Source organism: the organism of the source record quoted next, unplaced genomic scaffold (assembly GCF_019419815.1).
Source record: "Pyrus x bretschneideri cultivar Hongxiangsu unplaced genomic scaffold, Pyrus_bretschneideri_v1 Contig1, whole genome shotgun sequence".
Lineage (NCBI taxonomy): Eukaryota > Viridiplantae > Streptophyta > Magnoliopsida > Rosales > Rosaceae > Pyrus > Pyrus x bretschneideri.
Window position 1 is genome coordinate 2,660,005 of NW_025999390.1, and position 262,038 is coordinate 2,922,042.

At 36.9% G+C, this 262,038-nt stretch overlaps 33 protein-coding genes, 1 long non-coding RNA gene and 3 pseudogenes across 42 annotated transcripts; 15 read left to right on the forward strand and 22 right to left on the reverse strand.

Moving 5' to 3' along the window:
- Window positions 1-9,664: 9,664 nt before the first annotated feature.
- Window positions 9,665-11,436, forward strand: LOC103955525 (transcription factor btd). Its single transcript, XM_048579082.1, has one exon. It carries the CDS (start codon window positions 10,420-10,422, stop codon window positions 11,434-11,436), a length of 1,017 nt encoding a protein of 338 aa, XP_048435039.1. The 5' UTR covers window positions 9,665-10,419.
- Window positions 11,437-13,108: 1,672 nt separating this feature from the next.
- On the reverse strand, window positions 13,109-16,495 carry LOC103955517 (probable flavin-containing monooxygenase 1). The gene is made up of 5 exons (XM_009367413.3): window positions 15,936-16,495; window positions 15,309-15,549; window positions 14,319-14,497; window positions 13,856-14,205; window positions 13,109-13,540 (listed from the first exon to the last, which is right to left on the reverse strand). The coding sequence occupies exons 1-5, from the start codon at window positions 16,416-16,418 to the stop codon at window positions 13,198-13,200; spliced, it is 1,596 nt and encodes a 531-aa protein (XP_009365688.2). The 5' UTR covers window positions 16,419-16,495; the 3' UTR covers window positions 13,109-13,197.
- A 6,572-nt stretch (window positions 16,496-23,067) lies between these two features.
- LOC103952998 (3-ketoacyl-CoA synthase 10) lies at window positions 23,068-26,425 on the reverse strand. Its single transcript, XM_009364715.3, has 3 exons — window positions 25,854-26,425; window positions 24,578-25,206; window positions 23,068-23,990 (listed from the first exon to the last, which is right to left on the reverse strand). The coding sequence occupies exons 1-3, from the start codon at window positions 26,340-26,342 to the stop codon at window positions 23,423-23,425; spliced, it is 1,686 nt and encodes a 561-aa protein (XP_009362990.2). The 5' UTR covers window positions 26,343-26,425; the 3' UTR covers window positions 23,068-23,422.
- A 1,327-nt stretch (window positions 26,426-27,752) lies between these two features.
- On the reverse strand, window positions 27,753-31,552 carry LOC103953005 (DNA cross-link repair protein SNM1). Its single transcript, XM_009364728.3, is given in 11 exon segments — window positions 27,753-27,980; window positions 28,095-28,198; window positions 28,465-28,676; window positions 28,864-28,969; window positions 29,134-29,247; window positions 29,345-29,562; window positions 29,764-29,827; window positions 29,984-30,091; window positions 30,093-30,383; window positions 30,488-30,631; window positions 30,721-31,552. Coding segments are annotated over 11 exon segments (2,181 nt in total). The 5' UTR covers window positions 31,396-31,552; the 3' UTR covers window positions 27,753-27,835.
- Window positions 31,553-31,727: 175 nt separating this feature from the next.
- Window positions 31,728-36,136, forward strand: LOC103953014 (3beta-hydroxysteroid-dehydrogenase/decarboxylase). Of its 3 annotated transcripts, none has more exons than XM_018648836.2 (12): window positions 31,728-32,070; window positions 32,168-32,257; window positions 32,446-32,579; window positions 32,674-32,844; window positions 32,964-33,089; window positions 33,558-33,637; window positions 33,768-33,966; window positions 34,295-34,400; window positions 34,551-34,722; window positions 34,845-35,001; window positions 35,164-35,230; window positions 35,717-36,136. In XM_018648836.2, the coding sequence occupies exons 1-12, from the start codon at window positions 31,839-31,841 to the stop codon at window positions 35,860-35,862; spliced, it is 1,680 nt and encodes a 559-aa protein (XP_018504352.2). In that variant the 5' UTR covers window positions 31,728-31,838; the 3' UTR covers window positions 35,863-36,136. The 3 variants fall into 3 exon arrangements, with proteins under 3 accessions (XP_018504352.2, XP_048435067.1, XP_009363014.2); XM_048579110.1 differs by having other exon boundaries at window positions 34,548-34,722; window positions 35,164-35,305; window positions 35,717-35,763; XM_009364739.3 differs by having other exon boundaries at window positions 31,729-32,070; window positions 34,548-34,722.
- Window positions 36,137-40,983: 4,847 nt separating this feature from the next.
- Window positions 40,984-45,109, reverse strand: LOC103955070 (probable flavin-containing monooxygenase 1). The gene is made up of 5 exons (XM_048586811.1): window positions 44,060-45,109; window positions 43,433-43,673; window positions 42,750-42,928; window positions 42,287-42,636; window positions 40,984-42,033 (listed from the first exon to the last, which is right to left on the reverse strand). The coding sequence occupies exons 1-5, from the start codon at window positions 44,540-44,542 to the stop codon at window positions 41,691-41,693; spliced, it is 1,596 nt and encodes a 531-aa protein (XP_048442768.1). The 5' UTR covers window positions 44,543-45,109; the 3' UTR covers window positions 40,984-41,690.
- Window positions 45,110-48,976: 3,867 nt separating this feature from the next.
- LOC125474889 lies at window positions 48,977-50,721 on the reverse strand. The gene is made up of 2 exons (XR_007256286.1): window positions 49,793-50,721; window positions 48,977-49,237 (listed from the first exon to the last, which is right to left on the reverse strand). It is a non-coding gene; the product is annotated as an uncharacterized LOC125474889 (long non-coding RNA).
- A 940-nt stretch (window positions 50,722-51,661) lies between these two features.
- LOC103955062 (DNA cross-link repair protein SNM1-like) lies at window positions 51,662-58,112 on the reverse strand. The gene is given in 10 exon segments (XM_048590375.1): window positions 51,662-52,227; window positions 52,448-52,659; window positions 54,086-54,198; window positions 54,331-54,386; window positions 54,388-54,438; window positions 54,535-54,752; window positions 54,893-55,083; window positions 55,085-55,329; window positions 55,433-55,527; window positions 57,917-58,112. Coding segments are annotated over 10 exon segments (1,485 nt in total). The 3' UTR covers window positions 51,662-52,119.
- On the forward strand, window positions 57,722-61,484 carry LOC103953032. Its single transcript, XM_009364757.3, has 10 exons — window positions 57,722-58,564; window positions 58,690-58,781; window positions 58,933-59,035; window positions 59,177-59,448; window positions 59,624-59,755; window positions 59,930-60,052; window positions 60,140-60,268; window positions 60,405-60,622; window positions 60,719-60,872; window positions 60,961-61,484. The coding sequence occupies exons 1-10, from the start codon at window positions 58,342-58,344 to the stop codon at window positions 61,177-61,179; spliced, it is 1,665 nt and encodes a 554-aa protein (XP_009363032.2). The 5' UTR covers window positions 57,722-58,341; the 3' UTR covers window positions 61,180-61,484.
- Window positions 61,167-72,224, reverse strand: LOC103953044 (endoribonuclease Dicer homolog 3a-like). 5 transcript variants are annotated; one of them, XM_048579115.1, is made up of 26 exons: window positions 71,892-72,211; window positions 71,621-71,810; window positions 71,404-71,517; window positions 70,744-70,878; window positions 70,562-70,631; window positions 70,329-70,393; window positions 70,104-70,235; window positions 69,850-70,002; window positions 69,343-69,472; window positions 68,854-68,959; window positions 68,587-68,779; window positions 68,335-68,495; window positions 67,964-68,182; window positions 67,615-67,865; window positions 66,925-67,196; window positions 66,290-66,816; window positions 66,118-66,212; window positions 65,311-65,537; window positions 65,024-65,233; window positions 64,449-64,925; window positions 63,929-64,198; window positions 63,118-63,444; window positions 62,502-62,736; window positions 61,986-62,097; window positions 61,647-61,849; window positions 61,167-61,308 (listed from the first exon to the last, which is right to left on the reverse strand). In XM_048579115.1, the coding sequence occupies exons 1-25, from the start codon at window positions 71,981-71,983 to the stop codon at window positions 61,651-61,653; spliced, it is 4,962 nt and encodes a 1,653-aa protein (XP_048435072.1). In that variant the 5' UTR covers window positions 71,984-72,211; the 3' UTR covers window positions 61,167-61,308; window positions 61,647-61,650. The 5 variants fall into 5 exon arrangements, with proteins under 5 accessions (XP_048435072.1, XP_048435075.1, XP_009363041.2 ...); XM_048579118.1 differs by lacking the exon at window positions 61,167-61,308 and having other exon boundaries at window positions 61,452-61,849; window positions 68,587-68,776; window positions 71,892-72,213; XM_009364766.3 differs by lacking the exon at window positions 61,167-61,308 and having other exon boundaries at window positions 61,452-61,849; window positions 71,892-72,210.
- A 2,131-nt stretch (window positions 72,225-74,355) lies between these two features.
- LOC103952983 (pentatricopeptide repeat-containing protein At4g33170) lies at window positions 74,356-82,525 on the reverse strand. The gene is given in 8 exon segments (XM_018649429.2): window positions 74,356-77,524; window positions 78,559-78,753; window positions 78,755-78,857; window positions 79,251-79,375; window positions 79,877-79,947; window positions 80,046-80,493; window positions 80,750-81,608; window positions 82,152-82,525. Coding segments are annotated over 7 exon segments (4,824 nt in total). The 5' UTR covers window positions 81,524-81,608; window positions 82,152-82,525; the 3' UTR covers window positions 74,356-74,416.
- A 1,022-nt stretch (window positions 82,526-83,547) lies between these two features.
- LOC103952973 lies at window positions 83,548-84,644 on the forward strand. Its single transcript, XM_009364684.3, has one exon. It carries the CDS (start codon window positions 83,989-83,991, stop codon window positions 84,400-84,402), a length of 414 nt encoding a protein of 137 aa, XP_009362959.1. The 5' UTR covers window positions 83,548-83,988; the 3' UTR covers window positions 84,403-84,644.
- Window positions 84,645-86,507: 1,863 nt separating this feature from the next.
- On the forward strand, window positions 86,508-87,141 carry LOC103955506 (copper transporter 5.1-like). The gene has a single exon (XM_048579135.1). The coding sequence runs from the start codon at window positions 86,595-86,597 to the stop codon at window positions 87,051-87,053; it is 459 nt and encodes a 152-aa protein (XP_048435092.1). The 5' UTR covers window positions 86,508-86,594; the 3' UTR covers window positions 87,054-87,141.
- A 557-nt stretch (window positions 87,142-87,698) lies between these two features.
- Window positions 87,699-90,997, reverse strand: LOC103952930 (G-protein coupled receptor 1). The gene is made up of 9 exons (XM_009364642.3): window positions 90,672-90,997; window positions 90,288-90,319; window positions 90,015-90,184; window positions 89,715-89,809; window positions 89,031-89,132; window positions 88,878-88,934; window positions 88,520-88,663; window positions 88,295-88,365; window positions 87,699-88,143 (listed from the first exon to the last, which is right to left on the reverse strand). The coding sequence occupies exons 1-9, from the start codon at window positions 90,852-90,854 to the stop codon at window positions 88,038-88,040; spliced, it is 960 nt and encodes a 319-aa protein (XP_009362917.1). The 5' UTR covers window positions 90,855-90,997; the 3' UTR covers window positions 87,699-88,037.
- Window positions 90,998-92,411: 1,414 nt separating this feature from the next.
- On the forward strand, window positions 92,412-96,191 carry LOC103952943 (disease resistance protein RGA2-like). The gene is made up of 2 exons (XM_048579130.1): window positions 92,412-95,374; window positions 95,608-96,191. The coding sequence occupies exon 1, from the start codon at window positions 92,496-92,498 to the stop codon at window positions 95,361-95,363; it is 2,868 nt and encodes a 955-aa protein (XP_048435087.1). The 5' UTR covers window positions 92,412-92,495; the 3' UTR covers window positions 95,364-95,374; window positions 95,608-96,191.
- Window positions 96,192-96,338: 147 nt separating this feature from the next.
- LOC103952952 lies at window positions 96,339-99,571 on the reverse strand (annotated as a pseudogene).
- Window positions 99,572-102,153: 2,582 nt separating this feature from the next.
- Window positions 102,154-104,254, reverse strand: LOC103952924 (annotated as a pseudogene).
- A 4,093-nt stretch (window positions 104,255-108,347) lies between these two features.
- Window positions 108,348-110,594, forward strand: LOC103952919 (dihydrolipoyllysine-residue acetyltransferase component of acetoin cleaving system). Its single transcript, XM_009364620.3, has 4 exons — window positions 108,348-109,229; window positions 109,950-110,048; window positions 110,152-110,219; window positions 110,363-110,594. Exons 1-4 carry the CDS (start codon window positions 108,585-108,587, stop codon window positions 110,475-110,477), a joined length of 927 nt encoding a protein of 308 aa, XP_009362895.1. The 5' UTR covers window positions 108,348-108,584; the 3' UTR covers window positions 110,478-110,594.
- A 2,284-nt stretch (window positions 110,595-112,878) lies between these two features.
- Window positions 112,879-116,987, forward strand: LOC103952890 (guanine nucleotide-binding protein alpha-1 subunit). 2 transcript variants are annotated; one of them, XM_009364592.3, is made up of 14 exons: window positions 112,879-113,080; window positions 113,508-113,709; window positions 113,823-113,895; window positions 114,229-114,266; window positions 114,344-114,433; window positions 114,602-114,673; window positions 114,881-114,988; window positions 115,135-115,236; window positions 115,398-115,453; window positions 115,752-115,886; window positions 116,006-116,099; window positions 116,217-116,276; window positions 116,363-116,442; window positions 116,601-116,987. In XM_009364592.3, exons 2-14 carry the CDS (start codon window positions 113,623-113,625, stop codon window positions 116,776-116,778), a joined length of 1,173 nt encoding a protein of 390 aa, XP_009362867.1. In that variant the 5' UTR covers window positions 112,879-113,080; window positions 113,508-113,622; the 3' UTR covers window positions 116,779-116,987. The 2 variants fall into 2 exon arrangements, with proteins under 2 accessions (XP_009362867.1, XP_009362860.1); XM_009364585.3 differs by having other exon boundaries at window positions 113,519-113,709.
- A 2,384-nt stretch (window positions 116,988-119,371) lies between these two features.
- Window positions 119,372-123,433, forward strand: LOC103952881 (fatty-acid-binding protein 2). Its single transcript, XM_009364571.3, is given in 12 exon segments — window positions 119,372-119,631; window positions 120,155-120,662; window positions 120,665-120,728; window positions 120,834-121,041; window positions 121,144-121,219; window positions 121,316-121,418; window positions 121,679-121,747; window positions 122,246-122,282; window positions 122,366-122,440; window positions 122,526-122,577; window positions 122,782-122,826; window positions 122,981-123,433. Coding segments are annotated over 11 exon segments (1,230 nt in total). The 5' UTR covers window positions 119,372-119,631; window positions 120,155-120,259; the 3' UTR covers window positions 123,079-123,433.
- Window positions 123,434-124,750: 1,317 nt separating this feature from the next.
- LOC103952871 (endoglucanase 16-like) lies at window positions 124,751-127,293 on the forward strand. The gene is made up of 6 exons (XM_009364564.3): window positions 124,751-125,023; window positions 125,210-125,419; window positions 125,531-125,731; window positions 125,819-125,896; window positions 125,998-126,147; window positions 126,507-127,293. The coding sequence occupies exons 1-6, from the start codon at window positions 124,805-124,807 to the stop codon at window positions 127,092-127,094; spliced, it is 1,446 nt and encodes a 481-aa protein (XP_009362839.2). The 5' UTR covers window positions 124,751-124,804; the 3' UTR covers window positions 127,095-127,293.
- A 2,930-nt stretch (window positions 127,294-130,223) lies between these two features.
- LOC103952861 lies at window positions 130,224-131,715 on the forward strand. The gene is given in 4 exon segments (XM_048579186.1): window positions 130,224-130,404; window positions 130,517-130,760; window positions 130,762-130,769; window positions 131,057-131,715. Coding segments are annotated over 4 exon segments (816 nt in total). The 5' UTR covers window positions 130,224-130,315; the 3' UTR covers window positions 131,532-131,715.
- A 2-nt stretch (window positions 131,716-131,717) lies between these two features.
- Window positions 131,718-145,678, reverse strand: LOC103952847 (myosin-15). 2 transcript variants are annotated; one of them, XM_048579174.1, is made up of 38 exons: window positions 145,240-145,677; window positions 144,988-145,134; window positions 144,161-144,306; window positions 143,902-144,064; window positions 143,525-143,583; window positions 142,868-143,024; window positions 142,459-142,608; window positions 142,220-142,356; window positions 141,706-141,852; window positions 141,509-141,610; window positions 141,035-141,092; window positions 140,847-140,948; window positions 140,360-140,397; window positions 140,144-140,270; window positions 139,887-140,060; window positions 139,139-139,270; window positions 138,599-138,708; window positions 138,217-138,277; window positions 137,953-138,130; window positions 137,633-137,838; window positions 137,232-137,351; window positions 137,048-137,146; window positions 136,363-136,584; window positions 135,831-135,970; window positions 135,553-135,664; window positions 135,321-135,368; window positions 135,137-135,232; window positions 134,798-134,968; window positions 134,403-134,546; window positions 134,026-134,202; window positions 133,401-133,526; window positions 133,125-133,195; window positions 132,931-133,030; window positions 132,789-132,845; window positions 132,647-132,703; window positions 132,452-132,532; window positions 132,284-132,366; window positions 131,718-132,164 (listed from the first exon to the last, which is right to left on the reverse strand). In XM_048579174.1, exons 1-38 carry the CDS (start codon window positions 145,357-145,359, stop codon window positions 132,041-132,043), a joined length of 4,542 nt encoding a protein of 1,513 aa, XP_048435131.1. In that variant the 5' UTR covers window positions 145,360-145,677; the 3' UTR covers window positions 131,718-132,040. The 2 variants fall into 2 exon arrangements, 1 of the variants encoding a protein (XP_048435131.1); XR_007256329.1 differs by lacking the exons at window positions 131,718-132,164; window positions 132,284-132,366 and having other exon boundaries at window positions 132,457-132,532; window positions 132,808-132,845; window positions 145,240-145,678.
- A 2,130-nt stretch (window positions 145,679-147,808) lies between these two features.
- On the reverse strand, window positions 147,809-155,009 carry LOC103952837 (LRR receptor-like serine/threonine-protein kinase ERECTA). Its single transcript, XM_009364526.3, is given in 28 exon segments — window positions 147,809-148,399; window positions 148,490-148,860; window positions 148,955-149,302; window positions 149,396-149,524; window positions 149,671-149,744; window positions 149,848-149,919; window positions 150,025-150,093; window positions 150,222-150,293; window positions 150,403-150,474; window positions 150,557-150,628; window positions 150,704-150,775; window positions 150,933-151,004; window positions 151,083-151,154; window positions 151,239-151,310; window positions 151,453-151,524; window positions 151,752-151,823; window positions 151,932-152,003; window positions 152,108-152,176; window positions 152,273-152,344; window positions 152,452-152,523; window positions 152,656-152,727; window positions 152,822-152,850; window positions 152,852-152,894; window positions 152,980-153,051; window positions 153,142-153,213; window positions 153,294-153,365; window positions 153,486-153,627; window positions 154,399-155,009. Coding segments are annotated over 28 exon segments (2,979 nt in total). The 5' UTR covers window positions 154,502-155,009; the 3' UTR covers window positions 147,809-148,021.
- Window positions 155,010-162,526: 7,517 nt separating this feature from the next.
- On the reverse strand, window positions 162,527-168,206 carry LOC103952828 (copper-transporting ATPase PAA2, chloroplastic). The gene is made up of 17 exons (XM_009364519.3): window positions 167,549-168,206; window positions 167,376-167,453; window positions 167,131-167,228; window positions 166,955-167,008; window positions 166,613-166,699; window positions 166,297-166,461; window positions 166,062-166,172; window positions 165,901-165,969; window positions 165,613-165,722; window positions 165,304-165,409; window positions 164,737-164,803; window positions 164,458-164,537; window positions 163,866-164,317; window positions 163,585-163,759; window positions 163,193-163,324; window positions 162,962-163,112; window positions 162,527-162,812 (listed from the first exon to the last, which is right to left on the reverse strand). The coding sequence occupies exons 1-17, from the start codon at window positions 168,189-168,191 to the stop codon at window positions 162,724-162,726; spliced, it is 2,667 nt and encodes an 888-aa protein (XP_009362794.2). The 5' UTR covers window positions 168,192-168,206; the 3' UTR covers window positions 162,527-162,723.
- A 915-nt stretch (window positions 168,207-169,121) lies between these two features.
- On the forward strand, window positions 169,122-170,641 carry LOC103952817 (ylmG homolog protein 2, chloroplastic). Its single transcript, XM_009364507.3, has 3 exons — window positions 169,122-169,432; window positions 169,832-170,031; window positions 170,225-170,641. The coding sequence occupies exons 1-3, from the start codon at window positions 169,154-169,156 to the stop codon at window positions 170,451-170,453; spliced, it is 708 nt and encodes a 235-aa protein (XP_009362782.2). The 5' UTR covers window positions 169,122-169,153; the 3' UTR covers window positions 170,454-170,641.
- A 1,494-nt stretch (window positions 170,642-172,135) lies between these two features.
- LOC103952806 lies at window positions 172,136-174,330 on the reverse strand. The gene is made up of 2 exons (XM_009364497.3): window positions 174,099-174,330; window positions 172,136-172,994 (listed from the first exon to the last, which is right to left on the reverse strand). Exons 1-2 carry the CDS (start codon window positions 174,172-174,174, stop codon window positions 172,369-172,371), a joined length of 702 nt encoding a protein of 233 aa, XP_009362772.1. The 5' UTR covers window positions 174,175-174,330; the 3' UTR covers window positions 172,136-172,368.
- Window positions 174,331-175,166: 836 nt separating this feature from the next.
- LOC103952797 lies at window positions 175,167-177,508 on the forward strand. Its single transcript, XM_009364488.3, has 7 exons — window positions 175,167-175,399; window positions 175,506-175,542; window positions 176,546-176,616; window positions 176,708-176,802; window positions 176,928-176,995; window positions 177,112-177,219; window positions 177,295-177,508. The coding sequence occupies exons 1-7, from the start codon at window positions 175,189-175,191 to the stop codon at window positions 177,425-177,427; spliced, it is 723 nt and encodes a 240-aa protein (XP_009362763.1). The 5' UTR covers window positions 175,167-175,188; the 3' UTR covers window positions 177,428-177,508.
- Window positions 177,509-177,660: 152 nt separating this feature from the next.
- LOC103952790 (F-box/LRR-repeat protein 15) lies at window positions 177,661-184,198 on the reverse strand. The gene is made up of 17 exons (XM_009364475.3): window positions 183,409-184,198; window positions 182,786-183,047; window positions 182,543-182,675; window positions 181,973-182,072; window positions 181,683-181,880; window positions 181,334-181,604; window positions 181,139-181,237; window positions 180,963-181,051; window positions 180,740-180,839; window positions 180,480-180,650; window positions 179,948-180,100; window positions 179,610-179,770; window positions 179,307-179,505; window positions 178,665-179,113; window positions 178,503-178,566; window positions 178,162-178,248; window positions 177,661-178,074 (listed from the first exon to the last, which is right to left on the reverse strand). Exons 1-17 carry the CDS (start codon window positions 183,807-183,809, stop codon window positions 177,994-177,996), a joined length of 3,018 nt encoding a protein of 1,005 aa, XP_009362750.1. The 5' UTR covers window positions 183,810-184,198; the 3' UTR covers window positions 177,661-177,993.
- Window positions 184,199-189,690: 5,492 nt separating this feature from the next.
- On the reverse strand, window positions 189,691-194,229 carry LOC103952784 (cytokinin dehydrogenase 7). The gene is given in 5 exon segments (XM_048579255.1): window positions 189,691-190,304; window positions 191,727-191,989; window positions 192,954-193,235; window positions 193,343-193,910; window positions 193,912-194,229. Coding segments are annotated over 5 exon segments (1,509 nt in total). The 5' UTR covers window positions 193,980-194,229; the 3' UTR covers window positions 189,691-189,976.
- A 27,434-nt stretch (window positions 194,230-221,663) lies between these two features.
- Window positions 221,664-222,879, forward strand: LOC103952765 (transcription factor MYB114-like). Its single transcript, XM_048587056.1, has 3 exons — window positions 221,664-221,916; window positions 222,011-222,140; window positions 222,251-222,879. The coding sequence occupies exons 1-3, from the start codon at window positions 221,781-221,783 to the stop codon at window positions 222,582-222,584; spliced, it is 600 nt and encodes a 199-aa protein (XP_048443013.1). The 5' UTR covers window positions 221,664-221,780; the 3' UTR covers window positions 222,585-222,879.
- A 4,764-nt stretch (window positions 222,880-227,643) lies between these two features.
- Window positions 227,644-231,064, reverse strand: LOC103952754 (cytochrome P450 72A397-like). The gene is made up of 5 exons (XM_009364432.2): window positions 230,745-231,064; window positions 230,284-230,504; window positions 229,876-230,117; window positions 229,194-229,560; window positions 227,644-229,064 (listed from the first exon to the last, which is right to left on the reverse strand). The coding sequence occupies exons 1-5, from the start codon at window positions 231,025-231,027 to the stop codon at window positions 228,639-228,641; spliced, it is 1,539 nt and encodes a 512-aa protein (XP_009362707.2). The 5' UTR covers window positions 231,028-231,064; the 3' UTR covers window positions 227,644-228,638.
- Window positions 231,065-233,799: 2,735 nt separating this feature from the next.
- Window positions 233,800-236,375, reverse strand: LOC103952747 (cytochrome P450 72A397). Its single transcript, XM_009364421.3, has 5 exons — window positions 236,055-236,375; window positions 235,435-235,655; window positions 235,038-235,282; window positions 234,538-234,904; window positions 233,800-234,365 (listed from the first exon to the last, which is right to left on the reverse strand). Exons 1-5 carry the CDS (start codon window positions 236,335-236,337, stop codon window positions 233,940-233,942), a joined length of 1,542 nt encoding a protein of 513 aa, XP_009362696.2. The 5' UTR covers window positions 236,338-236,375; the 3' UTR covers window positions 233,800-233,939.
- A 5,792-nt stretch (window positions 236,376-242,167) lies between these two features.
- LOC103952740 (trihelix transcription factor DF1) lies at window positions 242,168-244,489 on the forward strand. The gene is made up of 2 exons (XM_009364410.2): window positions 242,168-242,828; window positions 242,946-244,489. Exons 1-2 carry the CDS (start codon window positions 242,437-242,439, stop codon window positions 244,237-244,239), a joined length of 1,686 nt encoding a protein of 561 aa, XP_009362685.1. The 5' UTR covers window positions 242,168-242,436; the 3' UTR covers window positions 244,240-244,489.
- A 226-nt stretch (window positions 244,490-244,715) lies between these two features.
- On the reverse strand, window positions 244,716-245,952 carry LOC103955476 (annotated as a pseudogene).
- A 2,204-nt stretch (window positions 245,953-248,156) lies between these two features.
- On the reverse strand, window positions 248,157-250,040 carry LOC103952728 (transcription factor MYB123). Its single transcript, XM_009364400.3, has 3 exons — window positions 249,872-250,040; window positions 248,969-249,098; window positions 248,157-248,752 (listed from the first exon to the last, which is right to left on the reverse strand). Exons 1-3 carry the CDS (start codon window positions 250,002-250,004, stop codon window positions 248,179-248,181), a joined length of 837 nt encoding a protein of 278 aa, XP_009362675.1. The 5' UTR covers window positions 250,005-250,040; the 3' UTR covers window positions 248,157-248,178.
- A 3,111-nt stretch (window positions 250,041-253,151) lies between these two features.
- Window positions 253,152-254,103, reverse strand: LOC125474984 (transcription factor MYB1-like). Its single transcript, XM_048579287.1, has 3 exons — window positions 253,808-254,103; window positions 253,579-253,698; window positions 253,152-253,319 (listed from the first exon to the last, which is right to left on the reverse strand). The coding sequence occupies exons 1-3, from the start codon at window positions 253,938-253,940 to the stop codon at window positions 253,306-253,308; spliced, it is 267 nt and encodes an 88-aa protein (XP_048435244.1). The 5' UTR covers window positions 253,941-254,103; the 3' UTR covers window positions 253,152-253,305.
- Between the last annotated feature and the right edge of the window lie 7,935 nt (window positions 254,104-262,038).

The following is a 262,038-nucleotide window of genomic DNA, read 5'->3' on the forward strand; positions in this document are numbered from 1 at the left end:
GGATGCTATATTTCCCTTGAAATACTTGGTCTTGTGAGTTTTGAGTGTCCATTTCGAAAATTTTCACGGTCTCGTATGCAAAGAGACCTTTAGACAAGGCCATGGTTCATAGAGAGCTTAGATCCGCTTAGTCTCTCGTATGTTGTGCGAAAATTGAGCAACTAAGATTAGCGAATCCATGCACTGTGGAGATTTACTATTGAATTTGGCATGTACAGATGAATAATTATCAAAAGCGTGTCATAAATCAAGAAGATGTGCGTGAAAAGTTATATTACTAATTTGATATATATAAAAGAAGAGAATTACCTTTCCAAAGAAGATTAATCTATACGCCTAGCTCGCGAGTCACCACTTGATCCACATTGCTCATGTCCTTTGAAGATCGTCTGAATTCTGAAGAAGAAAAGACGCAAATTATACAAATATGATGATAGCATTTGTAATTGATACATCTATAAATGTGTAATAAGATAGAGCTCAATTACCAGGATGAGATGTTGACGTTTGGGATGTTCGCAGCGCACTGAAAGCGTCGAACATTTGTAGATGGTAAGCTCTTGCAGTGGTGTTTTGCAGAGGAAGGCAGCCGATCCAGTAGCATGGAAATGATTCCGTCAGCCATTTTTTCAGCCTCAGAAATTGATTGACAGTGGAAAAGGAAATGATGAACAAGAAATGCAGATGGTTTGTGGAATTGTCTCTCTTCTGATCCAGCTTATACGATGATTCCAATTTCCAAGTCAATCAATTTATTTATTTATTATTTTTGGTCAGCCAAGTCGGGTAAACTGAATGGAAGCTGCGCTGTCGTATTCTGCTGGTAATACTCGCAATATTCTAATACGATTTATCTGACGTCAGGTAAGATAATGAAGTGTTCGCTTCTGTCAAGGTACATCTGCTTAAGTAATAGACTAGGATTAATATTTTATAGGCAAAGTGGCAAACCGTTTATATAGAAAAAATGCAACGGAGCATTGAATATGCTAGAAAACAAAAAGTGAGGTTTGTACATTAAAATCTAATTCCTGCAAAAAAGATATAGGCATTGTAGCCATACCCTTGCATAAAACAGAAAATTTTCATTCTGTCTAGAACACGAGTGATACACTAAGTGTTATTATATAAGTGGAGGGAAGTTTATTTTTAAGTTGTTAATAACACAAGTATCACACCGTTTGCATAGTAACATATGATGTACCAAACCGTGTCTCAAGCACACTAAAAAATCACTTATATAAGACCAAGGTTAGCATTCGCAGTCTTCAAACAGTAGCTCTGGCACAGTCATGCAACTTTTCTCAAGTTCAGATGCTATATATGGCGTAACAATAGTAATACAGCTTCAAAAGAAGAAATAATATCGTTTTTTCTGTAACGAATTTACGCAAGCATCATAAAATTATTGATAAAATGCAGGCTGGAGCTATACTACCAGACAATCAGAAAACTCTAAGTTCGGTGACTAAATTTGTCGATCAGTTGCCGTCCCTTCTAAATGAGGTATCTTGTTGGCTTGGCAGAAATCGTTCCCTTCTGAAAACCGTGATTTTTGTAAGAGCTCATACAATGTCAAACACACGCTACTGGTACGCATGATGTCCCACTATTCTGAATCATCATGCAATAAATGAAACAATAGCATTTGTTGGCTTAACTATTGTTTGCATTTTTAGGTGAAGTTCAATTTAGACGCAATTGATGAGACAGATAGTATTGAAGAGACGTTAAAGCCTCGTGTGGAATGTATTGGCGGAACTAGACCTTTTCTTTCCTCAAATCTACGTCATGTTTATGGTGAATCAATTGTGATCATTGAGCTGCTTACCACACCCCAAAAACAAGCAAAGAGCCCGGGAAAACAGATCAAGAAATCCATATCCTAATGTGAACCCCTTATCTTGTAGGGAGTTCATGTCCATATCGCTGCAAGCTATTAAGCAACAGTCGTTTCAGGCTTCCGGCATTACATAATCTGCATTATCATAAGAAGTTAAGAAATATGCATCTCCTCTCTTTTTTAATTTCGGCCTGATCAGGAACCCAAGTGGCAAGCACGTTACTCGTATACTCCAGCAGATGCTATTGCTGAGAGTCTTAAGACGCTTTCGCTAAATGAGTGCTTTGAAGATTGAGCTGCCATGGCTTCTGTGAATTCATGTTGTTAGCTCCAAGAGGGCACACATTTTTTATCAGCCCAATAGCTTATAGGTTGTGATGTAAAGTTTATGCTACCTTTGGAATACATAATTGGGCCACCAACCACAAGTATCTCATGTTTTATTGGCGTCGGCTTGTTAGGAGAAACCCAAACTTTTGCAAGAGTTCTGTATGGGTTAGTAAGGAAAGACTCAAAACAATCAAATTTCAAATGACTTGTAACATATTTCTCGTATATCACATTTGTACCACTCTTTTAATACAAAAACAGTATAAATTTTGCATATAAAATGTGTGATCTCGAATTTTTGTATTTTTAACAGATTTTGGGAAAACCTATAAACCATCACCAAACCTATTTTTGTGAAATATTTTACCCCAATATAGGCTTTGTAAAATTCGTGGACACTCTAGAAATGTTCAAGCCAACGATCTCCGCTAATATTTTTAATCTAATTTTCATTTTTAGGCTTAAAAGTTCAACAAGAAATACGTTGGTGACCAAATAAGTTGTATTCGCTTACAAATGGCAAAAAATACTCATGTGGTAATAGACTGCTTTCAAATGGTTTGTGACTTTCTTCTGGTATATTCAGCAAGAATCATGATATAGAGAAGCTGCTTGCAAGATTAATATGACCAACTGTCCAACTTGAGGGCAACCCATCGTTTGATTTTAATTCTGTATGCAACTTCTGTTACCTTTTTGCATGCATGTCACCAAAATCTCATGTGCCCACATTTAATTGACTTTGAAAAACAAAAAACAAGACTTTCTAGATAGATAGATAGATCATAAAAATTCATCTCAATCCTCTTATATGAAAAGTGGCAAAGTGTTTTTGTTTGGTAACAAGTTGTCGTAAAAAACATTTTGATGATGATAAAGATGAATAATCGACGGTGGACAAGTAGATAAAATATTATCATATATAGGATTAGTTTCCTCATGAGATTTTGCTCAACCAAAGCGAAAACGAGATAAAGATAATGTTCTTGCATTCATCGTTTTATGATTATTTAGTGACTGTTCAAAATTTAGTAATTTTATCTTTTCTTTAACTCCACAGCGCAAGTGTTTATATGATCCTTAGGTCACTTGTTCAGAAAAAGCATTACTTGGCTAATAACCAATTGACACGTAATGAACTCGTCACATGAAAGAAGATCTATCCTAAAAAAAGAGCTCATATATATACGTGAGTGAATATACACATACACACACGTATGTTGGTAACTTGGTATGGTAGGTAACATGAGGATGGAGGATTGGCTTTACTTGGTTTTTATTGGCTGCAACTTGTCGTATGAAACCGTGACTACCAAAGTTAGCTCCTTTGAATTTAGATCTTTTTTTTCTTCTGAAAATGGCTAGCAGCTTCTCTATACCATTCTAGAACACACAAGAGAGAGAGGGTGAGGGTTGTAGGTGACGACGGCAGAGTAAAAATGTTATGGTCCACTGCCACCCCCACTTATAGCGGAAAGTGACCATACAATTTGCAGTTAATTGAAAATGGGAGATGAGCTGCAGCAAACTGTGTCACTCAAGAGGCTACCAACAGCAGCAGCAGCAGCAGCTACTTGCAATTGCATGCAGAGCTCCTGCCACCCTCTCGTCTCATGAGAGGTCCCTATCTAGCTTACCGAGTCCAATAAATGAACAGCTTTCTATTTAATTTACTACATTCAATACCATTCGGCCATTATTTTGTACTTCCCTATATAATTTTGTTATGGTAAAGCAAAAATAATTCCAATAAAATCTATTTTAAAAATTGGTAGCAAATAAACTCCCCGCGATTTACATGATTTTTGTTATAATTATGACTTTTATACTAACCCAGTGTTTACGAGTGCTGAACGGGGTTTCAGGACGCAATAGAGGAGATTACACAAGTTCTATTGGCTTCAATAGCGTTGACGTGGAACTATTCAGATTTTTACCACCAATTAAGTAATTTAAAGTCAATATATTATTTTGCAAAAGACTTTTAAGAGTTGTTACACCATTAGCTGCTATTATTTATTTATGTGTTATAATAAAGAATAATATTATAAAATTAAAACATAATGTTGATACATGCACAATTGAACACAATGTGATAGCATAAGAGATTACTATCACCATGAAAATTTCTCATGACAACAAATCCACAATCTCACCATGAACTCTTGAGTTTTCAATTATCCAGAATAATGATATTTTAGAGGACTAGACGATGGTTTTAAAATATTTACTAAGACATTTCATCAAATCAAATTTAAATATGTGTCTAAAATTGGTTGACGTGATGGTTGAACAAGAATACGCCTTTTCGTTTTTTTATATAGTTTTGGCAAATACCAGGACGGTAAATAAGGTTATTGATGGATGGCGCAGGCTTTTTATGGCCAGGTGGGCCGAGGCCCAATTCCTGCCGATTTCATGTTCCCTTCGTCGTTTCCCACGTGGCAGCCTCGCTCTGATTGGAGCCTTGGACCTCAACCCACGTGGCATCCACATGTGAGCTCCGTTAGTGTAGTGGAAAGCCGTTTCATTACGATCCGTCACATCATTCCCGTCAGTGCCTTCACAGGCGGTCCCACCGTTTTTTAAGCTGAGAAAATTTTCCGTAATGCGTAGTGCACCTCCGCGGTTCCACCCTTTCTTCATGGAGAAGGGATAAAAAGTAGTGAAGAAAGAAAAGAGTAAGAATTCTTAACGATTTGAGCTACGATTTAACTACAATTTTGTTTCTTGAACAAGAAATTGAAACAACATTGCTGTTTAAGAGCAATTTATGTAGAATATTATCATACGAGCATTGCTAGTATTGTTCGTCAATTATCAAGTCCACTCCTACATGTGAGTGATTTTGAGAATTACTTATTCTTATTTCGCCTATATATGCACATGTGGATGACCAAGGGCAGAACTAGTTTGTGGATGGGTTGTATAACTCACGGTCACCCAAAAATTTCATTCTCTTATATAAATTTGAGTCTCAATTTTTTAATGTAATTGCATTGAGGTCTAGGAGATTTGGGCAAAATCAAATAGTGAAACGGCTATAATAAATTAGTATTTTTATTTTTATCAACAAAAGTCGAACTTAAATTAAAATTAGATAATGTTAAGAGAATAAATTTTATAAATTAAATAATGTGATTATTAATAATTAAATTAACATATTAAAGTTCTTATTACCTATTGATGAGCATTATTTGGTTTAATTTTTTACTTACCTAATATTACCCATCAAAATTTACACTTTTAAAACTTATCAATAAACTGTAATATTGAATGATATAAATTCACAATCACAAAATTGCACGATGGTGATAGGGTCACACAAACTTTTCACTGTCTTTTAGGCCATGCCGAATTAAAACCCTAGTTCCATCACTGCACGGTGATTGTGACTGACATTTACCTTACACTGTTTCTACCCAATTACATGTACGGATAGATTTCTCTTAGAAATGATTTTAATTTGGGTCCATTGTCGGTAAGAGTTAGGTCCTTATTTAATACTACAAGGCAGTACTATTGTTTAGTCAAGTCCAGCCTGCAGCCTACAACCCTAATTCAGACTTGAGGGGTTATATATATATATTTGTTAATAGGATAACGAGAGGGCAGAGAGAAAATGGCACGACCAGCAGGTGCCTGCAAATCAAATGCCTTTGCTGCGGTGACTGCAGTAAGGGCAGACAAAAAAAAAACTGAGCTACTAGTGAGTATGAATGGATTGCACAAGTGCGAGTTCTTTTTGGTGTAAAACCTAAAAGGGTAATATAAAAACTAGAGTTGATGTTACCATTTGACTCTCAAGAGATAAGAAGTTTTATTCTCTCTCAAAAACACAGCGGTGTGAATGAAATGTGAAATGAATGGAATCCCCAGTGAGAGACTGAGAGAGAGAGAGAGAGAGAGCGGTGTGAGGCGGTTGGTTAGGGTTTTGGTGGGTGAATGTGATTCGTCAAAAGCCATTTGTTTTGTGATTTTATCTCGAAGACACCTGCACCTGCTGCTAAGCGAGGGGATTGGTGGAAGCTGCCCGCTTGTCTTTGATTTTATCAGAAAAGAGAAACTCATCAAGTAATCAAAAGCCCACATGCATCCATCCATCCACCCATTCAACTCTGATGTTATCCACAGAACACCGCAGAGGGAAAGGCCTGTTTCTCTCTCTCTCTCTCTCTCTCCCTCTTTCATACTTCTTATATATTATGCATTTTATTTTTTTATTATTCCGAATTTTTTATGCCACTCATGTCCCTGTACACTTGTAAATTATCTGATGTTGTTCTTCTAAGTTGCCTTCTGATAGTAGTTTGCTGATCTATCTTTATCATGCGTATCTTTTTTACCAGAACAATTATTGTAAATCCTTCTCATTTGTTTGTGAATTAATCATCTGCTGAAGTATTTTGCTCCAAGATGATATTTAGTTTGATTTATATTTGTTAAAAGTTAGAGGTTTTACTTATTCGAAGTTTCTATTTTGTTTAGAAAAATGGTAAACTAGCACACTTGTTGGAATTAATGATTTTTTTATTCAGTAATGTTAGTGCTTGCGTAACTTATTTATATTTATTTCTATGGAAATGGATCCTCTCTGGATCCTGATCTTTTCATCTAATTCATCAAGTCCGGATATCTGCGCTATTGAAATTTGATTCAACGGCTACAAACAAAGACCTGCTTTAAAAGTTATAATAACTTTAGCCGTTGAATCAAATTTCAATGGTTCGGATCCTCAAACTTAGTGGATCTCCGGATCCCTTCCTATTTCTATGGCAAGATTTGCTATGTTCCAATCATGAAAACACTATGTGGAGATCAATTTTAGCCTCTGTGGCATATTTTTCATTTGGAATGACCCTAGCTATAAATTTAGGTGGGTGGATAATTCTAGTTTTTCTGGGATTTTTTTTATGAAATAGTTTTGCTAGCTAGTCAGAAGCTTGTCAAATGATCTACTTGGATGATTACATTTTATTTAGAACCATATATACTACTCAAAAACTGCTTTTCGTGATGGTATACATTAGAATTTTGGTGGCCTATACATCATAAAATTCATGGTAACTAAGATAAGTATATTGAAGGAAAATAAAATTTAGCTGATTTTATAATATTTTCAGTCTTTCAATTGGTTTTCACTCAGTTTAGATGAAAACTCGCTGCCACACCCATCTGTTTACATTGTTGCTCTTTATGCATATAGTCTAGCAGACATTCTGACGTAGTCAAACAATTTAAGAGACTATTTGAACAGATATCATATGAGGATGTCTTCCCTCTCCTTGTAGATTTAACAATTATAACTTCTAGTTTAAAAACTTTCTCAGTGTATAGCATAGTGTTTAGAGCAGACATTGTCAGTGTAGGATTTTGAAAAGATCTATATCTACTATATATTGTTGATTTGTTAAATTATCTATGTCGAGAATAATTTTCATACGCATGAGATATGATATCTCAACTATGATGTATTATTGGTATCATGATATCTCAGGTGCCTATTATGATATATTACATAACTGTGATATTTGAGATGTGATTAAGTTTCTGTCAGACTTCATTTTCATCACTTTACGCATTTCTCTCTTAATTTAATCCTTAGTTCTCCTTTATTTTGTTTAATCCAATAACTAAATAAAAAAAGATATAAGGAAAAATTATTTTCCCCTCTGTCACGACTTCTGGTAAACTCTTATTTGAGATACAGCAGCCATGTCTTTGTCACTACCAATCAGAGTAAAGAATGACAGTGAAAAAGTTGATTAGAAAAGGACAGTAACAAGTGAAAAGAAAGAACTAATAATTTAAGAGAAGGTTTTGAGGGAGAGATAGAGGGAGGTATGGAGAATTTCTGTCTTTAACATGCTGTGACACGCCTTTGCAAAAGCCAAAAGGTTCAAGTTCTTTGTTTCATAAACAGATTCAAACCAAGTTGAACAACTTGTTTAAAACAGAAAATTTGGATGGTTTCCTTTCTCCACCAAAAACCAGAAATTTATAACAGGAAGGTTACAACGGTAGTGGAGATTCTTCTGTCAATCTTGAGTAGGCTTCCGCTGACGTTTTTAGAACCTGGTCCCGTTTTACTTGCAGAGAAGATACTAGAACAACATCCAATTGTTTTATGCCTAAAGTGTCCTTAATGTCTTGAGTTAATTACTAGAAAAATTACAGTACCAATGATCATCCAGTATACGGGTATTTAGATGAAATTGTATGAAACTTCGATCAAATTGGTTAAGAATGCATTATAAAAGTTAAGATGGAGAGAACTGAAACCGGATATATGCAATACTTTTTAGGGAACTTGTAAGGTGTCATTTAGAAAGTCCTTTGTTTAGCTTCTTAGCAATGACTTTCTAGTTGTTTTTTGGAGTGCAATGTTGACAATTAAAACTATAATTTCTTGAAACTTCTAATCCAAACATAGTATATACTCTACGTAATGATTTCAATTGAATTTGAGTTCTCTTTTCTCCTTTTGCTTCTTCATTTTTCTTATTTTCTGCTACGGATTATTTACTAGCACACGTTATACAACAATTGTTACGGAGGTGTCTGTCTATGGACTGTGGCTTGCATATATATTGAGTGAATTTGTGTCCTGGTGTTGCACGCATGCATGCCAACTCCATCTGTTATCATTTTCATGGACAATCGTCCAAAATATCCGAAAATCAATTTGAGAAAAATAAACATTTTCGAGTGAGTAGGCAATATATATTTTGAGCAATGTCCTAGCTGTGCACGGCAAATATCGCTGCATAACGATATGGTCGAAATTATATGGCCATCGCCTTCACATCAGAATTTGTTCTGCTAGGCTTCCATCCACTGACAATAATTTGGAATAGATTTTGATTCTATCTTAGTGTTGATTTAATGAGTATTAACAAGCTTATTATTCTCATTTCTCTAAATTTATACGATGATTCCAATGTAGGATTTGTATCTTTTTCTTATTCATTTCAAGTCACTTGAGGTAAGATTCATAAACCACTTAGCACATAATTCTATATCACTTGAGGGTAAGAATTATGACCTATTTGTTGACTATAGCAGATGACTTGATGACTTGGCAGCTCACTGATGACATGGCAAATTTGCAGTTAAAGATTGATGACATAGCAGCTGTGGTTATTACTGTTATAACTGCTCTGTCAAGGTAGTTAGAATGGTTAGGATAATCTGTTAGTATTCTCAAGCTATATATATGTTGAGATAACAATGTAAGTGTGGAAAATCATTTCAGAAAATAACGAACTCTCATTTCTCTTTCTCTCTCCAAGCTTTCGAGCCTTTCTTGCTTTCATTGTTTTCTTCATTTGTGATTTCTTTTGTACTGTTATGACTATTTAGTGGTAGAGTGTGCCTTGTATTTTTTTATAAATATTTTTGTGTCTAATTTTATTCACATTATGTCAAGAAATAAGAAAAAAGATAATGTAAGGAGACCAAATTTATAAACAAAATAATGTCACTAATAAGAAGCACGGTAATCAATATTTAAGTAACAATTCAATTATCAACATTCTTATCATTTGGTTTAAAAATTTAGCATTCCTAGCATTACTCTAAGAAAATAAATATAAACGAATATACAACTTAAGATTAAAAAATTCCTCTTAACCTACTAGCTGGATTTGCATTAGGGAATTATTGTACACAATTAAAGTTTTGAAGTGTTAATAAAAATTTCTTGCATTATGTATTACTCATTTAATATATCAATAGTGACGAGGATAAAATTCAAAAGACCTTGAAAAAAAAAAAAAAGATATCTGATTTTAACTAATGAGAAAAAGATAGAAAACGAGGATGGAACCTAACTTATCCTGAATAAAACTGTAACAAATGAGAGGTTTGCCAAATCAGAGAAAAATCCAAGAAAATTTAAAAACACTAGACTGTCCCCTGCTATTTATAACACCCAAGAGCACCTCCGGACTTCTACAGATCAACCTGTGCTTATCTGTACAGCGTGTACTTTGTTATTCAGAATTTAGGAAAACACCATGATTCTCTCAACCCACCCACCTCCTACATTTCCCACTATTTACAGCTAAAATTTGTGAGAGAGATTAGGCAGCTGAGTCGATCATCAAAACAAAAAAAACCAAACAATTAATGGAATTAGATAAAGTGATAAATGCAGTAAGCTCAAAGAGGAGCCTCATAATCTCTCTGGTGCTTACATCCGTAGCCTAGTGAAACAACTCACCTCTTCAAGAACCAAAGAGCCCATGAATCCCAACCAGGACGTCGCACTGGACTGTGATGGTATCTCAAGCCAAAACACTGCCAAATTTGGCAACCAAAAATTTGGAGAAACCCAGAAACCCCACCAGCCTCAGCAACACAAAAAACAAGTGAGGCGGAGACTCCACACCAGCAGGCCCTACCAAGAGAGGCTTTTGAACATGGCTGAGGCTAGGAGAGAGATTGTTACTGCTCTCAAGTTTCATAGGGCAGCTATGAAACAAGCCAGTGAACAACAGCAACAACAAGATCAACAACCTCAGGAGCAACAAGCACTTGAGCCACAATCCCGACCTCGCTTCAAACAAGAAGCGAGGATCGAATCGAGGAGAAACCCTCGAATTTACCCGTCAAGCACGTCAAATTATCAGGAAACTCCGCCTTTCTCATCTGATTTTTCATACCAATATCCAAACCCATGTCAATATTCAAATCCATATTCTTGGACTCATTACACAGTTGCACCTCCACTACCTTACGAAAATTTTGATTTCACACTTCCAAACCAAACCCTTGGCCTCAACCTCAACTTCCAAGATTTCAACAACATAAACACAACCCTTTACCACAACACCAACAGCCCGTCAATTTTCTCCACCTCCGGCTGGTCTCCCTCGTCATCTTCTTCCGCCACTCTCTCTGCTCCCACTACCGATTCTGAAATTCTCTCAGCTGCAGGAGCCTCTTCCTCTTTCCATATTGAAGCGGAGGATGCTCCTGCGGTGGCTGATGCTGTTGACTCCGCCGGGGTTATCGCAATCAGTCGCGGAGATGGCATGCATGCAGCAATCGACGACGAGGAGATGGCGGAGATCAGATCGATAGGGGAGCAGCACCAGATGGAGTGGAACGACACCATGAACTTGGTCACGTCAGCATGGTGGTTTAAGTTTTTGAAGGTCGTGGAGCTCGGTGGGGGCCCACAAGAGAAGGATGAGGACGATGGATACCACCATCCGTTTGATGCAGTCATGGAATTTCCAGCCTGGTTGATGCAATGATCAGAATGATCATTTTGAATGATTGCTACTCGGGCGACTATTGTCAAGATCCTGCCTTGCCTTGGTAAGAACCCAACAGATTTTTTGCAAACTCGGAAAACTGTTTTTATCTTTTCATCTCAAATTCTTTTATTTTTTATTTTCTTCTGAATTGAAAATATTGTGAGCGAGTGATTGTATGATTAAAATCTGTTCCATCTTGGATTTTTCTGAAAATTAGTAAATTGGATTTTTTTTTTTTTTTTTTTTTTTTTGTGGATCGAAGTTGCTGTCATTCGTAGAGCTAGCCATTAAAATACGTGGGAGGCGAAGAAAAAGTGTTGTTGCCACAGGTTTTGTTGTCTCTCATCAGCTTCGCTTTTTTTCATTTTTTTAGTCAGCTTGATCAATTGAGAGGTTTTTTTCCGTTCCGACCAAAAGCTTTGTCGAGAGCTGTGTAAGTTTAATTATGAAAGTACAAGTATGTTCAGGCCTTCAGTTTGAGCGAGAAATGGTGGAAATTTTTCAAGCGAGAAATGGTCGAAATTTTTCAAGGCACTTAGAATCATGGTTTAACAGTATTAAATGAGAGGAGTTAAACTCAAATTTGGTAAATAATGAGCTTGATGATAAATTTTTAGATAATATATGTTCATTATACATTTCATTATCTAACGTGTCTTTCCAACTAATTTTGATTAACTTTAATATTAAATGTTTTTTTTCCAATTTGAAAAAAATATAAACAATGGTTAAGTAAAATGACACGTGTCAGATAATGAGGTGTATGGTGAGCATACATCATAGTTTATGGTGGTAAGTAAAAATACATCCAATTTTAAACTAAACTTTATAAATCATTTGATGTGGTTGTTGATGATTGAATTATTACTTAAATGTTGATTAACATGGTTATTTCCTATTGGCGACACATTAGTTGCGAATTTAGTTTAAAATTTAGTATATCTAGCATTACCCGTAGTTTGACTAAATTAGAGATTATTTTCACTTCTTTGAATAATTGGTTGTTACTTTTACTTAGTGAAATCCATATTATTGCATGGCCGTATAATTAAAAAACGCAATTTGATAAGTTTAACTATGTTCATTTTCTTGTAGCATGGACATTGGAGAAATTGAAGGTGTTGATGGGGAGTGGTTAGCCTGAGCACGACAAGGATTGATGTGTTTTTGTTAATCAAATCTTTGGCTCTTTTTTGTTATTAATTCTTTAAATACTTTTTTTTTCTTTGCAGTCTCTTTTCATCTTTGTGTATTAAGGCTTGCAAAAAAAATATATTAGGCAGGCCATAGAGTAAAATAATGGAGTAAGAAAGGAGTATGCCTTTATCTCTTTTTTGGCTTGATATATTGGAAACTTTTACAAATCTTTCCTCAATTAAATCTTCAGTTTTTGTAAGTTTCAGGGCTATTGCATCATAATTTAGAAGATTTGATTTCCATGGGTAGCTGCTCTCTGTGAGCCAATGATTTATGAGATAATTTTTTTTTTTTGAACAATATGAGATTTGTATATAGCAATATAATGACAAAAGCATAATTTTATTATTTTATTGAACAAACAGCTAAACACAGCTTTATTATGAATAATATGAATATGAAAAAGAAATGCTTAAACCAGCATATGGGGCGCTTAAGAGACTAACTCCCCAAACATACGAATAGCTGCGTTAGTTACTTTAATAAAATTTAAAGGGAGCTGATATTGACGCTTTAAAACAAACTTTGCCCACTTTGTAGTGCAAATTGCATGTTTCGGTTTTAATCTTCTTCTTCGTAGTCTCGGCTGTTATAGGGGCTAAAAGCTTCTGAATGCCAGTTACTTTTCCGCCAAGATTTCCATCCCATCTCTTCACAAATGTCGTCGCTGTGGTTGATACTGAAAGTTGAAATGCAGTGCCTCTTGTAAAATCGGGTCGTCTTCTTCATCACTTCAATCTCTCTGCCTATCTGTTCAAGCATTTTTTGGACAGTGGGAAGCTTGAATTTGTTGTCAACCAATCTTCCTAGCCATTTGCACCTCAACTCTGCTGTGTGCAGGTTAGAAACACTCTCTATGAATCCCACAAATGCCATGTTGGGAATCAATGGATGAATCGTACCCCTGAAATAGCATGTGCAATCATTATACAATTAGTTACATATTTTATATGTGCACACTACCACTTGTGAGTAATCAGTTAAAAATATAAGGGTACCTACAACTTTGGTTTAATCTCAAAGCAGTATTTGTTCATACTACTTGACATATTATGTAAATTGTATTGTCAATCTCAACTATTAATAAAGTGGGTTTGTATTAGATTTGACAATTTGACGACATAACAATACAATCTCAATTTAAAATAAAATGGAATGTGTCATGTTAGCAGAAAAAATATATAACATGTCAAATATTTGACGAGTAATTAGGGTTCACCGATACAAGGGCATAGTGCCAGAGGAGTCAACCATGAGGCTGCGGAAAGGCTCAGGCAATATGGATTGGAGCTTTTGCTTTCCCTCATAGCCAGTTGCAAGAAGCACAACATCAGCCTGCAATTTGGTACTGTCTTCAAATTCAATTCCTCCGCTCCAAAACCACCACTTTGACGACCTTTTGAACAATATTTTGCCCTTGTCCGCCTCGGCGAAGAAATTTTCCGGTAAAATAGCCATCTGGCATGAAGCATAGTCCTCCAAAAATGGATGATCAGGCTTTAGTCCATACTTCACAAGGGGAAGCTTCCACTCCAAGTACGATTCTATGAACTTGGAAATTACCATCCTCTGGTTAAAAAACAAGAAGCAATATAGTTAGTAAACGAATAACTAGCAATACATATATAATTAAGAGTAGTACTAGGGTGTTAAATTAGTGTGTTGAGAAATATGGAATTTACCATAGGCGATGAAAGAAGGCAAAACAAGGCTCGGAATAAGCTCTGGTTTGGCCTTTCGTGGAGGAATTGAGAAGACCTTGTCGAAAAAAACAGGAAAAATGGAAGCCCCCAAATCCAGTAAGATGGAACTGTCCAATGTAGAGTCCTTATCACCATTGTGCATGCCTGCCCATCGGGTCCTTGAATTCACCACAATAAAAAAGAAAGCAAACCAAAATGTTATGTTTCAATGATTTAGAGCATTATATTTGAATGAGCTTGCTTGATTGTATGAAAACAAAAAATTACTAATTGGCTATAATTTTGTAATATTTCTCTTTCAAATGTCGATAAATATTGCAAATTTGTATCAAGCATCCAAATATTGTTACAATGATTTTATTTTATCTGAAGTAGTCATGGTGTACTATAAATTGATGCTCATTATGGGTAAGGCTAATTAAGTAGGTGCTTAAGCCTGAAAGCAAGCTACGATCGGTAAAACGGATAACGTGTGGTCAACTGAGTTTAGTACATAATCTATGTTGCTTATGTTACTTTTCACACTGACAGTTCCCACTAGGTTGACCATGAAGTGAAGAAATTATGGGGTCCAGTATCATTGTTAATTGAGTAATGCTATTCATATCATGTTTTTGTACTACATTTTCATACCACCTTAGGTGACATTTGATATGGACAACCACATCATTTGAATTAATCAAAATTTTAAATTTTGTTCATTATTTAATAAACTAATAATTAAGAAAAAGTAGTTAATTAAATGATGATTATGGTATACGATGAGTCTTTCTCCTTCATTTCCTTGGGTTTTACAAATTTTTCAAATGATGGGGCTGTCCACATCAGATGCCACCTAAGGTGGTATAGAAATGTGGTATAAAAACATGGTATGAATAGCATTACTCTTGTTAATTAGGTTTTGTAATGTTTTTGGAATTTAATAATATGATTAGGATTTCGGATCAGATTTTTCTATTTTATATATACCATGGTTTGCCTCTGCGCACTCAACTGCCACGTCAATAGCTGACTTCTTGTAGCCAATAACTGCAACTTTCTTGCCTTGCAGGAGCTCACGAGCCGCTCGTTGGTCAAGCTTAGAGTAATCCAGGGAGTGCAAGACTTTGCCTTGAAATACTTCTTGACCTTTGTTGCGCGGGAAACTTGGCATTCTTGGTATGTCTCCATATTTTCCAATGCAAACTACAATGAACTCGAATGCATACCACTGCTAGGTCCAAAATAAAGTAGGAACAATTAGCTGGTAACTAACGAATATTACCAAGGCTTAATAAGTAAAAGTTCACACGTTTATGTGTAACATATACTATCAAAAGGTGGATTATGTGTCCAGAAAAATTTCAATGAATACTACGTTAAACATGTGAGAGATGTAATCAGCAATAATATGATCAATGAATTGGATATGATCGTACAAGATTGATCACCGATAATACTAATGCTTAACTACTTAATACATATATAGAAGTTCATATTGATAGCAGATATCATCATATTTAAGAGTCATGCTTTGTTATCAAAGAATTAATCAAGGAGTATGTGTGAACATTATGACTAAAACTTGAGTAAAATCAAATCTTCAAGAAAAACAACCTGAATGATGTTTGGATTGCTGGACATCTGAACAGCGACCTCCCAAACAAGATGGCCATTCAAAAGGCCACCATACTCCCCGGAGGTCGAATTCATGGGAAATTGGGTGGTGGTTTGATGGTCATCAATACCACCAACATAACGTATTTCCACCACTTTGGACTCGAACTTGACATATTTAAATAGGTCAAAGTGTGTGGCATAGCCATGCAAGTACTCCAAAACCTCTACATGAGAAGGGAAAGATGAATTGTCTCTCTCAGCCCAAGGGTAGTCAGAAAACTCAAAATCGCAACGAGGGGTTTGAAGTTTGGTAGAATTGTAAGAACAGTGTTTCCAAACACCCCCGATGGAATCAGTGGCCTCAAAAACCACCGGACTGTGGCCTGAAAGCTGTTTAGCGGCGGCGATTCCGCTAATACCAGCCCCTATAATCCCAATTTTTGATACTGAGTGAAGGTGGTGGGTGTTGGCAGCAGCCATTTCGTAAATTTGGTATAGCTGGCTAAGTAGGACAACAATAAGGTGGCTAGAGGATAAAAGTATATATGAATACTTTGTAATCGATAGTATGCATGTGTTATGGACTTGAGAAATGAGGCCTATTTATAGAGAGTAAGGCTGACCTATCTTCAACTAACCTTGTATACTACTATCGATATTGGTATTATATTATATTATAAAATGTTGTTGGTGTAGATTCATTACTTAGTCCATTTCTATATCTGTATATTATTTTATATCTGTATCTTCAAACCCCAGCGGTTAAAATTTCATCTCTAACTTTGTCTTCAATTACGAACCAATGATTTTTTGCTTTATTAAAAAGACTACCCAGTAGTTGCATATTTGAGTTAGATTACTTGTTAAGATAGTATAGCGGCTTCCTTGAATTTGAGTTCGAATTTTCTATTTATAAATAAAAATAATTTAAAATATTGCCTTTTCAAAAAAATACTTAATACTTAAAAATGAATTTCTACCGTAATAATGTACAGCTAAAATAGTAATCATCCAAAACTAAATTTGAAAACCAATATCTTCTTACTTTCCATTGCACTCGACTTATACCACTTGATTTAATAATTATAAGCCCGGTTTCATTTCTCAATTTGTTTGTGTAAGCTGGAATAGTAATTATGCTATAAGAAATTTAGATGGCGTTTGTTAAGAGGATTGACTTGGATACAATAATTCATTATCTTAAACATATTTTGAAGGAAAAATTGATGACAATGCCAATATTTTGTCTAAGTTGAAGATACTCAAGAAGAAAAAGTTATTCTTTAATATAATTCTACTATTCTTGTGGGAATAGTAGGAATAATTTTTTACCTTCAACTTAGACATATGGAAGTTGTTTCTTCTTTGGAAAATTTCTTTAATATAGTAGTAATCATATCCAAGCTAATTCTCTCTAACAACCACTATCTTAGTGTTAGCTCAAAAGCAAATGAAAATGTGATAAGTTATTTTGTAGCATCGTTCATTTATGTTATGAGCAATATTAGGGAATATGACACATAATTAACCACGAAATGAAGAATTAGAACACACACTCTTGAGTATATAAATACTACTCTTAACTACTTGAGTTATGAGCCATTATTTGTCTTCTATTTTTTTTAGGAAAAAAAAAATCAATTCACTAATGGAGAAACCTAATTTTATATGGGATTAGTTAAGCATAATAGTGGTTTGACTTCCTTGTGTTCCCATGGATACAAGTTGACGATGCATGTGTGGGTGTATGTGATGAAATGACAATCAATTTAGGTCAATGCACGTATAGTTATATCGAGATCTGATCAGTCCACCAAATTAATTGAAATTATTTGAACTCTTCATGTATCAGTGATTTTATGCTACTAGTGCATGCACTTATGGGCTAATAACAAATTAAGAGTTCATATTGAATGATTAATTTTTTTATTAGTACTCAGTATAAGGCCGCGTTCACTAATCATCAGGAGTCTTAGTAGCGAGTACGAATAATTTTGCCGTGGCTTAGACGACATGCCAACATATGAGTACCGATATCTACCATACGGGTACAGCGTTGCCTTGGCCCCACAAATCAAAACACTCCACTGTTGTTAGGTAAAATATATCTAAGAATGGCATGAATCTTAGACTAATCAACGGTTAATAGTTACTCATACATATGTAGAAATTTGTTAGGAAACTCTAGCTTCAAATGCATTTTTTCCAAATTCTTCTCAATATGAGACATTTGTTCTTTTAAGCTTCGAGAAGCTCTCACTTCTACTCAAATTATTAATGGTGTAGAAGTACTATTTAGAACTTAGGTTTTAGGGATTAATCCTTCAAATTTTAAATTTCATGCCAAATTTTGGTGTACCTAATTAGAAGCAAATTAAAGTTTAAGCTCTAAGAGTAAACTTTTATACCTTAACTAAATAATCAACTATTTTTTGAGGAACTAGGACTCGAGAAATACAATAAAACTGATTTCACAAAACCAAGCTACTAGCCAACCCTTGGCATAATTCAAAGGAGCAGACTTGTCCTCAAACCAAATCTGATTACGGGAAAACCAATACAAAAGTACAAACCACAATGACCCAAAGTTTCTTAGTAGAACTTGAAAAGGCCACAAGAAAATTTTTGGAAAAAAATTGTAACACTAAAAGATAGACATGATAAATTGTAAAGGATCCGTTTGAGAAAGCATGAGACATTTCCAAATCGAGAGTTAACATTTTACTTTATCAGCAATATTGTTCTGAAACTTTTCAAATTTCACCATAGAGTGAAAAAAACTTTGTATTTCTATTCCCAAAAGAAAACGACGAATCCGAAATTTGTCTCACAGACTTGTCAATGGGCTAATGATTCTTTTGCAAACCTTTCATCAGAGAGACCGAGAGAAGCAATTTCCTCATGTACCGCATCGAGTTCACACAAAGAACTATTCACAACAAAATTTACAACACTAAATAATCAACTATGTTAACAAATAAAATTGAGGTTATACGATAGTTTTATCTTATAAATACAAAAATGGGCTCAACCAAATTGGTTAGAGTAATGTGCCCTCCCATCTACACCTAAGTTAAATCCTTCTCCCCATATTTAAGAGAAATTCAGTGTAAAATATTATATTGTTTGTAAAAAAGAAAACTCTTATATTAAATATAAAAAAAAAAAAAACTCACCTAATTACATGCAATAGATTATCAATCAAACAACATATAGATTTATGTCGAACATAAAACTCATCACATAACTTTTTCTTGTTCGTAAACTCAAGTCTAAACAAAAATGGCCCCTATTGTAAACCTGGACATGGAATTTTTTCGCAGAATATATAGAGTACTTTTCACTTCTTAAAGAGGGATCAGCGAGTGGTTTTATCACGACAATTCATCTTTTCGGAAGTTGAAAAGACTCACAAAAACATTTCAACCTCCCCGACAACCATTGAGTGATTCACTAGCGCAAAAATCAAATTCAGGGTCTGCCGTGTGAAATAAAGGTCTGGAATTCGTCTTTAACCTAAAGCTCTATAAAGGCATTATTTGGAATTACTTAACCAATCAATTGTGGTGTTCGGTGTTTCTCGTAGCTAAAAATCAACCAATCGCGTAAGAAAATTGGCAATCTTCTAGGCTTCTAGTACTCTGTCTTAAATTTTACATGTTTTTTCTCACTTTCCCATTTATTAAATTTCTAATATGAATTCATTTAACCTGGATTCTCAACAACCATATTTATGGTCCTGTCCAGTACATTGCAACTGTTGGGTCAAGATTCAAGAACTTGAATTTCTTCTTCTTCTTTTTGTTTTTTTTTGTTTTCTCTTAAGATAAAATATAATCCACTAGTACACAGGTATTTGACTTGAGAATATACGTAGAATTTGCATAAAAATATACGTAGAATTTGATAATTCTCACATAACATATTCTGGTTTGATGGCCCTTTGGGTTACCTGCCTCAGTCGATCGTGCAAATATTGTAATTAATTAATACTAAAGTCAGAGACACTTAAAAAAAAAACTACGTCAAAGAAACTAACGTGTTTTTATTTATAATTTTGACCTTAAACCACTTGCTAATTAAACTTCCAGGATCCCTTCCTCGGTTTAATTTTTAAAACAAGGGACCTTTGGTCTTTGTTAACAATTTCCAGATATTCAAGTCCAAGAACGTGCATAACACACGAAGTAGGATCACCAGAGGATGTCTTGGGTCAGCTACTACAATGTTCAAAATGTATTATTTGTCAGTTTGTTCCTTTTTCCAAGAAAATGAAGGAACGAGAAATTGTTTTTTATTGGACAAACAATAGTGGGTCAAATAAATGTTAAAGAGAGGGGGGCCGGTAGATATCGAAACTGCATCAGAGTACGTAGACATTATTATTATTCGGCACTGCAGCAAAGTGTCATATGCAGAAGAGAGAAGTTGTTTATTAATGTCATCATCTTTACATCAAAGAACTTGCAACTCAGTTGATTAAACGTATTCACCTTTATACTTGAGATTTTGAGTTCGAATCCTCATTGTCCCGCTTGTATATTAAAAATTTGATCTTTGCTTCATGGTTTTGGCCTTATTATAATGATTTTAGTGAAGAAAAAAAGGGATTCATTGTGTAGACTCTAGTTGGGGATCAATGATAAGTTTTTGGAGTTTAATTGCGAACTAATCAACAAAAATTGATGTCTTACTACTTAGCACCCCTACCAAAACAAGTTAACGGCTTATAACTAAGGGATTTTTTTGCTAAAAAGTATCCAACCCTAGAACCAATCGGTAAAGGAGGGAGTGACTTACCTCTTTATAAGGTCTTGCAAGGTTTTGTAGCTTTTTAGCATGAGACAATGCTTAGAATCTTTACGGCTATTAAAATCCTTTTATTTTATTTTTGTGTCTTTCCTTTAACAATTATGATAACTTTTTAACGTATGATTGCCTTGAGTTTGGTCAGTGTGGTTTATTATCAATTTCATCACCGTACTTGATTCCGTTCACAAATCAAGTCCAAATTGACAACTTTCGTCTACCACTATGGGAGGCATATTAATGTATGATTTGTTTCCTATTGGCGCACATGCAGTCTAATGTAAGATCAAGCTTGGACCGTCTAGGGTTAAATTATAGCCCAACAGACCTGTGAGCCGTACGTGAGCCTTTTCTGTAAATTGAACTCTCAACCAACGTTATGATCACAATTAATTAGGAGGACATCAGTTTATTGTATTATATAGCTGCATTACAATGATCAATTATTAAGCTTGAGTCGAGAAACCTTATGAATCACATCATCACTAAGCAGCTTGACGTCGTCAAGTTTCCGGCTCAGCATCGTCACAATTGTCCGATCGACATCTCTCAGCGCAGCTTGGCACATATTATCGAACCTTCCAAAGTGATTCACCATATTCTTCAAAGAATTAGCATCTGTTGTGATGGATGTGTGTTTATTAAGATGTCGAAGCCTCTTAAGCACGCTTTGTGCATCACTTAAGTCGTTTATCAAGCCCACTACACAATCAACTAGCACTGGTGTGTCGATGGTTTGTAGAGTCTTGAGCCGGGGAATGGTGTTGACAAATTTTCGGGTGTTGGTAACTTCATTGACAGTTAATGTTATGGCGTCACGAGCTTCCAGCCTCAGTCTCTCGCTCTCGGGGTCCTTATAGTGTGAACCTACTGCACCAACTACAAAAAGGGTGCTTAGAATCAAGGTGATGAGCCAAGTTTTAGTTGCCATGGTACCGTTTCAAGTGGTGGATTAGGGTTTCTGAAGCAAGTGTTGGAATAGTGTAGTAAAACTCCCGTTTTATACTATGATATGTGGGAGGTGTTAGGTTGAATAGGTGCTTTTCGCATAGCCTAAGCTTGTTGAGTATGGGAACTAATCACATAGTTGCAATAAGTGCGTGGCCTAAATTTATGCTAACAAAAAGTAGAGGCTCATAATTTCGTGCCAAAAACAAAGTCCATTACAGTTTATCATTTAGGACTTATTTGGTTGTTAGGATAAGTAGTAGGATCATATTAGTTTAATCCAATCCAATGTTTGGTAGTTAATTGTGAAGAGGGTCGCAGTAGAACTGTTAGCCATAATTCCATTAAGTTGATATCAACCCAATTTCATTGGAATATTTTAGGAAAAATTCACACATTTTTTTACTATCTTTCTACGTTAAAAACCCTTCTTTTTTTTTTTTGTCGAAACTTTCTATGTTAAAAACTTACCATAGTGAGATTGTGAGGTAACTTAATAGCTAGGGTTCTCATTTGTTATTTTGTTTCAAGCCTATTTTACCCTCTATATTTTATTTTATTTTGTCCATCATCTTTCTAATTTAATGTTATTTATGTGGAACAAATTAATTTTTTTAGCTTAAAATTTTTTATATTTAAATCTTATATATGGATAATGTGGATGAGCTTAATATCGAATGTGTAGGTATATTGTCCGCAAAATACTTTTTTTTTTTTGGTGGTAATGTGGATGACTTTGATACCAAATCTATTGGTAATGTCGATATATAGGTTTTGAAACCTATCGTGGAGGTGATGTAGATAAGATTTGCTCACCTCTGTAAGGTTTCAATTGACCATGTGTTAATGATTTTTGGGTTTTGTTTTGTTTAAGAGATATTTTATTCTACCTCAACAATAGGTTTATGACCGATAAATTGTTTCTTATGTATTCAAGTATTTATGGCGGCAATTGCAACCTTTCAACATTAAACCCTAACAAAGTAAATGCAACGGACATTATTAGTTACAAAAATATTTAATTTGGGTTTTCTCTAAAATACGGGCTGTTGACTGGGCCTACATCAAAAGACTCCTTTTATTATGAGGGTATGTTTACTTGCTGAGAATATAAATTGAGATAACTCATTTGTAATCAAATATCTTAAAATTAAAATCATATCAAGTAGAAAAACTAGTTAATCTTATTCTTTTTCCTTCATCTATTTCTATGTTCTCTTATTCCTTCATTCTCCAATTTTTATTAAGCAAACATAATTTTTTTAACGGTAAGGCTTCGTATGTTGAACACTTGAAGGGTATTGACAGCTTGTTAGAAAAAGTACGTTAATTAAATTGTAGAACTGACTATAATACTTAATGCATGCAAAAATAGAACTCAGAAGGAAACTTTATCACAATAATTCAAGGTTTGCATATTCTCCAAATTACTATCTGAAAATCTTTGCAGCAGTGCAAAAATAACACTGATCCACAAAGAAATGCAGAAGTACTGCAAGCCTATAAACATTCAAATACTTACAAATTAAACACTTTACAAATTAATAATCCTCACTTGCCAATATCATAATTAATTTCGGTTAAAAAAAAGGTAATTTGAAAAACAAAAACAAAAGCAAATTAAAAGAAAAGGGAAACTTATGAGAGTCACTCCAGCATTTTCACCAGATAAATACATTAATACAACCATAGGCCTCCTCTCTTTAGCATGCATCTCCAAGTTTAGCTTAGAGATTCACTGGGTATTTTTCAATGCAGTCAAGCCATGGATTCCTCGAGGACTTCCTAACGTGGCGCATCGACCGCCAAACGATGCTGTTGCATTTGAATCCAGAACCAAATGACAACTGCCAAACCCTATCTCCTCTCTTCACCTTCTCTTTTGCTTCCAAATAAGCCAACTCATACCATATGCTGCTGCTCGACGTGTTTCCAAAGCGGTGTAGCGTCATCCTAGAGGCCTCCATGTTTTCCTCACTCAGCTCGAGGTTCCTCTGCAGCTCGTCGAGCACAGTCTTGCTCGCTGCATGCACACAAAAGCGCTCGAAAGCCAGCTTGAAGTCCGGAATGTAGGGTCTCTTGCGTGACGCTAAAGATAACTCCGAAGTGCCTCCGCTGGAAAACAGGTGCCTTGAAACTAATGTGGCAAAGAAGAGGAGCTGCTCAGAGAAAGGCAGCACTAACGGCCCCAATGTGGTGATGTTGGTTTTCAAGGCATCACCACCAATTTCAATTAGGTCTTTGCTGATCTTCAGCCCCTTCAATCTTTGTTCATCTTCCTCTTGGTACACGCACCTGTTGCATCACATGTTGTGGTTAGGTCAAAACCTAAAAAGGTTAATTCACACTTCACCTATCTAATCAAATAAATTAAGGTGTATATACGTAATTTTTATTGTGGAATACCAACTTAATTATATGTTTTTAACATAGTCGAAATCAGCCAATACAATATTTACCAAATGTTGATCAAATCTTTATGATATATGAATATTATAAATTGGTACCCGATACCATACATTTCTTTCTTAGTACGTCCAAAAGCGTAGTCCTCTCCTTTTGTAATGTCATCTAATTCTTACCCAAAAATGATTAATATATTGAACCAAAATATTATCTGTCATGATTAATATATTAAACCAAAATATTATCTGTCATGGGCCAAGTTCAAGTTCAACCACACCTGTTAATGCTAGTCCATGGACCACTTTTGTGACATGCAGATCCAAATCTCTAAACCTCTATCATTTTTTAGGACGAAAGATTAATTAGTTTATGGGACTTGGGTCCCAAATTTCAAAGCTTCTATTAAAATGTATTATGACTTGTGATGCAAGTGTAAAAACAAATTAATCAGAGCAAGACAAATAAATTTGATAAACCTGAAACTCCGATCATCAGCGCCTTTATGTGTCCGAACAATATGTTCCAGCCGGTACTTGGCACGGTGATAATCGCGGCGGCGATTGGACAGCAACACAGCGGAGCATCCCATTCTAAAAAAGCAATTCGGAATGAGCATGGACCTGTCATTACCAGGGTACCAATTATACCCCACAATCTCAGTACTCACCACAACAGCATAATTATTAGGGTTGGCTTGAAGCATGTCTCTAGCCAGATCAACGGCTATGATTCCGGCACTGCACCCCATTCCACCCAAATTGTAGCTCAAAATGTTGCCTCTCATTTTGTAGTGATTTATGATCATTGCAGACAATGAGGGTGTGGGATTGAAGATGCTACAATTTACTACTAGGACTCCTACGTCCTTCGGACGGACCCTAGTCTTTTCAAAGAGCTCGTCGAGTGCCCCAAACATGACCATTGAGGCCTCAGCTCGGCCTTCTTTCATGGTTGCCGTGTTTTCCGTCGACATGATGACGGATTTTGGGATGCAGGTCTCGTCTCCTAAGCCTGATGAATCTAGAATTCTCTTTTGGAATTCTAGGCTCGCCTCGTCGAATTTGCCCGATTTTCTTGCTACCTCTATGAATTGTTCCTTAGAGACCTAATTAAGAATATCACAAAGTAACATGTACTCACAAATTACTTTCATTTGCAGTAATAAATAAATTGCGCGCATCCCCCTTAATTGCAATTCAATCATTTAATTTGAGATTACTTTCCAATTTACAAATGACCAAGGACATAAAAAAAACACCATATATCCCATGTATTTCTTTTGAAATATATAGCTACCAGCTAGAGAACACAATAGATTCATCTCAACTACAATTACAAAACACATTTTTTTTTAAATTTATTAAGGAAAAAAATAAGCTAATTATGGAAATAAAAGTTAAATATTCTGACAGGTGTAGCGAAATTTAGTATTTGCTTTAATTATTAGAGATTTAAAGTTCAAGTCTCGTGAATATGTCAAATGAAGAAAAATCAAATCCAAAAATGTTTTCCCATATCAAAAAACAAGTTAAACCAAAAAACATAAGATCAACAAAAAAAAAAACACAAATATAAGAATGTTTTAATTAATGATTATAACTTGTCACCATACATAATCAACAAAACCATGAAAGATTGGATGTTGAAATTAAGTCGTCAAAGTCATATATTATATACACATACATGGAAAACCAATGCAAATAAGTCATTGAAAAAGTTACCAATTAATCCATTAATTAAATAAAAACCTACCTTAAGATCGTCATTAGGCCGAAAACAAGCGAAATCAACGAGGTAGATGGATCGAGGGCGTGACATGAAGTAAACAGACAAAGTGAACACAAAAACACCAAAGAACCCTAGCACGGTTGCTAGATCATAACGTGCATCATCCCAAAGCTTCTTCCACAGCTCCTCCCTACTCAAACTTCCCACCTCAGCACTAAAAACCAGCACAAGCACAGGGATGGTGGCCAAGTATATGGCATGGTTGATGAGGTGGTGGTACCCCAACTTCACATATTTTAGGTTTACGGACTGTAAAAAGTCCGGCAGCCGCCTGCGCACTCTAACGGAGAACGTGAGGGAGCCAGCATTGGGGCCGGACGACTCAACCCCACGGTTGACAATCTCGGTGGACAGGAGATCTTGCTCACTGGCCATGGTGGGTGGGATTGGCATGGACTGGATTGGATTGGATTGTGAGAGAGATGAAAGGAGTGTTAATATATATATGAGCATCAAAAGTGGTGGGTGGAAAATAGTTAATGCAAACACCAACGAGAACCAACTCGAACAACAATTAGTTGAGAGCTTTTAAGAGCTTTGAATTCCTTTTTCTTTTTTTTTTCTTTTTTACAATAATGGAATGGAATTTTTGGGGTGTGCAATTCCAAGTCTTCTTCTTCTTGGGTTTCTCTATTTTGTAAAAAATTTGATAAACTCTTCTTTTTTTTTTTTTTTTTGTGAGCATGGAAAATTAATTGGTTCTGGTTATGGATGATGCGAGTGATAGGGTCACACACTTTGTTCTGTTTCTTGTGAATATGAATGAGTCCAAAGCAAAGGAAACTTAAAGAAGGTAGTTGAGGGAAGGGGCGTTTGCCCTTCAAGGCCATTAGCTGGCTTCACCAAAGGAGATGTTTTTAAGTGTTCTGGTAATCAGGCCGTGTTCTCGGTACATCGGAAAATCTTTTCAAAGGAGAGGCTTGTTATTTTATTCATCTACCATGGTCATCACCATTTAATTATATTTATCAGTGGTACAAGAAGTTAATGGAATGCTTAATTAGTGAAGTCCTCTTTACAACTGTTAATATCGATGGGAAAAATCACAGAAAATGACTCTTCATGTATCACTTGTTAATGTCGAGACTCGAGTGTAATATTAATAATAGTCAGATGCAATAACAGTTTAGTATGGAGAATTGCATCTTCAAAATGTAGTTTTAAGAGGCTTATTCGTGAAGAATTCAATTACTAGACTCGACAAAAAAAAAGAAGAAGAGGAATATGGATAAAGTTTGCTGAAGATGCTCGTTCGGTTGGATAACTCGCTTGTTCTTCCTTCAAATGGGGCAACGATTTTAATGTGTTGATCAAAATTCTTTGGTGCTGCGTCTCAATCTGTTTTTAATATTGGTAGTCAATGAGGAAAGTCGGCAGGTCATTTCATACATTAGCAAAGTTCTACCTTAAAAACACTTTGAGTGATATCATCACGTTATTATTTGATGTTATTAAGTTACGTGTTGCAATATAAATTGACAGAGAATTTATTTGAAAGTGATTGTCTCATACTATGTGATATTAATAATTTATTCATGTTATTACAGATGAATCTATTTATTAACACTATATTCCAAGTCCAAAACATATTAAACATGTCATCCATCCATGTTGTAACATTTAGATTAATAACTTGACGTGGAGGTGTGATTTCACATCAAACAATTTCTCATATATTACGTAGTATTAATATATAAACCACATTATAATACAAGTTGACCGTAACACCACGACTATGTAATTGGGGGATAATCACAACGAAGACTCCAAATTATGACTTGTCTTGAATGCTAGAACTAACATCAACCTCTCCTTATTACGCATGGGACCTTTGCACAACCAGAAGTTCCATTATTACTACCCTAATACAAATCACGTTATCCATCATTATTGAGGGTAAAATTACAAAAGTTGTAAAGTTAGTGGGAAATAAAATAAATAAAAATTTAAGATGACAACAGAGAAACCATGGCCTTGGCAGAATCTGGTCCGTGATTATTCACACTAGGTATTATTTCCACTGGAGAAACAAGCTTCACAAACTCTCTGAGTTCTGTAAAGCTGGAATGCTCGCTGTATGGCACCTCATACCTGCAGTGCAAGAGGAGAAAGCGGGAGTGCGAGAATCACTACTCTATAATGTTTGATATGGTCAAAAGTTTCATCCAAGGCAATTTAGTATTGTAGCAGAGGAGGAAATGTCACCTTATAATGGTACCCTGCTGTGATCTTCTTCCCGGGGACTTCTTCTTTCCTTTACCAAAAGTCCAACCAGTTGGAGAGAAAGCAACGATAAGGCTGAATCGACTCTGAGAGTTAAAGAACAAAGGAACTAGTTAAGCACTTCGAAACTTCAGTCTTGCCCTTGGCCTAACATGAAGTGGAATTCGAGTCCATGGAAAGGGTAGCTTAATCGAGAAATGTAAGTTCATGATACGATGCTACTTCGCAAATCTCAGAGAGTCAGAAATTTCATTATATATCTACATGAGTTACATTATTCTTTGAAAACACATTTCTCTGGATATGTCTACATACCAAGGTAACATAATAAGGAAAAGGGTAAATCCCTCACCGAGTATTGATTGGAAATATGCTTCAGTCGCTTGAAGCTTGCAAGTGTCCACATAGGGACCACATGGATATGGCTTTCCTGTTCGTTTAATGTAAACCACTGCATATCTTCTTCAGGAAAATCCAAGCATTTTAAAGTATGCAGCTTTCCTGCATTAACATAAATCTTTTTCCGGAGCACACGAGCAACCTCCAAAAAAAGTCGTTCCTTTCCTGTTGCAAAATGGAGATAAAACACATGGATGGGAAGAGAGAAATAAATGAGCTGGGGGTTAAAGAGATAACAGAAAGGAAATGCAATGACCACTTTATGGAGTAATCCAATGATATAGAGCAACACATTGGAATGGATATGTAAAAGCAAAAGGGAGATAGAAACGAGATAAGCAGTGAACTCTACCAATAGTGTAGCTGCCGATCAGAAATAGAGTTTTAGGGTTGAAAGTTTCAGCTTGAATGGCATCAATGACGAACTGTATTACAGCCTCCTGCTTTGGAAAATCATACTGCAAAACATAATGAAATGAGAGTAAACGTCACTTCGCTTCTAAAGTTGTATTATGCAGTATATACTTTCCAACAACAAAATGATGAGCAATCTATTTTCTAAGGGGATAAAGGAAAGACATGAACTTCATAACATATGCCGTATTCTATGTGTTAGGCTCACCTGTGGATTACAATAAGTGGTATCAAGGATGAGAGTATGGATAGAACATGTTTGCAAAAAAGACATGCTTGCTGCGCTGTTGCTATAGCGAAAGTCCCCTGTATGCAGAACAGCCTAGATACACATGGAATCAGGGACCGTTATCCAACAAACATAGAAAAGAAAACAAGAATACTATGGAGTGAGGTTAGAAGGTAAGTTTGGACCGCACCTTACCGTCGGGTGGTTCAAAAAGTATAATTATCGAACCAGGACAGTGGTTTGCATCCAAGCAGGTCACATTAATACCAGAAATATTCATCTTATGGTTGACGGGTACAACCTGTATACTGTCCCATGGAATGCCAATCTTCATATTTACAAGCTTAGCTGTGATGGAGGAGCAATAAATCTTTCCGTGACAGAAGGACTTCGTTAGACCTTGATAATCTGCAGTAACAAATGCAATCATATCAAATCAGATAACTTTGACCCAAAAATGTCTGCAAATAACTAGCCCTATGTAGTAGCTGCCATCATTCCAAATGGGGTACCTTTCCGGACTAACATCATTCCAAATGAGGTACGTTTCCGGACTAACAAGCAAGATTAAATACAAGTTTTAAATGGAAAAAAAAAAAGCGTTCTTACGATCCATATGAAAGTGAGTTAGAAACCAATGCGAACAATCCCGTCTAAGATATTTGAAAGCGTCCTGCAAATGGGAACAAATGAACTTGTCAAAAAATCAGCCTCAGGCTTATAAATGAAGAGGATGAAAACACCATAACTTATCCTAAAGCTGAAGAGCAATACATACTAAAAAGTGTAGTACACAGTGACGTTCACAATCACTTGCAAGGTCACTTACCACTCGAAATGGTGTTCCTGGTATGCAACACCACGAGGGAATATCCCTGAGTTTCCGATTTGTGGCATTATTGTTTTCCACACCACGTTTCTGACCAGAACGTGGCACCCGCTTTTTCTACCCTTCGCTGTTCTCTAGAGGTGGTGCAAACTTGCTTCCTAGCAGTTCCAAATCCCGGGAAGTAATCTGTGATCAATTTGTTTGCAGCTGTTTTACTAACATCATTAACTGGTGCTTCTGAAGTATCATTGGGCATATCGACTCCATTGGCTCTCCTTTTTCTTGGTTGTGCTTCAGTTGAACTACTAGTAGTAGTAGTGGCACCTTCTCTAAGTTGAGCAAGGGCATGCACAATCTTCTTCCGCGGACCAAGTGCAGTAATGCCTATGCTAACCAAATCCTTCACAGCAAATAAAAACCAACAAGAAAGAGTAATTCAATCAAAATCCAAATCAAGTAACCAAAAGGGTGAGTTAATAGGCAGACATATCCTACGTTCTATACCTCTTCTGTGAGCCATTGTAGAGTGTCCCAATCAATCTCTTCTCGAACAAAAGCATCCTTGTACTTCTCTAATCCCAGGCTGCGCAGCCACTCAAGAACTTGCCTGGAATTTTGATGCCCCCTTTCCTCATCAGGACACGGAGCCTGCTCCAAGAAAAACACCCCACACTACCACAATCAGCATTCACAATCAATAGCCAAAATCTTCAAAAAGATTAATACTTTATACTTACGTCTTGAGCTTGAACTTCCTCTTCGTCAAGACACTCATTGCTATGGACCTGCCTCTCTTCGTCGCTCAAATCCGAAATGTCAGCCCCACACAGAGGACACAGCACCAAACCCCCATTTTCGTCCTCCACAATTCCAAACCCTTCCTCCATTCCATTGACGCCAACACTCTCTCCTCCTCCTGCTCGATCGCACAGCTTCAGCAGCACATCGAGCTCCTCAAAATCCTGGCTTTCGCCATCACCCGAACCGAAATCCCAATCGGGTCGAGGCTTGATTAACCTAGATTCGATTGAATTGCACAGATATCCCCCTTTTGATTTCAACCCCTTTTCGTTTTCCTTTTCCTCGTCAACGCACGCAGAAGAAGAAGCGAGACCGCCACCGTCGAGGGTCCCGCAATCGAAGCTTGTGGGTATCGAATCCAAGCTGCAGTCCTCGAAAATCGAGGATTTGAAACCCTGGGTCTGCTCCAAAGTCGAGTCTTTGCTGCCGAAACAATTGGGGGGAATGTTCTCCTTGCCGCGATAGATGGGTTTGGAGCGCTTCTGCTTTTTGGAAGGCTTGGGAGCTGTGGCTGTTTGGGTGAGTGGGATCTGAAAGTCATCGTCGTCGGCGGCGGCGGCAATCATTGAGTTGAATCTGGTGGAAGAGAAAGGCTGGGACTTTGAGGACATATTTTGCTCCTCTTCTCCGTTGAGTATTCTGTGCCGATCACTACTCTCACTCCGTCGAGAGAATGAGTGGTTCTCTGTAATCTGCCAGTGAATGTAATGTGGAAGCAGAAAAGCTGTAGAGGAATTTACTTTTGGGGGGAGCAATTTGAAATTTGTTTGGAGCAACGGAAATGGCAGGGAAAAGCAAGTAAATTTGGGTCAAAAGCTATTATTGGGCCCAGCAGAAAAGCCCAATTTAATTTTTGAGCTAAGCCCAAACCAAAGCCCAAGCTTCTGTTGGGCAGATTGGCGGGTCTAACCGTCAGCTAGATTCCTCTGGTTTTCCATCTCACTCCCACCGTAAATTTCTGTCCACCTTCTTTGCTGACTATCTCACACAGTGACACTTCCACTCTCCCATCCTCGTTGCCTTCACCTCCACCGATCGCCGCCATCTTCCTGCCATGTCAGGCGACGAAAAATGGTGCGTGGTCACCGGAGGCCGAGGCTTCGCGGCGCGCCACTTGGTCCAGATGCTGATCCGATACGATGTGTTCCGGGTCAGAATCGCCGACCTCGGCTCCACCGTTGATCTAGAACCTTCCGAAGAAAACGGCATTCTAGCCGAAGCCCTGAGCACCGGTCGCGCCCAGTACGTGTCCCTCGACCTCCGCAGCAAGAGCCAAGTTCTTCAAGGTCAGCTTTGTTTCTCTCTCAGTCTTGAGTTTGCATCAATGGCGGCTGATTTGGTGTGCGTGATTTGATTTTCTGCGTTATGCATTCAATCTTGTAGCGTTACAAGGCGCGGAGGTTGTGTTCCACATGGCGGCTCCAAATTCGTCCATCAACAATTACAAGCTCCACCACTCGGTCAATGTAGAAGGTATACAATCCGAATTGTGCTTTTTTTGCTTCTTGTTTTTGATAAGTTCAGTTTTTAGTTTAGTAAATAATTTCGTAGTTCGGGTTTAATCAATGGATATGATTGATGCTTGATCCTTGGGGTTCTTTTGGGGTTTTATGCAAAGTTTTATTTTTTTTCTTTTGAAACTATGCTTTGATTTTGTTCAGGAACTCAGAATGTGATTGATGCTTGTACTGAGTTCAAAGTAAAGAGACTAATCTATACTAGCTCCCCGAGTGTTGTTTTCGATGGGATTCATGGGATTATTGACGGGGATGAGTCTTTGCCATATCCACCTAAGGTACTAGTATTTCCTAATGTATTTACAGTGATGCAAGAATGTGTGTGGATGCAATTTTAATTACGGAATTGTTGCACGTTGTAACTTATTTCAGCACAATGATTTCTATTCTGCAACGAAAGCCCAAGGAGAAGAATTGGTCATCAAGGCAAATGGTGTTAAGGGGCTTCTCACCTGTTGCATTCGCCCTAGCAGCATTTTTGGACCTGGTGATAGGTTGCTGGTTCCGTCATTGGTTGTTGCCGCCAGGGCAGGGATATCCAAGGTAAGGAAGTTGGTGGTCCCAGTTACTTTAGTCTTGCATCTCCCTTACGCCATTATCAGCTAAGTCCTTTCACGATATATGATGCTCATTGTTTTCTCCTCTTTATTTCAATTGAACAGTTCATCATTGGTGATGGCAACAACATTTATGATTTCACATATGTTGAAAATGTGGCGCACGCGCATATATGTGCAGAGCGAGCTCTTGCATCAGAAGGGACAGTTGCAGATAAAGCTGCAGGGCAGGTACCAATATATTATTAAGTTTTTTGACACCTGAGATAAATACAAGATAGGGTGGGTGGTGTTAAGTATAAATGTATAATAGACGATGAAATAAAGAGAGGATTGAATTATTCAACTGCCATGATTTATTTAGTACCACAAGAAAGATTTATTGGATACTGGTTTGATACATGTTCTGAAGTTCACGGGAGAAGTAAGCTTTCTGGGGAAATAAACTTTCAAAGTTGCATTGAATAATCTGACAGTACATGTAATATAAACTGATATTAAGAGAAGAAAAACAAATATAAAAGCATCTTTTATACTGAGTCATTCCTTCACGTTTTGATACCTTAGATTTGCTCTAAAACATGGGATAGTCATGCTTTTGAAACTTACTTTGCATGTCTGATTGATGTCAAGCTAAACTATATGGAGACAGATTGCGGCATTTCTAGCTAAAAGCCTAAAATAGTACTGCTTTTGCAGGCATATTTTATAACCAATATGGAACCTATCAAGTTTTGGGAGTTTGTTTCACTTATTGTAGAAGGTCTTGGCTATGAAAGGTAATTCCTTTTCGTAATCCTTTCATTTTAAGGAGACCTTAAATGTAATCACTGTACTCCTCAATGCCTAATATAGTGATTGTTCAATGTCCATTCTCTTTTGTTTTCCCTGAATGAATGTCGTTTGCAGGCCAAGAATAAAAATCCCTGCCTTTGTTGTGATGCCAATTGCACATATGGTGGAGTTGACATATAAGCTTTTAGGCCCATATGGGATGAAGCTTCCACAGTTGACGCCTTCGAGAATTAGACTCCTCTCTTGCACCCGATCTTTTAAGTGTTCGAAAGCACAGGATCGAATCGGCTACACACCCATCGTATCACTTCAGGTTCAGTATTTTTTCATAAAAAGAGTGATAAGTCCTTTGTTTAATAACTTAATACAAGAGAGTTGCACTTAGCACTCCAGTTGGCAGAGCATACAACATTTATATTTTTCTCTTTCACACCTTCGCCGCCTTGAACATTTGAACCTGTGATTAGGATGTTGTTTGTGCTATATACGAATACAGAATGTGTAGTTAAACTTATATCTCTTATTGGTGAGCACTTAGGAATTAAAAAGGTCTAAGCACTCTTATCGTGTCATTGTACATTTTGTGTTCAAATTCTAGATAAGGTGCTTTCTTGTGACACAGTGCTATTTACTTTCTTCAGGATGGTCTGAAGAGGACAATTGATGCATACCCACATTTGAGGGCTGAACATCGACCGAAAAGAGAAGGACCATCTAAAGCGTCAATATATCTTGGAAGTGGAAGGGGTACGAATCCTCAGTTTCTACTCATCTTACTTTGATGTTTCTTATATGTTAACTAAAATCAGGCATAATGACATCCTTATGATTGACTCAGTATGTGCGAAATAACAGTATATGTGCACTTATGTATTGCACTTGTGGTTTTGACAGTAGCTGACACATTACTCTGGAAGGATAAAAAACAGACGTTGAAGGCGTTAATTGTTTTGATTGCAATCTACTACAACTTCATTGTACCTGAATCTACAATTATTACTATGCTTTCAAAGGTTCTCCTGGTAGCTTCAGTATTTGTGTTCACTCATGCCGGTTTACCTAAAAAGATGTATGGCCTATGCCCTTCTTGTATTCATATTCATTAGCTTCTCTGTTTGAAAACTGCTGTTTTCCTCAGCTTTCATTATTAAGTGAAACTGACTACTAACTACAAACAAAATTTCGCTCCAGATTAGGATACAAAATTGAGAAGCTTCAGTCATCACATTTCCGCTTATCAGAAGAGACGTCGCAACAAATTGCCAAGTCTCTGGCTTCATCATGGAATGCATCTGTTAAAACTTTGAAATCTCTTGCCAAGGGATATGACGGGATATTGTTCCTTAAGGTATTTCTCTGCCGTTCCCATCTTCTTTTGTGCTTCCAGCTGTATATTATTTTCACGGAAGAGGTGCAGAATGCACATGCTAGTAAGTTATAGAATTGCATCTCGCTTCCTTTGTTCTCTTATTTTCTGACGTTTACTTTATATTTACTGGTGATGTTGTAGGTTGTTCTCACCCTATTGGTTCTTAGCTTCCTTGGAGCGTTTTCACTTCAGAACTTATATGTTATAGGTATCTCTCCTCCATTTCACTCACTCACAGAATTCAAGGCATCGGGAGTTCATTTGAACTTTGAATAATATTAAGGTCTGACATTCTGAAAGTCTGTCCAATTTTATATAGAAAATCATTAAAATTCATGCACAAAATGGTAGGAACTTTGGGAGTCTGAAAAATTGGTTTGGGTAATTAATGAACAAACCAATGTTTAGGACATTTAATTTATAGTATTTAAATTTCTTCCAATTTCCTGTTTTTGGAAGAAACTGTCGGTACTAGTCTCAGCCTCTCAGCTTCATATGGTGTAAATTTTAAAGAACCCATCATTTTATATCCTTGCACCCTATATTTCAGCCGCGTACGGACTTGATTGGATTGGTGACGGGGTACTCTTGTATTCCATTGGACCGGCATTACTCATTCTTTTAGCAGTTGCATCAATAAGTTCGATTTTGCCCCACCTTGACCCTTAGTTTCTTTGTTCTCTTATTGTTCCAGGAGTTCCCGCTGCCTTCATAGTTTTCTACGTGTACGAGAAGGAGGAGCAAAAAATTGATGACATGGTCCTAGAAGCTCTCTCTCGTGGACGCAAATTGAAATCTGATGTTGTCAAAAAGTTCTGTACATCCAAGAAGATTGAGTGACCGACTGCTGATAGCTACCTGCCACTGCTTGCCTGAGAATTGATATAGAATTGCGGTGTTTGATACGATTGTTGTGCCCTGTATTATCTTCTTTTTCTTCAACCGGAACATCCCTAAAAATATAAGAAACGAAGAAAGGTCCCATTTGATTTATTTTTTGTAATTAGATTGTATGATTTTGTATATTACTCTAGTTTCTCGCTATTTTTGACTAATTTTTAAACTTTTAACTCTACCCGAAGTTATATTTAGTTTCTTGTTCATTGTTCTCTTATTTATTTGGTTGCATGTTACATCTCTGAACTTAATTTCATATTAGAGTTTAGTTAATAAAAAATTATAGTGACAACTTTTTGGTGACCCAAAGCCAAAGGTGTCATTTAGTTCATGGAAAATGATTGACGTCAGAAACGACAGCTATTGACTTTTCAATAAACTGTCCACATTGTGTTTTTTCAATTGTGGTACCATTTGGCCATTGCGATGCATTGTGCTTAAGTTTTTATATACAATTTTGTGATATCCCCCACCAAGTTCGAATATCGAAATTTAGGTAAGGGATTTAAACTCAGGTGCGAGAGATGGATATATTATCCAGATGTCTAGTGTCAAAAGCAAGTTATTTAGGTAAAAGATTTAAACTCAGGTGCAAATAGGCGAATATATTATTTTGATTGAGTGACTAAACTTATATATTTGCACATCAAGAAAGTTAAACACTAACATGGTATGAAAATTGTTATTAACGCTTGGCAATCGTCCTGCCCTTTGCAACCATCTTGCCCTTTTTTCTAATAAACAAAGGTAAAGAGATGGAGGAGTTTGTACGATAACTCGTTTGAAGTGCTAATAATTAGAGACTAATTTTGTACAGAGACACAAGACTTGATGATCATATATTGTCTTAATTGGCTTGATCTTGCTATCAACATATGTTAGTGGTCTCGTCACAATTAAGAGGTTCATTGTACCGATGGACTACTTGCTTTGGTTAATTGATTGAGACTACAACATTATTAAAGCCTAGTGCAAATTAAAATGAGTATCGATCCATCGGGTGTCCCCATGAATAATAAACAACATTTGCATTTAAGAAAAAAAAATTGGTGCATCTTGTTACAAGAGAATTTATCTTTTCTTTGATATTTACTATGTAGAAATGACAAAAATAAAGACATTTTAAACGAATCAAGCACTGTTGTGGGGATTTATTTTTTCGCATGACAATGTGGAATTCAAAGAATTTATGTGCAAGACTAACGTGTCTCGTACGTATTTGTGGCCCCAAGGCATGAAACTATCAATCAAATATCAAATTTCTCATATTATACTGCTACCGTGACATCTCAGATACAGAAAATCACTAATTTCTTGCCTACTATGGGATTTCTCACTACTTATTTTGATTCCTCCTTGCTTGTGAAGCATGTTGGGAATTCTGTGGTGATTCTCTTGTTGTATGTAGATGATATAATCATCACAGGCAATGATACTGCAGCTATTATAGATGTCATCCAGTCTTTAGCTCAGGAATTTGATATTAAAGATTTGGGCCCTTACATTATTTTTTAGGGATTCAAATCACTCACAGTGCCATTGGTCTATTTCTATCACAATCCAAATATGTTACAGATTTGCTAAACAAGACTGAAATGGCTCTCTCCAAATCATGTCATGCTTCCTGTCTACCTTATAATAGGTTACTTAAGGATGATGGCAAACCCTTTCATAATCCAGCATTGTATAGACGTGTGGTGGGTGCTTTGCAATACCTTACTTTTACAAGACCTGATATTGCTTTTTCAGTACAATAGGTATGTCAGTTTATGCATTGTCCCATGGAATCCCATTTTATAGTTCTGAAGAGAATTCTCAGATATTTGAAAGGCATAATGGACTATGGTATTCAATTCAGCAAATGAGGTTTAGATTTACATGCATTCAGTGATGCTGACTGGGCTGGGGATCCGAATGACAGAAGGTCTACAACAGGTTTGGTGGTTTACTTGGGTTTTAATCCCATATCTTGGACCTCCAAGAAACAAAACACAGTCTCCAAATCTTCAACTGAAGTTGAATATCAAGCTCGATCTTCCACAGCTGCAGAGGTTGACTGGATAAAGCAACTTTTACAATTTCTCGGAGTTGATTTGCCATGTCCCACTACTTTATTCTGTGACAATCTCTCAACCATAGCTTTAGCTTACAATTCAGTTATGCACCAAAGGACAAAGCACATTGAAGTTGATATTCACTTTGTCCGAGAGAGGGTTGCCAAGAAGTTACTCCAAGTCTATTTTGTTTCCTCGAATGAACAATTTGCTGATATCCTTACCAAGTGTTTGTCTACTCCTTTGTTTCAGACACTATTCCAATCTCAGGTTGAGCAATCCTCATCCTGCGATTGAGAGGGGATGATAACAGTGTATCAAGCTTAACAGTTTGTCATCTTGTGATTGTAATTGTGACAAGTGTAAGCATCTTGTAATCCTTGTAATAGCTTAAGGAGTAAGCAACCTTGTTAGGTATATATACCCTTGATAACTGCCAATGTAATTAGTTAAGAAAAACTGTTAATGAAAAACTCTCTCTCTCTCTCTCTCTCTCACTTCGAACACTCTTTCTTCTCCTGCAAGGATACAATTCTCCACCATTGCTGTTACATTTCCAGCCTAGTGAAACAACTCACCTCTTCAAGAACCAAAGAGCCCATAATCTCTATCTCTCTCTTTCTTCGAACACTCTTTCTTCTTCTGCAAGGATACAATTCTCCACCATTGCTGTTACATTTCCAGCCTAGTGAAACCACTCACCTCTTCAAGAACCAAAGAGCCCATGAATCCCAACCAGAACATCGCACTGGACTATGATGGTATCTCAAGCCAAAACACTGCCAACAACACAAAAAACAAGTGAGGCGGAGACTCCACACCAGCAGGCCCTACCAAGAGAGGCTTTAGAACATGGTTGAGGCTAGGAGAGAGATTGTTACTGCTCTCAAGTTTCATATAGCAGCTATGAAACAAACCAGTGAACAACAGCAATAACAAGACCAACAACCTAAGGAGCAACAAGCACATGAGCCACAATCCCGACCTCGCTTCGAACAAGAAGCGATGATCAAATCGAGGAGAAACCCTCGAATTTACCCTTCAAGCACGTCTCCCTCGTCATCTTCTTCCCCCACTCTCTCTGCTGCCACTACGGACCCTGAAATTTTCTCAGCTGCAGGAGCCTCTTCCTCTTTCCATATTGAAGCGGAGGATGCTCCTGCGGTGGCTGATGCTGTTGACTCTGCCGGGTTATCACAATCAGTGGCGGAGATGGCAGAGATAAGATGGATTGGGGAGCAGCACCAGATGGAGTGGAACGACACCATGAACTTGGTCACGTCAGCATGGTGGTTTAAGTTTTTGAAGGTCGTGGAACTCGGTGGGGGCCCACAAGTGAAGGATGAGGACGATGATGATGGTTACAACTTACCACCATCCGTTTGATGAAGTCATGTAATATTTGAATGAGAGAAATAAACTTAGAATTTAAGTAATAATCAGAATTTATAAATTGACATACACCAATTCCTTTTTGGATTCAAAAACATATAAATTTAGAATTTTCGCATGGAAAAAAACTTGGGATTTGGGACCTCCAATTCCCAAGTTTAAATTTCATGTAAATATGTATCATTTCCCAATTTATATGATTTAGAGTTTAAAAATAACAAATTCTGTATTCTATTCTATTGTTTTTTTAGATTTACCAAACAAGAAATTCACAAATTCTAGAAAATAAAATCTCGTTATTTCAATTTTTGTCATTTTAAAATTCCTTAGTAATCTTAAATTTCTTCATTCAAACATAGTATCATGGAATTTCCAGCCTGGTTGAATGCAAATGAGAGCTGTTTTCAGAATGATCATTTGAATGATTGCTACTCAGACGACTATTTTCAAGATCCTGCCTTGCCTTGGTAAGAACCCAACAGATTTTTGCAGACTCGGAAAGCTGTTTTTATCTTTTCATCTCCAATTCTTTTATTTTTTATTTTCTTCTGAATTGAAAACATTGTGAGTGAGTGATTGTATGATTAGAATCTATTCCGTTTTGGATTTTTCTGAAATTAGTAAATTGGATTTTTTTTTTTTTTTTTTTTTGGGATCGAAGCTGCTGTCATTTGTAGAGCTAGCCATTAAAATACGTGGGAGCCGAAGAGAAAGTGCTGTTGCCACAGGTTTTGTTGTCTCTCATCAGCTTTGCTTTTTTCATTTTTCTAGTCGGCTTGATCAATTGAGAGGTTTTTTTCCCTTCTGACCAAAAACTTTGCTGACAGCTGTGTGAGTTTAATTATGAAAGTACGAGGATGTTAAGGCCTTCAATTTGAGCGGGAAATTGTCGAAAATTTTCAAGTCATTTAGTACTATTGTCAAAATGTATTAAATGAGAGGAGTTAGACTCAAATTTTGTAACTAATCATCTTGGAAATAATTTATATTTTAAGGGTACAAAATTATCAAACTTGTGAACCTTAGCCCAATGGAATTTTTGTTTAAGTCTACATGCCCCTGTCAACTGGTCATAGGCTTTTTCTGGCTGCATTAGTTTGACGGGTAATACTAGAGAAACTAAAGTTTGAGAAAATATTTATTATCACCATCATAACTATGATGTATATTCACCATACATCATACACCTCATTAGCTAACGTGTCTTTCCAACTAACTTTGATTAACTTTAATATTAAATGTTCATTTTCCAATTTGAAAAAAAAAAAAAACTATGGTCAAGTGAAATGACACGTGTCAGATGATGAGGTGTATGATGAGCATACACCATAGTTTATGGTGGTGAGTAAAAATGCATCCAATTTTAAACTAAACTTTGTAAACCATTTGATGTGGTTGTTGATGATTTAATTTATTACTTAAGTGTTGATTAACGTATGCTTATTTTCTATTAGCGACACATTAGTTTGCAAATTTACTTTAAAATTTTATTGTATCTAGCATTACCTAGTTTGACTAAATTAGAGAAATTATTTTCACTTCTTTAAATAATTGGTTGTTACTTTTATTTAGTGAAATCCATATTAATGCATGGCCGTACAATTAAAAATCGCAATTTGATAAGTTTAACTAATGTTCATTTCCTTACAGCATGCACATTGGAGAAATTGAAGGTGCTGATGGGGAGTGGTTAGCCTGAGCATGACAAGGATTGATGTGTTTTTGTTAATCAAATGTTTGGCTCTTTTTTTGTTTATTAATTCTTTAAATACTTTTTTTTTCTTTTTAGTTTCCTTTTCATCTTTGAGTATTAAGGCTTGCAAAAAAATATATTAGGCAGGCCATAGAGTAAAATAATGGAGTAAGAGAGGAGTATGCCTTATCTCTTTTATCGGCTTGATATATTGGAAACTTTTACAAATCTTTCCTCAATTAAATCTTCAGTATTTGTAAGTTTTAGGGCTATTGCATCATATGAAAAGATATTTAAAAGATTTGATTTCCATGGGCTGCTCTCTGTGAACCAATGATTTATGAGATTTTTTTTTTGTTTTTTTTTTTTAACAATATGAGATTTGTATATAGCAATATAATAACAAAAACTTAATTTTATTATTTTATTGAACAAACAGCTAAACACAGCTTTATTATGAATAATATGATTATGAAAAAGAAATGCTTAAACCAGCATATGGGGCGCTTAAGAGCCTAAGTCCCCGAACATACGAATAGCTACGTTAATTACTTAATAAAATTTAAAAGGGAGCTGATATTGACGCTAAACAAACTTCGCCCACTTTGTAGTGCAAATTGCATGTTTCGGTTTTAATCTTCTTCTTGGTAGTCTCGGCTGTTATAGGGGCTAAAAGCTTCTGAAAGCCAGTTACTTTTCCGCCAAGACTTCCATCCCATCTCTTCACAAATTTCGTCGCTGTGGTTGATACTGAAAGTTGAAATGCAGTGCCTCTTGTAAAATCGGGTCGTCTTCTTCATCACTTCAATCTCTCTGCCTATCTGTTCAAGCATTTTTTGGACAGTGGGAAGCTTGAATTTGTTGTCAACCAATCTGCCTAGCCATTTGCACCTCAACTCTGCTGTCTGCAGGTTAGAAACACTCTCTATGAATCCCACAAATGCCATGTTGGGAATCAATGGATGAATCGTACCCCTGAAATAGCATGTGCAATCATTATACAATTAGTTACATTTTTTATATGTACACACTACCACTTGTGAGTAATCAGTTAAAAATATAAGGGTACCTACAACTTTGGTTTAATCTCAAAGCAGTATTTGTTCATACTGCTTGACAGATTTGACGACATAACAATACAATCTCAATTTAAAATAAAATGGAGCGTGTCATGTTAGCAGAAAAAATATATAACATGTCAAATATTTGACGAGTAATTAGGGTTCACCTATACAAGGGCGTAGTGCCAGAGGAGTCAACCATGAGGCTGCGGAAAGGCTCAGGCAATATAGATTGGAGCTTTTGCTTTCCCTCATAGCCAGTTGCAAGAAGCACAACATCAGCCTGCAATTTGGTATTGTCTTCAAATTCAATTCCTCCGCTCCAAAACCACCACTTTGATGACCTTTTGAACAATATTTTGCCCTTGTCCGCCTCGGCAAAGAAATTTTCCGGTAAAATAGCCATCTGGCATGAAGCATAGTCCTCCAAAAATGGATGATCAGGCTTTAGTCCATACTTCACAAGGGGAAGCTTCCACTCTAAGTACGATTCTATGAACTTGGAAATCATAATCCTCTGGTTAAAAAGCAAGTAGCAATATAGTTAGTAAACGAATAACTAGCAATACATATATAATTAAGAATAGTAATAGGGTGTTAAATTAGTGTGTTAAGAAACATGGAATTTACCATAGGCGACGAAAGAAGGCAAAACAAGGCTCGGAATAAGCTCTGGTTTGGCCTTTCGTGGAGGAATTGAGAAGACCTTGTCGAAAAAAACAGGAAAAAGGGAAGCCCCCAAATCCAGTAAGATGGAACTGTCCAATGTGGAGTCCTTATCACCATTGTGCATGCCTGCCCATCGGGTCCTTGAATTCACCACAATAAAAAAGAGAGCAAACCAAAATGTCATATTTCAATGATTTAGAGCATTATATTGAATAAGCCTGCTTGATTGTATGAAACAAAAATTACCAATTAGCTCTCATTTTGTAATATTTCTCTTTTAAATGTCGATAGATATCATAAATTTGTAACACACATCCACATTAATATTGTTACAACGATTTTATTTTATCTGAAGTGGTCATGGTGTAATATAAATTGATGCTCGTTATGGGTAAGGCTAATTAAATAGGTGCTTAAGCTACGATCGGTAAAACGGATAACGTGTGGTCAACTGAGTTTAGTACATAATCTATGTTGCTTATGTTACTTTTCACACGGACAGTTCCCACTAGGCTGACCATATCTGTCTGCTGAAGTGAAGAAATTATGGGGTCCGGCATCATTGTTAATTAGGTTTTGTAATGTTTGTGGAATTTAATAATATGATTATGATTTCGGATCAGATTTTTCTATTTTATATATACCTTGGTTTGCCTCTGCGCACTCAATTGCCACGTCAATAGCTGACTTCTTGTAGCCAATAACTGCAACCTTCTTGCCTTTGAGGAGCTCACGAGCTGCTCGTTGGTCAAGCTTAGAGTAATCCAGGGAGTGCAAGACTTTGCCTTGAAATACTTCTTGACCTTTGTTGCGCGGGAAACTCGGCATTCTTGGTATGTCTCCATATTTTCCAATGCAAACTACGAGGAACTCGAATGCATACCACTGCTAGGTCCAAAATAAAGTAGGAACAATTAGCTAGTAACTAACGAATATTACCAAGGCTTAATAACTAAAAGTTCACATGTTTATATGTAACATTTACTATCATAAGGTGGATTATGTGTACAGAAATTTTCAATGAATACTACATTAAACATGTGAGAGATGTAAATCAGCAATGATATGATCAATGAATTGGATATGATCGTACAAGACTAATCATCGATAATACTAATGCTTAACTACTTAATACATATATAGAAGTTCATATTGATAGCAGATATCATCATATTTAAGAGTCATGCTTTGTTATCAGAGAATTAATCAAGGATTATGCGTGAACATTATGACTAAAACTTAAGTAAAATCAAATCTTCAGGAAAAACAACCTGAATGATGTTTGGATTGTTGGACATCTGAACAGCGACCTCCCAAACAGGATGGCCACTCAAAAGGCTACCATACTCCCCGGAGATCGAATTCATGGGAAATTGGGTGGTGGTTTGATGGTCATCAATACCACCAACATAACGTATTTCCACCACTTTGGACTCAAACTTGACATATTTCAGTAGGTCAAAGTGTGTGGCATAGCCATGCAAGTACTCCAAAACCTCTACATGAGAAGGGAAAGATGAATTGTCTCTCTCAGCCCAAGGGTAGTCAGAAAACTCGAAATTGCAACGAGGGGATTGGAGTTTGGTAGAATTGTAAGAACAATGTTTCCAAACACCCCCGATGGAATCAGTGGCCTCAAAGACCACCGGACTGTGACCTGAAAGCTGTTTAGCGGCGGCGATTCCGCTAATACCAGCCCCTATAATCCCAATTTTTGATACTGAGTGAAGGTGGTGGGTGTTGGCAGCAGCCATTTCGTAAATTTGGTATAGCTGGCTAAGTAGGACAACAATAGGGTGGCTAGAGGAAAAAGGTATATACGAATACTTTGTAATCGATACTATGCATGTGTTATGGACTTGAGAAATGAGGCCTATTTATAAAGATTAAGGCTGACCTTTTCTTCAACTAACCTTGTATACTACTGTCGGTATTGGTATTATATTATATTATAAAATGTTGTTGGTGTAAATTCATTACTCAGTCCATTTCAATATCTGTATATTATTTTATATCTGTATCTTCAAACCCCAGCGGTTAAAATTTCATCTCTAGCTTTGTCTTCAATTATGAACCAATGATTTTTGCTTTATTAAAAGACAACCCAGTAGTTGCAAATTTGAGTTAGATTGGTTGTTAAGATAGTGTAGCCGTTCTCTTGCATTTGAGTTCAAATTTTCTATTCATAAATAAAAATAATTTAAAATATCGCTTTTAAAAAAAAAAAAAATAAAAAAAAAAAAATCAATACTTAAGAACGAATTTCTACTGTAATAATGCACAGCTAAAATAGTAATCTTGCAAAATTAAACTTTGAAACCAATATCTTCTTAATTTCCATTGCACTCGACTTATACCACATGATTTAATAATTATAAGCCCGGTTTCATTTCTCAATTTTTTTGTGTAAGCTGGAATAGTAATTATGCTATAAGAAATTTAGATGGCATTTGTTAAGAGGATTGACTTGGATATGATAATTCATTATCTTAAACATATTTTGAAGGAAAAATTGATGACAATGCCAATATTTTGTCTAAGTTGAACATACTCAAGAAGAAAAAGTTATTCTTTAATATAATTCTACTATTCTTGTGGGAAATAGTAGGAATAATTTTTTTACCTTCAACTTAGACATATGGAAGTTGTTTCTTGTTTCGAAAATTCCTTTAATATAGTAAGTAATCATATCCAAACTAATTCTCTCTAACAACCACTACCTTAGCTCAAAAGGAAATGAAAATTTGATAAGTTATTTTGTTGTATCGTTCATTTATGTTATGAGCAATATTAGGGAATATGACACACAACCACAAAATGAAGAATTAGAACACATACTCTTGAGTATATAAATACTACTCATAACCACTTGAGTTACAAGTCATTATTTGTCATTTCTTTTTTTTTTTTAAGGAAAAAAAATCAATTCACTAATGGAGAAACGTAATTTTATATGGGATTAGTTAAGCATAACAGTGGTTTGACTTCCTTGTGTTCCCATGGATACAAGTTGACGATGCATGTGTGGGTGTTTGTGATGAAATGACAATCAATTTAGGTCAATGCACGTATAGTTATTAAATCGAGATCTGATCAGTCCACCAAATTAAATGAAATTATTTGAACTCTCCGTGTATCAATGATTTTATGCTACAAGTGCATGCACTTATTGGCTAATAACAAATTAAGAGTTCATATTGAACGATTAGTTTTTTTATTAGTACTCAGTATAAGGCCGCGTTCACAAATCATCAGGAGTAGTAGCTAGTATGAATAATTTTGCCGCGGCTTAGACCACATGCCAATATTTGAGTATGCCATACGGGTAGAGCGTTGCCTTGGCCCCACAGATCAACACTCCACTGTTGTTAGGTAAAGTATATCTAAGAATGGCATGGATCTTAGACTAATCAACGGTTAACAGACTCATGCATATGTAGAAGGTTGTTAGGAACACTGACCACTCGCTTTAAGTGCATTTGTTCTCTTAAGCTTCGACAAGCTCTCACTTCTGCTCAATTTTTTTTTAGCTTTATACTTATTAAGGCTGTAGAATTACTATTTAGAGCTTAGGTTTAGAGATTAATCCTTCAAATTTTAAATTCCATGTCAAATTTTGGTGTACTTAATTAGAAGTAGAAATTTAAGCTCAAAGAGTAAACTTTTATACCTTAACTAAATCATCAACTATTTTTTGAGGAACTAGGACTCGAGAAATACAAAAAAGCTGAATTCACAAAACCAAGCTACTAGCCAACCCTTGGTATAATTCAAAGGAGCCGATGACTTGTCCTCATACCAAATCTGATTACGGAAAAATCAAATGCTCCATACAAAAGTACAAACCACAATAACCCAAAGTCTCTTAGTAGAACTTGAAAAGGCTAGAAGAAAATTTTTGGAAAAAAAATTGTAACACCGAAAGACAGACATGATAAGCAATTTCATTAGAGAGAGCGGGAGAAGCAATTTCCTCATGTACCACATCGAGAACACACAAAGAACTATTCACAACAAAATTTACATCACTAAATAATCAACTATGTTAACAAATAAAATTGAGGTTATATGATAGTTTTATCTTATAAATACAAAAATGGGCTCAACCAAATTGGTTAAAGTAATGTACTCTCCCATCTACACCTAAGTTAAATCCTTCTTCCCATACTTAAGAAAAATTCAGTGTAAAATATTATATTGTTTGTAAAAAAAATAAAAACTCTTATATTAAATATAAAAAATAAAATAAAAAATCACCTAATTACATGCCATAGATTATCAATCAAACAACATACAGATTTATGTCGAACATAAAACTCATCACATAACTTTTTCTTGTTCGTAAACTCAAGTCTAAACAAAAATGGCCCCTAGCTCTCATAAACCGTGGCATGGAATTTTTTTCGCAAAATATAGAGTACTTTTCACTTCTTAAAGAGGGACCAGCGAGTGGTTTGGCCACGACAGTCCATCTTTTCGGAAGCCGAAAAAACTCACATAGACATTTAAGCCTCCCCGGCAAATGATTCACCAGCGTTAAAAATCGAACTCAGGACCTGCCGTGTGAAATAAAGGTCTGGAATTCGTCTCTAACTAAGCTCTATAAGGCATTATTTGGAATTACTTGACAAATCAATTGTCGTGTTCGGTGTTTCTCGTAGCTAAAAATCAACCAATCGCGTAAGAAAATTGGCGATCTTCTACTTCTAGGCTTCTAGTACTCTGTCTTAAATTTTATATGTTTTTACTCACTTTCCCATTTATTAAATTTCTAATATGAATTCATTTAACCTGGATTCTCAACAACCATATATATGGTTCTGTCTAGTACAATGCGACTGTGCGGTCAAGATTCAAGAACTTGACATTTTTTTTTTTCTTAAGATAAAATATAACCCACTAGTAAACAGGTATTTGACTTGAGAATATACGTAGAATTTGCATAAAAATATACGTAAAATTTGATAATTCTCACATAACATATTCTGGTTTGATGGCCCTTTGGGTTACCTGACTGAGTTGATCATGCAAATATTGTAATTAATTAATACTAAAGTCAGAGAAGCTTAAAATAAAAAAAATAAAAAAACTACGTCAAAGAAACTAACGTGTTTTTATTTGTAATTTTGACCTTAAACCACTTGCTAATTAAACTTCCAGGATCCCTTCCTTGGTTTAACTTTCAAAACAAGGGACCTTTGGTCTTTGTTAACAATTTCCAGATATTCAAGTCCAAGAATGTGCATGAAACACGACGAGTAGGATCACCAGAGGATGCCTTGGGTCAGCTACTACAATGTTCAAAAGGTATTATTTATCAGTTTGTTACTTTTTTCCAAGAAAATGAAGAAGCGAGAAATTTTTTTTATTGGACAAACAATAGTGGGTCAAATAAATGTTAGAGAGAGGAGGCCGGTAGGGATCAAACATGCATGAGAGTGCGTAGACATTATTGTTATCCGGCACTGCGGTAAAGTGTCATATGCAAAAGAGAGAAGTTGTTTATCAATGTCATCATCTTTGCATAAAGAAACTTGTAGCTTAATTGGTTAAACGTATTCTCTTTTACACTTGAGATTTTGAGTCGAATCCTCATTTTCCCAATGTCGGTTATATATTAAAAATTGGATCTTTGCTTCATGGTTTTAGCCTTAGTATAATGATTTTAGTGAAGAAAAAAAGGGATTCATTGTGTAGGCTCTAGTTGGGGATCAATGATAAGTTTTGGGGGTTTAATTGCGAACTAATCAACAAAAATTGATGTATTACTACCTAGCACCCCTACCAAAACAGGTCAACGGCTTATAACTAAGGGATTTTTTTGCTAAAAAGTGTCCAACCCTAGAACCAATCGGTAAAGGAGGAAGTGACTTACCTCTTTATAAGCTCTTGCAAGGTTCTGTTGTTTTTTAGCGTGAGACAATTCTTAGAATCTTTACGGCTATTAAAATCCCCTTATTTCTTTTGTGTCTTTCTTTTTAACAATTATGATAACTTTTTAACGTATGAATGCCTTGAGTTTGGTCAGTGTGGCTTTATTATTATCAATTTCATCACCGTACTTGATTCCGTTCACAAATCTAGTCCAAATTGACAACTTTCGTCTACCACTATGGGAGGCATTAATGCATGATTTGTTTCCTATTGGTGCGCATGCACTCTAATGTAAGATCAAGCTTGGACCGGTCTAGGGTTAAATTATAGCCCAACAGATCTGTGAGCCGTACGTGAGCCTTTTTTGTAAATTGAACTCTCAACCAACGTTATGATCACGGACATCGGTTGATTGAATTACACAGCTGCATTACAATGATCAATTATTAAGCTTGAGTTGAGAAACCTTATGAATCACATCATCACTAGGCAGCTTGACCTCGTCAAGTTTCTGGCTCAGCATCGTCACAATGGTCCGATCGACATCCCTCAGCGCAGCTTGGCACATATCGAACCTTCCAAAGTGATTCACCATATTCTTCAAAGAATTAGCATCTCAACTATATACTAGATGCTAAAAACACCATATACCCCATGTATTTCTTTTGAAATATATAGCTACCAGCTAGAGAGCATGATAGATTCATCTCAACTACAATTACAAAACACATTTTTTGTAAAATTTATTAAGGAAAAACTAAGCTAATTTATGGAAGTAAAAGTTATATTATGACAGGTGTAGCGAAATTTAGTATTTGCTTTAATTATTAGAGATTTAAAGTTCAAGTCTCGTGAATATGTCAAATGAAGAAAATTCAAATCCAAAAATGCTTTTCCATATCAAAAAATAAGTTAAACCAAAAAACATAAGATCAACAAAAAAAAACACAAATATAAGAATGTTTTAATGATTATAACTTGTCACCATACATAATCAACAAAACCATGAAAGATTAGATGTTGAAATTAAGTTGTCAAAGTCATATATTATATACACACACATGGAAAACCAATGCAAATAAGTCATTGAAAAAGTGACTAATTAATCCATTAATTAAATAAAAACCTACCTTAAGATCGTCATTAGGCCGAAATCAACGAGGTAGATGGATCGAGGGCGTGACATGAAGTAAACAGACAAAGTGAACACAAAAACACCAAAGAATCCTAGCACAGTTGCTAGGTCATAACGTGCATCATCCCAAAGCTTCTTCCACAGCTCCTCCCTACTCAAACTTCCCACCTCAGCACTAAAAACCAGCACAAGCACAGGGATGGTGGCCAATTATATGGCATGGTTGATGAGGTGGTGGTACCCCAACTTCACATACTTTAGGTTTACGGACTGTAAAAGGTCCAGCAGCCGCCTGCGCACTCTCATGGAGAACGTGAGGGAACCAGCATTGGGGCCGGACGACTCAACCCCACGGTTGACAATTTCGGTGGACAAGAGATCTTGCTCACTGGCCATGGTGGGTGGGATTGGCATGGACTGGATTGGATTGGATTGTGAGAGAGATGAAAGGAGTGTTAATATATATGAGCATCAAAAGTGGTGGGTGGAAATTAGTTAATGCAAACACCAACTAGAACCAACTCGAACAACCCTTAGTTGAGAGCTTTTAAGAGCTTTGAATTCCCTTTTTTTATTTTATTTTTTTACAATAATGGAATGGAATTTTTGGGGTGTGCAATTCCAAGTCTTCTTCTTCTTCTTGGTTTTCTCTATTTTGTAAAAATTTTGATTAACATTTTTTTTTTTTTTGTGAACATGGAAAATTAATTGGTTCTGGTTATGGATAATGCGAGTGATAGTGTCACACACTTTGTTGTGTTTCTGGTGAATATTAATGAGTCAAAAGCAAAGGAAACTTAAAGAAGGTTGTTGAGGGAAGAGGGCATTTGCCCTTCAAGGCCATTAGCTGGCTTCCCCAAAGGAAAAGTTTTTAAGTGTAGCGGTAACCAAGCCGTGTTCTCGGTACACTGAAAAATCTTTCAAAAGAAGAGGCTTGTTATTTTGTTCATCTACCATGGTCATCACCATTTAATTATATTTTTCTGTGGTACAAGAAGTTAGTGGAATGCTTAATTAGTGAAGTCCTCTTTACAACTGTTAATATCGGTGGGAAAAATCACAGAAAACGACCCTTCATGTATCACTTGTTAATGTGGAGTGTAATATTAATAATAGTCAGATGCAATAACAGTTTAGTCTGGAGAATTGCATGTGAAGGTGTAGTTTTAAGAGGCTTAATCGTGAAGAATTCAATTACCAGACTCGACAAAAAAAGAGGAACATGGAGAAGTTTGCTGAAGATGCTAATTCGGTGATAACTCACTTGTTCTTCCTTCAAATGGGGCAACGATATTATTGTGTTGATCAAAATTCTTTGGTGCTGCGTCTCAATCTCTATTTAAGATTGGTAGTCAATGAGGAAAGTCAGCTGGTCATTTCATACATTAGCAAAGTTCTACCTTAAAATCACTTTGACTGATATCATCACGTTATTATTTGGTGTTATTAAAATCACTTTGACTGATATCATCGCGTTATTATTTGGTGTTATTAAGTTACGTGTTGCAATATAAATTGACGGAGAATTTATATTTATGAGAAGTATTCGAATGTAATTGTCACTAGTATGTGATATTAGTAATTTATTCATGTTACAACATTTGAATCTATTTACTAATACTATACCCCAAGTCCAAAACTTATTAAACCTGTTATCCATCCATGTTATAACATTTAGATTAATAACTTGACATGGGAGGTGTGATTTCACGTCAAACAATTTCTCATATTTTACGTAGTATTAATAAATAAAACAAATTATAATACAAGTTGACTGTAACACCTCGACTATGTAGTTGTGCGACAATCACAACTAAGGCTCCGAATTATGACTTGTCTTGAATACTAGAACTAACACCAACTGTTGGAAGTTTCCCTGCTGTCAACCTTTCTTTATTACGCATGGGACCTTTGCACAACCAGAAGTTCCATTATTACAACCCTAATACAAATCACATCACCCATATTATTGAGGGTAAAATTACAAAATTTGTAAAGTTAGTGGGAAACAAAATAAATAAAAATTTAAGATGACAACGGAGAAACCATGGCATTGGCAGAATCTGGTCCGTGATTATTCACACTATGTATTATTTCCACTGGAGAAACAAGCTTCACAAACGTGTTTCAAAAAAAAAAAAAAATTAAAAACAAGCTTCACAAACTCTTTGAGTTCTGTAAAGCTGGAATGCTCGCTGTATGGCACCTCGTACCTGCAGTGCAAGAGGAGAAAGCGGGAGTCGAGAATCACTACTCTATAATGTTTGATATAGTCAAAAGTTTCATCTAAGGCAATGTAGTATTGTAGCAGAGAAGGAAATATCAGCTTATAATGGTACCCTGCTGTGATCTTCTTCCCGAGGACTTCTTCTTTCCTTTACCAAAAGTCCAACCAGTTGGAGAGAAAGCAACGATAAGGCTGAATCGACTCTGAGAGTTAAAGAACAAAAGAACTAGTTTAGCACTTCGAAACTTCAGACTTGCCCTTGACCTAATATGAAGTGGAATTCGAGTTCATGGAAAGGGTAGCTTAATCGAGAAATGTAAGTTCATGATATGATGCCAAGTACATTTATTCTTCGAAAACACATTTCTCTGGATATGTCTACATACCAAAGTAACATATTAAGGAAAAGGGTAAATCCCTCACGGAATATTGATTGGAAATATGCTTCAGTCGCTTGAAGCTTGCAAGTGTCCACATAGGGACCACATGGATATGGCTTTCCTGTTCGTTTAATGTAAACCACTGCATATCTTCTTCAGGAAAATCCAAGCATTTTAAAGTATGCAGCTTTCCTGCATTAACAAAAATCTTTTTCCGGAGCACACGAGCAACCTCCAAAAAAAGTCGTTCCTTTCCTGTTGCAAAATGGAGATTAAACACATGGATGGGGAGAGAGAAATAAATGAGCTGGGGGTTAAAGAGATAACAGAAAGGAAATACAATGACCACTTTATGGAGTAATCTAATGATATATCATTAGAGCAACACATTGGAATGGATACGTAAAAGAAAAAGGAAGGGTGATTGATGAGTCCATATTATACCATATATTTTATCCTATTTTTAGTTATAGTTTATTGGTTATTTTGGTAAAATTTTGATACTTTATTATATATTTTCAATGTAGGACATTTGACTCCCTCTGGAGCAAAAAATGATCAAACGGATGAATTTTGGAGTGATTCCAATTGGAGGATGTTCGTGACCCTTTCAAGATGATGTTGTTAAAGTTTCAGATTTTTCTACCAAGGCGTTTGACTGTGGCGATGAAATAAATTAAGACCCATCGCACAGTTTTCCCAGATTTACGTTTCTGAACATTTTGGGTATTTTGAAGGTTAAAATGACATATTTTGAGGAAGATTCCTTCTGAGGACTTGTTAGGGATGTCTCAAGCTTTAAAAAGAGACTTTTGGGACCAAATCAGAGTTGATTTGGTCAGTCAAAAGTCTGATTTCAAAAGTCTGATTTTCTGAGAAGTCCGAATTTCAGTTCAAATAGAAAACCTTTTATTTTCTAGTTATCTTATTTTATTATGTTTCCTAGTTTTTAGAATACCTTTTCTAGGTAGGATTTTATTTTGTAGTAGTATAAATAAGGCTATTTAGCCTTTAGAGAAAGGGAGAGGCATCAATTTGGAGAACTTAGTTAGACTTTGACGATTTGTATTTCAAGGTGTTTTCTATCATTTTTCTATTTCAATAAAATTCCTTTTGTTTTATAGTTGTTCGTAACTAATTTCCATTTACTAAGGCGGAGCCATGAGCCTTAGCATGAATATGTAATTTTATTAATTTGCTTATGAATGGATGCATGCTTGCTTTGAATTATTAATCACCGTGATTGAACTATCTAATTGTCTTAGTGATTCGCGACCATTAGGATTTTTAGATAAGTAATTTGACACAATTTCTGTTGGAACATCACCCTGAAATTGAAGAGGGCGGAACCCTAGACATTTACAATTTGGTAAAATTGCATAGGATTGTTAAGGGGACGGTGGAATTCTAGGCTTTTACAATTTGGTTTTCAAAATGTTTTCCTTTGTTTTCTTTACTTTGCTAATTTCTTTAACCTTTTTAATTAAATTCGTTTTTATTGTTTTTAAATTCAAAATCAATCTTTTCCAATCTTTGTTTTCAAATAATTAATTAAGATTTGGTATTTATATAAATTATACTACGATAACCTTGTACTCTTGCAATTGTTTTTAAGTGTTTTTTTTTTGTGGATGGTAAAAATCCTATCATAGATAGAAATGAGATAAGCCGTGAACTCTACCAATAGTGTAGCTGCCGATCAGAAATAGAGTTTTAGGGTTGAAAGTTTCAGCTTGAATGGCATCAATGACGAACTGTATTACAGCCTCCTGCTTTGGAAAATCATATTGCAAAACATAATGAAATGAGAGTAAACGTCACTTCGCTTCTAAATTTGTATTATGCAGTATATACTTTCCAACAACAAAGGAAAGACATGAACTTCATAACATATGCCGTATTCTATGTGTCAGGCTCACCTGTGGATTACAATAAGTGGTATCAAGGATGAGAGTATGGATAGAACATGTTTGCAAAAAAAAACATGCTTGCTACGCTGTCGCTATAGCGAAAGTCCCCTGTATGCAGAACAGCCTAGATACACATGGAACCGGGACCATTATCCAACAAACATAGAAAAGAAAACAAGAATACTAGGGAGTGAGGTTAGAAGGTCAGTTTGGACCACACCTTACTGTCGGATGGTTCGAAAAGTATAATTATCGAACCAGGACAGTGGTTTGCATCCAAGCAGGTCACGTTAATACCAGCAATATTCATCTTTTGGTTGACGGGTACAACCTGTATGCTGTCCCATGGAATGCCAATCTTCATATTTACAAGCTTGGCTATGATGGAGGAGCAATAAATCTTTCCGTGACAGAAGGACTTTGTTAGACCTTGGTAATCTGCAGTAACAAATGCAATCATATCAAACCAGATAACCTTGACCCACAAATGTCTGCAAATAACTAGCCTTTTGTAGTAGCTGCCATCACTCCAAATGGGGTAAAACACCATAACTTGTGCTAAAGCTGAAGAACAATACATACTAAAAAGTGTAGTACACAGTGACATTCACAATCCCCTGCAAGGCCACTTACCACTTGAAATGGCGTTCCTGGTATGCAACACCACGAGGGAATATCCCTGAGTTTCCGATTTGTAGCATTATTGTTCGCCACACCACGTTTCTGACCAGAACCTGACACCCGTTTTTCTACCCTTCGCTGTTCTCTGTTTCCTAGCAATTCCAAATCCCGGGAAGTAATCAGTGATCAATTTGTTTGCAGCTGTTCTACTAACATCATTAACTGGTGCTTCCAAAGCATCATTGGGCATATCGACTCCATTGGCTCTCCTTTTTCTTGGCTGTGCTTCAGTTGAACTACTAGTAGTAGTAGTGGTACCTTCTTGAAGTTGAGCAAGGGCATGCACAATCTTCTTCCGCGGACCAAAGGCAGTAATGCCTATGCTGAACAAATCCTTCACATCAAATAAAAACCAACAAGAAAGAGAAATTCAATCAAAATCCAAAGCAAGTAACCAAAAGGGTGAGTTAATTGGCAAACATACCCATGTTCTATACCTCTTCTGTGAGCCATTGTAGAGTGTCCCAATCAATCTCTTCTCCAACAAAAACATCCTCGTACTTCTGTAATCCCAGGCTGACATTCTGAAAGTCTGTCCAATATTATATAGAAAATCATTAAAATTCATGCACAAAATAGAAGGAACTTTGGGAGTCCGAAAAATTGGTTTGGATAATTAATGAACAAACCGATGTTTAGGACATTTAATTTATAGTATTTAAATTTCTTCCAATTTCCTGTTTTTGGGAGAAACTGTTGGTACTAGTCTCAGGCTCTCAGCTTGATATGGTGTAAATTTTAAAGAACCCATCATTTGATATTCTTACACCCTATATTTCAGCCGTGTACGGACTTGATTGGATTGGTCACGGGGTACTCTCATATTCCATCGGACCGGCATTACTCATTCTTTTAATAGTTGCATCAATAAGTTCGATTTTGCCCCACCTTGACCCTTAGTTTCTTTGTTCTCTTATTGTTCCAGGAGTTCCCTCTGCCTTTATAGTTTTCTAAGTGTACGAGAAGGAGGAGCAAAAAATTGATGACATGGTCCTAGAAGCTCTCTCTCGTGGATGCAAATTGAAATCTGATGTTGTCAAAAAGTTCTGTACATCCAAGAAGATTGAGTGACTGACTGCTGATAGTTACCTGACACTGCTTGCCTGAGAATCGATATAGAATTGCAGTGTTTGATACGATTGTTGTGTCATGTATTCACTTTTCTTTCTTCAACCCCGAACATCCCTAAAAATATAAGAAACGAAGAAAGGTCCCATTTGATTTATTTTTTGTAATTACATTGTATGATTTTGTGTATTGCTCTAGTTTCTCGCTATTTTTGACACGTCTTGTAATTTTTAAACTTTTAACTTTACCCGACGTTATATTTAGTTTCTCGTTCATTGTTATCTTATTGATTATATAATATCACTTTCTGAACTTAAATGCTAAGGTTAATAGAGCACGAGCCCACGGAGGTTGATTTTGGCTATTATGTTTGTGGAACTCGTAAGTTAGGATCAGCTTTCAAGCGTAAACGACTAATTCTAACACTCATTTTATTTTTGTTTTATAAGAACACGGTCATCCATGATTATAAATAATTTATAGTCAAAATTATAATGACGTGGCTAATTGTTTAGCTTAGAGGTTGCCATCACGGAGTCAAGTCAACCGTGAGATTATTTATTCGGTTGCATGTTACATCTCTAAACATAATTTCATATTAGAGTTTAGTTAATAAACAATTAAAGTGTCAATTTTTTGGTAACCCAAAGCCGAAGGTGTCATTCAATTCATGGAAAATGATTGACATAAAAAACGACAGCTATTGAGTTTTCAATAAAATGTCCACATTGTTTTTTTTTTTTTTTTTTTTTTTTTTTCAATTGTGGTACCATTTGGCAATTGCTATGCCTTGTGCTTAAGTTCTGATATACAATTTTGTGGTATCCCCCACCACGTTCCTAATATCAAAATTTAGGTAAGAGATTCAAACTCAAGTGCGAAAAGACGGATATATTATCCAAATGCCTAGTGTCAAAAGTAAGTCATTCAGTAAGAGATTCAAACTCACGTGCAAATAGGCGAACTTATTGTCTTGATTGAGTGACTTAACTTATATTTGCACATCAAGAAAGTTAATACTAACACAGTAATAATTAGAGACTAGTTTTGTATAGAGACACAAGACTTGATAATCATATATCGTCTTAGTTGGCATGATCTCGTTGTCAACACGTGTCACTGGTATCGTCACAATTAAGAGGGTCATTGTACCGTTGGACTACTTGCTTTGGTTAATTGATTGAGACTACGACATTATTAAAGCCTAGTGCAAATTAAAATGAGTATCGATCCATCTGGTGTCCCCATGAATAATGAACAACATTTACATTTAAGAAAAAAAAATTGGTGCATCTCGTTACAAGAGAATTTATCTTTTCTTTGATAATTCATGTCACAAATAAAAACTTCGACATAAATTTACTACGTATAGATGACAAAATAAGAACACTTTAAGCGAATCAAGCACTATTGTGGGGATTTATTTTTCCATGTGACAGTGTGGAACGTGAAGAATTCATGTGCAAAACTAACGTTTCTTCCACGTATTTGTAGTCTCAAGATACAAAATTATCAATCAAACATTAAATTTCTTAAATTATACTGTTACTGTGACATTTCAGATTCGGAAAAACCCAAAACCCATACTAAAACAAAATCACAGGCCCAATCGAGGAAACATAAAGCGTTTGACCAAAGCATGTCTGGCACTTTGAATTCACTTGCATTGCAACTCCCGTTTCTCTTCACCTTTTTGTTAAAAAAGGCAAATAAAGTAATTAAAATCTAAAAATCTCACACAAACAGCACGTAATTCAAAATCTCTCTGCTTTCGCTCGCTCTGTCTCTAAAGAATCCATCTTTTTAGATTCATTCAGTCATTCCATTTGTTTCGTTTTCGAAAGCGAATTTACTTGTGCAGTCTCCAAACCAAAATTCACTCTTTGTCTGCAGCCTCTCTGAATCTCTGTCTCTCTTCCTCTCACTGCCTGCCACTTTCTTTGCTTTATCTTCTTCCCTTTCCAATAAGATTCTTATTCCTCCATCTCTGCAAACTTTTCCTCTTGTTTTTCTTCCATTTCTGCTTCTGGGTCGCATCATTTCTTCCATTTCTCAATTGGGTTTGATCAATCTTCACTTCATTAAGAAACCCTTTTCTTTTCCCGCGCGCCAATCAAATTCTTGTTCGTTGTCCTTTTCTTTAATTACCCTTTTCAGATTTTTCAGAGTTTTCTCTGATTTCATGGAACGCTGGTGTTAATTTCACCGTGTGTAATTTATTTTGTAATTTTTTATCGGAAAGTCGAATGGAGACTTGGTGGGTAATGGTGAATTTGTAATGGGGGGCGGTGGCGGTGGCGGTGGGAGAGTGGAAGTGGTGAAGAGCCACGGTTGCTCTCGGCTGTCTGTTGGGTTACCATCTCAATCGCCTTCCTCTAAAGCTCTGCAACCATTTGAGCCTGCATCTCCGGCCGCATCCCCTATTGGGTCGGAGGCGGTGGCTCGATCAGGCGGCGGACCCTTCGCCGGCCTTGTTATCTGCGTTACTGGTCTATCCAAGGGTAAAGAAGACAAAGTTTTAACTTCTGCCTGCTAATTTTCTCTGTGATGAAAGTGATTTTATATAATATATAATATATTTCTTCTTAATTTGTAGCTGTTCATATTTGTCATGTTGTTTTGGCAGAAGCAAGGAAACAAGTCAAGGAAGCGACTGAGAGATTAGGCGGCCAGTACAGCCCTCAGTTGCATCCTCAATGTACTCATTTGGTGGTCCAAATATCCTTGATATTCGAAATAATAGTACTTTGTTATGTTTTGTTTTTGGTATATTAGTATATTGGGGAGGACTTTATCAATGTTTTGATACATTTGGTGTTATTGTTTATGTAAATTGCAAGGCTTGAGTGCAATCTTTAACTAGTTTTACAGCTTCGGCGGACACAAGTTTGAGCATGCTTTGAAGCATGGATCAAAAAATGGTCTGTCTATTGTTACCATTGGATGGTTTGTAGATAGTGTAAGGAAGAATGGTAAGAGAGACCATCTTATATACATGCTACCTTCATTTCTTAAGTTTTACATTGGTTTGCCGAGAAACGCTCCATTGGTATTGGACCTATTGGTACATATTACTTGATTAATCTAAATCAAGTTGCTTTTGTCTGCTTCAGTGAGGCTGAGTGAATCACTTTACAGTATCAAGAGTTTTGGAGAGAATGGAATGCGTTTGGATGAGTTGAATAGGCTCGTTGGGTTTAGTGGCACCGAAAATTCTTGTCTACCTATTGGTGTTCGTGGAGCCAAGCAATTGGACATGAATGACGAACCACTTGTATCTGTTCGTGGAAGGGAGGCTATCAGAAGTACTGACTCTAGTCACTCTACTTTGTCCGGTCACTCCATTTATGTCGACTTAGACATTTCATCTGAACTGAGGAATAAGGTAAAGTTATTTCTAGGAAATAGTTGCTTGTTTTTTCAAAAGACAAGTTTGTTATCCTTGTTTTACTTTTAAAAGAAAGATTTACTAGTGACATGTATTTTCCAATGCCAGATAAAATAGATAGGGTAAACCTGTCTTTCTGTTTGTAACGTTTATCATTGTGTCTGTTTGGTAGGTTACCGAAGCTGCTAGTAGAGAGGGTGCCACATTTGTAGATCAATGGTTTGTTGGTTGCAAAGCCAGTCATGTAGTGTGTGAAGGGTCTTCAAGCCGTCAATATCTTGGCCACTCTAGCAATATTGTTACAGTGAGTCCTGCAATGGCATTCTCTGGTTTACTTGAATCAGCAAGCGCGTATACGACAATAACTTTTCATATTGGTTGTCCTTGTATCGTAGACAGCTGATGAAATCACTTGCAATGTTTGAGATTACGGAGTGCTCTGTGTATTTATTGTTATTTGGTGTTTGATGTATCGCAGCCACTGTGGGTTTTGAAAACAGCCAAAGAGAAGTACGTACAACGGCTTGTGCACATGTCTGCAGATTTGGCCAGGCAAGTTGGTACGATGCTTGAAGAGTTGCAGAATGGCATTGCAGATGGGGTATCTTTCTACATGATGGATGAGTAGTCATATAATTTTGGTATCTATAAGTTCGTATTTTAACAATATTTTTTATTTATCTAACAGGGAACTGATGAGGGAAAAGTCCCCGAAGATGTTCAAGCTTATAGAAATAAAGCAAGCCATGAAAAGAGACTACAGATTGTGAATTCTGCTAAAACTGGGGTTAGAAATCGTCGTGGTCTTCGTATGCAGGTAATGATTAATTTTGTTTGATTCTCTGTGGTGCTTGATCAATCTATGGTTCTTCTTTAGTGCCTCATAAGTAGTACATTTGTTGCGAGAAGCTTTTCATGGTAAACCATCTTATTTATGTGCTTGGTTCTCGCAGACTTGCCAAACTCCAATGCGACCAATAACCCCCAGCAGCCTTTTGGATTCAATCTGCTGGTCAATTTCTGAACCAACATCAACGGCTTCAATCTACACCGAGAGTGTAAGTGTTGAAGATGGTAGTGAACATCATACATCTGTATTCTTCGATGCAAAAGGTGATGGCAAGGATTCAGAAGCGTCGTTTGCAAACTTAACCAGACCGCTCAAGGAAAGGTTATTGAACTCTCTTCCTTCCTGCTCGCAAAAACGAAAAATGATTGCCAAATGTTATATCATCTCACACCTCTCTTTTTATGTATTTATCTGCAGTGAGAAATCTGAATTGATATTCAAAAACCATTTTCTTACTATCCTGTTCCCTGTCGATCGATTTGCTGAGATGGGGCCATCTTCTAGAACATATTTCAGCGACAACGGGTTTACATGCTTGCAAGTGTTGGATCATATCTATAAATTTTATCAGGTACAAAATAAGACATTCCCCTCTCAGAATCCTCTGTCATTGGCTTAATGAAGGGAGGGTCGTTTAGTCTCGTGTACTTATATTGCAGGAGAACATGTCAGCCCATGAAATTGAGGCTGCAATCCACACCGACTCAAGGCATGCTGATCGGCTCCGATCAGTGTACTCCAGTAAAGAAACAGCAGAACGCGGGTATGCAATTTTCAGGCGGATTGAGTTTCTAGGCAGTCGTAGAAGTTTTGAAATGTTGAAGCGCGTCAACGGAGACAACAACAGCAATGTGTATGAGCTGTTAATTAGAGCCTAAAGATCATCTTCTTCACCTCACTTGTTCCAAGTCGAGGGAGCATGTTTTTGATATGGCAAACTCTTGAAGGAGCTCGAACTCAAGGGCTTAGAACTCCAAGGCCATGATTTCGAAACTTCCACCATCTCGCTACAAATTTTCCACTTGTTAATAGGATTTTAGGAGTTTATAGCTACTTCAAATGTATAAAATTTGTGTGCATAACGATTTTGGGTGAGTAAATTCCTCAACATTTTTAACTTTACCGAAGAAAACATATGAATTGATACATATTTATCCCAAAATACCAAGTGTCATTACCTTGATTGCCTTTACTTTATGAAAAGAGTCTGATACACAACGTATCGTTGCTACACTTCCTATCATTTTGTATAGTCGAAAGGTAACTGGGATGGTGGATTCGAAAATTACCAAACCCTTCAATTTCTATGATTATGAAACTAGCCAGCAGAAGATAGATTTGTTACCTCATCACCCGCCAATTATTACTCTTCCCTGCCGTTGAAGCTCGTAAAACAAGACGACGGCAGCAGAATCTTCTGAACTCCCCTTATCGGGTCTAGCATCTCCTGAGCAGTCAATGATGCCGGTGTTGGGTATGTGCAAGGTTACTTGTGCGACAAAACTGTTGAAGTACTTGGTTGAGCTTTCACCAAATGTGAGTGGAGTTCTACGGGAAGAAAGACGGTTGTGAGGCCAAAAGTTAATAATTCAAACACAATTTTGTAGTGGCCAAGTTCTCTAGAATCTTGAATCAACAAAACACAATTTGTTAGTAGATTTGAAGGATTTGGTTATGGACTAACCTTGACTGAGTTCCGGTTATTTGAAAATCCGGCTTTGGCCACTGCAGGTTCTTGCACAGCTGAAAAAGAGCAGATCGAGGTCCTCCTTTCTTCATGTTGATTGCTTCAATGACTGCATAAAAGAACCCGCAGCCACAGCACGATTAAATGATAGTATTGCTTGATAATAACATAGTATAAGCTTCCTATCTGAATCTCTAAAGAAATGAAGCCACTTAAAGCAATTTCCGGTGATCTTGTCAGAGAGCACGAAGCAGATTAACAAAAACAAATTCTTTTTGCATTCCAGTGATTTACCATTTCATTTGTGAAAAACAGTTTTGAACATTAATCATACAATTTGGAACGCATTTCACCTGTTTGAATGGAAACAGGAAGAGGTTATCAAGCGTCTAGACTCTAGTCGTAGCCCATAGGGAGTACAAGCGAGGTTCACAAGGAGAGTAAAAGTAGGTAGAGTGTATAAGCACACAACCATGCAACTAGAGAAAATGAGAACGATAAAATGGTGCAAACCTGGGGCGGCATTGTTGGGGCTAGAGGTTTTCCCGTCAATTACTGAAGGAGAAACTCCAGTTGTCTGTGCAGCTAGAGGAATTTCAGTTATCTTTTGCCTTTTATAGACCACTAACGCTGAAGAATCTTTGACAGTTACTTGGTCACCGACCTTATGGTTGATGTCAAGGGAAGTTGAATCACCTACTTGGTCAGCATCAAGTTTCCTCTTCTTGGAAAATGAAAAACCTTTCTCCTGTTCCATAACAAAACAGTACAGCTTTAACAACATTTAGTGATGGAAACTTAACAACCAGAGAGATGCAGCAGACTACTCGTTAACAACAATTTGGGACCTCAGATCTGAACCAAGGCTCGTGAACAAAAATTCTGGACCCCAAACAGTAGCTCCGGCCCCAGAATTTCAAACCTAGAACTCATGAACCCCTGGTTTTGACCCTAGAACCCAGAAATCCCAACACCCGGAGCCTCAGCTTGAAATGTGAGCCCAAATTTCCAAAATTGAGATCAAGTTACAACAAAGAATCAATTTCATTTTTTTTCTTGATCCCCTTTTCATTTTCATGACCACGACCAAATAAAAACGGACAGACAGACATTTAGAGAACCAACAAACCTCAAGTTTCTTAAGTAAACGACGAGCTGCTTCTCCTTTTGCACATTTTTTAGTCCGATCGCACCCCTCTCCAGTCAACAGAACATCTTTCAGCTGTACAGTAAGCTCGGCATGAAACATCTCACCCTTATTGGTACACTTCTCTTTTCTATGGTACCCAAGCGAGTCGCATAGTTCAATCAGCTCGCGTAGTGGAGGCAGCACAAGTTTGTCAGGAGTCACAACTGGAGATAATAATGGTTCAAATATTCTCCACACTTCATCAAGGTTAAGTTTGGTATCAATTAGAATTGCCCCTGCAATACTTTCCACCATGTCTCCGAGAGCCTGCAGAGATACTATTCAGATCACAAAAACAATATATAGTAACAACAATCATATTAACAATGGTAACAAAGTGATGATAATAATAGGAATTTTAGTCCTGATATTTGGTGGAGGGTGGAAGCTTCTCCTTGTAGGGCTACCAATAATATTAAAAAAGTATCAAGCTAAGGAGAAGCTTAACAGCAAAGAACCTATAACTGCATGTAGTTTAAAACTCTAAAGCAACGATAGTTTTTAGTCGTGGCAAATTTACTTCAAGAGGAATCATGGCTAAAAGCCTAAAATACATGGGAAGCAGACAAAAGGACCCCTCTTGAACTGAAATTTTAAATTAGAATGCTGAAAGAACCAAATAAAGACAAAAGGATTGCAGCCTAAAACAAGCAGGACAATCAGTCTTTTAGAAAAACCTGAAAACAAAAGCTCAAGCTAATCTTTCAACACTATTGAAGAGAAAAACAGTTAACATAGAGCGAGATCTTACCTTAGGGCCCCTTGTGCCTTGAAGTGTGGTACCACTGTCGGGTTCTGAAAGAGACTTCACATAATCTGTTATCTGACTTAGAAGTAACATAGAGGCATGTTGTAGATGCTGCTGGAGATCACGTCTAACAGCAACTTGCGCAAAACTTTCATTATTAACAGAAGCTGAACGCAAGTCAGTTAACTCGCCTGGATCAATGTCTGTGTGGGTATGATAGAGATGCCTTGTGATAAGCAGGTCCAACACAGAGTCACCTAGAAATTCTAGTCGCTGTTGAAAATCAAGAAGTTAAGAAAAGTAAATATATGGAATTTTCACTGTTTGTTCTATACTTGGTAATTTATTACTTCTAGGTAAAATGAATAATCTATCAAAGATTCATTTTCATGGTAGATTAATTGGTCAATTTCTGCTTCCAAGCTCACAACAATTTTCCTTCTTATTGTTGTTGGAATAGAAAAAAAAAGGTGAAAAGGTAAAGAGTCAACCAAGGCAACTCTGCATAGAACTCTCAGCATACCTCATAACAGTAGCCATCTCCTGATTCTTGATCAGATGCATGTGTTATGGCCTCGAGTAAGAGACCCTTGGTAGAAAATTCGTAGTGAAGCTTTGACTCCATGATTGCAATCTCATTAGCTTTCAGGGTGTATGAATGAAGAGACGACATAGTAATTGCATCAGCAACCAAGGAAGGCTCAAGTTCTACATCAATATCGAGCCACTTCATCATATGAATTGCAGCAGGCAATCCACCAGCAACATAGTATGCTCCTATAAGGGCTTCAACACAATCAGAGATTGTTTTGGAACACATCCATCTATGGCCCTTATCACAGCTCTTTCCAACCACAACTTTAGGGTCTTCAGTTTGGAATTTTCCATTTACGGGTACTTCTAAAGTCTCCACTCCACAATTACAAGGAATGGGTCGTAGAGAAATCTGCCCTGGAGAAACCCAACGACATGGGTCAAACGCACAATCACGGATGTATCCCTATTAAAAAAATGCAAAGCCATTACTACATGAGCTTGAACATCAGTACCCGAGTGAATACATATAAGCATAGATAGCATGTAGTACAAGGGAAATACCTGTAACTTGCGATTTATGCCCAATCTATGTAGGTTTGAGTTACAAATAGCCAGGGTGCGGCAACTAGTTAATTGTCCTTCATGCTTTTTGGGATATTTGAGAAAGAGGTGGCAGCTCACAGTATATTTTAAAACTGAATCACCGAGCAATTCCAAGCGCTCCATAGAAAATTCATCATTGCATCTTAGTGTTGTAAGTGCTTCTAGAATCTGATCACAAAAACACATTCAGATTACTCTATTAGAAAGATAAATGGGCAAGTCACGGAGTCTAAAAGGAGACGTACCAATAAGCTTGATATCCGAAAGCTGCTAGAATGATAATTAATCTCTTCTCTGAGTTGACTGGCTAGCATCAAGGACTCCAAGCGATGAATCAACGATGGTAGTAAATAACATGACTTTAGAACGTCTCCCGGGATACCAATAGCGACTAGAAGCTCAGGTGGCATGTGAGCATACATAATCTGCTTTCCAATAACAACGCCAGATTGCAATTTCTTACCACCACCACCTGCCCAGTTGAGAGAAAATATAGCAACCAAACATAAAAATGAGATTGTATTGCTAACATAGCTTCAACAGCACGTAACTAACACTGCAACGAGTCAATTACTCACACCCACAGCCTTTTGTCACCTCCATTTACTCTTCAACAACATGCATCAGATAGATTTATTAATATAATTGTAAAAGGACCACATGCTCAATAAGTCAAACATTCAATCCCACCACCCACATGACCACAACTTTCAAACAATATACTTCCTAATAAATTAATAAAATCAAGTACCAGTACTTGCAAGAAACCACGAAAGCAGCTGTCTGACTTGAAGTTTTAATAACTGGAGGGAGTTGAAGATGCAAAACTGAGATAGTATTTTCACTCAAGTACATAATACATATATGCACTGTTAGGCCAATTTTCTCCTTCAATCAATGTTATAACATGGGGAGAAACAAATACAATAGAAGGGTCATGAACAACAGTTTCATGAAAAAATTTGAAGATATAATTGAAAATTACAGAATGGATGCTTAACAAAAAAGAATAAGCCATATTGCTAAAGGATCAAGCATGCAAATCAACAAACCTTCACCATTAAAGTTCACAAGAAGGTTGTGCGGATTATGACTTTGTTTCAGTTGCAACAGAGGTTGACCAGGATAACGGAGCACAATCCCGTATCTAAACAGAAATAGCATCATTAAGAAAACTCTACAGTAATATCACTGAAACATCACACAAGGTATAAAATAACTTACTTTTTGTTGAAGTACTCAGAAAATGAAGTATATTGTGATGATACATTGTCTTTCTTTACATCAAAAGGACTCTCAGCAGAAGTGTTACTCATAACCTCATCAACAGAGTAGATTCTTCCAGTATGGATAGCCACCACCACCGTATCTTTGAGATTTTTTACATCAACAGAGCAATTAGCAAACTGAACTATCCCTGCACTGTTGCACTCAGTCTCAGATGAGACGGTTCTTGGAACTGAGTTCCCTGTGTCAACGTTACACTGGCTGCTCAAAGACAAGCTTCTCTTTAAGAAATCTACCACAGAAACACAAGAATTGATCCCTGCCCAATTTATTCTCCAAGATTCATCTTTTGAATCATTCGATGTCTCAACTGGAAGAAGCAAATATAAGCAATATGGGGTCCACAGTTTTCTTGTTTCTTTCTCCAGTGAAAGTTCTCTCTGTTTTCTAGCTGATTTGGTTCCATACAATTTCCCAAACAATCCATTAAAGAAAAATTCCTGAAAGCACTTTGCTTTTTCCATCTGTTATGAAAATACTAGTTCCAGTAAGTACTACCCCAACAAGATACTAGTTCCAGTGAGTACTACAAAGAAAAAACATAAATTTGAGTTCAAATGCTTAAGATGTACCTGTTCCCCGTCTAAATGAACCTCCCCACAGAAAGAAACAGAAGCCTTGACTGTTTTCGAAATCAGGTAAAGGTCCAATTTGAGATTCCCCACATCATCAGCAAGCTTCGACTCAATGAGAAGAACAAATCCAGAATACAACTCACTGGCAATGTTACAGGAGAAGTCAAACTTATATCCCTGAAAAATGACAGCATCAAGTTTCTCCCCCCAAGTTCCAGATAGCATACGAATGCAAGTTGTACCATGTAGTTCCTTCCTTTTAGTAGTTCCTTTAAAGACCAAATACAATTATTTATATTAAAAAGATGAAAACAAAAAAAGAAACCAGGAACCGAAACTGCATCAGCACATAGCCACATGGAATATGGGGTGCCAAAACAAAAATCAAGATGCAGTAAGACAGAGATGATAAAGCTGGTTTAGAAAGTGAATGCAGATTTGATAACCAAAACGTTTTGGCAGCCCTGTTTACATCATTCAGCAGTTAAATTTCAAAGCAAATGACACCAAGCATTAGGCCAAGGAACAGTTGTTAACTTTTAGCCACAATCGAAAACAAATAGAAAGTGATTATTCATAAATATAAATCAAAGAATGACTGACTCATAAAAAGCAACTTAAGTTCATTGTGCATCAGCAAACACTCAGACACTGATTTTCTCAAATATTATGTACAGAACAATGTACCTGCACCAGAAGCTTGCTCTTTTCTTTTCACATCAGGCACATCAACGACTGGGAGAAGATGGTCATTCAGGGCACCCATTTGATGTAGCTGCTGACACGCTTCCAAGCAGACAAGCTGCTTTGCTAAAGAAGATTTCTTGCATACAGGGCCAACTAACGTTTGGAAAGCCGCATTTGGAGGCAACGTGATCTTACACTCATAAGACTCTCCAAGATACGAGATATGAAAGGTTGGCTTTGCAGTGAAGTACCTAAGTCACACGGTAATCAAATAAGGGTTCAATAAGAATTAAATTTTTTTTAACCAGTAAATTCAAGAAACTGTAGTGAATAGTTTATAGATGCATACTTATCCCTAGGCAGCGTTTCACAATATTTATGTACAAGACTGACACTAGAATCTGCAGTGACTGATGCTCCAGTGGAGTCCACAGTATATACATTTGTTTCCTCCAAAGGACATGCTTTCAAACTGCATGCTTCAGGATCTCTTTTGATAGCTGTATCTGTCATCAAAAACTCACTCCTGACAATCTCATATAGTTGATCCCTTTGTTTCTTGTTTCCCCTGTACTTTATGAATATTCAGAAAACAAGTACACTTGATAAACACACAATAAGGACACCTATAGAGAAAATCTTCTACTCACTGAACAAGCACACTATATATATCCACTACCCATATGCTGATAAAGTGAAACAATAAAGACATGACCTCACCTCTCCAGCATTGTGATGAACTGAGAGTTATCTTGCCGAGCCCGTCCCCTCGACTGGACATAACTGCGCACTGTCTTTGGCAGGTCAAAACGTACCACACAGGAGCAGCTCGGAACATGAATTCCCTCCTCAACTACATCGGTAGCAAATAATAAATTGACCTGTCCAGAAGGGGTCAACTGAGTATCAGGTTTCCAATGTCAAAACTTCTCATTAATCAGTTCCTTTCCTACAATATAAAAGATCATATACCTCCCCAGAGCAGAACAACTCCAATGTCTCCTTTTGTATTTTCGGCGCCAGAGAGTCAACTGATGTGGTGCTTCCAGTCAAATAGGAAACCGTAAAATGAGACAAAGAAGTAACCTTCTTCATGAATCTTTCAATCACTTTGGCCGTGATGATTCTATCAACAAATATGAGGCACCGAACTTCCCTAGATCTTCTGCAATAAAAAATTATAGATGATAAGCAACTTCACAATGATATGAAAAATTTGACCAACAAAGTTAGTCTTACCCAAAAGAATGAAAAATTTGAACAAGTTCATTTAATTTTGGAGATACGTAGCCCACATCTACTGCCTTCAAATGGTCAAACCCGAAATCCAAGAAATTTTCAGAACCTGACGAGAGAAGGAAATAATAGCTCATTTTACTAAAACAGAATTGAAAGTTATAGGAATCATCAAAACTGTAGGGCGACAAAAAGTATGTCAGCAAAATAAGGCATTATTCATCAATTCTCAAGCATCTCAACGATAAAACACTATCAGAAATGAGCAAAGTGTAAAGTCCTTATTAATTTGAACAGATAACAAAGGGTCAGAAAAGATAAAGAGAGACGGAGAGAAAGACATGATATAAATATATATATATATAGAGAGAGAGAGAGAGAGAGAGAGATTTCACTACATTATTAACAGCCGATTTTTAATACATAAAGTTAGACCTGAGTGGCATAGAAGTTGATAAAAGAGTTATGAAAGATAGCTAAAGAATTGCATACCATGCAGAAACGATTCCCTAATTATACCAAACACTTCCTCAAGAAAATGTCTGCACTGCAAAGAGCCCTCTCTATAAAGTTCACACTCCTTCGCGCATTTTGGAGCATTCTCTAAACAGATCTTAACAGCCTACAAGAGAATAAGGTTATATATTCTCATAATTAGAACCAGAAGGAAAGACCATAAAGAAACTAGAATTAGAGAAGACCTAAGTGACCTTTCTCCTGCATTACCATCTTAAGATATATCTGAGACTCTCAGTACATGGCTATGTAAGAGTGCTTATAATCAGAGTCATAAAAAGCACCGAGCCTCAATAATGTGTCACAGGCTCACAGCATGTGTATCAGAAGTAACTATTTGGCATGACCTGAAGCTCATTAAGGCTCACCATCATGCAGTTAGACCTGCTTGAATTTGTATAAAAGTCTGAGGGTGACTACCAATTGGTTGTTTATTTCCTAGAAAAACCACCTTTCATCCATGCATTATACTTACAGTCATACCTCGTAAGTACATATGAGACCAAGCTCGTCAAGGCAATACAAGATCTTTGTGTAGTCATTAGACATTCGTTTCTGCAATGTCTTAATTTTATCATCCATGTCACTCAGATTACTTTCTACTGATACCTGCAACTTTGATAATGAAGCATCAACCTGTACATGGAAGTTTTTTTAGTATTCACACAAGTTTGACACGCGAAAGTAAGGTAACAATGAACAATAAATTTGTTAACATACATGTACAGCAGAAATACCTTGGACCAGGAGGCTTCCATCTTTTCTTTCAAATCCGAACTCAGAAACCATGCTTGGCCATAAAATCGACAAGTTTCTTTTGCAGAAGGGACACATACTTCCATCTCTGTTATGTCCTCAATAGTATAAATCTGTGTAAGCAAATTTAATGATATTAAAGCATCACCATCAGTAACTGATATATGTATATTGTATAGTAATCTAAATGGAATATTTCTGTATACCTGAGAATCTAAAATGCTTTCAAGTTCTGATAACTGGCCCTCACAATCCTTTGTGGATGAGACACCTAACACACAATGTTGTATATAAATAAGCACATATAAGATTTATAATAACAGCAGGTTTGGACTCAACAATGAACATGAAAAAAAAGCGATCCTCTAGACATAAAAAAAACACAGCAACGGGTTGAAAGAAGAGAGAGCACAAATAATAAACAATAGCTATAGATGACCTTTTTTTATAACAGGTGATGCCGTCAAGCCAAAAATCTTTGGCTTATTACCAGACTTGTGATAAAATTCCTTCACCACAACAAACCATTTGTCAAGATGACCCTTGACTATAAAATATATAAAGAAGACGAAATGCATAACAAAAATGAATTGGAAAAAATTCCACAGAAATGAAATTAACCTTCATTATCTTTGTATAAGGATGGTTTCCAGTAGCCCGATGGCACTCATCAATAATCATCAAGCATACTGCTTCAAAACTCAAGAATGCCTTTCTTAAGGCATCCAAAAAAATCTTGGGGGTCATAACAAGCACCTGGAGGATAATATATAAAACAAATATGCATTAATTTAATAGCCTCTGAAAAAAAAAATTTGAGAAAACTATTTTATTAAAAGGAATCTAACATGACTATCACATGTTGTGCATGTTGTGCATGAATGCAAATATTTTTTATCAACATGAACGCAAATCTTTCAAGAATTCTAGTTTACATAGTGTAAACAATGTAATAATTTCATGTTATTAATTAGAAAGATAAGAACACTCAAATCCTTGGAAAGAAGAGTAAACTGATACAGATTGCGATAGTTTTCAATATTACTCAACAATCAACATGAACCAAAAGCAAACTTAGATCATTACCCTTTTTTACTTCTTGTTCTGTGTTATGGGTTTATTTATTTAATCAGTTTTTTCCCATTGTCTTGTAATTGCCAATTGGTGGCTTTGTTTCATCCGGTTTTGTTCTCTTGAAACTCTTTAGCTCAATGTGTGATATATTGCAGTGAATCCATAAAAAAGACGAAAACTTTTGACCAAAAAAAGAAGAAAACTTACATCATGCTCATTCATTTTCTTTTCCCAGCGCTCCATGGTCCACGAATCAACTCCCAACGCTCCATAATACTCTCCTACGTTATAATTTGTGCTTTCTTTAATAACCTTAAATTGCTGCAATCACAAGAACACATAATCCCAATAAGCTACCAGACCACCAATGAGCCACGTTGCATAAAAAGCACAAATTTACAGGAACAAAATTAGGAAATAGTACCTGGTGAACAAGATGAACAGTTGGAGCCAAAAAGATAATCAATTTTTTGGCACCACCACTTAAATTATTAGTTTGGCAGCCTTCGTAGTCTCTGATGAGCATCACAGCTATCATTGTCTTCCCGGAACCGGTCTCCAGCACCGCTATCGTGTTCCTCCGCCTCGCGACCTCATACACCTCCGACTGATACCTAAAAATTCACGCCGGAGAAATTTACATTGTTAAAAACAAGCCTTTGAATTTAGAGAGAGAAAGGATTAGAGAGAGAGACCGTCTGGGACTGAAGTTCTTGGAAGATTGCGGTGACTGATCATCATCAGCGGCATGACCGAGTGGGTTGGAATTGGATTCTTCTACTTCCATTCCGTGAAAAGCTCCGTCCTTTGATTCTGACTCGGATTCCGGCCGGGAATGCAATGCCGGACGAAGAGGGGGAGAAGGTGAAGAACACGGAACTAGTGAGCCCAAGCAATTTGGTACTCTCTCTTTAAGTGCTTCTTCAGAGTAACGTACAGGGGAGAGCTGACACTCTCTGTACCGTCTCTCGCAGGTCTGTGTGGGTTTTGCTAAAATCCACCAACGGTAACGTAGCGGGAGACGACCTCGTATTAGACGGTGTCGTCTTGTGAGTTAGTGGAGCCCGGCGCTTTAATTGACAGGACAAGTCACACAGGAAATTGTTATGACGGTGACCGCTTCCAATGCGGGCCCTCCACAGGATTCGGTGCGAAAATCGGGGACAAAAAACTTAAAAAGGATTTTTAGTTGTTGGGTCACGAGCTTCTTATTTTAGACTATCTTCAATGGTTGGGCTAAAAGTCAAATTTTTTAGCCCGAAAAATTTAGCTTTTAGTCCAGAAACAGTTTTTTTGCTCCAACTGTTCTAGTCTAAAATTTTAACCCGGGATTATTAAAGAATGAACTTAGGTTTTTTTTTGTTAAATTAAATTTTTTAAAAATAAATAAATATGTAGACTATCGTAAATTAATTTTATGAACATTTTAATCTAAAAAAATTTAAATTCCGATAAATATTCGGTGGAGTCCATTCCGATTTCTGGGCTAAATTTTGGGGGGAATTTGGCATTGGTTTAGCATTTAGCATTTAACATTTAGCCCAAAATTTTCCCTTGGGTTGGAGTGGGTTTGGGGGGAAATTTTGGGGGGTAATTTGGCTTTTAGCCCACCATTGGAGTTGGTCTTATCGGGACTAGGATTCTCTTTTTTTTTTTTTTTTTTCATTTCCTTTCTTTTTCTATTTGAACAATTACAGTTAAATCACGTTAACATTTTATATTATTATTATTATTTTATAAAAAGAGAAAGACAAACTAGAGAATGTGAGAGGAGAGGATAGAAGGGGATGAAAAGAGATGGAGAGAGAATCCTAATCCATTTTAACGACCTAAACTGATTATTTTTCAGTTACATTAAATATTTGAGGTGTTTAATTGAGTTTAAAAAAATTGACACTTTATGTTCATAAAAACATAAATTAACGGTCTAATGATATTCTTATTCACTTGTAAATTAACGTTAACATCTTATATTAATTTTTTTATATATAGAAAAAGAAAACAAACTAGAGAATGTGAGAGGATGGGATGGAAGGGGATGAAAAAAGGAAGGGAGAGAATCCTAATCCATTTTAACCGCCTAAACTGATTATTTTTCAGTTAAATTAAATATTTGAGACATTTAATTGAGTTTCTAAAAAATTGACACATTATGTTCATAAAAACATAAATTGACGGTCTAGTGATATTCTTATTTACTTGTAAATGAGAGGTCTAGGTTCAATTCTCACTAAGATCAAATTTAAACAACATTATTGCTAGCCCATTGTAGAGCTTAACCCACTATCTCACTCCTTATAATAAATAATATCGTTTGATAAAAAATAAAAATAAAATCACAGAAATTTCATCGTGACAATAAAATAGACAACTGGTTTTGAAAATGAATTGATTTTTTGTAAGGATAATCTATAAATAAGGACTTAAAAAAATAGACAATTCTAATACGTGGGTTTTGTCACATCCCGGCCCAGGACGGATCACTTCCCGGGCCCGCTCCACCACCGTAGCACGATATTATCCGCTTTGGACTTACCATTCCCTCACGGTTTTGTTTTTGGGAACTCACGAGCAACTTCCCAGTGGGTCACCATTCATGGGATTGCTCTAACCCCCTTCTCGCTTAACTTCGGAGTTCCGATGGAACCCGAAGCCAGTGAGCTCCCAAAAGGCCTCGTGCTAGGTAGAGATGGGAATATACATTTAAGGATCACTCCCCTGAGCGATGTGGGATGTTACAATCCACCCCCCTTAGGGGCCTGACGTCCTCGTCGGCACACCACGGCCAGGGTTAGGCTCTGATACCAATTTGTCACATCCCGGCCCGAGGCGGAACCACTTCCCGGGCCCGCTCCACCACCGTAGCACGATATTGTCCGCTCTGGGCTTACCATTCCCTCACGGTTTTGTTTTTGGAAACTCACGAGCAACTTCCCAGTGGGTCACCCATCATGGGATTGCTCTAGCCCCCTTCTCGCTTAACTTCGGAGTTCCTACGAAACCCGAAGCCAGTGAGCTCCCAAAAGGCCTCGTCCTAGGTAGAGATGGGAATATACATTTAAGGATCACTCGCATGTGGGATGTTAGGTTTCATACGCAATTTGCTTGAAGTGAAGGTAGTCGTACGGAATTTGATAAAACCTTAAAATGTAATGTTTGTAAAGTACTTAGAGAAAACTTGTAATTAATTGATAAACAAACGAATTATGAATTTATACTGTTACCAGTAATCACCACAAGAACAAGTTCCATCCTTGAACCGATGGAAGCGATTTGCATCTCTCAAAACAATCTCTCTCTGATAAACCTTTGATATGTATTTCACTGCATTATGGCAATCTCCACAAACTCTCAGGTTTTTTATCACCCGAATGGCGGCCGACGGAGGAGTGCTTATGAGTCCGTAAGCTATTGCTAGCTTCTCACTGTGGTAGTACAGAGACCGCTCTTTCTCCTCTTCTTCCACATCCACCAGTGCAAACTCCGTATCCGGGACGTACCCTTCTTCCCCAATTCGCTTTATCATGTCCTCCACCTTGTCGTGTATGAGATCTGCTTGTGGATGGGATTTATCGTCTACCACGAACAAATGTACCTTGTTCTTCACGTCTATCCAGCTGAAACCGGGTTCTTTCTTTACATTCTGTTTCTGCATCATTGCTCTGGCATCATTTACCACATCCCATTGGTTGGCAGCCGCGTAGATGTTGGATAAAAGCACGTAGGCGGAGGAGTCAGATGGCTCCACAGCCAGGAGCTGTGTTGCCACTCGTCTTCCAGTTTCAGTGTCCCCTTTAACTCTACAAGCACCTAGCAGGGCTCTGTACATTGAGGCGGAAGCTTCAAAGGGCATTGTTGCTATCAGTTTCTCAGCCTCTTGGACTCGACCTGCGCGGCCAAGGGCATCAACTAGGCAAGAGTAGTGTTCAATCTCAGGTTCAACGCCGTAATCTTTCTCCATTGTAGAAAAGTACTCATAAGCTTGGGAAACTAAACCAGAATGGCTGCAAGCAGAAAGGACTCCAATGAAGGTTACTCTATCAGGCTCGATGTTCTTCGTTTTCATGACTTTGAAAAGGCTTAGTGCTTCTTCAGCATTTCCGTGCTGAGCTAAACCGACCAACATGGCATTCCACAGGGCGACATTCCTAACATCCATCCTCCTGAATAAACGATAAGCATCTTCTATGTTGCCACACTTGGCATACATGTCAACAAGTGATGTTGCGACGAAGGGGTCTGAGGAAAAATCCAACTTTATCACATCAGCGTGTATCTGTTTCCCTTGTTCTAATGCTGCCAGACAAGAGCTGGCTTTGACAAGCGTGGCAAAGGTATATTCATCAGGCTCCACTCCTGACTGCCTCATCTGATGGTATACAGAAAGAGAGCGCCCTTCATCTCCATTTTCTACACATCCTGAGATCATAGTTGTCCATGCAACACCATCGGGTGCAGGGATGTAATTGAACACTGTGTGTGCATTTCCCATGTCTCCACATTTGATATACATATCTAGAATTCCGCTGTTAACACATAAATCTGAAACAAACCCTGTTTTTATGGCATGAGCATGAATTTGCTTTCCCGGTCCCAAAGCCACCAGGCTACTAGCAGCCTTAGCCGCAGTTGTTAAAGATATCTCATCTGGCCTGTGTCCACCTTCGTGCATCATCCTCATAAGGTCCAATGCATTGTGACAGTCATTACTGATTATGTATCCGAACATCATTGCATTCCAAGAAGCCAGATTGAATTTAAGTTTGTTTCCAAGAAGGACCTCTGCGTCCTCCATGTTTCCACTTCGAGAATAAACATCAATAAGAGCTGTCGAAACAAAACTGTCAGCAACAATACCGGATTTTATAGCATGAACATGAATCTGCTTACTGGCTGACAACCCTTCTTCAAGTGAGGAGCAAGCCCTTAAAACACTTGCAATAGTAAATTGATCGGGTCTCAAACCATCATGTAATAAGCCTATAAATAAGTTTACCGCTTCCTCTCCTAAACCACTTTGCGCACAACATGATATCATCGAGTTCCAGGAAATTAAGTCCACTTCTTTCATGCGATTGAACACTTTTCTCGAAGAATAAACAGAACGAGCCTTTGAATACATGTTGATAAGGCTATTTGCAACAGAAACAACGGAATCAAAACGTGATTTCAAAGCAACGCCATGAATCTGTTTCCCCAACTCCAAGTCATTTACACCTGCAACCGCAGACAGAATAACAACTAATGTTACGCTGTCAAGCACTACTTTTGATCTTACAATATTTCTAAAACACTCTACAGCAGCCCAATTTTCACCAGCTTTAACATACTCGGACAATGTCTTGTTCCACGAATATATGTCCAATGATTCCGACTTAGTATCATACAAAAACAATTTCATTGCATATGCTTGAACCTGCTCCATGTGCCTCTTGCCTTCCAAAGAATCAATTTGGTCAATCCCACTGAGAACAGAACGCACGCTAACATAGTCGGGACGCAATCCACTGCGATGAAACGCAGAGAAGAAAGAAAGTCCTTCCTCAAGACCCATTTCCACATATGCCTTAAGCATTGTATTCCACAACACCACATCCCTTTCCATCATCCCATCAAACAACACGCGGGCAGCCTTAATTCGTCCGAGTTTAGAATATATATTCACAAGAGCACCAGAAACAAACTCATCCCACTCCAATCCAATCTTAACAGCATACCCATGAACCGCCTCCGAAGCCCAAACATGCCCTGAGAGCAAACACAGCTTCAGAACCGGCGCCAAAGTGAGCCGACTGGTAAAAACAACAGATTCACGAAGACGCCGGAAAAGGCCAAGACCCTCCTGAACATTGTCAGAATCAGAGCCCGCAGCCTGCGCATAGGCCGCTAGAATGGAGTTCCAAGTGACAAGGTCTCGGCCGGGCATTTTATCGAACACGCGGCGTGCGGTTAACAGACACCGGCATTTGGTATACATGGTGATGAGGTTGTTGGTCAAGAAATGACCCGGGTCGTCGCCGGAGGCTATAATCAGCGCGTGAACGCGCTTCCCAAGCGGCAAGTCTGCGGCGGCAATGGCAGCGCGGAGGACGGAGAACCATTGAGAGGAGGAAGAAGAAGACGGGGAGATGGGAGAGGAGTGAGAGAGGGGAGTGGAAAGAGAAGAGAAGGCGAAGAGAGAGAAAAGAGATTGTGGGTGTGGAGAATTGGTGAGGAGGGAAATGGATTTGGGACGGAGGTGGGGTTGCAATTGCATTATCGTTACTTGGTTGCATTGTCTGGTTTTCCCTCCGAAACTCAAGATTCTGGTATTTGTACTTCGGAAGACCTAATTGAGTTTCAAGTGTCTAAACTATTTATTTCACGAATATATGCACAAATAAAAAGGGAAGGGAAAATAAGACAAACATATCCCATCACCTACTTAGAGATTTCGAAATCAATTGCATTATCGTTACTCGACTGTTATATCCACTTTAATGTCTTAATTTAAAGGAAAGGGAAAATAAGACAAAAGAGTGAGAATAGCAACACTCAAAATAAAACTCAAAACACTTTAAACCATAATTTGCATACGGCTTATTGTCGGTTTACTTGCGAGTATCAGTTAATTTCATTGGAGGTATGGTTGTGTCACAGCTTAAAACTTTAGTGCTTGGTTGTTTTTTGTTTTTTTGATACATCGATATTTTTACACTAAAGAGAAGAAGTTCAACCAAATCACACAATGAACAGCTAATTTGGTGTCGAATTCGTTATTCACGAAATTCGAATCTAAATTCTCATTTCCAAGTGAAAAGGAATAAAAAATGCCTTAATAAGGATGTGAAGATTTCGCTTGTCAAGAGGCACATAGCTGATGAAGCCGGTCGAACTCTGGTAAGCCGGGAAAGGAACCGGAAAAGGGAAATTAAAAAACCGCTCCAGGTCGCTGGGGAAACATGTTTCATTCTGAATGGCACAGGGTATAACTGGCAAGGTGAATTGTTCTATCATGTAATTCAATTCTATCAGTTACATCTGAGGATCAAAAAGGAATTTAACAAAGAAATAAAATTTTAAGATACAAAAAACGCAAAAGAGGCAGGGCATCTGCTAGTGTAGGATCATTTTGGCTACAGAAAACGCAATCCCTCGATCAACTGCTCCAACTTCTTTTTTTTTTCTTTTCGTTTTGTCGGAATTTTTCCTTCTAAATTTCCCATCCTTCTCTTTGTTGTTTTTTTTTTTTCGTTTTTCAGACTTGGACTAAACTTGTTTTCTTCCCATGTATAGATACAAGAATCGCTATGACGACTACGGCTTCACGGACTGTGCTGTGCTAAAAATATACTCTACCTCACAAGTCATCTTCGTGGCTCAGTATAACAGAATTCGGAGCAGCCCTGGCTGTGGTTCAGTGTAGTCAATGCCTTCTTTGAGTAGGTATCGCTGTACAGCTATTGGGAGCCTTGCCGGTGTGCCAGAGCCCCTGGTGTGGTGGCCAGTTCCCACACATATACAAACCAGAATACCAGGCTCTCCTGCTCTGGTAACGTTCCTCAACACGCTCAGCTCAGTGCTCCAGGACATGAAGGGCTTCACTTACATGCAGCCCGTGCAGGTCTATCATCCTCTCTTGTGACCTCCCATTGCCCTGCATCTCTGGAGAAACTGGGTTCCTGTGTTTTCAGAAAACGGTATGCAACAGGAAAAGAAAAAAAAAAGGCAACCAATTAACTTACCAAAAAACAAGAAATACACATGAAAACTAAGGTCGTTGACGGTGAATGAGGAAAAAGGTCAACAGGGTTAACTCGTTATCAACTCATGCTCAGTACGAGTAAGTAGCACTCTACTCGTCGAGACCCTTGTTCAAGTTGTCTCATACAAACACAGAACATCAATGCTTAGAGCCATTCTCAGATCAAAATAACTCCAAATTCAGGCTGGTGGTAAAATGTCACACACGGTATTCATATATTCCCTAAAATTTCCATCTTATCCAAACGACAAAATTAATACTCAGGGCATCCTCTGCCCACACGAACCACAAACAGTGGGGGATAACAAACCTCTGACGATATATAGACTCTTGAGCTTTTTCATGAGCTTCCTTCATATGCATGTTGTGCAGCTGTCCTTTAACGCTCAGCTCCTTTGCTAGAGTCTTGTTTCCAACAAGGTATGCTTGCCGTGCCTGTTTATTAATAGGAACAATCAGGGTAAATTTGGTTCACAGCAACTTTAGGTGAAAAACTAGTAGCAGGGATTGGAGTGAACCCACAATTCTTATGTGGCTCAACATTCATGCATGGTAGAAAGGAAAAACATGAAACTGCAGTGCCATGCCGGCATGACAGTATCATGTAGGAAAAACACTCCTACAAATACCTATTGGTTATATACACATTTGTTTCAAACCCATGGAAGGTGCACACCCCCCATGTGCTGCTGTGGTTTGTTTCTTGGCCACATATTTTGATTTTCAATGTTGACATCGAACTTAGCCAAACAGCATTGCTGGTCAACTCAATAGAGTCAATCACGATAGAAAATTAAATCTACCGAGATGTCCATATGTGGCACCAACACAATTTTTAGCATTTAAGGCTTCACTGTTAACGTAAAGTGAGAAGGATGTGGCAGAAAGGGACTCACGTTTACAGAAACAGACCATTTAAGAACATCGAGTACAAACCTGCTCAAAGTATGCATTACGTAGGAGTGCATGGTCCCGAGCTTCATCCCGCAGATCAGAATACATATTTGCTGTCATCTCAACAATGTTAAAAACATATAGATCGGGAAGGATGTCCATGACTAAATAGACATAAACAGAAGTAATTTGGTTGACCAAGGGACATTACCAACTGCATCTCCAGTTTCAAGCCAAACAGGCGCAGTCCGAGGTGAACCACGATTCTGTGACCTGTCGCTGTACATGCCTCTTCCATGCCCAGTACTGTAAGTGCTATTCAAAAGCTGGGAACGTCTGCTTGAGCCAATAGCAGCATCGGCAGAACCATTTCTCTCATACTTCCATCCAGAATCCTGGGTCGCCAATTTCCTGACAGCTGAAGCAAGATCAATCGCACCTCTAGTAGGAATTGATGAGCTAGACTTGAACAAAAGCATGTTGTCCTTGTCAGAAGATCGATAAGGATTGCCACTTTGGAAATCATCATCTCCGGCATATTTTGAATGACCATGCTGACCATCTGTTGGTGTAAGTGCAGGGAAGTCCATTGAGCTAAGATCGGGAACTGACAAGGTCTTTGAGTTCAGATTCTCATTAAAACCACCATCAACTTGAAGCTAGAATTCAAAACAAAAATATCGCATCAAACACTTCAACTCACACACAATGAAAAGGATATATAGTATCTACAGAATTAGCATGAACAGTTTCAGAAACATGTTTTCTTTGACTTGATTTTTTGAAAAACACAATATTTAACTTTAAAGAGAACTATTAACTGACAACAATCCAATGTAACAGAAGGCATGCAAGCTGCATTGATTTGAGGGCCAAAAGCTTATTCTTCAATTCAAATAACAGACGCAAGCATACCTCCAACTGAGTTAGCATCTCAACAGTCAGGTTCAAGTCACAACCATTGGCAAAGTAAACTCCAGCAAGGCTCTGAGCAGAAAAGCCGGGGAACTGTGAAGCCAAAAACTCAGCAGGGTTAATATCCGCACCTTCCACAATTGCATGCTCACCCAACATATCATTCATGAACCCGTGTCTAGACATGCCATCATATGGATACTCCTCCTGACCATTGCTGACAAACTGATTGCTGTTCAGAATCTGCTTATCCCAAGGCTTAGGTGACATATGAAGGAAACTGGCCGATGAAAGATCCTCCCCCCCAAAGGGAGGTGCAGAAGCTCTCAACTTTTCCGAAAAGCTATTGCCATTAATATGTGACTCGTTTAATAAGTATCCACTGCCCATAGAGGCAGGAAACCGTGTTGCTTCAACATCTTCGTGTAAGGACAAACCCGCTAAAGAGAGGTTCCCAAGGACTTGCGACTCATCTTCTCCCATGACCTTAAAGTCAGGGGTAATATCATCAGGGAGCTGGTGGCGCCAATATTGGTGGGCCTCGTCATCGGAATTATTTGATGTGGAAGATTCTGTTCGATCTAGTACTGCTTTTCCAAATGTTCCAGAAGAAGAAAACTTTGTTGTGGCCTGAGCTGCGCTGGTGCTTCCAGATGACGGAGATCTGAGGGAAGAGGGAACAAACTCTGCCGCATTGGGATTCAACGCAGTTGCCTTGTTTGCAGTGCTTAGTTTGGTGTCGTTGGTAAAGGATCCTTTCTTGGACAAGCTCATTATTTACGGAAATGGAAATAACTAGAAGTCTACAACAGCTTTGAATAAAAACACAACTTGATTTACATTAAGCTTCAACCAAACCCTGCAAAACCGTCCATCGAGTGTTAAAATTAGTCCATTGACCCAAAATTTCCCCTTCCTGAAAACCAACTCGCAATTCAGCGAGTCCGTCAGTCTGCGAAAAGTTAAATCATACATACATCACCATTTTCTAATATACAACAAACCTAAATTATTGTTCAGAGAAACATGCTTAAACCCCTAAATTCAATTTGTTTAAAAAATCAAACAAAAAAGTTCAATTTTCAGAGCCACAATATAACACAAAAAATACAATCTCAGACATTAATTGTATCCAAAGCTCAATTAATTAAAACCTGATTTGGACAGTACTACCATATTCCACCGCAAAATCTAGACAAAAATCAAGATTAAAAGATAAACAATAAATCATGACTACTTTTTACTCAAGCAACCAAATTCAATCGATCACAACAAATTCAACGCCATTAAATATAAAAAATATATATAAATAAAATAAAAATTAGAGAAACGAAAACAATAAAGCTGCAAAATTGAACACAAGAAGCTCAAGATCCGATTGAATGAAGTAGCAAGAGTATACCTTTTCGTACCAAATCGAAGGGATCCATCGGCTAAAGATTACACCAACTAAAAAAAAGAGGAGAGAGAAAGTTCGAGAGAGAGAGAGAGAATCGAAGATTTGGGGGTTTTGTACGGAGAGCTTGGAGAGCTGTGTCTCCAGTATTATCTTCAAGCTTTCAAGGCTACCTCTCTCTCTCTCTCTGGTTTTCTCTCTCTACTTTCTCTCTCCTCTGTGTTTTTGTTTGAAACCCTCTGCGGGCTAGAAAGAGAAAAGGAAAAAAAAAGGGCTAATTCGAAACACCACTTCCACCACCACAGAAATTTGTACAGGACAACCCAAACCCTTCGCCACTCGATTTGACCTCTCTCTCTCCACTTTCTCTCTCTATCTCTGTCCAAATTGTACGCATTATTGCTTTTATTTTAATATTTATTTGACGTAATTCGGAATCGGATTTTAGTATTTTTTATTTTTATTTTCTTTATTGTTAGTGTCAATTTTGAAAAATGGTTAGGACTTTTTTTCAAAAGACTTGGTAATTCGTATTTGGTTATTAGGTTCGTGTTGACACGATATAAGAGATTAACTCAACATAATTATTTTTTTTTACAAAAAATAGATCAATTGGTGATTTAGTAGTACAGTGTAAAATAAAGATTGAAATTTTTTCCTAAACATTGAGTCACAATGTGATGATTAACCTGATTGATTATTAATTACGTTATTTATTTCAAATCCAACGTTGCACAATTTTAACACGTTACATGATAAAGAAATGATGAAACTAAGTTCTATTTTAGCATGTTATATTTGAGTTGACTAAAAACTAATTGATGCGATTATGATTTGAGCATAATTATAGTCAACCAAAACCCATTTATTTTTGTCATTTTCTAATCGAGTTATCGTGGTGAGTACTAAATAGTCATCTCAAGAGTACAGCTTATAATTTTTTATCAAAATACCAATTATTAATTCTCTAAGTACTTGAATTTAAATTCATGTTGGCAAATCTTATTTTATGCTTTAATATATAATTTTATTTGTTGGAATGGTCTTTAAACTAAATAATCAAAGAACTAAATAAACAGTAATTAATTACAAAACTAGCTAGTCAAGATACAAAACTAGCTAGTCAACAATTGTCTTAAGACTAAGATTTTTTGTATGTCTTAGGTATCATATAAGTGAATTACAACCTATATCGATAATTCTAATATGTTTTTTTAATTATAATGTTTCGATAAGTGTTGAGTTAAAAAATACTAGCGGATAGATACATTTATATTTGGGGTTTTATTAGAAAAGATCTTTGAAATTGACCCACTAAATTAAAATATGATTTAAAATTTAAAATCGATGAACATAGTTCTTGAATATAGGTGGCCATCCTTCTCAAGTAATTACCCCAAAACTAAGCAGTAACAAATTGACGAAACATACCCGAAAGGCCCGAAACTGAACCCGAAATCCAAATCCAGCAAGAAAATTACCGCGCCCCGAAACACGCAAACTGATTCGGGAATTGGGAATCCAAAAATCAGGAATCCAAATCCGAGAAGTGTTCGGTTTCGGAGTTCAAATCCGAAAGTGTTCTGTTTCGGCTCCGAAACAGTTCACTATAAATGCAGAGCCAATCAAGCCACTCTGCAAATTCTCACAGTAAAATTTTCAAGTCTCTGAGATAATCTCGCCGTAACGTAAAAAATCGCGTCAGAAAATTTTCAAACTTTCAAATTTCGCATTGATTAATTACAGAATTAAAACGTTAAAATTGTTTGATTGCTGCTTGTTCAAATTCCCAATCCCTCCGACTCCCTTTTTTTTTTTTTTTTTTCTATCGAGAGCTTTTGTTATGGAGTCGGCGGAGGCGAAGCGGATATCGGAGCCGGAGGAGGAGTTGGTGGTGAAGTGCTACTGCTGCGGTTTGACGGAGGAGTGCACGCCGGCGTACGTGGCGACCGTTAAGGAGAGGCACCAGGGTCGGTGGATTTGCGGGCTCTGCGCTGAGGCGATCAAGGACGAGAACTCGAGGTCGTCAAGGAAGATCAGCACGGAGGAGGCGATGAAGCGGCACGTCAGCTTCTACGAGGAGTTCCGGATGTCGAGTCCTCCGGCCAAGCCGACGGAAGATCTTATATCCGCGATGAAGCAACTGTTGCGGCGGACTAAGGATTCGCCGAGGAGGGAGAGGCTGGGTGACTGCCGGCCGGGGATGGTGAGGTCAAAGAGCTGCTTTGCGACAGTGGGGAAGGCGCAGGGAGATTGATTCCTTAGAAGCAAGATTAATGGAGTTTAGGAGTTGACTGAGAAACTAATAATAAGGATTAGGGATGAGATTAGTGGGATTGGGTTAACTGATACAGTAAGATCTTTTTTTCACTTGATTAATTAGATTTAAGTGGTTTTTGTTTGATTAATGTTTGTGGATTAGGTCTGATAATTGACAGAAATTGAGATTAAGGACGGAGAGTTCCAAGTTTTCCATTCATATTCGTTAACATTATCAAATTTACATGTACAACTTCTTTCTCCAAGTTCCTTTACATATATGCTATTTTTTTCACATTTTATATTTAGAGTTTGTTCAGAATTGCTTTTAAAATGACTGAATGAGTTTTTGATGTAAATATTTGTGGAACAAAATTCTTAGCAAAAATACAAATGAACCCTAAGAAAACACTTAAATGCTTTTGGAAACAAGAAAAAAACATTTTATTTAAAAACGTCTTCAATAATTTCAAAAGCACTTCCGATCGAGCTCTTATTATTGTTTGTTTTTGGTAATTAAACTAGAATCACAAGATACAAGAGGGCGCCTTGGAGTGTAAGTTTTGTGCAAAGTGAGTATTTTGGTCGGTTTTGTTACGTGGTGATTTAAGGCTCTCGAGTCTATAGTTTGTATACAATTATGTACTTATTTCTGGCGTTTTCATTCAATTACTTTCCTATATCCAACGTTTGATTATAGGAATGTGTTATTCACACATTCTTTTTTTACTTCTCACACATCCTCTTAATTTGCGACCGTCAAATCAAAAGAGTTAAAAAAGATTAAATGATATAAATTAATAAAGAGTATGTAAGAAGTAAAAAAGAAAAAAAATGTGCGGATAGAACGTTGCTTGATTATAATAAGCCTTGTGATGATAACGATATACAAACTGATGGTCATCGGGTATGAGTTAAGGATGGTCATCTGATACCGGGTGGATTGGTGGTTGTACTCATGTAGGCTTGGATCATTATTTTCCATAATAATATACAATTTTAAGACTAAAATAAATCCTAATGACGCTCTTAGCGGGCCCCTAACCTTGATTTGTTGGAAGAGATCATCATTGAAGTTCAAGGATAATGATGGAGTGCTGTCCTTGTCCACGGCTTGCTTAAGGTATTGTTTTTCATGATGGAATATTTGGGTAGTGGATATTCCTTGAAAATAATTGCATCGAACCAACCAAACTCGCATGTGCAAATCATAAAATCCTACCACACAATCGTATTGATTTCGTCAAAAGATAAAGTTGAATTACGCTATTATTGTTAGTTCATTATAAAGTTTAGCACGTATCAGGTATATAAATATGATTGTTTTCTCTTATTTGTTAGAGAAAAAGGGGATGAAATGAAACTACTTTGCTAAGAGGATTCTCAAATCATGTTCGTTTATCATATATCGTGTGATCAATTTTTATCAAGTACTACTCATATTTAATTTAAAATAAAAATATTTAAAATAATTTCTGATCCTCTGAATCCTTAAAAAGAAGATCCGGAAAGAATCCTTACAAGGAAGATCCGAATAGCATCCTCGTCATTCACTACTTTGGGCCTTTGTTTGGGGTGTTCAGATTAGATGGCACTTTTGGTCCGTAAAGTGTACTGTCTGCAGTACAGTCTTGAGCATCTTCGACCCTTGTACTGCATTTTGGGTTTTTTTCTTACGACAAAATTGCCATCAAGCCCAAATCCATATTTTAATTAATTAATTAACTATTTCCAACCAAAATATTGCAATAAATAAAAAATAAAAAATGAAAAAGCAACAACAACCGGTCAAAATCATCCTCGCTGGGGGTCCGTTTTAACCCATGCTTAGCGGGGCCCCATATTTTCCAAATTTCAAATCAGCCCCTACTGTTAATCACAATGAATCGAGACATTAATCATCCCGCAAAATTAGGAAAGAACGTCCAGATACCCGCAGAGATAAAACCGTAAATAATAACAACTCCGAGGGTGCATCCCAACGCACATCTCGTACCAAACAATATAGTTGTACTACACTCCAAACGGATCGAAATTTCCATCCAATAATTTTCGTTTTTCTAAATTTCTTACCCATACGTCTTCCGCAAGTTTTCTTCTCCAAAATCCACCCCCCTCCCCCCCCCCCCCAACCCAAAAAATCCGCTGCTCCGACTTTCTCTCTCTCTCTCTCTCTAGAAATCGGAGAAGATGATGCACATGACCTTCTACTGGAGCCGGCAGGTTACGCTCCTCTTCGACTCGTGGAAAACCGACACGTGGACGAGCTACTCGCTCACGCTGCTCGCCTGCCTCCTCGTACCGGCCTTCTACCAGTACCTCGAGAACCTGCGGGTGCGGATCAAGCGCGCAGCCTCCTCGTCTTCCCCGAAATCGGAGTCCGACGCGCCGATCCGGACCCCGCTGCTCGCCGCCAAGCTGGGCGGCGCCGGAGGAAGGTTCTCGGCGGGGCGGCTGGCGGAGAGCGTGCTTTTCGGAGTCAACTCGGCGATCGGGTACATGATTATGCTGGCGATCATGTCGTTTAACGGCGGAGTGTTCGTGGCCATCGTTGTGGGGCTGGCGATTGGTTACTTGGCGTTTCGGAGTGGGGACGATGAGGTGGCGGGTGCGGTGGTGGAGACTGATAATCCGTGTGCGTGTGCTTAGAATTTTCTTGTATTATTGTGGTTGTTTGTAATATATGCGTTGCTTTGTATTTAATGGTAAGTCGGCAGATCTGCTTTCATTTTGTTCATCTTTTGCTTTTCAAATTTGAATTTTCCGAATCTGCTGTGCTGATGATGATGATGCCGTTGTTCGGCGGGGCTGTGGTTTTGGCGCCGGGTTTTGGTCAGTTTTCCGGAGTTTATAGGACGTTTTCAGGAGAGATTTTTCCAAGTAGCCAGTTTTCAAACAGATACTCCACGGGTCACAAGACAAGCAAATACTCCATGTGTTATAATACAAGCCAAGAAAGGATATGCCTTTCATGTCCGTCCATATGTCATAATACAAGCGAAGGTCAATCTTGAGTCTTCCTTGGATCAATTGAGAATGCCGCATGTTGGCTCGAATACAAAGTTCCAACCTCATCATCTACAGATCTCTTGTCGAGACTTGTTCTTTGCATCTTCCTTGGTTGCTGATGGCTGCGGCGACGGTCCTTGCAGCACAGTGAGTAGTTAGGGTTACTAGGGTTTGATCTTCTATTTTGGGTTTAAATCCTTGGCTTGGGTCCCTTTGTTTTGTTGCTTGACCGGTCATACAAAATTACCAGAAAAAAAAAACACCCGAGTACATAACAATAAAAGGTTTGGGAACAACATCATGACATTCCTAATAAGCGATCAAATCAGGACTTCTCTCTACACGTAAAATGTACAAACTTGACAAATCCACCTTTGCATAATCACAACTTCTACACCAAACTATCTCTAACCAACCCATCTACCACAACAATTTCAATCAGTCTCAATATGGAACAAGTAGAATTTGAACATGTTAGTCACATCGGAATTACCGTGGAGAGGAGGAGCGCAATCGACTCTGCACTGATGTACTTCGTTGTGTTCCTCTTCCGTTCATTCCATCCTCGGTTAAGTTAATGGGATAATGTTGAAAAAATGGGCAAGTCAAAATATGTCCAACTGGCTAGTGCTCATCTTCAATTGTCAGCGCCACTAGTTCACTCTCTTGCTGTTGGTTCCTAAACTTTGAACTGTTGGGAAACCATCTTTTAAGCCTGTCTGGCCAGAACCTAATGGTTTACAAACACAATCATTCACTTAAGTAAGAATAATGCATCCTAAACCCGATCTCTAAACCTCAACAATAGTGATCACAATAAAATCCGATCTTAAGTATTGAGAGATTGATATTGGAAAAAACACAAAGCAACTGTGACTTACAAATCCAATCTTTCATATATTGCCCGTCGTACTGAGGAGTTCAAGCCATAGGCTATGGAGTTGAACAGGCCCTGTAACAAGTATAAAAGTAATAAATTTCATCAGGATAATAAAAAAACTAATAAACTAGAACCCATTTAGATATGAACAATGTTCTTCGAAACGTGAATTGACCATTGTACCAAAAAAAAGAAACTAACTTGCCATAGAAAATTAGTAAGTTACCATGAGTGAAGCTGTCCCAACATCAAGAACAGAGAGCCAAAATATTTTATGACTTGGTTCAATAAAGTCATGAATGCGGTTGATTGTGCTAAAGGCCCATGATCCTATCAGGATGAGCGGATAGTACCCCCACCGGTTCAAAGCCTGTTGAATCAAAGCAATGGAATACAATTAAGATGAACAGTTGAAGGTACTTTTTTAAAGAGAAACTATTGAATGTACAGTTAAACAATCTAACGTACATGTAACATGAGACCACTAAAACATCATAAATATAAAACTTCCACATTTCTGTGCCTATATATATACGAACTCAGTCTGAGTCTGACCCTAGGAAACCAGTTGCAGCACAAAATACCTTCATTTCTGCTCTAGAATCTGATTGGTAAGTCCGATCTGACATGCCAGCTGCCATCTATAATTTCCAAACCAGAATAATGATCTCAACAAGTGTAAAAGTGAGTGGAAATTATTTGTTCGCAAAAAAATAAATGCTAGTGAGAATACATACACGTCTCGCATTCTTCAGCATGCTTATCACTTGAAAATATGTAAAACCATTGTAAAGAATTGCACCCCAAAGTGGCATATAAAATGTTACAAGGTGAAGCGCCTGTAAAAATGGGTGGAAAAATTAGAGCACAGAGAAGAAAACTTAATTACATCAGGAAGCTACAGTCAGAACTCCAAATGAGCGAATTGTGTAATAATGACTTGAGGTAGTTCTAAATTCTAATACAAATGACGCTTAGATTTGTAAAGATAAAACTTGTTTAGAATCTACAACACATATATCAAGAATTAATGAAATACAGCTATCAAAATTTAGAACTACGACATATTAAAACATTGATAAATCTTCATGATCAACTTAGTCTCAGTGTAGATATTGCTGTTCATGCAGTTATACCATGAGTAGGGCATAGATTTTACTCCATTAACATTTTTACATTTTTAATCTAAAGTTATGGTATCTTGCCAACAAATCGATAAATACAGCATCGATGACAGCAGCTTCCACATTCCAAATGTTCTCCCAGACATCATAAAAAATTCTTCACTTCCCCTCTATTTTTCATAAAGCACGGTGCACTACAATAATAAGCACACGACCAACTTTTTTACAAAAGAAATCTAGAAATTCCTATGGCCTAGGAAAGTAAAACATTTCAACTAATAGGTACCATGTCCTTACCTTTCCAGCACGCCCTGATTGTGACCAACACCATGTACCTAGGTGGCTATGGTTATTCCCAATAGAGCGCACAACTGTCACAACTAATGAAGTCCCTGTGAAGAGGAGAAAAAGAAGCAAATGAATTCTAATGAGCCTCACAAATTATACATAACGAAAACCAAATTTATCAGATAGAAAATAACTCCTTTTTCTAAAACCATTATTCTATCTCTCATCGGAGGAACAGAAGAAGAAGCTAACTCAACATCACTAAAAGAAAAACGAGAGATCTTTTGGCAACAGGTAAAAAGGTCATACCCCAAACATACAAATGAAACATTGCCTCCATATCTTCAACATCAGTTTTGTGTCTAACAACTGTGCGGTGCAGTGTAAAAGCGATCGTGGTAGTCCATAAGAAAGATGCTACATAGAAGAAATGAGTACTGTAGCCGTGCAAGTAACAGAAAAATCCTCTGGATGGATCCCTGCGCACGAAAGCAACTTACTTTATAATCGCTTAGAACCCCAATCAGATAAAATTGTTGCATTATCCAAATGCACTTGTCTGGGAGGGAAAAGTGAGCTTACCCAACCATGCTGAAGAAGCTACAAAGCATATCCTGCATTCCAAAATAACAATAGCAATAAAATTTCCAACTTTTTTTTTTTACTTCCATTTTCTTCAAAATTTAAGTCAAACACTGAAGAAGAACAAAGCCCTAAACCCTAATTTATCTTGAATCCTTCAAGGTCAATCCACTATACAAAGCCAAGAGCTTCAAATTTTTCTAGCGATTTTAAACTAAAAATTAAATCCAAAATTTTATAGATTTTTGTTCAATTTCCGAGTTTTTACAAGTTTGCAGAAATAGAACACACCCCCCCGCCCCTGGAAATCGAGCAATTAGATCTAAAGACGCAATCAATTCTTATCACTTTTCAGCAAAATTTAGAGAGAGATAGAGGAAGTACGGAGAGCGCGAGGTAGAAGACGAGCTTGAAGGAGAACTTGCGGAGCTCTTTGAAGAGGACGTAGCAGAGGACGATGAACCCCGACCCGGCGAACGAGAGGCTCGCCGCTCCGGCGTTAACTGCTGTCAAGACTTCGCGATCGTACGCTGTCAGACCTCCGGCGACTTGCCCCGTCGCCGCCATTTGATCGCGCCAATAGTCTCAAATACACGGTCGGCCTCAGAGAAACTTCAAAACGCTCCGTATTGTGTTTTGAGTTGACGGCAGTGCTCGCTTCTTCGGTCTGCTGCATTAATTCCACGTGACAGACGAAGGAAATGACTTGTTTTTTACGTGTTTAATTACAAATTTAGACTCGTATTGATTTGTATCCAAAATGATTCCCGTTGGCAAATCTGTCAATTTTAATTGTATCCTGTTCATGTTTGTGGCCTATTTAAGGGTGTTTTTAGAACGACCAAAAGTATTATAGCAAAATAAAAATATTTTATAATATTTTTTGATAGAAAAAGTTATAGGTGGACAACATTTTTCAAATGCTTTTAGATAAGCACTGGATGCGGTTCTATCGGAAACGCCTTTAACAAAAACGTGGTCCGACTCAAAAGCTTATGCATAATTATTTTTAATAATTTTGTTTGAATTGGTTTTAGAAAGATTAAAGCACTTCCCAATTGCTTTTGACAGAAAACTAAAAGCACTTACAAATTATATAATTGCTTCCAGAAAAATTGCCTATTAGATACTTCTTCATGAAAAAAGATGCTTCTTAGGGAATCACTTGAATGTTTAATAAACAATTTAACGAGTTTTTTTTTTCTTAAATACTTAAAGTATACTTATGAACAAAAGTATTTCTTACAATAAAATATATTCAGACGAACCTGATATTTCATCATTTTAGACTTCTGAAAAGGAATATATACCCCCAAACTTCATCTCAACTGGTCGTTAACCAATTCTTCAATTTAGTTCTCAAAGTATATTCTTGGCTTCTCAAGGAAACCCATGATAATTTCTAACTAATATTATAGTGAATACTAATAAATATTGAAGTTAGGGTCCCACCTGGAGATGGACAGTTTTCAAGGAAGGAATTGTTTGGGGCAGTTGTTAAAATTCCCGATTAGGTTTCTGTCTACTCTCAATCAAATGTTTCATTTCTTTAACCAACCAGATAGATCATTAATGCACATGATATCATTATTTTAATTATAGTTTGTAAAAAAAAAAAGTTTTTTTTTTTTTTTTTTTTTATAACGAACCATAATTTGACATATGCGCATACATTTTTCAAAGAGTGACTTCATTGCGTATTTATGTTAGTTTGTGATTTGCATGTCATGAAGAATGACACTCATACATGAAAGAAGCCAAACAATATTTATTATGACAACAAGTGTTTAAACTTTTCGTTTTGTGTTTTTAACGAATCATTTTTAGTATATGCCAATTAATAATTTGTAAGTCATAAAAAATGACTCATTACATATAATAAAGCCAAACAATATGCATTAGTGTAGAAACTTTATATTTTGTAGTCTTATGGAGTCACACATATATGTCAAACTTGTATAATAATTGAACGCCTTGTCTTTCTTAAATGGTAAGGCTTGATTTTTTTCCCTTTTACACGTAATTACTTTACTTGATTTGATTGACTTGGAATCATCGTATAATTAAGCTTCCTTTACTTTACTTGATTAACTTGGAATCATCATGTATATTTAAGTTGGATAGAAGAGAGCCAATGCCGCAAACCATCCTGCATTTCTTGTTCATCATTTCTTCTTCCTCCGTCAACCAAATTCTGAGGCTGAAAAAATGGCAGACGGCATCATTTCCATGCTACTGGATCGGCTGGCTTCAATAGCGTATGAGTACGTTGACGAGGAGGTGAAACTTGTTTTGAATGCCAAGAAAGATGTTGAAGAATTTGCTGGCAATCTCAATGCTATTCAAGCCGTTCTCGAAGATGCGGAGCAAAGGCAAGTGAAGGAGGCCAGCGTGAGGACCTGGTTGGATCAGCTCAAAGACATATCCTTCGAGATGGTGGACGTGCTGGACGAGTGGAACACTGACATGCTAAGACAGGAGGTTGAGAAGCAAGAACGAGAAGGTGAAAATGCTGTTGCTAACAAGCAGAAGAAGAAAAAGGTACCTCTCTATGTTTCCCGTAGTTGCTTTTGTTTTCGCAAAGCCAGAGAGGTAACTTTTCGCCATGACATTGCAAGTAAGATAAAAGATTTGAATGGTAGGCTAAGTGCGATTGATGAGCAAAGAAAAAGGTATAAGTTTAAACACATAGAAAGAGTCATTCAAGAAATACCTGATCGACGGAAGACTTCGTCTTTTGTCGTCGATTCAGACGTATTTGGTCGAGCAAAGGAAAAAGACATTCTGATCACAAAGTTGTTGAGTGATTGGAAGGGGCTCCTTATCATCCCTATTCTAGGGATGGGAGGAATGGGGAAGACAACTTTGGCCCAACTAGTTTATAATGATGTCACAGTTAAAACCTATTTTGAAAAGAGAGTGTGGGTTTGTGTCTCAGACCCCTTTGATGAGGTTAAGATTGCCAAATCCATAAGTGGTGATGAAGACTCAAGGTCAAATGAGTTGGATCATGTCCTGCAATCCATGTTAAGATCCATCGAGGGCAAAAGGTTTCTCCTTGTCCTAGATGATGTGTGGAGCAACGACAGTGAAAAGTGGGAACGCTTAAGGGCACCACTAATCCAAAGTGGTGATCATGGCAGTAGAATTTTGGTGACCACGAGAAAGCATGAGGTTGTTGATATGATGAGAGCAACAAGTGACATGATTAATTTGGGAGAGCTAAGTGAAGAATATTGTTTGTCAATCTTCAATCACATGGCATTTTCTGATAGAGGAGTAGATGAGTCTAAGGCGTTCGAAGATATTAGTAAAAAAATTGTAGGAAAATGTAAAGGTTTGCCTCTTGCTGCAAAAGCTTTAGGCAGTCTCATGCACAACAAGAGAACAAGGAGGGAATGGCTAAATGTTTTAAATAGTAAGATATGGGATCAAGAAGAGGTGGAGCAAAAAGTTTTCAAACCGCTACTACTAAGTTATTATGATTTGGCCCCGTCAATTAAATGTTGCCTTTTATATTGTGCTAGTTTTCCTAAAGATTATGAGTTTCAGAGAGATGAATTGATTGATCTATGGATGGCACACGATTATCTTAATTCAAAAGAGAATAAAGATAGAGAAGTTGGTGAAGCATTTTTTGATAACTTAGTAGCACGGTCTTTTTTTCAAGATTTGGTGAAAGATAGTGTTAGTGGAAAAATTAGAAGTTGCAAGATGCATGATATTGTTCACGACTTTGTGCAATCTCTCACCAAGAATGAATGTTTGATTATCGATGTTGAGGGTGTTGGCGATGAAATAGAGGTTATGAGTAAAAAGGCTCGCCATTTAACCTTAAGATTGAAATATGATGAGCCACTCCCACCTTCTAATGCATATTTCAAAAATCTGCATACAATCACAATTCTTCCTCCATCCTTTCCTGAAACCATGACCGTAGACTCCAATTTTATTTTGCAATTGAAATGTCTTAGGACATTAAATTTGAGTTACGTTGGCATAAGTGAAGTCCCAGATGAAATTGGTGAATTGATACATTTGAGGTATATTGATTTGTCATGGAATGATGGTTTGAAAACATTGCCGGACAGTATCTGTGAGTTGTACAATTTGTATACCTTGCGCCTTTGTTGCTGTGAGCAATTTGAAAAACTACCTGATAACATGGGAAGGTTGATTAGCTTAAAGCATCTTTATGTTGATGGTTGTGTTTCGCTGGAGTACATGCCAAAAGGGATTCGTAGATTAAAGAAATTGAAAAGAATTGATGAGTGTGTTGTGGTTTGTGGTGAGGATGAGAACAAAGCAGCATTACAATTGGGAGATCTGAAAGTCTTGAACCTTGAGGGCAGTCTCAACATAAGTTTGCAGGGGAATGTGAAAGATGAGAATGAGCTCGAGAAAGCACAGTTGTGGCACATGAACCAACTCTTTCATCTGCGAATTACTTGTCTGGATGTCCAATACAAGCAGCAAGCAAGAAGCACTGTTGAAATACTGAATGTCTTACGACCGCACGAAAATCTGGAATCTTTAGACATTTCTCATCATTCGGGCACCACCTGCCCCAATTGGATGATGTCTTTGCAAAACTTAAGAATCATCCGTCTAAATGAGTGGTATAATTGTGAGTTTTTGCCTCCTCTTGGGAAATTGCCATACCTTGAAGAACTATCTCTGTGGAGTATGCAAAAGGTGAAAAGGATTGGTGGTGAGTTTTTGGGAATAGTCGACCAAGATTACGCAACGTCATTGAAATCATCATCATCATCATCATCATCCTCATTTTTCCCAAAGTTGAAACAACTCATAATTTACGACATGAATGCCTTGGAAGAGTGGGAAGTAGGCGTGGAAGGGTGGAACAAAGAGGATTCTGAAACTTCAATCATGCCATGCCTTTCCTCCGTAGCAATTGTGGATTGTCGACGCCTCAAAACACTGCCAGACTTCCTCTGCAAAACACCGGTGCAAGAGCTTATCATTCGGGGTTGTCCGAATCTTTCAGAGCGTTGTGAACAAGGCAGTGGAGAGGAGTGGCCCAAGATTTCTCACATCCCAAACATCAAAATCTGATCATAAATCTGGTAACTAAGCTCTACTTATCTTATTTACGCATTTATTTATGTATCAATAACAAATGCTATTATCATATTTGTTTAATTTGCTTATTTTTATTCTTCATAGGATATAAGAGGTGACTCGCGATCTAGGCATATATATTTAATTTCTTTGGAAAGGTATTTCTCTTCTTTTATATATATAAAAAATAACTAATGGTTATTTGTCATTCACAACCAAAGTTTCCTTGCAAATGCAGCAATTGGCGTCCTCTCCGAGCTTCTTCAACCCTTGGTCCGTGATCGTGATCACCGGAAGATTGGCCACTACCTGTTTGCTCGCAGGCGGGGCCCTCGGAGCCGCCCACACGTCATCCAAAATCCCCGGCCGCAAAACGCTGTCGAGGTTGTCAATGAGCGACTGAAGTAGATTTACCGAGCTTTCCGAGTTCTCTTCGTTTCCGGGACCCGACTCATAAGGGCGCGGCCTCCTCGTCTTCCCTGAAATCCGCCGAGTCAACGCGGCGATCGGGAACATGATTATGCTGGCAAACAAGTCGTTTAACGGCATTGGTTGGCGTTTCGGAGTTGTGGCGTTGGATACTGATAGTCCGTGTGCGTGTGCTTAGAGATTTATCGGGTGGATTTAGTAATTTTATAGAAAGGATTCTATAGGCTGCAGCTTGCTTTTGCCAATTTGCATTTGCTTTCTATAAAAATCTTGTATTATTGATGCTGTTTGTAATTTACACGTTGCTTGAGTTCTAAGCAGAAGGAATACTTCGTCTACGATTTGGATGTTAAGTGCAAAAATTCGCCATCTTCAATCTTCACGAATTTGTACCTATAAAACAATTAAACATCTTTGATCAATGACCAAAGACGCGCCCACAGAGTGTTGGGTTTGGCCAATAGCTCTAGATACCTAAGTCAAGTTTATTTTAAAAGGAGGAGGGTTTAGGAATAATTGCGTAGCAAAAGCTTCTAGAAATTGGTAAAAATGAGATCAATTTTCACCTTTTCTTGGATTCATTGATAATGACACAGTTTGGCTCAGGTACGAAGCGCCAACCCCATCCTCTTTGTCGACGCTTGTTCTTGGGACAACATTGTGAAATTCCTAATCAAAGACCAATCAAGACTTTTCTCTACAGGTAAAATTGTACAGCTTGACAAATCCATCTTTGCATAATCACAGCTTCTGCACGAAATTCTACTCTAACCAAACCATCTACGGATAAATCTACCAGAACAATTTCAACCAGTCCTAATGTGGAACAAGTAGCATTTGAAGATGTTAGTCAGATCGGAATTGCCATGGAGAGGAGGAGCGCAATCAACTCTGTACTGACGTACCTAGCTGTGCTCCTCTTCCGTTTCTTCATTCCATCCTCAGTTAAGTTAATGAGATAATGTTGAAAAAATGGGCAAGTCAAAATACGTCCAACTTGCTGGTGCGATCTTCAATTTTCAGCGCCACTAGTTCACTCCTTTGCTGTTGGTTCCTAAACTTTGAACTGCTGGGGAACCATATTTTAAGCCTGTTTGGCCAAAACCTAATGGTTTCCGAACACAACCATTCAGTTAAGAACAATGCATCCTAAACCCGATATCTAAAAGACTAAAACTCAACAACAGTGATCACAATAAAATCCGATCTTAACCATCGAGAGATTGATATTGGAAAAAAACACAAAACAAACGTGACTTACGAATCCAATCTTTCATATATTGCCTGTCGCACTGAGGAGTTCAAGCCGTAGGGAGTTGAACAGGTCCTATAACAAGTATAAAAGTAATAAAATTTCATCAGGATAATTAAAAAAAAAACCAGTAAACTAGACCACAATTATGCATGAACAATGTTCTTTGGAACACAAAATGCCCATTATACCAGAAAAAGGTACTAACTTGCCATAGAAAATTAGCAAGTTACCGTGAGTCCAGCTGTCCCAACATCAAGAACTGAGAGCCAAAACATTTTATGACCTTGTTCAATATAGTCATGAATGCCGTTGATTGTGCCAAAAGCCCATGATCCTATCAGGATGAGTGGATAGTACCCCCACCAGTTCAAAGCCTGTTGAATGAAAGCAATGGAAAACAATTAACATGAACTGCTATTGAATGTACATTTAAATGGTCTATAACAAAGTCTGAGTCTGACCCTAGGAAACCAGTTGCAGCACAATACACCTTCATTTCTGCTCTTGAATCTGATTGGTAAACCGAATCTGACATGCCAGCCGCCCTCTATAATTTCCAAACCAGAATAATGATCTCAACAAGTGTAAAAGTGAGTGGAATTATTTGTCCGAAAAAACAAATGACAGCACCAATACATACATGTCTTGCATTCTTCAGCACGCTTATCACTTGAAAATATGTAAAACCATTGTACAGAACTGCACCCCAAAGTGGCATGTGAAATGTTATGAGGTTGAGCGCCTGTAAAAATGGGCGGAAAAATCAGAGCACAGTGAAGAAAACTTAATTACATCAGACAGCTATAGTCAGAACTCTAAATGACCGAATTGTGCAATGCTGACTTGACGTAGTTCTAGTACAAATGATGCTTTGATTTGTACAGATAAAACTTGTTTAGAATCTACAACACAGTGTAGATATTGTTATTCATGCAGTTATACCATGAGTAGGGCATAGATTTTACTCCATTATCATTGGTTATACATTTTTAATCTAAAGTTATGGTATCTTGCCAACAAATCGATAAATATAGTATCGATGACAGCAGCTTCCAAATTCCCCTCTGTAAAAATCCTCCCACATATCATATAAAAAATCCTCACTTCCCCTCTATTTTTTTTTTTTTTATAAGCACGACGCACTGCAATAATAAGCACACAACCAACTTTTTGCAAAAGAATTCTAGAAATTCCCATGGTCTAGGAAACTAAAACATTGCAACTAATAGGTACTATGTCCTTACCTTTCCAGTACGCCCTGATTGTGACCAACACCATGTACCTAGGTGGCCATGGTTATTCCCAATAGAGCACACAACTGTCACAACTAATGAAGTCCCAGTGAAGAGGAGAAAAAGAAGCAAATGAACTCTAATGAGCTTCGAAAATTATACATAATGAAAACAGAATATAGCATTTAGAAATAACTCCTTTCTCTAAAACCCTTATTCTATCTCTCACTGGAGGAACAGAAGAAGAAGCTAACTCAACATCACTGAAAGTAAAACGAGAGATCTTTTGCAACAGGTAAAATGGTCATACCCCAAACATACAAATGAAACATTGCCTCCATATCTTCAACATCAGTTTTGTGTCTAACAACTGTGCGGTGGAGTGTAAAAGCGAACGTGTTGGTCCATAAGAAAGACGCTATACGGAAGAAATGAGTACCGTAGCCGTGCGAGTAACAGAAAAATCCTCCGGATGGATCCCTGCGCATGAAAGCAACTTACTTTATAACCGCTTAGAACCCGGATCAGATAAAAAATTTATATTATCCAAATGCACTTCTCTGGGAGGGAAAAATGAGCTTACCCAACCATGCTGAAGAAGCTACAAAGCATATCCTGCATTCCAAAATAACAATAACAATAAAGTTTCCATTTCTTTAAACTTCCAGTTTATTCAAAATTTGAGTTAAACACTGAAGAACAACAAAGCCCTAAACCCCTAAAATTTATCTTGAATCCTTCAAGCTCAAGTCACCAAGGTAAATCCATTATATAAAGCTAAGAGCTTCCCATTTTTCTAGCAATTTAAAGAAATTAAATCCATTTATAGACTTTGTTCAATTTCCGAGTTTTTACAAGTTTCCAGTAATAGGACACACCACGTCACCGGCAATCGAGCAATCAGATCTAACAAACGCAATCAATTCTTATCATTTTCAGCAAAGTTTAGAGAGAGAGAGAGGACGTACGGAGAGCGCGAGATAGAAGACGCGCTTGAAGGAGAACTTGCGGAGCTCTTTGAAGAGGACGATGAACCCCGACCCGACGAACGAGAGGCTCGCCGCACCGGCGTTAACTGCCGTCAAGACTTCGCGATCGTAGGCCGTCAGACCTCCAGCGACTTGCCCCGTCGCCGCCATTTTGTTCTCTCACTCTCTCGATCGCGCCGATAAAGTCTCAAATAACTCGCCCTCATACTCTCGGTACACAGGAACTTCAAAACGCTCCGTTTTTGTACTTTGAGTCGTGACGGCGGTGGTCGCTATTTGCGTCTGCCGCTTTAATTTCGTGGAAGGATACGAGTTATTTATTACATGTTTAATTACAAATTTAGACTATTGATTTGTGATTCATGATGCCAAATGTGTCAATTTCTATTTTCTTGAGACCATTTTTGGTGTTTTAACTTTCAACTATTTATGTTTTTGGTGATTATATCGTGTTCATGTTTACGTCTTATTTAACAATGTTTTTAGAATAGCTAAAAGCTTTACCGTCAAACAAAAATATTTTATGATATCGTCATATAAAAAAAGTTCCAGGTGAAAAGCACTTTTCAATGCTTTTAAAAGTGCCGACGTGCTTCTACCACAAACGCTTATAACAAAAGTGTGGTGCGGGTTAAAAAACTCCATGCATAACCACTTCTAATGACATTGCGTGATATTTAGGGATGACAATTCTAATCGTTAAACCCGATAATTATAGATAATCGTCCGAATGGATTGGATTTGGGTATGAAAATTCGGATATATTTTGGACATGGGAAAAAACCGTGAATAATATTCGGTTATGGTTTTGGATATGGTTATAGGGATCCCCAATCCGTATCCGTCCTCGAATCCAAACCGAATTATATATAATATAATTATATACTTATAATATAATTATTGGATATAATTATATATAATATAATGGTTTTGGATATAGTATTTATATATTCGGTTATGGTTTTGGATCTAATTATTCATTTAATCCATTACCTTGAGAATACAAAAGTTGCATTTTGTGGGCAAGTTAAAAAGTTTTGATATGAATCAAAATCTATGAGAATCCAAACCAATAGTACTTATGGGAGATATCAAAGATCAGCCAACATTATCAAAGTTTAGCTTTAATTTTTATGTTCAACAAGATCCATTCATTAAATTATTTTATACATCAAATATTTAATGGTAAAATTAATATTTACTAAATTATCATGCATCAATTGAAAGAATATATTTTTTGTATTGACGAAGATGGGTATAATTGTTAACCGATGGGGAATCCGTTACCCAATAGGTGTGGTTATGGATAATACCCGATGATTAATTGGCAGTTATAAATATGGTTAATTTTCATGATTGTGGGGATGGATATAGCATTTTCGGCCCCAAGTTGAACCGTTACCATCCCTAGCGAGACTGTTTCCAAAAAAATCGCCTATTAGATGCTCTTCTCCATGAAAAAAAAAATCTAGTAAATACTTCTTAAGGAGTCACTTGACTTTTGAATAAACATTTTAACTATTTTTTCCTAAAATACTTATAGTAAAAACGTTTATAAGCATAAGTGTTTCCTACAAAAAAAAAAATGTATCCAAACGAGCCCGAAATTTCACCATTTTAGACTTATGAAAGGGAATATATACCATGTGAAACTTTGTTCAAAGTAGTGTTTAAAATTTCTTCGATACGGTCGATATTTCTATGGAAATTATCCAAAAAATCAGAGAACGATATGGAAATGCGAAGTGAAGTCTAAATTTTACCTCATAGTGTTTAGACTAAAATTGATAGATATCATCGACATTTCTAACACATATGTTAAATATCGAAGAAGCTTTTTAGTCCAAACCAATGTTTGACAATCTCTAAAGTTTTATTTTAAATTTCCATCATCTCCATCGAAAACAATCGATATCAATATCGATATTCGATATATCTGTCGATATTTTCACAAATTTGCATATCGATATTTTCATTGGTACAAATATTTTAAACACTGGTTCAAAGAAATGTCACCTCAAGTGCTTTTATCTCACATCAAGTAGCAGTTAATCAATTCTTCAATTTTTTTTAGTACATCGATATTTTTATACTAAAGGAATCGCTCATGCATTAAGAGAGATTTTTCAGTGTGACCGGCATACAAGATGATACACCACATGTCACTATACAAATGATCTGATATGTGTGTTAAAAAGTTAATAACTTAAAAAATAAAATTTCTCACAATTTATATAAAAACACGTAATATACCCCGTGTTTCTTTTACAATAAAAAATTTCTCCTACGTTAAAGATGGATAGTTTTCAAACTTTCAAGCCAGGAATTGTTGGGGCAGTTGTTGAAATTCCTGATGTTACTGTGAGGACGTAATCAGAGAGGGGCAGTTGTTGAAATTCCTGATGTTCCTGATGTTCCTGATGTTACTGCGTTATTCGTTTGTATAATATTGGTGTTGGAACTTCTGAGTCTACCTTGATTAGGTTTCTGTCTATTCTCAATCAAGTGTTTCATTTCTTTAATCCAACCACATGGATCATTAATAGACATGATATCATTATTTTAATAACAGTTTGGGAAAGAAAAAAAAAACTTTTTTTTTGTTATTACGAATCACAGTTTGACACGTGTGCATAAATTTTTTCTTATTTTTAACAAGTAACTTCAGTACGTATTTATGTTAGTTTTTAATTTGCATGTTATGAAAAATAACATTCATTACATGAAAGAAGCCGATATTTATTTTGACACGAGTGCTTAAAACTTTTTGCTTTGTGTTTCGTTTTGTGTTCTTAACGAGTCTATAAACTTTAGGTTTTGTACGAGTCACTCATATATGTCAAGTTGTAATTTTCTTACTATTAAAAAGCCAAACAGTGTTCATTACAAAGTATAATATATTTGAATTCCTTTCTTTTTCTCTTAATCAGTACAAATTGTTTTTCGTATTAATTATTTCCAACTTTCGTTGCCCTAATTTTTTGCCTCACTTGTTATCATGCTTTTGATGCTACTATTACTGTCCTCCTCATTTGGTGCTACATAAACAAATGGCCTAACTACTAACCCTTCATCGAGTCCTGAAGACCTTCTAAGATCACAACCACATCACTCATCCTAGGCCTTCGCTTTGGATTGTGGCTCAAGCAACTGTAAGCCAATGCAGCCGCCTTTCGAGCCCCTCGGATCGAATACTGTCCCTCCATCATCGGGTCTATAATCCCGTCGAGCTTTCTCGGATCCTTCAAGCGAGGTTTTGCCCACTCCACAAGTTTCTGTTCACGACTGGGGCAGGTATTATCTATGCATCGTTTACCTGTCAATAGCTCTAGCAGAACAACTCCAAAACTATAGACGTCACTCTTGGTCGTCAAGCAACCTGTGTTCAATTAAGTACGTACTAAACTTGATTAGTTTGACTTATGAGAGTCTAAACAACTAATTAAGTACTAAACGTGATTGGCTTGCCTGTCATTATGTATTCAGGGGCTGCATACCCCTGTGTCCCTATTATACGTGTAGTTATATGTGTGTCTTTTCCTTCTGGACCGTTCTTTGCTAACCCGAAATCCGAAAGTTTAGCTGTATAATCCTGGAAGGGTAAAAAATTGATTCAAAAATTCAATCTTACAACTTTTCAGTTTTTGAATGAGCCTCCTGAATGTTTGCGTCCAATTATTTATGATGATCAAGTCACGTTCGATTGTTGCTTAGTTGTATTGGACTTTTTGCGACCTATGTAGCACGGAAAAAGAAGTGAAAAAATCACATAACTTCAGCAAGATGTACAAGGGAGCTCCGAAAGAAGAACATACAGAGTCCAGCAGAATATTCGAAGTCTTAAAATCTCGGAATATGACAGGCTTGTGATCTGCTTCATGGAGGAACGCTAAGCCCTTCGCTGCCCCAACGGCGATTTTCATTCTTTTCGACCACGACAGAGGAGTAGAATAACCTGCATTTTTGGAGTACTTGTTAAACAAACTTTTTGCAGCTGATTAATTAACACAAATTTATCCGGAAAAAATAGAAAAACAACTCACTTCTGAAGAGTTGATTTTCTAAGCTTCCTCCTGCCATGTATTCATAAACTAGGAGCCTGTGCTCGTCTTCACAACAATATCCAATCAGCTTCACAAGATTTGGATGCCTCAGCTGCCCAAGAAATACAATTTCTGCCTACAAACAAAGAGAGAGAAAAAAAAATGCAATGCCATTTATACGAAGAAGGCCATTATGGCCATTTGAAATTCAAATGTTAACGTTAAGTGTAGTAATTTTCACATTCTCAGTTTCTCCTTTGTCAACACTCTCCCCTCTTTATTTTTTCCGTTATTTGCCTTCATTTTATTCAATCATAAATTAAGAAAAAAGAAAGAAGGGCAGTAGGAGAAATGAGAATGCAAAAATCATTTTTGACGCGCAATATATACACATGTACACATGTAAGAAACGAACCAGCCATTCTTTGTGGCCTTGCAAACCATCCAAGTCCAACAGCTTGACAGCCACAGGCTGAGCCTTCAATCCAGGCCTAACTTTGTCACCAACAAACCCTTTGAACACGGGTCCAAACCCACCTTCCCCGATTAGACTACTCCATGAAAAATTTCTCGTGACAACTCCAAGCTCCGCGAGCGAAAACACGTGAAGGTTGAGGCTGATGAGGGGGTTGGAGAGATCGTCTGCAAAGAGAGCCGAGCTCAGATCATTGCTTATATCGGAGATGGAGAGTCTCTGCTGCAGGGATGGGGTTTGCTTTAGAACTGGCTGCTGCAGGCGGCTCTCTGGATCTGTAGTGCTCTTGTAACAGCCTGGGATGATGCATTTCCATGTGAGGATTTTCTTTTCAGTCATATCTTGAGAAAAAAAAAACTTGGAAATTAATTAATTTGTTGTAATGATGAGGAAGTTGTTATGTATATATGAATGTGAAGGCTGCTTATATATATACATATACATATATTCTACCAAGCCATCTGCACATCTTCGTATTTTGTTGGGGACGGCTATAATCACTTGCCTACCTCATTGACTTGTACACCACTAACTTCTTTTAGAAAATTATGAACCAACCGCACAAACTACAGCAGCACCAAATAAGTTACAGTTTAAAAATCTCATTTTTTTCAATAATAAAATCGCCATAAGTAGTTGGACGTGTTGAGAGTATCAATCCCAGATCGAAAAAAGCAGAGATTTTACATGTGATTATAAAGTTGAACTAGTATCTATATTGATGAAACCTCAATTTTTTTCAGCTCTAATCTAAAACCTGTATATGGGGTTATATTTGTTTATCAATTTCATTATCATGTCCAGTGGGGTAGGTGTGAGTAATTGGCTGTGCTGAATTATATATTTTGGTTAATAAGGTGTTAGCAGGTCAAGATCAGCTTCAGCCAGCTGGAGTGCAAATATACCAAATGTGTATTTCGTCAATGTACTTTGTAGAACTAAAACATGTCTTTTGGGCGGACTGAAAACTAATGTGCACGACGAACGATATAAAACAAACCAAAAACTGTATACGTACAGATAAGCATTGACATGGAGGAACTGAAAAATGGCCAAGTATCTTCACTCAAAAAAAAAAAAAAAAAAAAAGGAGGTAAATTGTCTGCTCCTGTTTGGTGCACTTTCCGTCCTTTTTTATTTGTGCAATCACAATTAAACCACATCAACATTTTATATTTCTATTGATTTTTGTCTTATTATTTCTATAAAAAAAAATCAATATAAAATATTGACGTTGTTTAACCGTAACCGCACAAAATAGAAGAGGATTGAAAAGACACCCAAACATGAGGGCAGACAACCTTCATGCATGTCGAGATTGCTGAATTAATTCAAGGATTAATAATCTGATGCATGTCAACTATAAGTCTACTAAAATGAAAGGTAAATTATACAAAACTACATCAATTATGAGTCGAACCACAATCTCATATCTTATATTTTAAAAATTACAATGTCATACCTCATATTACGAATTTATTAAATATCACACATTATCGTACGAATTTATTACAATATTAAATCTCCGTCAATTTTTTTTTTAAAGCGACATCTCTACTCCCTAACCAACTGGACTAAGAAATTAATTAAAAATTAAAAATAAAATCATTTAAATATTTTTATAAAAAAAATGTAGGATCCACCCCTTACAATTAAATATAAAATCACCCTTCTTTCCCAATCTACCCGACGACATCGTTCTTGCCCATCTCCGGGCACCCCAACCTCACCCATCTCCTCTGCAACTCCAAATCGCCCTTCACCACCATCCCCATAATTTCCACCCGCCTCACCACCACCACCCTAAACCCAGATAAATTTTCTGTCCATTTTCATAAAAAAGAAAATAAATAAACCAGATAAATTTTATGAAAACCCAAATTCGTCAAATCCAATTCGAAATCTCACTATCCTTCCCACCGTTAGCCAATAGCCCACCTCAAATTGCCAAGGTTTTGACTAAAAAACTCATGCCCATAACTACAATTAGATCGACATAGGGAAAGTAGCGGGCATCGATGATTGTGAGGTCGAGGTCGCCGTGCAGGTAGGTCACTCGCTCTGACGTCTTTTCGATCATTTCGTCGGCGATCAATGTACAAAACCCTAATTTTGTATACGAGATTTACTGGGTGGGTGTGAATAGTGAGAAAAGGCTGGGTTTATGGGGTTTGGCGTTGCTTGTAGGCAGAGGAGATGGTAGTTGCAGAAAAAACTCGTGGTGTCTGGGAGAGAGGTGGGAGTTGCAGAGGAGATGGGTGAGGATGGGGCGCGAAGAGATGGGGCGAGGTTTTGGGTAGAATGAGGACGAAGGGTGATTTTATTTTTAATTGTAAGGGTTGGGTCACATCTTTTTTTTTTATATAAATATTTAAATGATTTTATTTTTTAATTAATTTTTTAATCTAATTGGGCTAGGAGCGAGATCAACTTCAAGTTATGTCAGCATTTAGCAGATAAAGTAATAAAAAAACTGATGAAGGTCCTAACATTGCAATAAATTCGTAAAATGAGGTATAACGTAGTAATTTTTAAAACATGATGTATAAAATTACGGTTCGATCCATAGTTAAAGATAATTTTGTGTAATTTATCTTAAAATGAATAAATTTCTCTCATCGCAACGAAGTTTATTTTATAAAAAAAGGGCTAATAAAATTAGCATATGCCTCGCAACTGATCTCATGGAGTCATAGTGGAACCATGGATGCTCATTGATGAAGCAGGTAAAAACTGGAAAGCTACCAGATTTCATGGTCAAAGGGGTGGAAAGGGGGTGAACAAATCAATCTACCAGATGTAACTTGTATATAAATTCGTGGGAATTTTACCAAACTCCTCGCGTGCATGCTTTTTGAAATGATAGTTTATGAGCATCTAAGCACCAGCATTGACGATTTTTGGTGTACCTGGTCGTATTCTAATTTTAATTTTACATATCTTAATAAACACATAAAGAATTAAAAGAAAAAAGTAAATTCTACATATAATATTCAGGTATTGTCTGTTTTTTATGATTTCTCTTATTTCAAGTAATTAAGCATGTATCCTCAATGCATTTTCATGAACTATATTAGTGAATTAGTGCGATTTACACATTAAAAAAGTTATCATATATATACTATTCTTTATTTAAATCATTAAAGAGGGATTTCAACCATTAATTGCCACTTCATGTGATTTAAAAAATATTATTCAAGTAGATGGTCTCTCTAATCCATGCATTTTGTATATCAGTTTAGGTCCACAAAAATTAAATTAACCACTTGTATTATGACTTTTAATGTACCGAGCATATTCTAACACACTAAAAAGTCTCTCATAATCTACCGCCAACCACATAATACTATAAAATTATGGATTTCACAGCAAACAAACAATAATAAGCCCCTTAATTAATGATTAAATGATTTATAACTTAACATTTGGACTGCAACTTCGTATGAGTTATACCTGGATTAAACCCAAAGCAGTGCAAGGGAATTGGACCGAAAATAATAAGCCACAAATTATTAAACCAGTTGCAAGAATCATCATAGTTATGATCTAAAGAAACGATTTTCTTACACTTTTACAAAAAAAATGCTAGAATCATACCTGCATAATTCAATTCACGCAAGATTCACTGTGAGTCACATAAGATTTTATTGTCAGGAAACTAATCACGCGCAAAATGCTCATAATAAGTTGACTATCAAGAATCGCTCTCCACAAAGTTAAACGATTTGAGTCGTGGTAGCTACACATAACTGAAATCTTTGTATAGAAAAACAACTAATGTATAAGTTCCTTGCGTGCAATATCGGTTTAGGTTTTCTCTTTGATTTGGTCAAAACTATCCCTTGATTCCTCTATTCCTTTTTCCATCACTAAATTCGAATTCAAACTTGCAGTAGGTGTACAGAACCCATATTGTTTCGAGACTCAGAATTAAGTCATCAGTGGGTTGTTGCCATATGTAAACCACATATGGCTCTTAGTTCGTCACACATTAAATCATCAAACAGCCAGAGTTGAGCAACGACAAAATATGCATGAACGAGTGGTAATAATGCACGTACCTATCAATTTGGATTTAAACAACCACACTATCAGTCAACTCTCTTAAGTTCATATAATGAAATGTTTTATGTATACTATTTAAGCGATGAAACACTTAATAAGATACAATAAATTGAAGCTCAATCGCCTCCTACATAAACCTAGGGATTGGACAAAGACATAGTCTAGGTCATATATATTGTAAAATGCTATCGCTGCTAAGATCAACCACATGTGAGCGTCTGTATGCTTTCAAAGATTCACGTGTACGTATCTATAGTCTGGTTAAATGCAACAAAATATCGTGTATAATTGTCCTTTGATGTGAATTTGATGAAGTTGCCATTTTGGTGTGAATTAATCATGTGGGCCAGCCAAGATTCACTACTGATATATAACACAAATTTAAAAATCCCTAACTAATTAAGACGCAACAAAATTTGGTGAAAGTTGGCTGACGAGAGAGTATATGTGCATCACCATCACCCACAAAAGGGAACCAACTAAACCAACCCCCCCAAAGCACCACCCCACATATAATTTCCACACCCACACACACACACTATCTTCACGGTAAAGTTGTTTTATTCTCTCACCAATAAATTTCCAAAATTAGCGCAAAAGGTCGTATTCTGGAATAAATTAGTAATAAGCTATGATTTATATATACCTATTACCACCCAAACAAGTGAACAACCTCAAAAACAGAAAGAACTAATCTCTCTCTCTCTCATGATCAACAACTCCTAAAATGTTACCCTTCTTTCTCAGCCCCGTCTCCTTATACGCCATCTACGTCCGCCGTTGCTTTGCCGGCTCCGGCCTCTCCCAGCAAACCCTACAACTCAACAATGATCAAACCACACTCCACTTCTGGGGTCCCAACCCTAAACTTTCTAACCAAACCCAAAACCCCAAAAAACCTTCACTTGTTCTAATCCACGGCTTTGGCCCCGCCGCCATGTGGCAGTGGCGGAACCAAGTCCAGTTCTTCTCCCCCCACTTCAACATCTACGTCCCCAACCTTGTCTTCTTCGGGAATTCCACCACCGCATCCCCAGAGCGAACCGAGGTCTTTCAGGCATCCTCGGTCGCCAAGATGATGGAGAAGGTCGGGGTGGAGAGGTTTAGTGTGATGGGGACGAGCTACGGCGGCTTTGTGGCGTACCACTTGGCGAGGATGTGGCCGGAGAGAGTGGAGAAGGTGGTGATTGCCAGCTCTGGGGTTAACATGAGGAGAGGAGATCACGAGGCGCTTTTGAAGAGGGCAAAGTTGGAAAAGATTGAAGATCTCATGTTGCCTTCCACGGCGGCTCAGCTCAACAAGTTACTCAACCTCGCCATGGCCCGGAGGCTCGACATCATCCCCGACTTTTTCTTAAGCGACATAATACAGGTAATTAGAAATGAATAATGTTATTTAGACACACAAAACAGACATGATACACAATGCTCTAATCAATACGGGCACGTTTACATTAATTTTGTGTGACTTAATAGCATTTTTGTACAAAAACACTTAATAATACATTCTCTAATACATATGGATCCACATCAATATTACGTGTCTAAATAGTATTACTAGTTTAATTATGCATTTAATTAAAATTTATATACAGTAATTAGTCACCGTTACACCTCTTTTTCTTGGTATTATAGTTGTCTGAGTATGGACAAATAAATTTTGTTGGATGTGTCATGTGGACTATACGTATAGATACGTGTTTTTCTTCAATCTTGGTAAGTTAGGTGGGATTTGAATAGATGGGACCTATGACAAATGCTTAATTAGTAGTTAATGACAATTTTAGTCTTGCTTTTAGCTAGGGGTATTAATTAAGTAATCAATTATTGTATGCGTAACTGCATATCACATCCAACAAACTTTTGTTACAAATATATTCAATTAAGAGAGAAAATGTTAGTGTGAGTGCTGTGTGCGATGAAGTTCTGATCGTTGATGTATATGAGTTTCATGGTAAGATATTTGCATGCATTTATGATTAAACAACATTCATGCATAAATAATATAGCGAGAATGATATGTCTTTACTATTATAAATTACTCACGTTTTCAGTAAAAACATGTAATAAACTTGAATAGTGTTGAATGTAGAAATTGTACTCAGATAAGAGAAAAGAAAAGATGGAGCTTCTAAAGGGACTCACTCTTGGACGAGAAGACACACCAAACATATCTCCCCTTCCCAACAAGGTCATATTACATATCGATTAATGAGTGCGTAATTTGATATTCATTAATTTAAGCGGTTTGGAAAATCAATTTTACTTAATTAATATTGCAATTTGGTTTCTAGGAGGTGTTGATAGTATGGGGAGAGAAAGACCAGATCTTTCCTTTGGAGATGGCTACTGAACTCAAGGAGTATGTGTCACCAAGTTCAACATTTTTATCATTAAAATTTTAATGTATCTATAAATAATTAACCAGTTTAATTGGTAGCTCTGGTGAGTAATTAACATTAGGGTTCCTGATTAATTATCTAACTTTTTTTCTGAACAATGCAGGCTTCTTGGACCGAAAACGAAATTGGAAGTGATAAAGAACACATCGCATGTACCCCAAGTTGAAAATCCCGCTCAATTTAACAACATTGTAAAAAGTTACTTGTGCGACTCTTGAATTTCTTTTTTTTTTTTTTTTTTTGACCTGGAGGATTTGAAACTGTTATATTATTTAACTGGAGAAGTACAATACTCCATATCACTTGAAATACAAATATAAACATGTTTGCCTTAACACACATTCATAGTTTAATTAAAAACTGTAAAGATTTTTCAGCTTTTTTTATTTTTATTTTTATTTTTGAAAATTAAAAACTTGTTTGGTGATTATTTCAATTTTTACCAAACAAGTTTTTAGTTTTCAATTTACAAAAGGAAAACAAAAAACTAAAAAGGAAATTATTATTAAATGACCTTAGACGTCAAGTACAGTAAAACTTCTATAAAGTTATAAAATTAAGACTAGACCAATTTTATAACTTACTTAACAAAGGTGTAGTTGAAAAATGATTATTTTTTGTTTATTAATTCCTAATAAATGTTATATTTTCTATATATGATTTTTTGAACGCAAAATATTTTATTTCTTGCACATATATACTATCTTTACTCGAACTCCTAGCTCCTTGATACCCAAGGGCTACTGTACCCAGTAAGAGCGGTCGAGCAAACGGCAACTCCTCAGCTAGTTAGGCCCAATGGACTTGTGGGCTTGTACCCAACCCCACTATGGGTCAATACTCTTTGTCACTCAGTGAGCCCAATTTCATTTTTGATGCATGTTCAGCAAGATGTACCAGACTAATTATATTTCAACGGAGTTCGATACGTAATTATTTTAAATTTCCGTCGTACAAAAATGAGTTCTTATTATCGATTAACTATTAACCTAGTAGTATTTCTCTTCTCGATATTTGATGGATTCCGAATTTCACTTGCCCTGTGGACAAAAATAATAAACAAAGATGTTGAACGCAATAAGTTGTATCACCTGTATTCCATGCATGCATGATGGATGTTGGATAGGCTGGCATATAATATGCTAAAAAAGCAAATAATTGTAACAAATCTTTTTAGGGACGACAAGGATGGGAGTAGCAAGTAGCAATCGCAGTAAGCAGTGAAGCATTCCCATATGAATCCATGACCCACCATTTGGTGGCAGCCGGCAAGTCTTGTCCCTAACTCCAAACCAAACTCCTAAAATATACACAATTTATTTAGGGAGTTTTAACGAAAAATCTATGGTATTGTTCACTTTAATGAAAAATCATATTTTTACACTACAAAGTCAATCTTGGTACTATTTACTTTACCTTTATTTTGTCTTTATCATTAAAACTCAACGTTTTCAAGCATTTTTTCATTAGTTTTTCTTTTTATTTATTTATTTATTGGCTAAATTGTATCAAGGATCCTTAAACTATACTATCCCTTTTAATTTTGATCCCTGAAGTTTGCTAATAGTTGCTCTTTTTCTTGAGTTATGCCCTGTGTTGTACTCTTGGTCATTTTCCATAACCCTTATCAACTGTTTTCCTGAAGTTTGCTAATAGTTGCTCTTTTTCTTGAGTTATGCCCCGTGTTGTACTTGTGGTCATTTTCCATAACCCTTATCAACTTTTTTTTTTTTGTTAATTTAAGGGGTGAAGTGGGTATTTTAATTAATGAACAAAAAATCAATTAAAATTAAGATTGTTTGGTCAATTCTTAAAGAGTTTCGATTATAAGCACAAAGTTCTATGAATATGTCACGAATTATTTTAATATGAAGTTCTTATTTTACAACTTTTAAGTTGACGGAGTTCAAGAAAATGATTACTAGTGCAATAAATGACATAATTAAAGACGGGAGAAACTATTAGTAGAGTTCGGAGACGAAAACTAAGATTGTGGTATAATCAGGGACATTTACTTACAATTTAGCCTTATTTTTTATTTGTTTAATGGCGTTATGTTTCAAAAGAAAAAAAATATTTTATTTCATGAATCAGACGATGCTAAGCTAAATAATAAGTTAATCATAAGTCATAACTAAATATCGTTTTCAACCCAAATTACGCATTTATTATCTGAAACTTAAAAGAATAATACGGAACTGTATTATTGGTAAGTAGACGTTTGATTAATCTAATACAAATTAGTAGCTCAGTCAACAGACCGTCTATTCCCCCAAGAATATAATATAGTTTTTCTAAAAATTCCCCAAAAATTAGAATATCCTTTTTCTAATGAAAAATTAAATCCTATAAATAATAAAACCCAAAATTTAATTTTTAATTGGGGCCAGCCTTTTCAAACTTTGACTGAGAAGCGCGTGAGGAGAGAGGAGAGAGGAGAGAAGAGAGAAGAGAGAAGAAAGAAGCATCAACCGAGAAGAAAAACAGAGCTCTGCAGCTTTCGGCGCTCTTTCTTTTTTCTTTCTATTTTGTTTTCAGATTTGGCCAACACTTCCATAACCCATTTCGCTTCCTCGTAACACTGTTCGTACAATTATATACAAATCCCACAGCATTCATTCCTTTCAAATGTTAGCCAATTTTCTGCGCTGTTTTTATTATAATTTTAATTTAAATACACACCCAGGGACACCATTTATTGTCCACGTTTAACACAAAAGTACTTATACAAAAAGCGATTGCTATTCAGCTCAATCTGTTGCTGCTGCTTCATTGCAAAACTCCACAGCCCAGTAACGAAAGGTCGTTTCTTTTTCTTCGGGTAAGCTTACTTAAAGCTTCGTACTTTATGTGTTGTATTGTTCTTCTGCTGCCTTTTGCTTTGTGGGATTTTTTTGTTTTTGGAAAACAGATCTCTGCTCTTGATCTTGCCGGACTGGATTGAGATGTTAGTTTGATTGAAAATAATTTTGCGTTGTTTTTGGATTTAGTTTTCTTTGATGGGTTGCTTTCGAAATCTTTGATTTTTGTGAAATGTGAATATTTTAGTTGGTGGGTGATTTGTTTGGTGTCCAGCTAAACTCTTAGGAAAACGGTAAAATATTTGTCAATTGAAAGGCAGATCAAATGCAAATCTGCAGTTAATATTTGCAAACTAATTATCTAGTTTGCCTAACTTGGCTGATGGGTTGTTCTTAATTTCGTATTGACGGTGGCATTGTATCTTAATTGCCATGTTTTGTTTTGAGGTTTCTGCCAGTCTTATATAGCTCCCACCACCAGCCGCACCCCCCCGATATGAACTTTTCAGAAGGGATTTGAAGTTACGTTCAACACGTCGTGCAGAAGACTCGTGCACCGTCTATGCTGTCTATTTTGATCGAAAATATGGGATTACTCTGCAGCAGAAACAAGCATTACAACGAAGAGGACAACGAAGAGAATGCTCAGGTGGATTATGCATGATTGAATACAATCTTTGTAATGCTATTAACCAAGAGTTGCTGGAGCAACTTTGCGTTTACGATTAGGCTCTAATTTATTGTCAATGCATGTATTTACAGACTGCAGAAATTGAAAGGCGAATTGAACAAGAAACAAAGGCCGAAAAGCACATTCAGAAACTTCTCCTACTTGGTACATATAATTTAATGATTTATTGTTACCTTTTTATGATATCCATGCTCAACAATTACGCACTCGCACTTACTAGTTTGAGCTTTGTACGGTTGCAATCTTTCATTTTTATGACCGAGAGTAGCATATGGATGTGTTGTACTGTTTGTGAGGCGATGATTTCCAATTTCAGGGAAGTAACAATTATAACTTTGATATGTATTCTGTCTGATGTTAAAAGAGTTTGCACCTGGTGCATCTATACCTTGGTCAATTCAAGAATTTCAGCTTTAATTTTCTCATTAACCATGGTTATCACTTCTACAACTAATGTGGTCAACCTATTTTTTTAAGGTGCTGGGGAGTCAGGGAAGTCCACAATTTTTAAGCAGGTAAGATATTGTATACGCTTCTCTATTTAAGTACAATGTAAATATTTATACTTCTGTTACACATGGTCTATTTGCAGATAAAGCTTTTGTTTCAAACTGGATTTGATGAGTCAGAGCTCAAGAGCTACATTTCAGTCATCCACGCCAACGTATATCAGACCATAAAAGTACGCAATACTTGAAAGGGTGTGTTGGTTATTTCCCTTTCTGCATTATACAAGGAGTATTAGAGTCCACTCTTCATAGAAGAAATTATATCTTATGGACTTGTATTCAGAGAAAAAGAATCTGAATGTAATGCTTCTATATAACGTATGCATGATATGGTTGAATAGGTACTGTATGATGGGTCAAAGGAGCTTGCGCAGAATGACAGAGAAACGTTTGAAATATCCAGTGAAAATAAGGTTGGAGCTCATCTTTTGATTGTCTATTACATCGTCTTCTCTTGTCTTGTTTTTTAATTTAGCAAACAATACTTGATGGAATTTGGTTTAACTGTTTATGACATTTGATTTATACATGAAATTAATGCATGAGGTTCGGTTATTTAAAATTTTGGCTTGTTCAGTCCTTTGCGTGACTGTTTTCTTAAAATTTGGATTTGTTATTAGGAAATTGGAGAGAAACTATCAACAATTGGCAGCAGATTGGATTATCCACGTCTCACTAAAGAGCTTGCACAGGATATAGAGACTCTTTGGAAAGATGCAGCAATTCAGGTAGCTGTTACTTCATGCAACGGATTGACATATACCACTTGTTTGACATCGATCCTAGTGTTTGAAATCCAGAAGATATTTTTTTACTTCTGCTTCGACCTTTTGTCCAATGCTCTAAGTGAAGAACCCCTACTCTACAATTGTAGGAAACATGTGCTCGTGGTAATGAACTCCAAGTTCCTGACTGTGCCCACTATTTCATGGAAAATCTTCAAAGATTAGCTGACCCAGATTACGTTCCAACCAAGGTACCTAAAGTTCACAATTGTAACTCATTGTTTTAATTTAATAAAGCACCAGAATATTTTATATGTATTTGATTTGTAGCTTGAGGATGCCAAGAACTTCTTGCATTAATGTGGAAATGTTACAAATGTATAGCTCTAAAGTAGCATTTTTTGTTTTTCAGGAGGATGTTCTTCATGCGAGAGTTCGTACAACTGGTGTCGTAGAGATCCAGTTCAGGTAATTATTCTGTTTTTTAACTTTTTAAAGACTTGTCACGGCTTCTTGTTGGAACTATGACATTTTATTTATAGCTGTACTGGTGCCAATGATCGGTTCTAAATCAGCTGATTCTTGAACTTGTAGAAATTCAACCTAGGGGCGCCCTTACAATTTAATCGAGTTCACGATTTTCTAATGACGTGTGCGCATTTTAGAATGATGCATTTATTTTCAATAAAATTTCTATGTTGTGCAACTCATTTATAGAGTGGTTGAAAATTTCGAACAAACAACTCATTAATGACTATGATTGCAGTCCTGTTGGAGAAAATAAGAGAAGTGGGGAAGTATATAGACTCTTTGACGTTGGGGGCCAGAGAAATGAGAGAAGGAAATGGATCCATCTATTTGAAGGCGTTACAGCCGTAATATTTTGTGCTGCTCTTAGCGAGTAAGATCATCATTACTTTCAGTTACCCCTCATCATTTGCACGCAGTGTGGTAGCGATGATTTTCTTCAAAGAGACCTCTGCCGAGCTGAAGTATTCTCGATTGTCAATTGTGTTTCAGGTATGATCAAACACTCTTTGAGGATGAAAGCAAGAATCGAATGATGGAGACAAAGGAACTTTTTGAGTGGGTTTTGAAGCAACCGTGTTTTGAGGTTTTATTTTCTTCTATTTTCTTGTGCCCGTATGTCACATGTGCGGCTGTGCAGATTTCTTCTAACTCAGTTGGCTCTTTAACATTTTATCTTCTCTTCTTTTATATTTTGGTGCAGAAAACGTCGTTCATGCTGTTTTTAAACAAGTTTGATATATTCGAGAACAAAGTTCTAAATGTAAGAATTAGTAAATCAGTGTACAGTTATTCATCATTGACAACAAACTAACATCCGGTAAGGGCTGTTGAATTTTACTTGTGTAGGCGCCGCTTAACGCCTGCGAGTGGTTCAAAGATTACCAGCCGGTTTCAACAGGAAAGCAAGAGATTGAACATGCATATGAGTAAGCATATACATCTTTATTGTGGTCCTTTGCTTTGGACGGAAGGAAAAATACTAAAACGTATAGTACACGTAGTTAGCTTTAACAACCCTCCGAAAACTCTGGCAAACTGTCCATTATAAACGAGAAACCTAAACATCGTAAATGTTTGCATTCAGGTATGTGAAGAAGAAATTTGAGGAATTGTACTTCCAGAGCACGGCCCCTGATCGCGTAGACCGGGTGTTTAAGATCTACAAAACCACTGCCCTTGATCAGAAGCTCGTGAAGAAGACTTTCAAGCTCGTGGACGAGACGTTGAGACGTAGAAATCTCTTCGAGGCCGGTTTATTGTGACCGGGGAGGGGACACACCAGATTTCATGGCCAAACCACAAGATTGTATTTTGAAGGACATCACATCATGAGCACACGCATCAGATTCCTTGATTTTAGCTTTTACATGTCAATTAAAATCCTGTTCCACTTAACGAGTGTCAAAAACAGATGTTATAACGTATAAAAATAATTGTTGCAAGTGATTTATAGCTGAGTTGGTTAAGAGAATGCTGGAGGTCCCGATTTGCTTCTTCCCTCCCTCGTAACGCTTGTATCGAAAAAAGAAAACACGTCTTTAGCCCTCCCATGTAGTTTTGAAGATCAATATCATTGATTCTCATTTTTTTACTAACAGGAGATTAGCAGATGCCACTGCCTAATTAGTTGGTTAATGACCTAATTAGGAGGTCCATTTCATTTCATTTACTAATAAAGTAAAACAAAACAAAATTGGTTGTGTCATATCATATGTTGTACTTATCAAATATCATATGATTCTTCGAGACTAGTAGTTGTAGGCCGCTTGTAGCACACTGCTGGCAGATTCCGACCAAATACTTCCAACTCGTATTTTGGTCAAAGACTCAACAGAAAAAGACCCCACCAAGAAAGCATGGCAAGTATTTTTCTTACCAAAACTGCATTTTGTGCTTAAATACAACAAAAACAAAATTTATGTTACGAAAACATCACTGCGCTCAATTTATCACTAGAGACTATATAGAATTAATAGTTTGCTATCTGAGAAACAAAACAATGTCGACGAAACATTAGCTTCAAATGCATGATGAGAATTTGAAACAACACATGCCCTTGTATTTATGAAAATTCAAACATGAACAACTTGAGTTTACTACTCGTTGCATGCTCATGTATTAGGGTTTTATTACTTTGCCATCCATGCACATTAATTGTTTTTCGAAAAAGGAACAAAGTTTTGAAAATATTTTCTGTGACACACATGAGAAATTTTTCGTGCCTGGAATATGGACGGAACACCACATATCATTATATAATTAAATTTCTTATTAAGTGTTACTCTAATTGTATAACAATAATACTGTTTCACTTGTATTTCGATCACACTAAAAAAATTCTCAACATCCACAAGTCCAATCCAAAACTGTAGTCAAAGAATATTTTATTTTTCATAATTCCCCAAGTTCTCTGTATTTGTTCCAATTTATTGGAAAAGAATCCTTGTCGAATCCTCTTTGTGGGGATCCGGAGATCAATCAATCACATCTGTTTATCGTATATCGTGTGGTTAGAAAATATTTAAAATTTAAAGTTGAATATAAATAGTATCTAACGAAAATTAACTGCACGATATACAATGACTTGATTGATTGATATCCTGAATCCTCACAAAAAGAATCCATCGATGGTCATTTTCCCTATTTATTGGGAGGTAGTTATTTAATTGTTGAGAGGAAAAGGGGTACGTCAGCCGACCCTGCCTGCCGACTGGGATTTGAACACGCGTGTGCGAGAAGAATACAGAAGATCGAAGACAACTTTGGCACCAACTCCCCAAGGACATAAGCGTCATTTCGCTAGCCGAAAATTTACTTGCCGTCCAACAGAAAAATGCTCCAATTTGTCCTGGAAAATAGTTTTACTGAATTTTTTTTTTTTAACTTAGTATTATGGTGTAGTAGTATTCAATTTTTTGTCAGGCAATTTTTTTAAAATTTTTTTTGACTTAGTACTATGGTTTTAGTTTGATTCTTGTGCAATGACGAATTTGAACCACATTATTGCTAGCCTATTGTCAGACCAAGCTTATCAAGTCCCTCCCTTAATATAGATAATATAGTTTATTTAAAAAAAAATAAAAATCAAACAACGTAATTAAAAATGGTATATGGAAAGTGAAAATGAGTGAAGAAATCTCTTCTTTATTTTATTTTGAAACTTGAATTTTTATTTGTTCACTAAAAAACGATGAAAGGAGTACAAATTTTATCCAAATATAAAAGAGATGTCACATAATATTACGATCTAGTGATATTCATCTTTACTTATAAGTGAGAGGTCTAAAGGCCAAGTTGTACCAAATTATTGATAGCCCATTATGATGTTGAACCTACCCCCTCCACCTTAGTATAAATAATATCGATTGTTCAAAAAAAAAAAAAAAAAAAAAAGATTTTTACACAAGATTCTTGGATAGAGACTTATGTATCACGTTATTAGTTTATCTATTTGAGGACACCAAATATGGCGAAGACTCTACATTCGGTTTTACACGAGCCTATTTAGGCAAATACAAAGACAAACTTAGATCATATAACAACTAGCTAATTAGATGTTTAGGCACTCTCATAAGAGAGTGGTTCCTGCCGTGTATGCCTACAATCAAGTCCCATATGTAGTATAAAACTCCCAATGCACACAACAAAGCTGCACTATTGGTGTTTTTTTTTTCATTAAATGGTCGAGAACGGCATGACATGTATCTCCTTACCTAAGAATTTCTTATTTTCTACTCTCATTCATAAATGTACAAACGATTACACCATACGTAACAACATGTGATTTGTCTGGAATGCCTGAAATGCCCGAAGGACCTAAACTCCTAGAATATAAAGTTGAGAATCCAATTTTGATTTGGCTGAAACTGTTTTCTCTTTTTCTGTTTTCCCGTTTTTGACCCGGGAAAACTTTTCATCGACCGTGACTTGTTCCCATTTCGCACCCAAAGCATATTCCTTTCTCTCCCCACTTTCTTTCGGAATTTAAAAATACACACACTATACACAAAAATCACGCAGAAAAACCCCAACTTTTTGAATGCAGAAGAAGCACCGAAGATCAAACGGAACCCAATTGATATTTCGCCCCGGAAGCTCGATTGTTGCAATCCCAGGTTCTTAATCTTGTGATTTTCCTTTTCTTTTTTCTGGGTGCTTTTTATTTTCTGTCTGGCTCTTGAGAAAAATGAGGAAAAGCAAACGCAGAAAGCATGAAGGCCAAAAGCGAATGCCAGAGAAAAGTGTTTTTCCCAAACCCATTTGCATGCATTTCCTCGCTTTCCCATTTCCCTTTTCCAATTTTCTGTGATTCTTTCCAAGAACAACTAATATGAAATTGCTGTCATTAATATGTCATAATTTATCAAATTGTTTTGATTGAATGTTGACACTAATGGTTAGGAATTTGGGACTTAAATTATGAATTGTACCCGTTAATATCGAATTATGTGCTTTATATCAATGGAATTGATTGAAAATGTTTATATAAATTGACAATGTTTATGAACGTTTATTGTTAATATTGTTACGTATGAATGCTTTCTTTTTCAATGGAATTGCTGTTACATTTATTGTTAATATTGTTACGTATGAATGTTTTCTTTTTCATATTCTGAACTGCCGTTTGAATTTCTGCAGGTGTATAACATGTCGTATCCGTCTTGATTTATATCTTAAACCCAACTTTTGTGTTGAGGAAGTTTTAAGTGCCAATTAGGTTAGGATTTTAGGACATAACAAAGCATGAGGATTAAGCGGTTTGGGTTCATGGATTTCGATGAAGGGTCTCCATACAATTCACATTTTAGTTCATTTGCGGATAATTCATTGCAACGGTGTAGATACTTTCATGTTCCCGGAAGCTTAGCTCTTGAAGGAGCATTTAACCACATCTCAAAACTTGCTGGTTCTTTACTATTCTTCTTCTCTAGTGGACCCAATACAAATGCTACTAGAGATATAGAGGGTAATTTGCATGATTCTGAACCTGGAAGCTCCACGTCTTATCCACAAGTTAAACATTTTACTTCTGGTCGACATAATCTTAGAGGATTTCACTTTGGATTTGCATCAAGAGGAGAATCTGCTAATGCAGTGATTTTTGGAAAGATTTCGGCTTTTGTAATGCAATTCCTACACAGAGAAGCTGAAAGCTACATTCACATCCCTTGCTCTCGTTAGCTGCTGGACTTGTACCTCCTTTTGGCAGCTTGTAAGTCTTTAAACCCTTCACGAGGGAGTGGATTAAAGTGTAAAATTTCCCGCTCGGTTCTGTTTTGGTGTTGATTACATACCTTTTCTTTGTTATTACCACCAGATCTTCAAATGTACTAGCTGTTCCATTGGATACTACGGATGTCTTGGATCAAAGGCCTTGTGAGGTTGGGCATCACAGATGTGCAGGATTACCAATTCCCGACTTGAACTGGAGAAGACATGCAGTGGAACCTATTACTGGCACTGAGTTTCCTATGATTTTGGACGACGTTTTAACAGGGGAGAGTAATTCCAGTTTAAGTTCAGAGGTTGGTGTTTGTACGTTTGTTCTTTAGTGCAAGGCAGCCATGTTTATGTTCAGATCTTCTCAGTTACATATGATTTAATAGTGACATTGTGTACTGTTGCAGGTCCTTGTGGGAACTGGATCCAAAACAATGACAATAATCAAAATAAAATCTCTGAAGGTCTATGCATTTGGGTTCTGTAAGTTATTAGTATTTATATATTACTTCCGATCTGCATTACTCTTTGCATCCAGTACCTTACTCTCTTATTTATTTGTCAATTCTTCCTATGTAGATATCCATCCTCACTCTGTTTGCAAGAAATTGGGGCCAAAATATGCTTCCATTTCAGTAGATGAACTAAACAAGTGCCATGATTTCTATGAAGATCTTCTCAGGTATTGACAAATATCATGATCCATGCTACACGGTGTAGTTTTCACTATTTTTCATTTACATTTTTTTCTGGTAAATGAAGATCGATCTAATCCGTAGATGCTAAATACTTTATGTTTCTTTTTGCAACTTCTTTCCAAGCTGAGTTAGCATATGAGTCATCATATTGTTACTGTTAAATTAATTTTTATGGCTCTGCTGCTAAGTTTCATGGATTTGGTTAACTTGCTGCTACTTATTGCATTTTCCATTTTGCCTGCAGGGCGGATATTGATATGACAGTTAGGCTTGTGGTTAATTGCAATGGGATGAAAATCAATACTGTGAGAGAGTAAGTTATATCTTTGTTTCAGCATACCCTTCGATATTTAATTGGGTTTTGTATGTCCCTATTTTAATTGAGATAAGAGACATTCTTGAGGCTTTTGCATTATGATTACTGTTCTCAAACATTCATAATTCCTGTTTCGGATATCATCACTATTAGGATACCATCTCGGTTAGCTCCATATTTCATAGTGGCTTGATAGGTTCACATTCAAATGGGTGGTGTGAATGTGAGTTGAGTGAACTTGACGCTTAACCAGCTGTTGTTGTGAGGCATTACATGTATAAGCTAGAAGTTTTACAAGTTACGCACTCATTCACTATCTAAGGCCCAAAAACTGATTCTGCAAGTTAATTTGACACGTTACGTGAGTTTAGCTTCTGCTTAGCCTTGTTCCTTCCTCGCTAGGTGTCCTAGTGTATATATGTTACAACAATGTTGAAAATTGGAATTAAGTGTTGATCATTCTCATTTATGTGCTTTTGATTACACTGGATGCAGTGCCTTTGAGAAATCCCTTCGAGCTCGATTGGTGAAGGTAAATCATCTCCCTTTCTAGAATCTCCCTTTTTTGTGTTTCTGATCTGGTATTTGCTAATTCTTGTCCTTTGGTTCCTTTAGGCGAACCCAGAGACTGACTATCATTGCATAAGAACATTTGGTTCAAACTTCACACAAGATATTCCTTTGCCAGTGGTAATACTATATTACATTATTACTCTTGCATTCCTTTTTTATACCAATTGTTCACTGAATTACATTAACATTCTCGATATTTCAGGGAACGACAATTGATTTCCAACGCACAGCTGATGGAAACTTAATTACTAAAAGTGAGTGGTGGTTGCTTAACCAAATGTCAAATTGAGCACAAAGTATACACACTTGACAAGACCCGAGAACTGTCCCATGTGTCCTTCCACATTCCTAGAACTGTTCCACCCGTCCTCTCACATCTCTTGTTTACATGCTTTTAATGCTTTAATTTTCCAGTTAAAATTTGTTGATTGATTAGCATTTTGTATGAAATTTTCCAGTTGAAGGTAATCAGATTGGAGCAGTCCACAGCAAGGATCTGTGCAGTAAGTGAATTTTCCTTCTGAACCATCTGTTTTATTTTGATACTCTCCTTGGTACATTTTTATTTCTCATCATGTCTCAATGAATATGGTGAAGAGAATCCAGTCATATACTTTTGCGGGAATAGATTTCTAATGCCCAAAATCGTACTCTCAGGAGCCTTCTTTGACATGTACCTGGGTGATGTCCCGGTGTCAGAGCAAACAAAAGAAGAGATTGGCAGAAACGTCGCCAATATTATTCAAAGTTGCTGAAATGTGGCTCCGTTGTCTAACTTTTTAAAGGGCAAGTGGTTGCCAATCCGGTGAAACTGCTTACTGCTCAACCATATTTTTTGTTCACACGCACTGAAGCTCAGCAGTGCCAGATGCTGAAGACGTTGATTCGACTGGAAGGCCTCACAAAAGCAATCAGAGCCTGCTGCAAAAGTTTAAAGGCTTGGCTGGGGTCTCGCCGGCTTCTAGAATAGCGATTATTTTCTTACGGAATGTGCCATTTTTTGTAGCTTAGCAGATGTTAGATGCGATTATTTTCGAATTGTAGCTACTGAAAGTATCCCATGAGAATAGTTTGGTTTCTTCTTGATGATATATTCATATTTTTACTACATGCTTCTCGGTTTTCCATTTGACTTCTTATTTCCTTCATCCCTGCTCTAGTTGGTGGAAAGGGGGTCTTGTTCGGGTTTACGGTTTTATGCCGGTATCACTGGTTGATCAACATGCATAATGATACAAAAGTAATAATATAATTATACAGTAACTCAGACTCGAGTATTTTCAAGTAACTAGGTAATGAAGATTTGAACTTAAGATCACTGTACAAAACAAGTTGAGTGAACCATAAACTTTGCCGTCCATCATGTTACATGTGCCTCTCATGGGCTAAATTCTCCATAAATCATAATTTTGGTCAAATTTGAAAGGCTGCTGCCGTCACATCAAATATGGAAGCACTAAACATGTGTTTTACACCTTTTAACGAGGAGTTGAATTCATCATCCTCAACTCTTCGTGTTGAAAACTCAAAATGCAAGGAATTAGAGAGATACCACAAAGCTATTAGGCAATTGGCCTTCCCTAAAACAATTGAAGATTTGGTAAAATCATAATTTAAATTCAGTTTTCATACAATTATATTCCTTTGAAATTTTTGTAAGTTGGGTCCATCAGTTAAAACATATCTTCACTCCTATGTCAAAGTTCAAACTCCCCTAAACTTGATTCCTAGAATCCTATATAAGCTTACGATAAGGAGAAGTAAATCTCCAAAACTTAAGAAAACCTCAAGGAGAGGGAAGAAAAATAAGAAGAAAATGAGTGGAATTACACCAAAACTAGAGTCTTATACACACTTTTTTTTTTTACCTTCTACACACCTCTTGTCAATTTTTGTTTTTTTGATACTCTTCAATTCATTCGATCAGACGACTGGAAATTGAGAAGAGCGTAAGGAGCGGTGTGGATAGCACCACCATATAAAAGATGGATGCTAATTTTACTATTTTGAGCCCTCTAATGCTAGCAAATAAAAAAAACCAACCAAACCAATTAAACATCTACCATATATTCAAGTATGGTAAAACCTTAAGTAAAAAATGTTTAATTCCAGCCCCACAATTTTCCTCTTCCACCCAAAATCCCACAACAACACACAAAATTAGCTTCTCTTCCCTAAACCTCTAACCTGACTCAACTCCTCTCAACTTTCCCGCCATCACAAACCAAAACTGATTAACCAGAGCCAGTTAAACACCACCTCACAAAATTACCTATTTTTCCAAAACAAATTAACCACCAAACAGCAAAACACAACCATTCACTTTGTTCTTCTTCCCCCTCCTTATTTATTTGGTTATTAAAGTAGACAGCATTTGTGGGCTTCTTCATCCCATCCCTTTTTTTTTCAGCTTTCTCAATTGTAAAATTGGGTTTTCTCAAAAGTGTTTTGGGATCTGAGTTTTCGAAAATTTGTAAGGAAATGTTTGGTGGAAGAAGAGGCGTCGCCGCCACCGTTGTGGCATGCCTTGCTCTCCTCCAAGGACTTGTTCTTAGCGTTCATGGCACTGGTATTAATTACAAGGACGCTCTCACCAAGTCCATTATTTTCCTTGAGGCTCAAAGATCAGGGAAACTCCCTCCCAATCATAGACCTGCATGGAGAGGCGACTCCGCCCTCGACGATGGAAAAGAAGCAAATGTTCGTCTCTCTCCCCCTCTCTTTCTATGATTGAAGATTAACGTTTGTATCTAACCATCACATGTGACGTGACATGAATGCATCTCATGTCACATTAACGTGAGCGAGTCATGTACGACGGTCAAATACAATATTTTCTCGACTTTTTTTAAATTTTTGTATTTTGAACTTTTGTTTTTAACGCAGGTCGACCTTGCCGGAGGATACTATGATGCCGGAGACAACGTCAAGTACGGTCTTCCCATGGCATTCACCGTCACAACTCTGTCGTGGGCTGCCATGTTTTACAGGCAACAGCTCGAAGCTACTGGAGAATTGGAAAATGTTCTTGCCGGCATCAAATGGGGCACTGATTATTTTCTAAAAGCCACTCGAAAAAACAGATTATACGTTCAGGTATAGAAATTCATTAAGTTGTATTCATTACTTTTAAAACCATACAGTAATTAGTGGTGATGCATCATGCATGTATAATTAAATTGCTAATTATTTATCAAATTCTTAAAGGTTGGAGACCCAAATCAAGACCATCAATGTTGGACTAGACCAGAAGATATGCAGACACCAAGAACAGTGTTGAAGATTGATGATAGCACACCGGGAACTGAAATTGCAGCTGAAACTTCAGCCGCCATGGCTGCCTCTTCAATTGTGTTCAGAAAAACAGATCGTGCCTATGCTCGTAGTCTACTCAACAAGGCCAAACGTGTATGTATAATTTTTTAGGCGTAACATATGCACAAATAGAACCGGTTTACATATATCAATTTCTTGTAACATTATTGTTCTCTGTAGCTCTTTCAAATGGCTAAGGCGCATAAGGGAACTTACGATGGAGAGTGCCCTTTCTACTGCTCTTACTCTGGCTATAATGTAATTTTCTTCAACTCTCTCCCCCTGAAATCCAATTTTAGTTTAACTTGTGCACTGTATTTTCTCGTACTAATACAAAATTGAAGTGTTGGAAAATGTAGGATGAGCTGTTGTGGGCAGCAACATGGTTGTACATTGCCACAAAGAGGCATGTGTATCTCAAGTACATTCAGGAAGAAGCCATCAGCGCCACCGTGTCTGAGTTCAGCTGGGACCTTAAATACGCGGGAGCACAAGTCCTCCTGGCCAAGGTACTTATTTATAAATAAATTTATACCATCTTAATGGATCATTCACTGTCGCATGGAAAGTTCTTGTGTCCGGATGAATTGTCTGACCCTTTCCAAATTAAATCAAATGCAACGGTTCCACTACTTTTTGAATGCATGAGTTGGATAGTCTACTTGATTCGTTTGTCGGACTGTCCACCTCTCCTTTGTGAATATATAAGTTAGACAGTCAACCTGATCCGATTGTCCAACTATCCACTAGGTCTTACTGTCTAAACAAGATTTCTTCGCAACACATTACACATTGCATTATCATGATCGTAAAAGTAACAATACTGGCTAATACAACTAACTTGAATTTATTTTGTGTATTATTGCAGCTGTTCTTTGAAGGTGAAAAATCTCTAGTGAACTACAAAAACGGTGCTGACAGTTACATTTGCTCAAACATCCCCGACAGTCCTTACAACCAAGTCACAATGACACCGGGCGGCATGATCCATTTGAGAGACGGAGCCAACACCCAATACGTCACCGGAACCGCCCACTTATTCGCCGTCTACAGCGATATCCTCGCCCAGCACAACCAAAAAGTCAACTGCGGAGGCAAAGAGTTCGACTCTGGCGCCCTGGTCGCTTTTGCCAAGAAGCAAATGGACTACTTGTTGGGTGAGAACCCAAAAGGAAGATCCTACATGGTCGGGTTTGGACCCAACGCGCCCCAACAGCCCCACCACAGAGGAGCTTCGGTACCGAAGGAGGAAAACGGCATCGTTAACTGCGCCATGAGCTTCGTGAACTGGTTCAAGAAGGACGTGCCAAACCCTAATGAGTTGACTGGTGCCATCGTCGGGGGGCCCGATAGGTTTGATAACTTCGAGGACAAACGTTGGGCGTCGTCGTATACCGAGCCATGCACTTACGTGAACTCGCTCGCGGTCGGACCGCTGGCGAAGCTTGCGGCCTAAGAAAAGAACCATGCACGGCCTATGATATGTGTTGCCCTAAACCCTAATCCCAATCTAGTGCTATATATTTTTACGAAAGGAAGAGATTTTGGGATTTAAATGTAAACTTTTGGAAACCCAAAACGTACCGCCTTTTGTTGAGAGAAAGCTGTAAAAAGAGGGGTGGAAAATGGTTATATAAAATAGTTATTAAACTGTTTTTTTTTTGTTCTCGTCCTTCGGAAACTCTCAACTAATGGTTGTTATATTTTCCTTTATTTTATTTATATGTGACAAAGGAAATTTAAGCTATCCAAACTGTATGGTAATTAGAGGATAGAACTTAAAAGATAAAAGAGAAAAACACATTAACTTAATCAACTGACCTAATAAGTTATTAATTTAATGTTTCTTTCAGAAAGGATAATCAAAATAGTGTAGAACAAGTTAGTGTAACAATCGAGTCTCCATAACAACAACCTCATCTCACAGCTGTGAAGCAATATGACATGCTCAATTGGGTTAAAACAGTAAAACTGGACTTGTTTTTTGTCTCTCTTTCTTCTCTTTGATCTTTAATTGATATAAGTTCTTAATTCTACATAAGATACATTGTTATTGTGTAACTATCAAAGAGACGGACTAAATGCCCACTTTTAACAATACAGATATTATCTCAAACTTAGTAATTACCACATGAGCTATTCGTCACGTGTGGTGTTTTATCATAAAAGACTTAAGTGTTAGTTGAAGTTGAGTTAAAATATTTAAACTCTTATCTCAAAAATAGATCGATATAAAATATTTCAATAAATTAATTAATTAATCTCCTTGATTCCCATGGACCTCAACAAAAAGTAACTATATATACAAATTAATTAAACCTTGCTTTTCCATCATTGTCTGCAAACATCGCCAAGATGCCACAACAAGGAACATCATCATTTCAACCGATGCCTTTCTCGACAAGAAAAGGTAAAATTTAAATCCGTTTAAATTTTTAATCATTGGATTATCTCCCTAACACGTTCTGACCAACCATCTAATTGGCTTAATTAGGTAGAAAGATGCTTGGAAGATAAATCACAAAATCAGACATCCAAGTCCGTACGAGTACGAATTAATTCATCGAAAATTAAAGATTAAGGAAATAGAATGAAATAAAGTAAAAATATTTTTCATTTTTATCAAACGATAAATTTTATCAAATTATATGTTAGATTAGAGTTTGAACTTATGTCTGTCATATAAAAGTTCAACATCTGACTATAATAAAGACCCACTTTCTAAGTAAAAATGTTTACCCTTAGGATTAATAGTAATGGAGTAATGTTATTCATACCATGTTTTTATATCACATTAGGTGATATTGATGTGGACAGCCACATCATTTGAAAAATTTGCAAAACCCAAGAAAATGAAGGAGAAAGACTCCTCGTGTACCACAATCATCATTTAATTAATTAATTTTTCTTAATTATTAGTTTATTAAATAATGAACTAAATTTAAAAATCTGATTAATTCAAATGATATAGCTGTCTACATCAAATGTCATTTAAAATGGTATGAAAATATAGTACAAAAACATGGTATGAATAACCTGAGTAATGCTATTCACAAAAATTAGTTAAAATTTATTTTCCAATAAATTAGTTAAAATTTATTTTCCACATCTTCGATCGGTGCACTCTTGTTTTCGTGGGCTCAAATCTTAGTTAAAATTTATTGGTCGAGAAGATTTGAGTCCACAAAAATTAGTTAAAATTCATTTTCCAATATATAATAGCATGAGTAGTACTATTTATATCATGTTTGTGTATCATATTTTCATGCATTTGATGTGGACAGCCACATCATTTGAATTAATTAGATTTTTTAATTTAGTTCATTATTTAATAAGCTAATAATTAAGAAAAATTAGTTAATTAAATGATGATTGTGGTATACGATGAGTCTTTCTCCTTCATTTCCTTAAGTTTTGTAAATTTTTCAAATGATGTGACTTCCACATCAGATACTGGTATGAAAATGTGATACAAAAATATGATATCAATATCATTACTGTATTACTGTAGGATTAATTAACTTTGTCAAAGTGGGTGGACAAAGCAAAATCTTATCCGAATTCGTTTTCGAAAGTGGGTTTGGAGTAGATGGTGGGCGGGTCCCACTCCGTTTTGGATAAGCCTCACCAGTCACGACTCACGAGGAGGGGAATTAGAAGGAGGAGGACCAATTGCTTTCCACGTTGCCACGTCAGTCACCGACATAAACCTCAATCAAAGTAAATAAAGTCTCTCCCTCCCGAGGGCCGACCACATACGACGTGTAAGCTTCTAGAGGCTCCGCGTGGCGCGGCAAGCAGAAACTATGGGCGGTTTAGGGCAGGTATTTATCGAATGCGCCCCGAGTCGCTGATGCCCACAGGGAAACGGACTTTCCTTTTCGATCCGGTGCACTCTTGTTTTCGTGGGCTCAAATCTTCTCAACCAATAAAAATCCTTTTTAGCTTTTATTTATTGGAAAATAAATTTTAAGTAATTTAAAAAAAAAAAAAATTCTCCAACCGCTCAGAGGCCGATTTAAACCTTTTTTTTTTTTTTTTTTTAGTGTTACTCGATTGGATTTAAGGGCTCAAACTTTTTTTTTTAAGGTTGAAGATGAACAAAATAATCAAATTCATACAAAAATTAATCGAGTTTATTACTGATGGAATTATTTTGTATTGAACTTTCTCATTTACTAATGTCATTAATTTGCACACTAAATAATGTTATGATACCAAACATATTCATATTATGTTATTATACAGAAATTTAATCAATCAAGACATTATAATAGTGATTAAAATCTCGATTCATCTTTGATTTATTAAATCGAAAATCAGAAAAACCAAAAAAAAGGATTGAGAAAGTGTAAATAATAAGGAAGTGAGATGGAAACATTGGAAGTAGAATAGGATGTGAAGCAGAGGATGACGGCTCATTGAAAAATATTGAAAGGTAGATCTTGGTTGGCAAAGGGATTGAGGATAAGGCCTAAAGTCTTTGCTGGCCATGGCTGTGCACTGCCATCATTTTTTAAACTAATTATAATATAAATTAATAATAATTAATTAGGTGCATTATCCTCTCCTAATCAAATAATCAAGCACTAATTAATCCAAGGCATATCCATCCTGTTAATCTCATCCGCCTTAAAGCTATATATACAAAATATTAATGCACAGACAACAAAGTATATGAAAAGACAAACACCATGTGTCTCCTTCTCCGGCAAATCTAACGCGCTCTCGAAGATCCGCCTTCGCTCATCGATCCTATTTCTCCGGTGAAGTCCCAAATCCCATTTATCCGTTGAAATCGCAAATCCTTTTTTTTCCCTGATTTGGGAGATTTAGATTGTGTTTGTGATATAGATTAATGTCGATCGCATTGAATAGCGCCGCCGCCAGGATCGGCATTGCGCCGTCGTCTGGGTTCGCGCTTGGTGGGTTGATCTTCGATTCACCGGAAAACGGCCGGAGAGTTGCCGCCGGTGAGGTTACGGTTTGTTCTTCGAGTTCGTCGTCGATTGGGAAGAACAGCGACGATGGATCGGAAGGCAACGACGGCGGCGAAAATGACGAGGCTCAGAGCTCGTATAAAGGTCCGTTGGATGTGATGAACGAGCTGGAGGAAGTTTTAGCCCGTGAGGTTAGCGGTTAAACCCTTTTCTCATTTTTTTTACTGCAATTTTTACTTTTGTAAATTGGGGTTCCTCGGAATGTTAGGAATCAGGATAGAAATTTTTGGTATTGGCCCAATTGGGTTTTTACCGCTTTTCCTGATATTCTAATCTATTCTAATTTATTAAAAAAAAAAAAAAAAAAACTATAAACTTTTAAGCGGCGGAAATTGCCTAACCAACTAGCTTAACTCACGTCTATGGCAATCGAGTTTTTCTAATGTGATTTGATTGATGAAATTATGAATAAATGCAGGAGAGGGATCTCGAAATACTACAACTACAAATCCAAGTCCTTTACGAGTCTAGCAGAAGCTTCATCTTCTTCCAACATTCAGGAGCTTGCAAAACCAGACAATGCCTACACCCGAAAACGCAGGAACCTTCTTGCTTCCAATCAGATGTGGGAGAAGAACCGAACCTCCTTCCCGCTGAGAAGCAACGGCGGCGGAATTTCAAAGAGACCGATTCCGTCCAGTCGAAGCGCATTGGCTTTGGCTGTCAAGTTAGGCAGCTGCTCGGAAAGCAGTACTAGTAGCGCAAGCGAGGATTCCAATTCGAGCTCAAATCCAACGTCGCCGCGGCCGCCTCTCCCACCGGGTTACGCCTGTCCATTAGGAAGTTATGCAGCTTGGAGATCGTATTCATTGGCTGATCTGCAAGAATGTACCACTGCTACTACTGTAAATAGTTCGCGTTTCTCGGCGGCCACCACTAAACCGAACGTGTAGAAACCTAACTTGAATCTTGCCGGTGTTCTTGCCCGCATCGAAGGAGTTTGCCATGATGTCGAGAGGTATGGTTTTTTTCTTGTCTAATTTTTAATTGAAAGTTTAAGGGTAGAACAATTTGAAGTATCTGATGTTATTTGTACATACGTTTAATGAGTAAAAGGACCATATATTACGAGTTCCATCTCCACCAATCTTCAACACTTGTATAATAATTAATTATCAACAACTGCGTTATATAATTTACAAAACATGGACGCCACCCCGCGTCCAAAAGAAACAAATTAATTGGAGAGAAATGTAGTATAATTACAATTAGATGACCAGTCCCTAAACCTGCAACTGACTGGAGGCAAAATAATTCATCAAGTCAGATGAACCCTAAAACCCCCAAAAGTTAATTAACAAATTCGAGCAATGTAACGAGTCATCCCTCTTAATATTTAGATGACTGCTGCTCATTTTTCGAACTTCATAAAAGACGTTTCCCCTTGAGGTTAGCACACCATCTACTTCTGGGGCTGCACAAGAAACTGTACGCAAGTATAACCAGACAAGAAAGATGGAAGTTCGATTTCAGAAGGATCGATTAGAGGAATCGCCTTATCAATATCTTCGGTGGAGAAAGGAATGCTGCAATCAGAAAGTGAATTAAATAGGGTAAGGTTTGCTATTCTGTTTTTATCATACAAGGAGCGATATCTTGGTGAGCGTGCAATTAAGACCAGATAATTGGACGAGAAGCAGATTACCTCAGATCGTCATCCAACAAGAACGAATTGGAGGTTAGATTCTGGTTGTCCTTGTTCAAATTCTCCCTCATTTGAGCAACCACCTGCAAGCAATGACGTTCAGAAAACAATTGGGACTCTAATCACAGAGTTTATGGCACAACAACAAAACTAAATACGCAAACATGCCTCGTTGGACACACTCTGTGTGCCGTATTTGTCGTCCCAGTACATAGTACTTATTCGGTAGATTTGTCTGACAGTCAATGCCTGGACATTGATCACAATGCCAATGAATTCGTTAGAGTTCAAATATACTTTTTGCGAAGCCAGTGACAGGAAAAAGAGAAAATTTAGACAAATAAACAAGCAAGAGGATCATACCGGACAAAGATCCTGCCTAATTTCATCCAGAGACTTTTTCCTCTTCTGATGTATTACCTATACCAATCGCACGCAGAAATGGTTCATAACTTCTCATAAATTATACATGTTAAAAAATCAAAGAAATAGCTTTAGCTTATACCAGAAAACCAACAGCTTGCCTGATATAATTTAGCTCCTGCCAGGAGGTCCCAGCATACTGCATTGCACAAAGAGTCAGACCAACAAACCTATAAAGTTCGTTTAAACAGAAAACACTTGCAGCATGGTAGTTATATACTTGCCTCCTCCCCGGTGTTGACAATCCATTTCTCCAGTTCAGCAAGACCTGATTTTACATATTCACCATTTGAAAATGTGCAACATTCGCGTCGAAGCAGTAGACTGCTCAGGGAAAGAAAAGGTCGGGTCAATACATAAACCATTGCAAATGTCATTTTATTAGCAATGAAAAACTGGAATAGCAATAAACTCTTGCCTGTTGAAAAGTGACATATTGATGAAAGAGAAGACCTGTGTGATTAGCTTGCGAATAAAAAATGAGGGTACCTAAGCAGAGTAGTGTTTAGGTCAGAAATGAATAAGAAAAAGTCGACAAAGGGGATCTATGGAATAAATATTAACCTTCAATTTAGCAAACAATTACATGATCTCAGATATGAAGCTTTGACATCAACTAACGGAAATTGGTGATTTAGATCGAAAGAAAGCAATGTAGATCTAAAGAAACAAATCAGAAAAATGTCCCACATACATGATTTCCACGTAACCGACTCATAAGGGTATCCAAGAATTTGATTATGTTGTCCCACTGACTTCCTGGTAATTGCTGAGGAGCGTTACCAGGTGATATAGATGACTTTCGCGCAGCTTTGGGTGCCTAAAAAATTGCCATGAATATTCGTAACATTTTAGGTCAAAATAGTATGCAGATCAACCAAACACAAATAAAACAAAACCGAATAGCCAAAAGATAGCAGTCAGACATGAAAATCAAATATTAGGCTTCAGAAGGGCAGCAAGTACCAACTGACGTATGGGTTCGTGCTTAGATAATTGCTAATGGCAGGTCAATACTTGTGATTGATTCAAAGCAAAAGAGTTAAATGATTTTCACTATCCCCAATGGTGTATCACAACTTAAAACGAAGGAAAATGCAAATTCATCCATTTCTCCGTTGTCTCATTGCTTTAAATTAACTAAACTATAGCAAGTAACCACTAAATGAATACACAAACATGAACAAAATTTCTGGACCAACTACCATTTTTCCAAATGCTAACAATAGTATAATAAAAGTCATCCTATGTCAGAGAGTGAAATTGCACCCATACTTTGACTTAGAATACTTGAGCAGATCAGACTCAATCAGATTCACCTGAATGCATGAGCCCAAGAGCGGAGCCAATTCCTTCTTCAAATTGTCGCGCATCAAGCCAAAGATCTTTTCTACACAAGCAGTTAGCTGCTGTTTGAACAATACAGCTGGATATCTTGCTTCAAGATGTGACATACCATCTTCATAGCCAATATATTTGAAAGGAGATGTCAGTCCCTGAAAATGAAAGTGGGGGGATGACATTTAATAAACTACAACTGAAATATTGAAAGTAAAGCAAACTGACATAATAAACTCATCATGAGTGTGGAACTCAGTAAAGTTCAAAGGAGATCTAAAGAGTATTTTTTGGTCGAACAATTACGTATACAAAGAATATATATTCAACAAGCCCGTCATTTGATTATATAACTTACTTGTGCAATCCTGATAGCTAAAACAGAAGACCCAGAACGTTGAGTTGCTGGGAAACTATTTGGTCGTAAATTCCTCTGCAAAAGGCATAGAAGCGCTGAGGCATTGGACAGCCAATAGGGCAATGTTATGTTCTCATCCCCAACCTGAAACAATGGCCATACAGAATTTTTTCAAATATTCTAAAACATTATGCAAGTAGTTTATTTCACATTTGATCGAGAATAGCTTTTACATAATATATGTATCTCTCCACATAATTTATTTCAGGTACAGTAACACATCAGTTCAAACCTTAAGCAGAAACAAAATCATAAGCCAGTAAAACATCAGTTCGAGCCTTAAGCAGAAACAAAATCATAAGCCCAAAGAAAATTGACTGAAGCAAGTAAATTACCTTCAGAACATCATTTATTCCCTCAATTATATGGTCAAAAATAACTGTACGCTCAGACTCAAAGGCATGCCACTGAAGAAGGCATTTGTATATGATACAAGCAGCCAATGGTTTGCTGTCTTTGAACCCTAAATCTTCTTTAACACATCTTGATAGGAATTCATAGTTCTCCTGTACATATCAAAGCGACATGCTTAAACTTATAAGCCCAACTACCTAGAATGGAAATGACAGAAACTTTATGGCACTGTGAAGATAACCGCAGTTACAGTCCATAAGAAGATTCAGTGGATACCAAAATTTAAAGCTAAGGGTCAAATAAACAATAAGGGACAAAACCTGGTGCTGGTGCCTCTCAACCGCTAACTTTGATCGGCGTGATTCTGGCAAGCCATGTGAAAAAGGTGCAATCATTTTTGTAGGTGTGGGTGACTCCTGCATTAGATGGTATGACACATGAAGAAGTGTTACTGTGACGGTTAGATGAAAAATAAATCAGAGTGAGAGGGAGATCATGTCTTACGAATATCGACTTCTGGTCAGTGATGGGAACAAGCACACCAGAGTTTTTCTGTTTACATTAAAAAAAATACCATAACTTGAGAATACAGTCCAGACCCACAAATCTATGTTATAAGATTTTATGAAGCAACAAAATTTGACACCAGTAAAATCAGAATGCATACAAAGAGGTTTTCAACCGACTTTTTAGATCAAACCCTTTAATTGTACGTCGCTTGTACGTAATCATTTACCTCTGGAACCGACTTTTCAACACCATGCCGAGTGCTCTTTGCAGGCACACTAAGGGCCTTTAGTCGCATGATAAGATTTTCCTCCTCTAATACTAAGAGTTTCTCCTCAAGGCTGTAATTTAGATACAACATAATAATTAAGTATCAATGAATTGTAGCGTAATTGATCTGAAGAAAACATATTTGGGGTGATAAACAAATCTAAAACTGATGTCCAAAACTACTTAACAACACTGAAAGAAACACTCAAAAGATAATTATGAATTTCGGAAAAACACCTCTTTACATTCTGCTGGAGCTGGTTGCACTTCTCTTCAAATTCCTGCAACTTCTGAATGGTGTCTGTATTGTCGCTTCGAGCCTTGAGAAGTTCAGTTTCTAGAGCTGAATTCTTCTTATCCAAGGCATCCAAAGAGCTCTGGAAACAACAAATAAGAAAATTTTCAAAGGACACCGCAAATGTCTTAACCATCCCCAAATGTTGGGAGGGATAGGGTAGAGAAAAAGAAAAAACACTCTCAAAAAGAAAGACATGCCAAGAAAAAGAGAGAATAGACTTCAGTAAACGTTAAATACCTGTTTAGGTCAAGAAAAGCAAGTAAGTTTAAAATGATTAAAAAATAGTGAAAAAAATGAGTTTGTAACTTTGTATTTATCAAATTTTTGAGAATTCAACTAATTATATACCATGACTCTAGATTTCCTGCCTGAGAGATATATAATTTCTGAGTACATAAGATGTAGCTTACAAAATCCCACAAAGTAAAACCGACCTAAGAACATAAATTTAATAAACATCAGAAGACTCACTTTTAAAAATGCACTTTCCCTTCTCAATTCAGCCATTCCAATGATTTCTCTTTCCAAAGATGATTTTTCTTTCACTGATAACTCCAATTGATTTTGAAGCACTGCATTCTTGTTGCACTCATTAATTGTAGCCAACTTTGATGCATCTAACTCAAGACTCAAGGATTCCAACACTTTTTGAAGTTTTGAAATTTCTATTGACTTAGCTTCCTCATTCGATATCTGCATTCAGTTCAGCTTGCAGTAAGCAAAGGAACTTCTATGCACCCATACAACAGTTTGTCAAGTTGCTCAACCAAAAGAAATAAGGTTAAGTTGAAACTAAAAATTTACACAAAAGCACCTAAGCACCTTTATAATGATTTTCTGAGGAGATGTGACGAGCATATAAAGCAAATTACAAGTATCAAGTGATATATTGGAATCAATAATTGGGAACTCACGATATATATAGTTCTTTTATCAAGAGAATTTGGCAAGTGCTGAAGCTATTTTATGGAGGTAAGGTCAAAACCTTCATTTAGTCCATGAGCCATAATATTGCCAATTAGCTACAAACTCTATTGACATACATTTGGCACAAGCAGAGTAATAACAGAAGTGCCCCAAAAGCAGGTTACCTAGTACTTTAATGGATGAATCCACAAACCAACCAACACAAATTTTAACACAGCCAAATAAATACCCGTAATCTTTTCTCAAGTTGTAACCGCCATGTGAGGTCCTCTAACTGCTTCTCGAGTTTACCCTTAGCTAAACGCAAGGCACCGGTCTCATTGGCCTCCTGCAAAATGAAAATAATTAAATAAACATATAAAGAAATTCTCATGCATATTGTTTCGTCAGGAGCAGCAGTATAACTGACTCACTTGTTTAAGCCTTCGAAGCAATCTCCTTGCTAACTTTTGCCTCCAAAGACATTGTATTGCTACAACAGAAGCTTGGTGATGTTGGAATGCCGAGCGAACCTTGCACGTCCTCCACCGAGCCTAACAAGTACATACTTTATGTCAAAACAGAAAGCGAAGTGGCAGTGACATATCAAGTAGACAACCAGACAGATAATCATTACAAAGAAAAATACATTTATGCATGAATAGAATCCAACTTCATAATGAAGAACATATTGCTATTCCTAAAAATATTCCACCCGCATATAAAAAATTTCCAAAACACCCTAAATTTCTAAACAAAAGAATCATATCACAACACTCTACATGCTTGCCCACCGCAAATTATTACACAGGAAAAGTCCATGAATTAAGTTTACCTGAATCAAGGTGGCAGCTTTATGTTTCTTTCCATGCAAACATCTTTGGCGAATTGAAAAACCACGAATATTGGACTGTATGACAGTAGCAGCTGAATATAATTCCATATAAGCACACTTTAATAGCCATCTTTGGACATGTTTCTGTATTAAAATAGCAGCTGCTGCCTCCCGTTTTAAAGTATACAGCGCTCGAGCAAGGCATCCTTCAACCATAATAAACATCAAACATCAACAAAAAAAAAAATACAATGGATCTGAAGAAAATGTTGGTGATAAGAATTTGCATTTCTGATGGAAGTCTGGCAGAAACATCTGACCTCTGCAAAAAGCTTGGATTGCAAATGCAGCAGCCCGTTTGGAGACAAAATCTTTGCGAGCAACAAACGTTCGCAATTGACGTTGAATGCACTTTGCAGCATTGTCCAAAACCCCAGCCCGTCGGAAGTCCAGAACACCAATTTGACCAGCCCTAAGAAATACTTTGGTCCTACCCAACTTCAAGGAAAGAACAACCTTAGTCAAATTCTCTATGAGCAATAATATCATGTGAATACCATCCTACTGGATCATAGGATTCGTACCTGAAAATTCTCTAGCTTTAACATTTTCAAAATTTTCTCAGATAGAGATTTTTCATCATAGCTGCATAAGCATAGAGAAGCAAAGAGGTTAAATGATATTAGAACAAGGGAAAGGAGAAAAAGGAATTGCTTCAGAGACTTAAAAGAAAAATATTTGAAAAATAAAACAGAATTAGAAAGTTAGGATCAAAAGAAAACAGAGAACAGCATCTTTTGCTAACCATTACAAAATACTAGGCAGATTAAAGTTTGCAACACTAGTTTGCAGCAGAATAAAATGTAAAGTAAATATTTAAAAACATTAAATGTGATAAAGGCAACCAGAACATCTTCAATATTTATTAGGCAGTCTTCAAGATTAAGCACTATGAATGAAGCTCACCTTCCATCAATGAATTCAGAAGCTAATAATCCAAATCGATCTATAAACTCTGCATAAGTTCTACGTGTGGGATAACCTGCCAGACTTATCCGAACAGCCTCTAGAACACCCTAAGCGGAATAAGAGAATCATTAGCGTAAAAAATATCACATTCGATAAGAAACACTACGCAATGCGAATGCGGGTGAGAGCAGAAACCAAACAAGTACATGAGGTGGAGTGGCTGGGTTAAGATGTGTGTTATGTTGCACCAATATTGATAATACAAATAACTTTTCAAAAACTAAGATACAGATATGACAAAGATATGAAGATAACAAAATCCATATAGTATGAATTGTTTCTTTCTTTTATTATTTATTTTTTTGTTAGCATATAAACTCTTTAAATTTCAAATATCATTCAAATACTCTCTTAAATTCAAAGTTTTTTTAATTTAGCCTTAAACCTAAATGAAAAAAGTAGGCAATCCTTTTTTTTTTTCTGTGTATGACAACAGATCCAACATAAAAGAAACATAAAAATTTTGATCGCACTTACCCCACAGCGTAACTGATGTAAGATGCTCAGATTCTCAAACTTTTGTGGTTGATTCAATGAGTTCGGCTTAACACAACGTATGTAATGAGGCTCTGTTGAATTGAGGGTTTCCATCAGTGCTTGAAGTTGTTGCTACAATAACCAAAACAGAGGAAAGGGGCAAAGTATCAGCTTAATAACCATCTAACAAGTAATTAAAAGCAAAATTTTCAGGAGGGAGGTACATCACACAAATAGGCTAATCTTAGAAGGCAGTAATAATTCCCAATACAGGTCAAAGTAAATGATCAGTTGAATACAAGCAGAAATGATAACCACATCATGAAGTATTATCTGAACAATATCAACAAGTAGGATGTTGTTGGACGCATGTGTCTGAGAAAAAGAAAGGTAGAGATTCAACCTAATGCTATTTACACAAAATCTAAGACCATATCAGAAAAGAGAAAACAATGACATCCTCAAACTGACATTCATTTGTGGAAAGATAAGTTGAAGCCCAAAATCCTGCACTGACAGCAAACAACATACAATTTTTTTTTCTTCACTGAACCGTCTACTGGATTGGTTAATGATCTCGTGCAAGTTTCTTGAACAAAGTTTATCATTGCATAAAACAGAGATAAGAGAAAAATCTCCAGCTGGAGCCTCTCCTATTAATATCTTTTCGTGTATCAGCTTCTGTAGTCTTTTAAGCAGTTGCAACCAAACAACATCACATCACAGAAAGGATAGAGATGGAATGTACCTTAAATCTAGTGGCCACAGAAGAAAATTTATAGGATGATCTTGAAGATTCCTCATGTAGTGAACCGAAAAGACCAGCAACAAAAGGGTGTTTGGATGAAGACAACAGATTGCAATGTTCTACGACAACATAATCACGATTCTTATCCAAAAAGGTATCAGTGTGATAAGTAACCTGAACAAGAAGTGAATAGACTATATTATAAATGATTCAATATCAAGATGCTGCACACAAATATGTAGTGACATATAACATGCCTTTCCAGCATAATGGGACATGGTAAAATCTGTTTCCGAAAATTTTGCCTTTTCCAACCTTGGGTGGGCCCGGAAAATTTGAAACAACCTAGTTGAAAAACTTTGGTGTGTCGATTTTGGGAACATGCTGCAAAAATAAGAAAATCAGGATAAGAATAAAATTCCAGAAAATACTACGTAGTAACACGCACCAAATTATAGTGAACTTAATTGTACCAAGCTTCATCCAAGAGAGCAATTATCCCAACAGGTTTCTGCAAACCAATGAGTGAGAACATAAGGTCCACGCGTTACAGCCTCTCAAGGCACATAAAAATAGAACACTATGGAAAATAACAGCAGGCAAAATGTTATTAGAAAAAAAAAAATGAAGAAATACAGTTATTTTCAACTTTTGTCATACTATAGAACCACCAAAACTCAGACCACAAACGCCCGTCATGCATTTTTCCTCAAAGCAGGGTGGTAGCTTCAATCATATATTAGTTCAGAAAATATGTAGAACTTCCCGACCATGGTCATTCCTTAGCACGTAAATACGACTAGAAATTAGGTCCACTCCTTGCACACATGCTACTACGACATCAATCCAGAATACTGATTATCCTTTTAAAATCATATACTAAAAGGGAGCGAAGAAGAAGATGGCTTTGCAGCTTTCCATACAAATTTGTCCAAAAAAAAGGGGAGACAGGGGCAAAACCTTCTCAATCAAATCTAGAACATCTTGGTTGTCTATGAATTCAATGTAGCTCCAATCAATTTCCTCTTTGCTATACTCCTCCTGCTCCATCTTGAACACATGCTGGAACAAGTGGGAACGAAGTTCGAATACAGTGACTAATTATTGCATAAAATCGTATATTAATTTCAAAAAATATTAACGCTCACCTCATTAAAGTGTTGCTGCAGCTTCTCATTTGCAAAGTTAATGCAAAATTGCTCAAAACTGTGGAAAAGAATAACTTAACCAGAGGAATAATGTACAAACGCAAGGATACTCTAATAATAATAAGACTAGAGTTTGACTTTTGACAAGACAGAAATAAAACAATAATGGTAACAACAATGATATAGGACGAAAGAGTAAAACGTGAGTAAAGAGACTATGACTATCACCAACTAACAGATCAGTTGGGATGTCAAAAGTCCAATCACCTTATGAATTACAGTGACAAACAAGATGTAAAAACACACATGATCCCAAATAATTTATAATAGATTTATTGACCCTCTGGACAATTCAAGCAAATTCAGAGCAACATGACCATTTACTATTCAAACTTTCAACGGCACTTAGTATTCCGACGCCAAATTTAAGACTCATAATATTTTAATGGAAATAGATATGGGTAAAGATTTTACCTGTTGTCCTTAAAGCATTCAAAACCATAAATGTCCAGGACTCCTATTTGCAATTGGGAAGTCACATCTTGGCCAACAGATGTATTAATCTTATCAACAAGCCTGTGAAAATATCCGAACCCAAATAAGGTAGAGAAGATCTTCCCAGACGAGTGAAGAAAATGAAGTTCCTAAAGGGGCTGTTGATGAAATCATACCAGTTAAACAACCGCGAATAAACAGTCTTTGCCAATGCATCTCTACTAGAAATAGCACCACTACAGTCGAGAGCTTTAACAATAATTCCTTCACGAGTTTGGATTGTACGAGTAGACAGTGTTGCTAATAAGAGGTCCACATCACACCTGATTGTACAAGTTTGGATTGTATCAAGCAACTCTAAGTTAAATTATTGAATGCAAATTATATTCATGATAAAGTTTGGGCAGGAACTTTCTTTAGCATGTTCCTATCACAAAATGCAATAGAATGATTCAGTTACAAGAGGTATTCCAGAGAAATATCTCCTGACTCATAATATGAACAGATTGCATTAAATATTCCATGAAGATACCCCCTCAGTAAATTACAAAGAAAATCTCTGAATTGAATGTTCACTCATAAAGTATTAAAGAAACCAACAGGATATTAAAATTAACCCTTCAGTTTGTTGAAAGTTAGTTGGGGAAAGTAAAAGTTCAAGTTCAAGTTCAAGCTACATAAATCACCTACATGAAAAGATTAGCAGCCATCTGCATATGAAAGTTCGATTTCTGATCCTTTAGAACTGAAGAGTCGTGCTCTTTCCCTGGAGAAAATTCAATGTTCCCCAAATGCAGAATTGCAGCTAAGGTGCGGAATATTGCTTCCTAAAAAGGTAGAAAAATGAATCTCAGAAACATCCAAGAGCGGAAGTGAGGAAAAAAAAGTATTCATCTTAAAGCGCCATCCACTTGGATTAAGTTTTAAACCTGATCTTCACGGCCAATACCAACAATGTCCATTGCTGTTCTTGTCTTCGTATACTCTTCCGCACTGCTCACTCCAGCAAGTTCATACGTCTTGCTTTGATTTAAGTAATGGAAGTGGCTTGGGTGGCCTAACTTGTACTTCTCTGCATCCTAGACACATAGAGACATCCAAATAACAATATCCAAAAGCTTCAATAGAGTACATAATACTGATGATCATATGTGAACCACGAGGATGCATAGAAATGGTGAAAGAACACATGTACACGCACACACAACTTGAAACATCGTAAGATGCATGAGAAAAACACATGCACTCAGTGATACACAGCTAAATGACTGCAGATGCTTAGATATTTAAAATGGAAACCGTGTGATAAATCCATCCAATCACAGACACAAAAAGTACCTTTCCAGATGCGCACAACTGGTAAAAACAGTGGTAATTCCTTTCAGGATCTGTAATCTGAACAACACGGGATCTTTCCAGTAGATAAGTTCTAATTGCAGCTCCAGATATTCTACCGCTTGCATCAAACTGGATCTCAACAAACTTGCCGAAACGACTGCCTCAGAGAAGCATGAAAATGGAAGGAATATCAATTTTTAGTTCCAAAACTAAAATGAAAATTGGCATGATATCAGAGCAACTTGCCAGAAAAAAATATACAAAGTAGTTAATGATATACTACTAAACTGATTAACAATTACAATAATATAACCCTAATTATTGTTTGATACAATAAATAAGTTCATTAATGAATACTATTACCTATTAGAAAGGGCAGAAAAAGTTCAGTAATGATATTCTATAACCTCTACTACATCCTCCAGCAATAATTACCCTCAAAGCGTTTATTTTGTACTAAGAGCCAAGACCTAGTTCATTTCATTATGCCATGATCTTCCTGCATTGCCCTTCATTCTCAACTAACCATCATAACATTTACCCCAGTCTTTTATCATCAAGAAAGCATACATTAAACTCAACAAAAAGTGTGAGAATTTCAAATTTATACATATCAAATTAGTAATATTTCAAGAGAAGAATAAACAGATAGCACACCTTGAATTGTCATTCCTAACAGTCCTTGCATTACCAAATGCCTCCAAAAGGGGATTCGACTGAACCATGCACAAAAAAGAATCAGTGACACATTAAAGCAACAAGATAAAAAATTCAAAAACAAATTCTAACAAAAATATAGAACACTGAGTTGACCAATATTCTCAGTAAAAATGAAGAAGATCAAATCCTTTTCTCAAGCGTTGGACAACGACGAAAATCAAACTGGTCCCAGAAAAAAAAAAATTTTACCTCAACCATAACTTCTTCGCTGCCAAAATTTAATGGCAAAAATGAAAAAACCTTATCTATAACAGTGTGAATTTATGCCTACTCTTATACAGAGTTAGTATTGTTTGAACAGAGGTAGATCTTACCTCAAGAACTTGTTGTTCAACAGTTCTCTCATCACCAGCACCAGCAGCTCGGCCTCCTACATAAGTAAGATACTGCATAATCAGTTTCGTCGTTTCCGTCTTTCCAGCTCCACTTTCACCACTGACCAGTATTGATTGGCTTCGTCCATCATTCATCATTGCTCTGGATTACAAAATCAAGAAAAGCTAACTTGAGTCATTCAATCGAATAGCAATAAAGAACCAAGGTCAAGACTCAATAATCATAAAGTTGGCATACCTATAAGATGCATCAGCCACGGCAAAAACATGGGGGCTTAGCTCACCAAATGGGGCTCCCTTATACTGCTCCATCATATGGACATTGTATAGATGGGGAAGCTTTGTGAATGGGTTAACCACAATCAAAATGCTCCCTGTATATGTCTACCATTGAGAAAAGAAAACAATTACTTCAATTCCAAAAGTAGGTGCCATAAACCAATTTTAGTAGTATGAAAATATAGAAGGAAAAGTTTTTGTATATCCCATATGGAAACATAAACATTCAATATACCGCATTTTCAGCAATTTATGATATTATCCATTTATCCTTATCTCATCTGGAAATGAAGGAGTCAAACATGGCAAGTGAATAACCAAATCCATTATAACACTCAATATGAGCACTTTCCTATACATTTAACAGCAGACACTTTCAGTCATCCCAACTCAACAGTTGAAACCAAGGATTTATTTGTGTTATACTTAACATTTCTAGAATAAGCCAATTCGCGTCAACCATCGATTGCTAAGCCTCATCTAGGGGGTAATGGAAAACCAGTAGCACGCCAAGTGGAAGCCATCAATGAGACAACCAATAGTCAATTTGAAAAATTCTGAATCATTTAAACCGATCAACAGAGTAACAAGTCATCATCAGTCCTTGATGACATAACAAAATGTGGCACATGACTTCCATAAAATTCGGAACTCCGCCAAGTGGGAAGCCCAGAAATCTTAAGTTAGTCCACAATTAACACCAGTCGATACGCAAATCAAGAAAGCCCTTTAATGAAACAGCCGTAACACTCCAAATATACCAATTGCACACGAAAATGGACTCACATATATATCATTGAGAGCGTATCTCCTCTGAAGATTATACAGCACACCCGGCTCGTTCAAATACGTAAGCTTAGTCATGTCGTCCACTCCGCCATGCTCGTCCTCATCTGCATCCCTCGGAAACAGCTTCTCCGGCGACGCCAAAACCTACACACCCAAAACCCCCACAGTCAACACAAAAAATCACCTAAATTTCAAACACACTAGTCAGTAATTTACACACAAAAACCGAGGGCTAATGTTTCAGTTCACCTTCTTTCCCGAAGTGGTGACGACCTGGAGCTGCTTCCCCTTCCAGTCGGCGACTTCAGCCGGGGCCCAGGCCAAATCCCGGTCCTCGACCCATACCTTAGAGCCCCGGCGGAGGCTCATCTCGGCGGACGTCCAGCGGAAACCGAGACCTTGAGCTAGTGACGGGAAGCCAGAAACCCTAGAATTCGGTAGAGAAGACGACAAGTGGCGGAAGAGCCGAAGTCGACAGAAACAGAGAAGGACAACGTAGAGAAAGTGAGAGTGGAGAGAGAGAGTTTTGGGTGAAAATTTTGGGTTCCCGCCCTAACAGCTACAGAGCAGGAGTCCGAAATGGTGAAACCGAATGTTTATATAGCGTACTCGACACGTCACCCTCCAGTGACTCTGGACGCAGCAGGTACAAGTTGGCAAATTTTAATGGCGGTTTTATTTGTTTTTTGTTTTGCGCAGCTTCTCCCGTGAGAGACGTTACGAAATTTCCGTTTTTTAAAGAGGTTTTTTGAAATAGGTCCAAAGTAACTAAAAATTGGACCTATTTTAAAAGTTAAAAGTCATTAAAAATTGGACCTATTTCAAAAGATAGTCTATAAAATTGGACCTATTTTAAATTTTCCCTTTTTTTAAATTACTTTTTGCGAATCTTTCAATTTCATTTCCGAGAAAAATCCTTTTTTAACGTACAGATCCGTCTACTGATTTTATTTCTTTTTTTTAAACAAGCAATGATGTGTAGGAGGATCGAACTCGAAATTTCAAGATAATTTTCTTGATCAATTGAGTTATAAGATGTTTAATTTTTTGTCTACTGTTTTGACTTGTTAAAGACGTTATAATTTTTTTCTAAAACAAAGCTAAACTACAACGGAGCTGAATAAAACTACTTTATTATATTCTTGTGGGCATATTACAATAAAACAAAGAAGACTGAATTAAGATAAAAAAATTCAATACCATTTGTCAGCATATTTACTAACACTACAATGTAGTAGCATTCTTCTTACTTTTAAGTTTGAAATCTCAAGTCCAGCTCATTTAAACGATGAGTTCGATGCCTAAATAATTATGGATGTCTTGTGAAGCTTAACTTGAATCTTGAAACCAACTTGGTTTGCAAATTAGGGGTTTGACATGTTACATGGATTTCAAAATCCAATTGAGGGGGGAATTTTGAAACCCTTATCCCCTCTTAGGATTTAAATTCCCTTGCCTATGAAAGCATTTATTGAAATTTTTATTTTTGATGTTTTCTTTATAAGGAGGGTATTATTGGAAAATAAAACAAACTTTGATTTATTTCCTTGTTACCGTTGTCCCCAATAATTTCAAACAATGGAATAAAATCATTCCTCTGCATGGAAGCCCACTTTTTTATTTTATTTTCATAAAAGCAATTTACTAAAAATTTAACAAATATGATTATTTGTGGGCCGACATTTTCCAAGGCCCGTGTAGAATCACATGTCGATGGCGGGCCTCAGGTGGCCCAAAATCTTGTTAAAAAGATAAATTAGTATTAGGATAGATCTTTTCCTTGTTTTGGTTAACCAAATAATTAAGTATGATGGGATTCAACTAATGAACTTTCAAGATCCTAAATCCAAGAGAATTTCTTTTGCTTGGACGCCTCAAGTTCATTACAATTTCTGAGATCCTAAATGTAGGGTACGAGGCCCAATTAGGGTTGCAGGTCCACGATTCAGAGTTCGAGGCTCACATTCATGGTAGATTCTTGTGTACTGACACCCATGTAGAGCATCTGACTCAAAGGGGTAGGAGATGTGGCATTCGATGGGACTATAGATTAGATACCAAGGACTCCATCTTCTTTATGAGGTGGGCTAGATTGTTCATGAGGTTCGAGCGTTCGGATCCAAGAATTTCTCCATACTAAAAAATCTTGGATCTCAAGTTTTAAGACCAAATAATCCTTCTTGATAACATGTTACCCCAAAAATAATGCCCACAAAACAATGATGCATAATGTTCACAACTTTATAGGCAAAATTGCAGCACAAGTCCCCGTTGTTTATCCGAGATTTCACTTTCATCCTTCCGTTAGTTTTTCCCCACCCACAATTCAAATATTAAAAAATAATTTGCACCATCAATAATGGTAAGAGGCAAACCTGCTCGGAGTTTTCAACTTCTCAGACTGACACTGTCCTCTCAAGGACTGCATTATTGCTCGGCAGTCGGCAGGCATATAATGCACCTCCGCAGGACCACCCGCTAATTTTACCCTGGTAAATCTGACCTTGTGTGACCCCCACTCCGGCCCCTTATGCTGATGGGCCCCGGTCGGGCAAGTCTAAGTCAAGGTTACTACAATAACAACCCTACAGTTATTATACTTACGTAGGCTCAAGTTGACTAAAGCAGTATCCGATCATATTTTCCGAAACATGGGTATTCCCCTCCCTCGAATTAGAACGGAAAATTGACCTCAACGATCATCTTGCAAACCATATCAAACTTTTGATCATTTATCTAAAGTTTCTTAATTAGAATATTGGTTGAATAAGAAGGTAAAACAAAGTTTCTTAATTAGAATATCGCTTGAATAAGAAGGTAAAACGAAGAAGCTACTTAACTTTATAAAGCCATTAATAAAAGGTTGTTCATATTTTGCCCATCTTTTCACCTACAAACAAGCTGAAAGCCAAATCTTTGTACATAGTTTTCAATCCCCTGAGCCTCCTTACTTTCCCACTACTCTTTCTCAGATGTTTCATGACATGTAACATCATCTAATAAGTCTTCCTCTCTTAAAATGCTTCATTTTTCACTCGCTGTTCTGAGAAATTACCTCTCCAAACTTGAGAAACAGCTGGGCATCTGAGGTGCTCATGGATGGACAATTTAGCATGTGCGGCGTTTTGAGATTCGCGTACTCGTCCACGTAGCACGGCACTTTGGCAGACGGGTGTTGTGTCGATGGTGGGTTGGCGGAGGCTGGTTGTTTTGGTGGTGCAGGGGAAAGCACGAGACTCCCCAACACACGAGTTACTTCATGCATTGTTGGCCGGTCTGTTGGCTGCCGCTTTGTGCACAGAAGGGCAAGCTGGAAAACCTTCTTCACTGCTCCGAGGTCTGTGCATGTGGCCGTGATCTCAGAATCTACGGTTTCCATGACAGCATTGTTTGCCGTCTTGGATAATATCTGAGTCAAATTATATGAAGCATTATGTGAGAAAATTTGTTCAATTTGAATGCATTGTGAGAATACAAGAAAAGAAATAATGTGTCCTACCAAATGATGGAGATTTGATTCATTGTCTACGGCTTTCCTTCCTGTCAGCAGCTCCAGCAGAACAATTCCGTAACTATACACATCGGACTTCTCAGTGAGGCGTGACGTTCGCGCATACTCAGGATCTATATAGCCAATTGTGCCCATTATGCAAGTAGACGTATGGGTCTTTGAGGGGCATAAGTTCTTGGCAATGCCGAAATCAGTTAAATGAGCTTCAAAATCCTTGTCCAATAGAATGTTGGACGACTTGACATCCCGGTGTATGATTCTGGGGCTGCAATCATGATGCAGGTAGGCAAGCCCTTGGGCTGCTCCAAGGGCAATCTGGAGACGAGTTGTCCAGTCGAGCTTTTTCTTCTTGGAAGGGCCTGAATGTAAAAAAAATTCAGTAGATAAGGAATTAAAATTAGGTACTTTGTAACACCAACAGGCTAGCGACATTCAAGAAACGGGTGAACCTACCATGAAGGAGATCCCAGAGACTGCCTTTTTCCATGTAATCGTAAAAGAGAAGGTTTCCGGAGGAAGACAAGGAGTACCCCTGGAGGGTCACCAGATTTCGATGCTTGATGCTTCCAACCGTCGAAAGTTCAGTCTCAAACTCCTTCACGCACTGAGGATAGTGCGAGTAAAGTTTCTTGATAGCCACTGGCTTACAATTTTTCAGAACACATTTGTACACTGTACTCGATGCACCATAACCAATTATATACTTCTCACTCAAGTTTTCGGTCATCCTCATGATGTCCTCATATACATGAAGTGCCATATTCATGTTAAGTATCACCAGCTTCGGAGTTGAGTAATTAACTGCCTATTTCACAAGCAAATGGAATTGATTAGCTTAAGTTTCTACTACTGTAAGTGTTGGAGTACAGAATAATTATCTTACGGGGAAATTACCTGGTTTGTCAAATGAACAGTCAGGAAAAGGAGTTGGATTATATGGCCTGCATGCAGCAACAAGAATCATGAGAAGAATCACAAGGGCACCAAGAGCGATTCCCAGGATAGCAGCTTTAGATAGTGTCACTGCAAAAGAAGGGAGATATGAGAAAAAGTTAAAATTCTTCGTACTAAAGTAAATAACAGATTATGTAGTCGGTCACGTCAAATTTTGGTCCCAACTGTATCAGTTATCTTTGAAGCTCAGCATGCCACTTGATATCGATATTTACCTCGCTCTGTTGGACGAGACTCATGACATCGAGAATTGAGCCAATAGCCACAAAGATCAGGGTTTCCAATAAAACTGAAAACAAGAGGTTACATCAGCCAAAGATGGGGAAAAAATTAAGCTAAATGGAGTAGCTAATTGTTTATGAAATTTCGGAAATATAGTCAGAATCTCTAACCTGTCTGGTGAAAACCTTGAGAAGTTCTTGCTCGTGGGAATATCGCCTGCCAAGTTGTTGTAAGATACATTTCTGCAAGGATTCAGCGATATTTAGTGTTTGAAAATAAAAGCTGCACAACCCTGCCATCAGATTGAACACATAAAATAGAAATTTGAATGCTTAGAATTGACTCACAATACAGAAAGGCTGAAGCAGTTTATCAGCGACACCACATCCCCGGATATATTGTTGTGGTCTAATCTCCTGTTATATTGTCATTAACAACGCAAAGAAAATCAATATGCAAACTAGTGACGTATTCAGTAACATTCTACTCTTCTTTCAATGACTATACTGGTGAATATTATAGAGATCGGTATGTGGAAACTTACAATAAATTCATATTCTGCAGCTGACTGAGCTCTTGAGGAATTAATCCCGTGAGCTGATTACTTGAGAGGTCTCTGCAAAAGCAAACGCATTGAGTTTATGTAAGAAAAAGCAGAAAGAATAGAACAGATTATCGATTCAATTCATTAAAAATAAGTATCTAACGAATAAACAAATACATACATTTCCATAACACTCCTTAAATTACCAAACTCCCCTGGAATAAATCCCGTCAAGTGGTTTCGACTCAAATTCCTACCACATAATATCATCAGGTGTCAGAGAATAAAAAGAAACGAAAAACCATTGCAAACGAAAATCAAGCAGTTGAACTCACAGCTTTAAAAGATGTTCCAAATCCCCAAGTGATGAAGGAATGGTTCCACTTAGTTTGTTATTTGAAATATCCCTGTGCGAAATTAACCACATAAGTTATTAAAAGAAAGGAACACGGGAAGAAAATACTAGGACATTTGATACTTACAAAGTATCCAAGTTACCAATCCGAGACAGCTCAATAGGAATTGGGCCACGAAGATAGTTGGAGGATAGATTTCTGAAAATGATAAATAATTTTTTTCTCATCAGAGCAACGGGACAGAAACCTTAATTCATAATACCTGACTTCATGACATGAACATGAAAGATAAATGTAAAACAAAAACAGGAGCATGTTTTAACCATAAACCAACGTTTATATTGATGGAACTTACAGATAAGTCATACTCTCGAGCCTCTGAAGAGCAGGCGGAATGGTTCCATTCAACTTGTTCCCATGCACATTGCTGATATCAGAATAATTAGGGATGAGCAACTTAAGCCAGTTGATAAAGCAAACTAATAACTGAGGTTTATATGCTTACAGGCTGTTCAGATTTGTACACGAACTAAGATTATCAGGAATGGGCCCTTGAAGATAGTTGTTCGCAACGTTTCTGCAAGGATGTTGATCAGTAACTCAAAATTTAAGGCATGCAGACACCGTTCTCACTTAAAAGAAACATGGCAAGAGAACCTACAGGTCATACAAATCCGTAAGCTTCCCAAGTTCAGGTGGAATATATCCCGTAAGATGGTTATCATTCAATTCCCTGCATACGCAAAACAAATGGGACCATACATTGAATCAAAAAATCATATGTGCAAATAACTACGAAAGAGATGCATGAACAGTCCATATCTGTAGCTATGAAAGAAATACATTCAAGAGGTAAAGTAAGAAAGTTCACATACAAATAATGCAGCCTTGTCATCTGTCCGAGCTCTGGGGGAATGGATCCATTAAGCTTGTTACCATGCAAATACCTATACAGAATATTTAGGAGTCAGAACTTGCATGCAAGCAACATGTACTTTCTTCAATAAGGTGTTAAGTAGTAACCAAATAACTTAACGCCCGATAAATACACAAATGTATTGATAGAAAATTTTTCATAATTTGTGGCTCATTAGATGGAGGTTTACGATCTGAAATTTGTTAAGTCATACGTCTACATACTTTGTAACGATTTCATAATTACACACATACTTACAATTTCTCTGTATAAGTCAAATTCCCCAGGATAGGAGGGATCGATCCACTTAATGCATTGCTGCTCAAATCCCTGGAATGGAGACAATGAAGATACAAGCCACAAAATGTAAAATAAATTGAAGCATAGGGGACTTGTTAAAACTCCACAAGCTTCAGATGTATACAGTTAAGCACTTACAATACAGCGAGAGCCTGCATCAGGCCAATCACAGATGGGATAGGCCCAGAAAGTTGATTACCTTGTAATGATCTTGCAAGCACAAAGAGACCAACATTTGATAAACTAATAAAATTGAAAATTTTTATGACATATCTTTGATTTGAGGAATCTCAAAGAAAATTCCAAGCACTTACAAGGTGGCTACTTGCAGGAACCCAATATTAAATGGAATCTCTCCAGTTAGCTGGTTGTAGGATAGATCCCTGCCAATCAAAAGGGACGAAACATATTTGAATAACCAAACTACGGCAAAGTAGAAATATTTCTTCATCAGTGAGAATTTGAGACAAGATACGTACAAAACCTGGAAAGCAGTGCAGTTCCCTATATTTTGAGGAATGCTACCGGTCAAACTGTTGTTTCGCACATCACTAAAGAATAGTAGGGAAAGAGCATTAGACTGTTAAACTATCTTCTGTACTACAAAATATAACATTCTTTAAGGCTTGAGGAAGAAGGGGTTTAGATATGAACTTACAAATACCATAACCCAGTCAACTGGCACATATCTGGAGAAAGAGTTCCGACTAAATTGTTCCCTCGCAAGCCACTGCAATGGTAAAGGCAATAATAATTACGTTGGCAGTAAAGCAGAAATAACATCACCAAACGAATTTGGAAAGGCTACACAATGAAGAATGAAAACAAAAATTTAGCATCAGCAATTGATCAGTCTACTCACAGATACTGTAGAACTTCATTCCAGTATATAAGCCTTGGTATTTCCCCAGTGAGATTATTCTGTGCTAGGTCTCTGGAATGAGCAATTCAGAACATAAGAAATTCAGTCACATGTAGAAAACAATTATACATATGATGAAATATAAGATGGGGAATAAAGTAATTACAAAATCTTCAGATTCGGAATCTGGGACAACTGTCGAAGGAAGTGGACCGATCAATTGATTATTTTTCAAAATCCTGCAAGTCCAACGAAGCAGTAAGAACAATATAAAATATATTCAAGCAATGTTTATGCATAAAAGTGAGCTTCTTGGGAACTTACAGATTTTCCAGCTGTTTCAACTTGGATATCGAAAATGGTATGTCCCCAAATATCTCGTTGAAGGACAAGTCACTAAGAACACCATTAACGAAACAGTCAATCAACTCGGCATTAAAAATGACGAATTCTAAAATAAATTCTGGTAAAATTCGAATAAAGTACATGTTTTGCAGAGCCGAACAGTCACCAATCTCATCTGGGATCTGGCCGGATAGGCGGTTTCCCCTCAAATCGCTGATCAAACAACCAAATAATAATCAATCTCTACCTAAAATCCCACCAAAAAACCAAGTGGATTTTGAAAGAAAGTTTACATAGACTGGAGGTTTTCGAGATCTCCTATTACAGATGAGATTTCCCCTCCAAGATTCAAACCTGATAGATTACTGCACACAAACATTATTATAATCAAACAAAAAGAACACATGTTTAAGATAATATTAAAGAAATTAAATTAATTAAGTCAACCCCAATAGGGTAGGAAAAAAGGGGATAGTGTTTCTTACAGTGCAATGACATTGAGAGAGTTATCACATGTGACGCCTCTCCAAACACAATAATCTAAAGAGGGTTGGTCTGTCCATTCATAGAGAACATTGTCCACATCCCTAAATGCCTTCTTTATCTCCAGCAGTGTTCTTCCTTGATCTTAAATATTGCCAAAAATCAAAATCTCAGGCTCCAAAATGGTATATAAATATATAAAGTGATAAACCCCATAAATTAATTTCACAGACAAACCCTGCTAATCCCAGTTTTTTTATTATTTTCACACATAATTAAAACCCAGATAAAATTTCAGAAATTAGGGAAGAACAGATGGTTGTTATCCAATGCTTGGCTACTTAGAAAGAAGGAACGACGGTAATGGAAAACTGCTTTGGTAGAAAGTTGAAGACTTTGGTGCATTTTCTGGCTGCCCAAACAGAGAAAAGCCTAAACTCAACCAGAAAAAATTTCACTTGTTTTGGGAAAGAGATGGTTATCCTCTGTTTGGCTGCACAGAAAGAGGGAAGCGTAGTAGAACATAAGTGCTTGTTTGAAAGCTCAAAAGCTTTCGTGCATTTTCTGGGTGGCCAAACAGAGTAAAAGCCTAAAACATTCTGCAACAAGTTTCGTTGGGGAAAACAGATGGGTTAACCCTTGTTTGGCTACAGAGAAAGACGGAAGAGTAGAGACGAAAGTGCTTGGTGGAAAGCTAAAAACTTTCAAGCATTTTATGGGTATCCAAACAGAGCAAAAGCCCAAAACAATGTCTGCAACTCAACCCGGAGAAAATTTCACACTAACTTGCGGGCAAAACAAATGGGCTATCCCCTGTTTGGCTGCAGAGAGAGGGGACAGCAGAACATAATTCGTGCTTAAAATCTCAAAACTTTCTTGCATTTTCTTGGTACCCAAACAAAGTCTGTAGCTCACCGTTCTGTGAATCCCCATTGCCGAAGCTCATACACCCAAGTAGAAGAACCAGAAGCACAAACTCCACCCGAACTGCCACGACGGCAGTCACATCAAACCCCATTTCACAAATTGCCCGCCAAACTTCAGTCCCAAAAGAACAAACGCAGATAATCCGTACACCCCCAAAAGCCAAAAGAATCCCTCCTCTTCCCTCTTCCTCCTTCTCTCCTTGGACCCGGCTACATTGAACCACCTTTACAAAAACAGAGCTTCGGAGGCTGAGGATATTTTGGGCGATCAAAAATTCTCCAACCCTTAAGCTTTGGTATTTTTTTTTCCCTTTCCCTTTTCCTGAAAGTCTATTGATTTGAAAAGAAATATTCAGACGTAGAGAGAGAGAGCTTCTTCAAACCAAAAATCTAAAGCCTGCCATTGTTCAATCACATCGCTATGGCAGTAGGCCTGTAAATACAACTGTATCGACTGGAGAGAGTGTGTAGAGAGAGAGTGAGAGGAGCTAGAGAGAGGAAGGAGAATTATTTTCATGGATAAAGTTAAGAAACCACATGCCAGAGGTCTCAGTCTCCCTCTGTTTTCTGCAAAATCACTGCTCTCTCACCTCTCTCTCTCTCTCTCTCTCTCTCTCTCTGTTTGTATAATTTTTCGGATTTCTCTCCTTTTCGCTCTGTCTCAGTGTCCACCATGAATTAGTGGTCGCCTTCAGTGGGCCTAAGTTTTATTTCTATTATTTTTCAAAAATTTTGTTATTGCAAAATGGCCCCTAAGTATTTTGTATTTGTTGGTTTGGTATCATGTTTGGGGACAATTACCAATTACATCCTGTAGATTCTGTTCTGACGGAAAAATAGCAAAATAAAGGAGTATATGTAGAGCTATAATTTCATATGTCACAAGTTGGGGTCCTGATGGGTACAAATGCTCAAGCTACCTTGTGTTTATGGTTTGTGAAATGTAATCACACCTCTTGTTTCTAAAATTCACACCTTCGATTCTGAGTGATTGAATTCAATTAATCAAATTGTTATTAGTAAATAAAAGGCATAAAAAATGAGAAATTAAGAGTGTGAAAATCACCGCTCTTTCATTCTATCATTTTGTTATATTCGTTCATATTGTCCACCTGATTGCACATCAATGCACTTTGTTGCACTAGTTAATGATCAATCCATTTGATTCTACTCATGCTCTTGCTGTGATTAACGACCAGTCTAGGAACATGTCTGTTATTGGTATGACTGCAAAGGACGTAGTGCAATTAGCGGTTGTATTTCAATTTAAATAGTTCATGTACGTGCCTAAAAATTGTAATGGGGTTGCATATAGATTAGCTCTTTGCCGTGTCAATTGGCAACAACGTAGTTTGGTTCGAGAATCCACTTAACATTATTCAAGATCTCATCATCCAAGATTTGATGCAACTCTCGTTTGAGGTGTTTTGAAGTTAAGAAAAAAAAAACACCAGTTAAAAAGTTAGATGTTTTGAAGTGTTTTTTACATTGACCATTAAATTGGATTAAATAATTATCATGGTTTTGGAATGTCATAAGAAATGGTAATTACATAAATATCATGTAGGGAAAGACAGTTGTGTGTTGGTGAAAGGGAATTCAATTTATGGTCCATGCTCTTTGGAATAAAGTTCAAAGTGGTATTTGTTGAAAATAGATAAGGAACAAAGAAACAGTAATTAAAAGAGACATTTGAAGATTTATTTCACTTTTGTGTGTTTGTGGAAGGGACCTTGAAGTTGCAAGCCAAAAAACAAGCACCAACTAACATTAAGTAGTTTTGTCTTGCTCAACGTTAAATCATGTTCACATTTCATAGGCAGTGTAGTCACCCAAATTTCATTTAACCATCTGTAGCATTGCCTGATGAACTATGGATCTAGTTTTGTTTTTTCCTCGACTTTTAAGGTGTGCAAATGTCCCTTGATTTGTTTGTTTTGTTAATTATTCTGTCAATTTAGTGATTGTTTTTATCCAATTCATACAATAAAAGCTTTTGAATTTGATTTTTGTGGCTATGTTTCAATTCCACTTGAAATTTGCACAAGTTGAAGACTAAGGGGTTCAAAACCTAATTAAAAGTTTGTCGGACAAAGTGAAACAAGGTCCAAAGTTCAAACTGAAGTTTTTATTTATAATCAATATTGGAACCATTCACTACATATTGTACGTCACTTTGCTAAATTTCCAACATCAGCTTTTTTATTCTTCGACCTCAAGTGTCCCAAATGAAATTGAACTCGTTACGATGTTGTTTAACATTAACAAACAAGATTAGAATAGGATTGGAATCATAAATACGTGTAATGATTTGTACACCACACATGACTTTTGTACAATTAAGGTTCAAATTAAATACTTAACACAGACCCTAGAACTTTAATCATAATTAGAGAATCCGTGAATTTAAGATCAAATGCCATTAAAAATATGGACCTCCCAACCTTTATTCATATTGGCATTTTATCACCTGGCAGGGGACCACATGAAACCAGAATTATGTTCCATATCGTAAAAAATTGAATTATGAGTTTTAGCATTATAAATAGAAACTCATCCTTGCAATAGTAAATGAGTAAATTGAATAAAGCGACAAATGGGAAGTGGAATAATAGAATATTACGAATTTACACATGCTAATTATAATATAATAGCTGCTGAAAGTGGGGGATTCCGGCAAATACCAAAAATAACAAGGTAACAACTGTTTGGGTAAAAAAAAAATAGGGAGATTAATAATAGCTTTCATATTTAGATGTTCTCATTCGACTTAATCGGTTCTTCTTCCCGTAACGATCTGAATCAACTATTTTTTACATCATTCTTTAAATAACATCTCTCAAAAATTAAATATGGATCATTTAATCACATACCAATTGTTCAAAAAACAGCGAACCATATCAAGGCATTCTTTAAATAACATCTTTAAAAAATAAATATGAATAATTTTATCATCCAACAATTATCTAATAAATATGGCGTATTTAGTTGATTTTTATAAATTGTCTATTAAAATAGAAATTATTGTTGGCACTCTAAATTTTTTATATTTAGAAAAAGAAATACTAAATAAGATAAAATAAAATTTTTAGAATGTCAATATTAATTTTATTTAAATTACTTATAAATTAGACGATTTTAATCATCAAGATAAATAAAATCCAAAAAATTAAAACGATAAAGTCTTTTTCTTTATCAGAAAACCGAGAAAGTCTAAACTTGAAAATTGCCAATGTCCACTAAAACCATATACACATATATGTATACATACGAAAAATTTTAACATGTATTGTACCAACTTATCTTCCGACCGCGGAATCATACAGAAATTTCTTCGGACAACAAAACTGGAAAGAATGCCAAGCCCATTTCGGCCTCTGATTTTTACTCCCTCCTAATCCTAAAAGTGAAAAGAAAAGTTACTCGCTTTTGTCCTTTTACCTCGGGAAGGCAAATTGTAACCGTCCTCTCATCTCTTAACTCGCCGTCTGACACACCGCCATGATTTCGAACATGGGTCCCGCCCGTTGGCAAAAGCCTGGGCCGACTGACGACAGCCTTTTGACGGCCTCCGTTAATCGGACGTCAAACGCTGTCGCTTTCACTCGTCTGTCCTTTCAGTGTTGTAGTATTACAGGTGTAATTAAAAAGTAATTTTGCGGTTAACAACGATTTAGGCGTTTCGCTAATCCACGAATGTTTCCCGGATTAGAGTATGTTCCTTTTAAAGCAGCATAACCCATCATTAACCAAAGAAAGATAAGGAATCAGCGAACCAATAAGAGCCTGCCACGCGGGATGAGAATCTGAGTACAATCTGACCAATAACACATGCATAGGGCAGGGCAATTTTGACCTCCAAGTCATAGTGAAATGATTTCTGCTGTAAATACATCAACGATGACTACGCACGGCTAATCCAAATGAGTCATGATGTTCGTCGGATTATTTTGTGAGGATTTTGAGAATTTGTAAATCGTGCTCGTTCATTGTATAATTATAAATAATTTTGTTTAAAAATAAAAATAATTTAATAAAAACTGATTGCATGATGTACGATAAATAGATATGATTCACGAATTCCTATCATCCTTACCAAAAGGAATCGGGAGAGGATCCTATTGGAATCCAAAGTATCTGGCTATCCTAAGTTGAAGTCCTTAATTTAATCACTTAAGTGATTTTTTAATGGTTGCATTTGTTTGTTAAACTTATTTAAAGTATGTACGATGGTTAATGAATGATTGTATTAAATATATGAATGTATTGTAGCTGATCAAGGATGTTTGATGAAATTGTTAATGCAATGTGTAATTTCTTATTGGTGGGTATCCCTGGTGGTCAGCATGTGCTTTCTAGCCACCGGTCGAGCGGCGGCACTTTTGTTGCTGGGAAAACACGACGGCGGAATTGTGTGGTATAGAGCCACGAAGGATGAGAATGGTGGTTGGGTCCTGAGCTAGATTTTTGTAAAACTGCGCGGAGGGTGCACTTTGTTTGGAAATGGACGGGAGGAGCAACGGCATGAGGAGTATGGATCTGGGAAGAAAATAAGGATTAGCTTTTCTTTTAATGAAATTACATAAATATCTTCAATTAACCGGTCTATCTGTTACTAATACGTTCCATTAATCATTTTTTTAAATATTAATTTTAACGGGTGAGTTGGGTCCAAAATGCTACCTCCAGGTGGGGCCACGACTCATGAACAGAGTGGACGACCGATTGTACCCAAATCTTCACTTCTTGAAGATGCTCTAAAACAAATGTAAGAAGTCATTAAAATCACAAGTGAAAATTTCTAATGGAGATTTTCTTGGAAAAAAGGTTGATTGGACATGCAAGATGCCAAATATTTTTCGAAAGAAACTGAACGGACCCATCAGGTTTCCAAATTCCACTACTAAATAATGAGTTTATAGTACTTGTCATAAAAAAAAGGATGAGCATATCGTACATTTGATTACAATCTTTATGTTTTCATAAATAAGGATTGCATGATAATATTTTTAAATTACCAATAATAGTTCTTTCGTCAAAAATTTCATCTAAAAAAATTTTGATTGCGCCTCAACAATATCAATTGTACTTAAACTGTTACATAGTTATAAACTCATAGTCGGTGATACAATCATAGTTACTATCGTTATTACATAACTGTGCATGAGATTTTCACCTTATACGGCCAAAAATAATTATAGGATTGTATCAGTATTCTTTTACGAATCTTGATATTTGTAGGATGGATAATTATCAGCCGAAGTTTAAATTAGACCAATTGAATTTAGTCTGTTATAATTATTTTAATTCGAAATTAAATAATAAAAAAACTTTTGAATTGATCTCATCCTTTCTTCAATTCAACAATCTAAGAAATAATTTCTAACGTATTTTGAAAATTTATATAAACCAGTGAAATTATTAATTAGATTTATTTATAAGAGGAGTGATTGATTCTCAAATGTTCTTAAAAGGGAAGAGATTTGGGATTTGGATAAAAAATCATTGATAAAAAATCATGTAGCCACAATTTTTTCATTTTTTATATTTTTCACGTAAAACGATGGTATTTTACTTGTAAAAATATAAAAAATATTCGCATGATTTTTTATCAACGGTCTGTATTTGTTAATCCTTAAGATTTCAGAAAGGAAATTCGACGAGAATCCAAATCTAGAGATTTGTAATGATAGGGAATACAGAACAAAGCAAAAAATTAATAAAATAAAGAGGAAGAAAATAGGAAGAGTTGGAAATGTTGGCCCCCAAATCACATGCAAGGCGTTTCAGCATGAAGAGGCCTTCTCAACGGTTGCTCTCAATCACGTGCCGCATTAAATGTTGTGTATTAAAGCTTAGTGGGCCACATGGTCTCAAGAAAAAAAGCAAATATTAAAGGTTGATGGGCCCGACCCGATTTTGTTCTCAAGGTTTCACCACCCGACCCACAAATAATAATTATAATATTATTTCAGAATTAAATCTCTCCAATTTGCAAAGTGATAATCTATTGGAACAAGACACACACAAAACACGAATTTATTGTTTTCCCCCCATAAAAATCTCTCCAATTTCCAAGTTGTTTCGTAAGGACGCTCAAACTGAGTTAATCCTATATGCATTAAGACCATTTCCAACCTTAAGTTAAAACTTAAATTTTTTAACCTATAAATAGTTTTTCTCACTCAACTCTTATGGATTAAATTTTTAACCCGAAATTATTAGAAAAATGAATTTAAAATATTTTTTTTTCTTCAAATAACTTAAAAAAATAGAATTATGTAGACTCTCCTAACTTAATTTTATGAACATTTTAATTTAAAAATATTTAGATTCCGATAAATATTTAAAATCACTAAACCGACACCATGAAACTCATGGAACACTATGGAAAAAATGAAACACATAATTTTTTTTTTATAATTACTTTAGTCATTAAATTTAAATTTGGATTGTTAGATCTTTTTTTTTTTACCATTGGATCTGATATTAGATTTTAACTGGTGGATTTAATGAAGTTATAAATATAAAATTAAAAAAAAATACATATATGGTGGGTTAACCCCACTAACTTAGGGGGAAATGAGTTTTGGGTTAAAATTTTTATTTATCTCCAGAGTTGGAGTAAGTTGAAGTAAATTTAGAACTTAAAATTTGAGTTTTAGTCCAAGAGTTAGAGTAGATATAAGTGAGCTTAAAGTTGGAGTACTTTTTACGTAAAAAACAAAAAAACAAAAAATTGGAGTACGTTCTTGTTCATAGTTTTCCGTTTGGGAGGTAGATTGTCTGTCCTCCTGTTTGGATGTTATTCTCATTCCCTCCTATTTTGTGCGGTTACGGCTAGGTTACGTCAACATTTTATATTGATTTTTTTTATAAAGATAATAAGACAAAAAGCAATAGGAATATAAAATGTTGAATTGACTTAGCTGTGACTTGTACAAATAAAAGAGGATGAGAAGGCATCCAAACAGGATGGCAGCCTTGTTCGGTTTTAGACAAAAGTACGAGTCGGGTACGCGTCCTGTCTGCCTGGCTAGCCATGCAAGCTTTTGCATCAACTTAATAATTGACTGAACGTTTGGCTGGTTGGAACATGGCAACTGGGACACAAGGACATAAGAATACACCGCATTATTTTCCCAAAACGAAAATAAAAATATTACACTACGTCGAGAAAAAAAACAAAATTGAAAAGTAATTGACTTTTTACATGTAAAAAGTCGATAAAAATTACTTTGGCAAATCTTCGTTGTGAAATACAGACGATAATGATAGCTTGTTAATATGACTTCAGAAAATTCAAATGAAATCCAATGAGAAAAAGAATAAGCTTGGTCAAGACACCGTCCTATAAAGGCAAAAGCTACGAGTTCGAGCCCTGTGAATCGATGGACAACCCGTTATTGGTGAAGCTAAAGTTTGTGGGTATATAACTGCATCGTATATAGTACCAACTAGCGTCTTTTTTTGGTACTACAACCTGGATGTCTTTTTCCTGATATGTAAATCCTAAAAAATACCTCCAGGATCCACCAAAACTTCACCATCTTTGAAATGCAAACAATCCCTCAACAGCCAAAAAATATTTTGAACTCAAAGGTTCTGCGAAGGAGTGCTCATGAGTTCAGTCCGAGAAGTTCATCTCCCGTATTGAAACAACATGAGTGTATTTGGCATAAGGATATACCGATACGAAGAGCCCCTAAAGACGTATATTACGTTTGCCGGATGGTGCCACCATCGCCTGAAATTTCTCCGCTGCTAAATCAAACGACATGATTCTTGTATGCACCGGTGCTGAACTCTCTGTATATTCAAACTCTAACCATTGCAAGAACCCACAACAAGCCCTCTATGAAACTGGTTCAGAGTAGGAGGTTGAAGCTGCCGGTTTTGATGCCGTCGACTGTGTGGCTGAGGTGGTTTTTGACAAAATAAGAACTGCATATTAAAGCTCGCCGCGACTTGGATGCACACAGATATTGCGGTGGAGATTTCTCCGAAAGCTGAGACAGTTTCGACAACCATATCGTATTGAGCGGTTCACTTAGTTGTGGGGATAAATACTACTAGTTCGTAATGCTAAGTTAGATTTTCCTGTTTGAATGTCGACATGTTTTCTAGATTCTGGCGGGCTTTATTGATACTGTATAGGAAATATTATCAATTACATAGATTCGGGTACGACACAATAAAGAAGCAATAGCTTTCCTGTTTAGTTGAGCCGACCATCAATAGGAAAATGAATTACACGAACCAGATTATTCAACTTGAAGTCTTGGACAGACCGGCATCTGCAGCGCTAGCTTAGCTAACTCTTTTTACTCCCGTTGGATTTATGGAGCTGTAGAAGCAATGAATTGGAAACTACAAATATTGAGCTCAAGGCCATCATCCCGCCTGTAACAAGCATTAAGAAGGATATATCAATTTCTATGCAAAAATAGTCGTACGCAATGGCATGTTTTGCGAGAAGTTTCAACGTTGCTGTATGGTCCAGTTCCATTCAAGCAAATATTTATAGGAATGAGAGAGATGATGTTACTCACCGGAGAGTGATGGTGTCATGGCAAAATCATATTGAGGAAGCAGTACTCCGGCAGCAATGGGGATGGCAAATAAGTTATATGCGATTGCCCAAGATAAATTTTGATACACTTTTGCCATTGTTGCCTGTGACAGTTCCAGGGCGTCTACAACCTGCGGGCAACAGCTTCCGTGGTTTAAGTATAAAAATGTAGAGAAGCTAGTAAGCCTTGTTTATGAGACTGTAAAATTACTTGAGATAATTTGTTTCCGAGAAGTATAATAGATGCAGCATTTGAAGCGGCATTTTCTTGCCCCTCAATCTGAAAAGCAATCCCAACATCCGCAAGTGCCAAAGATGGTGCGTCATTTATGCCATCGCCAACCTTCAGAAATTTAGATGTGTCAGTTTGAGCATCAACTCCAGAAGGCCTAGTTAGAGCTATTCGACATTTTACCAAAACCGCCATCGTGGAAACAAAAAGAAGTTCCATAAAATAATGGTTTCTCATTATAAATTGGTATAAGTGTGTGAGGCCACTACTCTATGTAGCTCCCAGCAACAGAGATTTACCACCGTTTTATGATAGCTTTGGCATAGCACAAAACATGTAAGAGAATTAGATTAGTGATCAAGGATGGTTACCATTGCAACGTGATGTCCTGCATCTTTAAGACTAGAAATAGCTCCAGATTTTCCCTGTGGAGTCAATGAGGACTTGACAAATTCATTTTCTATTCCAACAGCTTTCGCTATAGTTGCAACTGCCTCTTCCCTGTCTCCGGAAAAGAGGACAGTTCTGATACCCTTTTGCTGGAGTCTTGCAGTCAGAGAAACAAAATGTCAGCACATAAGGCAGAAAATAACTTGCTAACAATAAAGTAGAAAGATGATGCAGGCTATCAGATTGTAGGTCAATATATTACCTATTTACAGTATACTCAGCATCATGACGCAGGCTATCAGATATTGCGATAGCACCGATGATGCCTTCTCCTTCACGACCAACATATACAATCGTTTTTGAATAACTTGAAGGTGTTATGCCTTCTGATGATTGGCGCACTGTATGTTCTAGATTCGAAAGATCAGACACATTGGCTTTTGCCTGGAACCGTTGATGGACCCATTCCAAGCTACCAACTGCAACCAATCGGCCATCTACTTCTGCTAAAGTTCCAAAACCTGGTTCTGTTAATTGCCTTCTTGTGACTGGTATACTCATGTTCAATGATTTTGCTTTATTTAAGATAGCCCTTGCAATTGGATGTGATGCTGTATTCTCCACTGCAGCAGCAATTTGAAGAATTTCGGACTCTTCATACATGGAAGATGCAATACCAGAAACAGCAGGTTTTCCTTCTGTAAGAGTTCCTGTCTGAAGGTTGAGGTTTGGAGTGAGATTTCAGATTCACATATAAGCTCTCTACAGTGCAATGCATAACTTATTCACCATATCCATGGAACGTGAGTGCCAGTTTCTGTGTACGAGCATGATGTTCAGAAATGTAAATCTACCTTATCTAAAGCAATATAATCTACGCTGGCTAAGCGTTCAAGCACATCTGCTCCTCTCACAAGGAGTCCCTGCCTTGCTCCTGCTCATTTTTTCATGCAGTAAAAGTAAAATCAGAACTTTCCAGAACTACATTAATGTCATAACGAGTCATAATTGTAAGCATGTTTGAAAGGGCCAGCAGCTAACTGCAGCTCTCTTTTGACTAAACTGTCACATTCAAAAGTGTGTGTTATATGAGGAATAATATGCAACATCAAAGAAAATTTTAGGTGGTGTACCGAGTGAAGTCCCAACTAGGATTGCTGTAGGTGTGGCAAGACCCAGTGCACAAGGGCAAGAAACAACCTGCAAAAGAAACATGCATGCTTGTTTGAAAAACATAAAGGATAGGTTTTCCATATGAGATATATTCTCCACCAACAGGAAATATGTCTAGTAATTGGCAGATAGTTCAGAGAGAAATGAAATGGTACTGGGGTTGCTTAATCCAAATAAGGGATAGCCTTCGTATTTTAAGAGTAATGCTACCAGCACCAAAATAAATCCCAAATTCTACATGCAACCTGAAGTCACAGTATTTCATATTTGGTCACGCCTGACTTGGGTCTGATGTCAACTTCCACATATATGGTGACTAAAATATGGGAAAACAATAGTGCCTCTATTAGTGGTTTTATAAATTAATCGGTAATTATCTTGTTGGCATGATTACACAATTTTACCTACAACCTAAGATACAAATAAACCAACTGCCTAAATCATTTTTTTTTTTAACAACAGTGATTGACAATCATAAAACAACACCTCCAAAGGAAGTCAATTGATTCATGGAACGTCATACTAACCAAGACATCAACAGCAAGTTTCAAGCTCAACAGCAATGGATCTCCATCTGGCCCAGCAATATCGTTGAGCAAAACATCTGGAAAAATTTGTGTTCCAAAGTAGTACCTGGACACAAATTCAAAGCATAAGTATGCATGACTGGAAAGAACCATTTGGTACTCATGCATGACAATGTTTTCACTAGTCAAAAGAAAGCACGATGGTTCTTCAATATACATGAAGTTAAATAATCTTTTCAAAAAATAGCTCAGGCCCAACAGTTGTAACATGTGTGAGAGAGAGAAAGAGAGAGAGTGACTACCACCTACCAAAAAGCAAATGTTGTAGCTGATAGAGTCATTATACTGTATACAAAAGGTCCGGCTATTGAATCAGCAAGCCTTTGTATGGGCGCTTCATGTCCTTGAGCATCCTCAACCTGACAAGTATGACATCATTAATCGACTAACAAGTAAGGGTGCCAAAGTTAATTATAATACACAGACAACATCAAACACAGAAAATTTCCTTGCATTATTAACCTTTCCTCAATGTGGAAAAGTGTCTATCCTCAAATCATCTGTAACAAATTGTCCGTGTGAAAGTAAGTTACTTACCATGCGAACGATCTTGGATATCATTGAATTGGAACCAGTTGAAGATGCTTCAACCCGCAGAGGACCATCCTGAAATATGTAAACAAATGCCCTCATGCTTTAGGCATGCAAGGGACAATCTAATGGAATTACACATCACTCTCAAGCTAAAATAAACATACCCAGTTTATTGTTCCAGCTGAGACAGTAAGGTCTTTTTCCTTGAATACAGGAAGTGATTCTCCTGTGAGCATGGATTCGTCGACAACACTTCTTCCAGCCACAACTCTTCCCTGTTGAAGCAGTTTAGTTTCAGAAAACACTTAATCACAAGTTTACATGAACATTCAAATTAGACAAGTAATTGAACATTTGTTTTTTCAGTGATGGTCTCTGCAGACAATCCAAAATGCTTACATCCACAGGTATGGTTTCTCCTGGCAAAACCAACACAGAGTCTCCAACTAGAATATCATCAGTTGGGACTTCAACGCAAATTGCATCAGAGAAAAGTACACTGTTGCTGGAGGAATCATTTTCCGAGGAACCAATTACGAGTCTTGCTTGTGTGTTTATCAGCGACTGTCAAGCACATTCAAATCAAACTTGTGTTGGTATACTATCCACTATAAAATAGTGAAGTATAAATGAAGAAAAGCCACATCATGCATATATCATGACTAAAATGTATCAAATTTTATTTTTTCTCTACACGAGCTAGATTCTAACTTACCAAGAGTTCATTCATATCACTAGATGCCATGATCCTTGCCCTCTCCTCAAGAGAACGTCCTAGGAGCACAAAACCAAGAAGCATGACCTGCATACTAAAAGAGAAGAGCTTTATGTGAGAATCTCATCAACCAAAGATCTTTAGTATCTATATAATTATGTCACTGTAAAATGCAGGTTCTCAAGCAAATCTAGGCATAAGAAAGCCAAGAGAAATGCAAAATGGGATACCAAAAGGCTCAAGCTTGATACGGGATATCAACTACTTCTCATAGGATCGTGCAAAAAGCAGAAAATTTCATAAATGCTAAACAATACAAAGGTTGAAAGCAAAACCAGTCACCGGCTCATCGAAGAACGCCGCATCCCATTGAAGCCCAGGGTTGAGAAGAGAGACCTACATGAACGAAGCATTTAAATTTCAAAACTTTAACACCAAAACAAATTGGAACCAACTTGCATTGAAGTGAAAAACGAAGAATCAATGCTAGTTACTAAAACAAAAAAAGAGGGACTGACCGCACTAATTGTAAAAGCAGCAAGGGATCCGAATCCCACAAGAGAATTCATATTTGGTGATCCTTTCTTTAAGGCTCTCAGACCATCAAAAAGCAAGTCTGCCCGAAATTAGTTTCAAAAAGTTATCAGCAAATGCATGAAAAGTGAAAATTTGTTAGTTTCTACAGCAGAAAGCACTTCTACTTAGAAGATTGCAATCCAAATTTACTGAAAAATGCAAGTAAATTGCAGGAAGATCAACGAACCTCGGCCAGGTCCCAACAAAGCTCCGGTAGCTAAACCCGCCTTCACATACGAATTATGCAGCAGCTCCCAAAACGATCCTATTCCAATTGAAACCAAAATCCATTGTCGAAATCGAAATGCACCAAGTTAAACAAAGTTGGAAAGAGAGCATTTTTGGTTGTTAGTAATTTACCATGAGCAGCATGAATTCCAAGAGAATGCAAAATGTGAGAAGCATGCGATCCGCAGCACAATGCCACTAAAGTCCAAGCTAAAATCACTCTGTTCCTGCTCTTCACCAGCATCTCCTCCTTCTTATTCACCGTCTCCTTCCACTTCCTCACGCTCTCCGACACTCCCATCCCGGAAGCCCTCCTCTTGGAAGCGAATCCGCACTCCGTCAGCCTCCCCGCCAGGCTCTCCGCCGCGACATCGGCGGCGACCTCCGGCCTCAGCTTGATCGCCGCCGTCTCGGTCAGCAAGTTGACCGCCACCGAGTCGACTCGGTCGTCGGCGGAGAGAATAGATTTGACTCGCGAGACGCAGCCGCCGCACATCATCCCGGAGACATCGAGCAGCACCGATGCCTCGGCGGGTGGATCATTCTGGACTTGCTGAAGCGGCGCCGCGGCGTCGGCGGAGGTCTGGAGGGAGCTGCGGAGGGTGAAATTAGGGATTGATTGTGGGCGGAGGAGGTGGTTGGAACGGCGGCGTTGGGGGAGGTGGTGGGGCTTGAAGTTGAAGGCGAAGCGGTCAACACTGGAGGAGTTGGTGGTGTATCTGAAGAGGAGCTTGGGGTCAGAGGAGGGAGAGAGCCTCAGCATACTGTTTATCATTGCGCAGATTCTAGAGAGAGAAAGCTTAGTTCAGAGAGAGAGAGAGATCTGATAGAGAGAGAAGAGAATAACGTCAGTGGTGGAAGATGATGAAGGGGAAAGGTAGAGGTGGTCGTTGAAAATGAGTAAAATAAATGGCGCTGGAATTAAATTTAGTTTGCCACGTCGGATTCTTGCCCAACTCGTTGTCGGCTAGCAGCTCACCTCGTGTAAAATGAGCTCGGATACAAAATATTAAAAAAGAGAGTAATCATTGTAGATTAGTTTTTCTCGACCTCCTTAAGTAATATTTAAGTAATAATTCAACAAATAATTCATAAACTTTGGTCTAAATAAATGGTATTTGTAGTATTACTTTCTTTTTTTCAAACTATATGATCTGACAGTTGATAATTGAATGTTATTTTTAAATCACTAAAAACATGTTCAATCACTATGACCGACTCTCATCTTTATTCAACTAGTAGGTCTCACAATCTGGATAGTTAATTGTCACATTGATTTATAAAAGATATTCTAAATTTGGTTTACCTAACTTTTCTTTATTATTGTCATTTAAAACTATGATTTAGTGATATTCTCCTTCACTTGTAAATGAGAGGTTTTAAGTTCGATTCTGGTAAAAAAAAAATTTGAACCACATTATTGTTAGGAGTCTTAGCTTACTCTCTTTCGGTTGGTATAGATAATATTGTTTGTTCAAAAAAAAAAAAACTTTTCTTTATTACTATATTATTGTTAAGTGGGATTTCCATGTATTTCTTTAACACAATAATTAATTATTGAAATATGATTAAATTAATGAACAGCAAAATACCAAAGAAAAACGAGTGGAGAGGAAACGTCGTCGTTGGAAGTACACAACGCCAGGGAAATACAACACCAATTATCCAAAAATAGTCTCCCCTGATCCTACGCTTTATCTGGTTCAGCTTCTGCTTCCTCACCACCACCGAACGAAAATGGCTCCCAGCGAGTCGGCCTCCGCCACCGAAACCCCAAAACCTCTGGCACCAAGCTTTGGAATGCTACTTTCTTCCACCAACTTCGCACCATTTCTCAGAGCATCACCGTCGTCGTCATCCTCCAAGAAGCCCCATTTTGTTCTTCCCGACATTCAAGCTTCGATTGCATCCGCCGCCGATAAGTGCTCCCAATTGCTTCACTCTCTGGTTACTCAAAACCCGCTTCTCAGCAAGCTAATCTCTTTGCGCTGCGAATTTCAAAGTATCTGCCACCAGGTATTTCTATTTCCATCTGCATTATTTCTTTCATGATTATTTTCGATATTAATGCAACTATGCAATTGTAAACAATGCTTCCATTTTCTTCTTTGAGCTTTCCGATTCGTTAATATCGTCACACTTTAGAGAAAAACACTTCGGCTCTGATACCTTAGAGAAAAACACTTCAAACTCGATAATTTTGAGAAAAAACACTTCAATTCCGATACTTATAAAAATAAAAAAAAAACACTTCAAGCCCGATACTTTGAGAAAACACTTCAAGCCCGATACTTTAGAGAAAACCACCTCAAGCCCGATACTTCATTGTCGGTTAGAACATGACAAGTGGTTATGATTGAACTCTTTGAAGTGTGTTTTTATTGAATTATTGTTGTTGTTGTTGTTGTTGTTCAGATTGGGTGCAGGAAGAACAAGCAGGTGAAGGCTTTATCAGCTCACAATTTTGCGGCGGTTTTGCCGGGAGATTCAGTGGCGGGGCTTGTGGTGGCAAACGGCATCTCCAACTTCTTGAACTTGTACAACACTCTCTTGGTTGTTAGGCTTGTCCTCACCTGGTTCCCCAACTCCCCTCCTGCCATTGTTGGCCCCCTCAGGTATTGTAATGATTTGATTTGGTTGTCATTGCTTGATATGTTACGTTGTCACACTATGAATTAGGATCTAGGACTGCACAGTTCTGTATATTCTACTTGATCAATGCTCGTAATTTATAGTTTGACAGCATAACATGACCGATTGTTGGGTAAGAGAACGTCAAATTGATTATGATGTGGATTTGATGTGCAGCACAATATGTGATCCGTACTTGAACATATTTCGGGGGTTAATCCCCCCACTTGGAGGCTCATTGGATCTCTCTCCCATTCTGGCATTCTTGGTTTTGAATGCCTTTACAAGCACAGCTGCTGCATTACCTGCAGAGCTTCCAGCATCACCGTCGTCAGTAGCTTCCAAGAACTCACGGCTTCTCCTACCGGAATCGCTAATCTCTCTATATGTCAAAAGAAATGGATGACGAGGCTTCAGGGCCACAACAGCACAAAGAGCTCGGGCGGTGTCAATTAGGTTTACACACTATTATTCTCTTGTAATATCGAGTACCGAACATTAATCTTACGGCCTTTTTTCTTGGTTTTGTACTTGGCTGAAATTGCACAAATTTTTTGCCTAGCATAAAGATAGTGGTGCTATTGATGCTTTTCATTTGTTGCTGTCTAATTTGAAAATGTAAAAGCATTTAGCATTCGACCCCAAGCCAACAAGGTTGCTGCTTTGCGAGGGGTGGAGAGGGAACGTCTATCGTACACAGCCTTACCCTTACTTTGCAAAGAAGTTTCCACGACTCAAAGTCAAACTTGTGACCTTTTAGTCACAAATACACAACCTTTCCTTAGCAACCAATGAATGAATATGCAAGTTTGTATATTTGCCCATTTCTTGATGGATTTGAAGTGGACATTGTTGAAGTTTAGTTTTCACTTTTCAGGTCCAAAGAATGATTCCCAAAACCAATTTTCATGGATAAATATCGTGGGGCATTGAACTAGAGGAGGAAACCTACCTGTAACGGGGACGCCAATATGGTGCTATCCTCGACCGACTAAGCGTTGTCATGTGAAAGTAGCACTACAATGTCATTGTTCTTATCTAACTTCCTGCCTAGAAAAACGTTCGAACTAAGAAGTCATATAGGCAGCTCCAACCCCTCTTTGTTGGGTTTAGACTTTAGACCTAAGTTGATTTTGGTAGTTTTGTCGCTACCCAAATCTTTTCCTTGATAAATTGATCAAATTTTAGTGATATTTTCAACTAGGCCGACGACTTTAACATTTGTCTTTTAGCGTATTGCGCTCATGTGAGTGCGAAAAAATTATAAAATATTCAATTTAGAGTAGAGATGGTTAGCGTCAGATTTGCTATTCTACTCATACGGTAAGAGTCTTTGAAAATTCATGGGAAGCATGAGGAATCTGATTCCATTCAGCCACAACCAGTACAAATCATCTCTAAATTTTTGTTATTGGAGAATAATCTTTCCCACTCAGCCTTGCACTAGAGCCTTCGTGTTTAAGCTGATAACTTCTCCTCTTTCAAAGAGCATCCACAGGGGACTTTTCACCTTTTTAAGCTTCATAAGAGATCTAAGTTAGAGAACAGAAGGTGGTTTCTCCCGACTCTCCTAAGTTGGTATCATAAAATGGAACTTGGAGCGACGTGGAGGACGAGCAGGTTTTCATCGTACGAGAAGCTGGTGGCGATAGGGTTGGGCCTTCTAGCCGTGCTTTCTCCTCTCTACATCGACCGCAGAACTACAGATGATTCAGAGCTTGATTCGGAGGAGCCTATCAGCTTCGCTTCTTGGCTGCCTCTGCTGCTCTTGGTGTTGATCTTGGCCATCGCTTTGTCGCTTTTCTTAGATAGAAGCTTTTCCAGGTTTGATCCTTATTGGATTCACAAAGTTGGTGGTTCTTCGAGCGGCATAACAATAATTCTCATGGTTCTGGCTTTGGTTTTGAAGTGTAAATCTTCCATTAGGAACTGGGACGCTTGAGCTCAGATCTTTTGCAGTAATTGCTCGTTTCGCTGTGTAATTTGCTCTACGTTATGCAGAACAGAGTTCATGTATTTGTGTATATAAATAAGAGTTAGCAGCTTCTTCTCTGCATTATCTTTCCAGTCATACCAAATTACAAAAAATTTGAACCAAATAGATTGTTCATCAATCATCATTCATCAGTAATATAGAATAAATGCTTCTTGGCAGCCATTAGCCAATAATGTACTATTTTACAACTGAAGAAAATGAATGGCATTGATCGCACCGTTCAACTCTACATACAACGAATGCCAGAAACAAAACCCAAATTACAACAGACCAAAGGGGTTCCCAGAAATAATTGGAAAACAAATCCAGTATCTTAAAAACATGATCACAATCCAAAGGCATACCACATTGCAATCAGAGCCGTGGCAAAAAATGGCCACAGATGACTGCTTCTGGACCAATCATTGGCACCACTGGCCGGGTGATTAGATTCGCTGCAGTCGTCATTAGCACCACTAAAGCATCCGGGCCTTGTTATTTTAGCCTCACCTCCCTCCGTTACAAAGCTGCTGTTAGTTTTTCCACCGCTGAACAGCACACACCAGAAATATGGACCTTCGCCATCACTGCCACTCGCAGCAGCTCCCACTTCAGTGTGGTTCTTATTGTATAGAATGTCCAAGCCCTTGCTGTTTTCAATCAAGATTGTTGAAAATGCTTCGTCAGCGTGGACATATTTGGACTGGCAGCCAATTAAACGACCGGTGATTGGAGTGAGGGTTGAGGGTTGAACACCACAGTTGGGAGCAAATGTTTCGGCAAATGCAGAATCAGCAGGCTTCTTGGCATCAGTTCCTCCTACAGCATCGCAGTCACCTTCATACGCTTTTATGTACTGCAGGGCAATGCACGCCAAACCCTGGTTGCTGTAGAGGGATGATACTTTGTGTGCAGTTCTGTTGCTGTTAATTATATCGACTAGCTTATCCGCCGGGTTGTTAGTAACTTTGACTGCAATTTTCATTCATTAAGTCGGAGTTTATAAGTTTTTGTGAGCCTCAAGCACAATAATACCGACACAATGAATAACGAAACAAAAAGGAGAGATGTTTTGATCCTGACAAGAATACACTATTTGAGAGCATGTAACTGATAAGTCAAGCAGAAACCAAAAAAGCGAAAATCTGAACCCAATGAAGCGAAAAACAGAACACCATGAAGTGAAAAACTGAACCCCATGAAGCAAAAAACCGAACCCTAATGATGCGAAAACTGCCCCTATGCAGTGTAAAAAAGGAACCCAATGAAGCAAAACAACTGAACCTAATGAGAAGTGGGAAGCGAAAAACTAAACCATGGAGATTCTAAAATGTATCAAATTCGTATATGCACAGCATCAAATTAGGGGGAAAATGAATCACCTTAGTATTAAATACGTCCAATGCCAAATTTAGAAATCGAATTCTGGCAATGTTATTAGTGGCATTGCATCCCAATTCAGAACCCTCTGAAATCTAATCTGATGTTTTGGTCCCCATAAAACAAATCTTCAACCGAAGAGAATATTCAAATCTAATCAAAATTACAAGAAGCGGGATTCGAACTTGGATACAGAGTGGGGAGCAAACAGCTCTAGCCAACTTGGCTACGCCTGCATTCAACCGTCCCCTTAAACATAAAAATCCAAGATCTAAAATTCTAATATTGCTATGAAAAGAAGCAAGATTGTAAATTGAAAAGACTTGCCACCAACTAGATCGACCGGCTTAAAACCTAAGCTCTGGTCTTTAACAACGAAGATCTAAATCCAAAATAAACTCCAACCCATAAATTCACAGACTTTCATGCAGATACATAGATGAAAAGTGCATCCACATTGGGAAAGTACATCAAAGACAAGACATTCAAAGTTCAAACTAAAGAAACAGAAACCCAACAACCTTAAAGCAGCAGATCCAACAATTAGCACCCGCATAGAAATACATGTTCCAAATCTGAGACAGACATCACAAATTTTACAACATTTTCTACTTACATTGTTTTCTTCCTGTAAAAAACATGCATAAAGATGGAAACTTGGAATATATTTGCATTGAAGATTTGCAGGACACTTACTTTGGGTACCAGCTGAAGCAGAGACGACAAGAACAGAAACTACAAGAAAGAGAAAGAAAGTGCTGTTTGCCGCCATTGTTGCTGAGACTCAGGGGAGAGAGAGAGAGAGAGAGAGGGAGAGAGAGAGTTAAGGGCAGGAGAGGATGAGTGAGTGAGTGAGTAAGGTGTCGGCCTCACTTGGGTTGGAGCTTTTACTAGAACTGGACAGCTATTATTTGCAGGACCCTTCTTTTCTTCATGTTTTTAAAGAAAAAAAATTTCAAAAAAGAAGAAAACTTGTGTTTGTGGGTTGTGGTTGTTGTGGGGTCCTTGTGAGAATGGTATGGACCACCAACCGGGTCACCGGGTTGAACCCGTATTTGGGTATTGGATCTGTTGGTGTTCCTTCAAAGTTGAGCCATTTCTCACAACCACATTGCCAATCATTGTCAGTTTGGTAGACAACTGCTTTGCGCCATTTTGTTACGTGGGATGTCCAAACAACGCCTTAATTGAATTTAATTATCACCAATTATTGGTAGTTAATATAGTTTATGAATATGGGATATGAAGAGCATAATGGCATTTAATTATAATGGGTGAGTAGTTAGTTTAATATTGTATAGTAAGCATTCACATTGAGTTCAAACATTATTCCAAATATTGAATTACGAATTGTAACATGAAACTTAGACACTTTTTCTTTTAAAAAAATCGGACTATCTAGGGATTTCGATATGACAGTTTATTTTTTTGATGTCCGGAAAGATCCATAAAAATATTTCAACCTCTTCTAATTATCATTATGTAATTTACAAAAGTAAAAAATTGAACTCAAAATGTATTTTGTAAAATACGGATCTAAAATTTGTCATCAATCCTTACCCACTAGCGACCATGAAACTCACACTAGTTACGTCAGGTAAGCACATTGCCGCACACGACGCACGATACGCTTCAATTCATCAGAACTTACAATTACAATAATGCCCTTCAACATAACCCTATAGAAATTGTTAAACAGAGAATTTTCAAGGGCAAGTATGGCAATTCAGCATAGTCGAACGGATAAGACTCGCAGGTTTCTTCACAGTTGAGCTGTGTCTTGAGCATGGCCACGCTGAGCAGCACCGCGCACGTTAGCACCAACCCCTTCAGCTCCTCAATTGTCCCTCTCTCACAGCTCGTAAAGGTCGCCGCAGCATCAAAGAAGTCGCGGCGAGTGAGGTGCGCATTGCCACCCTCGAATTGGCGGGAGAGCAGACGATTGGTCTCCATCTCTCTCTCTCTCGCCCTCTCTAATCTGCTCCTTGTCCCTAACCGTACGGCTCATAAATCTTTATTCCCTGTTTGGCAGCAAAGAAAAGTAAACACTCTCTTTGATCAAAATTTAACTCAAACCACGTTGTATTATTGGGTTTAATGCAGCTGCTGTTGCCGGCGGATTCGACAAGTATGTGAAAAGGTAATTACAATTTTTACTTTATTTAATCAGTGTTTAGCTATTAGTACATTATCTTTCGGATACATCATACAAGCTTTAAGGTTTAGCTTTGGGAGGGGGCTAAAAGCGCTTTTGGCAAGCGCTTCTGATTGCATTTAATAGAAGGCATATTTGTCTGTTTGTTCCCTCAACTTGTATGGAGCTTTCAATTTTTTTTCTGAATTTTAATTGTAGCCGATTACCCTCTTGAACTTTTATAATTAGCTAATTTTCCTCTTGAACTTTAGTTTTAGTTGATTAACTCCTTGAACTTTTATAAATAGCCAATTTCGCTTATGACGTTCGATTTTAAAAAATTTCATCTAATTTTCCATCTATCTTGATCACGAAAACATCACATTACACCTGTATGAAGGCAAAAAGGATGGAAACTTGGATGGATGAAAAATTGAATGAAAGTTTTTAAAATCAAACGGCAATAGGGGAATTGGCAATTTATAAAATTTGAAAGGGTAATCAGCTAAAATTATAGTTCAAGGGAGAAACTAGCTAATTATAAAAGTTCAAGAGGGTAATCCGTTAAAATTAAAGTTAAGGGAGGAAATTGGCTGCTCTATACAAATTTAGGGGGCAAATCAACAAATATCTCTTAATAGAAAAACTTCCAAGAAAGTACTTGAGTTTTTAACAAAATTTGAACGTGTTTGTCATAAAAACAGTTTTGCGTCTTATGAGCAGAAGTGTTTTTAAAGAATCAAATTCCAAACGATCCTATGGAGGACAGGACCATTTGGGAATGCATTATGTACAAAGCACTTGTGGTCATAAGTGATTTTGCTAGAAGCGTTTTTGTTAGGATTACATCATTTTATTCTATTCAATCCAAGTGCTTCGAGCTCCAGAAACAATTTTATGACCTAAAAGTACTTTTTAAGTTTTTTTTTTTTCTGCTAGACGCAGTTATTATAAAGCGCTTTTAACCCATGCAAGTAGCACTGATCATACCTAAATATGATAAACTCAGGAAGAAGCTCGACCCTCTCGAGGCTTATGTGTCGCCAGTCATACTCACCCAATTACAAATCAAGGACTTGGGTAATTTCCTTTGCCTTTGTTTTCCTTCTTCATTCATTTCTCTAATGTCATTTTCGACGATTTATCGAGGCTTATATGTCAACAACTGCAGAGAAATCTCTGGAAGGTGATCAACCCCAGTTTGCTACTTGCCGGTCTCTGCTGCGTTCAGGCCCTGCAGCGTCCCTTCGCATAAATATTCGAGCTGTAAGTTGAGGATTCCTTGAATACCATCAGTCTTCATGCTTTTTTTTTTTCCATTTGCTTTATGTTATTGCAGTTTTTATGTGATAAACTCCTAAGAGCTTTGGAAATGTTTTCGGGAACTATAGGTGGCGCAGTATGCTTCAGATGATGGTAATGGGAAGGCTGCTTCGAGCGATGTTGATCAATGTCTCAGGTACCATTGCTTTCTTGACGAAACTATGCTTCTTCTGAACTGGGTACAGGAGCAGTCACAAGCTTATGACCGATGTCAACTAACTTTTAAGACGGAAATTGTTTCAATTTTTGAAGGGCCTTGGAGGAACTGGATTCCTTGCTTTTGCACGCAACAAGGAACGAACGAGCTCCGGTCAGTTCGATGAAGGCACAGATTGATACTGCCCTTAATGCGTTGGACAGGTGAATCTTTACCTCCCATCTTGTTTCACTTACAATGTCAGTCTCCGATTTTCTGAAAACCCGTCTTCTTTGCAGCCTCCTCAAAACTGTACCTTCGGAAGTGCTAGACAAGGGGAAGGTAGCGGCCGATTCTTACCGGAACTCATTAGAGAACGCAGATCTTGATATTTCGGACCCGGACCTGAAGCAGTTGGAATCGATATTGTAAATACAGGAGCTATGAAAATCTCCCAACACATACACGGATGGTTTGTATACTTTGTATGGTGATACATTGTTTTTCCTTTCACGGTTCGATGCATTCCTTGTACAACAAGACCTGAAACCAAATCCTTACCGGCAGACGATCCAGGTGTGACAATACACATCTTTGAAATTCCGGTTCAAAAATAGCGAATCCTTGTGGAAATTTCGGGAAGCCGAAAATGGAACTACGAAAAATTAATCAAGAATCGCAATTTATTGTATACACAAAGGCAGTACCAAATTCAGAACCCTATACACACGGTACTCAATCGTTTAGAATTCCACTCGTCCCGAAAAAATCGAATAAGAAAGGTGAACAATAGGTCAACATAAAAGCAAACATTACTTATTGTATGGGTTACGTAAGAAGCCTATGTCTGCTACCTATACTAATACCTAAATCAAATACAAGCACAATCGATGACACCATTTACATACAAGTTCCGGGATCGATGACCACATCTGTTTGCCGGACTACAAGCCGAATCCAATAAGCCCCCGGAAGAAAAGATGCATTTCTTGCTATAATCAAGACTGTTGCAGGCTGCTGAAGATGCGCTTCAAATTAGGGCATGCAGCACGTAATTTCCCCATGCTCATCGTGCTTATCTGTCAATCATCATAAAAGACAGTATTATAAGAGGTAGGTTTTCTTACAACGATATGGTGGCGAAGGAGAGAGAAGATTGTACTGACCTTGGGACAAAAACGAACATCAAGAGTCTCCAGCATGCTACATTTAGATATGGCAGCTTCCACTGCTGCTTCATCAATGTTGCAGGACTAATACAAAATCCCAGCAAGAAAATGAACTTAGGGAGCAGCAAACAAAATAAAACTAATTTTATAGGAAAAAAAGAAGAAAAAAGAAAAAAAAAAGAAAAGATATAAATTTAAGTCTAACCGTACCTCTCTTAAAAAAAATTCCCCAGTTACACTGCCTTTTCAACAATTTGTTTATGGTTGAACATGAATTTTATGTGGTAATGAATATTTTTTTAAGGTGATAATCCGTATTATAACCACAAAATGCATACCTGAAGAAAGAGACTAGTCAATTTCGGACAGTCAAGCTTCAAAACTTCCAAAGAAGTACAATTGCTGAAAGAAAAAACAGAAACGTTAGTAACAAGACAAAACATCATGAAAATCAAGAACCAAACATACAAAGAGATTTTCAAACTAAACAAACAAATTACCTCAAATTAAGGAAGCAGAGGTTGAAACAAGCGACATCAACGTCCTTTAAATTTGCAGAAAGAGAAAGGTTTAATGATGACATGTGGAAACAACGTGCTGCTTGTGGAATGACAACTTTCCTAATATTTGGACAGCCTACACAGTTGAGGTTCTGCAGTAACCGGTTTGGCTGCTCAATTGGAACCTGCACATTCTCAGGTAAAAACATGCCAGATAGGACAGCAGGTTGCCCGGCACTGCTACCCCAATTCAGGTCATGCATGTTCACACAGCCATTCAAGCTCACATGAGTTAAGTGCGTGCAAAAAGAAAGAAGCTCCTCGATAGCAGACTGACAGAGGGTTCCGTAAGACAAATCCAGTTCTTGGAGAGCTGGAAGAGCCCCTTCCTTGTACAGAGGCTCCAAGGATGAGTCAGATAAGTACTTGCAAGCTTGTAACTTTAACACCTGGGAGACGATAAGATCCAAAAAATCATGTCAAAAAATCTGCCCAAGATTCTTCTAATTTAAGTTCAAATTAAAAACAAATCAACAAATTATGAGTAGGAGGACCAACATGCTATGTAAAATATGATATGGTAGGAGGACCAACACGCTAAATTTAACAACAAATCAACAAAGTATGAGTTGTACAAATCACCTTAAGTTTCATACAAGACTCGAAAACTGGCTTCAAGTTCATCAAGAAAGTGTAGGACAAATCAAGCGCAATTAAATTTGGAAGGCAGCGCAAAGAGTAGAGTCCATCAGAACCAACAGAGGGGCATGACATTAGAATTAAAGACTCAATCAGCGGGCATGAAGCAGCAGTTGCAGACAAGCAATCATCCCTAAGTTGACTGCATGTGCAAATTAATAGAGATTTGAGTTTAATTGAGCCTGAAACACTAAGAGCAGAGCGGGCAGGCGGGTAGGTAAAGTATTAATAAGTAATGAAAATAACCTGCAAAAGGAAGCGTCTAGAGACGTTAATAATGGACAATTGATGGATACTTCAGCTAACACGCCACATCCCTTCAGCTCAAGCAGCACCATATTCGGCGCTTCGATACTGAGCACATTCAATTTGGGACATATTCCCAAATTTAGTGACCTAAGACCAACCTGAAGAAAGGAATGAGAAAAGGATTCAGTTTTCTATTGACTGCTTAATGTCAGAATTAAAATGCAGTGAAAAAAGTGTGATAAGCTCATGACCTTATATAAGGGCAACATAATGCATATTGTAAAACTCATGAATTTTCATAAAAATCTATTTACTTTACAATCATTATATCTTACTGGACAAAATGCTGCTCTTTCAAGATGATCACAACCATCTAAAGAAACTTGTTCAAGATAGGGGCAAGTCAGTTCGAGAGAAGTAATTGCCCGGCAACCAACAAGTGAGAGGCTGACTATAGAAGTGCTGCAGAATCGAACTGCGGTTAAGCTCTGGGTGAAGTAAAACATTATGTCAGCAAAAGGAAATATACATACCAAGAGACAGCTGATAACTCAACTGACCAAACAAGTAATTAAGGACGATTCAACCCTCCCTGAGTAACAGACTAACAGTCCAAGTATCAGGGGGAACAAATAACATTCAAAGAGTTTTTCACAATCCCCTACATGATTCAGGGGAATAACCAACAGGTCATGCATTTGTTGACAACATGGTTTAAACTCACAAGTTTATTGCATCAATATACAGTCTTACATAAGAACACATCAAGCAATTTCAAACTGCAAAATTTTATATCATCCCATAAGCCAGCGTAATCATTTCTCAACAGTATTAACTCAGGTAATAAGAAGAGATAAATTGCCAAACCTCACAGTTTTCGAGAACTAATGTTTTGAGCAAAGGACACCCACCACCATCGCTGAAAACATCACATATAGAATTTGTTAAAGATTCACAATCTGTAAGGTCCACTTCTTGCAAACTTTGGCATTGCAGTGCCAGCGTGGTTAAGCTCTCTTGCTTTTGCAGAGCTAGTTTCTGCAAATTCCAAAGACAACTCATTCAGATTTCATGTGTCTAATAAAATGAACGCTAAAAGAATATTAATGGTTCTTCAAAAGACTTACCTGAAGTGAATTTGAAGTGATGTTGATACGATGGAGCACAGGACAGTTAGAGACCATTATTGATGACAGCATGATGCATCGTAGATTCAAATCAGCAAACCTGCAGGATAAATATGCAAGATTAAAAAATTTCTAAACAAGTAAGAGAAATTCTCCTCCCCAATTGGGAAGCTTTCCAGGTTTTTTCCACAAGGGAGGAAGGACTGGAAGAACATGAACTTACTTGCGACAATGTACTAGTCTAATATGCTGCAAGCGTGGAAGATCCAAGTTGACAGCAGTAAGTAGACTGCAATTGTCAAGCTCCAAAACCTACAATGAGTAATAATCAGATTAATATGTTTAAGGCATTCAGCGAGACAGCACAAAAAATACCAATACTTGAGACCGGATTTATACCTCAAGCATGTAACTATGAGATATCGCAACCATTGAAGCCGAAGTAATGCCCTCACAACTGTGAAGCTTAAGAACCGTCAACATTGGCAGTCTTACAGACTTCAAAAGGAAAACAATGCACAGAAGCATGTCAAATAAAACTAAATGCAAATATTGCTAATAAAAAAAGGGCAGCGGAAACCACTACAAACTAACCTCAAGGGATATATTTGGACAGTATGACGCATTGAGAACATGGAGATTAGCACAAGTAAGAGCAATCTCACGTAGAGTTTCATCACTAACACATGAACAATTTGACATATCTAAAGACTCTAATTGAGGGCATGAAGTTGCCGCTGAACGAATTGCAGCATCTGAAAGCTTGTGGCAAGAGCCTATATCAACATCATGCAAAAGAGGGCTATTAAGAACAGCCTGCGCCATGTTACTGCGCTTCAATGACAGAGTTTCGAGTTGCGGACACCTGCAGAAAATCAGATTTAGCACAAAATGTAACCAAGCAGACAGTATGTAACAATTCAATTATAACTAAAAAAATCACCTGATGGATATGCGCATAACACGACATTTTGTTAATTGAAGATGACAGAGTCTATCATGGTTTATAGGTATCTCCTGGATACCATTCCCGAGAGTAGCATCATTGATGATCAAACTTTTCAACATTTGACAGTCTGCCAAGGAATGGAAAAAGATGTCCCCTAGTTGCCCTTTACCTAGGATTAAAACCTCAAGATTCCTGAGAAACAAAAAAAAAAAAAAAGTTACGTGAACTGGAAACTATATAAAAGAATCAATAGAAGAGCATAAATATTTAGAAAAGCAATTTACCTCAATGAAGAGATAGCTTTCATGACAAGCAAGTGCATAGCAGGGGTACCAGAAATATTCAATTCTGTGGCATTGGGATACCGCCAACATATGTCCTCAACTGTAATTGCATATAAAATAGTAATAAGCCCACAATTTTATATGATATTAAAATTCACACACGTTAGAATTTACAAATGGAAACTAAAATTATATAAACTCAACAAACACATTAACCATGTCGCATAAACTATGAGTACTAACCACCCAACTTTTAATCTAATAAATGAATACTTCCCAAATGCATTATCCATATCATATGCTATGCCATAACACAAGCAGTAAAATTACATACAGAAAAAGAGGGTGACCCCAAGCCAACAAGGCTCCCTGCTTTGCAAGGGCATACAAAGAACCAACCAAAACATGGAAAACCACTACACATTTTAGAGGGGGAGAAGACAACATTCGGCCCAAAACACATCAGTGACCAGTGGTACAAATTCTCTACTTACTTGGCAGTTAGCACAATAAATCTTCAGTTTTTGTACTTAATAGCAGTGAACCACAAAAAAAAACAGTAGAACTCACATTGATCCACAGATATACTTCGATTCTCAAAATTCAGACACCTCCAGAAATCTTCATGAGCACTAGCAGATCGCCACTGCCTGCAGACTATTGCAGCTCGGCAAAGATGAATGTGGTCCAAGAAAGAGAAGACCTGACAATAAGGAGAATATGATATTAACAATAGTAATTATAATAACATAGTTAGGACCAAAAGTGATAATAGCCCTTCATTATATGCACTATACGCAAGGCTATGCTTACCATATGTAATAGGTCATCTGTAAGATCCATTCGAACTTCTAAATCTTCTGTTTTTGAGGTGCCACTATTATCCCCTTCATCATCCTTACCACTTCCAGAATCAAAGGGGCCTTCCTCACCACCATTATTAGTAGTAGTATCTTGAAAGAATGTCTCACTCTTAAATGGAACAAAAGAGCTCTGATTTATTCTGTAGTCTCTGTCTGCAGATGAACTGGAATTTCCCGCACCTGAAGACATTGCCATTGCATAATGGAAATCACTGCAAGAAAAAACGTCGTGGACAATCATGAGTATCTTCATTCCCAGCTGACAATCAGATTATACTGAAACCAAATAAAAGATAACCATATACCACATACTCATTAGGTTAAAGTAAATTATTCCCAGCTGACAATCAAATTATACTGGAACCAAATATTCTAAAACATATAAACCTCTAAACTATTAGTAATGAAACTAATCAGTTAATCTTACATCCCCAATTATTCACCCAGTAGCTATTAAAGGTCAATATTTTTGTAACCCCATAGAAAATTACCTAAAATCTACCAATCAATCAACATTGAGAGCAAAACCCACAAAAATTAGAGAGAGAAAGAGAGTTACAGTGAGAAACTCACTGATTAAAGGATTGAACTTTGGCTCGCTTATGGTGCGAATCGTGATCACCACCATCGTCTGCAGCCGAGCTACTCTCGCCTTCGGAAAGCCGAGGGTTCCTAATTGAGGCCCTCAACGACGCAAGAGCGCCAACACACAGAGACTCGTCCCACTGAGCACCACCACCGCGCATTGCCTGAACCATCCCTTCAAACAATCTCAGATGGTCGTCACGGCCGCGCTCATTCCCCACCAGCCCCAAACTCTGAGCATTGCCGTCAATTTCGTCGCCATTCCCAACGGCGACCTCCGAATTGCCGTCATTTCCGAAATCCCCCTCGTTCATGATCGCCTTCGCCTCGCTATCGTCCTCTTCGGGTTCGTCTCCTTGGGTGAAGCATAGGCAGCACCAAATCTTCATGCACTCGAAGAGCAAACCCCTCGGGACCTCAGCAAACCCTAGGTCGCGATCCGACGCATCTCCATCCCCCTTCCGACTCCTCCCCAAAAATTAAAACCCTAATTGTCGCAGAAACGGCTTTTGAAACCCTAGAAATTGAGGACCGTCGATTCGAATTTTTTTTATTTGGATTTTCAATACGAATTACAACACGAATTGATCGATATCGACATTAATATACAGACTTGAATTGGGAAATTGAGAGGGAGAGAGGGAATTTCAGCGGATCTGACCGGGGATCCTCCTGAAAGTGCTTATTTGCGGTGACCTGCTTTTTTAGTGTACCCTCGAAAGTGCTTTTGAAAATAATCTCTCTGTTTATTTTTCTACTTGGAAATGAAACTGCAAGTCTTGCAATAAGAGAGTCTTCCTTACAAAAAAAAAAAAAAAACAGAAAAAGAAAAAGAAAAACAGAAGTATTTATAGTGTCAACATGACGACGTCGTTCCCCTTTGTCTTTATTTTTGTAACTTTCTTATTTGCTTTTCTCTTTCCTTTTCTGCTATTAGTTGTTTGGGCCGGCTAGTAATTTTTTACAAAATGACTTTTGAAAACCTGTTTTGTAAAACGGAAACAACAAATATGATTTAAATTTTGTTGGGAATGTGTTTGACAATTGATTCCGATAATGATTTTAGAGAATTAAAACATTGAAAACGCATTTTGTACCCAATGTCAAAAAATAAAAATAAAAATTTGTATTTTGTAGTAATGGTAGATGTGGTGGTAAGGATGATGGTTGAGATGAGAATGGTGTTAGTAGCAATGGTGGTTGAAGTAGTGGTAATAGCGGTGACAATAAAGATGTTACTGTGTGAGCAGTGGTGGGATATAAGTGATGGCAATGGTCGTGTAGAGGGTAATGGTGAAGGGTGCGATGGTGGTGATGGTCATTGTGATGGTGGCAGAGAATGGTTGTGTTAGCATTGCTTATGAGAGATGGTTGTGAAAATAGTGGTTGAGATGTGGGGATGATGGTGGCGAAGATGGTGAAGGTAATGGATGGAGAATGTGGTAATGGTGGTGGTGCCAATGGTGCTACGAGATGGTGGTGACCGCCACGGTGTGATGGTGAAGGTGGTGATGGTAATGGATAATGTGGTGGTGGTGGTGGTGGTGGGGGTGAAGGTGATGGGTGAGGTACATCTGGTGTTGGTCATAGTGAGACGGTGGAGATAATGTCGATACCGACGATGGTGAGATGGTGAAGGTGGTGGTGGGCATGGTAGCGAGGGTGATAACGGTCAAGGATATGGTGGTGGGAGGTAGTGTTGTAAAAAACGATGGTCATGTTGGTGACATTGGTGATGGTAATGATGACATACGTGATTTTATTTTTATCAGAACTGTAACTTAATTTGTTTTATAATGTATCTTTTATTTTTTTTATTATTTTGAATGTTTTTGAAATACATATAAAATATAAAAGTAGGCTAAATATTGTTTTTTGCATTTTTTGTTTTTTGAGTTTATTTTCACAAAACAGTCTGTTGAACCCATTTTTAATCCATCAAAAAAACATTATTTTGCAAAACATTAACAAATGTACCCTAATACGCTCATTGATGTGTTTATTTTTTTATTGTCAATTTCTTTATATATTTTCTTTTGTCATTCCATGCTTCTTACATTTCAAAAAGACTTAGAGAAATATTATCCGAACCCAATTGACGTATCTCTACATCAAACTTAAAATTCTTTTAAACTTCAACTTTGCTGTTAGGTAAATAAAAAGAAAATAAAAATTAGAACTTGTTGGATGGCTTCGGCCATCAACACCTCTCCATATTTTCGGTGAACCCAATCGAAGTTCCAGCAACCATTGATGCTCTCCTTTCTCTTAATCCTTTGTCTCTTGTTTCTTTATGCGAACTTAAATCCAATCAATCGGAAAAGAGAAGCCGGTACGAAGTGGAGTTATATAGTGAAAGATAACAGAACAAATTATTTAATCTCAACTCTGTAACTTGGAGTTATACATATAAACCATGAAATTCAAACAAGGAAAACTCAATACAACAAGACTCCAACAACGGTTATATGACTATGTCCTTATTGGACAGGAATTGCCGAATTGGTTTCCAATAGGAACTATAAGAGGTCACATTGATGACTGATTGGAGTTATAGATGGTTTTGGGTTTTCAAACAGAAATTTAGAGCGGAGTCATGTTGCAGCAACCGCTGATAGCGTATGATGATTCTTATTCTTTTAAGGTGTAACAGTTGTGAACTACCTTAAGGAAATTTTTTGACAACGTTTGGTTGGGTTCACTGAAAAGAATGGAGGAGTGCAAATGTGTGGCAAGATTTGGGTTAGAGATTGGGTGTAGAGATAAAAACACAAATTATTATTTTATTATATTTATTTATTTTAAGGTCAGGTTTGAGAGTTTGAAGGATAACATTATTTAATTAAGTGTAGAAATAAAATAAATGGGTCCAAATAAAAATTCCCAATTGTTAATGTTTATGTGATAAGGTGGGGTTTATGCTCTATTTAAATCATTGTTCTTTAAGAAAAAGGAAAATATTTGGAAATCTATATTGTGTCCTGATTTTCCCACCTAAAAGAAAAATCATAGAAGGGATATTTGTTTGGTCAAAATAATTGGTAGCATTTAATGAGTAAGAATATCTAATTAAAAAGAAGAATATGTCAACACAATGCCTTGAATTTGTCTGATTTCGTACAATGAAAAATGAGAAAAATAAATACTATATAGGCTAAATTTTAGATTACTATTCCAAGTAAATTCTCATGTCGAACTTAATTGATTATATCAACTAATTTTTAGTTTAGTGATTCTTAATTTCTGGTATCTTACGTTCAATTCAGGCTCTCTATTTATTTGAAAAAAATAATCTCAAACAATTTTGCAACAAATATATATTATAACTGTGTACAATTGCTCACACAGATTTAATAAAAATTGGTGGAGTCAGAAGCAACCATCAAAATACAGGAAGAGTGTTTTGTGGGGGTAATTGGACAACACGTGGCACGACTGTTCTTCAAAGCTAGATTAATTTCAACTTTGATAATTAAAGAATGATGAAGCATTACCCATATGTGATATTAAACATAGTGATAAACTTGCAAATTGGGGAACACGTAGGCCCCAATGGACATAATAAATTGTGGCAAAAAGATGTTAAGAAATCCGCCATGTCTTTAACCCTAAATCTTAAACACAACCTAAAGCTTGTCCTGCCCATCAAAATGGTAGACAACATTGGACTTGCCCACAAAAGGTTCACATTTTCAAATATCAAAATTTACTTGAATCTTCTAAAGCCCAAGCCTTCACTAGCTTAAAATTACAAAACAGGCCTCACACAAAAAGCCCAAATATTTGATGATGGGCTTGATCCATTTCTTTAATTTGCTTCAAAATGGAAGTATTAGTTGTGGCTAATTGAAATTAGGATGTTAAATACATGGGATAGTGTCACGTGCTTAAAGGTAATCTAGGTTCAAGCGTCAAGGATTTGTCCTTGACATTTGCTACACGTAGCAAGGAAGAGAGACAAGGTAGCGAATAAATGCACAGTGCTGCCCCTTCATATTTTCTCAATTACATTAGATCTACAACAGTGGTGGTGGTGCGTGACGAACAGTCATCGGCCGCTGCACTCGCTGACGCCGGAGACGGCAGGGGGTGGAGAGGTCATTGGGTCGGATGCATTGAGGGGCAGGGGGGCCAGCTGACCCCCCCAACTTCGGTGAACGTCCATAGATACCTTGGTTGCTGACCCGCCAAACTTTGGTAAATGTTCATGGATACCTTGGATGCTGCCCTTTTGAAGATTAGAGTTGGCTTCATACACCCTCCTACATCATCATTTTTGGACAAACATATTAATGGGATGCAATGATATCAAATATTATTAGTGTGTTCAAGATAAGTGTGCTTTTTTGTTAAGCATTCATATAGGAGCAGTCTTGGAATATGTTAGTTACCCTCGCAATTGAAGCATTAACAGGTGTGCAATATGTCTTTCCAAATAACTTTAGGTTTACCAAGACTCAATGAAATGACGATATGCATGTTATTTCTGGTAAAAAAAAAAATGTGTCCGCGCAGCGTACTATTTTTACTTATCCCCCTAATATTATTTCCTAGATCCACCACTAACTCCAGATATGATTTTTTTTATTTTTTTAATCCTGATTCGGTTGAGACATATATGCTTTAACAATACTCACATTCGAACATGCTAGAGCATAGATTAGCATTGGGAATGGTTAGATTCCCTTCCATCGTAACAAAATAAAAGTAAACAGCCGAATATTTAGCTCATCGATCCGTGGCTTTAGTTTCCACAGCATTCTCTCGATACTTCTCAACTTTCCATGCTTAATTTTCAAATATTTGCAGCCTTTTGCATGGTTCAAACCTTCAACGTAACATGTTGTATATATTATTGATTTTAATGCATGGTCTGAGCTTTGATACAAAACACACACTACTTTCACCCGCGGTAAATACTAAAAGTAAAACACGTGATTGCATTTACATGGCACGTTTACAAAGAACGTATACGATGCTTTTTTGCATGGGAATTTAATTAACCAAGGCAGTTCTTTTTCTAATCATGAGTTTAAATATTTTGCATTTATTTTATGTGTAGTTTTTATGTGACATTTGTTATTGATTGATTCGTGTTAAATTTATGAAAGTTGAGTTAAGAAGAGTTAAATTTATAAATACATGTTAATTAATAATAGAGATCACAGAGAGACTACAGATAAAATGAATCACAAAAAGACTACAGATAAAATGAATTCGAAAGATTTGAATTCTCTAAGAACATATTCGATTGTAGCTTACAAGAAATCATGATCTTATAATTGCCTTCTAAAGCCTGATACGGGGCGCACAGTACCACAACTTTTCTCTACTTTTCATGAGAAAAAGGAAAAAAAAAAAAAAAAAGGAAAAAAAAAAAAAAAAAGAAAAGAAAATTAAAGGGAGAAGAAGGAAAGGTAGAAGATAAGTAAGATTTGATTTTCATTGAAACCAAAACAAACCAAAGCGAAGCTCGAGGTTTGGTAAATAAGATCCAAATCGATTGGGAGAAAAAGTGGAAGCTTTTTAATTTTTTTGCATGGTGTGTTTTGATCTTTTTTGCATGAAAAGAGAATCTGATGCCCTAACTACACGCCTAATTAGCAACACTTTTTTTTCCATCTCTTTTTTGTTGAAACGAAGACTAGTGGCACTTTGGACAAGTTGAAGTCAAATCATCTCGAACTGAACATCAAAACCAGTTAAGGTTATCCTAGATAAGACATAATTAATTTTGAATTAAATCGAGTGGTTTAAAATAATTAAACAAGTTCAGCTTGTACATCAGGGCTTAAGGTTTAAAACTTCAAAAAGGACAAAGGCAAATTTAAAGCAAAAGAAGAAGAAGAAAAAAAAAAAATACATATCATTTAGAGATTCTTAGTTATTTTTTATTTTACTTAAGTAATGAGAGAGATAAATACAATAAATGGTTATAAGTTAGAATCTCACATGATCATGATGTTTGTGAGAAATATCGCAAAACTTCAGGCATAATAATCACACGCATGACTTCAATGTCATGGATAATTGAGTTAACCAAAGTGATGATCATGACCACATTTCAATATATTACCGGTTCTAAAATAGAATCTCAGATTATCACGGCATTCGTGATAACACACATACGTCAATGTCATAAATAATTGATTTAACCACACTAATGATTGTGTGATATATAAATGCTCACCAAGAAGATGTGTATATCTGACTATTAGACAGATTATCTGCTTAACGTGGCATGTAACGTCAGTGTCATGGATAATTGAGTAAACCAAAGTGATGATCATGGCCACATTTCAATAAATGAGCATGATGGTCATGTATACTTCCACATTTTCATCATCAACTAAGAAACAAATAGAAAGATGATAAAAAAACTTTGCTCAAAACTAAACCTTTACATTAATTTGCTCCAACAGCTTCTTTGTCGAATGTCGATTGATAACAACGGTACTGACCCACCAGAAGCAATGAAGCAAAAAATTTAACGAAAAAAGAAAAATAGATGACAACAAAATTACATTGGACTGAACCATCAACAGAGACTATTTATTCAACTAATGCTAGGGTTGAGAACCCTCGAGAAAATTTTTTGTCCAGGAGCAAGGATGGCCATCGGATCGAAGCACATCTTCCGCTCTACAAATCTCGACCATCGATCATTTCCGAAATGTCGCTTCCAATCCTCCGAGGATATGTAGTGAGGCAAATACAACTTGAAATCGAACCCTTTCTTGGTGCAGTACTGTATAATTTCTTGGTTCTGAGCCACCAGATTCTCAGAGGAGGGGCCTTTTGGGTATGGTGGAGTGAAACGTAGCAATGCCACTATGTAGAAGATTTCGCTTTCTGGTAGCACCACGGACGTACGAGTATCCCACCTGATCACGCATAATTAAATGTTAATTAATAATTAATCAAATCTAATCTAGTTGCATAATTAGTTTATGAGATCTACCAAACCACAGGGTTTTTTCTTAATTTAAAAATCGGAGCTGGAGCCAGACAAAATTATGGTGTTCATCAATATATATTCTCATTTGAGAAATATCAAATTTCCTTGTCGTTTCTGAAATGGCAACGGATTTCTGGAATATAAAATCCTCATTTTACATAAAAAGTACAAAAAGGAATAAAAAGCATATGACCAACATGCCCCTCGAAGGGCCATCCAACACTTCCTGTCAGGTTAAAAGAAAAGAAAAGAAAACAAATGAAAATAGGTTGACAACATTGAGTTTTAATCAAAATAACAAAAATGTGTTGTAAGTAAATAATATCAAAAATGATTTTTTTACAAAAAAATATTATTTTCGTTAAAAATAAACAATGCCACAAATGTTTCGTTAAAACTTTCTTAAAAAAACCCTAAATTTACTGCACTACCCTTTAAATCCAACCTATGACTTAATTTTAAGCAATAGAAAATTAAAAGGAGAAAATTAAATTAGTATTTTTCGTTTTTACTTTGGGTGGGACCCACTATATCTTTGTCCTGCAAGTACTCTCCTACGTTTGCTTATACGCTAACCCAACCCAAACAGCTCAACCAAACCACCTAACCCTGACGTATGTGGTAACCTCGAACACAAGACAGTTTGGCTTGTGTACGGTCGGATGCAGAGCTAGAATAGTACAACCATCATCAATCCTTCTGATTGGGGTCCCACTTGATGACCTTACAAGTAGAAAATATTTGACCTGCCATCGGAATCTTAACCATCCGATTTAAAATGTTTCACCGAGTTAGTCAGCGTATCTGATTCGGAAAACTATGTTCATGATGTCAAAATTAGGCATAAAATGTCACCTTATTTAGTGTACCCAAATAAAGTATGAATCTTCCTAAAAAACCAAAAAAAGGAAAAAAGTATTATGTTATGGCGGCGCTGATGTCATATAATTTTAATTGACATATACCAAAATCAATGCAATTATCGACATGAAAAAAGAAGAATGTATGACTGCTGATGTTAACACAACTTAAAAAACTATGTGGTCTTGAATTTCCGTTAAGAATTAAAGTAACAAATGAAGACGATATCCAAGAGGTTGGAAGTCAACAAAGAAAACTCCGTCGTATCAAAATAATGAAGAAATTTTTTTAGGGGATAATCTCATTGATTGAATGTTCAAACACTCTAACAATGTAACTCAACACGCATACGACAAAATAACCCATTATGAAATCGACCCAATTAGTGTGATTAGGCTGCTGTATTGGATATTTTCTCTACCAAAAAAGCAACGATCTCAATTAAGTAGGAGTGGGGAGTGGGGACGTTGAGGAAGGGAAAACATACTTGCTTCGCCGGAGAGGGTAGACAAGCATGGGCCCACCGATCCCATCCTTGAGGATCTTCTTGAACACAGTTCGATCGAAATCAGCAATATCTGATTTCGACACGAACATGTTCAACCAAGGGTGAGGAGCGTCCCAGATTCCATTGGCCTTGGCGTGTTCCTCTGCGCGCTTCACACGCAATAGAAACTCGACGTAGCTGATGTCCACCTGGAACTTCAACTGCTCAACGAATCCGAGGCCTCCAAGCAATCTCTTCACGCCCTACAAAATAATTCAGCAAATAACGTCAAACAACGAGGGTAACTGCGTCATTCCGCACCACACGAGAGACACACATGCATGATTTACAGATTCCAGAAAATGATGGCTTTTTGGCCATTTGCGGAACTGCAGGGACCATGCCGTCAGCCAAATCTCAATCATGGACGCCTACTGGCGCATATATTTACCATTTTATCCTCCCGAGAGTGTCATTTAAGTAATTAAGACGCAACATTAAGGGGCGTTTTTCATGAGCACCATGTCATACAATCCAACGGAAGATAGTAAGATACACTACTGTCGTATTGTCACTCTTAAGTCGAACCACACGACGAACGAATCAAAACTTTCTAGAAAAAATGAATAATAATTTTATTTTCTCAAATTTAGAAATTAAAAAAAATATGATTTTGTAAATGGCCTTGTGAATCGGATCTCGAATTTAGCTTCAACTTACTACGTTTCTGATTCAAACTGTCTTTTTCTAAATCCAGTAAGAATATGGTTTTTGATAAATAAAATAAAAATAAGTGCTGATGGCAAAGGCAAATAAGCCGTCCTTGCAACGCCAAGCTTCGTACACGTGTTTCACCTAAAAAAAAAAAAAAAAAAGAGCTTCGTGCACGTGTGAGACTGGAGTACACAGAGGGGGCGGGGCTGTTTTGACTTTTTCACTGTCCCGGTGGGACGGTTTTGCGCGGGACATCCCACTTAACCCGCTCGAGGTCAAAATTTTCGCGGCTGCGGGGCCCACTTAGCAACTTCTTAGGTCAAAACTCAGTCACCACCGCATGGGCCCTATGGATAAACTGTACTTTGTGGGACCCCCAGAACCAGCCCCATGACGCAAACTTTAATTAAAGTTATTATACACCTATCTGATGAAATCGTACGGCCAGAAATTGCGGGTGCAAAGTTATTATCCTACAGCAAGAAGCATGAGATAATTGTTGTTTGTAGTTACCGTATCGACAGTTGAGGGGTGGTCAGTTTTGCGGTAATGACGAGCGAGTTCGAGACAGTAGAGGATTGGCCCGGCGGTTCGAGGGAGATGGGCCGCGTCGAATGTCTCCTGAGGATCTAGCGGCACCGAGGGACGCCCGTCCGCCGGGTTATCGCTGTTGATGAATGCGAAGCCTTCCACGTAGTCGAACGAGTCGCCGCCGTCGTCCTGCCGAGTTACCAGCAACTCGGCGTCCCGGGTGAAGTCGTCAAACTCGGTGTACACCAGCCTTATCCATCTCACCTAATCACATAATTAATTAACCTTAATTACTTTACGTAAATGTTAATGCAGCCATTTTTAAAACTAATTTGGGAAAAATAAAAAATAAAAAATCTGAAAATACTGACCATGTCCGGGGCTGGTTGGAGAAGAACCCTAGCTTTGGTGATGATACCGAACTGACCGAGTCCGCCGAGAGCGCCGAAAAACAGCTCCGAGTTTTCCGTTTCGGAGCAGTTAAAAATTTCGCCTTTCCCTGTAACGACTTCTAACTCCGTTACGTTCGACGTTTGCGGACCGTAACGGAAAGCCTGACCGCTGACGCCCGCGTTGGATAACGTCCCGCCCACCGTCAAGCTCAAGTAATCCGTCCACGACCGCGGCGCCATCCCGTACTCGAAAACGCACCGCTTCAGCACGTCTTCCCATAATGCCCCTCCCGACACGTCAGCGTAGAAGGAGCCATCCCTGGCCCTCACAACCCGGAAATGCTCCCCCAACGACCGCATGTCCAAGACGAGGCCTCGATCCGCCATAGCCTGGCCGTTGATCGAGTGGCCGTTGCCGCGCGCCGCCACCGTTAGATTCGACGACCTCGTCGCCGCCTTCACCACCCTTGCCACATCTTCTACACCCGCCGGCCGAAGAAAGGCTAGCGGCGAGATGGAATTCATTCCGCCAAAGTCTCTGGCTGCATCCAGCGCCGCAGTCGGCGACGCTGCCCTGGAGGTCCAGTGCCTTGGAGAGGCTTGAGACTGCCGCCATCGGGCCTGGATTCGGAGTCGTTTTCGTGGACGAAGCACTCCACGTAAGCTATCATCTTTGCCGGAAAAATAACAGAAACAGAATTTCTGAGGCGCTTAAGCTTCGATTCCGCTCTCTCTCTAGAGTTCGAACTTTCTCTTTCTAGAAAGCTTGGTTTGTCCTGTGTCAGACTGTAGAGAGAGAGAGAGAGAGAGAGAGAGAGAGAGAGAGAGAGAGTAGTAGAGTAGTAGTACTCTTTTGCTTGCTTTGCTCTCTGTGGTGGTTACGGTTTGAAGTTTACGCTTAAATAGCGGCTGATTCGCGTGTCACTCCCCCTGAGAAATTAAAAATTCATTTTTTAACTTAATTATTCTTTTTAAAAAAAATTTAATTATTTAAATATTTGATTTTTTTTAGGTGTTTCAGCGTTTGAGAATTCAATGGAACCTATTTTTTATTTTTGCACTCAACTTAAAAATGTCTTTAATGGAATTTCAACTTTACCATTAAAAAAAAAAAGAATTTTAAAAATAAAATTGTTATTAGTATTTTAAAAATCTCATTCTATACTTCTATTTTCTTTCTAATTATAAAAAATTTGGAGTGCAAAATGAGATTTTTGGAGCGCCAATAATAATTCTCTTAAAAAATTAGAATTTGTAGGATGGCTTAGCTACCATCGGGAAAACATAGTGCAAAGGAGGTTTTCACCAGTGCACCTTTCCATTTTTTAGGGCGAATGCAATCGAAGCTCCCGTGAAAATTGATGATCTCCTTTCTCTCTTTCTTGTTTCCCCATATGAACTTGGATCCAATCAATCGAAAATGGGAAAGGCTAATTTGAAGTGGGGTTAATGATAACATATTGGGGAGCCATGTTCGGCGTCTAATAGAGCATGATAATTCATATCCTTCTCGAGGGTATGAAAATGAGAAGGAGAGATATATAAGAAAAAGAATTGACGAACAAACTCATTGGTAAATTTTGCCAACATTTGGTTGTATTTGGTTTGCGGGAAATAATGAGAGATGGGATTAGGGTTATTGGGTAGGGATAAAAACACCAATACCTATTTTATTTATTTATTTAAAGACAAATCCAAGAGTTGAATGGAGAAAATTGTTTAGTTAGGTGTAAAAATAAAATAAATTGGTCCAAATAATTTTATTAAAAAAATTAATTAATTGAAAAATTATTGAAATCAGGAGGTATAGGTCCACTTTCCTGTTTAATTTGTACATCCTCTGTCTGCCACTTTCCGCATAATATATAAAAGAATTTAGTTATTGGAATTTTGTCAATTTCGAATTTTTGTTTTGTTCCGAGCTGGTAGCGCATGATTACTCGGTTAAGTGGTTATTAGTGGAAATCCTCTTTCGTATGCCTTGTTTCATTTTCTATTATTATTGTCATGTTTTGTTTTGTTGTACAACTTGAGGATGTAAGTTTTATCTAATTTATTTATTTTTTTCCTTTTAAAAGAAAATCAGCTCGTAATTTTGTCACACCAATTTACTTTTTTAGGAGATTAATAAGACTCACAAACATATTTCAGTCCCTCTGATCTTCATCGTGTGATTCATTAGCATAAAAAATTGAACCTAAAATGTGCGGTGTGGAATACAGAATTGACATTCATCCATGTCCACATACAGTATTGATATTCATCCATGACCACTGAGTTGTTATTTATCCAATTAATTGTTGATTAGATTGACATTTTATGACACATCATCGTACTAGAATTTTGATGGATAAGTTGAGGGGATTGTTTGCTTTTGTTTGTCTCTTTGATTATAATGTAGGGAACTTTAACGAAAAGTTTCAAGTACTGATTATTTTAACGAAAAATCATATTTTTACACTAAAAAGTCAATCTTGGTACTATTCACTTTACCTTTTATTTTGTCCTTATCGTTAAAACTCAAAGTTTTTAAGTCATTTTCATTAGTTTTCTTTATAATGCATGCTTAGGCTGGTAATTTTTTGTACATACATGCCTTTGATTTTAGGAAATTGTTAAGAAGATTATATTTTTAAATCATATTTTGTAAATTATATGATGTGGACGTTGGTGGTTTGATTATTTTTTTAATGGATCAAACAAAAAATCTAATTATCAACTATTACTTCATACGATTTTAAGATGCTCGTTTGAAATACTTTAGAGCAGTTCCACCAAGGAACCTTTAGGCCAACACCCAGCCAATCCACTCCAACTGAGCATTTAGGCTGGCTCCCAGCTCAAACTGGTCTCTAGACCGGCTCAGAATGTGTTGAGCCCTTGCCCGGCCTATTTGCTTTACAAAAAAATAAAAAAACAAAATAGGAATTTGGTAAGAGAAATTCTGCGCTACCTACAAAAAATCGGGTTGTAAAATTTAATGAGAGGGTTGTTGTTATTTAATGATGCATGCATGTCACATGCAAGTTTTAATTATTCGTCTATTTTGGCCAGCATTGTAACTTTAGTTTTACACGATTAAACTGAAATGTGTAAAACCCTAAACCTAAATTTAATATTCTCAGGTCCTTTTGCCTCTTGAGTTTTAAAATACTTTAGGTTTTAACCGTAGAAAACAAGCATAGCGACGATCTTTAATACGTACAAACTTCCTATTTTCTTTGTCTCATAAACTATACGCATATCTGACATCCAATGATCAAAATAAAATATGGGTTTCTATTCCTCTTTTCTTTTTTCGTAAGCATATGTAAAAGTTGTAATTTTACCAGTTAACAGAAATGAAAAAAAAAACTAAGGAATCAGGAAACTTTGGAATATGTGAAGTAAGGAAACGGAATCGAACTAACTAGTCCTACCGAGTTGATTCCTAATTTCATGTTACTGGATTACAAATCTTGAGGAACCACAACATAGTGGATCAATGATTGGGTAGGAATTTTAGACCCGTATTCCATACGACACGTTATGTGTTTGATTTCTAGCACTAGTAAATCATAAAATAGTGCCCAGAAGGAGGTTGAAATGCCTCTGTGAATCTTCTCAACCTCAAAAGAGTGGACTGTAATGACGAAACTACCAGCTGATCCCATTTTAAAAAGAGATTACAAATCTTGAGGGGGAACTGACATTGTTTCAAGTCCATATGCGCTAGAAGGCACAAGGTTACTTAGGAAATAACTATAGAAGCACATAACTCAAGAATCAGAAAGCTTATAATGGTTCAAATTCTTATTCTTTGTAAATAAATATATATTGATTTTTATAATAACATGATTGATGCTCTATGTATGAGATTTTATTCCGTAGTTTTTTCAGTTTATATTATTAGCAGTGGAAAAGAATTTATCTATATAAGGTTACATTAAAATAATGCCAACTTTCGCTTATTTATATAAATTAATTCACATCTTAAGACTCTGTTACTATGCGAAAGGATTAGCAGATGGACTTGGTGCTGTATTTGGGGGACACTAGGCAGATAGTACAAGGGACGTTTGATGAGTTCAAGTTCATGAGCCAATATAATATTAACCTACTTAAGCATTTGCGTTTTCATACTCTATATTTAATCGCTTAAATATTTTATTTTTCATTCAATTGTTGACATTGATATATTTATATACATACATGTATATTCCCATAGTCAACAAAAGTAGCACGCCTTCCTTAATGCTTGTACACTACCACAGCTTTCGCTATAAACTAACTAACTATTATATGACGAAAGATTTTATTAGGTGAGTTTCATTTGTTGGTTTAATAATAATATAAACAAAAGTAAGACATCGACCTAAACGAACAAGTGGAGTTGAAATGGTATTTCAATGACTAAGTAATTGCAATAGAATAAATGTTTTGTTTTATTTTATTGGAATAATAGAAGAAAAATTTAGGTTTTCATAAGCTGAGCTACATGTAAACTTGTTTGTCAGATATTCAGAGAGACGGGTAATTGGTTCACCTCTAATCATACCGATATTGTCTCAACTTAATCACTTATTAATAGGTGTTGAGTTTTATCATAAAAAACTTCGGTGTTATTAGGAGTGAAACCATACACTTAAATATTGTATTTTATTTGCTTAATTCTCCGATGTGGGACTTATATTCAACATGCCCCCTCACATGGGAACACTACATAGTAGACCACAAGTGCAACCAATCTCACATCAGACATTAAGCAGGGAAGCATGGTGTACCTTATCTCGATAACTCAGGCACGACACAAATCTTGACCCAGAGTCAAACCCACCCTGATACTATATATGTTAGATTTTAGAGAGACAGGTCATTGACCCACTTCTAACACACTGATATTATCTCAACTTAACCACCTATAGGAGTTAGGTTTTATCACAAAAAGCCTTAGAATTATTAGAATGAAACCATACACTTATATATTGTATTTTATTTTCTCACTTCCTCATGTAGGATTTATTTTCAACATTGCCAGGGTCCAACTTTCACGTGGCTTCATGTAATTAGCTTACAAAGTTTAAATTTAATATAGTGATTAACAAACATCCCAACCAACTAACAATAATATTTATATTCTACTTTTATTAGAGGATATTTAAAGTTCACATTATTTATTTCTGTGAACTCGATATTTGGTTGTGACAAACTCTCATTCTCTGTAAAATAATCCAAATTTAACCTTTTTTTCGTAAAACAAAAGCACCATTCCAATATTCTGATAAGCACCAATTGAACTCGGTTTTTGAAAGAAAAAAGAAGCTGAATTTGAAACAAAATGCCTCATGCATATGTTGTGACCAGGCATTTTGTAAGACTTCAAAGTAGATGTTAAATAATTAAAAAAATGTTCATTAAGTCAACAACTTATGTTATATCTCAAATATTCTATACTTTGCATAATTAAAATTGTTCATTAAGTCAACAACTTATGTTAGAGATTCATAAAGCTAACATATCTCAAATTTATAGTTGAAATCTTGGAATATTATTCAATTATTTATAATTCATTAGTTCTAATCTTCTTTTTTTCTCGAGTAATGTTAGGTGGACTATATTTGTAAACTAAATAATGTGTCACCAATAAAAAATAAGTATGTTAAGCAACACATAAGTCAAGGTTAATGCTAAGGAGACCAAATGTGTAGACTAATTGTAAACTAAATGACATGAAATTTGATGATTAAATTATTACTTAATTGTTTGTTAGCGTGCTTCTTTATTATTAGTGACACATCATTTAGTTCGTAAATTAAATTTTTTTTTTTTTAACAAACGATATTATCTACAATAAAAGGGGTGGGGGAGTGGGCTTAGCTTTACAATGGGCTAGCAATAATGTGGTTCATATTCATCTTTGGCGAGAATCAAACCTAAGACCTCTAACTTAAAAATGAAGAGGAATACCACTAAACCATAATACTAAGTGACAGTTTGTAAATTAATCTAGCTTCCTAGTAATACTGCTTAAGTAATAATCCAATCATTAATTTTCATGTTATTTATTTCACAAAAGTTAGTCTACAAATTTAGTTTCTTAGCATTACCATTTATTCTTTCTTTTTAATTTTGCATTAGAAGCAACACTTGTAACAAAATTAGAGGCCCGAAGGAATGGAGTCGTTGCGATGGTTGGGCATTCGCAGTTAGTACATTGTACCTGTAATAACGGATTATAAACTTTGTTTTGGTCCAGGGTTTTTGTCAATACATAACGGATGATATGTTTATGCTGCACACATTCAAAGTCAAAACCTTACCAAAAGTCAACTTAATTAATAAATAGTGAAGTATTAGCAGACTGATTAGTGTGTGATAATGAAAGTTGAGCTAAAAATGCAGTGGACTTAGAGGCAAATTAAATTCATATAATTAAACGAAACTCGCTAAAACATGCAGTATTAGTGGAGTAATCCCATAAAGGTCAAATATTAATTTTCTGAATGAAATGATTATTTTTACAAATTAATAATATTCCAAATGTCAAACTGGGTTGTACTTTGCTACTAAACTATATAGTGATCACGTTGATCATTCGTTTTGCACAAGTCACCGGATTGACATCGTTTTATGAGTTAGTTAATTCCATATCTTGTTGTGTTGTCAAACCCTTGTTTAACGATTTATTTTTCTATATATATGTGTGTGTGTGTGTGTGTATATATATATTAGGAGTCAATCACCCAAATTTGTCATTGTATTTTATTTGGCATAATCTAGTCAGAAGATTTTACTAGCTCAGCCTGCACATAATTGACAATTGTTTATTCGAGTTCTACAAGCTCCCAAATCTGATGATACTTCCATTTATATTGTCAACCATTTGTTATCATATTTTAGAAACGTCATATTACACCAAGAGAAAGATAGAAAAAAATTAAGAGGTAAGATAAAAAAGGACAGGGAGATCTTTTATCAAAGATGAAAAGTAATTTTAACATATGCCTTAATAAAAGTGAGTAATTTTAGCTCGGGTATTGTGTTTAATTGAGATTTAATTGAAATTCAAGATGAAGAGAGACAGAGGAGAGAAAGAAGAAAAATATTGGAGTAAAAAGTTGTTGTGCTACAAAGAGGAGAACTGTTGAGATAAGATGAGCATGGACTGGAGTAAGCTGGCCAAATAACGCTAAACATCACCTGCAAAACATTGTTTTTATTGAACTTGTTATAGGGTCAAGACAAATTAACAAGGGGGACTACAGTGAGTTGTTGAGGTCAAGAACACTCAATGACCCCACTGTAGCTCGCTACTGATTGTTTTTAATCATAAAAAGAGTACTAATATGATAATATATATAATTGTTTTTGCCTATTTAGCAACTATCAAAATGAATGATAAAGTTTAGGGGTGGTTCGGTATGGGATACCGAACCGAAAACTATATACCAAATACCGAACTGAAAAAGTTCGGGATGAGATTTTAGCAACCGAAACCGATCCGAAATTTTGCCTTTCCCGAATTTCGGTATTCCCGAATATTTTTCGGTTTTTCGGTACGGTTCGGGACGCAGCCAACACCAACCATCTCCAGTGGCTTCTTCACAAGCCTCCTCCTGAGAGATCTTAATACCATTCTCCTCCGCCACCTCCACCAATCTCAGAAAGCAACGACCACGGTGACGACTCCGAATCCACCTAGCTCCCAACCCTGCACCCACTCCTCTCCACAATCACATCTTCTCATGCCATTTCTGCACAAATCCTTTAGAACCCACATGCAAAAATCCAATCTTTTTCTTCGAGCACGGCGGCGACTCTGAGTCCACCTCGCTCCCAACCCCACACGGCCACACCCACTCCTCTTCACAATCACATGTTCTTATGCCATTTCTGCACAAATCCTTCAGAACCCACATGCAAAAATCCAATCTTTTTCTCTCGAGCTTCAGTGATCATCAAATGGAATTATTTGTTGTGGGTTATGTCGTGCATGCGCAGCGCTGAGGATTCATAACCCAGAGACGAGAGAGCTTCAGAGAGGATAGAGAGAGAAATGGGTCGAGGCCAGAGACGAGAGAGCTTCTTCCTATCTCTGCTTCCCAACACGAAGACTGCTTCTCTCTCTCTCTGCCTCAAGAATCAAGATTCAAAACCAAAACAAAAGCTTTGTGCTTTTATCCCAAACCGACAAGGCATCACCATCACATGCCTTTCCCATATTATTTTATTTTTGTTCCTTTGCTAGTGGAACCGAAAGGCTCTGCTTTTTATTTTATTTTTTCATTGTTCTTTGCAGATGTAGCGCTGGAAAGTAGGAACCAAAAACAAAAGAATATTTCGGGACTTCGGGAATACCGAAGAAAAGAAATCTGGAAACCAATTCCATACCGAATATTTCGGTATTTTTCGGTATGGGATTACCAAAGTTCGGGATGGTTTTGGTTTGGGATTTTTCGGTTTGGGTTTGGGATTTTTTCGGTTTGGTTTGGGATTTTCGGGAATTTTTTCCAGCCCTAATAAAGTTACCTTGATCGCGCACGAAGTATGCGACTGATCTTAGCATTTCCATTATACCAATCAACAACCTTGCAAGCACCATCCAAACGTGAGTCTGTCAAACCATTTTGCAAAATTTAGTTTCAATCTCCAAAACACCATTGAATTTGAAACAAGAAGATAAAAGGATATAGTGCCTAGCTTTGCAGAGGCAAATTGATAGGATCAATATTGGGGGTCCATATGATGCTGGAAATCCCTAGCATCTCTCCTTTTATGTCACCCTATGATATTCTCAAGTTTGGCCCTTACAAAGTAGACAAAATTTTATGACTCTAAACGCCCAAAGTACACCATTTCATTTCGCCCCACACTTCAAATCCTTTTTGCGATATAAAAACGGCCACAATTTGCATTCGGGTAATGTTAGGGAAACTAAATTTGGAGACGAAGTTTTGAAAACTAGAGGACATGGAAGTTGATGATTGGTTGATTATTTAAACGTTGATAAACGTGTTTATTCCTATTGATGATATATCATTTAATTTGCAAATTTAGTTTTCGTAGCATTACTTTTTTGCATTCCTGCCCATAAGGCAAAACGAAAATGAGAATCCGAGGCATTATAATTAAACTTTTCTAACAATGTAGTAACCATAGAAGGGGTATGTTGCCATGCAATTCCAGTCCGAATTCTGATGTGCAGTTTTATTAGTTTGCAATTCCAGTCCGAATTCTGATGTGCAGTTTTATTAGTTTAAACTTATGTCTCAAAATTAAGTTTCTCTCTTTCGGTTTTATTTTTTTATATTTTTAGAAACACGTGTCCACACTAACTTCAGTTGAGTTTTTCTCTTTCGGTTGTATCCTTTTATCTTCAACATATATTATTGATTTTTTTCCAAAAGAAAGTAGGAAAGAGGATTGTTGTATACAGCTTAAAGAAAAAGGTTATGCGATTATTTAAGTGAAGAACGTACCCTAGCTAATTATTATGGATGTTTATGTGTTGGTTTGTCGTTTATTGCTCCACTTTTTTCTTTAAAAAAACTACGGGCGATCATTGTTAAACCCTCGTTTCCAGTTTGATATCTAAACATTGACCAAAAAAAAATTTCGATAACTAAAATTCAAGACTGAAAGTTGTTAAACATAAAGGAAAAGACCTTATAGGCTTACAGTGAGTGTCAACTATTACAAGTAACTCCAAGAAAAATATATTATTACAAAATAGTACGTTAGTTGGTAAATCTTTTGATTGATAATTAATCTAACCCTACTCGATGTGAGAACGAAATAAAGGGGGTTTTCGATCGAACCAACGTTTTTGTCCTCGCGTTTAATTTGAATCTTAAAGAAAAAAAGAGGACCAAGTTTTTTTTTGTTCTCATTTGCTATATATGATTAAAGTGCCGACCATTATATATAGCAACTCATTGTCTTTTTGGACGGTTCATTTTGTGTCAATTATGATTGTAATTGAGTTGTATGCAACCATGCAAATGGCGGGGACAACTTAACATCCTTTTGGTTTCTAATCTTTAGCTTATATGTGTTTAGACGAGGGATTTTTAGAAATAATCGAGATATATCTTGGGTTTCATATCAAAATTCTCGACGATAAGAGGGACATGCAGTAGCGAAGGTAGGTTTTATATCTATCATGGTGAGTCACAAGCTTAAAAGTACATGATTTCGCTCTTAGTATATAGCTATACTCTATATGTTCTAGACCAACAGAGGAAAAGAAGAACCCTAGACATCCTCCGGTGCATAAACAGCTCTGCCACTTAATTAATTATACAACTTATTAATTTTAATCTTTAGCGTTATACTCATATATGTTTTGATATACTATTGAGATATAACTAAGTTAAACAAAATATGTACAACGAGAGGATATGAATCATCAATTAAAGTCGACTTTGGGATTTAAACAAATTATATTATATGATCTTTGACTACCGTGGTCCAAGATCTCACGGATGATAGTAATTGTAGAAAAAGGTATGTAGGCTAAAGATTATATTTGTTATTGATACATGAATGTGGAAAAATAGAAGAGAATGCAAATGGAAGAGAATGCTTATGGAAGAGAATGCTTATTTTTTCATTATCTTTCTCTACAAGATTACAAGGATATATATACATGATACAAATGTGTAGGTAGGACAAGGTAGCCGTCCTAGTGTGTAGGTAGGACAAGGTAGGACGGCTGTAGAGGACAAGGTAGCCGTCCTAGTGTGTAGGTAGGACAAGGTAGGACGGCTGTAGGACGGCTAGTGTGTAGGTAGGACAAGGTAGGACGGCTGTAGGACGGCTTGACGGCTGTAGGACGGCTTATTCTTCCAATAATAATATTATATACAATTACACAAGGACTCCAACCATATTCCTTATTTGTCTAACACTCCCCCTCAAGTTGGAGAGTGGATGTCAAGAACTCCCAACTTGCGTAACATACCCGAAAACTTTTCTTTCCCAAGAGGTTTGGTAAACAAGTCTGCCAACTGTTGTGCCGTACCCACATGCTTGGTCTCTATTGTGCCATCTACAATCTTATCTCGTATAAAGTGACAATCCATCTCAATGTGACGAGTTCGTTCATGAAAAACAGGATTGGCAGCTATATGTAACGCTGCTTGATTATCACAAAATAAAATGGAAGGACCATCCAAAGGAATGTTCAAATCCTTCAACAAAAAACGAAGCCAAACTATCTCGCAACAAGCACCTGCCATGGCCCTATATTCCGCCTCTGCTGAAGAGAGCGAAACGGTTTTCTGTCGTTTCGTCCGCCAAGAAATCAAAGAACCGCCCAAGAATACACAATACCCAGTAGTCGAACGGCGAGTGATAGGGCAACCTGCCCAATCAGAATCACAAAACGCAGTTAACTTGGTCTGGTTGTCAGAACGAAATAATAAACCTTGACCTGGAGTAGCCTTCAAATAACGAACAATACGAAGCGCAGCATCCATATGAGATATCCTTGGCTCGTGCATAAAACGGCTTAGAACATGCACAGAATAGGTGATATCCGGCCGAGTGATAGTGAGATATATTAACCAACCTACTAATCGTCGATACTTTTCAGGATCCTTGAGAAGTTCTCCTTTATCAGATAATTTTGTGTCATCCATAGGAAAAGCAATGGGTCGTGCTCCCAAAAAACCATAGTCCTTGAGAATCTCTAATGCATACTTGCGTTGAGAAATATAAATCCCTTGTTTGGAACGAGAAACCTCAATACCCAAAAAATATTTTAAATCACCAAGGTCTTTTATCCGAAAATGATCACGGAGAAAAGACTTCAGAGAATTAATGGCACTAGCATCATTGCCTGTAATCACAATATCATCCACATAAATGAGCAAAGCTGTGAAAGAAATACCAGACTTTTTAGTGAACAATGAATAGTCAGCTTTGGATTGTTGAAAACCGGCAGAAATGATGGCATTAGTGAATTTGGCAAACCATTGGCGAGAAGCCTGCTTAAGACCATAAAGTGACTTGTGAAGGCGACACACAAGATTCTCCCCCTGTCGCCGAAGACCAGGAGGAGGAGACATATAGATTTCTTCATGTAAGTCACCATGTAAGAAAGCATTATTAACATCAAGCTGATGAAGAGACCAAGACTGACTAGCAGCAAGAGCAAGAAGACAACGCACCGTAATCATCTTAGCAGTAGGAGAAAAAGTGTCATGATAATCAATACCTTCAGCCTGAGTGAAGCCTTTAGCAATCAAACGAGCTTTGTAGCGGCCAATAGAGCCGTTAGAATTGTGCTTGAGTTTGTACACCCACTTACAACTAATGGGAATTTTGCCAGGGGGCAAGGAAGTTAAAGTCCAAGTACCATTAGCATGTAAAGCTTGAAGCTCCTCAGTCATAGCACGTTGCCAATTGGGGTCAATGGCAGCCTCGGCAAAGGAGGAAGGCTCCACAGTCCGACTTGTGTAGAACCGGGTTGCGAAGTCGAAGATGGGTGGGATGGCAGAATCACCTGCGAGCAAACGTAGTCTTTTAAATAGGATGGAGGTTTATGGGCACGGGAAGAGGTGCGGGGAAGGGGAGGATTGGTAGGTAGTGGGGGGGGTAGGGATGTCCGTGGGTAAAAGGGTGAAAGGTAAGGAAGTAGCGGGGGGAGGGGGGGAAGGAGGGGATGCCGAGAGGGCAGGGGCATGGGGAGGAACGGGTAATGGGGCAGCAAGGGAATCTGTGGGAGGCGTGGAAGGGGAGGAAGGTGGAGGAGGGTGAGGCGTCGGGGCAGGAAGGGGTAAGTTATATGTAAAGTCCAGAGGGGGTGGGATAGGTAGGGTAGGCGAAGAGGATGGGATAGGAGGGTGAGAAACGGCATAAGGGAAAGTAGTTTCGTGAAAGATGACGTCTCGACTAGTGAAAATGCGGTGATTGTCGAGATCGTAAAGGGTATAGGCCTTTTGTCCATGAGGATAACCGAGAAAAATGCAACGATGAGCCCGAGGGGAAAATTTGGTGGTGGGAGTGACAGAGGTGGCATATGCCAGACAACCAAAGACGCGGAAGTGGTCATAAGATGGGGTTTTCGAAAAGAGAACCTCAAATGGGGATTTATGATGGAGAAGACGGGTAGGGAGACGATTGATGAGATAAGTAGCGGTAAGAACACATTCCCCCCAAAACTTGATAGGAAGATGGGATTGAAAACGAAGGGCGCGAGCGGTTTCAAGAAGATGACGATGTTTTCTTTCAACAACGCCATTTTGTTGGGGGGTATAAACACAAGAAGTTTGTAAAAGCACCCCATGATTAGAGAAAAAACTACGAAGAGATAAAAATTCACCACCATTGTCAGTACGAATGCATTGGATGGTAGTGCGGAATTGGGTAGTGACATAAGCAAAAAAATCCTTAATTAATTGTTGAGTGTCGGATTTATGTTTCATGAGGAAGACCCACGTAAAGCGAGAAAAATCATCCACAATGGTTAAGAAATAATTAGCACCAGAAAGAGAAGATTGACGATTCGGGCCCCAAATATCACAATGAATTAAAGCAAAAGGGAAAGTTGATGAAATTGAACTCAAAGGAAAAGGTTGACGAGTTTGTTTTGCCAATGGACAAACATCACAAATATGACTAGAATCAAAAGTGCAATTAAGAGAGCTAGATGCTAAAGCTTGCAAACGAGTGGAGGAGGGGTGACCAAGACGCCTATGCCAGAGGGAGGAGGGGATGGTAATGATGTTGCAGAGAGGTTGACGGGTGGGGAGAGAAGAGGTAAGGGCCACAAGGTAATACAGATCGCCACGTCGCTTACCCACACCAATCATCGCCTTCGAAACCAAGTCCTTGGGCAAAATCAGTAGTGAGCACGGCATTGGCCTGAGGAGGGGTGGTGGTGTCACGTAGAGCAGCTAGAACACGGGAGTGCTGCTCGGCAGAGAGGTCAGGCATGGCAAGCTGCAAGTCATGCAAAGTGGGCTGGGTCCTGTGCACTTGGTGGGTCGCTGGAGTAGAAGAGGAGGCGGGGGCCTGGGTGCCTTGCACGTGATGGGCCTGGGTGAAATTATGGGGCCGGGAAGTAGAAAACCGTGGCTGCTGGGGAGGACTGGAAGGTGCATGGCTGCGGGAAGAACTGGAAGCAGTGGCACGGCGCGGTGGTCGCCACGGTTGGCCATGGAGGGGATGGCCAACGGGATAGCCATGAAGTTTATGGCAGGTGTCTCGGGTATGATAATCAAAATTGCAGTAGGTGCAGTGGAGGGGAGGACGAGCAGAGGAGGGACGGGACAGGCCACGAACAGCTATGGGAACGGCAGAGAAAGCTGCCGAAAAAAAAATTAGGGCTAGGGTTATAAACCTGCTCTGTATACCATGTAGAAAAAGGTATGTAGGCTAAAAATTATATTTGTTATTGATACATGAATGTGGAAAAATGGAAGAGAATGCAAATGGAAGAGAATGCTTATTTTTTCATTATCTTTCTCTACAAGATTACAAGGATATATATACATGATACAAATGTGTAGGTAGGACAAGGTAGCCATCCTAGTGTGTAGGTAGGACAAGGTAGGACGGCTGTAGGACGGCTTATTCTTCCAATAATAATATTATATACAATTACACAAGGACTCCAACCATATTCCTTATTTGTCTAACAGTAATAACTAGTAAAACAAAGGTTATACTCTTTCTTACGAAGTTGGAAACACTTGGACTTGGTCATTCTAAAACTAGCTTACTTGTTACCTAGGAACGGTCATAAACTGCCAGAGTTGCAATCTTAATCCTCGATTTTTCTTTCGTGTTATCTTAACTCTAAAACTTGTCTATTTCTTGCTTAAATCATGTACCAGATTTGCCATGGATTCTGGGCATCTTCCACTTAAATATTTATACTCTCCTATATAGCCAGAAATTGATGTGTTTGGTACTAGTTGCTATATGCCACCAATAAGACTAATTAAGTTCTTACTTGCATGATTAAGACTCATTAATCAAAGGCGGTAGTATTTTATTTCATTTCAAACCTTATTTGAAATCTGAGTTTCTTTCTCTGATGTAGACTCTTGTTCAAAGAAAGGGTTTAAACTGGAGTGTTAAACTTACCTATCAAACTAACATACTGTTCAATATGTAATTAACCGCATATATATATATATATATATATATATATATATGAGAAATTAGGTTCTCGTCCTTCCTTTTACTATTCCATTGATTAAAATTCTATTCTTTTTCAATTTTTGATCAAGGTCCTTGGTTATTAATAACATTATTAATTATTTCAATAATAAAATATTTTCTTATTTCTAAATATATTCATTTAATGTTAAAAATGTTACAATTAGTATATTTATATTTATGACTAAATTTTTTATCATATATTTTTAGTTTTAGTTTGTACCCGTTTTTAATTTGTAATTCTTTTTTAATTTGTACCAATTTTCTTTTCAGTTTTAATTTGTACCCATATATTAATTTCTTTTTGTGCCCATATTTTTTAAAGTTTATTTGTATTTGTACCCATATATTTTTTTTATTTGTACTTTTTATTTTTGCTAAATGTACCCATGCTAATTATATGTACCTATCCATGTAAAACTTTTTATTTTGTTATGTGTAAAATGTACCTTTTTTTTATATAATCTATTCAATTTTTTTTAATCCATTTTTAAACTTAATGGGTACATTCTGTTTTCTTTGATTTTAAAATGTACCCATGCCAAGTTTAATCGAAGAAATTTACTAATGTTATTAAGCCTAATATCTTTTTTTTTTTTTTTTTTTGGTGATTTTGAAGAATGTACCCATGTTTGGATACAATAAATTTTTTGGTTAATTTTGATGAATGTACCCATGTTTATATATATATAAACACACGCAATAGTATATTTATATTTGTATACCACAAATTATGGTTTTTCATTTAAAATCTCATTTATATAAACAATTAAAATTTCTAATTTTTAATTTAAAAAATATAGTAACGTACATAGAAATAAATTATCACATTGATTTCAGGGACCTCGATCAAAAATTAAAAACCAACAAGGTTTTAATCAAAGAATATTCATAAATAAGGACCGCATTCAAAGTCTCCCATATATATATCTAATAATATATATACTCTGTCCAACACGTATACACCAAATCAAGTTTAAGGGTGCGTATTTGATATGTATTTGAAACCAATGAATGATTAATATTGCGAAGTCAATTTGCTTTGTGGTGCATGAGATTTGATCTTGTGATAGTTGAGGTTGGATATTACGTGTGTTAGTCTGCTCTCATAACGTGAAGGAAGTTGATTTCAACCCACAAATCAATTGACAATATGAATTGTAACTCGTGCAATGTCTTAATTCCACGATATAAGATTCACTCTCATAATTTCAAACATCAAGCACCAGTCAGCTACTAATTATAAGCTAGATCAATATAGCTTTACGGATATTATCTTGTCCAATCTTTTTGCGTAATCCAAATCTGGAAAATGGCAACACATGAGATAGATTCGGTAATGAAAAGTTGAAAACATAATGAAGTTAGTTTCGAGGCATTGTTAAACAATTATTCATAATCCAAGTCCTTCTTGGGGAATATATATTCTGCATAAATCTTAGAAATTTGGATGAATCAAGATACTCTGACCAATTTTTAACGACAGATTTCTTAAGATATCCTTTTGGAAGGGTCATTATATGATATATAAACCACTAGCTACTTGATATTTTTGAAAGTCGATAAAATTATATGATTTTGAACGTCTGCAGCAGATCTTGCAGTTGAAAAATGCATGGCAGCTGAGAATCTCTATACGATGTCAAACTTTTTCACGAAGCTGAGGAAGCAAAAATAGGTCTTGCTTCCAGAAGCAATACGATTTTCTTTACAGCTGATGATGCATGTTTACAAGTTGACCATTACTATTATTATCATATCTTGTAATCTTGGTCCGATTGCAACTTGGTGCCTAACCGTACTGTTTTCTTATTTCAAATTCTTAGGGCTAAAGGCTGCTCGAGTATCATTGAGCCTGTTGAGTTCCGGCACATGCCGAAAGTGATTGTTCGATGAACAGAAGGAGAGAGCTGTAGCTAGGTTTTATTGTTCTAGAAAACTTGTTTAATTTGTCAAAATAGTTTGGAACATGTCACACCAATATTACTTAATAAACAAGTAAACATGTTGCATGAGATTTGATATATATTCTGATGCAAACGTTGAGTTTTGCGGAAAAATTCTTTTGTAGAACCAATTTTTGTAATCAAAACTAACTTTTGGTTTCAACCGAAAGATATGATTGGGGTCTATCGAAAATGAAGGCATCTCGAGCAACCTTGTAAACTCAGAAACCCTAGAATTGCCAAGTTGTTGCGTCCAATATATTTGTTTGAAGAAAATTTGGAAAGGGTTCCTTTTCAAATTTGTTAAACCAAGTTAATTGGACCAATTGTTAAAGATGGATCTCCTAGGATATTTTTTTCCCACTATCTGATGATTTTAAAGTCAATTAACATCTGATTTCGAATATTGCAGTGATCTCGCAGTTGAATATATGGCAGCTGCGAAAAGAAAACAGAGCTAATAAGGAGCAAAAACAGATTTTGCTTGCATAAGCAAATGGATTTTCTTTGTAGTTGATGATGCTTACAAGTTATTGTCTTCTTCTTTTGGATAGTAACTAGATGGCGGGATCTTTGACAATCAAAGGCTAGCTGTTTAGCTAGAGCAATACGAAAGTGATTGGTAGATAAAAAAAAGGCTGCTGTGACTTTTTTAAATGAATAACTGCTATAATCTACGGATATGTGCGTTTCAAACTTTCTTTGCGAGCGGGTGGCACATTTCCCTGAACAACTTGCTGCCGACTTAATAGACAATCGCATTGCAATATTAAGCATTGACCAAGATTGCAATATTTTTGAAGAAATAGGAACTGCAAATCACAAACTAACACATATTCTAAGTGACTGATAAAAAACAACAAAAAAAAGGTTAAAGAATGATACGTGACAAACTGTGATTTTGTTTGTGAGGCGACTACGTCGTCCAAGTTATGTTAATCGCCTATTGGTTTGTGTCCAAATTATTTGGGCAGTTACGGCCCAACGAATCCAATTTTGTGAGAGAAAATTGATACCAACTTTGGCCCAGCAATCAACTTAACGCTCAATTAACGTTCTGGTCCAGAAGAAGAAGGGCTAGTTTCCTCCCTCCAAAATCCAAAAATCAAGAATGTTCTCCCTCCAAATTCTCAAATCTTGCAGATCACTCCAAAGCCACCCCCCGTTCATATCCTCATTGCTTTCTTCAGGTACTCTCTCTCAATGTTCACATTCACTTAATTACTGCCTCAATTCACTTTCCAATGATTCATTTGCAACGTGACTTGCAATCGTAATGTAGTTCACTATTTTATATAAGTTTGTTTGACATTTTTAATCTGCATGTGCTTTGCGAGTTCACCCACTCACCTAATTTGTATTTTTTGCGTCTAATTAGATTACTGCTTTTACTGCAAATGTATCCATCAGTTGTTTTATATTGACTTTGTAACTGGATTTCATATTCGATCTCTAAGAGACAAAGACGTGAGAGTAACGGTAATTGTATTTGTAGTATAGCTAATTTAAACTTAATGGTATTTTTTCGCACATGTTGCACGACACTAATTCATTCCCTTAGGCTAGTGAAACTGAATTGGTGGCATTCCGTTGTTGCACCAGTTGTTTTCGACTTGTCACGTACTTGATCGAGAATGCTGTTGAACTCGAAAAAATTGTTCTCCACCAAGATGTGTTGGGGGTTTAAAAATGCTTCACTACTTGGAGAGGTTTATCTCACAAAGAAAAAATGTAACGCAGCGGAATTGATAGGCAAGAGAAAGAAAGAATTCTCAAAGTATTACACAAGGTTTTTATTCACTCACAAACTTAGTACAAAAGGAAACACTCAAACACTCATAGAAGCTTTGTTGCTTCTTCTTACTTCTTACTTGACACTCTCACTTCTTGCTACTTGCTCTCTCTTGGTTGTTACAAATGGTGTGGATGCCTTCTCCTTTTATAGGCATGGATGGAACCTTGGAGAAGCATGAAAACATTATGCTAGAGATATCTAGATAATTCCACTACCTTCCTAAGCTAGAATTACCTACACTAATCTTGTATGTTGGTGGAATCCTCACCATTCTTCTAGACTCTTCTACCAACTTGAACTTTGCTAGAATTCTCTAGCATGTGCATGGATCTTTCTTTGTGTATGGGCCGGATCAATTATCTTTGGGCCAAGACAAGATTACAATTCAACATCCCCCCTTAATCTTGTCTTGTGACGCCAATTGAAATTCTTAGTCTGACAAAGTCTTCTTGTTTAAGTGGCTTGGTGAATATGTCGGCAACTTGGTCTTGAGACTTCACGTATTCCACTTGCACATCTTTTCTTGCAATGCACTCTCTTAAGAAATGATAACGGGTATCTATATGCTTGCTCCTGTCATGGAATACTGGATTCTTTGCTAGAGCTATTGCAGACTTGTTGTCGACATAGATCTTTGTTGGCTCTTCTTGTCGCATTCTTAATTCTTTCAGCAAGTTTCTCAGCCAGATTGCATGGCAGACACATGAAGTAGCAGCTACATATTCAGCTTCGCAAGTAGAGAGAGTGACAATCGGTTGCTTCTTCGACATCCATGTGAATGCAGTGTCTCCCATGAAGAACACAAATCCAGTAGTGCTTTTTCTATCATCGGAATCTCCTGCCCAATCACTGTCGCTATATCCAGCAAGTTTGTAGTTATCAGAACTTGAATAAAACAAGCCAAAGTTAACAGTACCTTTGAGGTATCGAAGAATTCTTTTGGCCGTTTTCAAATGTGTAGTTGTGGGATTCTCCATGTGGCGACTGATTAATCCGACAGCATAGAGAATATTTGGTCTTGTGCAAGTCAAGTAGCGCAAGCTTCCAACTAGACTTTTGAAAAATGTTGGATCTACGCTTTCTCCTTTGTCATACTTGGTTAGTTTGACTCCGCACTCCATTGGCGTGCTCACGGGCTTGCAGTCGTCCATTTTGAACTTTTTCAGTATCTCCTTTGTGTAGCTTTCTTGGGAGATGAAAATTCCTTCTTCGTTCTGCTTGACTTCAATGCCTAGGTAATATGCCATCAACCCGATGTCGGTCATCTCAAATTCTTTGGTCATCACTCTCTTGAACTCTTCAAACATGCTTGGATTACTCCCGGTGAAGATTAAATCATCCACATATAAGCACACAATCAAAATATCTCCATCTTTGACTTTGACGTAGAGAGCATGTTCATGAGGGCACTTGATGAAGTTGTTTTCCTGAAAGTACTTGTCGATGCGACTATTCCATGCTCGTGGTGCTTGTTTTAACCCATAGAGGGCTTTCTTCAGCTTCAGAACTTTGTCTTCATGCCCTTTGATCTCATAGCCTGACGGTTGCTGAATGTAGACTTCTTCTTCAAGGACTCCATTTAGGAAGGCGGACTTCACATCCATTTGTTGAATCTTCCAACTGTTTTGAGCTGCCAAAGAAATTAGTAATCGTATAGTTTCCAACCGAGCAACAGGTGCGAATACCTCATCATAGTCGATTCCGGCTTTTTGACTATAGCCTTTCGCCACTAGTCTTGCCTTGTATCTTTCGACCTCTCCATTGGCATTTTTCTTTGTCTTGTACACCCACTTGACTCCGATGGCTTTGTGTCATTTCGGAAGAACAGTGAGTTCCCATGTATCATTCTTCTGGATTGCTTCAATTTCTTCATCCATTGCTTTCCTCCACTTAGTATCTTGCACTGCTTCTTGGAAGTCGACTGGTTCACAATCAGCAAAGAGACAGAAAAATGTAGGATTATCAAGTCTTTCAGCTACCTCATAAAGATCTCGTATACTTCTTGTGCGTCGTACTTCTCTTTCATTTAGACTCCCACTTGACAATGCTGATGCTGATGAATTACCATGATTGGTTGATGTTGGTGAAGCAGGTGGAGTAGTGGATTCTTGTTGAACCTCTCTTGCTTGCTCCATCATCCATTGTTCATTATCTTCTTCAAATTGAGGAAAGAGGTGAAGATCACCTGCATGCGGGCCAAAATCCCATTCTCTTTCTTCATCGAACATCACGTCTCGACTGATCACCGTCTTCCCATTGTTTGGATTATACAGCTTATAGCCTTTTGAATTGGTGTCATAGCCGATGAAGATGAACTTCTCACTTTTGTCGTCGAGCTTGGTTCTCCTCTCGTCTGGTACGTGTACATGGGCTATGCTTCCAAAAACTCTTAGATGAGAAATACCTGGTTTTCTTCCACTCCATGCTTCTTGCGGAGTTTTTCCCCACACACTCCTTGTTGGAGACCGATTGGATAGGTAGACAGCACATGCTACAGCTTCTGCCCACAATTCCTTAGGCAATTTCTTGCTTTTGAGCATGCTTCGAGCCATGTCGAGGATGGTTCGATTTTTTCTTTCCGCCACTCCATTTTGTTGAGGGGATCTTGGAACTGTCAAAGGTCGACGAATTCCATTTGCTTCACAAAACTCTTGAAATTCCTTCAAAGTGAATTCTCCTCCTCGATCAGATCTCATGGCTTTGATCTTGCAACCACTCTTCTTTTCTACAGCGGCTTTGAACTTCTTGAATGCTCCAAAGACTTCTGATTTATGCTTCAAGAAATACACCCAGGTTTTTCTTGAAAAATCATCAATGAAGAGAAGGAAATAATTATTTTTACCCAAAGAGCTTGGTTTTATTAGACCGCACACATCGGTGTGAATGAGCTCGAGTGGCTTCTGGGCTCTTGTGGTCGACTCCTTTGGAAAGCTTTTCCTGAACTGTTTCTCAAGTAAACATCCTTCACAAACTTGATCAGGGTGGCTGATGCACGGTAAGCCTCGCACCATCTCCTTCTTGGATAATAACTCCAATCCCCCAAAGTTAAGATGCCCAAAACGAAGATGCCAAAGCCAAGATATGTCTTTGTAACATATCTTGAGACACTTTGCAACATCGTTTTGAATGTTCATGGGAAACATCCTATTCTTTGACATTTTCGCCTTGGCAATTAATCTTCCTTTGTCATCTCTAAGAAAAAGGATATAATTTTTCGTATGAAAATCATAACCTTTTTCTAAGAGTTGACCCAAACTCAAAATGTTGCTTTTCATATTGGGCACGTAGTAGACATTTGAAATTAATTGGTGACCGCCATTTTCCAAGGGAATAAGGATGTTACCTTTTCCTTTTACGGGTATTTTGGATTCATCTCCAAAAGAAACGTTGCCACTCACTGATTCATTGAGCTCTACGAAGATGCTTCTTCTTCCGCACATGTGGTTGCTAGCGCCGGTGTCAAGGTACCATGTATAGTCTTGGTCTCCATCATTGTTCTTGCATGCTAGTAGCATAATACCATTCTCTTCTTTCTCTTCTTTCACATAATTGACCTTCTCATCAAGTCTGCTGTTTGGAGCTCTACATTCCCAAGCATAATGCCCAAACTTTTGACAATTATAGCATTGAACTTGAGATTTTTCATACCTTGAGTTTGAGCGTCCTCTTCCACGACCTTTTGTTGAGCTTTCTCCTCTTTCGTAGTTGCTATGGTTGTTTAAGTTCCAACCACATCCACGCCCATGTCCACGTCCGCGACCTCGACCACGACTTCTTCCGTATTGGCTTCTCTCGTTGTTGAAGCTTTCTTCTTTCTTCTTTGGCTGGATATGTGTCTTGAGGAGCTACTCATCATTCCCTTGCCTCTTCCTATGTTTCTCTTCATATGCTTGTAGCGAACCCATTAATTGCTCTATACTAATTTCTTCCAAGTTTTTAGTTTCTTCAATCGTCACGACAATGTGCTCGAACTTGGGGTCCAACGAGCGTAGTATCTTCTCCATAATTCTAACATCTTCTAACTTTTCTCCGTTTCTTTTTAATTGATTGGAAATGGCTAAGACTCTTGAGAAATAATCAGAGATTGATTCAGACCCTTTCATTTGTAGAGATTCGAACTCACCTCTTAATACTTGAAGACGAACCTTTTTCACTTGTTCGGCTCCTTTGTAAGAGGTTTGAAGCTTCTCCCATGCTTGCTTGGTAGATGTTGCACTCGAGACCTTCTCAAAGCCATTGTCATCTAATGCTTGGTAGATGAGGTAGAGAGCCTTCTTGTCTCTCTTTCTTGAATCTTTCAAACTCTCCTTCTGGGGTTGAGACAGAGTAGCTTCATCTTCTGGCTCAGTGTAGCCTTTCTCCACGATTTCCCAGACATCGTGTGCACCCAAAAGGGCCTTCATTTTGATACTCCAATTGTCGAAGTTGTTGCTGTCGAGCACTGGAACTTGGAAGGCTGCCATAGCATTGCTTGCCATAGCTCTGGTACCACTTTGTTGGGGGTTTAAAAATGCTTCACTACTTGGAGAGGTTTATCTCACAAAGAAAAAATGTAACGCAGCGGAATTGATAGGCAAGAGAAAGAAAGAATTCTCAAAGTATTACACAAGGTTTTTATTCACTCACAAACTTAGTACAAAAGGAAACACTCAAACACTCTTAGAAGCTTTGTTGCTTCTTCTTACTTCTTACTTGACACTCTCACTTCTTGCTACTTGCTCTCTCTTGGTTGTTACAAATGGTGTGGATGCCTTCTCCTTTTATAGGCATGGATGGAACCTTGGAGAAGCATGAAAACATTATGCTAGAGATATCTAGATAATTCCACTACCTTCCTAAGCTAGAATTACCTACACTAATCTTGTATGTTGGTGGAATCCTCACCATTCTTCTAGACTCTTCTACCAACTTGAACTTTGCTAGAATTCTCTAGCATGTGCATGGATCTTTCTTTGTGTATGGGCCGGATCAATTATCTTTGGGCCAAGACAAGATTACAATTCAACAAGATGTACATTTCTGGGACGTTCCCGCACAGAAGAGTATGGAAGAAAAGAAGAGGGAAGATGAGGAAAGAAATCGTGCTACCCAGCAGCTCAAAGCAAAAGTGCCTTCAAGAATTCAATTTGTATACCTTCTCTAAGCAAATTGCTGCTGGTTTGGCTTTCTTGTGCTAAAGGCTTGACAATCAAGGTTGAGATAGCTAGTCAGTTTGTTGAAAACTTGTCTAATTGTCTAACCATCACAGTAGTGACTTGTTCAAAAGAAGACTATTGTATTTTACAATACGACATTCTAAACAGTTATAATCTATTTTGAGGGGGGTTTCGAGCTTAAGTGTGACAGGATAGACACGCTGTCTTGACCGACAACTTGCCAACAACTTTAATCTACAACAATTACTGTTTGTCCCGTCTCAATATCGAGTCTATTCAATTTTAAAGCCTTTTAAATTCTAATATTTCAAATTTCTTAATGAAATTGGGGTCCTTGTGCCAAGAACATGGCCATATAATTGAGAGTTTGCTTTTTCACATGCCCTAAATGATGGCAATTTGTATGGCGCGGGTTTCAACTCTTGGTTTTAGATGTTTGTAAATTCTAGATAAATTAATGGAGCTCTGGTAATTCCCATAAGAACATTGGGTGAAACATCTGGTAATTGCCAATTACTGCGCCACATGCTGATGGGTCAACAGGCTCAATGATGGATTATGACTAACTGTTAAGGATATCATTGCTGCAATTTGCAATGTAATAACATTCTTCTACTAATCATGATTATCAACTCAAAACAACTCAATTAGCATTGATCTTCGAAGTTTGAATTGCTTTTTCTATTTTCATTTCATCGGTGGTGGTTGGTGTTAGAAAGTGATAATCCAATCTAAAAAGTTTGAGGTATTTCTATTTCAACGTTTCAGAGTCAGTTCAAACCGACCACTGCTACTCCACAACTTTTTATTTTGAGTTTCAGAGACACCCTTTTTTATTTGCATTTTGAGGATTTGATTCAAGTGTCCTAACTCAAGACGTCAGAATTTTCAATACTGTTGAACTTAATTATTTGTGCAATGCAATGGATATGGGTTTTTGTACAAAACCCGTAATGCAAGTATTACTAAAACCATTTAATACGAGAAAAATTTAACTTCATTAGGTTTTCGATATGGGATCATAATTCAACATTCTACTACGTTTTAGAGTATAATTCTTTAATTTTATTCAATTGTATGATTTAATTTATAGAGTTATCTTATGAAACAATTCCAGCAGCTATACAATTATTTATTATGTAAACTCCATTCATTAGGATCCAACCGACTATGCTCTTCCAAAACATGTAAATCCACTACTTCTGTTAATTCTAAATAAAGAATGAATAAAAACAGTGCTGCAAATGCTCACTTTTTACCTAATCCTCAATCAAAACCACTATAAACATGTCATCTGTATTCAAATGTGTGTATGGAACTCTCTGCAGGGAGAAAAAAGAGTTGAACCTTTTTGAACTGGGAGAACCAAGGTTTCATTAAAATATTACTGAATTTGCAGACCCAACATAACCAATCCTAAAGTTCATGGTTAATTCCTAACAGTAGAGGCCATTGCAGGAAATCATGCGTCCACATGGCTTTTAAATTTTTGGAGACAGTTTTGTCAGTAAGTTTTGAGTGTCAACACCATTACGTGGATTACTTATTCGCTCATATTATAATATGTGCATGATTTTTTGAAGAAAATTGAGATTTCACCATAAAACTAATTGGTTATGAGGAGTAGCCCAACCTCTTATAATAAGTCCATGCAAAGTCCCTCCTCCCATCAATGTGAAACTCATTCTCAACATGACCCCTCACGTGTGGCGAATTTTCGAGCTTAACACGTGGACAACACAACGGGATGACATAGAGCACATGTGGCCGTTTGGCTTCACACATTAAACAACCTGCTCTGATACCATGAAGAAAGTTGAGGTTTCACTATAAAACCAATTGGCAATATGAGAAGTAGTTCAATCTCTTATAAGCCCATGCAAGGTCCCTCCTCCTATTAATGTGAGACTCATTCTCAATATTTTTAACACTAAAATATAAATTAAGCGACAATCTGTTTCATAACATGAAAATTAAATTTCTCTTTCAGTAAATGTTTAAAAACATGAGAGATTATTATTATAAAAGTTACAACTGAGGATGTATGCTCTCTCTCCATCTAACTTGACATGTCATAAAACGAGTGAGATGGAGAAAAGGCCATATCACTGGTTATGAATACCCTATGAATTTATGCCATATATATATATATATATATATATATATATGTCCTGGAGTCGACTCCCAATCTATACGAGCATGGCAGGTTTTAAGTGGGTTTCCGATGAGTGAGATAGAAAAAGAATATATCACGGATTATATGTAATATTTCATTTCATCTTAAACAGTTAGCTCTTGCCAAGTCGGCTGAAGTTCCAAATGATACCCTATGATTGCTGGAATTGGCCCCAATCTATACGTGCATGGCAGTTTATTCCAAGTGGGTTCCCTGACTTCATCAGCCATCCAAGAATATATAGAGTCCAAAAAAATGAATACCACGTCATATATGTAAAAAAAATTAAAGGTCATGCACAAAAAATCTCTAGTCTAAATACAGTTACATCTTTTTTCAAGTTGGCTGAAGTTCCGAAAGGATACCCTATGATTTCATGCAACATGATGCGCTGGAGTTGGCCCCAATCTATGTGTGCATGGCAGGGTTCCAAGTGGGTTCTCTGACTCCTTCAGTCATCAAAGAAGATGGGGTAGCTGGGGTCTGTGGTTTAGTTGTAGAAGATAGAGTTCATGGCCCCTTTTTTTTTTTGCAGGTTTTTATAAAATGTTCTTTTATGTTTCAAAATATTTTATATTACTAAATTTATAGCTGTTAAATAAAAAAATCCTTTTATTTTTCGAATAGTATTACGTGGGTTAGCGAGTATTACAACTACTTAAATAAATTTTTTAATGTGTTAAGAACACGGTATAGTACATCAATTGTCATAATACAATTTTTTTTAAGTTTCCAACAAATTGTATTATTATACTTAGTGTACTGGACCGTGTTCTCTATATATTGAAAAATCTCTCCACCACTTAAGGGTGGTGAGTAAAAATACACCTCATGACAAAAATTTATCACCATGATGAATTAGGCAAACAAAGTAGATAAAATTATATATATATTCATCTACAACAATTACCATTATCTATTGGTTTTGTCATCTTCCTCCAAAAAAAATATTTACTATAGAAAGAGATGTTCGACCCCATTTGCCTACTCATAGTATGGTAGATAACATTGTTTACTTTAAGATGGTAAGCAAAATTTACAAACTTAATTATCTATACCATTAAAATTAACTTTTGCCTATATAATTCTTCAAAATAAATTTGCTTACTCAAATACCTTACCCTTAGCTAACTGTCAAAAATCTCGCGGTATATACTTAAAAATCAAATTTTTTTTAAATTTTTTTTTTTTTTTATGCCCTAGAATGTAGACAAACAAAAACAGAATAAAAAGGCATGATTAGGCACAGAATTTGGTGCCATGAAAAACATATTTGGGCCATGTGGGTTGGAACTTGTAAGGACATGACATATGGGACATCATACTATTTCTGAGAAAAATAAAAGAATCCAACCAATCACTGCAAGGGTATGAGTCCTCCCACTTTAGGGTTTGTACTTTATTATTCTCTTCTCTGATTATAACCTAATTTTTTATCATGCATTTGACTGTTTGTTTTGATCACTAAATTGACTCGCTTGTTGTCCTGATTAAGTTTGAAACCCTAATTCCCCTTTCAATACTGTCATCATTCCTTTGTCGTGGCCCACTTGGATCACATGCATAGTGTTTGTATATTGCAGTGCCTCACTCAGTGACAGTTGCCTCCAACCATGTCATCGTATTATCTTAACTATGCTAAAACCCTATGCATCTTCTTAATCATGCATGATTGTACAATTTGGGCCGTTTGATCAGAAAAATTCTTATTTATTTTAATTGTCATGGGTACGAGAAGATTGTCACTGTAGCAACATTACAAATTAATGAAAGAAAACTAAACATTTAGCATCAATAAGAAGTTTTGGAATACGTTATAATAATATTCGTATTGTATATATGTTTCTTCTAACATAAAATAAAATTTGTGTATGATTTTCTGATTATGACAACTATTAGATTAAATCAAAATACAGGAATCTCTATGATGATGCGGTTGGCTCTCACACACAAATTTTCTCCTTCAATCATTTATCCACGTCGACATCGTGGGAAAGATATGTACTGTCTTACTACAGTCCTACTCTCGAGTCTCCACAAGTATAAATACAAGGGTAGCTGGTGTTGAAATCTTCCAAGGAAAGGTAGCTAAGAAAAAGAGGAAAAACCAACCTAAATATACCTCCAAAAACTCAGTATATACTTTCACCTCTCTTAATTTGTAGGCCTCAAATCATCTCACATAAGTGTGTCAATGGTTCCAGTTAGCAGTCGAAGTTCTAAGAAAGAAGTAAACAGAGGCTCCTGGACGGCAGAGGAGGACCAAAAACTTGCTCAAGTTATAGAAATCCACGGTCCGAGGCGTTGGAAGTCCATTGCAACTAAAGCAGGTTTTCGCATATTTAACGCCCATTTGATAACCATTTCATGTTTAATTTTTCTTATAGGCGTAGAAGGCTTAAAATGTCATTTTCTTTTTTTCAGGTCTTAAGCGATGTGGGAAGAGCTGCAGGTTACGATGGATGAACTATCTTAGACCTAATATTAAGAGAGGCAATATTTCAGACCAAGAAGAAGACTTAATTCTTAGGCTTCATAAGCTTCTGGGAAACAGGTAAGAGTGCGGCGCATTGCCCTGACTAGCGGACTTAACTTACATTTACAATGTTCTTGTGTTTGTTAAACATTTAGTTACAGTTTTACTTGGCTTGCTTATGAATATAGGTGGTCGTTGATTGCCGGAAGACTACCTGGTCGAACAGATAACGAGATCAAGAACTACTGGAACTCTCATTTGAGCAAAAAGATGAAGCAAAACAGAGCAGTTTCAAAGACAGTGCAAGGGTCCACAGAGCAAAAGAATATCAAAGCAATGGACGTGAATGCTTTAACAATTGAAAGACAAGACGCCTTCAAACATGAGGAGAACTTCAACTTCGGTTTCAATGGCGACGAATTCTTCAACTGCTCGAGCAGCGAACAAGGGCCTCTGAATTTGGAGTGGATGAATACATTCCTTGAAATGGATGAGAGTTGGTTTACTTTGCATGAAATTTAAGCAATGTTTTTATTTTTATTTATTATTTTATTTGAGAATTGTTATTAGTACTCCAAAAATCTCATTCTACACTCCAAATTTTCTATATTTGGAAACAAAAATACACTTGTGAGGAGTGTAGAATGAGATTTTTGGAGTGCCAGTAATACTTTCCTTTTATTTTTTGTGTTCATGATAGTTGTTAGGGATGCATTTGTGAGGCCCTTTTTGCTAATTTTAGGAAAATCCCACTTCATGTTTGATCCTTTTGTATGTATTTTCAATTGAGGTTTATTTTCCTTGAATTAACAAATCATGTTTCGGTGTTACAATCCTTTATATATTATGCAGATATTTTAGCATTTTTTCGTCTGTGTGAGTGATTGAATCTAAGAAATCTTTTAGAGCAGAAAGTTGTGACAATCCGTTCCAAATTTTACGTTTTTATTTTATTTTAAAAGCGTGAATTTACGAAATTGCCCTAGAGGTAAGGACTTTGACTTCCGTTGACCATCGACTTGAGAGATGTGGGACTTATTCTTTTAGCATATCCTCGTAGTACTCATTGGTACGAACGTATAGGCGAAAGCCGTTTGCGAGTCCGGATTATAACGGTATAGTTACGGACGTTCGAAATTGGTTATTCAAGGTTTAGTGTTTATTTAAATTAAATCCCCACTTTGTGGGGGAAGCCCAATCAGAAATGGAGGGAGGAAAGAAAAGAAAAAAAAAAAAGAAGAAAGGAAGTGGTTCCCGTCCACCCGCACCCACCGCGGGTCCATTTTCCAAGGCCGATTCTGGCCAACTCCAGTGGAGTTTTTCGATGCCACCACCACCATCTTGAAGCTCTCATTCCCCTCTACAAAACCCACCCAAGAACCACCTTGATTAACCATGGTATGGGGCGGTTTGAGGCCACGAAAGTTGACGAAAATCAATGGTGCTCCGGCCACCCTTTTCGATTTTCCGGCAAATCGGCAAAGCGATGGCCGATGCCACCACTTGGGCTTTGTAGCCCATCATCCCAGGAGCAAAACCCAACCAACCTTGACCCCGTTGGACCACCGTAGACGATGAATCGACGTTGAGAAGTTTTAGGCACTCGCCGGCTTTGTAGGAAAATTGACCATCTTCCGTCCACTTTTGGACTTCGTGACAGGTATGAAAGTTGCTCCACTCACTGAGATATTCATTTCTGTGAAGTTTGAGAATTTTTGGAAATAGTTGGATTTTCCGGCGAGTCGGGACGGCCGACCGCCACCCACGGCGGTGGGTGCGGCGGCGTGTGGCCAGTAGGGCCGCCAATGCTATTTTTAGGCTATGTCAAATGTCTTGAATTCAATTTTGTCATTTGAATGACGTAGGTTGATAGTTGGAACCTAAATTCGTTACGATACGTTACTTGATAAAAATGTAAATCGATGATCCGACCGTTGGATCGTCACCAAAATTGGATACATTATAATACGTAATATTTAAAGATCATAGGAATTTATGGATCGGGAATCCGACTTACGGATCTTCCTGAATTGGATTTGTAAGTTAGTAAAATAAATGTTCACGGCCACTTGTTTTAGGCAATTGGCGGAGATCTGACCGTTGGATCGTAATGAAATTTTAATATGTTATTCTAGAAACATATTGTGGATCGTTGGGAGTTGCGGATTAGAAATCTGATATGCGGATCTTCCGGGTCAAGTTATACAGGGTTGTAAACGATCGATGGTTGACTTGTGGTCAATGGGTCTCAAACTATTTTAGAATGTCATTGAGGTTGTGTTTTATGTGAATTACTTATTCTTCGGATAAGAGTTCTGAGATGTGATTTGATAATTGGTCACAGGGACCAATCATTCAGGACGTCTCGATGTGTGTGCTAGAGAATCATAGCGTGGACTCCAGGTGAGTGGATCTTTTCCTTTTTATCGTACATATTGTTGAGAGTTCTATCGACACTTTTAAATTGATTAGGTATATTACCTTCGTATAATTATTGTGAATGCTTGAAGTACCTATATGAACTACGAATGGCTTGATCCCCGTCTAGGGTACGTAGGCAGTCTAACAAGACGTTAGATGCAGCCATAAAATATTTGAGACAAAATCTTTACTTGGGAAATTGAGTAATGCGAAGGAAATTGGTAAAGGCAAGTTTTAGTTTTATGAATTAGTTTGTTAAATTAGTGTTAATTGGGTTGTCATGGATAATTATCCCTGAAAATAATTAGTTTGGGAGTAGGGTGTTATTGATTGTACACTTCTCACTGTATTGTTTATAATTGAAAATGCTACGACATGGTTGAGTATTAGATTGCATCATGGTATATCCATATGTATATTACTTGCATATAATTATTGGGAATGCTTTCAAGTGCAAAGGTGAACTCAAGACACCCAGGTAAGTTTAGGTGAGTTTATGGTATTAGTTGAATCGATAGAGTTATAGCATGACTACAGTTATGTGTTAGGCAACTTCGATACTGTCGTACTGGTTGCCATGAGTTCCACATGTTATATTGAGATGCATTGAGAGCTCATAAACCTGCACCCCGGTGTTAGTGCTCCCGCCCGTGCCCAGGGCACAGTCCTTCACGTGATGTTCACCTCCCGCACCTTACGCTCACCTTGGATTCAAGGTAGGTGCACAGTCCTGTCGTATAGACCACTTTAGGTGGTTCCGACTCGTAGGTGACCCGCGATTATTCGCCCAGTCTTCACGTGATCGTAGCACTTGAGCGTATTTATTTACACCCAGTCCTGTCGTACAGACCACTTTAGGTGGTTCCGACTCGTGTGCAGGTATACTTATTGAGCTATTGGCTAGCTAGGATTGATGAGATATGGATAAGTCGTACAGGTCACTATAGGTGACTCCGACTTATATGCTAGCCAGGATTAATGAGATATGGATAAGTCGTACAGGTCACTATAGGTGACTCCGACTTATATGCTAGCCATGATTGATGAGATATGGATAAGTTGTACATGTCATTTTAGATGACTCTGACTGATATATCACTTTGTATTGATTTAGTTCATTTGGCCTACTTATTAATGTATGGTGGAGTTGATGGCAAACCGTGGTTTTGGTCATTTCTGAGTATGGTTTGGATATATGTATATATGTTGTACTGCCTTATGGAAAACGATACGGGTTTTACATTTAGGGGCATTACTTTTAGAGAGGTAATTCAAAGGAATATTTGTGAAAAACATGTTCATTTAAGCAACATCAATAGCATGCAATTAACAATTAAAGGCGGAATCATGCTTGTATGCACTTAAAAACAAAACATTTACCCATGAAATTCAAAGCCTGTAGATAGGTGGAACCAAGACTCAACTCAAACAAAGTGAGTTGAGAAATCAATACCTTTGTAGATTCCTCTTTGCATAAGCAAAGGCTAATCACCCAAAGAGAGGGCCTTCATTCCTTGCATCTTAGATCCATGGATTTGGATGGATGAAAAGGTTTCTCCAAGTTCCCAAAATTAAGAACCTCTAATGATTCATCACCAAGGCATAATGAAGAAGAAATGAGTGACCTTGGAGGAGTTTGATTGCTAGATGATCCCTCCAAGGTGGCCGAAATTCTTGAGAGAAATGAGAGCTTGTGTTCTCATCCTTTCCCCAAAAATAACCCTTAGTAAATTTTAGGCTATAAAGTCCTTTATATAGTCCCTTCAAATAAGGACCAAAAGCCCTATTCTTTTACACATGGCCGGCCTATAGGTTTATTGGGCTTTCAAGCCCTTTGTTTATTCAAGTTGTCATACAACTTGAGTTAATGGGCTTGACATTCAAATCCCATTGGGCCTTGCGGCCCAAAACTAACCCGAGGTCTTTAACGAACTTATTCGTTTGATTAATTAACATATTAATTAATCCTAGCCTTAGATAAATAATTAAACCATTTAATTATTCTTACTCATCTCCGTTGTTTCTTCAAACTCTACCTTACTCGGTGAACGATCCATTAGGTTCCTTTTAGCGAGGCAGTGGGCGATTAAAACTCTTTCTAATCGATTGTGAATTGAAACTTACTTTCAATTCTCCCGTTAGTGATAATACACTTTTAGGGCTTCCACAAACCATGGTTGACGCCTAGCAGCATGTCATGGTTACCCAAGCTAATCAGAAGAGGTAGAGAACCTATTCAGTTTTAGGATTACAAATGCAATACGGTCTTTCTCTAATACAATACTCTTGACCACATTGTTTGGTTTGATAGTTTATTCATGTCTACTATCCAATGTGAGTCTTGTGCTTATATGATTACCTTGAATGTGATTTGGAACACATTCCCAAATCTCATTCATACTTTGGCCAAAGATTCAAAATCATATCATAGAGTATTCTCCCTCAAACAGTTTGAAGGTTAAAGATCCCTTGTTGCGCATTCACTTGCCTCCATGGCTAAGTGGCTTAACCCCAACGATGCCATGGACACCCTCATGATGGAGTGACTTTGACATAATCAAAGATTAAGGACCTAACCACAAGACAACTGTGATGCCTCAGGTCAAAAGACTAATTTGCATTATCCCAACCATGAGTTCTCATGTGACATGAATATGAGAACTCTTCGTTGATCGTGTTCAGTGAACTCATTCTCTATTGAGCACCTACGTACTTGTCTTGATGTCACACACACCAATAACTCGAGACTAGTCACTCTCCCTGAGAGAAGACATAGCACGTACTGATCTTAACGGACTGTCAATGCCCAATTGACAATCCTATGATCAGGAACGTTTAGGATGTGTCAACGAAAGAATGGTCTCATGAATCTAACTTCTTTAGATCGCATTCTTCCAATCACATATTCCTTGGACTTATCGTTTAAACATATAACATTTATATGAGACGGCTCAAACAATAATGTTTGCCCTTAATATTAAACTAGATTAGTTTAACATGTGAAATGTCCATAAAGTATCATCATATGATTGGTTTTAGGGCACATTTCCAACAGTAATAACTTTGGGAAGCTTGGTTTTATTACTTACTCACACCTTCTGTTTGGTGCCCTCCAGGTTTTAGCTGCTGAGTTTGCATCGACAAGAATCTGTGGCGAATCTTAGTATTGATGGATATTTCTAAGGGTATGATTCTTACCCACACTACTGTACCTTACTTATGCTCTGACATCGCGTGTGAAATGAGTTCGCTCCCACTCGTAGCGCACTCTGATACTTAGACACTTCTAGATTCAAATGTATTCACTTTTTATACACTATCACATTTTATGGCTTCGTCACCTTCCAGGTGTCGGCCAGCACAGCTCGATTCAGAGTTCAAGTGGACTTTCTGGGTTGGGGTGTGTCAAAAGTGGTTGATTTATCGAGTTTGGTCAGATTTATTCTTTTAATTTTATTGGGTTGCAAAACCAAAACTCAAGATAGGTTTTTGGAAAAAGTGAAATAACTTTCACTGTTTCAAACATCTTGAAAGGTAATAAGATGAGTAAAAGCTGCATAAAATGTCGGCTACATCTTCCTTGCAGAAATTCTTGGATCACTCATATGGTCAAGACACACAAGAGCCAAAGGTTACACTCTTCTTGTGTTAGTCTTGAATGCACGGGTGACATGACATGAGCTGCTCTACAAAGGATCTTTCATCACACTGAGACTTGCTATAACTTCATATCATAGACCTTATTCACATTATTTAATTGATCAATCCGGTAAAAGAGAAGTGACTTTCGTGCTTTTAATTTCTTTCATACACTTCTTCTAGAGACTTAAAATTTAAAAAATCAAAAGGGAATTAAAGGATAAAAACAATGAAATGAGTGCAGAGTAAGAAAATAAGGTTACAATCACGATAACTAACATAATTTTAAACTTAATTTGAAACTAGTTTTATTATAAGAAATCGCAGCGATTTTGAATATTTTACAATCATTTTTGCATACGATATTAAATATTAAATATTTTACAATCGGCACTCAGTTAAATATTTTAACCATCTACACTCGATATTAAATATTTTACAATCTTTTGTGCACTCAAATTACTTGAAGATTCAACGTTTAGTCGAATCTACTTATTGGGCAACAATTTCAGCATCTTATATCCTGTGCAGTATGATTGGGGCTCCATGTTTTGGCTTTACGGAAATCGAGATAACAGGAGCATGAGTGTAAGAAGGTGAGAGCTCAAGTGAAAAATGCTGAAGAATCATCGCCAGAGCTACCTTTCCTTCTAACATAGCAAAAGTTTGCCCTAGACATAATCTAGGCCCCCACCCAAATGAGAAAAATGCAGTTTGATCCTTGGATGCCTTCACAACTCCTTCGGAAAATCTTTCTGGGTTGAACTCCTCAACATCTTCACCCCAATATTTTGGATCGTGATGTAGAAAAAGAATCGGAAACACGAAATCAACCCCAGCTGGGATGGAAAGGCCTCCTACATTTGTTTTCTGGTGGGTGTGCCTAAATAGAAGAACTAGAGATGGATATAGCCTCAAAACTTCGGTCAATATCATCGACACCTGCAAAAAAAATTAAAATATGAGTAACGAAGTAAGACATTTATTGAGCACATTGTGAATCGCCTTTGTAAGAGATATGAGTTGCAAATAATTAGTAAATGTAGCATTACTCGTGCAGAGAAAACTTACGATTTTGAGGTGTTTTATGCCATCTAAATCAGGTGTTTTCTTTCCAAACACACGGAGGACTTCTTCTCTTGCCTTTTCTTGCCAGTTTGGATGCATGCATAATAGAATCATCGTCCAAGTCAACAAGGTGGCTATGCTTTCTTGGCCAGCAAAGTAGAATGATTTGCATTCCTCTATGACATCATCAATTGTCATGCTATTTTCCTCTTGTGCTTTGCATTGTAACAGTAAACCCAACAAATCATTATTTGCACCCACTTCACCATTTTCCATGGCTTGCTCTTTCTTCCTGATTGTAGCTCTTAATATTGCTTTGATTTCATTGTCCACCTTATACCTCAACCTGTTCTTTTTGGTGGGTATGAATCTGCACAGAGAACAGAAAACTAGCTGCTTTATAACAAAATCCACATCCGCTCTTCTTTACTAAACACAAAAATAAAGCGAAAGAAAAATAAAACACTACTAAAAATACCATCCATAAACCCCAAACCATGTTTGATGTTTGACATAAAAACTTAAAATTGCTTTGAGGTTGTACAAGTATTTTCTAGAGAAGCATTTGTACGTCCTTATTCAGAAAGCACCTTCAAGTGTCTTTTTTGAGAAAGCACTTGACCTCTTGATAAAAATTTCTGCATATTTATAATAAAAACATTACTAGCAAAAATGTCAATCAAACCTGAAACCTGGGAAATAGAAACCATAATAGGCTTCACGCATTAAAGCGGCTTGCTTTTTCTGAAGCTCAAATAGCTTCCCATCTTCAAAGCTGCTTCCAAAGGCCGTTAGAGCTATAACTTCACTAATCAATTTTTGAAATTCTGGTGCCACATCTACTTCCCTTGATCCTTCAACACCAATTAATTTTTCCCATCGATCGATCATGTCAGAACAACCGGTTACAAATGAAGCCTCCATACCCTGTCACAGTTTCTATAACAATCAGAATGTAGAAATAAAATTTCACATATGACTTTATAAGGGCAGTTTCTTAACATTTTTAGCTTTCATTTTTCAAAAACAAAAAACTTAACTTTAATAAAAATTAAAAAAATGAAAAACAACATAATTATGCTTTAGATTTTACCATTAATTTCTCAAGGTGGAAAGCAGGATTGACGATCCTTCTGCGTTTGGTCCATTGCTCTCCTTCCAAGGTTGCGACGCCCAATTGCAGAAGTTTCACAAGTGGATTCAGTGGTGGCATTATGAAATGCCCATTTTTGTTTATTAATATATCCTTGATTAGCTCTGGGTCTGTTACTATCAGCCTTGGCCTTGTTTCCATCCACCCCAAACTCACTTTTCCTAAACCAATTAAAATATATGGGATCACACAGTATGTATAAAGTTTGTTTGGAAAGTGAGTTTCACGAAACACTTTCCAAGTTTTTTTTTTTTTTAACAAACGATAGTATCTATAATAATGAGGGGTGAGGGAGTGAGCTAAGCCTTACAATGAGTTTGCCTTAATAATGTAATTTAACTGCATCTTTAGTTACAAGAAAAAAAAACTTACGATCATAAGCATAAATTTTTACGAATTACCATATTTTTGAATCATTTGATGAAAATATGGGAGGACACGTGGAGCAATCTGGTGGTTGAGTGACATGGGTTTGGACCATGCTTCTCTGCTGGACGTGCTCATCTCTTTCATGTCATCACGGAAAAGCTTGTAAGATCTGCCTCTGATGCCTTGCTTTCTCAACTGATTCTCTAAGCTTCTGGGTCTTACCCAATAGACATGAACAACTCTCAGAACCAAATACAGAATTACAGAAACCAAAGAAAATACCAACATTTTGATCAATAAGAAGTAACCTTCCATCTTTGTTTTCCCGCTATTGCTAGCTGGTTGAAGGAACTGAAACCAACTTGTGATGAATTTATAGGTCCAGCACAAGTGGTACTAAAAAATTTATAGGTCCAGCACAACTTGTGATGAATTTATTGGCTGAATTGCATTGATAATCCCTTGACGTTAGATTACATATTAATTATAGTCCCTTAATGTGACACACCCCGACCGAAATCAAGGCGTGCTGCCCATCACCTGAGTCTAACCTGAAAGCAGCTCAGGATCGACAAAAGAGTCTAGCAAACAAGTATGCCACTGATCGGGTGTGTCATAATGTGTCCTTAATTCAAATTAATTAATATGTATATCGAATGCCTCCCATTAGAGATTTGAGTTTATTAACATACACATTTGAATTTATTTTTTGACCCAAAAAAGTCTTTTTATTTTATTAAATTTACTTGACATTCTTTAAATTGGAAAACTCAATTAATGTATCTAAATCTATGTACCGATATGTATTATATTAAATTAATGTACCTAAATGTTTGTATTGAAATATATGCACCAAAATGTATTAATTGAATTAATGTACCTAAATGTATGTACTGAAATGGATATAATATAATATATTAAATAAATTAATGTACCTAAATAAAGAAGACAAAATAGATCGAAATATAAATAATAAATTAAAATTAGAAGAAAAAAAAAAGTGAAATAATTAAAACATCAATATATAATTAATAAATAAGGTGATTAATGTATCAAGGGACTAAAATTAGATTTTGATCTTACTTATGTTTTTAGTCTACAACTCATCTTTGCTAAGGATTAGAATGAAGATTCATATTTTTTATTCATTAATACAAATTTTAAACATAAAATTTAAATTATAATAAATGCTTTAAACCAATAAAAAGCACTATTAATCAATAATCACTTTTAATAAATGTTTAAATCAATAAAAATTAATATAAAGCATTTAACAATTAATTAAAAATGATTAGAAGCTAGGATCAAATTTGACAGCAATCCTCCTTAATTGCTGCCAATCCATATCATGTCCCATAAGAATTGACATTTCGGTTGGAAAACACTTATTTTGTCTTTTTTTTTTACAGTTATTGCTGATATGAATTTTTTGAAATATAACAAAACAAAACTACAAAGACCAGAATGCAAAACTAGGTAAACGAAAGTGAAAATTCAAACAAGCAGCAAGACTATTGTTGCAATTTGGCCCCCTCAGATATTGCCATATTGGTACAGAAAGTCAGAATAATCCACTTGGTTTTTCTTTTGAGAATTGTTATTAGCACTTTAAAAATCTCAATCTACACTCCTCATAAGTGTATTTTTCTTTCTAATTACAGAAAGTTTAGAATGTCAAATGAGATTTTTGGAATACTAATAACAATTTCCTTTCTTTTTTATTATTTTTTACCCACCTTGTACGGATATATAATATATATGCATGTATTTAGTATTAAACTGACCGACAGCAACAATAATTATGTAACAACAAAAAAATAACTTTGTTATTAACGTAAACAATTATATCCTCCCATCTTGCTTTGTAAATATAACATATATATGAAGTCAACTTAAATGTTTCTTTCAGACGAAAAAAGAAAACTATATTGTTTCACAATTTGAATCATAGCATCATGTAAAATAACATAATGTCAAGCTCACTTTAGAAACTAGTCTTATTATAAGTATAAAGATGTGACAACTTAACCGTAGTAGCTGCTTTATAAAATGTTGAGATATTGAGTCACCTTAAATCGCTTATGTCAGGCACGGACCCATGCACACGATAATTTGGGTTATAATATGAGATTTTTATTTTATTATTTTTAAAATTAGCAAACATAGCCTTTTAAGTTATAAGAATATCTTCACCAGTTAATGGAAGGCAATGACAATTGGAGAGTGAGGGTAACGAAATTGCTTCTCACCACTTACTCTAAACAATAATTGTCTTTGTGCAAGTTCACCCATTTGGAAGGAGAAAGAGTAAGGGCAAGGGCAATGGCGATTACTATTCACGAACATATTGTTTTAATGTTTTCTTCATCTTAACGCCACGTATCATTATTGTCATAGATTTTTGAATTTTGTAAGATTTTTAAAGTGTGAACGTTGTGAGTTTTTGAATATTTTAAACTTGTTTTGGTAATTTCTATGAACTTTTTTCAATTTTTAGAGTTGGATATTCCTAACCGTTGAATTGGACAATTTTTCGAAATCAAAGGCTCACAAAGGGCTACGTGGGCGGGGGAAGTGGCAGGTGCTCTAACGTGGGGAGTTGCAAACGGTTTGGGGAAGTAGCAGCTGCTTTGACGTGGAGAGTGGCAAATAGCTGCTGGGCTTCATGTTGTTTTGTGGTGGGGGGGGCTGTCTGCTGGGCTTCAACTCGGGCGCAAGCCCTTGCAATTGTAGAAGGGGCAACTGCAAAATTGGCAATTGCCTCTCATTTTGTGGATTGCTGGAGGAGTTTTTTTGAGGTGAAGGGTAACTTAACCCAATTGCCCTTGCATTTGGTTGCTGGTGTAGATGCTTTAAGAGCTCAGTCATGTGTAATAGCCCAGCCAAACAATAGAAAAGAGCTTGTCTCACCCTAACCAATTCTAAATCTTAAATCTGTATGTACTAGATGCATTTTGAGGGTAAGGTTCATTTTGTCCCTTCCCGACTAGGTATATTTATTTTCTTTATCAATAAAATTCACTACTATTGTCAAGGGTTTTTTTTTCATTGTACCTAAGGTAAATTTAGCCCAGATGACTTTGAAACTTTGAACCAATCCCTGCATGCTGCCATTGTTATTTAGGTAAAACTATATTGAAGCATGTGAAAAATCACATTTACATGAAGGATCCAACCTTGTAATTTACGTAAGGAAGTCTTATTTATAGGGAACCAGTTTCAGCATCTTAAATTCTGTGAAGTGTAACTGTGGCTCCATGTTGTGGCTGAAGGGTAATGCCCATAACAGGAGCATGAGTGTAAGAAGGTGAGAGCTCAAAAGAAAAATGCTGAAGAATCATAGCTAGAGCCATCTTTGCTTCTATCACAGCAAAAGTTTGCCCTATGCATATTCTAGGGCCCCAACCAAATGGGTAGAATACAACTTGATCCTTTGGTTCCTTTACAACTCCTTCAGCAAATCTCTCGGGGTTGAACTCCTCAACGTCTTCACCCCAACATTTTTTATCATGGTGAAGAAACATAGTCAGCAGCACAAATTCAACCCCAGCTGGGATGGAAATGCCTCCAACATTGGTTTTGATTTGGGTGTGCCTGTATAGAGCAGACACAGGTGAATATAACCTTAGAACTTCCTTTAGTATCATCGACACCTACATACACACAAAAAACCCGATTAACGAATTAGGGTTTAAATTGATATTCACATTCATTAATCACATTGTTAACCACATGTGTTATATTAAAGATGAAGACTTATTTTCTACATTATAGTAACTAGTAAGTAGTTGTGGTATATGTAACATTAAGCAGGAAACGACTTACAATCTTAAGGTGATTTAGAGCATCTAAATCAGGTGTGTTCTTTCCACACACACGTAGGACTTCTTCTCTTGCTTTTTCTTGCCAGTCTGGATGCATAGATAAGACAATCATAGCCCAAGTCAGCCAGTTGGCTGTGGTTTCTTGGCCAGCAAAGTAGAATAGCTTGCACTCCTCTATGACATCCTCAATTGTCATGCTTGTTTGCTCTTGTTCTTTGCATTGTAATAGTAAGCCCAGCAAATCATTTGCACCCTCTTCACCATTTTCCATGGCTGCTTGCTCTTTCTTGCTGATCATACCCCTTAATATTGCTTTGATTTCGTTATCCAAGTTGTACCTCATCCTGTTCTTTTTAGTGGGTATGAATCTGTGCCGAGAGAGAACTAACTAGGTTAACAATGTTCATGAAATTTGAAGACATGCTCTAACAAAGCAAGAACGGAATGCTGCTAACCTAAATAGTCATGTGCAAATAAAAACTACATAATAAAGTATTGTACCTTTTGCCTGGAAAATAGAAATCATAGTAGGCTTCAAGCACTAGAACAGCTTGCTTTTTTTGAAGCTCAAATATTTTCTTCCCCTCTTCGTAGTTGCTTCCAAAGGCTGTTCTAGCTATAACATCACCAGCAAGGTTTTGAAATTCAGGAGCTACATCTAGTTCACATCTTCCTTCATGTCCAACTAAACTTTCCCACCGATTGATCAGACCAAAACAACAGGTTACAAATGCAGGTACCATTCCCTGTATTTTATTTATTTATTTATTTTTATCCAGCAACCAGAAAGTATAAGTTAATCGATTAAGTAGCATAGGTCTCTGACGACTATAATTTGCAGCGAAAGAGGAAGGACTCTTTGTATATAAGTAGCCAATCAGTGATGTAAGATTTTGACCTTTAATTTCTCAAGGTGGAAAGCAGGTTTGATGAGCCTTCTGCGTTTGGCCCATTGCTCTCCTTCCAAGGTTGAGATGCCCATTTGTAGAAGATTGACAAGTGGGTTCAGTGGTGGCTTTGTAATCTGCCCATTCTTTTCGGCTAATATCAACTTGATCAGCTCTGGGTCAGCTATAATCAGCCTTGGCCTTGTTTCAATCCACCCCAAACTCACTTTTCCTAAAGCAAAATTGAAATGTCATTGAACATTGCATAAGTAGAATTTAGAGAAAAATACTTGTAATTTACATGTAATGACTAGTCACTTCTTTTGCAACGAATAACAGTTTGGCACGTGTAAGGACTTTTGTTTTTGTGATTTTTGATGGGTTACATTAAGTTAGAATTTGATTTGCATATAAATAGAAATGACTTTTCACATGTAAGAATCGTAGCAAAATTCAAATCTAAAAATGAGTTACTATTGACTCTACAGAAAGTCACTAAATACGTTCCTCTCTTACAAAAAAATAAAATAAATGAGGAGTGCAAAATGACTCGTTCCATAGTTTAAATTAGAATCGTGCATGAAAATCTCAAATTGGTATGGGCAAAATATGCACATATTATTGTTTATACCATAATTCTGCACCATTTGATGAAAAAATGGGAAGATACGTGGAGCAATCTGGTGGTTGAGGGACATGGGTTTGGCGCATGCTTCCTTGCTGGACATGCTGATCTCTTTCATGTCATCCTGGAAAAGCCTGTAAGTTTTGCCTCTGATCCCTTGCTTTCTCAACTGCTTCTCCAAGCTCTTGGGTCTAAACCAATAGACATGAACAACTCTCAGAACAGAAACGAGAATTACAGAAACCAAAGAAATTACCAACGTTTTGATAAAAATAAGATAATCTTCCATCTTTTTAGTTTTTGTATTGCTAATTGCTGCTGTGAAAGTAAAGCTAGTTGAAGGAACTGAGACAAAGTAGTGAAGAATTTATAGGTCCATCCAGGCATGCAAGTTTGTGTGGTGCTCGAGAACTCACAGGCCCACGTTTTTCTGTACAAAAAGTCAGAAATACGCATGCAGGTATTCGTTTTCAACATTGATGCGCCCACCATTTTATGGAATCATCAATCATGGACAATATTTGTATTAGAGTCGATTTTCTCTTTTTTCTTGACGACCAAGTTTCAACGAATAACAAAAGTTCTTTCGTTTTCAATAGGTGACCCACGTCAGAAAATTAAAGCCGACTTCGAAGACAAGTATTTGAGACACAAGGTTGGGGAATTATATTTCTTTTCGGTCAAGTATGCTTGGCACCCAAGTTGTGTTAACCCTATTTATATGAGTTCTTTGTAATAGTTTAGGTCATTGATGAATTAATGAAATTGAGTTAGATTTCTCTTCTTTTCCTTTTTTTCGGTATTCTTGCAGAACCAACGGATTTATGGATGCTCACATTTTGGCATTCTCCTTGTGATAATCAACAAGATCGAGGAAGGTTGTGCTCGCTTTGATCTAAATATAGTTTCACCCGCTACGTGCTGCATAACTCCCCTTTTTCAATTAATTTGGATGCATACCCATTAATGCAATTAAAGCTTCGACTTTCTGCCTAGTGGCATTACATAATCTTTGTTGCTTCAAGCTTTGACCTGCCCCTTTAAACTTCTTGATATAAGCAGTATTGAGGAAATGAAAATTTAAACACACAATTTTTCAAATGTAAAGAATAAAAGTTCTTAATTACTACGCTGCAAGTACTCTCTTAAACCTATATTTTAACTTGAAATAAAGATGAAGATAGAAGAATGATGAACGACCATGCAATGTGCTTTTTTTTATATAGTTGATTTTTAAACACATGTTTTAGTCTCTTGTATACTCTTCTTTATTCTTAGTTATTGAATTAAATAAATTAAATAAAAAATAACGAACATGATGAAACATGAGTGTGTAACATAAGAGAAGTAGGATGTATTTTATTTTTGGGTTTTTATCACAAATAGTCCCTGAAATTGACCCTCACCATCAAGATAGTATCTGAACTAAAAAATCAATCAATGTAGTCCCTGAAAATAGGTATTACAAATCAATGTGATCATTCCTTCACAATTTTGTTAAATACTCCGTTAAGTGATGATACGACACATAAATACGCCCCACAAGATTTATGAGTTTTATCACAAATGGTCCCTGAAATTGAAAATCAATTAATGTAGTTTTTGAAAATAGGTATCGCAAATCAATAAGATCCTTCCGCCACAATTCTGTAAAAAAAATTTGTTATGTCCTGAAGTGGGTTTAATAATGTTGGGGGACTCTTAGGTCGAGGCGGACTTGGGCTTTGAGAACGTCCAATTGTCTCCTTTAGTGCAAATTCGCAACAAGTCCCGGGATAGCACGAAAAAGATAGCTTGTCTTAGGAAATACCCTAGTAACATCAACAGCTCGAAGATAGCGTGAAAGATCAAGATAATGACTTACTCAAGTGAAGCGTGGTGTGGAAGCTAGAAGATTATCAGGTTACATGAAAGAGAAGGGATTTGCATGGTTGCATGGCATTCTTTCCGGGATAATCTGGACTTTTCTAGGGTGATAGTAAGGTTTTTAATGACTGGGATGTTTAATGCAAAGCTATGGAAATTACTAAGGTTTCATGGATGGTGATGCTTGGGCCTTGGTGTATGCTTTTAGGCTAAATGGAACTTTCTGGGCTTCTTCCTGGGTGATTCTCTCTCACTACGTTTTCTCTATGTCTTTCACTTTGTTAATTTGAATCCCCTTCTAATGGCTTATCTCTCTCCTTATGTAAGTGAAGGTTTCTTCTCTAGGTTTCAAGGGAATATCCCTTTGTGGTTTGGTCTTCCCCTTATTTCTCGCTAGTTATCGTATTATTCCCCTTTTGGTGTAAACTAGTAGCAGTGTTGAGACCTGCATATTGCTTATTCTCGAGGCACGACTTTCTCATAACGCTAAATCTGGTAGCGCGCTTCATGGCTTTTGCACGTTGGCTGTCTGTGCAGGCTAGGAAGGGAAAGTCAGTATTAAATGCTTGACTTGTTGGGTTTATGTAACATCCCACATCGACCAAGGAAGAGGGGGGGTGATGTGTTTTATATGTACATGTCAACCTCCATATAGCATGAGGCCTTTTGGGGACTTATTGGCTTTGGATTCCATCAAAACTCCGAAGTTAAGCGAGTTTGGGCGAGAGTAATCCTAGGATGGGTGACCCACTGGGAAGTTCTCGTGTGAGTTACTAGAAACAAAACCGTGAGAGTGTGGCCCAAAACGAACAATATCATGCTATGGCGAAGCCAGTCTGGGATATGACAGAATGGTATCAGAGTCACTCTGTCGTGTGGTGTAAGTATGCCGTCGAGGATGTTGAGGGTGGATTATAACATCCCACATCGACCAACGGAGAGGGGATGATAGGTTTTATATGTACATGTCCATCTCTATATAGCATGAGGCCTTTTAGGGACTCACTAGCTTTGGATTCCATCGGAACTCCGAAGCTTAGCGAGTTTGGGTGAAAGCAATCCTAGGATGGGTAACCCACTGGGAAGTTCTCATGTGAGTTCCCAAAAACAAAACCGTGAGGGTGTGGCCCAAAGTGAACAATATCGTGCTACAGCAATGCCGATTTGGGATGTGACAGTTGCATTTAATGCAATAATCTAGTTTAATCCTAACTAAAGGGGTTGGCTTGTTAGGAAAATGGATAAACTAGGCTAGTTTTCTCTCAATGATGCCTGCATGAAATACAAAAGGTATGGGCTTGGATCTTTAGGCTCCCAAGCAGCCCAAAGTCTTCCATGATCTCAATTCCACGTAGGCCCAATAACCTTCCGTAACCATCCACACCACAATCCACTTGGCAAGCCCTGAATATGTGACTTGGGCTTAGCATGATTTGTGGCTAAGGAAGCATGTCGTGATGAATGAACATGAGCATGGTGTGTCATGTCATGTTTGTAAATATATTCCTCGTCGATGATGTGTCTTGGCGTATGTTTGGGCTTGAATGTAGGCTTTGCATGACAATTGGGCATTGAGACTTGGTTGTGTTTGTGTGTGACATTTTTGGGCCCCAATAAATAATTAATTTAAAAAGTTGTCTAAGTACCTTTTTGTACAATGGATTTTTTTTTTCTTATAGTAAGGCCTCATCCGAAGAGAGATCCCTTTCATAAATTCTTAAAGGCACAAGGCTTAACCAATACCTAAAAGGGGCTGTGGAAATAGTTTGCAAATTGCAACCATGGATGCACCTCGGTTATAACCTCATTATCTCAAGCTCTCCAAGATTAAGGTTGTGAGGATGTTGATCGCCTAAATATTAACGACAATGTTCCATAAGTTGTTGCCAATGGGCCAAGCCGTCATCAAAGGTGATCTCGATCCAAGTTAAATTCGGTGAAGGGTGTCGAAGTGTGTAGAGATGAGTGTATTGAGATTTTTTTTAGAGAATAGAAAGCGAATGAGGTAGAGAAATGTGGACTGGCATTTGAGGTGATTGCAGGACAGGGTTTTTGGGTTGACAATTTTTTTATTAACTATTAAGTTATTAAGCCTATTTATAATTTTTTTAAAATTTAATTAGACTTGTGTGACCCATTTATGTGTCACATCAGCATATAACAAAATTTTTGACATAATTATAACAGAATGACTACATCGATTTGAGACACTTACTTGAGGGACTACATTGATTAATTTTTAATTTCAAGGACCATTTTGATGTTGTGAGTCAATTTCAAGGACCATTTTGATGTCGTGGATCAATTTCAAAGATCATTTGTGATATAAATAAAAAATAAAAAAAAACTTTTATTTTTTATTCTTTCTATTTTGTGAAATTTTGAAAATTATGAACAGAACTAAACCCACACTCATCCAAGTGGGTTTTATTTTGGTGAACAAGTTGGAACAAAATTACAAAATTGGGGGAAACCCAAGGAGCAACTTGAAGAGGAGTCTGGCAGAGCCCATACCCGACTGACTTTTTCTGTCGAGCACCTAAATTTAGAACCCAACTCAGCTATAGACCAAAATAGATGAGTAATTTAAAGGTTTGTGGTTACTTCCGAATGCCTATAACAACTCTATCGTTGAATGAGTTTTGTATAACACAGCTCGTTTGAGAACGATTATATAGGTAAGCCAAAATCACTTCCACAGTATTTAGTAAAAAATTATGCTTCACATGGCAATAATTAATTGAAAGTGATACCAAATCACTAATGAATAAAAAACCACCTTTAAAATAAGGAGAAAGATTTTCCTGATACATATGTACTAACTTCATGACATCTCGTGCGTTAATCATAATTTTATATATAATTAACACGACATTATATAACTAACGTAAAAATAATAAAATAACAGTATAATCGTGTCATAAAATATGCTCTCTCAACGATAACGGACTATTTAACGTCTAGATTTTGGCATTCGTCTTTTGACACTGAAATGGGTGAGAGAGAGTCGTATGGTGGCGTATACCAATAATGCTATGCAATTGTCAAACTGAAGCTAACTTTGAATACTGGCCGTTGGATGGGATTCTACATCACCACCTGTCATTAGAATTAAAGATTGTTAGACTGTCGATAAGAAGGCCAAAATGTACTCTCCTCTTCATGTGCACATACATCGTATGCTTCCAAAAAGGGTGTTAGTGTCACTTCCTCTCTCATGTCGAACGATTTGGACGCGTGTCACAGTGTGTATGCGACTATGTCACCCATCAAGAAGAGATAAGGAGCAAATTCCCTCAAAAGACCAAACCTAGATATTAAATAGGAACTAGGTACAAGTTGTAATGGTGTTCTCAATTTGTTTTGTTCAAATGTGGCGGTAAATATTGACCTAATTGTCTTATGGAGTTACAAAATATATGTCTCTTAGTTCATTGAAAATCGATTTTACGAGATAGAAGCTTATGATCTCTTTTTTTTATGTCCTGTAGGTTGTAGTAATGATTTTTTTGACATTATGATCCTTATCACAACGATACTATCTTACAGAGGCAAAGATGAAGGTTCTAATTATTAAAGTAATTCATTATATGCAATGTTAAATTAACTTTAAAAGAGTCATAAAGTGTGTCACAATCGAACTCACTTGATTCAAATTTGATGATAAAGATTGACCTAATGGTTGATTAGGTCACAATTAACTTTCTACGTATAGTAAGTGAGTGTCAGAAAAAAAATTTAAAAGTCACGAGACGTGCCACAACATATACTAATTTGATTCAAATTTGACAATAAAGATTGATCAAACATCTAATTGTGTGACAAAGAACTTCTCACCCAGAGTGAACGAGTGTCAAATAGAGTTTAAAAAGTAACGAGACGTGTCAGAATACAAATAACTTAATTTAAACTCGACCACAATGATGAGTGCAATGTGTACTCTTGTCAAAAAGAACATTTTGTGTATAACAAACGCGTGTCGAAATAAAATAAATCGGAAATTTTTTTTATCACATTGTTAAATACACATTAACAATAGCTATTGTGCTCTAACAACCCAAAAGAACATTGTTAACTTAACTTCCAAAAACAATATTTAAGAATGAAAAGTGCTAGTGAGATCTTATTTAATATGACGGTTGATGATTGAAATTTTTTTTTAATGATTTAAACAAAAAATTCGATTATAAACAAATTTATCATTAGACCCAAAAAAAAAAAAAAAAAAAAAAAAAAACTATTATATCATGTTGTATTTAAATATATGGTCTGACAAGATGAATTCTGGGAGCTCCAAAATCTTATCCTTTCCTACTCTCACTGTCTGAAAGTTTCAGTCTGTTATGCGTATGAACATTGAACCTTTCAGAGGATCTTTCTGTTAAGATTTCTTTCCCAATAAGAACAAGAACAAAAAAACAACCCTACTCTCCCCTGCTTCAAATATTTCAAATTACATTGCTTTCAAATTTCAAATTTTCAGTAAAACATTTCTTTCTTTTTTCGATTTGAAAAAAAAGATATGCAGTCGAATTTTGGAGCCGCAGAGATTGGAAATCAGCACTTCATGGATTCTAATTCATCAGTTTTACCAGTCTTCAATCCTCAGAAGCAAAACCAGGACTTTTTGCATCAACAATTTCATCAGCAGCAGCCGCAGCCATTTCATCATCTCAGTCAATTAGCTCATCCGATTCCGATTACCCACGACTTGTTTCAACGACAGAATCAGCTCCAATTCCAAGCATTGCTGCAGCAGCAGCAGCAGGCACAGCAGGAAGAAGGCAGGCTGCCATGGCAGCCGAGCCCTCCAAGTTTCAAGCTTGGTCTCAGTGAAAGCAGTGGACCACATAACTTAGGATTCAAAAATTGGAAAACCCAAGAATATTACGGGATTAGAAGAGAATCAATGTGGTAATTTTGATCGATAGTGCAGAAATTTACGTGCTTTTCTTGTACTTGTTCTGTGTTTTCTCTGTCTTTCATGCTGCCTTTGTTTTTACCTTCCACGTGTTTGTGCTAATGCCGCAGTTGGAAGCCTCTTGACGCGGTAGTCGCCGACACAACAAACAAAAGGCAGAGGCAGGAAGAAGGGGAGAGTTGCAGAGACTTGGAGGGAAAACAGAGGCTTTATGGTGAGCTTGAAGCAATCTATAGCCTAGCAAAGATGGGGGAGGCTAATCAGAATCAAACCGGCTCTGGCTCTGCGCTCACCGGGGAAAACTGCTCGAAAAATGTGGAATTTCCTGTGGTTTTTGTTGATCCTAATGGCCTTAATGCTGCTCCAGCTGATAATGTTAGGGTGGATAATGTGTCGGAAGCGTCCATTGGAGAGGAGCTTTCAGTGGGGAAGATTCAGAAGAGGAAGAGAAAGAGGAAAATGAAGGAGCAATTAAGTTCAATGACTAGGTTTTTCGAGAACTTGGTGAAGCAGGTTGTGGATCACCAAGAGAATCTTCATAAAAAGTATTTGGAAGTGATTGAAAAAATGGGGAAAGAGAGAAGGGAGAGAGAAGAGGCATGGAGATATCAAGCGGAGGAGAACCATAAGAGAGAAACCATGGCCAAACTCCATGAGCAGGCTCTAGCTTCAAGCAGAGAAGCTCTCATTGTTTCATACATTGAGGAAATCACTGGCCAAAGAGTCAACCTTCCTCCTAGGCAAACCCCACTGTTGTTGCAGCCTGATAATGTAAGCGAACCCCAAACCGCAGAGGAATTGACACCCCCCCAAGCTGTTCGCACAAATAGCAGATGGCCTCAAAGTGAAGTCGAGGCATTGATTCTAGTGCGAGGTACTGTAGAATCGAAATTTGTGGAACTGGGGTCAAAAGGGCATGTCTGGGAAGAGGTGAGTGCTTTAATGGCTTCAATGGGCTATCAGAAGAGTGCCAGAAGGTGCAAGCAAAAGTGGGAGAACATCAACAAGTACTTTAGGAAAACCAAACACACTGCGAAAAAGCGTCCTCTTCAGTCGAAAACTTGTTCTTATTTTAATCAGTTGGGTCAGCTGTACTCAAAAACCCCGACCACCGTCCCTTCATCTTCATCTTCGGTTAGCATGGATGTTAGCATTCAAGGGCAAGGTTATTCAGAGCTTTTAGAAGCCTTTGTAGCAGGGAGAGAGACAGAAGTTACACATAATCTGTCTAATGGGAATTTTGAAATCTCCGAAATGGGGTTCAGTAGGTTGGATTTCAATGGCATTAGTAATGGTAAAGTAGAAAATGTGCAAGGAGACCATGGGAAGGAGAAGGAAAACGACGAGGATGGCGAGAACATGGACGAAGGGGAAGACACGGATGGTGATGATTCTGAAGAATAAGGTAGAGCATTGCCATCGGACAGAACAAGGAAGGTACGCCAGTTAATCATGGCGTGTAGTTCTTTGGTTAACCTAGCAATTTTGATGTGTTTGGCTATTAGCTTGAGTTTCAAGCTTTTTTAAGTAGTTTTTGTTGCTGACAAAGTTTGAGGTTGAATTAATTCTCCTTTTTAGATTAACATATATATTCATGTTGGAAAATGTTGGTTATGTCTACTATCTCATCGAATTAGTAATTCGTATTCATGTATATGTTGCTTTTTTTCACTTTAATTAGGTCATAGATGCAATGAAAATGACAAGTAACCACAACGATCTCTCAGTTAATCTAAACCGGTAACACTAAAAACAGTGTCCCATTTAGGGCAAATTCCGACAGACCTATCCTGTACGCCTTCTCCCGGGAAAAGGACGTGTAGTTTCGAAACTAGACCAAGAAAGCCTGGCAAATTTTGCCCTTTGCACCATCACAAATGGTAGTTGCCATACATGGGAAATATTGGATGAAGGATGCACGATAAGCAAACATATGAGGCCATTTTAGTTCATATTGACATTCAAAGGAAAAGAATCAAGAACCCAAATAAACTTCAGGGCTGACAAAAAGTCGTAAGCTTCCCAATCATTTAGCATCTCCTCCAAATGCGAAGGAGCTTCGGTGGTTGGGGTTGACATTAATGACCCGTTTCTGCAGCTATTCGTGCAATCAACAATCATCGTATTCAGTTCACAAAGCTTTGAGAAGTCGGTATGGAGAAACTCAGATACGCTAAGTTGCCCTGTGTTGAGATCCATTATGAAGATCCACCGCATATCACTGTCATTAGTGTTTGGTATAAGAATCCGTCTCTGGAATCTGATACTGCTTCTGTATTCTTTGCTTCAATTCCATCGCTCGGTTGTCTGAGTTCTTTGGTAAAATGAGAGTCGGTTTCTAATGATGATGCAGCCTCTTCAGCGAAGTCTTCGATGGTTTTCCTGTCAGTTCCAGTAGTTCTTGATCTCATTGTCTGTTCGACCTGGAAGCCTTCCGGCTATCCATGATCATCTACATAAAACACCCATAACTAGGACATATTACTTAACGAAGCTTACAAGGTTTAAGTACTAGTAGTAAGTACCTGTTGCCTAAGAGTTTGTGGACCCTGATAATCAGGTCTTCTTCGTCTTCTGTAATGTTGCCTCTCTTGATATCCGGCTTCTGATAATTCAATCGCCTAAGCCTACAACGGTTCCCATATCTGTTCAGACCTGCACCGAATAACGCGTATTTTATAAACATTCATGCATTGTAACTAAGAAGCTCGTACGTAGAATCGAAACCAACTCACCTGTTTCGCTCGATAGTTTCCCCCATCTCCCTGACATACTCGAGCAGAATTTGGTCTTCAACATCAGTCCAAGGTCCTCTTCTCAGTCCATCCTTCTCACAACTGGAGCTTCTTCCCATCTCTCACTCGCTTGATTCTCTCACTCTGTTTCTTTCAGAATTGCAGTTATCGCGCCATTGTCTTCGGAAGTGAATGATTGTATATACAAGGTACGTGCAAAACCTTTCATACATTTAATACAAATATCAGGCTTCTTTCTGTGATCTCCATCTTCAATTTTTAGTTGTTTGATCATATTTAACTTCAGAAAAATCATATGGTATATCAGGAAAAAAGGGATCCAAGATCAGTTTTACATATTCTTTTTTAACAGAATGGTGATGGAAAATGGGTGAAACAAAAAATCTGTAATACAAAATTGTACGACTTGCTGACGAATTGTTGGTTAACACGTATGAATAAGGGTTTTTTTTTTTTTTTTTTTTTTTTTTTAATGAGTTATTTGCATTAACTTTGTAGAGTGACTTCCACTCCCCTCTTAAATTTGTCCCTTGATTTTCTTTTGATCCGTTACATTCAACAGTAAAGAAAAAGGGAGTGCACGAGGTCAATGGGGAAATGTAGGGATCACACTCATTTAGCATATGTGTTAGACTATAATGTGCAAGTAAAGATAAATGATTTTATAACGGTAAAAAAACCCGTGTTCAAATACAAAATTATTGGTATTTCCGAACTTAACTGGGGATTAGTTCTACCTTTCAGAGTGTGAGATATCTCAGGTTTTAGCAAAAAATAAAATAATACAAAACTATTGATTTGGTCGTAGTTGATCCGGCGTCATCAGTTGAACTCATGTGTTACCTAGGTTCTGACAGGTATGGATTATGCTTAACTAATCTCTAATTAATAGTCATGGAGCTTTGTTGTATTATTAATTACCTTACTTAGTTGTCACTTTGGCACCCGCAATGCCACTCTCTGAAGCTACAAAACAAAATGAATTTTAATGAAAAAGTCCCGGTATTGTTTACTTTAACGAAAAATCATATTTTTATATTAAAAAGTTAATCATGGTACTATTCACTTTCCCTTTTATTTTGTTCTTATCGTTAAAATTTAAAATTTTCAACTTCTTTTTATTATCTTTCCTCAAAACAAATTAAGGCTGACTTGATTTTGATTCTCCGGCCCTCAATGGGGACCGGAACCAAAATACTTTTTTTAACTGAAGGCCTGGAACCAAAACAAATTATTTAAGTCTCACTCTGTCAAACGGTGAAAGAAATGGCTAGAAAACAATGAAAGTTGGTAGGGTTTGTGGCTGAGAAGATAAAAGGGATTTATTTCCGACTTGCAAACGAGCGACCACAATTTAGTGTTCTTCGATCCAAGTCCACCAGGACCACCGCAGCACAGTTGTTTCTCATGTTCGCGTTGCATTTGTTTCAGAAAACCGAGGTTTGGTTTATTAATTTATTAGATAATCGATACCTCATTGTTTTGGTATTAGGTTAGTTATAATAATCTTTTTTATTTTTATTTTTTATGACAATGCGATGTTCAAACAAGGATTTCATTAAAAACAAGAACGATTTGATGATTATATTCATAAAACACAATTAGCTAGACTGAAGAGAGTCCTGTGGACATTACATAGTTAAAAATATATCGTCAACTTATTGACATTGAGCATACTCTTCTGATGATAAACTTTGAAATCTAGAAGTTTTAAAAAAAGTTTTCAATGGAATTTAACAACTTCCGAAAGAAATGATGAGAAGTTTTGTATCAATGAATTTCCTTCGATTTATTATATATATTTGACTACTTAGTTACATTAAGAGTTTTTTTTAACTATCTAGTTGAATTGTTTCTATCACATTTTTGTTATGGACAGCGAAATTCTATGTTGATTTCCATCGATTAGTTCACACGTTATCAACATAGAAGAATAGTTATTTTGAAATCATGATTAAATAATGTAAACTAATTGAAATAATTACTCTAAATCAATAAATTTATCAAAGTATTATATGGTGGACAATAACGTTCAAAATCAACTGATACTATATATATTTAATTTGTTCTAACTAAAAGAGTAATGCTAGAGAGACTGATTTTGTAGACAAAGTTTTGAAACTAAAGGACATGGAAGTTGATGACTGGTTTATCACTTAAACGTTTATCAATGTGCTTATTTCTATTAGTGATACATAATTTATTTTGTAAATTTAGTCTCCAAATTTAATCTACTTAGCAATACTCTAACTAAAATGGCCATGGAAAGTTGTTGAGCAGACAAGAAAAGCATAATTAAGAAGGTTTAATTTTAAGCCTATAGTTAGGCGGCATGGTCCAGTGCTCTATAATTGGAATCTCGCTGTTCATTTATTTCCACAAGACAATCTATACTTCTACGCATCCGTTGCGGTGCAAGTACCTTTTTAATCACGCACTCTCTGTTCGGCTTACTGATTGTTTATATTATTCAATATCTGAGATAAAGTTCAAGACAACCCAATTAAGTGCATGAGATTTCGGAAGAGCCTATATATATATATATATATATATATAGGGTAATGCTAATTAAAGAGATCATCTATAGTCAACACTGACGGTTGAAAAAGTCATCTCTCATCCAATCCTTGAGCATTTCCTCTGAGAACAAAAGAGGTGCAAGCGATGTCGATGACGGGCATCTGTTCTTCGAGCCACCATTGTTAGTGTTGTCTTCCAACTGCTGACATATTTTCCAGAAGTCTGAATCATCTGGAATATCATTATTTTCAGACACTAAAAGTTCCCCCACATCAAAATCCAACATGCTATCTTCTGAAATGGTAGTAGTAGTGTCTTCTAACAACCCATGATTAATCTGATGATCAGGCAGTTGGTCCGGCATGACCAGAACCTTGTTGCACCTTGATGCCTTCGTACGGATAACTGCAAAGCTGTCGGACTTCACCATGGCCCGTGGTTTTGTTTTATTAACAGATGGGTTGGTCTTCTCTGAGTTGTCTCTCCTCTTCTTCTTCTTCTTCTTATTGTTCTCATCCACCTTATTTCCTAATAGCCTTGGTGTTTCAGCACCATTCACTTTTTTTCGCAAGTATGTGTTCCAATAGTTCTTTATTTCATTGTCTGTTCGTCCTGGAATTCTTCCTGCTATTAGTGACCATCTGCACATCCGCATACAAATATAAAGCCAAATTAAGACGAGGCAAATAATTTGTTCTTTGTAGCCATTCCTACTTGCAGAAAAATTAAAATTTGACATCCGCTGTTTGTGTGATTGTATTGATTTACTCTCCCATATGTGTTAAAATGTGACTTGCGAATAACGAAGATTATCTACCTATGATTATAATATGTTAGGGTTAGAAATAAGTGAGAACCTGTTGCCCAGTAGCTTGTGGAGCCTAATGATGAGATCCTCTTCCTCCTGAGTAATGTTACCCCTTTTGATATCAGGTCTAAGATAATTGAGCCACCTCAGTCGGCAGCTCTTTCCACATCTCCTGAGACCTACATCAAATTCATCCACAATAAACATTTTTAATTTGTGCAATTCATGATTTTTACCGTATGGGGTCAAGATGTAAAAATTGCGATTTTTTTAAAATGAAAATAACAATGAAAAGTTAAACAGTAGTACATTCATTCATAATTCAAAGTAAAAATAGTTGTTCACGGCGCTTCTTTATATTCTGAAAACATTGCATTATAGTTTCATTGTCACTACAAGAAAATTTCCTCTTGTATCCGTAGACCCCCCGAACTAGCTTATGCAAATTTCCCTTTGTAATATAGTTCAATAATTTCACAATATCAATTAAAGCACACATAAGGACCAAAGTTTAATTACCTTAATTAGTTAAGCAGAATCTGCTATGTAAGAAACAGAAGTCACAATTAAACACTACGAATTATCAACTGCAAAGGTGTTTGATTTTGTCGTTATTATTATTATTATTTCTCAAACCTGACCCAAAACAGAGTCGTTTGGCCAGGTTGTTTATAAAAAAAAACAAAAACAAAAACAAAAACAAAAAAAAACCTGTGCGCTAGGCAGCTGCCGAGTTTCATTCAGCATTTCGTCGAACACCCTTGTGCACGAACTGCTAAAAACTCAGACAGGGTCATCGGAGGTGCTCCCCTCCCCAGCCAGCTTTCCGGCCTCCACGGGGTCAACTGACCCCTTTGGATCGGTCACTGCTAGTCATATATTTATATCATCGTTTTTCTCCAAGAAAAATTACCAAACTAATTAAACTATATTTCATATATATGCTACTCACCAGCTTCCTTTGGAATCCTTCTCCATTTTCCTTCACCATGGGTTTTGATGTAACCTGTGAGAATTTGATCTTCCAGAGCAGTCCATGCTCCTTTCTTCAGTCCCTCCTTAGAGCAACAAGGACTTCTTCCCATTTTTAAATTTTGGAAAATGGCAATCTTATCTCTCGTTTTCTCTCTCTATATATGCAGTAGCTGTCTTTCTCTTCCCTCCTGGTCCCAAGGAAAGTTGGCTGTCTTATATGGGGACCTTGATGCCTATTGGGAAGTGACAGATCTTGGTACACAATACCCCACCCATCCTCGTAGGGTCCATTTTTTGCTCACCATCATTTAGTGTGATGTATGTTTACCATCTTATTTATCATTGTTAGATGAGTTTGAATTTTAAGATTTGTGCTTATCCACTACACGAACCTTAAAATTCAAACTCATCTAACGATAATAAATACGATGGTAAGCATCTGCTACATTAAATAGTGATTAGCAAAAATGCTCTTTTTATAAGTGAAGCTTTCCAAGTACTTTCATTAATAACTAAAGAATTACTGGCACATTGAAAATTGAAATTGATAATTGAATAAAAACTAGCAAGTCAGTGTTGCAATTATAAACTATTTTGACTGCATTGCCTATGAGTAATTAATCAACCTTTTTTTAAGAGACCGCTAAGTTGATTAAGAAATGTGTTCAAGAAAAATTTCGAAATTTTCTTCATATAATTAAAATAAATTTAGTATAAAATATCCCTTCTACACGAATTAAATTTTTTTTTTGTCCTTAAATGGTATACTAGTTGTAATTAAATGACGCGTTTTACCGCAATGACAAAAAGAAACAATGGTTGTGCACTATAATGTGGGTTCGATTCCTACTAGCTCCCCTTCCAGACTCTCCTAACATTTAACAATTTAACTCACTAATGCTCTCATTTGTGTAAAAAATAAAAAATAAAAAATATCCTGTATTACTTGGTTGTGACGTTCGTTATAACATGAACAAATCACGTTTAACCCAAAATATCTTCCACAGAAATCCTTACAATATGCTATCAAATGCAGAAGGAAATAGTAGTTGATCGCACTAAACCACTCCCACATGTAAAATATATAGCAGCGATATATAAATATAGTCGTCCCTACATCCATGCTGCTGTGTTACCAAAACAATTTAATTTCATGACTCAACGACCACCACTACTACATAGATTATGGTGGATGAGGATGGCTACGTGCCTTAAAGGGCTCGTGCGTTTACGTGAAACTCTAGGCCCTGCACATCTGCCTCAATGGGCGTGACAATATTTGTATGGTATTCATGCACGGTAGTCAGCATTTATCTGCCCTATGTATGAGTCAGGTCCATATAAACTAAATTTGTCCTTAAAAACTATAAAATATGAAGACCTAATATATGAGTCAGGTCCATGTAAATAAAATTTTCCTTGAGAAACTATAAAATATGAGACCTAATATTTTGGAGATGGGAGGAGCAGTTTCTGTTTTGTTTTCGGGTGAGTTATTATATTTAAAGGTTGGTGTCTGTATAGCAAAAAGTTGGAAACGACGGGAAGGGAGATGATTAGGGACGACCTTTTGCGATGAGTACCGTGTTACCCAAGAAAGTTATGACATGGTTTTGACGAAACTGGTATTTGTATGTATGTATGTGTATATAGGAAATGGATCCCTTCCGGATCCCCAAAAACTAAGCATCATGAGCAATAAATCAGGACCGTTAAAATTTGATCAAACGGCTACAATTATTATAATTTTTAAGGAAAGTTTGTAGATATTGGATTAAATTTCAACGGTCCAGAATCATTGCTCAGTAGCCTCAGTTTTTGGGGATCCGGTTCCGTGTATATATATATATACACACAGCTAGGTCCCTCGGTATTGAATTCCTCTAGGTTAATTGTTTTCACAGGATTGACTTTCCAGGCTTTGCAGATCTAGCGGTGAATTCACCAGTTCCTAATTAACAAGGTAGGTATTTACTCCTTTCTGAAACTGCCACTTCTCTCCCACACCACTCCATTAAATCAATGTTGAAATGCCACAGTTCGATATCTCTATCTCTATCTCTGACATTGGTTCCATCCGTTTTGGGATGGGAAAACACAGAGTCTCCCTCTAGAATCTCTCTGGTGTTGGTTCCATTGGTCTATGCTATTTTCTTGTTAGGGCTTCTCTAGCATCTCTCTAGCGTTGGCTCCATTGGTCTATGTTGTTTTCTAATTAGGGTTCATGTGTTAAAGTTTCAAAGATATCATTAATCGCATCGATATTGTCTTCACATGATTTGTTTTGTAAGATGACCAATGTAGAATTTTAACTTTAGTCATCATTAGGTAGGGGAACACGCACTCTCTATCTCCACTGGTCCCATTGGTCTATGCTAGGGTTTCGGGATGGGAACCCTAATTGGAGTACAATAATGGAAACAAAGTTAATCAAATCCACAATAATATACCAGAAAACAAACGCAGTACAGAAACCAACAACAAAATTTGTTTATCCAATAAATACGCATAATTAAGAGTATGTGTGTGAAAAACTTTCCACATATTTTGGGGTTACGCATCGACCACGTAGTTGAAGGATTAATTATGAACTCATGATCGATGTGGGTTTTGGATTAAGAATCATACATTAATGAGCTAGAAGGCAAATTCAAATTGATTCGAAAGAGAGAGGTCAGGCAATTATTGGTACTTTCTTAACGGTTTAATGAAAGGATCGAATAATTGTAATATGATTACATAATAATTCATGTATAATACAGTCTATCATCCAGGCCTATAGACTTACTACAACATGGGCTGAGGCGCCTGTTACTGCTCTTATTATACGCAGTAAGTACGCCGGCCTTTGATTAAAATGCTATGAAAGCGAAGGACGTTGTCGCATTTATAATAGCTTCAAAGCTTGGTGTGAAGTTAGGATTTGTGATTGGTTTTGGTTTTACGCACCCAATAGTTGCGGGATGTGAATGTTGCCTACGAATACTCAACATCTCGCAACAATCCCACAATTATTCTCTCATCCAAGAACTTATCTTCAATTTGGAATTGGAGCATAGAACTTAGGATGCAAAGAATATATAAGTACAACCTTCTTGCATTTTTAATTTTCTGAGCACAAGCCTGAAGCAAAATCCTACGCAACTCCTTTATTCAGTACTGTAATACACATAATTTCGATAATGCCATTAGGCAATACATATTTGTTATTTACTCCATAAGCCATTATTCCTCAGCTATCAGTGAAAACTCAGTGGAGGTGGAGGTCTACATGATAATTTAATTGTGTCTGAAAACTCAGTGGAGGTGGAGGTCTACATGATAATTCATCTTCCTGTTGTGGTGTCTTACATAAATTGTTATTCCAGTAATTCTTGACGTCATTGTTTGTTCGTCCTGGAACTCTCCCAGCTATTGGAGACCATCTACACCAATCACAAAATTTAACCCCAAGTAAATTAGTAATCAAATTCAACACAAATTAAAGAAGAAGAAAAAAGAACTTGGTCGAAATGATCATTTATTAAATTCCAATTCACGAAATTGTTAGTTTTGTATGTCGATATTTAATTAATTTTGGTTAATTAAACAATTGAGATTAAATTTTTGATATTGTAACTATTTCAAAAAAAAAAAAATATATATATATATATGAAGAAATTAGGACAAGACAAGGCCCGTTGCCTAAGAGTTTGTGGAGTCTGATGATGAGATCTTCTTCATCTTGTGTAATGTCGCCTCGCTTGTTTGGTCTCAGATAATTTAGCCACCGCAGCCTACAACTCTTCCCACATCTCTTCCGCCCTGCATCATGTTTCCGATTTCAATCAAAGAACGCATGAGTTCAAATCTGACGTATGACAATGGTTGATAAAACATAAAAATGAAAAACGACGTCGACCATGATATTCACCTGCATGTTTAGGAACATTGCTCCATTTTCCTTCACCGTGTGCTTGGATGTAATCTGCAAGCATTTTGTCTTCAAGAGAAGTCCATGGTCCTCTCTTCACTCCTTCCTTGGAACAACAAGGATTTCTTCCCATAACTGGAAAGCTAGCTACTACTGCTGCATCTGCTTACACCCTCCTGTCTCTATCTCTCCACAAGTTTTTGTGCTTTGGCTTTGGGTTTTTGCAACTCTTTTCGTCTTTAGCGACAATCACGGATTTGTTTCCGATTGTGTGGGGGCAGCTGCGTCGTGTTGTGTTCATTCTTAGGCATAGACCACCTTGTTCAATATTTTTCAAGATTTAGCATAATTTTATGTATAAATAATTGGAAACTTAATCAGTTTCATCATGTACATTTACACTGATTGGTGGAGAGGATCTAAATTAAAGCTCATAATGATCCACCTGTCTGCTGGAATCACATATACTAATCATAGTAGTTAATTACCAATACCTGCTTTGAGGAAAATTTCTGTGTAACAGTACATATATTGTGTTTCTCATTTACTTGTTTTACTATGGGTGAATGACAGAACAGGTATTTTATGAATTTGGCGGTTTAATACATATCCTAATGGATAAGGTGTTGGTTTTCGTCAGTGCATCTCGAATTCGAAATTTTCTTCTTCTTTAAATTATCGTAATAGTTTCAACTTTTGAACCTTCTCCCTCTCCTTAATAATAATATTTAAATATATATATATATATATATATATATTTCATGAGTTACGTATGGTATAAATAAGTGTTATAGCAATAAAAAAATGAATAACAAAGTGACTGTATTGCGATTATAATGAAAAATGTTTTTCTACCTAGCATTACTGAAAAATGTATATATAGTGGTTCAGGTTGGATGTACTGTAAAGAACCAAAGAGATCTTACTCTAACAATGATTGACTGTAGTATATGGAGAGTAAGTGTTGGTTTTGTTTAGGGAAAAGAATCCTCACCGGATCCTTTTTTTGAGGATTCTGAGGATCATGTAATCATGTTCGTTTATTGTATATTTATATTTAATTTTAAATTTTAAATAATTTCTAACTGCATGATGTATTATGAACAGACATGATTACACGATTTCCAGAATCCTCAAAAAAAGGATCAGGCGATGATCATTTTCCTTTGTTTAGTATTACATTTGAATTATAGGTAATATAATAATTAACCATGCGTCATGTGATCATAGATACTAGATAGCACACCGATCATGTTGGATTAATATTTATACTGTCTTTAAAGTTTAAGACAAGTCTTCAAATTCTTCCACATTCAAGATTCAACCACCATTCCTATTTCCGAATATTATTTATTCCTGGGCCTTCTTCAATCTAACTTTCCCAGTACCGTCTTAGAAATTTGAAAGTTTGTTGCCCCTTTTCCTCTTACATCTTTATTTAATTATCTGCCTTTATTTTTCTCTCGTGTGAACAACAAGAAGGAAAAGGCCAATGGTATGAATATTAGGTACCAATTATTAGTGCAAGTACAACGTCAAAATCAAATATATCCCCTTTGCATCTTTTTAATTTTCAACCGCGGCTCATTATCATCATCATCAATTAAGAAACGTGTATGAATTTGGTTTTTCATCAATGGAACGTAGATGCCGGCTAAATAATAAAAATAAGATATATTTTTTGTATCAAGAAGTTTACGTTTGTTTTGTTTGATACAACTCTATTGGATATAGAAGTTGGGTTAAGCCAACCACTTAGTTTAACGTCGAACTTGCAATTCATATGAATGAATGATAAAACCTCACATTTACAAATAATAAAAAATACTACTCGATTTTTCTACTAGTGACATAAATTTATAGATGTTTAATGAACGGGAAATATACCCATGAGATAAATGGAGTCAAATTTATTGATCACATTGATAATTACGTTTCCCATTTCTTCTACTGCATTTGGATCATCGCAGTACGTCCATAACTGTTTACTATGCTCAGCTACCAATCTGCATTGTTTCTGCAAATTTTTTTCGTTGACGGAAATTACTCCAATATGATCGATCGATCGATTCGATCCCATTCACAATAAAAGAACGAGCTAAGTTGTCAACTGGCACTTACCAAGTAGCAAATATAGGTTGTTTCACATTTGCAGGCTTGCAGCTAATACGCATGAAATAAAAAGATGGATGTAATTTCGATATTTTATACGCATATGCCATACGTTATTGTCTCACCATGCAAGAACCCTAAAATCACTTGCAAGTTGCAAGGGGTTCAACTGTACGTAATTAATATTATTGGTGAATTGTTTGATTTTTGTCATCAAGTACTAACTTTTATTGGTGATGGAGAAATTTTTAAGTGTAGCATTCGCACCGTTACATGCAATCTAAATATTAGTAATTGTTCTTGTTCATACCAGATTTAAAGATGATAGTTTGATTCAATTCAATTTCTCACAATCTTTCGAAGGATCGATGTGATGAAGTACTTAAATAAGGCATGATTGGTGAAACCTCTTAATGTATGGGCCACTGCATGAAAAGTGCGTGCGGTTGATACATATTCATAGAATCATATTAAAGTTATTTTACTTTATTGTAAACTGTGTTGTAAAAGATGGGTAAGTTAATTAAGGTTCTAGACGAAAAGTTATAAAGGATTAGGATTAAAATTTCGAGCCAAAAAAAAATCACATGGACAAAGGCTAGAGTTGCGCATGTGAAGATATCAAAAGTTGGTCCTAATTAAAACATTAGCAGTGTGGCGCCATTTGCCTAGCTCCATTATATCCGCCTACTTCTCAGCTAGAAATTGCTAGCAAGGTAAGCATCGATCTCATCCAGTTCTAAGAACCCATTCTTCTATTTGGCAACTTGTTGTTAGATTAATCCACCAAAAGAACACAACGGTAATTAATTAAAATAAACATGTGTTACTAAAGAAAGTGTCCTACTGCTAACTCCAAGGGTAGGTTTAGTGGAAGACAAACAAAAGTTTGAAACCTCTAAAAATTAGATTTGGAACTTTCACAAATGTATTTTTTGGGTCACTAGATCGGATTTGGAGTACTATTTGATTCGGAGTTTAAAAATACGATGTATCATCATATGGTACCAAAACTACATGGGAGAGAAAAATTAATCTTTTATCAATGTGTGGTGGTGATTCCTCCTACATTCAAAAACAAGTTTCCTACTACTAAAAGCTGCAGGTTTACCTCTTATACAACCGATCATGCACTTGCCACTTGATTATTTATAGTTTTATTTAATTATTTATTTATACAATGATACATTTAAACTAAGGTTAGAAAAGTTGGGGTAGAGTGGGCAGCGAGCGGGTCGGCTTCTGTTCTACCTTAACCGATCTAAGGATATCGGGTTGGTAATTATGGAACCGGGGCCGACCAGGAAAATGGGTTGGTAATAGTGGATCGGTTGAGCGGGTTGGCCGGGTTTAGCCGGTTGATACTGGGAGTAACGATGTAAGGGAATACTGGGATTCGTAGCTAGTAGTTGACGTCGGGAGGGTCAGAGGCTTGGAGCAGGCGATAAAGGGCCTTAAGGTTTCAGCGGCGGTGGCAAATTGATCGAGATAGAAAAGAAGAAGAATATGAAAAGGAGCATAACTATTTACGTGAAGTGATCTCAACGTTTCATTGGCCTCATACAAATGGCACAATTAAAACAGGACAAGTGTAAAGAAAATGAAGTTTTAACGAAAAACCCACAGTACTGTTCACTTTAACGAAAAATCACATTTTTACACTAAAAAGTCAATCATGGTACTATTCACTTTACCCTTTATTTTGTCCTTATTATTAAAACTCAAAATTTTCAAGTCATTTTCATTAGTTTTCCTTAAAGAAAAAGTGAATTAATTTATTAAGCATGCATGCGGATGCGGTTTGGATTTCAACGGATTAAAGAGTAATGTTATTCTTATCCCTTACTAGTATATGGGCAGTGTGTGAAATTTTTTTTTTTTTTTGTTTTTGAAATAGAAGGAGAGTGGAAGAGAGTGATAGAAAATGTGTTAGGATTACATATAGGTGAAGTTTTGAAAAAAAAAAACAGCAAGATTTGGTTGTGTGAAATTACATTTCTGCCCATATTTCTTATTTATGTTCTATTTTAATTAGAGGGTTAAACTTATAATTTCATAGAATTTTGGTTGATAATGAATGTTTTATTAATTAGTAGAGATGTATACCATTTCTCTCCATCGGATTTAATCCGCCATTAATCTGTTTTGAATCAAAGTGGCGAGAAATTTCCTGCTCAAAATTTTGCAATCGTGTATGTTTGGGGTTTTTGTGTTTTTTTTTTAACCAATATAACATTTAAAATTTTACCATACAAACAAAAATATTTTAAATGTAAAATATGCGATAAAGAAATAAAAAAGTAATTTTACAATAATAAAATAAATAAATCACTTATGTCGGATTTAACTGACATTACATTTACCATAACCGACTGAATACTAAAATAATAAAATAGTTAAATTTTGTCGGTTATAACGGCCATTAGAAACTCTAAAACCGCCAGAATGTGTTAAAAATATATTAAAAAAACAAACTATCTGCTAGGAATTCTTGTTAAGGGCGGGATTTTTGGAATTCAAAAATCTTGGCGGTTATAATAATTTTATGTCGGTTGGATCCAACATTTGTGTTTGATGTTAGATATAACCGATAGGAGTTCTTTGTTATCCGACACTAACTGAATGACGTGTTAGATATGTTTTATCAAACATAATGGCTTATTAAACCGCCACCGTCATTCGACACCTAAAACTAATTTTGTAGCAGTGTTTATTCTTATTATGAATCTAATTTTTCAAAATGTACATGATCGACTAGTCTGCATGGCGGAAAGAAAATTTTTTGTTGTCGCAGATCATAATTAATTGAAAGCTTTGAAATAATTAGACCCCCAACAAAAATGATCCTAAACGCTAGCTGGTCGTCGGGGAATTAATATTAATAATTGACTGAAAAGCTTTAAAAACATCCCCACAAAAAAAATTATATCAAACCCTAGTCGGCTAAACTAATTAAAACTAGATGGTGGGTGAGGTGAGGAATAATATTAAGTGAAACGTGCGTTTGGGACCTGAAAGGAAAGAAGAAGCTATGGCAACTGAGTTGACTCACTTAGAAGTCTCAAGCACAGCGTGAAAGGATTGAAAGTTAGCTAGATGAGGAAGAGAACTCATGAAATTAAGATAGGAGAAAACCCATACTTTCTCAAAACAATTATTGTTATATTCGCCCAAAAATAATTATTTTATATATGTGGACAACATGATTGATATATCTAACTTGTGATGTATATTAAAAAAATGGTTGTGCTATTCAAACTCCTTTTTTTTCACACATCCCTTGTTGATTTCTATCATTTGATTTTCTTCAGTTCAATCGATCTGACGGTCTCGAATTAAGAGGGTGTGTATGAAATAAAAAGGAGTGTGGATATCACACCTCCAAAAGAATAGTGTTATTATTTGAATAGAATAAAAACACGATGTAACAGCGTTTTAGATTTAAAAAAAAAATAGTAATAATTAAAATATAAAAAAAAAAAAATTTCATATATCTCGTGATCTCATCCGAATATAAATAACTTATCAATATGATCTCTACCTCTACCTGGTCAAAGTTAATTAGTAAACTATATATAAGAATTTTGTGAGAAAATAAATTAAGGAGATTTGAAAGAATTGACAAGTTGAATAATTATTATCTTGATTTTGAAACATAAGTTCATGTAATTTTCAAAAGTTCAAAACAGGCCAAGTTGAATTTCAGTTGAGTTAGCTGAGATTAATTAATTAATATTTATTTTATTTTTTTGTTAAGGAACGGTGTGATTTTTTAATGTACCTGTCACAAGTAAAGAACAGTTGAATAGTACATACATGTGCTCCCACTAAATATTAACCCAATCATATTGATATAAAAACCTCAAGTAAATGGGTAAATGGGGTCATTTTTTCTTTCTTCTTTTTGGTAGAACAAGCAAATAGGTTTTCCACTTATTCAGATCGTTGCATTGCTCGTTTCCGCTAGTTTTCTACTCTTCTTCTGTCTTGAAGCTCAGTTTGGTTTTGTTTTCCAGCAGTCTGTTTGCCAAATATGAACAGGATTCAAGCAGTCCAATCAAACTATTCAATAAGGCCGAATCTTCTATTTAGATTTTCTCTGCTAAAATTTGCTCGTCAGTTACTAGTTGATGTTCCGAACGATAAATTTAAGCATTCAGGTTGGTCGTTAATGACTATTTGATCTAGTGACTACCGGTCTTAGGGCTGGTAGCCTGCTTGCAAGTGTCCACATCCCGGAAATTACTTTCGCAGAGAGGATGCTATGTGTGCTTGACCCGACTTACTTCCATGCATTCCTTTTTGGTCTTTTTATACGAAAAAGTGGATAAATTCGTAACCTACCAACTAGAATTAGGTACACAGGAGGACACATACGTGTTAAACAATCTCTAGCTAGAATGATATGAGACCCCGTACGTTTGTCAATATTTATACATATAATTATAGTCTTAGTAGACATATACAGATTTATTGCAATAATGATTAAGAATTTCACATTCAAGAGATTTTTAATACGGACATGTGCTAAAATAGATGGTTATTGAAAAACATTGAGTTAATAGTTTCAAAGTGTCTAAACGGCTTTTGATTTCATTGAATTTTTGCCAATGGTTATTGTCATATTAAATTACTCATTGGTGTTTGGCATTCATATAGGGCACATTGCACACCATATTTTGACGATCCAACCGTTCATATTTAGGTCTTCCCTCAAAAATCATTCACCAAAAATTACCCAAAGCTGAAATCATTTGACGTTGGATTAACGGTAGTCGTTGTAATATTGTTTTTTTTTTTTTTCAAACTGTATCCGTCTATTTTTTTCACTACAATTGGATGTCTTAATGGTTGTTGAATTTGTCTATTTTTTTACAAGAATGATTTGATGTACTGAATATAAACAATTTAGATGATTGAAAAAAATATACAAAATGAGCACCAAGGTGTCCCTCAAATAAAATTATTTGAGAGTCCCCTAAACGGAAAAGAACTATATACATATATAATTATATATACATGGAAGACAATATTTACAAGCTATATGCGAATAATTATGTATAATATAGAAACAAAATGCAAGCTGTTAACATCGCGAATTAAAGAATATTCCTCCTCAATTTTTTTTTGGGCGACAAAGAAAATTCCTCCTTACATATAATCTCAATGAACATGGAAGTGGTGGCTATCAACATGATGAATAATGATCAGTTTTCTCTCCAGTCATATATAGTACATAATTTCAATGAATCTTGATATTATTTTTCTCTCTATTTTGTTAGAATTCATTGATAAACGTTTTTACTCTTTTCTTTCTTTTTTGGATTCAAAATACTTCACTGTCTCCAACGTACATGTGCACATGCAAGAAACTATGATTGGCAGTGTGCCAACTAATCACGTACTCTAGACCAAATATTGAGAAATAATGCTTGGACATTTGTACTTAGTCATAAAAGGGGTTCGGAATTTTCAAATCCCTAGTAATCATTGGAAATGCATCATCTCTGGATTCCTTTCACTTAATCCACCAAGATCACAAATCTGAACTCTTAAAATTTGATCCAACGGTTAAAAGTTACTATAACGTTTAAAGTGGACTCTTATTTGTAGCTGTTTGATCTAATTTCAAAAGTCTGGATTTGTGGTATTGGTGGATTAGATGGAAGGGATCCGAAGATGATCCATTTCCTAATCTTTGGAAACGAGAATCAAATTTGCCTCTGTGTTATACAAATTACTAAACAGAAATGATACATAAATAATGTATAATAATTCAAACTCACGACCATTATTTTCAGTAGCAAATTAACTTCTCTCATTGCTCCAGTTAATCACTTGGGTTTCTAAACAGATATGGATTTTTTTTTTTATGAGATATGGGTTTTGGAGATGATGAATCATCACCTCATGATTCACATTGCAAATGGAGTTGTAGGACTGTAGATGATAAATTATTGGAGCCTACACGGCTACTCCACATATGATGGAGAAATGAGAGTGAGAAATTCTGCATATCATGAAAAAAGATTTGGCGGAAATTGCGTGCATATTATTCTGTTGCTGTCTACAATTCACAGAACAAGACGTGTCATATTTTTATTTAAAATAAAAAAATA

Coding starts and splice junctions, on each gene's coding strand:
- LOC103955525 (XM_048579082.1), top strand. CDS start 10,420: ATGAATCCCAACCAGGACGTCGCACTGGACTGTGATGGTATCTCAAGC.
- LOC103955517 (XM_009367413.3), bottom strand. CDS start 16,418: ATGGCTGCTGCCAACACCCACCACCTTCACTCAGTATCAAAAATTGGG. Junction 14,498..15,308: donor GTGCGCAGAGGCAAACCATG/GTATATATAAAA, acceptor GGTGAATTCAAG/GACCCGATGGGCAGGCATGC. Junction 14,206..14,318: donor GCCTTCTTTCATCGCCTATG/GTAAATTCCATA, acceptor TTTTTTAACCAG/AGGATGGTAATTTCCAAGTT.
- LOC103952998 (XM_009364715.3), bottom strand. CDS start 26,342: ATGCTCATATATATATTAACACTCCTTTCATCTCTCTCACAATCCAAT. Junction 25,207..25,853: donor GGCCTAATGACGATCTTAAG/GTAGGTTTTTAT, acceptor ATTCTTAATTAG/GTCTCTAAGGAACAATTCAT. Junction 23,991..24,577: donor GCTGATGATCGGAGTTTCAG/GTTTATCAAATT, acceptor GTGATGCAACAG/GTGCGTGTACCAAGAGGAAG.
- LOC103953014 (XM_009364739.3), top strand. CDS start 31,839: ATGTCAGGCGACGAAAAATGGTGCGTGGTCACCGGAGGCCGAGGCTTC. Junction 32,071..32,167: donor CAAGAGCCAAGTTCTTCAAG/GTCAGCTTTGTT, acceptor TCAATCTTGTAG/CGTTACAAGGCGCGGAGGTT. Junction 35,231..35,716: donor TCAGAACTTATATGTTATAG/GTATCTCTCCTC, acceptor TTATTGTTCCAG/GAGTTCCCGCTGCCTTCATA.
- LOC103955070 (XM_048586811.1), bottom strand. CDS start 44,542: ATGGCTGCTGCCAACACCCACCACCTTCACTCAGTATCAAAAATTGGG. Junction 42,637..42,749: donor GCCTTCTTTCGTCGCCTATG/GTAAATTCCATG, acceptor CTTTTTAACCAG/AGGATTATGATTTCCAAGTT. Junction 42,034..42,286: donor GGCACTACGCCCTTGTATAG/GTGAACCCTAAT, acceptor ATGCTATTTCAG/GGGTACGATTCATCCATTGA.
- LOC103953032 (XM_009364757.3), top strand. CDS start 58,342: ATGGGGGGCGGTGGCGGTGGCGGTGGGAGAGTGGAAGTGGTGAAGAGC. Junction 58,565..58,689: donor CGTTACTGGTCTATCCAAGG/GTAAAGAAGACA, acceptor TTGTTTTGGCAG/AAGCAAGGAAACAAGTCAAG. Junction 59,449..59,623: donor CATCTGAACTGAGGAATAAG/GTAAAGTTATTT, acceptor TCTGTTTGGTAG/GTTACCGAAGCTGCTAGTAG.
- LOC103953044 (XM_048579115.1), bottom strand. CDS start 71,983: ATGGAAGTAGAAGAATCCAATTCCAACCCACTCGGTCATGCCGCTGAT. Junction 70,003..70,103: donor TGGAAGCCTCCTGGTCCAAG/GTATTTCTGCTG, acceptor TTCCATGTACAG/GTTGATGCTTCATTATCAAA. Junction 68,496..68,586: donor AGTTGTTCTGCTCTGGGGAG/GTATATGATCTT, acceptor CCTTCTGGACAG/GTCAATTTATTATTTGCTAC.
- LOC103952973 (XM_009364684.3), top strand. CDS start 83,989: ATGGAGTCGGCGGAGGCGAAGCGGATATCGGAGCCGGAGGAGGAGTTG.
- LOC103955506 (XM_048579135.1), top strand. CDS start 86,595: ATGATGCACATGACCTTCTACTGGAGCCGGCAGGTTACGCTCCTCTTC.
- LOC103952930 (XM_009364642.3), bottom strand. CDS start 90,854: ATGGCGGCGACGGGGCAAGTCGCCGGAGGTCTGACAGCGTACGATCGC. Junction 88,366..88,519: donor TTGGGACAGCTTCACTCATG/GTAACTTACTAA, acceptor TACTTGTTACAG/GGCCTGTTCAACTCCATAGC. Junction 88,144..88,294: donor ATATATGAAAGATTGGATTT/GTAAGTCACAGT, acceptor GTAAACCATTAG/GTTCTGGCCAGACAGGCTTA.
- LOC103952943 (XM_048579130.1), top strand. CDS start 92,496: ATGGCAGACGGCATCATTTCCATGCTACTGGATCGGCTGGCTTCAATA.
- LOC103952919 (XM_009364620.3), top strand. CDS start 108,585: ATGTTACCCTTCTTTCTCAGCCCCGTCTCCTTATACGCCATCTACGTC. Junction 109,230..109,949: donor TCTTAAGCGACATAATACAG/GTAATTAGAAAT, acceptor TGTTGAATGTAG/AAATTGTACTCAGATAAGAG. Junction 110,220..110,362: donor ATGGCTACTGAACTCAAGGA/GTATGTGTCACC, acceptor TGAACAATGCAG/GCTTCTTGGACCGAAAACGA.
- LOC103952890 (XM_009364592.3), top strand. CDS start 113,623: ATGCTGTCTATTTTGATCGAAAATATGGGATTACTCTGCAGCAGAAAC. Junction 114,989..115,134: donor GGAAAGATGCAGCAATTCAG/GTAGCTGTTACT, acceptor CTACAATTGTAG/GAAACATGTGCTCGTGGTAA. Junction 115,454..115,751: donor GTCGTAGAGATCCAGTTCAG/GTAATTATTCTG, acceptor CTATGATTGCAG/TCCTGTTGGAGAAAATAAGA.
- LOC103952871 (XM_009364564.3), top strand. CDS start 124,805: ATGTTTGGTGGAAGAAGAGGCGTCGCCGCCACCGTTGTGGCATGCCTT. Junction 125,420..125,530: donor AAAACAGATTATACGTTCAG/GTATAGAAATTC, acceptor AAATTCTTAAAG/GTTGGAGACCCAAATCAAGA. Junction 125,897..125,997: donor GCTCTTACTCTGGCTATAAT/GTAATTTTCTTC, acceptor TGGAAAATGTAG/GATGAGCTGTTGTGGGCAGC.
- LOC103952847 (XM_048579174.1), bottom strand. CDS start 145,359: ATGAGCCTCCGCCGGGGCTCTAAGGTATGGGTCGAGGACCGGGATTTG. Junction 140,398..140,846: donor TTCTAGATTTGATTGAGAAG/GTTTTGCCCCTG, acceptor ATTGGTTTGCAG/AAACCTGTTGGGATAATTGC. Junction 133,196..133,400: donor GTCGGTTACGTGGAAATCAT/GTATGTGGGACA, acceptor TACTCTGCTTAG/GTACCCTCATTTTTTATTCG.
- LOC103952828 (XM_009364519.3), bottom strand. CDS start 168,191: ATGATAAACAGTATGCTGAGGCTCTCTCCCTCCTCTGACCCCAAGCTC. Junction 166,173..166,296: donor GAGAAACCATACCTGTGGAT/GTAAGCATTTTG, acceptor CTGCTTCAACAG/GGAAGAGTTGTGGCTGGAAG. Junction 165,410..165,612: donor GCTACAACATTTGCTTTTTG/GTAGGTGGTAGT, acceptor ATTTGTGTCCAG/GTACTACTTTGGAACACAAA.
- LOC103952817 (XM_009364507.3), top strand. CDS start 169,154: ATGGCTCCCAGCGAGTCGGCCTCCGCCACCGAAACCCCAAAACCTCTG. Junction 169,433..169,831: donor TTCAAAGTATCTGCCACCAG/GTATTTCTATTT, acceptor GTTGTTGTTCAG/ATTGGGTGCAGGAAGAACAA. Junction 170,032..170,224: donor GCCATTGTTGGCCCCCTCAG/GTATTGTAATGA, acceptor TTTGATGTGCAG/CACAATATGTGATCCGTACT.
- LOC103952806 (XM_009364497.3), bottom strand. CDS start 174,174: ATGGCGGCAAACAGCACTTTCTTTCTCTTTCTTGTAGTTTCTGTTCTT. Junction 172,995..174,098: donor TGCTTCAGCTGGTACCCAAA/GTAAGTGTCCTG, acceptor TGAAAATTGCAG/TCAAAGTTACTAACAACCCG.
- LOC103952797 (XM_009364488.3), top strand. CDS start 175,189: ATGGCCACGCTGAGCAGCACCGCGCACGTTAGCACCAACCCCTTCAGC. Junction 175,543..176,545: donor TTCGACAAGTATGTGAAAAG/GTAATTACAATT, acceptor TGATAAACTCAG/GAAGAAGCTCGACCCTCTCG. Junction 176,996..177,111: donor GATGTTGATCAATGTCTCAG/GTACCATTGCTT, acceptor CAATTTTTGAAG/GGCCTTGGAGGAACTGGATT.
- LOC103952790 (XM_009364475.3), bottom strand. CDS start 183,809: ATGAAGATTTGGTGCTGCCTATGCTTCACCCAAGGAGACGAACCCGAA. Junction 182,073..182,542: donor AAGTATATCTGTGGATCAAT/GTGAGTTCTACT, acceptor ATGCAATTACAG/TTGAGGACATATGTTGGCGG. Junction 179,506..179,609: donor CTAGACGCTTCCTTTTGCAG/GTTATTTTCATT, acceptor TTGCACATGCAG/TCAACTTAGGGATGATTGCT.
- LOC103952765 (XM_048587056.1), top strand. CDS start 221,781: ATGGTTCCAGTTAGCAGTCGAAGTTCTAAGAAAGAAGTAAACAGAGGC. Junction 221,917..222,010: donor GTCCATTGCAACTAAAGCAG/GTTTTCGCATAT, acceptor TCTTTTTTTCAG/GTCTTAAGCGATGTGGGAAG. Junction 222,141..222,250: donor CATAAGCTTCTGGGAAACAG/GTAAGAGTGCGG, acceptor TTATGAATATAG/GTGGTCGTTGATTGCCGGAA.
- LOC103952754 (XM_009364432.2), bottom strand. CDS start 231,027: ATGGAAGGTTACTTCTTATTGATCAAAATGTTGGTATTTTCTTTGGTT. Junction 229,561..229,875: donor TTCTATTTCCCAGGTTTCAG/GTTTGATTGACA, acceptor TTCTCTGTGCAG/ATTCATACCCACCAAAAAGA. Junction 229,065..229,193: donor GCATAAAACACCTCAAAATC/GTAAGTTTTCTC, acceptor TTTTTTTTGCAG/GTGTCGATGATATTGACCGA.
- LOC103952747 (XM_009364421.3), bottom strand. CDS start 236,337: ATGGAAGATTATCTTATTTTTATCAAAACGTTGGTAATTTCTTTGGTT. Junction 235,656..236,054: donor TCAAATGGTGCAGAATTATG/GTATAAACAATA, acceptor ATTTTGCTTTAG/GAAAAGTGAGTTTGGGGTGG. Junction 235,283..235,434: donor TCCACCTTGAGAAATTAAAG/GTCAAAATCTTA, acceptor AATAAAATACAG/GGAATGGTACCTGCATTTGT.
- LOC103952740 (XM_009364410.2), top strand. CDS start 242,437: ATGCAGTCGAATTTTGGAGCCGCAGAGATTGGAAATCAGCACTTCATG. Junction 242,829..242,945: donor ATTAGAAGAGAATCAATGTG/GTAATTTTGATC, acceptor CTAATGCCGCAG/TTGGAAGCCTCTTGACGCGG.
- LOC103952728 (XM_009364400.3), bottom strand. CDS start 250,004: ATGGGAAGAAGTCCTTGTTGCTCTAAGGAGGGACTGAAGAAAGGAGCA. Junction 249,099..249,871: donor AAGGATTCCAAAGGAAGCTG/GTGAGTAGCATA, acceptor AATTTGATGTAG/GTCTCAGGAGATGTGGAAAG. Junction 248,753..248,968: donor CACAAGCTACTGGGCAACAG/GTTCTCACTTAT, acceptor GCGGATGTGCAG/ATGGTCACTAATAGCAGGAA.
- LOC125474984 (XM_048579287.1), bottom strand. CDS start 253,940: ATGGGAAGAAATCCTTGTTGTTCCAAGGAAGGAGTGAAGAGAGGACCA. Junction 253,699..253,807: donor CAATGTTCCTAAACATGCAG/GTGAATATCATG, acceptor AACATGATGCAG/GGCGGAAGAGATGTGGGAAG.